General features: G+C 46.5%; 14 protein-coding genes across 44 annotated transcripts; 9 read left to right on the forward strand and 5 right to left on the reverse strand.

Annotated features, from left to right (window-relative positions):
- The first annotated feature begins 9,938 nt into the window (after positions 1-9,938).
- On the forward strand, positions 9,939-62,423 carry ATP6V0A1 (ATPase H+ transporting V0 subunit a1). Of its 7 annotated transcripts, none has more exons than XM_081029270.1 (23): positions 9,942-10,062; positions 11,787-11,947; positions 23,169-23,247; positions 24,438-24,535; positions 25,101-25,229; positions 30,448-30,551; positions 30,876-31,002; positions 32,839-32,921; positions 33,831-33,924; positions 36,126-36,338; positions 38,265-38,415; positions 39,263-39,402; positions 39,708-39,865; positions 40,333-40,423; positions 42,493-42,611; positions 43,211-43,424; positions 43,799-43,906; positions 44,755-44,829; positions 48,651-48,758; positions 49,712-49,729; positions 54,278-54,395; positions 54,709-54,880; positions 60,855-62,423. In XM_081029270.1, exons 2-23 carry the CDS (start codon positions 11,831-11,833, stop codon positions 60,946-60,948), a joined length of 2,610 nt encoding a protein of 869 aa, XP_080885396.1. In that variant the 5' UTR covers positions 9,942-10,062; positions 11,787-11,830; the 3' UTR covers positions 60,949-62,423. The 7 variants fall into 7 exon arrangements, with proteins under 7 accessions (XP_080885401.1, XP_080885402.1, XP_080885396.1 ...); XM_081029272.1 differs by having other exon boundaries at positions 30,469-30,551; XM_081029275.1 differs by lacking the exon at positions 44,755-44,829 and having other exon boundaries at positions 9,939-10,062; positions 30,469-30,551.
- Positions 62,424-67,554: 5,131 nt separating this feature from the next.
- NAGLU (N-acetyl-alpha-glucosaminidase) lies at positions 67,555-74,486 on the forward strand. The gene is made up of 6 exons (XM_081028290.1): positions 67,555-67,987; positions 69,207-69,354; positions 70,193-70,339; positions 70,518-70,603; positions 71,560-71,816; positions 73,038-74,486. Exons 1-6 carry the CDS (start codon positions 67,602-67,604, stop codon positions 74,246-74,248), a joined length of 2,235 nt encoding a protein of 744 aa, XP_080884416.1. The 5' UTR covers positions 67,555-67,601; the 3' UTR covers positions 74,249-74,486.
- HSD17B1 (hydroxysteroid 17-beta dehydrogenase 1) lies at positions 74,475-76,866 on the forward strand (the record flags this gene model as incomplete). Of its 2 annotated transcripts, XM_081028292.1 has the most annotated exons (6): positions 74,475-75,098; positions 75,206-75,373; positions 75,514-75,693; positions 75,796-75,889; positions 76,344-76,521; positions 76,611-76,866. In XM_081028292.1, the coding sequence occupies exons 1-6, from the start codon at positions 75,002-75,004 to the stop codon at positions 76,848-76,850; spliced, it is 957 nt and encodes a 318-aa protein (XP_080884418.1). In that variant the 5' UTR covers positions 74,475-75,001. The 2 variants fall into 2 exon arrangements, with proteins under 2 accessions (XP_080884418.1, XP_080884417.1); XM_081028291.1 differs by having other exon boundaries at positions 74,999-75,098; positions 75,514-75,889; positions 76,611-76,850.
- Positions 76,867-83,121: 6,255 nt separating this feature from the next.
- On the forward strand, positions 83,122-87,445 carry COASY (Coenzyme A synthase; the record flags this gene model as incomplete). 4 transcript variants are annotated; one of them, XM_081027144.1, is made up of 10 exons in its annotated part: positions 83,122-83,235; positions 83,388-84,335; positions 85,105-85,319; positions 85,588-85,719; positions 85,852-86,041; positions 86,123-86,187; positions 86,364-86,448; positions 86,621-86,718; positions 86,808-86,954; positions 87,056-87,445. In XM_081027144.1, 9 exons carry the CDS (start codon positions 83,636-83,638, stop codon positions 87,113-87,115), a joined length of 1,692 nt encoding a protein of 563 aa, XP_080883270.1. In that variant the 3' UTR covers positions 87,116-87,445. The 4 variants fall into 4 exon arrangements, with proteins under 4 accessions (XP_080883270.1, XP_080883272.1, XP_080883271.1 ...); XM_081027146.1 differs by having other exon boundaries at positions 86,370-86,448; XM_081027145.1 differs by having other exon boundaries at positions 83,172-83,235; positions 83,625-84,335.
- A 401-nt stretch (positions 87,446-87,846) lies between these two features.
- MLX (MAX dimerization protein MLX) lies at positions 87,847-92,481 on the forward strand. 2 transcript variants are annotated; one of them, XM_081027273.1, is made up of 8 exons: positions 88,209-88,267; positions 88,662-88,698; positions 89,125-89,214; positions 89,486-89,592; positions 89,823-89,922; positions 90,114-90,213; positions 90,581-90,782; positions 91,524-92,481. In XM_081027273.1, the coding sequence occupies exons 1-8, from the start codon at positions 88,226-88,228 to the stop codon at positions 91,578-91,580; spliced, it is 735 nt and encodes a 244-aa protein (XP_080883399.1). In that variant the 5' UTR covers positions 88,209-88,225; the 3' UTR covers positions 91,581-92,481. The 2 variants fall into 2 exon arrangements, with proteins under 2 accessions (XP_080883398.1, XP_080883399.1); XM_081027272.1 differs by lacking the exon at positions 89,125-89,214 and having other exon boundaries at positions 87,847-88,267.
- Positions 92,104-103,937, reverse strand: PSMC3IP (PSMC3 interacting protein). 4 transcript variants are annotated; one of them, XM_081027276.1, is made up of 9 exons: positions 103,791-103,924; positions 103,334-103,681; positions 103,133-103,233; positions 102,863-102,952; positions 94,074-94,185; positions 93,190-93,335; positions 93,056-93,109; positions 92,852-92,911; positions 92,104-92,771 (listed from the first exon to the last, which is right to left on the reverse strand). In XM_081027276.1, the coding sequence occupies exons 2-9, from the start codon at positions 103,365-103,367 to the stop codon at positions 92,715-92,717; spliced, it is 654 nt and encodes a 217-aa protein (XP_080883402.1). In that variant the 5' UTR covers positions 103,368-103,681; positions 103,791-103,924; the 3' UTR covers positions 92,104-92,714. The 4 variants fall into 4 exon arrangements, 3 of the variants coding, with proteins under 3 accessions (XP_080883402.1, XP_080883401.1, XP_080883400.1); XM_081027275.1 differs by having other exon boundaries at positions 103,334-103,937; XM_081027274.1 differs by lacking the exon at positions 103,791-103,924 and having other exon boundaries at positions 92,614-92,911; positions 103,334-103,702.
- Positions 103,938-104,506: 569 nt separating this feature from the next.
- Positions 104,507-122,406, reverse strand: RETREG3 (reticulophagy regulator family member 3). Of its 3 annotated transcripts, none has more exons than XR_013991842.1 (9): positions 122,029-122,307; positions 113,680-113,786; positions 111,895-111,925; positions 110,844-110,970; positions 110,106-110,190; positions 108,980-109,117; positions 107,829-107,911; positions 107,080-107,189; positions 104,510-106,665 (listed from the first exon to the last, which is right to left on the reverse strand). XR_013991842.1 is itself a non-coding variant. In XM_081027277.1 (9 exons), the coding sequence occupies exons 1-9, from the start codon at positions 122,265-122,267 to the stop codon at positions 106,208-106,210; spliced, it is 1,401 nt and encodes a 466-aa protein (XP_080883403.1). In that variant the 5' UTR covers positions 122,268-122,406; the 3' UTR covers positions 104,510-106,207. The 3 variants fall into 3 exon arrangements, 2 of the variants coding, with proteins under 2 accessions (XP_080883404.1, XP_080883403.1); XM_081027277.1 differs by having other exon boundaries at positions 107,080-107,212; positions 122,029-122,406; XM_081027278.1 differs by lacking the exon at positions 111,895-111,925 and having other exon boundaries at positions 104,507-106,665; positions 107,080-107,212; positions 122,029-122,374.
- A 58-nt stretch (positions 122,407-122,464) lies between these two features.
- Positions 122,465-127,304, forward strand: LOC308488076 (tubulin gamma-1 chain). The gene is made up of 11 exons (XM_081027279.1): positions 122,465-122,706; positions 123,028-123,140; positions 123,328-123,495; positions 124,374-124,442; positions 124,710-124,789; positions 125,181-125,307; positions 125,542-125,628; positions 125,726-125,875; positions 126,318-126,470; positions 126,554-126,715; positions 126,903-127,304. Exons 1-11 carry the CDS (start codon positions 122,499-122,501, stop codon positions 127,098-127,100), a joined length of 1,515 nt encoding a protein of 504 aa, XP_080883405.1. The 5' UTR covers positions 122,465-122,498; the 3' UTR covers positions 127,101-127,304.
- A 27,284-nt stretch (positions 127,305-154,588) lies between these two features.
- On the forward strand, positions 154,589-159,266 carry LOC308488740 (tubulin gamma-2 chain). Of its 2 annotated transcripts, none has more exons than XM_081028755.1 (11): positions 154,589-154,870; positions 155,159-155,271; positions 155,455-155,622; positions 155,941-156,009; positions 156,349-156,428; positions 156,830-156,956; positions 157,580-157,666; positions 157,764-157,913; positions 158,354-158,506; positions 158,590-158,751; positions 158,874-159,266. In XM_081028755.1, the coding sequence occupies exons 1-11, from the start codon at positions 154,822-154,824 to the stop codon at positions 159,069-159,071; spliced, it is 1,356 nt and encodes a 451-aa protein (XP_080884881.1). In that variant the 5' UTR covers positions 154,589-154,821; the 3' UTR covers positions 159,072-159,266. The 2 variants fall into 2 exon arrangements, with proteins under 2 accessions (XP_080884881.1, XP_080884882.1); XM_081028756.1 differs by having other exon boundaries at positions 154,607-154,861.
- Positions 159,267-160,170: 904 nt separating this feature from the next.
- Positions 160,171-168,722, reverse strand: PLEKHH3 (pleckstrin homology, MyTH4 and FERM domain containing H3). Of its 8 annotated transcripts, none has more exons than XM_081029358.1 (13): positions 168,100-168,717; positions 166,103-166,158; positions 165,653-165,732; positions 165,373-165,564; positions 165,129-165,286; positions 164,898-165,018; positions 163,822-164,128; positions 163,044-163,251; positions 162,679-162,815; positions 162,258-162,390; positions 161,608-162,066; positions 161,116-161,307; positions 160,171-160,554 (listed from the first exon to the last, which is right to left on the reverse strand). In XM_081029358.1, the coding sequence occupies exons 1-13, from the start codon at positions 168,259-168,261 to the stop codon at positions 160,381-160,383; spliced, it is 2,379 nt and encodes a 792-aa protein (XP_080885484.1). In that variant the 5' UTR covers positions 168,262-168,717; the 3' UTR covers positions 160,171-160,380. The 8 variants fall into 8 exon arrangements, 4 of the variants coding, with proteins under 4 accessions (XP_080885484.1, XP_080885482.1, XP_080885485.1 ...); XM_081029356.1 differs by having other exon boundaries at positions 166,103-166,233; positions 168,100-168,395; XR_013992022.1 differs by having other exon boundaries at positions 160,172-160,554; positions 161,633-162,066; positions 168,100-168,722.
- A 1,746-nt stretch (positions 168,723-170,468) lies between these two features.
- On the reverse strand, positions 170,469-172,749 carry CCR10 (C-C motif chemokine receptor 10; the record flags this gene model as incomplete). The annotated part of the gene is made up of 2 exons (XM_081028270.1): positions 170,469-171,942; positions 172,726-172,749. 2 exons carry the CDS (start codon positions 172,747-172,749, stop codon positions 170,830-170,832), a joined length of 1,137 nt encoding a protein of 378 aa, XP_080884396.1. The 3' UTR covers positions 170,469-170,829.
- A 581-nt stretch (positions 172,750-173,330) lies between these two features.
- Positions 173,331-187,152, forward strand: CNTNAP1 (contactin associated protein 1). The gene is made up of 25 exons (XM_081028390.1): positions 173,331-173,347; positions 173,496-173,637; positions 174,488-174,589; positions 174,684-174,877; positions 175,342-175,489; positions 175,572-175,775; positions 176,316-176,500; positions 177,054-177,197; positions 177,816-178,077; positions 178,575-178,724; positions 178,977-179,148; positions 179,595-179,701; positions 179,847-179,966; positions 180,365-180,568; positions 180,778-180,934; positions 181,021-181,148; positions 181,450-181,635; positions 182,140-182,361; positions 182,599-182,838; positions 183,728-184,081; positions 184,245-184,372; positions 184,811-184,904; positions 185,078-185,323; positions 185,432-185,479; positions 185,961-187,152. Exons 2-25 carry the CDS (start codon positions 173,574-173,576, stop codon positions 186,263-186,265), a joined length of 4,164 nt encoding a protein of 1,387 aa, XP_080884516.1. The 5' UTR covers positions 173,331-173,347; positions 173,496-173,573; the 3' UTR covers positions 186,266-187,152.
- A 432-nt stretch (positions 187,153-187,584) lies between these two features.
- Positions 187,585-213,182, reverse strand: EZH1 (enhancer of zeste 1 polycomb repressive complex 2 subunit). 7 transcript variants are annotated; one of them, XM_081028391.1, is made up of 21 exons: positions 212,424-212,538; positions 211,145-211,495; positions 205,295-205,422; positions 205,040-205,168; positions 204,007-204,126; positions 202,526-202,646; positions 201,348-201,524; positions 200,274-200,376; positions 199,644-199,807; positions 199,170-199,261; positions 197,182-197,362; positions 196,723-196,919; positions 195,229-195,320; positions 194,238-194,278; positions 193,619-193,744; positions 192,425-192,603; positions 191,818-191,913; positions 191,317-191,398; positions 190,773-190,853; positions 190,268-190,352; positions 187,585-189,984 (listed from the first exon to the last, which is right to left on the reverse strand). In XM_081028391.1, the coding sequence occupies exons 2-21, from the start codon at positions 211,185-211,187 to the stop codon at positions 189,924-189,926; spliced, it is 2,298 nt and encodes a 765-aa protein (XP_080884517.1). In that variant the 5' UTR covers positions 211,188-211,495; positions 212,424-212,538; the 3' UTR covers positions 187,585-189,923. The 7 variants fall into 7 exon arrangements, with proteins under 7 accessions (XP_080884517.1, XP_080884522.1, XP_080884520.1 ...); XM_081028396.1 differs by lacking the exons at positions 211,145-211,495; positions 212,424-212,538 and adding an exon at positions 213,129-213,182 and having other exon boundaries at positions 205,067-205,168; XM_081028394.1 differs by lacking the exons at positions 211,145-211,495; positions 212,424-212,538 and adding an exon at positions 213,129-213,177.
- A 10,399-nt stretch (positions 213,183-223,581) lies between these two features.
- On the forward strand, positions 223,582-225,378 carry RAMP2 (receptor activity modifying protein 2). The gene is made up of 4 exons (XM_081027819.1): positions 223,582-223,793; positions 224,178-224,243; positions 224,704-224,815; positions 224,933-225,378. Exons 1-4 carry the CDS (start codon positions 223,694-223,696, stop codon positions 225,186-225,188), a joined length of 534 nt encoding a protein of 177 aa, XP_080883945.1. The 5' UTR covers positions 223,582-223,693; the 3' UTR covers positions 225,189-225,378.
- The last annotated feature ends 1,887 nt before the right edge of the window (positions 225,379-227,265 follow it).

Here is a 227,265-nt window from a genome sequence, read left to right on the forward strand (position 1 = left end):
TGGGGCCACTGATTGGTGTGAATTAGCAATCAACACAGACTTGGTGCTGGATCCATCATATGGCTTCAGAGAGATGATTTAAAGTTTTTCCATGAGCTTAAATTGAAAGAGGCAATTCAACTATTTCATGCTCCAAAACCTTTAATGTTTATAAGTGGTTATTAAGAGCAGCTACTTGATACCACAAGGGAATACAAAGGAAACAGAAGCATAATCTATGTTCTTTTTGGTGTTTAATAATCTCATTAAGGAAATAAATACACACGAAGTAAAATGATTCCCAAATAAGTAGCTGATATGCAATACAAATGTAAGTAGTATATATTCAACAATGTTTATGAGCACTAGAATAATAGAGTGATCAAAATGGAAAAAGACTATCTGGAAAAATTTTCTTTTACAATTTTTTTAAAAGATTTTTTTATTGGGGAAGGGGAACAGGACTTTATTGGGGAACAGTGTGTACTTCCAGGACTTTTTTCCAAGTCAAGTTGTTGTCCTTTCAGTCTTAGTTGTGGAGGGCGCAGCTCAGCTCCAGGTCCAGTTGCTATTGCTAGTTGCAGGGGCGCAGCACACCATCCCTTGCGGGAGTTGAACTGGTAACCTTTTGGTTGAGAGTCCACTGGCCCCTGTGGGAATCGAACCAGCAGCCTTCAGAGTTAGGAGCATAAAGCTCCAACCGCCTGAGCCACTGGGCCGGCCCTACAACAATTTTTAATTATTTAAAATTTACAGAAAAGCTTTAAGTACAAAAAGATATTTTTTCTGAATCTTTTGAGACAACATGGTGTCTCATCACTCCCAAATACTTTAGTATGTGTTTTGTACAAACAAGAACATTCTGATATCTAACCACAGAACAACCATCAAGATCAGGAAATTAACATTAATACCCACCACCATCTGGTTCTCAGCAGCCTATCAAATTTCATCATTTGTCCCAAAAATGTCCTTATAACTTAATGATCCAATTATAGATTATTCCTTGAATTTAATTGTTGCATCTCTTCAGTCTCCTTCAATCAGGGAAATACTTCCTTATTCTTTCCTTGCCTTTTATTTTTATTTATTTATTTATTTATTTATTTATTTATTTATTTATTTATTTTTTAGATTTTATTGGCAAAGGGGAACAGGACTTTATTGGTTTTTCAAGTCAAGTTGCCCTTGCAGGACTCGAGGAATTAAACTGGCAACCTTGTGGTTGAGAGCCCACTGGCCCATGTGGGAATCGAACCGGCAGCCTTCAGAGTTAGGAGCCTGGAGCTCTAACCGCCTGAGCCACCGGGCCGGCCCTTTTCTTGCCTTTTATAACCTTGACAGTTTTGAAGATTACAGGACAGTTGTTATGTAGAATGTTGCTCAGTTTGGGCTTGCCTGATGTTTCCTTTGGCAGGAATAGCACAAAAGGGATGCTGTGTTCTTCTCATTATACCCTATCAGGGGACATGTGATTTTGATTTGCCCATTTCTCGTGAAGTTAATCTTGATCAATTGGCTAAGATGGTATCTTTCAGACTTTTCCACTGTAAAGTTACTCTTTTCCTCTTTGTCATCCATAACTATTTTGTAGGGTTGAATTTTGAGACTAAGTAAATATTACATATTCCAATTGAACAGCACAAACTACCACAACTCACCCAATATGAAATAAATAGTTTGGACCGCTCTATCACTTGTTAAAGACATTTCATTTGTAATTTGAAAGTCTCAAAAAAGGAAGTCCCCAGGTGCAGTTTGTTTTAGTGGAGAATTCTACCACACATTTAAAAAAGAATTAACACCAATTCGCATAATCTTTTCCCGAAAATAGAAGAGGAGGTAACCCTCCCTAACTCATTTTATGCTTCAGACAGTACAAAAAAAGAAAACTACAGCTAGATATACTTCATGAAAACACATTCAAAAATCGTTAACAAAATATTAGCAAACAGAATTCAGCAATATGTAAAAAAGAATAACATACATGGCCAAGTGGTGTTTATTCTATGGCTGTAAGGCTGATTAAGTACTCAAAATTCAATAAGTGTAATTCACCATATTAACAAGGTAAAGAAGAAAAACCACAGGTCATATCAATTGATATGAAAGTGCCTTTGACAAAATTCAACAGCTATTCATGATAAAAACTCTCAGAAAACTAGGAAATAGATGGGAATTTCCTTAACTTGATAAAGAACATCTACCAAAAAATTCTACAGCTAGCATCATATTTACATAATGGCGAAAGACTGAATTCTTTCTTCCTAAGATTGGAAAGAAGTCAAGGATGTCTTCTCTTATCACTCATTTAACAACAGTACTGGAAGAACTAGCCAGCACAGTAGGACAAGAAAAGGATATAAAAGGAATACAGATTGGAAAAGGAAAAATAAAACAAAACAAAACTGTGCCTTTGTGCAGATGGCATGATGGTCTATGTAGAAAATCTCAAGAAATGTATTTTTTTAAAAAAACTCCTAGAATGAATACATGAGTTAAGCAAAATTACAAGATATACAATAAACACACAAAAATCAATTGTATTTCTATATAGTTGTAGCGAATACATGGAAACTGAAATTAAAAATACAATTGCTCAAAAAATGAAAGACGTATGTATCTAACAAAATATATAAAACAAGGTAACTTTTGTTCATTTATAATTTTTCATTTATTTTTATTTTTTAAAGATTTTATTGGGGAAGGGGAACAGGACTTTATTGGGGAACAGTGTGTACTTCCAGGACTTATTTCCAAGTCAAGTTGTTGTCCTTTCAATCTTAGTTGTGGAAGGCACAGCTCAGCTCCAGGTCCAGTTGCCATTGCTAGTTGCAGGGGCGCAGCACACCATCCCTTGCGGGAGTTGAACTGGCAACCTTGTGGTTGAGAGCCCAGGCTCCAACCAACTGAGCCATCCGGGAGGCAGCTCAGCTCAAGGTGCCGTGTTCAATCTTAGTTGCAGAGGGCACAGCCCACCATCCCCTCTAGGACTCAAGGAGTTGAACTGTCAACCTTGTGGTTGAGAGCCCACTGGCCCATGTGGGAATTGAACCGGCAGCCTTCGGAGTTAGGAGCATGGAGCTCTAACCGCCTGAGCCACCGGGCCGGCCTCATTTATAATTTTTTAAAATAAAACCACCCAGTTTGTTAAAAAAAGTTTTTAATTAACATTTATAATTATAATTTCAAATAGTATTTTGTTTTACATTTATTTTGTATCTGTGGTTAAAATCAATTCTCGTTCTTATTATATTTGTAGTCTTTCTCTCTCTCACTTTACCAGTTTTCCTATTTTTATTGATATTCGAAAAGAACTAGCTCTTATATGTGGTATTCTTTAAGTCATTTTGACTTTACTAATTGTTTCTTCCTGTCTTATTTGGGTTTATTTTGCTGTGTTTTTAAAACATGTTGCGTTATGTTTGTTTAATTTACTTTAATTCTTCCTTGTTTTATAAACACATTTAAAACTATGATTATTTGTCTCATTCTGAGTGCTATTTTAGTGATATCCCATAAAATTTTATATGTAGTGTTGTCATTATTAAAAAACTGATCTTTAACTCAGTCGTGAAAGAAACACTTTGCAGAGAGGTGGTGGAATCACTCACAATGGACAAAGCAGTCAGAGAACAGACCAGGTTCATAGCGAGTAGGCAAACACCTTCTCATCCTTTAAGACTTAACTCAAATTTCATCTCCTGTAAAGGTTTCTAAGCACAGCTATTGATGCCTTTATCAGTGCATCCATAGTACTATTATATATTGCTAATAAAATCCTTACGGTATTATAGATTCTGAGTTCCTTGAAGTTAGGGCCCTGGTCCAATTTCCTATACTTAGGCCTGGGTCATACAAAGCCCAAAACTTTGTACTGAATGAAAGAATGGGAGAGAGGCATGTAAAAGGTGAATAGAAAGCTCCTAAAATTCACTTATCTTACATTTTCACTCAAATCTATTGTTGTCAATAGCTATGCATAGTACCAGAAAAATTTAAGGTCTCAAAATATATATTTTAAATAGAAATAATTGTTCACATGTATTCACAATCTCTAAAACTCCAAGTGAAAACAAACTGAGAATTAAAATAGGGCTCAAGGCAATATCCAATTGAAAGCTCCCTTCTGGATAACTTTCAGCTCCCCCTAAGAAAATTTTTCTTCTCAGAAGACCACACCCTTATACATTCTACACTTGATCTTAGCCTAAAGGCCGAGAAGCGATGTATACATCCTTCCTATAAGATTTCTACAGACTTTCTTCCCCACAACTCCCTCCTTAAAATACCATACAAATCCAGTAGACCATTTTTATAAAACAAAAACGAATCAACTGTAAAGTATAGCAATCTCCAGCCTTAAATAAGTACATGATTACAAATGCAAATAACCCACAACTTTGTCATAAGTTAAGAAACTATATTTTCAGGTTTGTTTTCTTTTCTTTCAAATATATTTATGAAGTATATATTGAATGCCAGGCTCTCAGCGAGGCAGTGGGAATACAACAGATCGAATTAGATCTATCCTTGACCACTGAATCAACTAGATCCTTTCTACTGGAATTATCTAGTGTATTTCTTTACCCCAGGTCTAAGCTCCATTCTCCAAGTCATTTGCCAGATTCTGTACTTCAGAAACCTCCTTGAAATAGTTTCTTGTTTGACTGGGCAAATACTTCAGATCTAATGTCACAGATAGGCTTCTCTGTGCTGTGTCAGTTAGTCCTTTCCTCCTTCCCATCTCAAGTTTTCTCATGTTTTCTAATTTCTATTTCTTTAAGAAGCCTGTTTCTTGGTGTTGTTAATTTTCACGAGTTAAGAGGCTCCTTGCCTCATGTGTTGGTCACAAGAGCCTGGAGGGTTGCATAAAATGTCATATGCTTTAGGCTCATTCATATCTCCTTGTGGATGTAATCATTAGCAGAGCTAAAGGAAGCTGACATTCCTTGAACTCCAAAGGAAGTCTCAAAATCTATTATGAACAAATTTTTACTTTTTACCCAAAGTCTTTTATTTTAAATATTGACAGACTTTGAAAGTAAACGCAGAGTGTTATTTTGAGCAACTCAGACTGAAACTGCAAAAGAGACGACTTCTATGAAAATAAACTGCAAATCGACATTTCAAGAATGAGGGTCAAGGTGATTGCAGGTCACCTAAAGGCTGTGGTGGGAGAATTCTTTCATGCAACACTGAAATCAGATCCATGGTAGAATAATTTAAGAATTACAGTTCCTTTTTATGTAAAAGGGAGAAACAAAAAATTATTTGACTAGACACAATAATTAAACTGAGTTACTATCATCTCAAAGAATTCAGATAAGAGGAAATGAAATTTTACATTAACGTTTTACTGTTTGCTGGCAACTACTTGCAGGTGAACAGTTGGAAAATGGTGCAGAGCAAAATTTCCTTTCCAAAATTGGGAAGGGAAGTGTCCTGGGTTGGGTTAACTAGTGTTCCCCCAAAACTCATGTCTACTGGGAACCTGTGAATATGGCCATATTTAGAAATAGTGTATTTGCAATCAAGTTAAGATGAAGTCATACTGGGTTAAGATACAGACGCACAGAGGCAGGATTGCCATGTGAAGATGGAAGCAGCAATTGGAGTGATGCAGTTACACGGCAAGGAATGCCAAGGATTGCAGGCAACCACCAGAAGCTAGAAGAGGGAATGAAGGATTCTCCTCTAGTGTCTTTAGAAATATCCTGGTCCTGCTGACACCTTGATTTCAGACTTCTAGCCTCCAGACCTGTGAGAGAAATAACTTCTGTTGTTCTAAGCCACTCAGTTTATGATAATTTGTGCAGCAGCCCTAGGAAAACTAATACAGAAAGCATAGAAAAGAGGGACAGAAAAGAGGGACACTTGAGCAAATATGTATTTCAAAACACATGGTTTAACGTTAATACTCCGTAGGCCTTATCTAGGAATCTAAGTTGGATGAGCAAACATGAGGTGACCTCTCACTGGTGGAAATATGGACAGTTTCTATGCATTTGATCAAACTAAAAAATGAACAGAGTAAAAGGAGAAAAAACATGTATTTAATCATTCCATTACAGGGACAATTCTTACAACTGCTTCCATTTTCTGCTCTGTCTTGGTACTGAAAAACTAATTTTTGTAACTATTGTTTAGATGTTTTCACAGATGCTAAGAAATAGAGCAATTCGGATACCCAGAACTGCAGTAGTGGATAGTCTTCATATGGAATTGTTCATGTCTTATAGGGCTAGGTGGTCAACAGCATTTTATACATTTATGTTGTACTTGTTCAAGTGACAGAAAAGCACAACCAGAAGATCCTTGTTGTCTTCTTTCTTTCCTAGAGAAGCATACAGAGGAGCACAAATGCCTGATCACTCTGGATCAAAATAATTTTAATCAGTTTTGGGCTAAGTTAGTGTATTTGCTGACTGATGATTTTAGTCTAATACTAATACGAGTTCTGTTCTATTTTATTAGCCTTTGTCTCCTTCTATTTATCTATTAAATGGATGTCATGTCCTCTTAAAGCCTTCCCCAAGGCCAGACAGGATTAATAATGCTTTTCTTTGGGCTTGCCTAGACTTCTGTTCCAATTGCTGCTATTCTATTAATATATATGTTACACTACAGTTGGTTGTCTATCTGTCTCCCCTGATAGGCTGTGAGCTCCTGTTCATCTTTGCATTTCCCGTTTCTAGCATTACTCCTGGTATAAAGCATAGAGTTAATAGATATTTGCTCAAGGAATGTTGGATTTTTGATGACTAAAAGCTGTTTATAAAAGTACTTTTCATTGAATTGAAAGAGCATTTTCTGCATAGGTATGCTTCGATATAGAATAACTTTGAGAACTGTAAATGGAATACAGACATCGACCCTATTATTGTACCAAACTTGATGATCCTGCAAAGTTTTCACTGACTCCATAGACATTTTCTGATTCTAGTTTCTGCTCTGAACTTTTCCCAGCTGCTCCTCATGTCTTTGTTAGAAGAATATGAGAATCTATCACAAGCTCTCCTCCCCACAGATAATGAAGTTCATAAAACAACGGGGATAGAGAAACGAGGCAAGATATGATCATACTCCTTTTGTCTGATAACCTGTGTTCTTTGGTTGATAGTAGATTTCTATTAGAAGAATCCCATTTCTTTCAGGGTCATCTATCCATTCACTCATTCATTCAAGAAATGGCACTTAGTATTGAATGAATAGGTCCAATGCTAGGGGAAAAAAGGAGTTTATAGTTTGGTAAAAGGAAAAAAATGTCAAAGTCATATGGAAAGTATTGTGTTTTATAAAAGAGAAACAGAAAAGTCCCATGAGCGTTCCAATGAGGAAAATGAAGCTCAAGGAGGTGAACTAACTTGCTCAAATTCACATACCTTGTAACTGTTAGAGTTGAGATTTATTCCTCTTACATCTGATATTGAGTGGAATAAATGGAAGAACTGAGATTCAAGCCTAGTTCGGGCTTGACCACAAAAGCTTGTCGTCTACTAACCTGCACCATGCTGCCTGCTCTAGGCTACTGTTTCAGTTATCTGAGAAAGGCAAATGGACCTGTACTAGGTTATCGACAATGAAAATAAAAAGGATAAAGGGGTAAAGGCAAGAAATAAAGGCAGGACACACAATGAGCATGACATGGCAACTGACAAAATGTGAAAAGAAAGGGAAAAAGTGGAATTAGAGATGGTTTAAGCTTGGAGTCTGGGTAACTAGAAAAACAATGATGCCATTAGCAGGATTAAGGACCTCAGGGGAAAGGACAGTTTTTTATTCAGTGAGAGCTCAAATCCAAAACTCTGTTCTCACGTCACCTCCTCAATATGAGCTTTCCTGACATCCTCAGGTTCATTATATGGTATTTTGTATCTCGACAATAATATCGATGATAATGATAGCTAACAGTTTTTTAATGCAGGCAGAGTGTCAAGCATGTTCTAGATTCCTTTTATTCCTCAAAATAATCAATAGTAAGTACTATTATTATCCTCATTTTACAGATGAAGAACTGGGGCTTACAGAGTCTTAAGGTTACAGATATTAAATGGTAGATCAAGATTTGAATCTGGCTGTGCCATTTACTAGCTGAGTGACCTTGGGCAAATTATTGTGCCTCAATTTCATTATATCATCTGTTAAATGGGGATAATAATAGTATCTGCCTCCCAATACTGTTGTGAGGATTAAATAAGTTCATATTTATAAAGAACTTAGAAAAGTGCCTGGTACATAGTAAGTATTAATCATTGCACTTCTCTCTCTCTCTTTCTTTTTCCTTCTCTCTTTCCCTCCCTGCCTCCCCCTCTCTCATTATTGGTTGGAACTTTATTTCTCATTGAACTATGAGTTCCTCTAGAATAGGAAGTGTGTCTATTTCATTTTCCTATCCCAAGCACCTAGCACCATGTCTACCACACAGTAGGCCCTTAGCAAGCATTTGCTGCCTGAATGGCATTATTCAGGCAGCTTGAAATTCCATCCCTGAGCCTTGGGAAAGTGATGTGGATGGAAAAATAAGTATGATTCCCACACATAGACATTTAATCCTGACAACAGCAGGATTGCCAAGGAAGAGCTCATGAAGGGATAAGAAATAGAACACTGGAGAAAGATTAATTGCAATAATAAGAAAGGAAATAGAAAAGGAGCTCTGAGAGGATATACTTTCAAGGAAGCCATGAAAACAGAGAGTTTAAGGGAATTGAGGGGAGTCCAGATGAAAGTCTGTCTTAGCGGTGGGGTAGGAAAATTTGTGGTTAGCAAGCAGCTGACTCTGAGGTTTAAAAAAAAAAAATTTAAGACTCAGAGGAAGGAAATGACAGTCATTGCATAATAGTTTTCTAAAATTTGGCAGGCTTTCAAATGTAGGTCCCTATCTGCCTTTTCCGGAAAGTTGAGAGAGCTAGGGAGCATTTGTGATCACAGGTGAAAGGGAGGGTCTGGAAGTCAAGCTCTATCTTCACTCACAACATGAGACGGGAAATTCAAATAAAATGTTCTTTTTCGCCCTTCATTATTTCGTTTAGGCTGGTGAAGAAGGATTGATGATGTTTTTGCCAGGTAGACAAAATTATCAGCATTAGGTTTTTATCTGAAATGTCTCTCTCATTACACCTGAGTCTCAAATAGGATTCCACCACCCACGGAGACTGAATAACCGGTTTTCCGAGTTTTTCCTGATAAATTGTGGTTATTACAAACTATTTGGGATCCCTGCTCCTCTTTAAAAGAAGGTCAAGAAAAGGGAATCGATATTAATATTTGAGAAAGGCGTTTTTATAACATGTAGGCATCACTCGTGCGTTTTAAAAAACAAATTATTGTGTTTTTTTTTTGTTTGTTTTTTTAACTAGAAAACTCTATGTGTTCAAATAGGCCCGCAGGAATCCACCAAACAAGATACACACTTTCAAAACACACGGTCTTAGGGGTTTATTCCCACTGTTAATTGGAGAAAAATAGACCCTGTATAGTTGCTGGAGGGACTAAACCAAGTCCCTTTTTAAAGAGAGAGAGAGAGAGAGAGAGAGAGAGAGAGAGAACTAAAAGCGTTTTCAACCTCCCCCTGGCTCTCAGGTCATTTCATAATGCTTTCTCCCCTTCCCTCACGTTACTTCCCTCGACAAGAAAACACTGTGAATTGATTCTTTGGATATGAAAATAAAGAAAGCAGGAAGCCTGCCTGCAGAGTAAGTATCACGGAGAAGGGATTCTGAGCCAGTGCTAGGGAGAAGGGATTCTCAAAGGCTCAGGAACTCAGGGCCTCGCACACCTGCACCACCCGCCCCACCTACCCCACCCTCCCAGCCCCCAACAGCCACAGCGAGAACAAGATGGCGTCAACCAGCAGGGTCTCGCCCGCGCCCCGGCGACTCCGCACTGCGGCAGCCGACCGAAGCCGCCTTCCATTGGCCAACTGCAATGAGGTCATCGTAGGGGCGGAGGCCAGCGGCGGCGCGGGGGCGGGGTTTTGCGGACGCACGCACGCTTCGAGGCGCTTCTGTCGGGAGCCGCGGAGGCTGCGGGCTTCATCTGCGGCAGCTGCCTTGGCAGTGGCCCCGCCGGCGGCTGGAGGTGAGCGGGGGCTGTAGGTGCAGCGTGGCAGGGAGCGGCCTCCGAGGGGCGCAGGAAATCCTTCTGACGGCCCCCTCGCTTGTCAAAAGAATTAGCAGGGATCTCAGGTCTCTGAAAGGAAATGGGGCTTCACCCCTCTTTGGGCACCCCTCCTATGGGCAGAATAACCGGAGTTCACTCCACATGGGAGGCCCTGGTCCCTTCCCCCATTTAAGGGGTAGGCGGCGAAACTGAAGATTATTGGGATGTCCGAAAGAATTTTGGGGGGCTTCTTAAAGGGGCTCCCAACTTGAGGATTTCCCCCTTTTAGTCCCCAGTCCGGGTAGGTGTGCTTGGGTTCAGAGAATTGCTGATTTTCTCACTGACTGTACAGGAAATGAAGCAGGTGAATTTCAGTACCTTGTTAGGGGACGAAAACTGGATGACACTACCAGTAGCAACTCATTGGGGGCTGACATTATTGGCAGCCCCTGAACTATGCCGATGAGGCATAATTTTATGTGTTTAGAGATTGTGGAATCTATCCTTGTTGAGTAGGGGTGTGATGGGGGCTGGTAACAGCTGTTTTGGATGATTCAGGTATAGACCGTCATCAAGTCAAGCTACATAATCTCTTGAAAAATCCTTACTTATACGTGAGTGTGTTGTTTTGCTGCCTTGAACATCAAATGCACAAAGGTTTTGTCGTTCACATTTCTCAAAATGTCTCCCAGCCTTCCAGAAGAGTAACTCTTCCTTTGATGCCTATCATTACGGATGCTCTCATGACACTAAAATTACTGTACGTTTTGCTGAGTTTACATACTGTACAGTCGGCGCCTTACAATAGCTGATGGAGAATGAATAATTGCAGTTTCAGGACCACTGATAGCGCCAATTGTTTTTCTTACCCGGCAGCGATAAGACAGCCCTAAAACGAAACCTTTACTGGCTCATGCATGAGAAGCTTTAACAGATGGAAGAATGTAATTAATCTTGAAGATGGGGATAAGAAACAGAAAGCTGCGGAGGTGGAAAGCTCAGTCCCTGTGGCTTGATAAAACTGCTTTGTCATTATCAATGTATTCTTGTCATGCTTGACTTGAAATTGGACTTAATATGCAAACTGGTTCTTTTTTTTTTTTTTTTAGATAATGATTATGTGTTTCGATTCTTTAGGGGGAAAATGGTGCTTTCTGATGAGGTTGGAAGGTTAAACCCTTTAAGATACTCGTAGCTTTAGGGTAGTACTGGGACTTTGGCTGTTAGAAATGGGCAATAGAGGGTAGAAAATATTGTAACGGATACATCCTTTATGGGAAGGTATTCAAGGTCTCTTCTGTTTGTGTCCTGACACAGCAGAAAAAAAAAGAGCAGTATGAGTGTCATTGCCTGTAATGTTGTGTTCGGAATATTAAAGGGCTGTTTGGGATTCCCAGTTCCTGTTTTTAATCTGGGTACATTCTTATGTATTGAGATGTCCCAAAATATTGTCATTTGATCCTGATGCTGACTGCACAGGAAGTGACTTTTCATCAGGCACTCAGCAAGAGAAGATTCAGTAACAGCCTTTGCAATTTTTCCTTTCCATCTTTCTAAGAAGGATGTCAGAACAGTTGTGAAAGACCTGTCAGCATGAGGTGGAAGATGCAAAATGCAAAACGAAAGAGCCTTACTAGGGTATTGTTTGCTCTTAATCCTCTTAGTAACTTCCAAGGTCATGTAATTTTCTCTTTTTGCCTTAGGTTGGAGAGAAATCTAGGTACTCAGTTGACTTACTTTCGCCGCCATGGGGGAGCTTTTCCGGAGTGAGGAGATGACCCTGGCCCAGCTTTTTCTACAGTCAGAAGCTGCTTATTGTTGCGTCAGTGAATTAGGAGAACTTGGAAAGGTTCAGTTTCGTGATGTAAGTAGTTGTGGGGCTGCTTCTTGATGACTGCTAAATTGTGTTTTTCTTGTCATTTCCAGTTGCCTTATGATGAATGTTTTGCTTTTTATTTGCAGAAAAAACATTACACTACAGCTTATTATTGGTACACTTTTTTGAGTTGTCTTTTTAGAGGTGAGAATGTTGTGTGCCAATCCTTTCATGCTTTTACTAGCTCCTCCTTTGAGACTAATCCTAAATATTCTCAAGGTAATTGCTTGGGATACTGGTGGAAGACACCAGACTAACCTGTTCAAGGCTTGTACTTTGATTTTGGAATCCTTAACACCCATAGCAGCATATTAAAAAAAAATTGTCTTAGCTCTTCCATACAGTAGGACATATTTATTACAAAATCTGAAGCATCCAGTTACAGATGTATAGTATATAAGTAGGCATATAATGAATACCCATTATTCTGAAGCACTATGCTGGGCACTTGGAGAAGATATCAAAAGAAAATGGACCATCTAAGAGTATAAAAAAATATGCCCTGTAGGGCTTACAGTCTATTCAGGAAGGCACAATATATGCTGCTGAAAGGAGGGGGCAGGTAACAATTCCTTATTAGGCAATGTCAAAGCTCCATGTACCTCTCATTGATAGTATTCATTATAGTTGTGGCTTTACATTCATCAGTGTGAGTAGTTGGTTCAAGTCTGTGATCTAAGAACCATGAAGACAGACATTCATTATTATATCTTTAGTGCCCACATGCAAGGTACTCAACCAGTATTTGTTGGGATGAATAAATGGATGAAAGAGGAATGTTCAGCAAGATGTGGGATTCATCAATATTGCCTTCCTGGAATCTGCAGGCTTTCAGGAAGTTCTCAGTCTGAGCTGAAATTGCATAAATATACTCCAGTGACAAGAGTCTTCTTATTCCTCATTCTTTTTGAACCTTTGTATACCATCTCTTTTGGAATGTTCTCCTACCTGACTCGGATTCTTTCTCTTACCTTTCTGAGGACTTCTAGTTTTCTTCCATCAGCCTCTCTTCTCCACCCCTGTCCTTAGTGTCAATGTTCCCCAGCCTCTCATTCTCTCTCTGGATAAACTTCATCACACCCCCATCTTCCTTTATCACCTTTTTCTCTCATCTGTTCTCAAACCTTCCATCTTTATTCGGTGAATCCCAAATCTGGATCTCTGGCCCTGACTGCCCAAACACCTTCCCTGCATTTACAACTCTTAAGATTGTTGTCATCTCTGCTTCTCAAGCTAGTATGTCAAAATCCCAACACCTTACCTTTTCACAAACTATTTGTTCATTCTGACTTCCTAAACTTGAGTTAATGCTTTGATATTTTTCTAGTTTTCTAGTCTTGAAACCTAAATCAAACCTGTCACCCTTGATTTGCAATTCTTTTTTTTTTTTTAAGATTTTATTAGGGAAGGGGAACAGGACTTTATTGGGGTACAGTGTGTATTTCCAGGACTTTTTTTTCCAAGTCAAGTTGTTGTCCTTTCAATCTTAGTTGTGGAGGGTGCCGTTGAGCTTCAAGTTGTCCTTTCAGTCTTAGCTGTGGAGGGCGCAGCTCAGCTCCAGGTCCAGTTGCCGTTGTTAGTTGCAGGGGGCGCAGCCCACCATCCCTTGCGGGAGTCGAGCCAGCAACCTTGTGGTTGAGAGGACGCGCTCCAACCAACTGAGCCACCGGGCCAGCCCCTGATTTGCAATTCTTTATCTGGTCCTATGGTGTCTCCCTCTTGTTCATTCTTAACTTTAACTTACGATGCATTTCAATCATACAAGAAATTATAAGGAATAATATAATGAATACCTATGTTTTTACTGTCTACTTAAAGAGATACACTTTCCACATATAATTGAAGGCTCCTGCCTATCCTTCATCCTTGTAATTTATTTCTCCTCCCTCCTCTCCAGAGGTAACTTTCTACAGTGATTTTTGCTTTTATCATTTCTATGTGTTTTTATTTTTTACTTTTGTTATGTATGTATGTATCACTAAATAATAACATATAGTATAATTCTGTGTGTTTTAAAACTATATACATGGTATCATATTGTATGTATCCGTCAGCAGGTACTTTTTAAATTCAACATTTGTGAAATTTGACCATGTTGATACAGGTAGTGCTAGTTCAGTCCTTTAAATTGCCATATATTGTTGTAGGAATACATAGTTTATCATTTTTCCTTCTGATGAACATTTAGGTTGGTTGCAGTTCTTTGATATTACAGTGTTGCAATAAAGGTTCTTGTATATGTCTCCTGGTATACATGTGTGATAGTTTCTCCAGGGCAGTGGTTCTCAAACTTTTTGGTCTAAGGACCTCTTTACACTCTTAAATTATTGAGGATCCGAAATGGCTTTAATGTGAATTATACAGCTATTGATATTAACTGCATTGGACATCGAAATTGAGAAATGATTTATTAAATCATTTTAAAATTATAAAAGCCCACTGCCTGTTATAATATTTTTAATGACAAAATAATTATATTTTCCAAAACAAAACAAAATAGTGAGAAGAGTGGTATTGCTTTTACATTTTTTAAAACCTTTTAGTGTCTGAGTTAATGGAAGATAGATAGGTTCTCATACTTGCTTCTGCAGTCAATCTGCTGTGACGTCATGCGCCTTTGGAAAACTTCACTGAACTCATGAGAGAATAAAAATGAAAAAGCCAAATGTCTTAGTGTTACTATGAAAATGGTATTGATCTCACAGACGTGCTGCTACTCCAGGGATTATAACGAGGAGGGGCATTGCTGAATATCGTGTGCATCTCTGACTGTTAGTTGTTGTCAAAGTGTACTTCCTAGTACGTGTACCCATCCATTCTCTCATAGCTGATTGAGAGTTCTTGTACTCTACAATAGTGCCAACACCTCTGTGCTCATTCTTAAAGAATTTTGCCAATGTAATGGGTGTGAAATGGTATCTTCTCGTTGTTTTAACTTGCATTTTCTAGATTAGTACATTCCATATCTTTTTATTTGTTTATCGGACATAATAGATTTCATTTTTCCAGGAGTGTCTGCCCACATCATCTGCGTATTTGTTTGTCTTTTGCTTGTGGACTGGTAGGATTTGTAAAAGTTTTTCATATATTCTGGAAGCTAATCTATTTCTATTCCTTTACTAATAACTTCTTCCAGACTATCTCTTGTCTTTTCCCTTTGTTGATGGTATATTTTGTCCACATAAAGTTTGTTTTTCCTATTTGTTTATCAGTACGAGTATTTTCCTTTTTCCTAAATTTTTATTTTGAAAAATTTTAAGCCTGAATACTCTCATGTAGATTCACCAGTTGTTAACATTTTGCCACATTTGATATAATCTTTTTTACTGCACCATTAGAGAGAAAGCTATTTCTTCCTTTTAAATCCTTATCCTTTTCTTTCTTTTTCTTATTTCATCGTATGCATTGGAACCTTTAGTAACATGTTGAAGAGGAACAGCAAGCTAATACTGATTAGGATTTTGTTTAGCTGTGTGTAACTGAAAACCCAAGTGATAGGGGTGTACTTTTCTCTTGTAACATGAAGCCCAGCTCCATACTGTGATCAGTATTCTATGATCATTCTGTATCTCTGTTTGACCATCCTTGAGCTTTTGGCTTCTGTCCTTGGATAACCACCACTGCTCCAGACATTTCATCGAAGGAAGTGCAGGGAGGAAGGGGAAATACTTATATCAGGAGAGGAAAAAAAGCTTTCCCCAAAATCCTCAGCATACTTTTCTAATTTATTATTGGCCAGAATTATGTCATGTGCTAGCTGCAAGGGAGTCTGGAAAATACGGTTTTTCAACTCAGCAGTCGCTGCTCTGAACAAAATTGGTTACTAAGGAAATAGGGCAAAATGCTATGTACTGTATTTGTCATTAGCATTCTTGTCTTGCTCCTGACTTTAAGGAGAATCTCTTTAATGTTTCACAATTTAAATAAGATGTTTACTCTTACATTTTGGAAAATCCTACTGATTAGATTATGCAGGTTCCTTTTAGTTTATGATTTTCTGAAGTTATTGTCACAAATGTTTGTGAAATTTTGTTGAGTGCCTTTTCTTCATCTATTGAGGTTATGATTTTTTTCTCCTTAGTCTGTTAATTTGGTGAATTACATATCCAGATTTTTCCTACTATTTTTTAATAGCTTTATTGAGATATAATTCACATATCATACAATTTGTCCATTTAAAGTGTATGATTCAATGATTTTTAGTATATTCACTGAGTTGTACAACCATCACCACAATCAATTTTAGAACATTTTCAGTCTCCCAGCAAGAAACCGTGTACCCATTAGCAGTCACTCCCAATTTCCTTCCAACTTCCCAGCCTCCTCAACCCTTGGCCACTACTAATCTACTTTCTATTTCTGTGGATTTGCCTGTTCTGGACATTTCATGTGAATGGAATCATACAATATGTCTTTTGTGACTGGCTTCATTTACTTAGCATAAAGTTTTCAAGGTTCATCTATGTTATAACATGTATCTGTACTTTTCTCTTTTTTAAATATAAAAATATGCAACATATCTTAAAAAAAATACCACTCTGGGTTTTAGAAAGACAATTGAGTAAGATATGTTTCCTCACTCAATTTGTTCAAAATGTTCTTTATATTCTTTCATCCATTCTCCTCTTTGACATACTCTTCCCTACTCTTTAATCCCTTACTGTCTAACACAACCATAATGACAGTTTACATGTTTTTAATAGATGCCATGTTGAGCATTTTGTATTATTATTGCAGGCATTCCTAACAACAACCCAGCGAAGTAGAACCAATTTTGAATAGTGAAGCCTACCATTCTCATTTTAGATTAGGGACCTGTGGCCTGAATGAAAATAACTACCCCAAGAACACAAAGATTTGTACCCAGGATTGTCTGATTCTACTGCTGATGTTCTTTTTAATTGAGATCTACCAAAAAATTTACCCTTTATAGTGTACAATTTAGGGGTTTAGTGTATACACAACCATTTAGTGTATATATACCCGTCACCACTAATTCTAGAATATTTCATCACCTCCCTCAAAAAAACCCTGTACCCATTAGCAGTCATTCACCATCTCCCCCTCCCCTAGCCCTCGGCAACCACTTAATCTATCTCTGGCTCTATGGATTTCCCTATTCTGGACATTATATATAAATGGAATCACACAATATGTAGTCTTTTGTGACTGGCTTCTTTCACTTAGCATGTTGTTTTCAGCATTCAAGCGTGTAGTACGTATCAGTACTTGATTCCTTTTTAATGGCTAAATAATATTCCAGTGTGTGTGTGTGTGTGTGTGTGTGTGTGTGTGTGCACATACATATACATGTATACATATGTCACTTTATTCATTCATCAGTTGATACATACCTTTCGGTTGTTTCCACTTTTTGGCTATTGAAAATAATGCTGCTACAAACATTTGTGTACAAGTACTTGAGTACCTATTTTCACTTTTTGGGGGTGTATACCTAGGAGTGAATTGCTGGGTCATATGGTAATTCTATGTTTAATTTTTTGAGGAACCTCCAGACAGCTTGTGCTGCTTTCCACAACAGCCATATCATTTTACATTCCCACCAGTAATGTTAGAAAGTTCCAATTTCTTCACATCCTCACCAGCATTGATTTTCCTTTATTACTGTTTTTTTTTAATTATAGCTATCCTAATGGTGTGAAGTGGTATCTCACAGTGGTTTTGATTTGCATTTCCCTCTTGGCTGATGATGTGGAGCATCTTTTCATAGGCTTATTGACCATTTCTATAGATTTTTTAAAAACATAAAATCATGCTTGCAAGCCTGGGATAAACTCAGCTTGGTCAAGATGTGTATTTCAAAATAATTTTAGGGTTCAGTTTCCTAATATTAGGATTTTTTCATTTATATTTATAAGTGATATTGGCCTATAATTATCCTTTCTCAAACTATTCATATTTTAGTATTAAGGTTATACTGGCCAATCTCACTTGTTAGTTGAGAAGTGTTCCTTCATTTTTCTCCTCTTTGGAATAATTTTTCTAAGATTTGGGCTTATCTAGTTTTTATATGATTAATAGAACCTGTCTTTAAATCTTATAGGCCTGGTGTTTTTAGATTATAGGTTTTTTCTGTTTTGTTTTGTTTTGTTTAAGTTAGTTTTAGTAAGTTATATTTTTCTAGAAAAATGTGCATTTATAATCTGAACTTTCTGAGGAGTTATTGGCATAAAGTTAATTTTAATATTATATTTAAAAAATCTTTTCTATCTATAGTTGCTTTTTTTATTCTTACATTTATTTATACCTTCTCTCAGTCTTATACACATTTTGACACATATCTTTTCAAATAACCAGCTGTTAAGAAAAAATAATAAAATAAAATACTAAGAAAAAAAATAACCAGCGTTTGATCTGGGGCATCTTCTCTAGGACTTTGTTTTTTTTCTAGGCCTTTCATTCATTTCTGCTCTCTTTTGGTTTCTACTTCTTATTATCTTTTTCTGACTTCTTGAGTTTGAACAATTTGCACATTAATTTTTAGTCTTTTCTATTATATGCATTTAAGCCTACAAATTTCCCTTTAAATACCACTTTAGCTACACCCGACAAAGTTTGATCTTTAGCATTTTCATTATCATTTCATTCTAAATTATTTAAATTGCTTCATATATGTCAGTTATTAAAGGCTAATTTCTTTTTACTATCATTAGGATCTTTTGTAAGGAATTTTTTTTTTTCCAAGTCAAGTTGTTGTTCTTTCAATCTTAGTTGTGGATCTTAGTTGTGGAGGGAGCTGTTTAGCTTCAAGTTGTTTTCCTTTCAGTCTTAGTTGTGGAGGGTGCAGCTCAGCTCCACGTCCAGTTGCTGTTACTAGTTGCAGGGGACGCAGCCCACCATCCCTTGCGGGATCCAACCGGCAACCTTGTGGTTGAGAGGACGCACTCCAACCAACTGAGCCATCTGGGAGCTCAGCGGCAGCTCAGCTCAAGGTGCGGTGTTCAAACACCATGTTCAATCTTAGTTGTAGGGGGCGTTGCCCACCATCCCTTGTGGGAGTCGAGGAATTGAACTGGCAACCTTGTGGTTGAGAGCCCACTGGCCCATGTGGGAATCGAACCGGCAGCCTTCGGAGTTAGGAGCACGGAGCTCCAACCGCCTGAGCCACCGGGCCGGCCAAGGGGAATTATTGAAATCATTTACAAAAAAAAAAAAAAAAAAGAAAGAAAGAAATCATTCACAAATAAATCCTTATATATAAACTGCAATTTTGTGATGAAAGGATTATTCTAATGAATGCAGTACTGCATCAAAATTCACACATATCACTTATTAAGGACAAGAGCTAACAAAAATGATTCTTTTATAGGCAATTACCTAGGCTCTTCCCAGACCACGGTAAACAGATGCTCAGCCTTGCAAATATGAAGCATTATTGTCTCTAAACATGTATTTGTGTCCTTCATCAAGTACAATTTACTTAAATGAAATAACATGGGTTTTCTCTTGTAGTTATTTGGGGAGGAGAAAGCCATGTATTAGTTCAATTAATCTGTAGGATCAATTGAACTGGACTTTTTCAGTTGCTTAGAAAAAATAAAAATTTCTCATGTTAAATACAAAATAAATACAACATTTTTTCATGGCAAATGTGGCTGCTGTAAGTTTTACAGTTTTTAATGTAGGCATGACTGAATGCATTTGAAACTAGTCATATCACCATTAAAATGATGATATGCTCCAAGTCTAGTTGCCATTTTCAATCTTTAGTTTCAGGGGGCACAGCCCATCATCCCATGCAGGAATTGAACCAGCAACCTTGTTAAGAGCTCGTGCTTTAACCGACTGAGCCACCCAGCCAGCCCAGAAGTTGTATTTTGTATAATGATTTCTAACTTAATTGCATTGTAGTTAGAGAACATTGTCTTTACTGAGACTTGTTGTATGACCTATTTTTGTGGTCGGTTTTTATAAACGAATTCTTGAAGAGAAATTTTTTTTTTTTAATATTTGGGTTGCTATTATTTTTAAATTTTTTATTGGGAACATTGCGGAACAGTGTGTTTCTGCAGGGCCCAGCAGGGCCTTCAAATGTTTGTCCTTCAATTTAGTTGTGGAGGGCGCAGCTCAGTTCTAAGTTCAGTTGCCATTTTCAATCTTTAGTTGGTGGGTGCAGCCCACTATCCCATGCGAGAATTGAACTCGCAACCTTGTTGTTGAGAGCTCGCGCTCTGACCAACTGAGCCATCCAGCCGCCCCTTGAATAGAAAAATTCTTGAAGATAAAGTTGTGTGTGTTTGTGTGTGTGTGTGTGTGTGTGTGTGTGTGGGCGCGCGCACACACACACATTAGATTAAGCTAACTATGTTGTTCAAATTTTCTCTATCCTTATTTAGTAGACTTGATGTAACAATTTAAAAATTATATTAAAATTTCCCATTGCATAGACAGGTTTGTCAGTTTCTCCTTGTAGTTGTGCTCATTTTCATTTGAAATATTTTGAGGACGCCTTGCCTGAATATTTCTTATATTTATATTATCTGAATACTTCAGATAATATGCCTTAGCTGAAACAGGCTGTGGGCTGGCTGCAGTTGAACTTTACCTCCTGAGTATGAAACCAGTAGTTCCTTCGGCTACTTTCATTTCAGAGTGTCATGTTTATTGAAGTGCAAATTTCTGAATGGGAGGCTGAGGTACTGTCTCCTCAGTAAAAAACAAACATATTTTATTAGGGACATACAAGTCTACACTTGTTGCATCTTCCTGGGAATTTTTCCTATTATCATTATGTAGTGATTCTCTTAATCTCTAATAATGCTTTTGCCTTAGATGCCTTCTGTCTAATATTAATATAATAATACCAATAGTTTCCTTCCTAGTCTCTCTGTCACCAGTCTCTCTGTCTTACAGTTTATTCTTTACATGCAATGTTATTCTTCAAAACAGGACGTCTTTAAAAAGTGAAGAAAAAGTCAGATCATTTGATTCCCTATTGCCCGTAAGACAGAGTTGTCAACTTCCTGCTCCTTACATATGCCATTTCCTCAGCTATAGTAAATTTCTCCCCATCTCTGAACATGTGATTTATTTATGTCTCTGAGTCACTTATACTCTTTCTGCTTCTTTCTGCCTATTTCTGCTTGGTGAACTCTACTTCATCCCCCATAGTCCCAGCTCAGATGGTTACCTTTGTACATTTTTTTTCTTTATCCCCCAGGTAGAATTAATTACTCCTCCTGTATATTGTCATTTCTTTTTTTCCCCCCTCACATCTTTTTTATGGAGGTAAAATTAATATTCCGTGAAGTACATAGACCTTAAGAGTACAAGTTGTTGATTTTGGTAAATTTATACACCTTCATAACCACCATCCCAATCAAGACAGAATATTTGCAGCAGCCCAGAAAGTTATCTTGTGCTCACTTCTGGTCAATGCCCACCACCCCCTTAGGTAACCACTGTTTTTATTTCTATCATTGTAGGTTAGTTTTGCCTGTTCTTAAACTTTATGTAAATGAAATCATACATTTCAGACTCTTATGCCTTACTTCTTTCCCTCAGCCTAATGTTTTTGAGATTTATCTGGTTTTACGAGTATCTGTAGTCGAGTCTTTCTTACTGCAGAGAAATGTTCCACTGTATAAATATACCATAATGTTTTTATCCATTCTTCTGTTGGACAATTGGATCATTGCCAGATTGGAGCTATTATAAATAAAGCTGCTGTAAACATGCCTACCTACAAGTCTCTGTGGACATTTTTTTTTTCATTTTCTTACATAAGTACCTAGTAATGGAATGCTCAGTCATGAGGTAGGTAGGTATATGTTTAACTGTATTGGAAAGTGCCAGCAATATTGCACTTATTTTTTAACAGCATTTGTCACAACAAGTTGTTTTTATTGGTTTGTGTCTGTTTCTTCCATGGGACTGAGCGCCTCAAAGTTAGGATATACCTTCCTTATTCTTTGTATTTACACCAGCGCGTAATACAGTGTCTGGCACATATTTGGTGCTCCATAAACGTGGAGTTATTGAATGAGTAACTCTAGTAGTTCTTTATTACTTTTATGGAATTTATCACATGCTATTTTATTATGTTCATCTTCTCTACTAGATTTCAAGCTTCTTAATGAGTACAAACTTGTTTTATTCTTTTATTCTTTTGTTTTTTTAAAGATTTTATTGGGGAAGGGGAACAGGAAGGACTTTATTGGGGAACAATGTGTACTTCCAGTACTTTTTTCCAACTCAAGTTGTTGTCTTTTCGGTCTTAGTTGTGGAGGGTGCAGCTCAGCTCCAGGTCCAGTTGCTGTTGTTAGTTGTAGGGGACGCAGCCCACCATTCCTTGTGGGAGTCAAGGAATCGAACTGGAAACCTTGTGGTTGAGAGGACGCGCTCCAATCAGCTGAGCCGTCCAGAAGCTCAGCGGCAGCTCAGCTCAAGGTGCCATCCCTTTGGAGCCCACCATCCCTTTGGAGACTCTAGGAATTGAACCAGCAGCCTTGTGGTTGAGATCCTGCGCTCCCATCCGGGAGGCAGCTCAGCTCAAGGCACCATGTTCAATCTTAGTTGCAGGGGGCGCTGCCCACCATCCCTTGCAGGACTTGAGGAGTTGAACCGGCAACCTTGTGGTTGAGAGCCCACTGGCCCATGTGGGAATCGAACCAGCAGCCTTCAGAGTTAGGAGCACGGAGCTCCAACCACCTGAGCCACCAGGCCAGCTGGAACTTGTTTTATTCTTGTATTTCCCAGAATATGTGCCATATCGCTTTGAAAATTACTTGTGATATATGAATGAATAAACCAACCTGTCATTTAGAAGGTGAAAACCCTGGGACAGAAGAAAAAGAGAAGTTTGCTTCCTCTCTCTTCTAATTGGGAAGGAGAGAAGGAAAACCATGCAGTGCTTCTATTAGACCCATTGTTCAAATTGGTGGTGGTGGTGGAGGAGAAGGAGGGGCTCACCGAGGCTTTTGGCCTGTGAAGAACATTTTATACCACTGTGCTTTATCTAAGTTGCCTCTATTCCAATGATATGTTGCAGTAGTTGAGGGAAGGGTTTTTATCTTTAGTTGGTGTGACAAGCACCCAAGCAGATTGTGTAGCTCGGTAGACAGTTTTTGTTAGTGTTGCATCATACATTGACACAAAATTAGGTTTTCACTTTGTAGGATGTGTTGCTTGTGAAACAGAAGCATAGGTGCAGTGTTTTAATATTTGATATTGTATTCTTGTTTTGCAGTTAAATCCAGATGTGAATGTTTTCCAGCGGAAATTTGTAAATGAAGTTAGAAGATGTGAAGAAATGGATCGAAAGCTTCGTATGTGCATTTTGGTCTTGCTTGATATTCCTTAAATGAGTCATTTCTCTAAATTAGAGACTATTCGTCTTAATAAAGAAAGGAAATATTACAGGAGAAAAGAAAAGGAGGAAAATCTTGTGATCTTGATGTTAAGATAAATTTATTGTATACAGGTAGATTTTGTGGTGTTCGGGCTAGGTAATGCTTAATGGAAACCTTGTTTGAGATGACAAAACTGCGAGCTGAAAACTCTCATTTGTTTTTTGTGGGAATGGTTTTGTAGCAGTACTACATTATAGGGTTCTGAGAGCTAGGATCCAGCCACTATCCATATCAGATGTCAACATAGTCACTTTTTAATCTGAGCTATTTATGGGGGAAGAAACTAACGTTTATTAAGGTCCTATTGAGAGTTAGGGTATTAATATATTTCATTCATTTCCCACAACATTCCTTCAAGATGAGTATTAACCTCATTTAACAAATGAGGAAATCAAAGATCAAAGAGGTTAAGTGACTTACCCAAGAATGTAAGTGGTTGTGATGGAATCAGTATTTGAATCCGGGTTGTTCTGTCTGGCTCTAAAACCCAAGATCTTACTACTGTACTATGCCAGCTTTCAGTTAGCTGATAAGCGAATTTGGTCCCCCTCCTAAAAAAAAAAAAAAAGTCAGTAGTTGTCACCTGAAACACTTTCCTCTTCTGGTGTTTTGGGGCCTTATTCCTCCTCTTGCTTTTTGTTTGTTTTATTTCACTTAGGCTGACCTGATTGTTTTCAAATATAATGAAATCTTTTTGATCTGGAGTTGTTTCACTAGTGTGTCAGTTGTCAAGTTTACTATTGAATTGGCTCTTCTGTAGCCCTGTTCTGCCAGCAGTACCTGTGGCCAGAACCATCATACCCCAGAAGCATCTGGGGTAGCAGAGAGCCGAAGTAGATGAGGACCAGTTTGAAGATCAGAAGAGGGAAAGAGGACAGTAGTGGGATGATAACCCTCTTTGGGGTAGCTGTGCTTCAGAGAGTGTGGGGTAGGAGGAAGAGGAATGTAGAGAAAAAAGGACTTATATGTTGTTTCTTTTGTACAAAAGTATCTTTCGTAGAATGAAGCTCTTTTTCACCCAGTTCAGGGTCTTACTATTTTTCTCCTCAAATATTGGCAATTCCAGACATGTGATATACATGAATGTTTTGATTGTGTCTTTTTAGGATTTGTTGAGAAGGAGATAAGAAAAGCTAATATCCCAATAATGGACACTGGCGAAAATCCAGAGGTGCCCTTCCCCCGGGACATGATTGACTTAGAGGTAAACAGTTCTGTGGAAGCCAGATAAGTTTCTTTCTACTTAAATGCAGAAATTTCTGGGTGGGTGGAGGAGAGTATAGAGTGATTCTTGCTGTCTTTGTCAGCACTGTTTATTGATTACAAGTTTCTTGTGGATGGCATTAAAGTCCGTTTTTTATGGTATGGAACAGTGTCTGAAATAATATCCCATGCCACTAAATAAATTACTGAAACCTTATTGGATTAATGTCAGTTCATCTAGTAATTTATTAATCTCATAAACTAAATAAATGAATAGCCAATCAACTTTTCAATATTTATTTTATCCATATGAAGTCCCTTGAGAAATTCAATCAAGTGTTTAATAGAATCTATAGACAAAGAGAGACAATTTTAAGCAAAATTTTTCATAAAGCAAATTGCCCTGGCAAACCACATCTGCAGGGTGGGTATAAGATGGCTTTGAACTGTCAGGATGGCAAGAGTTCTGTGGGATGGATGAATTCATCTGTCTTTCAGAGCCAGCACGTTGAGCTTAGTTTGAGTTAAGAGTTTGATGATTTTTTTTTTTTTTTTTTTTTTGGCAGGCCAATTTTGAGAAGATTGAAAATGAGCTGAAGGAAATCAACACAAACCAGGAAGCTCTGAAGAGAAACTTCCTGGAACTGACTGAATTAAAATTTATACTTCGCAAAACTCAGCAGTTTTTTGATGAGGTCAGACTATTGTTTCTTTTAGTATTTGAGCAGCTGATAAATCCACCCGCACCAGTGGGCCATATTTTTATTCCAGTAATTATTTTAATTTGCTAATTTGAAAGCAGTACCATTTCACATCCTGTTTTAGTTGAAGAAATGTCCACTTATGTTCCATTTTTCATGCAGTACACAGCCAGCCATACTTTTATATATTTTTGTGCTTTCTGCAATTTTTCATCTCAAGTTGGGGAAAGGAACCCTAAAGTAATTGTAGAAACATAGTTGAAATTTTTACATTATACTTTAAGGTAAGTAAATATTTTAGGTTAAAGTTGAAACAGCAAGAAACATTTGGTAATACGTGAAATTATAACTAGGGTTTAATCTCCAAACCTTTTGTCCTCGAATTGTAATTTTATTTTCTGTGTTTTCTTATCAACCTTTGAGCACATTTTTAACCACTTCAGGTAGCACATGTCACACTTTAATTTTTTTAAGGTTTTTTTTTTTAATGTTATATGGAAATATTGGTAGGATGTCTGTTTGGAATTTCTAGATTTTCACATAACCGCAACTGTTAATAAGTTCCTGAGTTAAAAATGTAGGTGACCAAGTTGTGAGTCGGCAGCTTGCTGAGGTGACCCCATGGAAGGGATTTGGAGCAAGGCTTTCAGAAGGCTTGCTTCTCCTAATTAAATCCGGGGAGGAGTCTTAGCTTTCAGCCTAGGCATGCTTTTTTTGGCCTAAAATATAGGTAACTTTTTTACAGGTGTCTTTACCACCAGGTTAGATTGTTCTAGCCAGTGTTCAGTGTGCCTTGCTATAAAGATCTTTATTGCTTTTGCCCCACAAAAGAGAAGAAATTGTGGCAAAGCTTTATAAAAAATAGAGGCACCCTAGTTTGAGAACACTGGGCTAGAGAAAGTCAGCTGGAAATGTGACACATTCCTCAATAACTAAGGATTTGACTCAGAGAATCCATGCAAATTAAAAAGATCTGCTGGGGCGAGGGAAAGGGGAAATGCGCTTATGAATTTAATTGCCTAGTCCTCCCAAGAATCAGAATCTGGCCACATGTCAAGGGAGGTTCAACGTGACAACTCAGCTTGCTCACTGAGCTGAGAATGTTGAGACTGATGGTAACTCCTCTTACCAGTTCCCAGTATCATCATACTAGAGGGTGTGGCACAGTGTGATTAACTCTTTCCAAGTGCTTCAGGTCTTTTGCAACAGGCATGGCCACTTATGCCATATGTTTTTTTGTTTGTTTGTTTGTTTTTTAAGGAGGGCGCAGCTCACAATGGCCCATGCGGGGACCAAACCAGCAACCTTGGTGTTATCAGCACCACACTCTAACCAACTGAGCTAACTGGCCACCCCACCATATGGTTTTAAAGAACAAAAATTCCAGTGTGCTCACTGCATAAACGTTATTGTATTTATCTTCATTAATCCACTGAGCATTGGATGAACACCTACTCTTTGTGAGGCATAAGATGAGTAGGACATGGTTTCTGTGCTCAAGGAATGTGTCCCTTAGTCATATCAGGAAACCTCCCCGGACACAATGCCTCCATGTGCACACACACCTGTGCTTTACTGAATGTGTCCAAGCTGCTGCCCACAGATCCAATGAAAATCTGGCCTCAGGAGCAAAGCTCAGCTACTTTTAGCATCATTAGGGCTTAATTCTTTTGCTGCCACCCTCCCTTTTCTTCTGGGATATTGCTGAAATGTATGAAAACGTCTTTCATAACTTCCTGAGTTTAAGGATGCGAATAGGTTTCCTAGTCTAGCTCATTCTGAAATTCTGAATAAAAACTGACAAATGGACTCCCTTAATGGAAATAGTTATTTAAACTTAATGTTATAATTAAAAAATAATAGTAAAACTTAAATCAGAGGAACCACTTGAAATGATAAGATTTTAAAATTGTAAGTGATAGATTTAGGAATTTTCTTTTTGATTAATAAGTCTAAACATGGAATGCTCACGTTGAGAAGGCTTGCTCTTAAGTCTTCATGCCCAGTCCACGGTGAGTTCCTACTCATGCAAAACTTTTTTTTAAAATCTCTGGAAGTACTGTTGAGTACCAGGCCTTGGCTGTGAGCGGTTCTTCCGCTGCTTTCGTCATCAGTCCCTCGCATTCCTAGCACCCTCACCACAGTGCAGGAAATCTGTCAAGCACCACTCTGCGTTTTCTCTCTAAGTGCACGGTCAGTGCCTGGCCTGTTCCTGCCACTAGCTCGCCTCAGCCAGGTCCTTTTCAGTAGCCCTTGCCCTGCTGTTACAGAACAGCAGCCTCCGGTGTCACTGCCATGCCAGGAGACCTCACAGAGTAAGCATGTCTCATGCGAGGGCACGCTTTAAATACTGAAAAAGATAAGGAAACTTGGGACCCTCAAATCTCAGAAACATAGGTTCTTCATGAGATTTTTCTTCCATGCCTGAAATTGTAAGGTTTGTAAATTGCCTCAAACACTATCAATTTCAAACCCTTCTTTTTGGGAAATACGATCAATAATTTGTAATAATGAGTTAGCAGAAAATGGCTAAATCAGAGCATGATTCTTTCCATCTTTTAATATAGGGGTTATGATTGGTGAGGTGTGTAGAAGGGGAAAGGTAAACACATGCTGAATATTCTCGTGATTTAAGATGATTACAAATTCGACTTAGCCATTTCTTATCCAGAGTATTTAAAATGACTTGTTAATGATTATCCTTTTCTCAGTCTTCTTTCTAATGAAGAACTGTAAGAGCTGGAGAGATTTCTCTGCATCTTTTACCATAAGCACCATAACACATGAGAACGTAAAGAAGACTGGAAAAGTAATGGTTAATGGCATGCAGTCCCTGCCTTCCTATCCTTCTGAGTTTTCCATCTGCTTTCTTTACTTTTCTTTTCCATCTGCCATTTCCTTTGAAGCTTGGGTGAACGCATTAGGTGATGAGATGGAATATCTTTCTTAACATAGATGGAAGTAAAAGTGTTTGCTCTTGGTAATTAATGTAGCTTAAACTGGACGTGCTGCTTATACTTACTTGTAAGTGTAGAAATAGAACTGGCAAAGTTCTGCGACTTCCTTTTTCAAGGCATGGTTTCAGTATTCTGACTGGAGGAAGGGGTAAACCAGAGAGCATAGCAAATAGTTTAGAGGAACGTTGGAAGTGCTGTTATTGTCACTAGACAACCCAGATTAGGATTTAGATACTCGATGACAAGGTTTTAGAGACTGATTTAAAGGTCCTCAGTGTTCCGGTCATCCTAGTTTCCCATCAGGCACAATTACTTTATTTAAAAAATTTTAACTGTTCTAAGACATAGGATTCTTAAGTATGAAGTAGTGGAATTATTAATTAGAAAATCATTGCAAGTTTCTATTTAATTTTAATTTTTTTTTTTATATCCAGAAAGTCCCAGATACAGTTTTTGGAGTAGTCTAATTGCTGTTCCATCAGTTGTGCCCTTTAGAGCACATATATTTGCTGAGTATGATCTTTAGGGTTTACTTAAACCAGGTCTTTTGAACCGTGAAGGGAAGTAAGCAGGAGTCTTGTGAATAGCAGTTAGTTTCACTGGTTGTTGCCAAGGGATATCCCAAGAGCAAAGTGAAGTGTGGTTGTCATCTGGATTCTCAAAACAAGTTGCCTGTGGCTTACAGTCAGCTGATTTGACTTGAAGTAGAAACAAAAAGAGCCCCGTAAACTTCCATTTGACAGCAAGAGGTAACCAGTGACCCGCCTTACCTCATCTTAAGCTTTTCCAAACCTCATGACAGTATTTCTCTGCCCTTCTGGCATGCCCACACCTGCCTTTCCCCTTTTTTCTGAATCAAAGTTGATCCTGCTTTTACAATTTACCTCTCGAAACAATTGTTTTCACTTTTTTCGGCTTTCAGACTTACATGTATGGTCTTATGACTTGAGGTTCCCACGTGACTTGTTTTGATACTGGGATTGACAGGACTAGAATCAAATTGAAATTTGGAATGAGAGTGATGCAGATAAATTTTCCTGATGTTTGTTTGTTTGTTTAGTTTTGCTTTTGACAAAGAAGATTATTCTGGCTTACTTCTAGTATTTGATCAAACAAGTAGTGCATGGATATTAAAGTTGGGGAGATCAGGCAGTAGGGAAGTCGACTGGCCTTTATTTTTTAGGCCAGCTTTTTCCTGATGGGAGTGAAAGGTGGTAGGATATGTTGTGTATAGAGAGGCTAGGAAATACAGACCTACATCTGAGAAGGTCCCTCTCCTTCATTTCATTGTATAAACTGTCATGGTGGAAATCATTTTAAATCTAAACAATTAAACTAGCCCACACATTCTCTACCGGCTTGCTAGTTGTTACTCTCTTTACTTCTTGATTTAGGTTGTTGGATTAAGCTGTGTTCTCAAGCATCCTTTAACTGTAAGGCCTACATGAACTTTTTAATATTTCTGAATGTCCTAGAAACTGGGACATTCAGGTATGTTTTCCCTTTTTCTTCCCTTTGTTGATGTGGTGGAGGCCCAGGCCTGCCCAGCTATTGTGCTGCTTCTCCTTTTGGAGAAAGAAGTACTCTTTAAATCCCAGGGTCTGGAGCATTTTATACAGTGGCCATGCTGAAAGTTCTCATATTCTGCATTTTTAAGAGCACAGAAAACCTAGATATCTAGAGATGCCCCTTATCCCTTTCTCCAGATCACACACTATTCAAGACAGTGATAATGCCTTGCTTTTGTTCCTTGGAAAGAGAGTCTCCATCTATCATGTTCTCACACAGGGAAAATTCTAGTTTGTAGCTGCCTGGAAATTTGATGTTAAGAGTATCTGCAGAGCTGCCTTGTTTTTCTTGAAAGGAAGAAACACTTCAGCTTCTAGCCACGTGCAAAGGTATTTCCTGGTACTTCTATGGCTTATTCAGGAAAACATAGGAGAAAAAATGGCTTCCACCAAGTAAGATTTATACATGTCACCATCATCTAATTTTTTTTTTGTTTTTATTTTTAATGCCTTATTTCTTAAACCATTTCCCCAGATGCTTTACTGGGGCAATTATGCTTTTTTTTTTTACCTTTTGTTTCTTTCCTTGGTTTTCTTTCCCTATTCTTCTTGTTTTCTTTTTGTGGGTATGTCTTCTCTTTTGGTGGTTTGTTTTTCATCTTTATTTTCTGAACTTATCTCCTGGTTCCTCGTTCCCTGCATGCCACTAACTATTTTCATTAGATATTAATTGATTTGTGAATTCAGGCTGAATTGCATCATCAGCAGATGGCGGATCCAGACCTGTTGGAAGAGTCCTCATCCCTCTTGGAGCCAAGTGAGATGGGAAGAGGCGCGCCTTTAAGACTTGGGTAAGTGCCCCTTCAACTCTCAGGGCTCTGCGGGGTCATGTTCTTTTTTGCTATGCAAAAGAGCAAAAGGCGGGACATTCACTTGCTTCCAGAACGCGCTCTCTTCTGAGCCTGTTGAGAGGTGTTCTCATGTCGATTTGGATTCAACTCCTGAGTTGTTCTGTCAACTCTTCTGGGTCCAGGAATAAGATTTTAGCAGCCCTTTGACATACTGCGTTGCCTCGTGTGTGTCATCTTTGTCCCGCTCCTCTCTCTCTGTTTGTCTCAAAGCCTTCCATCCCATGGCATGGAATAGATTTCCCAATCTGGCTCTTCTCCCCACAGCTTCGTGGCTGGTGTGATTAACCGGGAGCGCATCCCGACTTTTGAGCGCATGCTTTGGCGGGTGTGCCGGGGGAATGTGTTCCTGCGACAGGCTGAAATCGAGAACCCCCTGGAGGATCCTGTGACTGTAAGACAAGGAAATTGTGTCCCATGGAGTAGGTCCTGTAAAGGGAGCTCAGAGCAGTAACCATGGTGCCACCTGACTCTGACCCTCCCACAGAGGAGGAGCCCTTATGTACACCCCTGCTTTGATCTGAGAATTTGAAGGACTTCTCTTTCCCTCTTAACTTCTGTTGTATGTGTACATACGATGTATACATAATACATACATGTGCCTTTTTAAGCTTTACCTGTGTGGGTATTATTTTGATTGTAAATATATTTTTTCCAGTTATTTTAACCTTTAGATTTATGTTTTCTGTTACTTTTCTGGGACCAAGACAAAGACTTTCTATGAAAATTAACTTAAAGCAAGACATCTGGTTCCAAGTTTGGTACTATCCATGTAAAAGGAGAGAGATTTCCTAAATTGTGATCTCTATAAGTTGATGGAATTTTAGTTGGTTGGTAAGGTGTTTGCTTTATTTTGTTTTGTTTTGTTTTTTGTCTTCTTGTTTGTTGAGAGATTTAGAAACTTAGTTTTAAAATACATATTGTGCAAGACAGGATGTGCTTCCCCACCCAATGCTTTGGAAAGTAGGACTGGCTTGACATCTTAGCGTTTGACGTGATGGGACAGAGTTCTTAACATAAACTTACATTGCGTATGGTGAGTCCTGATTTCAGGGACCACAGGCAAAGAAGATTAAATGTTCTGCAGAAAATCTATGTCACTTTTCTGTTAGTATCATTTAGAAGCCTGAACTGCGTTTTTCTGTTCTAAATTATCTATTGGATTTCTTAAATTAGTATTCTTTGCTCTACCTAAGAAGAGAGATTGGACTCTGAGACCTCTCAGAGTGGGTGGGTTATGCATCTAAAAGTAATCCAGTTACAGGATATGGCTTTCATCCTCAGTATCGAGTGGGAGCCTGGTGACACTTAGGTGAGTCCCCTTACTCAGAGGAGCAGTTTTACAGTCTTGTTGAAGGCTGTCCTTGGGTTGAGGAGACAGTGCAGTGTGTAGTCACACCTAAGGTGGAGCTGGGCTCAGGAATATTTAGCCAGGTTTCTGGGCAACAGAAACTATTTTATCAACAAATCGAGGAAAGGGGGTTCCAGATAGCTATAACAGGGCAGCTGCACCACGTAACCTGTGCTCCGGGTTATGTCTAGAGAATGTCGGACTTTAAGAGTCTTGAGCCTTATTTTCTTCACTGTTCAGCCCCTTTTATCCTTCTAAAGTTTTGTTTGCTTGTTTTCATATTATAAAAGCTCCATAGGAATATGAGAAAATACAGGCAACCAGACTCAATCCTGGTTAACAGCCAGCCTAACTTACTCTTCTGATCTTTCCTTCCAGTTCTTGCATCAGACTACAGATGTAAAGGTGGTATTTGGAATGGGTTGCCTCCCGCCCTGCCCCCGAAAGTCTAAATCAGCATGGGTCATGAGATTCTACTTCAGTATCCTCCCCAGCTACTCAGTCCCCTATAGTTATCCACTTCCCTTTATCTGGGAATTTCTAAGCATGGAAACAGACAGGAATGGCTTCTTTCTCTTTCCTCTCCTCTGTACTTACGTCAATCAGGCAACCTAAGATTTAAAATTGAATTGGTCAATAGAGCTAAGTTGTGTCAAGGACCCTGGTTGAGTTTAAAAACAAATAGAGATTAGAGATTATAGGGCACATGTTCTTGTAGTGGAGCTTAAAAAATGGATGGAGGATGGTGGTTCAAGTACAGGTTCAAGCCATATTGTTAATGGAATCCTGTTGTTCTTGTATCACCAAGAAAGTAAGTTATTTAAGACGTTTTCTTCCGGATTAGAAGTCTGAAGTCTCGGCTTTTGGTTTGGGGCCCAGGGTGACTACGTGCACAAGTCTGTGTTCATCATTTTCTTCCAAGGCGATCAGCTGAAGAACAGAGTCAAGAAAATCTGTGAAGGGTGAGAAAAACATGCCTCCCCCGAGGGTGCAGTCATGCGGCCTAACTCTTAAGCCTTAGAGTATAGAACAGTGAAACACAAACCCTATTAGTCTGCCTTAAATGGTGAATATACCTCTTAATAATGTTAGGGCTATTTTAAACAATTAGAAATGGCCTACGTTCATTTTTTAAGGCATTTTTTTAAAGCACCGTCAAAATCACAATTTCCTTTCCTTGAAAAGAAGTGATTAGGACTCATGATTTATAAATATTACATTGTTCTGGAACAATGGGTCTGCATACCCAGCAGTATGCCATAGGCACTGAGCCCTTAACCTTTTCTGAAATTTTGCCCATAAGATCTTCTGTGCCATTTTTCAATATAACACGTATTACTGTTTTTGTGGGTTTTCCCTCCCTTTTTCTGCCTCTCCGCCCTACTCCAGTTCAAGCCCGGCTAAGGCAGTCGGTCACTGGTTTGTTGGTCGGCCGCTTGTGAGCAGTCCTTGGTAGCCCACGGCAGCACACGCCAACCTCCCACCAGCTCCAGGGAGAGCCCTTGTTCACATTCTTAGCTGTAGAGGGCGAAGCGCACTGGCCCATGTGGGAATCGAACCAGCGATCTCGGCATTAGGAGCACAACCTGAGCTCCTAATGAGCTCCTCAGCTCAACCACCTGAGCCACTGGGCCGCCCTGTTTTTTTATTTTAACGGAATTTAATAGCTACAGAGAATGTCAAGATAATCCAAATATTATTGTTCTATCTGTAGACCACTTCCCATAAATAATTATTTTATTGATTAGTGCATCAGTGTGAACTAATTCTGTTTTGGTTCTTCTAGTAAAGTAATACTCCTTTCTGAGCTTATTTAAATTGGATAGGTTAGGAAATTTGCACGTTACTGAGGCCTTGTCTGTACATTGCAGGTTCCGGGCCTCACTCTATCCATGTCCTGAGACCCCCCAGGAGAGGAAGGAAATGGCTTCTGGAGTTAATACCAGGATTGACGATCTTCAAATGGTACACTGAGGGCTGGAGGGAGTTTGTTTTTGAAATGCTGAAATAGGAGAACAGTTTCCTTTCCTTGAAACCCTAACAGTTTATTAGGCACCTGCAGTAGCTTGGAATACCAAAAAAAGAAATGTCCACGGGTAATGTGTCCCCTTGAGAGCTGGGGAAAAGTTTCAGGGAATGACTGTTAAAAATAACATTTATCATCCTCAAACATGACAGGAATGCTGTGCATCTGAAATTGTTGTTGCTTAGAGTATTCAATTCCCTTCCTTATGAGTCAGATATTTTTTATAATAAATTTTAAAAGTATGTTTAGTTAAGAAAAAAAAATCAAATACTACTGAAGTACGCATACAGTCAGCCTGCGCTCTCACACACACCCTACCTCCAGAGGCAGCCAACCTTAGCTTGGTGTGTATCCTTTTGGTCACCTGGGATCTTAACCAGAGTCTAGCTAGAGTCCTGATCTGACTCTTGTACCCAAGGAGAGACTGTGCTAGACTTTTAACCAAATAGCAGTGGATGTGGTTGTCGCACACCATGGTTGTCACAGGGTTCTAAGGAAGGAGTCATGATTTCTCCGTATATGGAGGGAAAAGGGTGGCCCGTGGAGCCTTGTTCCCTGTGGAAAGAATGTGCTGATTGCCCCTTGAAACATTAATAAACATACCAATCCCAAAGGCATTTCGTTCCAGCGGTGGCAAAATTGTCAGAGAGCTGTTGTAATCCCCATTTCAACTGCTTTCCTCATCTTTCCCTCCAACCCTCATTATATGTGACCTACAAACGTGGCCTATTGTCGGCTCCTTTGAGATACACTTATCTGTTGAACGAAAACTATTGGTGGGTGATAGGCCATATTAGTATGTTGTGGGTTTTAGGACTGTCTTATCCCCTCCCAGGATTATGCATAGATTTTTAAAGAGCATGTGCAACTCAGCTGTATGAACTAAAACTTTAAAAAGGGATCAAATACCAAGGAGTGAGATGTGGGAGTGAGTACAGGGAAAGAGAAAATCGAACATTGATTGTAATTTATTTAGCATCCCTCCAGAAATTTTAATAGAAATTGTGAAATTGTCAACAGCCAGAAGAGAAAGAAAGCAGCTTTGTTCCTTTATTCTCAAGTGATTTAAGAGTTTCCCTAACATGCCATGGCTTTTTTTTGTTATTGTTAACCTCTCTGTGGAAGTCACCTTCTCTTGCCCAAGATGGTTTCTCAGGGAGTACTTACTACTTTTTCTCTTAACTCGTTTGAAAGAGCCAGCTATGATGAAGACTTATGCTAGCATGGTCGGTATATAGCATTTTCCTCTTCAAAGCAATGTTGAGATTTAAGATAGATTCTCATGCAGAAGTATGCATGGTGGGTTTGCTTGCCCAATTTTGGCTTAGTCCCTCTTCTGCTATTTAAATATTAAATATTTGGCAATAAACAAGGCAGTAGGACGGAAAGTGTCCCTGCTCCTTCCTCCCATTCTAGTCTTGGCAGGATGATTCCTCTGAGAGAAACCTGTACTGGTTTCCAAAGGATCGGCACTAAAATACTTTTCCCCCAAAGTGGGACAGGAAGATAAAGCCTTGTCTGCCCCATGAGCACAGTGGTATGTGGCAGTTGACAGTGGTATGTGGCAGAAGACCCAAAAGTCTCTGGGTCTTTCTGACCCAGTGTCTTCTGTCTCCTGTGTGGGGTCCCTGTTGGCCCAGGCAGACCCTGGTGTTCAGCACTGCCGCTTTCCCACCGTACTCTGCTGCTGGTTTATGTTCAGGGCATTCTGCAGCTTCTGTTCTTAAGAATGGCTGTGTTACTTTGTCAACACCTGGGCCTGTGATGCTGACTTTCTTGAGTCTGACTTACAGGCTACACATGCAAAGTCGTCGCTCTTTAATGATCCAAGTAAAAAGCCAGTGATCTGATGTACGTGGATTTGGTGGTAAGGTTAAAGATATAGAGAAAAGCAAAAAAAAACATTTTCTCAGGTTTCTCTTGCGCTTGAAGCTAAACAAAAATGAATGTTAATAACTAGAACTCTAAATTTCTTATACTTCGGCCAAAAAAAGAATAAAGAAAAGCCATTCTAGTTAGAGGAAGAAAAAACAGATCCCCAGTAGCCCTTCTCAGAAAGCTTTGCCTCTTTGCCCTTCATTTCCTGAGATCTAAGATTGGTGTTAGAAGTATCCCTCCCTTGTTCCTTTCTCTCCCACAGGTTCTGAATCAAACTGAGGATCACCGCCAGAGGGTTCTGCAGGCAGCTGCTAAGAACATCCGCGTCTGGTTCATCAAAGTGCGGAAGATGAAGGCCATCTACCACACTCTGAACCTGTGCAACATAGACGTGACCCAGAAGTGCCTGATTGCAGAGGTCTGGTGCCCTGTCACTGACCTTGACTCTATCCAGTTTGCACTCAGAAGGGGCACGGTGAGTACTCCCACAGCTGGCAGTGCAGCCTATGGCCAGGAAAAGAGGTTCCCATCAGCAGTAATGTTAATTAACATTTTTATGGCATTTGTACTTTCAGAGTTCTTTAATATACTCATCTTGTATCCTGACAATACATTTCATATATCTGTCTTTATATTCCCAATGTAGAAACTGCAGTTCAAAAAAGATCAAATGACTTGATCGTATACCCATGTTTCTTCAGGGTAGCTCATGACCAGAATGTCAATTTCCTGATCCACTCTGTCCATTAGACTACTTCTGTAGTATGACCCTGGCAGTCCTGTTTTGTAGTTATCGCTACTACACTGTTCAAGGCACTGATCTAGGCGGAGATGGAAAAAATAAGCCGTAACGTATCTTACAGTTTACTTGGAGAGGCTGACATTCAAACATACGAGGCCATCTGTGCTAAGAGTGGCTTATGTGTATAGAGAGAGGGTGCTAGCTTTTCCAATTAAGATGAGCAGGCGAGCTGCAAGAAGAAGGTGGCATTGGAGTTTTGAAGAATGGCTAAGATGTTGACCAGCAATGAGAAGAAAACAATATGGACAAAGGCAGGAAGTATAGTATGACCATGCGTGGTTAGGCAAGAACAGGAATTATAATAGGTGAGCCAAAAGAGTAAGAAGTAAACCTGATTAGGGAGATTGTAACCTACCTGTGAAAGGTTTCTAAATACTAGGTTAGAGGGTGTAAATTTTATTCCAGAGGGAGTAGAGAGGCATTGGAAGTTATTTTGCAGTGAGAGGACATGATCAAAGCAGAGTTTTAAAGGAGTAATCTGTTGATAGTATCCAGGTTGGACTGGGGTGTAGAGAGAGTCTATACGTGGGGAATCAGTTAAGAAGTTATTGTAAACACAGAATAGTAAGTTATAAGGACCCCTAGGGTAAGATTTGACAACAGGAAAGAATGATGAATTTGTGAGACATTCTTTAGGAAGAATCAATAGGTATACGTGATTTCTAGCAACATGCAGGAGAAAAACAAGGAGAAAAAATTTAAATGTTTCTGAGGCATTAAAGCTGGGTGGCCGGTAGAATAATGGTTCCATTAATGGAAGTAAAAGTTCAGCAAGAAAAATATATTGATAGGGGAAAGATGGTAAGTTCAGTTTCAGTCACATCGAGGGGCCAGATAGAAATCCACGTGGAAATATCAAGCAGGTAATGGGACAGGTTCTCGATAGAAAGAGCAAAAATGTAAGACATGGGATTCATGAAAGTGGAAGGTAATGCATCCTCCAAAAGAGAAAATAAGGAAGCTAAAGATAGGACCTTAGGGGCCCTGCTGTGTTTAGGGATAGGCAGAGAGGAAAAGCCAGTAAAGAGACAGAAACGGCATGGTTAGTGCATGCCTAAGGAATAAAGATTTACACCTAAGAGGAAGAATTCCAGAGTCAGTGGATTGCATGTGGGAGAAAAGACCTTTGGATCTGGTGATGAGGCAGCCACTTTGAATAAGCATGCTCAGCTAGACTGCAAGAGATTAGGGAGTTTAGGTGGTGAAGGAGGAGAGTCAGAGAATATACTTTGCTTTCTCCATAAATGAAGGAAAGAACAGTGATGCTTTTAGAAAGGCAGGTGCAGATGCCTCCAGAGAAACAGAGCTTTCATGTTTTCTTTTTTTTTTTCATGTTTTCTTTGGTTCCACATTTTAGAATTAAATTTTTTTCCACTGGAAGGATATTCTTCCCGAGACTTAATTTAAATCATTCATTGTAAATTTTATACCTAGTTTCAGTTTCCCCAAACACTGAGAAAGATTGAGATACAATTTCACATAAAAGAAAATGCACACATTTTATGTGTACAGTTCTATGGGTTTTGACAAATATGTACTCCTGTGTAACCACCTCCAGGAGGATGACCTAATGTTGGTATACGCGCTTCTTGTTTCCAGGAACACAGTGGTTCCACCGTGCCCTCCATCTTGAACAGGATGCAGACAAACCAGACTCCCCCAACCTATAACAAAACAAATAAGTTCACATACGGCTTTCAGAACATAGTAGATGCGTACGGGATTGGAACTTACCGCGAGATAAATCCAGGTAAAAAAGCTTGAATCGTTTCTCTTTAGAGGTTTTATTTTTTGTTTGTTATCTTTTAATGCCTCACTTTAAATGCATTGGATTGTTAGTGGATTGGATTCTTCTCTGTGCCCTGACAGCTATAAAATACCTGGCTCTCTTGAGCATGCCATTTGCAGGGACTGCTTTAAGCACAAAGTTTTTTCCAAAAATAGCTGACATTTTAAAATGGCTTCCCTGTTCTAGGTTAAACAGAGAAAGTATAGCAATTATTGACCATTTTAGGCACAAGGAAGATTTCTCCTCTGTTTGGAGAGTTAATTATTAAGTCAATTCATTGTCAGCTGGGCTTTCTCCCACTTATCTGGTAACTGCATTCAGCTGGGAAAGGGTTGTCGCACAAGAGGAGAAAGCTGGTCTGCCTCAGGAGCAGTGTCACAGGAATTAGAAAAAAGGAATCAAAGAACAAACCACACTGTTGCCAAGGCTAAAGATAAAACTTTCACTTCCTGTGTTTCAAATGCTAGCAGGAGCTCAGATGCCATCCGAGCTGCTTCGTGAGGCTGTGCTGGTCCTGCCAGGGAAGATTTTCCCGGGTAGTCCATCTGTCCAGCAGCGTGGGAATAAGTCACCTCACGTTGATCATAGAGTGTGGATAGTCATGTGACATGTTAGGAGTTGTTACGGTTTTCTGTACTTCGTCTTCTTCCTCCTTGAGTTTCTTTTTTTTAATTTTTCAATTACAGTTGACATACACTATTGTATTACTTTCAGGTGTACAACATAATGATTAGATATTTATGTACCTTACGAAATGATCACCCTGATAAGTCTAGTACCCACCTGATATCCTTTGGTTTCTTTATAGCTCCATATACCATCATCACTTTCCCTTTCCTATTTGCTGTGATGTTTGGGGACTTTGGCCATGGAATTTTGATGACCCTTTTTGCTGTATGGATGGTCTTAAGGGAGAGCCGGATCCTCTCCCAGAAGAATGAGAATGAGGTAATGTTTAAGTTACATCTGCATTAGGCTGAAACTTTATAATTTCTAAGTATTCATTATAAAAAATATCATCTGGAAGTATTTTATCCATACATTTATAGAGAAGTTACGTTCATTTTAATACTAAAAAGGCCTATGAAAGTGAATTTCTTGTTAGCATTATATTTTGCTTCATACTTCAAGCTCTCTGACCCATGATGAAGTAAAGTGGTGAGTGAGGAAGGGTCTAGTATATTCTACGTAATAGAGTCACAATATGACCTCCAGCATGTACATTTCATTGACTTCTTTCTTCTGGTTCCCAGATGTTTAGCACTGTGTTCAGCGGCCGGTACATCATCCTTCTGATGGGTGTGTTCTCCATCTACACTGGCCTCATCTACAATGATTGCTTTTCCAAGTCTCTTAATATCTTTGGGTCATCCTGGAGCGTACGGCCGATGTTCACTGTATACAATTGGACGTAAGTTGCAAAAGAAGCTAAAAGTCAAAGCTTATTCCTTTCATATTCAGCTCTGATTTTCCAGACAGGCTGTAAACTAAAACTTCTTAGGAGGTAGCTCACAGTATCTCTGTTTGAGAAGAATATAGCGTCTCCTCTTATTTATGCTCCCTCTTGGGAAGTGCTTTGTGATTTGTTCAGCAGTATCAAGGAACTGAAACTGTAAATTAGGCACATTGATTCTTTCCGTAAATGAAAAGCAGATTGCCCAGATTCCCTTCTTGGTTGTATACGTGTGTTTAATTTTTCTTATTTCTTTTGTTTGTTTAATCTCCATTCCCGTCTCACCTCAGACGCTTGTCCCTCCTCTTTTACTGAAGAGACGAGATAGCTCGAGATAGTTGTCTCTTTTGGGGATCAGTTTCTGGACCCCAGTAGTTCCTCTCTGTTGATAAAAAATAAATGGAACTTTTCTCCTAACATGGTAGGGAGGAGACACTTCATGGGAACCCTGTGCTCCAGTTGAACCCAGCTGTCCCTGGCGTTTTTGGTGGACCATATCCTTTTGGCATCGATCCAGTAAGAGCACTTCTTTCCTATATGTGTGATACTAAAAGTTTAGACTGTGACCTTGAAGTGAGAGAATTAAAGTAAAAATAAATAGTTGTTTGGTTTTCAGTGGACATACTTTTGGAAAACCTTGGTGTATTTATCTGTCCAGGATACTTCAAAGCCATAAAAGACCCAGGTTTCTTACGGAGCCAAATAATTTTTCCTGAGCTGCTTATTTCAGAGGTAGCTAATAATACTGACTCTAGGAAGACTGATTTTCAAGACTCCTTCCCACTTTAATTTATTTTATTTAACTTAGTTTGGTTTTTATTTTTTTTCTTTGTTTTAACAAAGCAGAAATAGCTTTTTTTCCTGTGGGTTTAGATTTCCATTTCTTTATATACTTACAAGAACGTATCAGAGAATTTAATTTTTCCCCCCAAATATTTAGGCAGATAAAGTGTGATGAAATCTTTTATATCGCTCACTTAAAAAGGGCTTGTGGGGAATTTCAAAATAAGCATTAGACAGTAAGGATTACAAAATTCCAGAGGAAAAGCAGATCATTATGGGCCAGAAAGATTAAGGTTTCTTATTAAAAATGGGAATTAACCTCGCCTTTAAAAAATATCTCAGATTGTTATAGGTGAGAAATGTGTACAAAAACATAGAGATGAAAGTTAATTATTTTAATTGTTATAGAAGCTAGTGTTACTGAAATGCTTACTGTAGACCAGGCACTGTACTGGGTGCTCAGCATATCTGATTTATCCTCACACAATTCCATCAGGTAGATAATGCGTTTCCTATTGTACAGATAAGGAAACTGAGGTTTGGAGAGGTTTAATAACATTTTATATATGCATTTATTTAACAAATGTTTATTGAATCTTTATTGTCTCCAATGCACAGTGTCCTCTTGGATGAAACACAGCATTTTAAGACATAGCTCCTGCCCTCAAGTAGTTTGGAGTCTAGTAAAAATATTATCTCACATTTATATAATGTTCTGTAGTTACAGTTTTCCTGGCAGACATTTTATTTGATGCTTACAGGGTAGATATGGAGTTTGAAGTGCCTGTGGGACTCCCAGGTATAAATGTCTGTCGGGCAGTTGGAGTTGTAGAGCTGATTTTTCAGGTGAGACTGGGTTTGGAAGAGAGAACCAGTCATACGTTTTCAGGTTGGAGGTCTCTGAGGATGAGCTCTTCATGAAGAGGTCAGTTCAGAAAAAGCCTGGAGATCTGGCTTATCAGTCTACAGAGTTTACACTTCAGCTTAGGGATGATAGGGGGTCAGGGTTGGTTTTGGCACAGGAAACTAACTGCATCAGAGTCATGAGTTAAGAAACGTAACCTGATGGCCAAGTGGAGGCAGAAAAACTGTCTGGAAAATATTACAGGCGCCCGGGCATTAGGGGACAAAGCTTAAGGAAATTAATGTTTATAAGTAGATGGAATGACAGCACCACAGGGACGCAATCAGCAAAACAGGTTGTGGGAACATCTACAAGATAACCAACCAACCAAATTTTTTCAACAAACATTTTGTAAGGAATAAAAAAGGAGAACTGGAGGGAGAATCTATAGAGTAGAGACTTAGGGGCTATATTAACAATCACAGTGTATAGACCTCATCTGGACCCTTATTTGAATAAATGAATTACTTAAAAAAAATTTGAACACAATTAGGGAAATTTGAATGCTGACTGTATGTTTCATCCTATTAAAGAATCATTGCTAATGCTTTGGGGTGTGATAACAGTATTGTGCTCATGTTTTTAAAATGAGTCCTTTTAGAGATCTGTACTGAAATATTTACAGGTAAAGTGGTATGATATCTGGACTTTGCTTCAAAATAACATGGAAGTTGGGAGTGGGTTGGGTTGTGATGAAACGAGATTGACTGTGAGTTGTAAGTGGATGTAACTGTCGAAGCTGGGTGATAGGTACGTGGGAGTTTGTTACACTGTTCTCTATTGAAGTATATGTTTAGAATTTTCCATAATTAAAAACAACCCATTTCTTAAAATAGGTGAATATTTTTCCATTTGAGACCTCTTTGTAATACCTTTTTGTTTTCTTGGGTTGGGACAGATTTGGAACATTGCTACCAATAAACTGACCTTCCTCAACTCCTTTAAAATGAAGATGTCCGTTATCCTTGGCATTATCCATATGATGTTTGGAGTCAGCCTGAGCCTTCTCAACCATACGTGAGTCACTCTGTGTCTGTTACGAGAATGCGTGTATGTTTAAATTATAGCACTCTTCTGCCCCTTGCTTTATTAGGTTTTTAAAAATTGATGATGCTTTTGCCTAAAGAAATCATGACATCTTTGGGGAAGGGTTAGTAACTCCAAACCCCATTCTGTGTTAAGTGCTTTTATAAACAAGTTGCATGTTCTTAAATAAGGCTTACTTAATATTAGTCCCTTGACAATTTACGCTTGTAGTAAAGATCTTTAAGAAAACCTTGTCATTTTCATCAAAATGAGTTATTATTATTTTTTTTACCTTGATGTGTAATGCACATAAAATTACGAACTGTGGTCTCAGAATGTACTCGATGTTCCAATCTCATTCTCATGTGAGAATGGTGGGGATGGTACTGGAGCTGTTCAAGGTCCAAACTTTTGAAAGTCATGGTTAATCCTGCTCGTCTCTGTGCATCCAGTGCTCTGGCTGTTGCTTCTTAAAGTGATAAGGACAGAATTGAGGGAGTGTTAGGAGAAAATCTAGTAAGCACCGCACTTGGTGTAGGGGTGACCCTGGGTCTAGTCACCTTTGACATTTTTCCTTTCTTCCTTTTTAGTTATTTCAAGAAGCCCCTGAATATCTACTTTGGATTTATTCCTGAAATAATCTTCATGACCTCTTTGTTTGGCTACTTGGTTATCCTTATTTTTTACAAGTGGACAGCCTATGACGCTCATACATCTAAGAAAGCGCCAAGCCTTCTGATTCATTTCATAAACATGTTCCTCTTTTCCTACCCAGACTCTAATTCGATGCTGTATTCTGGACAGGTGCGTCAACCCAGAAGTGGACTGTCTTAGGTGGTTACCTTAAGTCAGAAAGTTAGTTATTTCTGTGACCCTAAAAAAACCATTAAAAATCCATTTCTGTAATATTTAGTTTTCAGACCATACATCCAGATCTAAATTCAGTCCATTCTTCATACTTGGGAGGGTCTTCTGTAATTTCCTTGTCCAGAAAGGGTAGAATAATAACTCGCTACTATGGGACGGTTCCTGTGCTTTGGCATGACATCTGATGTTTTTAAGGAACTGAGTAGCATTATTCACAGATCAGTAAGAAAGTACTATTTGGAGGGAAATTTGTGCTGAAGTTGGAAAGTGCATGTTTGATTAAATGTGATGTGCCTTATCCTTATTTGCAGAAAGGAATTCAGTGTTTCCTGGTAGTGGTTGCCCTACTGTGTGTACCGTGGATGCTGCTATTTAAACCTCTGGTCCTTCGCCATCAGTATTTGAGGAGGAAGCATTTGGTGGGTGTATTTCCTTTGCTGAAAGTTACTAGATTTTATTTTTCTAATTTTTTTTTTAAGATCAAAGCAATTCCTCATTGGGCCTACTGAATTGTGCATAAGTCTATATACTTTTAAAATGCATTTGTGTCATATTCCAACGTACGCACTGGACCTGCTGAAGTAGAAAAAAACATGTTTTTGCTGCTCGGACATCTGGATTCCGCTTTGGCTAGCTCGGGTATAGAGAATAACTCATAAGTTTTTACCTTTCCTGGTCGTGATTTGCTCACACTGTGCTCAGCAAAATCCAGGTCTGGGCCTGTCTCCATGCAGCATCAGCCAAAGCAAGGCTGCAAGAGCTGCAGCTGGCTGAGCCCACTCATGTGGTTTGCCTGGGCAACCACAGAGCTGGCGCTGAGACCTTTTCTTTTAAAATAAGACCGTGATACTTTCACCAACCAAAACATCCGGAGCAAAGATTTGGTTTGAAGCATGTTGATTTTTTTTTTTCTTTTTCAAAAGCAGCATTCATGCTTGTATTTACTTAATGCATGTGTGTATGAATTCTAAACACACACACACACACACACACACACACACACACACACAGTTGCCAAATGTTCATTTCTGGCTATGCAGTAATGCTTACTTATTACACTGCCTGGTGAAACCCAAAAGATCTTTTTGCATGACTCTCATACAGCTGTTAGATTGTTACTCCTGTTAGAGAGCAGCTGAGTTACAAGACCCTCCTTCTCCCTTTTCTGACCATCTTCATCCGTCCATGTGCCCTCCATTCGTCTCCCCTTTCACTCCCTCCCTCTTTGTTTCCTTCTCCCTTCCTCTTTTCTTCCATTCACTATCAGGAAGGGCAACCTGTGGAGGCCCCAGTCAGCCCAACCCCGAGCCAGCAGGGATTAGAGGCAGCAGCGGCTGCAACAGTGAGTGAACTGAAACCAACAAACCAGCACATGTTTAAAGAGGTGGCAAACAGTGCAGCAGAATTCTTCTTAACTATGTTGAGAGCATGGGACATGTGTGGTCTCGGGAAATATGTCCTTGTTACTCATTCAGAAGATGACAGAAAAGATTTCCACCTCCTATGAGTAGATTCTGATATCATCTTTGCCATTGGTCTACTAAGTTTCTGTTCAAATATGTAAGTACAGTCATGGTTATGGAAGCAGAGTGGCTGTTGTACCCTCTCCAAGTCCCATCATCTTCATCCAAGATGGCAGCTCTTGGACTCATCCACTTTCGTGTCTGTATTTTGTGACCACGTAGTGGATGATTTTTCAGCGTGGAGTACGAACATCTCTGTGATTCTTGAATTGTTTCCCAGCACGTTACAGTCTGCTTCAGATTGGTGCTTGGACATTTGGTCCATTTTAGCTGTGACTTACTCTTTCCAGTGGAAGCTTATACATGGCTACTTTTTCGTGAGAGACTCAAAAGCCCTCATGTCCTTAGCTGTTCCAGTGAGACCTCCACTCTGCCGTGTGTCTCGTGTGTACTGTACATCTCATGTAATAACCAAACTCATCTTCTGTTTTGATCTTTCCTTCTTCCAGAACTAATTCATGATTCAGTATCAGCACTTTGGATGTTAAGCATTTCAATATTTGTCTTTAGAAACATCTCTTAACCAAAATCTTACAGTGTCCTAATATCAAAATAGTCCAATCTATTCTAGGTAATAAATCTATAAGATTTTTAAGTCTCACCATTAGTAATTACTCATGCACTGCTGTGTTCCAGCAGCATCAGACTCCTTTAAAAGAGAACAACATATTTAAATGGATAACCATTTCCTTCATTAGGTGTTTCTGATCATTTTAAACTTAGAAAACTACTATAGTCATCCTTTTAGAACTAGTCTAAAAGGGCTGGTATTTTGGATCAGAAGATATTTTAATGTTGCTGCTCAAAATTATTTTCAGGTAAGACTTTACTTTCTCCTTTCCTATGAGAAATTTTTTTAAAAAAATCCCTTAAAGCACATACTATCCATTTATTGACGTTCTTTCCATTTATTGCTCTTCTTTCTGCTAGTCTTGGTGTATTTAAGATGTGTTTCTCATATGTCAATCTTGATGCTTCTAAATCTGGCATCCTCTTCTTTGATTCTATTCAAGTTAAAAAGTCCCCAGTCTGGAAACCTGCACATTCATAGGGTCGTCTTAGCCCACTGGTTTTTTTCAGCCAAACATCTGGAGAGCAGCCTGAAGGCATCAGGATGATAATTCTTTTATAAGGGCCCTGGATTCTTGACTCCAAAGGGCTGAGGCTATGAACACTGATTTGTTTTTGTTCTGTTCTGTGTCCTCTTGGGTGTCTGTAAACCGTGTATCACAGTTTAATTTTTCTTTTCTTTTTTCTGCTGATGTGTGTGTCTCATCCCCTTTCCTATAACTCTCATTCCCTATATTCTGAGAGGATAGTCGTCAGAGTCTAGCTGGAGGTTTAACCTGCATGCCTGTCACTTTACCTTCTTGTTGGGGAAATCTTCAGAAGAGGCCTTCTGCTTTAGGAGCCTTGAAACCCGAAGCCCGCCTCTTCTACGCTAACCCATAGCAGGGTATGCCAGAGTCCTCTCCTGTCATCCATGCCCTTAGTTACCCTGTCAGTGTGCCTTTTGAGGGTGGTCAGGTATAATGTTTGCAGGATCTAGAGGTGCCCAGGGCTGTAGTGGTTCCTGGACCTGCCCACACGTCGGCATCACCTGATGATCTTCCAATTTGTTTCTTAGGGTGTTAAGACAAAACAGATAAGTGGAAGCGGAAACAAGGATGGCCCATACTCCATGACCAACACAATTCCCTACTGACATTAAAAAATAAAATTAAAGCAGTAGGTGCACTTGGTTAGAAAATGAAATAAAGGAGCATTTGAAATCTTATTCCTCAGCAGATGTTGTCAAATAAACTCATAAAATGTTTTCAAGTGCAAATAATACTGAAAGTGAAAGCCTCCCTATCCGTAATACCCTTCTCCTCCTCAAGAGTAACAGAATTTTGCCTAAAATTGTTTCTGTGCATATGTCAGCATATGTGTCACCATTCATATAAGTGTATGTATGGACTATGTATATTTGAAATATATATTTGAAGCACATTAGGAATTATGTTTAAATTATAGCACTCTTCTGCCCCTTGCTTTATTAGGTTTTTAAAAATTCAGTATATCTTAGAGATTGTTTCATAGTGATAGTCTTTTTTATAGTTGCCTAGCATTCCGTAGACCATTCTGTTGGATGTGCTACAATTATGTAATCACTCTCTTCCTGATGAATGTATTAGTTGTTTCTAGTTCTTTGCTGTTACAAATAACAGTGCAGGGAACATCTTTTTCCACGTATCTTGATAAAATTTCATAAGCAAGTTCTCAGCAGTGGGTGAGATTGCTGAGTCTCAAAGGGTGCATGCATTTTGTGTGTGTGTGTGCATGCGTTTTCAATTTTGATAAGACAATCAAAATGATTGTACAGTTTGTACTTGGGGAAATATTGTTTTTAAACACAGGTTTCCTATGCCCCACCCCAGAACTACCAAATTTATACTTTCTGGGGATACTGTTCGGGAATCTCTATTTAATGAAATGTAGCTTTCAAGGTGATTCTGATACAGCTAACCAGGCTAATCCTCTAACCAGGATGTGAGGATTTGCCCAAACTCTGAGGCATGGTGGTCAGTAAGCTGTAAAAACTGAAGGTGGGAGTGTGGACCCCAGGGCAGTTGACCAAACCTGTTTACACGCTGTTTGTGCTGCTTGCCCAGAAGGCCGTTTTGCAGGAGAACAGTCTTCCAGCTCTTACCTTGTTTGGCTCCTCAGACAGAAACCATATGAAGTGGGTCTAGGGGCTGTTTCTTCAGCTCCTGTCACTCTGTGGCAGGTTAGCACTAATTGGCATCTGTCAGGCTTAATCCCAGTTCTGCCTGCTTTTTGTATCCAAAGAGTCCTTTTGCCTCAGTAATCCCAAGCTTTTCCAAATCAGATTGACTTAGATATTCTGGTTCTGGAGACCCTACTGAAAACTATGCCTAGGAAGTGAGGGGAAAAAAAACCAAAACACCCCATCAGCATCTGCCCACATGCCTGTGAAAGAGTTGTTTAACACTCCAGAAGCCTCCATTGAAGGAAAGGAATGTTGTTTTCTTTTTTTTAACTCCATATTCTCTAGCCACGAGCTAATGTACATTAAGCCTTTTTTCCTTCCCTGGTCTATGAAGTCCTTTGTTCCTGAGCAGAGAGAGACCCAGTATATTTCTGGGAGAGGCTGCTAGAACTCTTGGGCTCCCGTTGAAAGCTTATCAAACCGGTTACAATCACCATGTCATTTGGCCCTCCTCCCTCTTAGAAAGTCTAATCTTTAGTCCCAGAAAAACTTAGGCTATCGATGGCTTCACAGATAGAGCTGCACTTGTTAGGAAAGTCTGTTGTATTAAGCGTTTCATTCCAGCAGGATTCTCAATTAGCATTGACCAAGGCAAGGTCGGTGTCTCTTGGTGCAGCTGGCAGGACTGCACATTTCCCCTGATCAGGATGAGGTGTAAACATAGCTGGGGCTGGGGCTGGGGTGGTGGTGGTTGGGGTGGGAACAGTGGTTTGTGTTCACTTAGCTGTGCGATCAGTGGGTTTTGTTTTTGTTGTTAGAACATATGCTTTTCTGAGGTTTGTATGCACTAACCATCGCCCTTCCCCACCTCACAGAATGTCACATTAAAGCCCAGGCAAATTCTACTCTTTCTGTTCATCTGTGTAGGGAACTCTCAACTTTGGTGGGATCAGGGTGGGCAACGGACCAACAGAGGAGGATGCTGAGATTATTCAGCATGACCAGCTCTCCACCCATTCAGAAGATGCAGAAGAGGTAAGATCCAGCGGTGTGGGCTTCCTTTCCTTCCACCTCGGGTCAGTCCTCGTCTTGTGTACATAGGAGCCCTCACTGCAGTCTTCTCCTAGAAAAATGAAAATACGAGTTCTAATGATTAGCCTGCCGTCTGGACCTCTTAGGGCACCACAGCTTTTTGCAGTGGGGCCCTGCCCTAAACTCCAGGGGCTGCCTGCAGAGCCTGCAGCAGTTGTGTTCTGTGGTTTGACTTCTTAAATTCTGAGTTGCATGCAGATCTCAATCACGAACTGCTCTCTTGGGTACCGAGGCAGAGGAAGCCCCAGCTTCCCAGCTCTTATGACGAGAAACACAGCTCGCTTAGGGCTGCATCCTCATCCTTGCCCCTGCCAAGGGTGCTTCCAGTTGGAACTGTGACCACGGGGGCTTTTGCAGTCCTGTCCCACTGATGAGCTCTTGTTGCAGATATTTTATTTAAGCCTTTAAAGTCATCTGCCTGCTGTTTACAGAGAGAGTGAAAAGTAGTGAGGCCGAGCTAAACTTTTCCTACACCACTACCTCCAAGCTCAGTTTTTTTAAAACGCAGTCTCCTTGCCTGCCCACTCATTCCACAGAGCCTCTGAACTGAACTTACGAATCACATCTATTCGTTATATTCTTTTTAAAAGCAAATAAGATAGGAGTTGAGGACCCAGGTGACTGGACTTTTCAGTCTGACTGACCACTTCCACTGTGTGTATGACTTGTTTAAAAAGAAAATTGCAAGGGTTGGGGTGCCTTTTACAACTGTGTGTCTTACTGCTCTAAATCCTGCTGTCTGCTTTCCGTGTGTGCCGAGGAGGCCTGCCTCTAACATGTTAGACCCATTTCACATTAACAGTCCTCCCTAAGAAGCAATCAATAGCTTTGTATTCGTGACTCGTGACCTTGCGTGTGGCGTGGCTTCCCACTAAGTGTAACTTTGTGTTTTCAAGCCTACCGAGGACGAAGTGGTAAGAAACGAGCTGCTTTGCCTTCGTGTTTATCTGGGGCTCTCTCTTCCCATCCTTGTGATCACTCTGCTGACCCTGCTGCATCCGGGGGCCGCACATGACACTCGTGTACCCTGCATCTCACTGGCCATTTCCAACCAGTTCGTGAACCCATGTCTGAAAACGCTCATCTCCATTGACTGCTTCCCATGTCGGTCACCTCTGTCTCTGTTTCATTAACTTTGCTGATCTAATACCTCTGAGAATGGCTTTGAAAGGAACTACAAGTAATGTCTGCGTTGGCATTCTTGAAGTGACTCCCTTTGGGGTTCAATCCCACTGGCCTCTGCCTTCCTCTCCGGGAATGTTTTGTCATGGTCGCTCTGCCACTGGGAGCAGCTGTGTCCCCTGCTCCTATGCTTAATAGAAACGCTCCCCCTTCCTCCCTGAGATGCAGCCAGCCTCTTCCTGCTGCCCTCATCAGCTTGACGATGCTTGAAGTGAAATGGCTGGACCCGCGCTTGGGGTCAGCTATGCCTCCATGTGACCCAGGTGGGAGGCAGACAGCTTTCAAAAGGAGGCTTTGCCTCTCAGATGTATCCCAGAAAGAACAATCCATCTGTATGGAAGGAGTTCGTATTCTACCAGCCACACACACAGAATAATGGAGTAGAAAGAAAGCTGACTAAATGTTTAGGCCATATCTGGAGTAGGGCTTCGAGCTCAGGAATGATTCATTTAGCAACGTGCAAGTTGGGAATTGGGTTTTGAAAAGCCTTGCTGCACTGTTTGCATCTTGCCCCAAAACTTCTCTCTAAAATACCTAGACCTATGAACACTTCCCTTTCCTGGCTCTCCTGGTCCTCTCTAAAGAGGCACTTGGATGACAGTGGGAAAATCTTTGCTATTCTGTATAAAAACAGATGGTGCTCAGTCTTCCTGAAGGCTGGAGAGGCTCCTGTGCTGGCATCCGGGAGCTTCTGGGTCCCTCTGGACCACTCATCTGTGCACGGTCGCTGGCCGAGCTGCCTGGAAGGGCTGGGCGGGGGTGGGTGGGAGGGGTCCCATGTTAGTGAGGAGCTCAGCCCTCTCCCAGTGCCACCACCTCCAACAATCCTGCTCTTTTCTAAACATCTTCCTAGTTGAGCTCCCAATGCCATGGTCATTGTCAGAGCAGTCCTCATTTGTAGTCCTGTCCCAGGAGAGCTGGGCATCCAAACAAGATGGACTGCAATTCAGCTGCCCTAGTCTCTGGGTCCCCAGCTCCCTCAGAGGTTCAGCTTCCTGTAGCTTCCTAAGGAGTCATAACACTTTATCAGGCACACACACAATCTAGTTCTCAACAGCCAAATTTGGATAACTGTCACAGTTATGTAAAGATTTCAAACAAAACATCTTTTTTTCCAAGCCCAGCCCACTTCTAGAACTTCCCCGTTTTGCTTGGCTGTGAAAACCTGTTTGCCCCATGCAGGTCTTTGCTCCAGCCCAGTGGAAGCAGCAGTCCCTCTCCCTGGGAGGGCACTTAGTCCAGGGCGAGGACAGTTGATTGGGAAATCTTTGAAGGCTGTAACCATTCAGCAAGGGTCAGTGCCACCTCTCCCTACTGTGCCATCTCACCAGGTGCGTTCATCCCATTCACACATCCATTCATTCATCCCACCCATTCATTCAAGCACCCTGTTTAGTGCTGCAGAAACTGAGAGAAGAAAAACATAGCTATTGCCTTCAAGGAACTTCCAGACAAGTTGAGACAATCTGGGTGACAGATGCTGTGATCAAGGTGTGCCCAGGATGCTATGGGAACACATAAAAAGGGGGCATCTGACCAACACTAAGTTGCGAGTGGTGACGAGAAGACCAGGAAAGGATTCCCTAAGGAAATTACTGCTAAGTTACTGTGGTCAAGAGTCTCTGTGGAGGGAGGGGGCATGTAGAACCATCAGTATGTGTATGTATAGTTATAAAGATACAGAGGCCTGCAGGCCCATCACATTTTGGGGATAAGCAGGTACTCAGCTTGGCTGAAGCTCAGAGTCAGGAGTGGAGGGACTAGTGAGAGGTGAGACTAGAGGTTGGCAGAAACGAGCCATAGAGTGTTTGGACAGCAAGGAGTCGTCAGGGCAGTGAAGCTGGAAGTATCAGTCCGTGTACATTGCTGAAATACCCTACTGGGGGCAGAGGGTATATTGGATTGATGAGGGGGCACAGTCGGGAGGCATGGAGATCAGCTAGTCTGCTATGAATGAGAAAAGAAGGGAGGCCTGAAGTGAGGTAAGACATTTATTTGCAGGGAGAGTTGGAAAGGAAGGGACCAACATGAGGCAAGGGAGTAAAAGCTACAGGTCCCGGTGCCTTCCTGAATGTAGGCAGTGAGAGTGAGTGAAGATTCGAGATTGACTGCCAGGCTTGGGTGTTGGGGGCACTAGTAGTGACACTTTGTTAGGCATGGGACATGGAATAGAAGTAGGTCTTGGTGGGGTCAGAGGACAGCAATTCATTAGTTTAGTTTGGGTGGCGTCTGTGGTGCCCCAGGCGGAGATGGAGCACAGCTAGTTGGGAATGGGCAACACAGAAATGGAGGTGTCCATTTGGGCGTCTCCATAGGGGTGGCTGCTGGAGCCCTGAGTGGCAGTGCTACAGGAAAGATGTCAGGGCTGAGGCTGGAACTCTGGTATTTAAGGAAGAACCAAGATGGAGACTGAGAAGGCACATCCAGAGAGGTAGGAGGAAAACCGAGGGGAGGGGAGTGTCTCGAGGGTGGAGGAAGAGGTGACAGTGACCAGAGGTTCAGTCAGGACACAGAACATTAGACCTCATGACTGGGAGGTAAGGGTGAGTGGGCCAAGAGGTTTGTGGAGCAGAGAGGGTAGAAGCCAGGGTGAAGTAGGGGGAGAGTGGATGGGCGGAGAGGAAGCGGAGTGGAGAATGGAGACAGAGTCTGCAGCCAATCATAGCTGATTCATCAGCGGGTCGGAGAGACAGAGTCCCTTAATTCTCATCCTGTTATCTTCCCCCATTATGTGGATAAGAAGACTTGCCCAATGGTACAAAGCAGGAAGTTGGGAATGAAGAACAGGAGGAAGAAAGTCAGGGTAATGCCTGCCAGGGAAGCTGCCTCCCTCCTCTCCATTCTTTTTTAATAAGAGAGACTGGAGGTAGAATAAAAATGCTGTAAGGGGCTGGTTCTAAGGAGCCCAGCAGTCACTGCTTTTGTAGAACTCTTGGGAATAAAGACCTGTGCTCCTTGAAGCCAGGGACCTCTCCTTCCTCTGAGCATGGGCTTTGGAGTGACAACCAGCAGTGGGGGGGGGGGGAGCTCTTAACAGCATTGTTGGGGTCGTGGGAACTAGGGTTACCCTCATTTTCAGAGTAACTAGGGGACTTCACGAGCCAGTTCCAGAAGAAAAGCCCAGAAATACTCTGGGTGTAGTCAGAGGTGAGAGAAAATGAGTCAGTCGCCCAAAGATGGTATGTTGGAGCTGGTGTCTCTCCCCACTGGCCACACCCAGGAGGCCAGGGCTGTAAGTGCTTTACCAGCCAGGTCCCTTCTCTACCCGTCCTCATGTGATTTCCTGAGGCAATTCTCGTGTTCTTTGGGTGTGGAGTCAGGTGAGTCTTGAAAGAAACTGGTGAAAAATAGACTCTGACCTGAGGGCAGGGAAGGCTGGGGAGGCCCATTGGGCAGCTGCCCTCTGCTCCTGGGGTTCTGATCTGGGCTGTGGCAAGGGGCCCCAGGAAGACACCTACTTCCTGTTCTGTAATGTCTGCTGGCTGCTCTACCTGGGACAGAGAGGCCACGAAAGTCACCTGGTGCTTCTGGAGAATCTGTATTCCCCAGCTGCTTGGAGCAGTCCTAAAAGTGAACTCCTGAAAGCTTGTTCTAGCCCTACCCCTTTATTCTGGAAATAATTTTTGATGTTGAAAGGAAAACTAGGAGAAAGGGGTGTGAGGAAAACAAACAAAAGCCAATAGATGTTCTGTCTGGTTTTAGTCAGCTGTCTGAGTAGGAATTGGTAAAACTTTGGCCAAAATTTCATTATGTCATCTTTTCAGAAGTCACAAAAGAAAAAGGTTAGTTATCTTGCTCACAGCAGTTTGTAAAACTAAGTGAAAGTGGCTGTCGGGGTTTAGTCTCCTCCAGCCAGGTTCCCTCCAGCCCTGGGAAAAGCCCGTCCTGTGCGCTCCTGGCTTACTCACAGGTGGGAGTCTGCCAGAGCCGGTCCAGCTGCAGGTGCTTCAAGTCCCGGGACCAGAGTCTTCTGAGCACTCTTAGCCATGCACACTCCACTCAAGCTCATGGCCTAGCAGAGAGAAAAAACAGATGTGCTGAGAAGACTCTTGTGAAGATGTAGTTCATTACAATGTAGTGTGTTGAGAGGAATGGGAGTGGCCCTGGTGGGGGCTAAGCCAGGCAGGATTTCTGGGGACAGCATAGCTGAAATCCCCATTGGAGTGCAGCACTGGGGGCTCCTGGCCCATGGAGCCCCAAGTGTCACAGGGCCACCACTCACACTGCTGCACATTCCGCTCCCAGCCTTATAGCTTCTCTCTGGTTTCCTCCCACCACAGTTTGACTTTGGAGACACCATGGTCCACCAGGCCATCCACACCATCGAGTACTGCCTGGGCTGCATCTCTAACACCGCTTCCTACCTGCGGCTCTGGGCCCTCAGTCTTGCTCATGCACGTGAGTGTATTTCTCTCAGGTCAGAAACTGGTTTTCCCCTTTGGGCACTCTCTCAGGTGGCAGCACTGAACGAGAGTGGAAGTTACACCAAGGTTCTGGGATTATCCCAGCTCCTAAATCCAGGGAGAATGAGTCCAGATGGGAGGGCCAGAGCTTTTGCCAGGTTAGCTGTGCCCCGTGGTCCCACCAAGGTCTGGGGGAAGCCAGGGCTCCAGGCCCTCTGCAGGTGAGGGGTGGCAGAGCAAGACGTGAGGCCCACAGCGCCTCTTGCCAAACTGAACCAGATGTTATGTGTCGCCCGCTCGGTCCCCAGAGCTGTCTGAGGTGCTGTGGACCATGGTCATCCACATCGGCCTGAGCGTGAAGAGCTTGGCAGGAAGTCTGGTGCTGTTCTTCATCTTCACAGCCTTTGCCACCCTGACTGTGGCCATCCTCCTGATCATGGAGGGCCTCTCCGCCTTCCTCCACGCACTGCGGCTACACTGGTGAGGGGACGGCCAGCGGGGGGCCGGGCGGGAGCATTGTCCTTAGCTACACGAGGGCAGCTTTGCTCCTGTACAGAATTCAAAGACTAGGAGGTGCCTGCTTTCACATGACTACACCCAGGACCCTGTCTTAGTAGGGAGCCTGAGGAAATGCACACAGATATGCACAGCTCACTTTTCACAGCCTCCAGGGAGCATTCTCGGCGGGGGTTGTCACATTCCCTCTCTCTGCCTTCAGCATTCTTCAGTTCTCTTGATTATGGCCTATAAGACCTGCTGAGCTTTTATTTGTATTAATATTTTACTTTTTTATTGTTTGTTTTTCATTTGTTTGTTTGATTTTGGTTTTTTGCTCTGGCATAGAACTTCCTCCTATCTTCAGAGCAATGAAAGCAGTTCTGGAATTGATTCTAACTCCAGGAAAGTGCTAGAACACATTGTCTCCCAGTTTTGTCCCCCTTGTTCTGTCATTATGCCGGTGTAGGACCCCTGGCAGCTACATGTGGGTGGGTGGGTGGGCTTCCTGGTTCCATAGCGTACAGCTCAGTACACTAGGCAGCTTCAGAATGCTGAGTTTGGGATTTGTTTTCTTTGATGTAGTTTGTGGCTCTTAATGGCTCTGCATGGAGAGAGAGCTCAGCCCAGGGAGGGGAGAGCTGAGCTCTGGGCAAGGCTGTGACTCCGTGACCTCAAAGTAGGGTTGCCAGGTTCAGCAAATAAAATTACAGGACACCCAGTTAAATTTGAAATTCAGATCAACAATGAATAGTTTATTTGTTTTTTTAATATAAGTATTTCCCAAATGTGCATGGGACAGACTTATACTAAAAACTGGGCATGCTGTACTGTATCTGGCTGCCCTACCTCTTTTTTTTTTTAATTATTTAATTACTTTTTAAAATTTTATTGGGGAACATTGTGTTTCTCCAGGGCCCATCATCTCCAAGTCGTCCTTCAATCTAGTTGAGGGCGCAGCTCACTGGCCCATGTGGGAATCGAACTAGCAACCCTGTTGTTCAGAGCTCACGCTCTAACCAACTGAGCCATTTGGCCACCCCTACCCTACCTCTTTGAGTTTTCCATTTACTCCTTTATGTTGTGATTCTCCTTTTCTGGGTCTCAAATTCCAGTGGCTCTGGGCCCTCTCCCCAGAGAAATACCCCTCTCCCTTGTGTACATACACAGTTTTACCAGTTTAGGGGGTCATAAACTCACTGACCTAACCTTAGGAACCCCTAGATATTAATGACCTCAAGATCAGAAGAGAGCTTGGAATGTCTCTTTCCATCACTAATCCAAACCTGAAGAAAATCCAAAATCTGAACCTAAGAAACCTCTTCCCCACCCCCTTTATTTTTGATTTTTCTCCTGACTTAGTTACAAGCCTCCTCAAAGATTCTGCTGTTTGTTGTTCTAAATTACAGAGGAGAAAAGAGGTGTATCAGGGGAGACGTGGTTGGGATTTATTCTTCCCTCAGAAGTTCCTTTAGAGGAATCAGTCCACATTACTCTCTGGCCTGGCTTTCCTCCTCGCCTCCTTCCTCCCCACCCAGCTGTTGTTTACTGTCGAGCCAGGAACTTAGGAGCGCTGCATGATTCAGAGTGCTGGCCGCTCCCCTGTGCTCAGCTTATCAGCGTTCTCTGTCCCCCGCACACTTCCTCAGCCGCTCGGTGTGAGGGAACGTCTACGTAGCCAGCTGGTGGTGACTCACTTTTTCTTGCACTTTTGGCTTCCTTCCTTTCCCAGTCACTTCTCTTGTCTCCTGAACCCTGGGCTTAAGGGAACAGTTACCACCCCACTTTGATTCCAGGCCAAGTGGGCAGCCTATTTATTGCCTCCTCCCTGTTGGGGTGGGGAGCAGTCAAAGCGCTGGACCAGAACTGTGAGCTGTGGGCCAGGCACAGCAGGGTGTGAGGAAGGTCGCCTGGGCCTAGGTAGTTTGTGAGGTCATATTTTGTTGCCAGAAGGATTACTTCTTCCTCGGGTTCACTTGTGACCTTTGAGTGAAGGTGTCTTCCCACGTCCTTATGAATGAATCCTCATGAATGAGCCCATAGATGTGACAAGTGACAAGAGCAGGCTTCAGAATTGGGCCTACCTTAGTTTGAATCCCAGCTTTGCCCACATTGGCAGGGTGACCCTGAGGAAAGCACTTACGTCTCTGAACCTCACTTTCATGTGAAAAGAGGATAATATCCACGTGACAAGGTTGCCATGATTAAACATGGAGTAATGCACATACCAGGTGACTGGCACAGTAAACTTGTTCAAGAGCAGATGTCGGCTCCCCTGCTGAAGTGGAATGCCCTGTGGAGACGTCACTGGGCTGTGGTCCCTTGTAAAGAAACTACTTTTAGTCTGTTTGGAGAGAAGGAAGACCACACTGCATGGAAGGGTGCGTGATACCATCTGAGTGCTTCTTAGATGTAGTTTGCAAGGAACAGGCTCGTCAACCACATTGTACTTGTGGGGCTTGGGGTAGTAGAAGTATTGGGTAGAAGAGAAAAAAATAGTGGAAACTCCTTTGTGCAGCAACGTTTCCAACTCCCATCATAGGAGGCCAGTTTGGAGCTCATCCCCGCCACTAAAAAGGGGGGGAATGAAATTGGTGCTAGTGCACCCCCTCCTGGCCAAACATGGATGTGCTTCAAGGATTCCTGGTCTCAGTCCACCAGGAGGTCTGAGTGGCCATCTTGTGAGGGGTGGGAACAGCTGGTCCTGGCTGAAAATGGCTGCAGGGCCATTGCTGCTGTTTTTCCTGGTGACCAGCCTGGGCATCTTCACACCTGTCACTTCAGCCCTGGTAGTCAGCTGGGGTTTCCCGATTCTGATGCAAGGGCTGCCCCATTATACAAGGCCTGGGTCTCTTCAATGGGAACAAGAAGAAAAACATGTGATTTGATAACATAGAAACCACTAGTCTGAGATCTGCGTAGGGTTAGGAGGAGGTGGGTGACATTTGAAAACAACGATGAGCAGGTTAATGTGCCAACGTGCTAGTTCTGTCTCCTGCATTATGTCCCACTGCATTCCTTACAATAAACTGGTTCCCAGTTCTGTGCCTTTAGCCATCAACCAATTTGTGAGTGTACAAGTGTGCGTGTCTACAGGTATGTGGAATCTGCTAAAAAAGAAAGAGCAAAGTGGTCTGGGCTTTCCACTCACCCTAATTAGATGTCTTCCCTTCCTCAGAAAAGGCAAAGGCAGGGATATGATTTGTAGTTGTAACTGTGGACACCAAACTGATTTTAGCAGAAAGCCTGTTGCCCCATGACCTACAGGAACCTAACCCTTTCTTATCCAGCAGATTCCACATACCTGTAGATGTGCACACTTGTACACTCACGCATTGGTTGATGGCTAAAGGCACAGAACTGGGAACCAGTTTATTGTATGGAATGCAGTGGTGCCACAGCAAGACATCACGGGATAGTTGAGTGAATGCCGGCCCCAGGAGAAGTAAGAACACCTGAAATGTAGTCCTCCGCTGACATCATCATCCTGACATTTGAGCCATCACACAGACATGTGTTCCAGGCCCTGAACTGCTCAGAGAGTGACAGAAAGGGCTAGAGAAGCAGCTGGGCCTAGACTCATCTTTCTAAAACTGCCCCCGCCAGGAAAGGGAAGAGGCCCCGGAACTCTGTCCCCCTTCACTCACTCAAGGAAACAAGGTTTCCCATTACATAGCAGGAGTGATCTCTCTGGACTCCCAGTTATCCTCTGGGTCACTGGGTGGCCTTTGCCAGTTGCTAGCTCTGGAAGAGGTGACAGAGAAACCCATCCGACTGACTGCCTGGGGCTGTCCTCACAACTATGGAATTCTGAGGTGCCTTTTAGTGGTTTAGAGCATGGCAGGGCTGGGAGGCTCCCAGAGCAGAGCCCCAATGAAGGAAGAACTTGCAGGGTGGCCAGTGGGGCCCCGCTGTATCCCGCACAGAGAATTTCGGTGTTTGTGCTTTCTCAGGAAGCACACGTTTCCCTAGTTGGCAGGGAGAAGAGGGCGGGGAGACCGAAAGGAAAATTGCTTTCCAGCTTTGTGCCAGGAGGTTGGGTGAGCATGGCCAAGAAGGAAGGTAAAGTCAGGCTGACCCACAGATATCCAAGATGTCCCTTGTAGTGGCCACCCTGTCTCTAACCTCGAGCAGCAGCTGGTGGGAGAGGCGGTGTCAAGTGGCATGACAGAGGGGCCACCCATCAGCTCACACAGCAGAATGTATGTGCCCCATCCCAGGCATGTGTTTCCGCTGGGCCCCATGGGTAGATGAGACATGCGGAGGGATACCAAAAGAAGGGTGGTGACCCCGCGGGCATCTGAAAACTTCTGAAGCTTCTCCTCCATTTGCCCAATTCGGAATTAGAATTGTTTGTGTGATTAGCCAGTGAGGAGGTCAGCGTTCCAGATAACCCCACAGACCCAAAGGGGACTTGCCTACTATCTGGCTACATATTGTTGAATGAAAATGGGACATGCCAATCTATTTTCAGTTGTTGAAATCCCTATCCCTATGCAAACACAACCTACCCAACATGAATAATTCAGAACTAACAGCAGTTGGTGACAAGCAGGAACCTAGCCCCATCCCCACCGCCTTCCCCCAGAGGGGCCCCAGGAGCTAGAACTGGTCAGAGGACTTCTTAGGGCTGCTGGGATGTAGGGGCGAATCCAGGTCCGGGTTTACACTTGCTCTTGCCAGGAACCCTATGACTGACTGGTTTGAAGCTCCTCCCCCTGAATCCTGTTTTTCCTGGGGAGTTTGGCCCAGGCACTAATGGGAATTCTCCAGAGGCTTTGGGACCTTGGTCCAGCCCCTGGAATGTGAGGCTGCAGGGAAAATGCTGTCCTTTCCTACACCCACAGAAAATTCTGTTCACCTCTTCTCCCCAGGGGTGGAGCTGGCCGCTCTGTAGTCAGTGTCCTCAGCCAGCATCCCAGGCCACTCCCCACCCGCTGCTCTTCACCAATTCCTCCCCTCATGGCTTGGAGGGAGGAGGAAGCCCTGCAGGAAACTTGCCTGCAGCCCGGCCCAGCCCCCAGCTCTGCCTGTTCTTGCAGGGGTTCTGGCATCCCCAGAGTCCTGCTGCCCTGAGTGGAAACTATTCCTCAGGGCAGCTCTCCTTGACTTTTCTATCCTCTGAATTATGCATTTTTCTGCCCTTATTTGGTGGTGGTTTGTTGCTGGGCAGCCATCCAGGGTGAGTTTGCACGCGTACAGCCAAGCAGCCTGGCTCTGCTCAGAGCAGCACACTCTTCTTCCTGCCCCTCAAGTTTGAGAGGACCCCAGGGGACCAGAGGGATGGAGGCTGAGCTGCCTGGGAAGAGAGTTCAAGCTCTGTTTTTCCTTTCAGTCCCCAAGAGAAGAATTCTTTCTCAGATGTTTTTGTAGATGGAGCATATTTTTGCTGTGGCATTAAGGAGACTTCCCTTCCTGACTTCCCCCCTTTCCTGGGAATTTCCTCCCCTAAATCAGAAGTCTCCAGTGTTCACTTGCAACCCTTTGGACTCCTCCCTCCCCCCAAGAAGACAGTGGTGTTCAGCTGAGGGTTCCAAACCTCAACTCACAGCTGCTCAGGGGCTTCCCTCGGAGGTCTGCACTGAGTCCCTGCAGGCGCCGGTGTTTGTGGGGGCTCTTAATTAGGGACTCAAGCCAGTGAACTTTTGCACGTGGCTTTCTGCTGAGCAGGGTAGAGCAGGAACCGAGGCCACACCAGTGCACTGGAGGACCGTGCTCTTGCTGAGGGTAGGCCTGGGCCTCAGAAGCAGAGCTGTGTGCACTGTGGGAAGTCGTCAGGGTCTGGGCTTGGTGGGCTGGCAGAACAGTGGCAGAAGGAAGAGCTGCTTTCCCAGGCTCTTCCAGGAAAGGGTGGCTTTGGGGAGCCTGGGGTCGGGCATCTTTCTGGCCCAACTATGAAATCCCAAAAGGTTTCAGGAGGTTTCTGTGGAATGATGACTTCCCTCTTCCCTTTTCCCAGGGTCGAGTTCCAGAATAAATTCTACAGCGGGACCGGTTTCAAGTTCCTACCCTTCTCCTTCGAGCACATTCGGGAAGGGAAGTTTGACGAGTGAGCCCCTTGTGGGGCTGTGTACCCGCTGCCCTCCCCCACTCCCTCCGTGGTGATTAGCTGTGCTCCTCTTATCTGTTGGTTGTGATCCCTGGATATTGGGACATTCGTGTCATCCCTGCCTGTCTCTCCCAGCCGCCTGTGAGTCATTTAGATAGATGCGGCCCTCCATTGGGTCCCCTGCCACCTCAGCTTTGTGTGTGGTAGTATAGCGATTTTCTAGAGAAAAGCTGGGTTCTGGCTGTCACTCGCGCCACTGGGCACCAGCCAAACACAGCCCCTCTTTGTCCCCTGGTGGTGACTGTGTGCATTTACATGTGAGACCGCAGCCCATGGAAGAAGTACCACACCTAGACTCTGAACCCTACCCTCTTCTGCCATTCTAGTTACTGGTTGGGGTGGGGGTGTTCTTTAACACCCCACCCTTGGGTTAGCAGGGTGGGTCCAGGAAGATGGTATTTCAGTCGTCTGCCACTGGCCTTCTGTCTTCAGAGCACTTGTTCACCAGGAATTCAGCTGCTCCCACTGTGCCAACGTGCGTGGCTTATCCTTCTCACCCCCAATGATCCAAAGGTACCCAATACCACCTTCCTCACCACCCTACACTCACACACTCTCCTACTCCCTCCCAGACCCCCCTTTCTTCCCTCCCTTGTTTGCACCCTGCATAATGTAGCACAGCTGGGAGTGACAGAAAACAAAGGTCCTGGCTGGCTGCTTCCCAGACCATGCTGGGTCCTGCCACAGGCACACACTCTGGGCAAAGGGTTTAAATCGATGCTTTTTCCTGGTGTAGACCCTGAGACCTTTCCCCACTCCCAATCATAAGTCTTGAGTGCAGGGCTGGAGTCATCAAGGATGGTTCTCTGGCAGGCGTGGCCTTGCTCTGCCCATCAGTGCTCCTCCCCACTTCCATACTGAGCCCAAGTTGGGGGTGTGGGGTCCTGGGCAGGGAAGGTCAGTGTCAGTTATAGTTTGCTGACTGAAGGCAACTGGTAGGGCTGCATGGCCCTGCCCTGTGGGCTGGTGCTGAACACCCACCCGCAAGGGGCCGGCTCCCCATCACCCTCACACTGGCTGTGGATCTTAGGGCCTTTTAATCATGTGTTGGCACAGCAGCCCTGGCTGCTGCAGCTAAATTGATCCTGTCACCTCCAATGGTGGAGATAATCCCCGGAACTGGCCAGGCCCCAGCTGTCTTCCCACCCTGGCTTTTCTAAGTGAGCTACTTAGAGCTGCTCACTCCATTCCCAGGCTGGGCTGGCCACCTGCCTCAGTTCCCCAACTTCACCCTGTGTTGGCCAGTGTGACCCCACGCAGACCTTATGCGGAGGCCCCTCCCTCCTGGTCCCCATGGCTCACAGGATGATCTTTGCTCTGTGTACAGGGGGCTTGAAGCAGAGTTCTTTGTCAGGAACCCTTCCCAAGGCCCTGTGTTCAGATATTCCTATGCTGAATAAAGTGTGTTTGACTCAGTGAGGGAGGCTGCCTGTCTGTGCCCACAGCCCCTGCGTCGCACACCCGCTCCCTCCCTCCAGCTTTCTGCTTTTCTCTGATCAAAGGCCAGGGCTACAGTGGCCCTGGCCAGGGAGTTAGTCTGAAATTCTCACCTTATCTCAAGTTTCCCAGGCGCCTTCCCACTCTCATGAGCCAGGGCAGCTTTGCAGACACTGCCCATGTTGGGGAGGGGAGTTGGAGACCCATCTTTGTTTCCCTTCCTGCACTACACACCCGAACAGGCAGGGAGTGGGGGCCTGGGCATCTGCCCACCCTCTCCTGTTTCCAAACATGCTCTCCAGGACTCAGCAGCCTGGCTATTTTGCGCCCTGATGCGCTTGGCCTTGGTGTAAGTGGAGGCTCAACATGGGGTTCTTCAGGACAGCTGAAGAATGTGAGGTGCTGAGGTAGGCAGACAGGTGGGGTGGGCAGGGAGGGTACCTTCTCGCTCCTAACTACCAGGTAATGTATCCACTTTCTTCCCCAGTGTGCCCCCCTCCATTCCTCCCTCTTGGGGTCTCCAGGGCAGGGGCTGTGCAGGAATGTGAGCTGCAGGCTGACAACTGCTGCTTCAGGAGGGACAGGAAAACCCTGTTGGCTTCATGTTCCTTATCTTCTCCCCACCCCCCAGCCTCAAACCCTCTCCTCCCTGACAGGCCAGCTGCCCTGGAATAAGCCCTGGGTGCAGCACCCCCACCAGGCTCCTGGAAGAAGTCCAGAGTGGAAATTCGAGTAAATGAGCTCTTTTAGCCTCTGCTCTGTTTTTGACTCAAAAAAGGAGGCCTAATAAAAATAGATATTTGGAATCAATGGAATAGAATTGAATTGAGAGTCCAGAAATAAACCCTAACGTTTATGGTCAATTGTCCACAAAGGGGCCAGGACAATTTAATGGGGAAAGAACAGTCTTTTCAACAAATGGTGTTAGTACAACTGGGTATCCACATAGAAAAGAACAAATTTGGACCACGACCCCACACTATATACAAAAATTAATTTAAAATGGATCATGGACCTACCTAAATGTACGAGTTAAAACTAAAATTCTTAGAAGAGATCATGAGAATACATTGTGACCTTGAGTTAGGCAATGATTTTCAGATGTGACACCAAAAGATCAAGTGATAAAGATAAGTTTGGCTTTAGCAAAATTTTAAAAAATTTGTGCTTCAAAGGACAGAATCAAAACCACTCACACTGGGATAAAATATTTGCAAATCATATACAGTTGACCTTTGAACAACCTTTGGACACTGTCCAGGTTCACTTATACATGGATTTTTTACAATAAATATACTGTCGGCCCTCCGTATCTCCAGGTAAATGGCCAATAAACCCATAAAAAATGCTCAACATCATTAATCCTTAGGGAGACGCAAATCAAAACCATGAAGAGATAACCACATCACACCCACTAAAAAGGCTATAATAGAAAACAATTACAAGTATCAGCAAGGATGTGGAGAAATTGAAACCCCCATTCACTGCTGGTAGGAATGTAAAACGGTGCAGCTGCTTTGGAAACATCCTGGCTGTTCCTCAAAATGTTAAACAGAATTAACAAGACCCAGCAATTTAACTTCTAGGTATCCACTCAAGAAAAATGAAAATGTGCACACAGACTTGTACACAAGTGTCCATAGTAGCATTATTCATAATAGCTCCCAAATAAAAACAGCCCATATGTCCATCAGCTGATGTGTGGATAAACAAAAGGTGGTAATATCCATACATTGCATATTATTCTACAATAAGAAGGAATGAAGTACTGACGTGCTACAACATGAATGGACCTCAAAAACGTGCTAAGAAACCAGACACGACCACATGATAATGTATGATACCATTCACGTGACATGCTTAGAATGGCAAATCTATAGACAGAAAGTAGATGGATGGCTGCCTAGGACTGGCTGCTGGATGGGTTCGGGGACAGTATTAAAATGGGAGATCCCCTTCTCATGGAATCCCTGGACTTCAGACATCTGCTGAGTGAGTCTGTGCCCCTCTCCAGTAAATACCCCTCGTCTTGAGGTCCTAAAACCAGCATGGAGAAGGTGGCTTTAGGCCTGCTCAACGTTATAGATAGAGGACAATTTTATCACCACTCTCTGTTTTGTTCTTCAATGGGGATCTGGTGGAACTACTTTCTGCCCCAGGAGATGTGTGTGTAAGGAGCATTGATGAGCTCCCCTCACCTCTGAATGATCTGCCAGCCCTCCCAGCTCCCCAGCCTACCCAAGGCATGTCCTAGGTATGAGCTGCTCCCTGGTGGCTGGACAGGGAAGGACTCGTTCCTCCTCACCGGCAAGGTGGGTGGGATCCTAGCTGGGTTCTGACAGGCAGGCAAATGAATTGGCAAAGCAGAGGGACCAGTGACCTGGAGGTATTCTGGGGTGCATAGGCAGAGGGTCAGGCTGGCCAGGAACAAAAGAGGAATTGAGATGGAGAGTGGAGAGCTGGGCTTGTTTCACACAGATTAATCGAAAAAGTAATAACGTGTCACTTGGTAAAAGTATCCAAAAGTACAAAAGACCTTGTTACAAAAGTAAGTCTTCCTCCCACCCCCAGCATTCCAGTACCCTACCAAGGCAACCACTCTTTGCATAGCCTTTGTTTTTTTTGTTTTTTTGTGTTGTTTTTTTTTTTTAACGCAAATGGGTGTATACTATACCTACCCCCTTGGTTTGACCTTTCTTTAGGTTGGTACAAAAGTAATTGCGGTTTAAAAGGTTAAAATTGCAAAAACCACAATTACTTTTGCACTAACCTAATATATATACCAGGGGTGCCAAAAAAAATGTATACACATAACTTGTATTCATCTTTTGTTATCGGTATATATTGAGTATTACAATTTTAATAGTTTTTTCCTTTCTTAAAATATGAATACATTGGGGGGGGCATCTTCTGTGTGTGTATATATATATATATATATATATATATATATATATATATATATATATATAGCAGAATCAGCACCAACACATCTTCCTCATTTTTTTTTTTTTATTGGGGAACACTGTGTACTTCCAGGACTTATTTCCAAGTCAAGTTGTTGTCCTTTCAGTCTTAGTTGTGGAGGGCACAGCTCAGCTCCAGGTCCAGTTGCCGTTGCTAGCTGCAGGGGCGCAGCCCACCATCCCTTGCGGGAGTTGAACTGGCAACCTTGTGGTTGAGAGGAACTGCTCCAACCAACTGAGCCATCCGGGAGCTCAACGGCAGCTCAGCGGCAGCTCAGCTCAAGGTGCCGTGTTCAATCTTAGTTGCATGGGATGGAGCCCACCACCCCTTGCGGGACTCGAGGAATTGAACTGGCAACCTTGTGGTTGAGAGCCCACTGGCTCATGTGGGAATCGAACCGGCAGCCTTCGGAGTTAGAAGCACGGAGCTCTAACCGCCTGAGCCACCGGGCTGGCCCTTCCTCATTCTTTTTAAGCAAAAGCTTGATATTTCATACCTTAATTTCTTCAACCAGCCCCCTACTGTCCTCAAAGAGCTCCCAGGCTGGTGAGAAAGGTGAGAAAAGAAAGTGACATGCCCGGAGTCATTGGTGAAGGTCGGCCCAGCATCCATGAGCTCAGGCTTTAAATGTGCTACCAACTCCCTGGATGGTGTCCCCAAGCTGCTGAGCCTGACGGTAGACCTGCAGCCCAATTTCCCCAACCATGTGTTTCCTAAGATCCAAGAATGTCAGGAAAACAGGTTCTGGGAGGAGAGTCTGACAAGTCTCACCTGGAGAGAGAGGTGTTTGGAGGGAGAATGGGACGGGGTTGGGGGTGAGTAATGCTGGAGGGGAGCAGAGAAGAGCAGGGTGGGGGGTGTTGCTACAGGCCTCAGCCCCATGAAAGCACATCTCTCCGGGCCACTCTTGGAGCTGCTCCCTGGGAAATGCTGAAAACCTTCTGATATTAGGAACTGAGAGGGAGCAAAGACTGCAAGTCCTGCAGGAGCTGCTCAAGTGCGAGAACCAGGGCCGCGGGACTTGGTGTCTGCAGCTGGAGGCAGGGGGCAGGGGAGCTGGGCAAGCTCAGTGGACTCCCATGTTCTCTTTCAATCCAGGGTCCGAATTCTCTGGATTAGCAACCCTTCTCTGATCTCTGACCCCTTCCGTGTCTCTAAGCAGTTTCTCTCAGGTCTAACAATCTGGAAAAATCTACACCTGCTTCCAAAAGAACTCAGAATCCTTTTAGAATATAGCTTTTCTAAAGAGCCCACCACAAAGCCCCACTCAACCCCTCCGTGCCCGGAGAGGCAGCCTGACAACTTGCAGTACTCGGGAAATAGTGGCAAGAACAGTGGTCTTGGAGCTGGTTGCCCAGATTCTAGTCCCAAACCTGCTCTCCTACTGGTATTGAACTTGTCCAAGTCACTTCCTTTCTCTGGCCTTCAGTTTCCCACTATGTAAAATGAAAATAACTCCTGTCCTGTGCTGCGGCTGCTACTGCTGCTGCCCCTTAAGGATCCAATGGCGAGACCTTAACATGTCCACCAGCCCTACCCCAGGGCCAATCCAGGTTCCCATGCCCCATGCCCCCTCCAACTTTGTGTGTGATCCTTTAGTTTCTCAAATCTGCCCAGTTCTTTCCTTACCCCTCCCGGGTCTTCATATAGACATTTTCTCAACCTTGGATGCCTCCCCTGTCTCTTCTCCTAGTCAATCAATTTAATTCAGATTAAATGTCACTTCCTTTTGGAGGCTTCAGGCTGGGTGCCCTTGTATTTTTTCACAGCATCTCAGCTATAACGTAAACCTACTTAAGTATTTGGTTCTAGGTCTCCCCCAGAGAGTGGTGGCAATGCCTGGTACAAAATAAACTCCAAATATTTTGGGGGTGGTTGGATGGAAGGAAAGTGATTTGCGTCTGAAAGCGCATTGTACCAGCAGGCACTTGTGAAGGTATAGCGGGTCACATGCGGCCCTAGACTTCTGATGTTACTAGGGTCATGCGCTCCCGCACCACGTGCTGTCAGAAGACAACCCTAGGGCCTCGTTCTGGGACCCGGAAGCCAGTCTCACCGGCCCCCGCGGGTGCTTTAACCTTCGTGTCCACGTGATCTGTAGCCCGCAGGTGATTGGACCCGGGCCGTCCCGCCCCCTAGTCCCGAGACCCGAGTTGGTTTCCTGCAGGGCAGCTGCGGGGCTGGGACCGCTGGACCATGGAGGTGGTAGCGGTGCCTGCTGCTCTGGGGTTCCTGCTTCTGGTCTTGGCGGGGAGCTCGGCCGGGGACGAGGCCCACGAGGCGGAGGCCGTGCGGGCGCTGCTGACCCGGCTTCTGGGGCCCGGGCCAGCGGCTGCCTTCTCGGTATCGGTAGAGCGCTCCCTGGCGGCCGAGTCCGGTCTGGACACCTACCGCTTGAGTGGCGGGGGTGCGGGGGCACGGGTGCAGGTGCTCGGCTCCACCGGCGTGGCCGCTGCCGCGGGGCTGCACCGCTACCTGCGCGACTTCTGCGGCTGCCACGTGGCCTGGTCAGGCTCTCAGCTGCGCTTGCCGCAGCCGCTGCCCGCCTTGCCGGACGAGCTGACCGAGGCCACGCCTAACAGGTACCGGCGGACCCGCCCGTCGGCTCCCCTGCAGCTGCCTCCCGCCACCAGCCTCCCTCCCGGCCCCCCTCCCCCGGCGCCCACACTCGCTAAAGTCCCCGCCCTACCCACCCCAGCACTGGGCTGGTAGGAAGCGCCGGCCATAGGGTCGCACCACTCTGGTTTCAGATTCTGGCTCTTATCCAGCTAACTCAAAAACTCTGGAGGCTTTGGCTAGAAATAAATGATAAAGATTTATTCAAGGGTTTTAGGGATTATAAACCGGAGACACAACTGGGCAATGCCCAGAGTATTCTGAAGAAGAAAGAAAAGTTCTTACAGTCAAAGGTACATTCCTGAGTAGAAGCAGTCCTGCATTCTTAGCCTCTGGATTGGTCCGAGATGGTAATCTGTGGTCTGGATAGTGACCATTCTTTCCTCAGTCCTTCGGGAATAATCAGAAGGTTATCTGGATGTTTGATCTATAGCCAGACATTGGCAGGACTGGAAATTTCAAAACTTGAAGTTCCCAGCATAATTAAGAATAGAATCCTTTCCCTGTGCCTCCACCTACTTGGTTTTAGTCATTTTGCAGCTTGACTATAGTGGCTCCATTTCATTTCTGCACTCTGTTCCTCAGCTTCTAAAAGCTGTGTGTCCTTGAGCAAGTCACTTAGCCTCTCAGAGCCTCAGTTGGCTTTTGTGAAAAATGGAAATAATGACATCTACCATGCAGTGTTGGTTGTGAGGATTTACCCGGTGATGGGAGTAGAATTTGTGATGGCATAATTAGTGATGCTGTTTCCTCCTTCCCCACCCTCTCTTTAAACATGCTTACGGAGGAATGACACCCCTCCCTCCCAGGCTTCTGTTCTAGCACTTGCCCCACTGCATGAAGATGATGTGTTCCCCCTTTCCAAGATAGGACCAACTTTACCATATAGCACTTAAACAGTGCACGGCCTAGGGGCTCTAGAAGAGTTGAATGGAATATGGTCTCAAATGTCTGCCACCCTGGAGGGGTGCCACCCTCGGAAGCTCAGGACCTGAGTCTTATGTCCCCCTGGGGTGGATTCCCAAGTGAAGCTGGGGAGGTGGCCACGTTTGGAATCCCTCCCCTCTGGGCTAGATCTGGGGTCAGGCTGCCCTCTGAGCTCTCCCAGAATGACGGCCTCTTAGTGTGGGGGACATCTTCTTTACCCCAAGGCACACACACCCTAGCTCATGCCCCTGCCCACAGGTACCGATATTACCAGAACGTGTGCACGCAAAGCTACTCCTTCGTGTGGTGGGACTGGGCCCGCTGGGAGCAGGAGATCGATTGGATGGCGCTGAATGGCATCAACCTAGCGCTGGCCTGGAGCGGTCAGGAGGCCATCTGGCAGAGGGTGCGTGTCCACCGACCACCTGGGCCACCTCAGGTGTCCCCCAAGCCCTGCATCAGCACAGTGTCTGGCACACAGAGAATAAGGGCTCCAGAAGTGTTTGTGGCATGAACAATGACTGCAGCCCTCTGGAAACAGGTTTCCACTGCTGAGACAAACATGTAGGAGCACTTACGGAGGGCTGGACCCCAGCACCCCACTGTAAACACTTTGTATCTGGGACTCCCCTCTCTCCCCACCCTTCCTCCAGTCACTCTGCTGCTTCTACAGATTCTATCTCATTAGGAGCTCGTGATCTGCCCCATCATCTCCATCCTGAGTTATGGCCCTAGTTCAGACTTGCCTCCTCTTCCTGGACCCCCACAAAAGCCTCTGAACAGGACTCCTGGCTTTTCCAGTTCCACCAGATTGTCCTTTTTGAAATGCAGACCTTCCGGTAACACACTCTGGAGTATCCCATTGCCTTCAGTCTTTGCCAGGCCTGGAGTTTCCATCCCTGGGCCCTGAGGGCTCTGGCTGCATCTGGGGCTGCTTAAGCTCTCCCCAGAGCTGTCTTCACCCGTCACTCTAGCCAGCCTTGCTCCATGAAGCCTTCTAAGTCTCCTTCCCCATTTTGGGCAGAGCCCCTTTGTTCCTCACCTCACCTGGATGACAAGGGTGGCGTATTAGTCACCTTACCTGTTCACAGATCTGTTTCTCCTGGACTGTGGGCCCCTTGCGAGCAGGGATCGCATTTTGTCTTAGCAACTGTAGGGCATACCACAGAGATGCGTGAACGTTGAATGAATCAATGACTGGAGATAAATGTATTTATATGTATGGGGATCACCTTCCTCCTCAGGTGTACCTGGCCTTGGGCCTGACCCAGTCAGAGATCGATGAGTACTTCACTGGTCCTGCCTTCCTGGCCTGGGAACGCATGGGCAACCTGCACACCTGGGGTGGTCCCCTGTCACGCTCCTGGCACCTCAAGCAGCTTTACCTGCAGGTAAAATGATGGGGAAGGGAAGGGGCAGAATTGGTGCTGGACAGTCATGGGCCCAGGGAGGGTGTTATTTGGCCAGCCTCGGCTCTAAACTGGACCCTGGGCACTCTGTGTGCTCTGGGGGAGTGAGGGCCTCCCACCTCGGGCCATGCTTACCAGGTTTCCCTCTCATTTCTTCCAGCATCAGATCCTGGACCGGATGCGCTCCTTCGGCATGGTCACCGTGTTGCCTGCATTCGCAGGGCATGTCCCCAAGGCTATCACCAGGTGAGGTTCCTCCCCCTCAGCTCCCACTCAACCCAGAGACGGAATTTATTTTCCCCTGCAAGACGTGATAAGCTCTGGATGTAGGCCCTGGCTTGACTCCTGGCTCTGCTACCCATTAACCATGGGACCTTGGACAGATTATGTGACTGCCCTGTGCCTCAATTTCCTCACTTGTAAAATATACGTGGCTTGGCACAGAGTCTTAGCAAATGGCAGCTCTTATGAGTAGTAGTAGGGGTACACTGGTCTCCTCTGACATTCCTGCTCATCTGTCACACTCATCCTCTCTGGTGACTGGGAAAATTCTTCAAGGACCAGCCGAGATCTGCCCTTCTTCAGGAAGCCTTGCTGGGCCCCCCAGCATTGGTTATTACCTTCCTGCCCCTGAGCACCTGGTGCCCACCATTCTCACAGTGCTTAGCGCGTGCTTCTGGCCTCACTGGCCACCCCTTCGTCTCTCTGACTGGGTGGTGGGAGCCTCATGCATACATTCAGTGAATGTTTGTCGGGCTGTCTGGGGCTGCCAGATCAGGCTCTGTGAGAGGGAGGTTGGCAGGGAGCTATAATACAGTGATAGGGCGGGAATATGTTTGGGCCCAGCCTACTTCTCTGTCAAGGTCACTTCTGCCTGGAGGAGAGGGGCAGCAAGGGTTCAGAGCAGAGGCAGTACTAGGCCAGACCTTGAAAAGTGAGTGTTGCTTATTTCAGCCAGTGGGAGGGGAGAGACGGCAAAAACTTTCCAGACTGGGTGAAACTTAAAAGATATCAAGGAGTAACCGGCTGGATAAGCAGGGAGTGAGGAGGAAAGGACTGTAGGCACAGGGCACAGTATGTGCAAAGGCATGGAGGCATGAGAGACCAGGATGAGTTCCAGGAATTGCAGTTCAGTTAATGAGGCTAGTGTTGAATACTGTGTCAGCCTCCAACAAATGCCTGGACTGTCCTCCCCCAACTAGGGTGTTCCCTCAGGCCAACGTTACCCAGCTGGGCAGCTGGGGGCACTTCAACTGCTCCTACTCCTGCTCCTTTCTCCTGGCTCCGGAAGACCCCTTATTTCCTATCGTGGGGAGCCTCTTCCTGCGGGAGCTCACCAAAGAGTTCGGCACGGATCACATATACGGGGCTGACACTTTCAACGAGATGCAGCCCCCATCCTCGGAGCCCTCCTATCTCGCCGCAGCCACTGCTGCTGTCTACCAGGCCATGATCACAGGTTCGGTGCCAGGGGGAGGTAGGGAAAGGAATCCCCTGGCCCCTCATGGCGATGGGGCTAGGAGAACGGACTGGGAATCGTAATACTCACTGTGACACATAGCTCCTTATGGTTTACCAAGCACTTGTACACACATAATCTTATTGAATCACTGATTGAGAGGTGAGCTCTGGAACCAGACAACCTGCTCAAACCCTGGCACTGCCACTTCCTGCCTGTATGATTTACAAGTTACCTCCCTCCCAGTGCCTGAGTTGCTTCATCTGTAAAATGGGGCTTATAAGTAGAATGATGCCCGGCCCAAAGTAAAGTGTCATTAAGTGCCAGCTATTGAAAATATCTCAGTTGGTGTCGACCTCCGTGCTGAGGTACATAGCACATGCCAGACACTAGGGGATGTGCCCAAAGCTGGTAGGTGCTCTTCCTGGCACACAAGTGTGACCCCAGTGCTCCTTCTTGTCACTTACAGGGGAGGAGCCAGGTAAGGAGTGGCTGGGTCGGAGGCTTCTGTGTCAGTCAAGAAGGGAATACATTGGCTCCAGCTTCCTTGAGCAGCTGCTCCGGGTCTGATCCAGGACCTGCAGCATCAGCCCAGAGCCTGTCAGATTTGCAAATCCAGCCTCCTCTCCTTCCCTCCCCCACCTTCTGAATCAGAATGAGCAGTGCAGGGCCCAGTAGTGTATGTTTTAACCAGCCCTCCGGGTGATTCTGATGCTCCATAAAGCTTGGTACCTTGTTTCCCCGAAAATAAGCCCTACCCCAAAAATAAGCCCCAGTTAAGTTTGTCAGCCAGACGGACACATTTAGTATGTTATAACGATGTTCCAGAAGAAGATGACATGACTGTATTTGAATAAATGTAAATTATTGTACATGAAAAGATAAGACGTCCCCTGAAATATGCCCTAATGCATCTTTTGGCACAAAAATTAATATAAGACCCGGTCTTATTTCTGGGGAAATATGGTATAAAGACCCAGTCTTATTTTCAGGGAAACATGGTAACACTTTCCTGGAGCTCCCAGTTAGGGGCAGGAAGAGATGGGAAGGGTATGTGGAATGAAATGCCCTGGTGGTTGAGATGTACAGGGGAAAGAGGTATCCCGGGATAGAGTCATTTAACTTCTCTGGACCTCTGTTTCCCCATCTGTAGAATGGGGTGAATGTTCTCCTGGCGCCATCCCGTCTCATCATCCCTCTTTTCTGTCCCCCCGACCACAGTGGACCCTGATGCCATGTGGCTGCTCCAAGGCTGGCTGTTCCAGCACCAGCCCCAGTTCTGGGGGCCTGCCCAGGTGAAGGCTGTGCTTGGAGCAGTACCCCGCGGCCGCCTCCTGGTCCTGGACCTGTTTGCAGAGAGCCAGCCCGTGTACATTCGTACAGCGTCCTTCCAGGGCCAGCCCTTCATCTGGTGCATGCTGCATAACTTCGGGGGAAACCATGGCCTTTTCGGGGCCCTGGAGGCCGTGAACCGAGGCCCCTTGGCTGCCCGTCTCTTCCCCAACTCCACCATGGTAGGCACAGGCATGGCACCTGAAGGCATTGGCCAGAACGAAGTGGTCTATGCCCTCATGGCCGAGTTGGGCTGGCGGAAGGACCCGGTGACAGATTTGGGAGCCTGGGTGAGCAGCTTTGCAGCCCGGCGGTATGGGGTCTCCCACGGGGATGCAGAGGCAGCCTGGAGGCTACTTCTCAGGAGTGTGTACAACTGCTCCGGTGAGGACTGCCGTGGCCACAATCACAGCCCACTGGTCAGGCGGCCATCCCTACAGATGGTTACCACTGTCTGGTACAACCGATCAGATGTATTTGAGGCCTGGCGGCTGCTGCTCACCACCACCCCCACCCTGGCCACCAGCCCAGCCTTCCGCTATGACCTGGTGGACATCACCCGCCAGGCAGTCCAGGAGCTGGTCAGCTTGTACTATGAGGAGGTGAGGACCGCCTACCTGAACAAGGAGTTGGCTCCCTTGTTGAGGGCAGCAGGCATCCTGGCTTACGAGCTTCTGCCCTCACTGGACAACATACTGGCTAGTGATCGCCGCTTCCTGCTGGGCAGCTGGCTGGAGCAGGCCCGGGCAGCAGCGGTCAGTGAGGCCGAGGCCCATTTCTATGAACAGAACAGCCTCTACCAACTGACCCTTTGGGGGCCAGAGGGCAACATTCTCGACTATGCCAACAAGCAGCTGGCAGGACTAGTAGCCAACTATTACACCCCCCGCTGGCAGCTCTTCTTGGAGATGCTGGTTGAGAGTCTGGTCCAAGGCATCCCCTTCCAACAGCACCAGTTTGACAAGAATGCCTTCCAGCTGGAGCAGACCTTTGTCCTCAGCACACGGAGGTATCCTAACCAGCCCCGAGGGGACACCGTGGACTTAGCCAAGAAACTCTTCCTCAAATATTACCCCCGGTGGGTGGCTGGCTCTTTGTGACAAATTACCCACCCCTGGGCCATGTTCTCCCCAAACTCCAGGCCTGGGCAGGTCCCGGAGCCTGGAACTGGGCCAGCACCACTGGAGGTCTCCAGATCTGGACGCAGGAATTCAAGCCCTGCCGGTAGAATCAGGGCTAGGAAATTTGGAGGGAAGTGAGCTGCCCTCCTCCACCACCCTAAATTTGGTATCAAAGTACTGTTTTAGTACAACTTAATAAACTAAAGAATCACCTGGGCCTGTCTGTCAAAATGTCACTGCCACGATGCCTGGAAGAACTCAGGGCTATAGCGTGGACACTAGTGTGGGGCCAGTTCTCCCTGCCCTCTTGCCTTAGTCTTCCATTTTTAATACTGACCTCTGACCTTTGAACTGAGAATGCATTTCATACCCTCAGCAGCAAACTTTGGAAACTATAATCGTCCCTGTGGGACACAGGCATGACCATGAGAAAATCTGCCCAGGGCACTCAGTGCCCATATGGAAGCCCACACCTGCTTTCAAAGCTTCGCCTTCCCTCTGACCAGCAACTAAAGAAAGGTATTCCAAGCAGTGGCCTCACCTCTGCCTTTACCTAGAGCAGGGTGGGGAGAGCAGACCAGGGACCTCTGGAGTGTTCAGCCTTGATGTGGTGCTGAAGACACAACAAGGGGTGGGGACCCTCACGGGCAGGGAGGGGCGGGGCAAAGTAGGTGATAACTAGTTCAGAGACTAGAGCCTAGAACTCCCAGAGCCTCTTCCACACACGTCTCCATGGACCGCACAGTGGCGCTCATCACCGGCTGCTCCTCGGGTATCGGCCTGCACCTGGCCCTGCGTCTGGCATCTGACCCATCCAGGCGTTTCAAAGGTGCACAAGGGAACTGGGATGTGGAGAAGGGAGCAGCCGCTGGTCCAAGTGGACCTAGATAAGGTAAGCAGAGCATTCAGACCCTCATCCTCTGCCCCAACCTCCAGTGTATGCCACACTCCGGGACCTGAGCACGCAGGGCCCACTGTGGGAGGCTGCGCGGTCCCGAGGATGCCCTCCTGGCTCCCTGGAGACGTTGCAGCTAGACGTGCAGGATGCAGATTCTGTGGCTGCAGCCCGGGCACGTGTGACTGAGGGACGCGTGGATGTGCTGGGTGAGCCTTCCTGAAACACATGCAGGAGACTTCCCCACCCTGTGTCCAAACCAAGGTGTCCCGAGGCCCAGGGAACAGGAGGGGTCCAGCTTGGGAGAGGGTGGTGCCTGAGGCAGGTGGGGTTGGGCCTCTCCCCTCAGTGTGCAACGCGGGCCGGGGTCTGCTCGGGCCGCTGGAGGCGCATTCAGCAGACGCCGTGGGCTCGGTGCTGGATGTGAACGTGTTAGGGACGGTGCGCACGATTCAGGCCTTCCTGCCAGACATGAAGCGCCGCGGCTCTGGACACATATTGGTGACCGCGAGCATGGGAGGCTTGATGGGTGAGTGGAAAAAGCGTGGCCTGGTGAGACTGGCACGGGGCTGCTGTGGCACGGGGGGCTCCCTGCAGATCCGCGCCTCAGCAGCTTCGTCTCCCCTCAAAGGGATGCCTTTCAACGCTGTTTACTGCGCCAGCAAGTTCGCGATCGAAGGTTTATGCGAGAGTCTGGCAGTTCTGCTGCCGCCTTTCGGGGTCCAGTGAGTCACCGCCCAGTCCCTGGAACCCTCTGAACCCTGACTTTGGGGACACCCATACCCGTCTTGTTGGAGTTGTCCCCAGGCGTTCTCCCTGGCCCCTCTCTACTGCAGCTCACATTTATTGTGTGCCAGGCACTGTACTGGGCCCATGGCACAAGTGCGACGAGCGGTGAGTTGTCGGTATTGTTATTGGGAAGCTCAGGCTCAGAGAAGTTAGGTAACTGGCCCAAGGTCACACAGCTGTACCTGTTGCCAGAGTTTCTCACCATCAAATGATATGGAAGCGCTTTTCTGGCAGTAAAGTGCTTTTCAAGCGCTCTGGTTAACCTAAGCACCTGCCGCCCGTTCACGCCCTCCCTCCCTCTCCGGTGGGGGCCAGGCTAGGGACCTCGCAGGGGGTGAGGTGAGCCTGCTCTTAACGGCCTCCACCCACTCGCCACTCTCGGGGTTGCAGCGTGAGCCTCATCGAGTGTGGCCCGGTGCACACTGCCTTCCAGGAGAAGGTGCAGAACGGCCCCGGCGCAGCGCTGGACGGCGTGGACGCTCAGACCCGTGACCTCTTCTCCCGCTACCAGCGCCACTTCGAGCAGGTCTTCCGCAAGGCGGCGCAGGACCCGGAGGAGGTGGCAGAGGTGGGCGCCGGGCAGGGCTCCGCGAGCCGGGGCGGCCCTGGAGTCCTTGCGCCCAGCCCCTGCCAGCGTGTCTCCACCCTCTACCGCAGGTGTTCCTCACGGCTCTCCGCGCCTCGCCGCCCGCCCTGCGCTACTTCAGCTCCGAGCGCTTCCTGCCCCTGGCACGGCTGCGCCTGGCCGACCCCAGCGGCTGCAGCTACGTCGCCGCCATGCACCGCGCAGTGTTCGGCGACGAGGCAGCCGAGGGTCCAGAGGGCGCCCAGACAGAGACCGGAGCCCGAGGACTGGGGGGCCCAGAGCTGGGTGCTCCTCCCTCCGCTCCGCAATAAAGACTTGGTTACCCACAGTCTCCCTCCCTCTCCTTTGCGCGCCCCGGGGGTGTGCGGTTCCGGGGGATCGAGGGGGGCTCCTGATTGCACTGCCGTGGAGGGTTGCAGCAGGTGGGCGATCAGGAAAGACCTTGTTATCCCGGTTACACCTCCGTGAAACCTCCCAGAAAGAGGGAAGAGCTAGCCAGGGTCTAGCCTCAAGCCCACCGCTCTTTCCTGCCGCAGTAGAAGTTAGGCATTTCGATGGGGGTAGAGTCAGTTTGTGACTTGGCCCACATTGGTCATAGGACCTCATGCAAGGTCCTTACCCTCTCTGAGTCTGTTTTCTTATCTGTAAAATGGGTGTAATCGCTATGTGATGGATTGTAAGGATTAATTGAGATAATGCCTGAAAGTGCTGGGATAGAGGTCTTAACAGCAGACACAGCTATTGTTATTACCACTAATGGTTTTCTTAGTATTGTAATTGTATTCCCAGGCTGAAGCCAGAGGTGTCAAGAAGAAACAGGCCAAATGAATTACAAAGACGACCTCATTCACCCTCCTCCTTTCCTCTAGCCCTAGACAAAACTCGGAGAGATCCCCACCAGCCCAGAAGTCGCCTCTCACCAGGAGGTTTAGCTGAGGCTCCAGGCACAGCTGGTCTGCCTGGTGGTCTGTCCTTCCTGAAGCTAGCAGAAGGAGTGGCAGGAGCCATTGAAAGGGCTTGCAGAGTTGTGGAGCCAATCTCCTAACTTCCTCCCAGGTTGTGTGCTGGAGGAGGGGTGGAGAACCAATAGAAACTAGGTGAGGAGGTTGCAGGCCTAGGGAAAGGGCAGGGGTGCCCTGGAGGGGATGGTACTGAGGGAGGGACAAGGAGAGGAGGAGGGAGAAGGCCACTGGGCATGGCTGCAGAGAGCCTGGACGTGGGAATGGAGAGGAACCTACTGGGGCTCTTGGAGCTTTGTGTGAGACCTTGGGGGAAGGAGATGCTGCATCCTGACCTGTCCTCACCTCCAGACCTGACCTGTCCCCATCCCTGCTCTGGGCCTTTGGAATGCCTGCTGCTTCTTCTTCCCGGGGGAAGTTTCAGGAAGGGGCCTCAGCCAATCTAACCCTGCCTATCTCTCTGCCCTGCTGGCCCAGATGGGTCTGCTGTCCTTGCACCATCCAGGAAGGCTACAGGAAAGGGACAGGGCCAAGGTGGCACGCATCTCTGAAGGCGGGACCTACTCTCTTTGCACTTGTGTGTGTGCACACTTCCAAGGTCTCTCCTGGGGGATGTGGTGATAAGAAAGGCACAGTGTGACCACTCTCTCTTCCGTACATTCTTACTCTTATTAATCTCATGCAGTCCTGTAGCTGAGCCCCTTGTGATTTTAATGCCCCTAGTATTTTTGGCAGCTAGAATTAAACAATTTAATTCTTAATTAGATCTTTGTTCACATGTTAACTGCACTTTCTGCTCAACTTTCGTTCTCAGGAGTGTAGTCATAAGTTGCTGATGTGGTATTTCTTTGTCAAGCAGAAGGAGATAACTCCAAGGTCTGTAGGAGAACTTGAGTTTGTTTTGCAAGAGGGAATGTCTCCAAGGTAGCTGAGACCAGCTGCTGGCTGATGCCCAGTAGTCTGATGTGAAAAAGTGTTATCTATGATTAAAGAAACACAGATTTCTCTCCCTCCTTTACTCCCCAGCCACATAAAAACTCCTTACTTTTGCTTTTTGGGAGAGACAGATTTGAGAGATCTTGCTTTCCTGTCTTCTCGCTATGGCCAAATCGAATAAACCTTTCTGTATCTCCAAGCACCAGTGTCTCAAATGTTTTGGCCCACGAGTCCGTGAACCTGAATTTGGGGAGGTGATTTGGTAACAGTCCCATGACTTCAAATACCATTTACATGCTGATGACCACCCCCACCAAAAAATGCCCTGTATCTGCAACTCCTTTGTCTCCCACAAACTCCAGGCTTACACATTTCCAACTGCCTGCTTATCATCTTCACATACCTAATACACTAAAAGCCTCCTTTGTGACTTTATCTCTCACTATTCTCCTACATCTGATTCAGCTCTACCAACCTTTTGGCCCAGGGCCTTTGAACTGGCTGTTCCCTCTGTGTGGTTCACTTTCCCTGATCTCCAACTCCATCTCTGCCTTCAGGTCTTTGCTGTTTTCACAAATGACCCTAATCTAAAATAGCATACAGTACCGCTACAGTACCCTTACCCTGTTTTATTTTTCTCCATAGCATTTATCACCACTAGATGTGTCATAGATTTATTTATTGACTTATTGACTTCATTGTTATAGGTTTATTTATAGCCTTTGCACCACAGCTCAAGACACACAGGAATCTAAGCTCCAGGAGGGCAGGGACTTTGTTTTGTTCACTGGTTGATAACTTGTGCCTAGAACCTTTCCTGATTTGAACCTTTCCAAATACACATTTACTGAATAAAAGTGACTGTTGGTTCGCAACTTGGGGAATTCCCTGGGTGGAATTTGAAACTGGCCCCCGTACATGGAGGATGAGGAGAGATGGAAGAAAGAAGCAGACCACTCCAGATTGGTAGGTGGCAGGTTTAATAAGCAAGAAAACTTACTTACAAGGCTTGTCCTGGGTGCCACAAGACAAGTAGATCTCCGCCATCAGCCCACCAGACTCTGAAGAGTTTATATGGTGGCCTTAACTAGGTTCCATCATGTAGGAGGTCCGACAATTAAGTTTGAGAACTGGCCACCGTGCGCTTTCATTGGCAGCACTGTACAAACAGCTCGGTAAGGTTTCATAACTTTGGATATCAGTGTCTCACAGCTGTGTTCCTGTTGACGTGTGGTGGTGTCTTCCTGAGTGGCGTTCATTATTGTTGTGTGTTTCTGTGTGCTGTCGCTAGAATGTCTAAGATTGAATTAGAGCAATGAACAAACATTAAATTTCTTGTTAAACTTAGCAACAGTGAAAGTGAAATCAGGGACATGTTTGTCCAAGTTTATGGGGACAATGCCATGAAGAAAACGGCAGTGTACAAATGGATTAAATGTTTTTCTGAGGGGAGAGAACGCATCACTAATGATGAGAGGTCAGGGCGTCCAGTAACGAGCAGAACTGACAAAAACATTGCAAAAATTCATTGAATTGTGAGTCAAAATCATCGGCTGACTGTGAGAAGCATAGCAGACCAAGTAGACATTGATAGAGAAACGATTAGGAAAATCTTAAGAAAATCTTGGCATGAGAAAGGTGTGTGTAAAAATGGAGCTCACCAATGAACAAAAGCAAAGGAGAGTCACAGTTTGCCAAGATATTTCGGAGAGGCAATATGATGTTTTGGGCCACGTTATCACTAGTGATAAAACATGGGTATACTAATACGACTCTGAAACAAAGCATCAAAGTGCATGTAGAGGGAACAGAGTCCCAGAGAGCAGTTTCCAGGCTCTCGGCCTCAAGTAGAAAGGTGCTGGCTCGGGTAGTAGATGCCATCAGCTGTGACTAGTTGGCCATCAGCTGTTACCGGTTAGCCATTGGCCACTAATATAACTGCTGTGGCTAAGCTAGCAAGCGTGGATTGCAGCTAGCAAGTGAGGTTGGTTGGCAGAGAAGTGGCTGGCAGGTTGCGGGTCATGTGGCTCCTGCTTCCTGTGTCTCCAACCCAGCCAACATCGAGAATATAGTGGTGTGACTCCCTTATCTATGGCTCCGTGGGTGTTCCTTTTTGGCCTCACCATATCCTGCATTACCCGGTGCTACGGGGAGCGGGAGTTGAGTCCCTGCATGACAGTGCACAATAGAAGTCAGCCAATTCTCCACCCCAAAACAGTTCCATTAGTCCAAATCAAGTCAAAATGATGTTGCTAACCTTTTTTGATATCAGAGGGATTATTCATTATGAATCTGTACCAACTGGACAAACAGTTAACCAAGTTTGCTATATGGAGGTGCTGAAAAGGCTGCATGAGAAAGTTAAGACAAAAATGACCTGAACTTTTCGCCAGCAATTCATGGCTCTTGCATCACAATGCACCAGCTCACACGGCACTGTCTGTGAGGGAGCTTTTAGCCAGTAAACCAATAACTTTATTGGAACATGCTCCCTACTCACCTGATCTGGCCCCCAGTGACTTCTTCCTTTACCCAAAGATAAAGGAAAGATTGAAAGGAAGACATTTTGATGACATTCAGGACATCAAGGGTAATATGATGACAGCTCTGATGGCCATTCCAGAAAAAGAGTTCCAAAATTGCTTTGAAGGGTGGATTAGGCACTGGCATGGGTGCATAGCTTCCCAAGGGGACCATAGTGACCATAGTGATATTCAGCAATGAGGGATATAGCACTTTTTCTAGGATGAGTTCGTGAACTTAAGTGTCAGACTTCATATGCTTTCCAGAGGGTCTCGACAACACATTGCTCTCTCACAGCTTTGTCCCTGAAGACGGCTCACACTGTGAGATTGGTGTACAGAGCATACATTCCAAGGACGGGTGTTGGGGGTTGAGGAGCTTCGTAATGCCTACGTCCCGCTCGAGTCACCCAGCAGTTACCCTCTCAATGCTCTACTCCAATTGTGACTCAGAGTAGGTACATGAGACTGTGTGTCCTGACGTTTCAGGGTGTTTCCTGACAGTCTTTGCAGTGTGCTTCTTCAAACCAGTCCTCTCTTTAAAATCCAACTTAAAATGTCTCCTGCAAGAAGCCTGGCCTCAGGGCCTTTGTGGCTCTATTACTTTCCATCCTTGACTCCAGGGGCAGATCCAGGTTCTGTGGGGCCAGAGGCTTATACACTTTGGGGGGACCTCTTTAAGAATACCAAAAAAAAGCACACATTAATTAAGTGTGAAAGTTAGCATCTATTTTGTTTGGGAAAATAAACCACAGCACATTACTAGAGTCTTGGAGATTGATTTCCCTCCTTTTTGAGATCTCCATAGACAATTTACCTGAAATGCTTCCGGATGGCAACCTGGCTTCCCCTCCCCACGGAGACGACCAAGTCCAGCTTTTCCAGCACTCATTAGCTTCACAGTAAACCCTCGCCTCCCACTCTTGCCCCCTTGTTTCCTGTTCCTCTAGCAGCTCTACAGAACTCACATGTAGAGCTCTCCTCCTCTTCCTCTCTCCTGCAAACCGGTGCATCACTGCTTTTTTTGTTTTGTTTTGTTGGGGGTGGGGTTGTACAGCATCTCACAGGAGTCACGAAACATGGTGTCTGTCATTACCTCCCTTATATGTACCTAAATATACAGGGCCTCAATTTTCCCATTTGTGAAATACGGGCTTGTACAGAGTTGTCCTGTGGTCTCCTATGTGAGGATCCTCAGACGGGATGGGGTGGGGGGTGAAGGCGTTTCGGGTCGCTGAGCCCTAATTTAAGCACTACCCTGCAACACCCCCACCTCCGTCCCAGCACTTTATTAAAAAAGAATGCCAGGGGCTGCCGGATGGCTCAGTTGGTTAGAGCATGAGCTCTGAACAACAGGGTTGCCAATTCGATTCCCACATGGGCCAGTGAGCTGCGCCCTCCACAACTAGATTGAAGGACGACTACTTGGAGCTGATGGGCCCTGGAGAAACACGCTGTTACCCAATATTCCCCAATTTAAAAAAAAAAAAAAAGGGCCGGCCTGGTGGCTCAGGCAGTTAGAGCTCCATGCTCCTAATTCCGAAGGCTGCCGGTTCAATTCCCACATGGGCCAGTGGGCTCTCAACCACAAGGTTGTCAGTTCAACTCCTCGAGTCCCACAAGGGATGGTGGGCTCCACCCCCTGCAACTAAGATTGAACACGGCACCTTGAGCTGAGCTGCCGCTGAGCCCCTGATGGCTCAGTTGGTTGGAGCGTCCTCTCAACCACAAGGTTGCTGGTTCGACTCCCGCAAGGGATGGTGGGCTCTGCCCCCTACAACTAACAACGGCAACTGGACTTGGAGCTGAGCCGCGCCCTCCACAACTAAGATTGAAAGGACAACTTGACTTGGAAAAAAAAAGTCCTGGAAGTACACACTGTTCCCCAATTAAAAAAAAAGTCCTGTTAAAAAAAAAAAATACTTTGTCAAAAAAAAAAAAAAAAAGCCAGGTGTGCTGCCTTTGCTGCTGTCTCCTGAAGCCAATCTTTCTCTCAGCGTCTGAAGGGCATCGTGAAATGGGCTTTCAAGTTCGCCTGTCCTCCCTGCCCGGTCCCTGTGTGACTAGCACCACCTCCGCAAACAGGCCCCGCCCCTTAGTAGGACGTGCCCAACCCTAAGAGAAATCTCGCGACAATTCCTCGCCAGACAGACGTTGAGACATTTGGCCTTTCTTGGATTCCGTAGCTCGGAGTCGCAGTTCCTGAACTAGTGTTTCCGGGTCGCGTCCGGGGAAAGCCTCGGCGGTGTTGCCCGCGGAACCAAATCCTGGCGGTCTCAGTAAGTAGGGGACCGAGCCGAGCATGAGTGTCCACCTCTAGGCCCCCCCCTTTGATTCCTTGAAGACCCTGTTGCAGCTTAGTAAGACAGCCCGGGGTTTCTGGACCCCCAGACCTATGACTTAGGGGCTCTTGTCCATTTTCCTCCCCCAGGATTTCGATTCAGCGAGTTCACTGCTCTGGCTGAGAAATGAGGAAATGCAGTCTTAGAGCACACCCCCGAGGCGCCTTGTACCAAGCCCGGCCCCTCCCCCCGGTTCCTCTCGATGGGCGCTGAGACCCCGGCCCTGCTCCACGCCCCCTATCTTGGGTCCAAGGCCCCGGACGGAGATCGGCCTCAGGCACATCCCCCCTCAGTCACCCTCGCCTGGTCTCCCTGACTGTCTGCAGGCCCAGGCAGCATGGCCGTATTCCGGTCGGGCCTCCTGGTACTGACGACGCCGCTGGCCTCGCTGGCCCCTCGCCTGGCCTCTATCCTGACCTCGGCGGCCCGGCTGGTGAATCACACGCTCTATGTCCACCTGCAGCCAGGCATGAGCCTGGAGGGCCCGGCTCAGCCGCAGTCGAGCCCCGTGCAGGCCACGTTTGAGGTTCTCGATCTCATCACGCACTTCTACGCCGGCGCCAACGTCCACACGCACCTGGACGTCAGAATCCTGCTGACCAACATCCGACCCAAGAGCGCCTTTCCCCCTCCCGTGCCCAGCTCCGTCCAGAACCTGGCCCACCCGCCCGAGGTGGTGCTGACTGACTTTCAGACCCTGGATGGAAGCCAGTACAACCCGGTCAAGCAACAGCTGGAGCGTTACGCCACAAGCTGTTACAGTTGTTGTCCGCAGCTGGCTTCAGTGCTACTCTATCCCGACTATGGGCCTGGAGAGCTGTCCGTGGAGCCCCTGGCTGTCCCCTTACCCTCCACCATCAGGCCATCCTCCCCCGTGGCCAGGTCTCCAAAGCAGCCGGTGCGTGGCTACCACCGTGGGGCTGTGGGTGGCACGTTTGACCGCCTGCACAATGCCCACAAGGTACTGCTCAGTGTCTCGTGTATCCTGGCCCAGGAGCAGCTTGTGGTGGGAGTAGCAGACAAAGACCTGTTGAAGAGTGAGTGAGAGAGACCCTGGATTAGGGTGGTGGAGGACCCCCAAAACTCCTTACACCCACCGATGCCAAGATTGAGGAAGGCTGGGGTCATCCATTGCTTTCCACCCTCTCCCAAATGTCACAGTGCCTGACGCTCAGTTGGTGCTAAGGAAGTTTTGTTAAGTGAATAAAGTCAGCCTTCTCAGTGTGTGGTCTAGTCACCACTCAATCAGAATTCCCCCAAATGTGGAGCCAAAGAATCTGTACTTTTAAACCCTCAAGTTTTACTAAGATTGAACATGGCACCTTGAGCTGAGCTGCCTCCCGGATGGCTCAGTTGGTTGGAGTGCGGGCTCTCAACCACAAGGTTGCCAGTTCAATTCCTCAAGTCCCGCAAGGGATGGTGGGCAGCGCCCCCTGCAACTAAAAAAACAAACAAAAAAAACCCCTAAAGTTTGACACCCTGGGAATAGAAGGGTGAGTGAGCTGTGGGTGGTAGTGGCAGAGACAGAAGGGACTGGGGGATGACATGGTTCTTGGAAGTGTCTGTCTGGCTCTGATGCTCACTGGCGCTACTAGTTCTCTGGACACATGCCAGTCCTTGCAACGACTACTATCCTTGCCTGCTGCCTGTCCCTCATAGCTTTCCCTTCACAGACCACTTCCCAGTTTAGCCCTTCCTTCCTGCCAACCCCTTCTGGAGATAGGATGCTTAGGGACACTTCCCCAAACTGTTCCACACTCTTCCTCCCCAATAAAAAGATCTCACTGTTCTGGGCTCCTTCCTCAGGCAAGTTGCTCCCTGAGCTGCTCCAACCCTACGCAGAACGCGTGAAACATCTGAGTGAGTTCCTGGTGGACATCAAGCCCTCCTTGACTTTTGATATCGTCCGCCTGCTGGACCCCTATGGGCCTGCTGGCTCTGACCCTTCCCTGGAGTTCCTGGTGGTCAGCGAGGAGACCTGTCGTGGGGGCATGGCCGTCAACCGCTTCCGCCTTGAGAATGTAACCCCTGAGGGAGACCAGCAGAGGGAGTGGGTGGGGATGGGGAGGGCCATTGTGGGGGCTGTTGAAAGTCCCATGACCCCAGATGAGGGAAGAAAGGGCTCGAGGTGGCGGAAAGAGTCAAGGAGGAACTGGTTCCCAGGTTGCCCTCTGAGGCAAGTTCTACCTCTGGAGTAAGTAGGGGAAGATAGGGGGCAAGTTGGGTGTCAGTGTTTGCTCTTCTTCATCTCACCCCTTCCCTCTCTTCACCCCTCTTCCTTTACCTCAGGACCTGGAAGAGCTTGTCTTGTACCAGATCCAGCAACTGAAGGACCCAAGCCACAAGGAAAATGAAGAGGACAAAGTCAGCTCCTCCAACTTCCGCCAGCGAATGCTGGGAAACCTGCTTCGGCCGCCATATGTAAGCACGTCCTCCGTCCTTCCCCCCTGCTTAGGTGGGCTGGAAATAGTGGAGGGTAGAGACTGAAGTGTTCACCCCAAGCATGAGCCTGAGGATCCTAGTAACTGTGGGGTTCCCTCTCATCTACCCCAGGAGAGGCCAGAGCTCCCCTCGTGTCTCTACGTGATTGGACTGACAGGCATCAGTGGCTCTGGGAAGAGCTCAGTAGCTCAGCGACTGAAGGGCCTGGGGGCATTTGTCATCGACAGTGACCAACTGGGCCATCGGGCCTATGCCCCAGGTGGTCCTGCCTACCAGCCTGTGGTGGAAGCCTTTGGAACAGGTAATAACTAGAGAGGGCTAGAGGAGGTCTAAAGGGAGGAGATGGCCTGGTCTTGCCCAGTCCTCTATCTCTGTCATCCAGATATTCTGCATAAAGATGGCATTATCAACAGGAAGATTCTGGGCAGCCGGGTTTTTGGCAACAAGGTAAACACAATTCTGCAAGGGTTCTCAGCTGCTCTAGACCCGGGGTTTGGGACCCAGTGGACCTCTGGTGTAGGTCAGAATGCCAGTCCCCATTCATCTGTTCTCAACTACCTCCTCCCTCGAGCTGGCTCTGTCACCAAGGGGAGGTCATCACTGCCCACTCCCTCCGTCCTCAGAAGCAGCTGAAGATGCTCACGGACATTATGTGGCCAGTTATCGCAAAGCTGGCCCAAGAGGAGATGGATCAGGCTGTGGCTGAGGGTGAGTGCAAGGGATGATGGGAGCAGCCAAGGGGCACAGTTAAGCAGATGCTCCCCCTGGGAGTTTCCCCATCCCAAGCCAGACCATCCAAGTTCCCAGGGACTGTGTTTCATTGGATCTCTGGTAGCAAGTGGCAGGATGCTGCTGGCAGTGACTGGGGGTCTCTCCACAGGAAATCATGTGTGCGTGATCGACGCTGCCATGCTCCTTGAAGCCGGCTGGCAGAACATGGTGCATGAGGTGTGGACCGTTGTCATCCCTGTGACTGAGGTATCTGGACCCCACTGCCACCCCATCCCCACTGCAGACTGCATCCTGCTCTCAGCCAGTGGGCTGACAGATGTCATGTCTGCACCCAGGCTGTACGACGAATTGTGGAGAGGGATGGCCTGAGTGAGGCTGCAGCTCAAAGCCGGCTGCAGAGCCAGATGAGTGGGCAGCAGCTTGTGGACCAGAGCCACGTGGTGCTGAGCACCTTGTGGGAGCCACATGTCACCCAGCGCCAGGTGGGTGCCCAGGGAAAGGCTGGGTTGTGGGGAGTGAGTTTCCGGTGGGTGCCTGCCTGACCTGGTCCTCTCTTCCTCCCAACGTTCTGGCCTGCCTAAAGGTGGAGAAAGCCTGGGCCCTGCTGCAGAAGCGCATCCCCAAGACACAATCAGGGCCATGACTGACAAGGAGTTTCCTGTGGGGCCACATTGGCCCCTGGAGCTCCCCAGAGATCCGGCGGTGAAGAGGAATGGGGGCCTCGATGCTCCCCCTGGCGTGGGCCTAGAGGGCTCTGAGCTAAGCTGGGCTGGGCAGGGCTGGGCCTGGTGGACACAGGAAGCCTACCCAGCTGCTGGTGTTGGGCCAACACAGGATACGGCTCACGGGGGAGCAGGCTCCTTTGGCATTCCAACCCCATTCTTGCCTACAGGTGTCTAATACCTACAGCTGATTGGGGCTGGGGCAAATGCGGGAACGTGTAATATAATTAAAGGTGAATGTTTCCAGGTGATGTCTGTATGGTGTCTGCTCCGATGTCTCTGGGTATCTGGACACTTGAACCACGAGTGCAGGGCCCAGGCCTGTTGGAAGCCAGGAGTGCAGTGGCTAAGAGCATGGCCTTTGGAGCTAGCCAGCCTGAGGCCAGCTTTGACTATCACTGACTAGTTGTGTGCTTTTGGACAAGTTACAGGCTTTCTGGGTTCCTCAGTTTCCTTATTTCTAAAGTAGCATAACTTGGCCAATGATCTCTTTGAAAGCATTAATTCCACAAGTATCCTGCCAGACGCTTAGGCTGGGTGTTGGAGAACCATCCTTCAACAAGCCAGGCGGCCTTCTGCCATCACAGAGCCTGCAGCTCGGTGAGGTAGGACGAGGCGGCCAGGACTACAAGTCGTGGTGAGCGAGCAGGCTGGCCTGGGGGACATGTGTACCCGGGAGCCGTCTTGGCCTGGCAGTGGGCGTGCGCACAACTATCTGTGACATTAGGACAAGCCTTTTGAGGGGACCCCATTTCATAGAATGTTTCATGTCGCTGCCACCCCAGAGTGCCTACCCCAAGGGAGGGAGTGACCGACAGGGAGAACGTCCCCAAGGCCACCTGCGTAGGCTGGAACACCAAGATCGGCCCACAGCCGGTTCAGTGTCTCCGGGCTGCGCACGCGCACCACACTCGCCCCGCCCCTGCCCCTCAGTCGCGGGTTGGTGGGTTTGGGTCACGTGGGTGCGCCTCGCCTTTTCCTCACGGCTGGGGACCCGCCGGGTGGCTAGTTTCCGGAGCTGTGGGTCTGAGATGACGGAACGCGGCGCCTCTCCGGAGGACCCCTGGGTCAAGGCAAGCCTTGTGGGCGCGCACGCCGGTGGGGGGAGAGCGAGTCTGGCGCGTGCACGTAGGGGGTCCGGAAGATGAGGGAGTCCCTCCGGTCCCCAAAGCCCCCCTTGGGGCTGCAGAGAAGGCAGCTCTCCCCCCACGTGTGCCAAAGTGGGGAGACGACTGAGGCTTGTGTGCGCGCGAGTGTGGGGGGGACAGGGTTTAGGGCTGGGGAGGGGGAGCACTGGGGCGGGTGGGATCATGCCGAGAGGTGGCACCCCCACGGCCTAGCCAGTCTTGACTGGGGGGGGGTCCTCCATTGCCTGTGCACCGCGGTGTGTGTACGCGCAGAGTGGATGGAAGCGGCTTCCCCCAGGGGCCGAGGTCTGATGAGTCTCTCCCTTGCTCGGCGCCGCAGGTGGAGTATGCCTACAGCGACAACAGCCTGGACCCGGGTAAGTGCCGCCCACGTCGGCTTCAGCTCGGGAGTGACACTCCCACTTCAGCCTTATAGATTCGCGTGGCCTTGCCAGCCACACCTGACCACAGCCCACTGTCCCTGAGCCTGAAACAGTGAGGGAAGGGGCCCCTAGTTCCCTCTGCTCTGGAGCTGGTCACTTTCTCACCCTCATCGTGTCCAGATGCTCCTTCGTGAGCCAGCGGGTATCTTTGTAGGCCCGTGGAGCAGTACAGACGGTAGGGACAGGAGCATTGCAACATGGCACTACCAGGACTGGTGGCCCAGTATGGCTGGCTTTGGGGTTGAAAGAGAGGGGTCAGCATTTAAGGATCAGGGAGCCATTATGCCCACAGGTATCTCAGGGCCCAGCAGTGCCCCCCCTCCCCGCGACCCCTTAGTGATTGGGGCCTCTCTTTTCCAGGGCTTTTTGTAGAAAGCACCCGCAAGGGGAGTGTAGTGTCCAGAGCTAATAGCATCGGTTCCACCAGTGCCTCTTCTGTCCCCAACACAGGTAGGCAGCAACATGCCCCCCACTCGGCTGGCAGGTACGCCATGGTTCTAGTGTCTATCCTAGACAGGAAGCTCCAGCCGTCCACATGGGGGTGCTAGAGCCCCAGCGCTAGATGCAGGGTCTCACCATCTTTCACCTCATCTGTCATATTAGGGTCCCAAGTCCATCTGCCATCCGGGCACAGGTGGTTCTTCCCAGTTAGGGAAAGGTGGACTAGCTGGGTCTCACTGGGCCCCAGAATGACCTCTCCTGTCCCCAACTCTGAGCGTAGATGATGAGGACAGTGATTACCACCAGGAGTCCTACAAGGAGTCCTACAAGGACCGGCGGCGGCGAGCACACACTCAGGCCGAACAGAAGAGGAGGGACGCCATCAAGGTGACTGGAGGGCCCTGCATATTCCAGAGGCACTGTGCCCTGACCCCATCAGTCCCGAGCCTCCTTGGGGGCAGCTCGTCTAGTCCCTGGACATGAATACCTCCCTCCTTCCAGCCCCTCACCCCTTTTAGTTTGTGAGCATGGAACTTGGTGTCATGGAAGAAAAGTTTCGTGTCAGTTTGCCTTAACCCCTCCGAGCTAAGGGACCCATTTCTGTTGCGTCTCCACAGAGAGGCTATGACGACCTTCAGACCATCGTCCCCACCTGCCAGCAGCAGGACTTCTCCATTGGCTCCCAAAAGCTCAGCAAAGCCATCGTTCTACAGAAAAGTATGGGCAGGGAGAGCACTGGAGGGGTTGGAGCCAGTGGGGCTGTGAGATGGCTCGCCTCGTACCCACTTCAGCCTGGCCCTGGGGGGGTGGTTGTAGCCGGGCCATTGGGGTATGGGGAAACAAACTCAGCTTGGCCTTCTGGTTGAGACTGCCTCTGTGCTCACATCCTCTTCCCGCCCACACCCTAGCCATTGACTACATCCAGTTTTTGCACAAGGAGAAGAAGAAGCAGGAGGAGGAGGTGTCCACTCTACGCAAGGACGTCATGGCCCTAAAGATCATGAAAGTGTAAGAGGGGCGCTGAACTGGGGGAACCAGGCTTCGAGGGGACTCAGGCCAGTGTCAGTTCACACCCGCCCTTTTTCAAAGGCCACATCAGAGGATTCACTCAGGTGGCCACTTAGAGGCAGGACTCTGTACCCCAACAGTCCCTGACACAGGAGACACTCTGCAAAAGCCAATTGGATTAATGAAAGGAAGCTTAGAGAAGACGTGTCTCCATTTTTGACCTAGAAGCAATAGCTAGCTGATGTTGACTATATCCCAAAAGGTCTCTGGGAGTCCCCTGCCTGGGGGGTACACAGGGTAACCCTATTATTTTTCCCGGGCTGGGAGAGCTGCTTCAGTACCTTAGCCCTGGCCTGCTTCCTTTCAGGAACTATGAGCAGATTGTGAAGGCACACCAGGACAACCCCCACGAAGGGGAGGACCAAGTCTCCGACCAGGTGAAGTTCAACGTGTTTCAAGGCATCATGGACTCCCTGTTCCAGTCCTTCAATGCCTCCATCTCCATGGCCAGCTTTCAAGAGCTGTCGGCCTGTGTCTTCAGCTGGATCGAGGAGCACTGTAAACCTCAGGTATGGGACAGCAGTGGTCACTGAGGGTCTCCCTCCCCTCGGGCCAAGGGGCGCAGGCCATTTTCAGAAAAGCACGTAGCAGCTTTTAGGTTTCTTCAGGGTGTTGCTAAACTTTCAATACTCTAGTTTCCCCCTTCTTTACTTTCTAAAGCCCAAATTTTCCTGTTATGGTTTCATTTGGCAAGTATGATTGAGTGCTTACTCCTACAAGGCTGAGCTTGGCCTTGGTTTTAGCTCATGTTGTGGCCGTCTTGGTCACTCCTCGGCTGCCCAGTATGGAAGCCCCCATTACTTGCAGTAGAATTACCTGTGGGTTTTGGAAAAATTCCTGGCCCCCACCCGCAGGCCTACTAAAGTATTTCCTAGGGCTGTTTTTAGTATCATTCGTAATGGTGCAGTATTATACTGAGTCTTCTGCTTTTGAGACCTGGTCGCTTTTTCTGAGAGGCTTGAACTTGTATCTGAGATTCTTGCTTTCTTTTTTTTGTTTTCCGTTGTTTTTATTGTGAGACATTTAAACATACTGCAACATCGAGAGGATTTTTACAATGAACGTTCACATACCTACCTCCTAAATTCTACCACTAACATTTTCTCTATTTGTCACATAGCTGTCCCCTCTTCCATCCTGTTTTGGGGTAGACGTCTGCTCCCGGGGGCTTTGTTACTGTACACTAAAGAGCACACCTGCTTTAGGCAGGCTCACCTGAGCATCGCCTCTTTCTCTGCTGTCCCCACCAGACCCTACGGGAGATCGTGATCAGTGTCCTGCACCAACTGAAGAACCAGCTTTACTGACTGGCTCTTGGAACCTGTGGAACAGCCGACAAGAGGCCTTGAATCTCCTGCTCGGCTAGAGCCGCTGGGCTTGTGAAATTGAACTTCGACACCGTACGGCCGTCAGGTGGTTTTTCCTTGGTGTTTGGCCCCCTCATCCTCAGTGGGGCTGGGGAATTTGTTTTGTGAAAGCTTCTGATTAATTTATTATGTTGACCATAGAGCTCGAACCTACCCAGTCTTGCCCCCTACCCCACAGAAGTCCTTGGGATGAGTGTAAGGAGTACAAAATACTCCGAGCGCCGTGAAGGGTGGAAGGGCTCCTCATGCCTAGGCTAGAGCTGCCTGTCAGCCCAAGGTGAAGCCAGGGCTTTCTGGGCAGCTCAGGGCAGGGCTGCCAGGTTCCTGCCCTCGCCTCCTAGTCTATCACCTCTCTCTCCTCCCCCACTCTGGGCAGTACACTGAAACAGCCTGTCCGCCTACTCTCGCCCTCTCTGTCCCCACAGGCAGGAGCATTGCACAACAATCAAGAATGACACAGCACCACATACTAAAGCTTTTATTTTTTTAAATACCAACAATGCAGTTTTGCTAATGTTACAATTTTAGAAAATTAACAGGGCCTCAAAAACAATCCCAGTCTTTCTGTAAAATGTATCTGTCGCCACCACCTGAGTGCTGCCTAAATTTCTCCCAGGACTTGGGGGAGGAGTGAAAGGGTGGAGGCCGCCTGGGATCTAGACCCCAGGAGAGTCCGGGGTATGGCCCTGGGCACCTCGAATGCTGTGTATAGTAGCCTCTCTCCCCCTCTCCCCCAGGGTCCCTTTTGCCTTCCTCACGTTTGATATCTGGAAGGTTTGATTATCCAGGGGAAACTAAATATTTTTATATCAAATTGTTACAATAAATATTGGCAAATGCTTGCGTTTAGCGTTGTTCCAAGTGTAAGTGTTAAGCTGAAGCAATTGAAATGTGGATGATGCAGGGAATGTGACCATCCACTCCAGGCAACCAGTGCTCCCTCCCTTTGCCTAATACTCTGGTTTATGCCCCGCTCCCAACTGCTCTGCTCAAAGGTGGAAAGCAGCAGAAACAACAACAAAAAGCCGGCCCGAACACCTCCGTCCTCATCCCCTAGTCTTGCCAGAAGGGCTCTCAGGGGTCTGGGAGAGTGACATTGTAATCTTCATCAGTCTCTATCCCAACTTCCTCCTGCGGAGCAGCAAGACACGTGAATGAGGTCTCCCCGGATGAAACTCCAGGGGAGCAGGAAGGGAGAGAGAACCACTTACAAAGAACTGCTTCTTGCTCTTGGCGTATCCTTCAAGGATTGCATCACACAGTTCTGTTGCCTGATAAGAAACAAGATGCCTTCACAGAAGGGCAGTCCTTGGCCCTGCCTGACAGGTCCGGGAGATGGGGCAGCAATTTCTCCGGGGGGTGGGGGTGGGGAGGGTGCCGTTTTCCAGGGCCTGCCTTAGAGCCTCTGTACTTACCATCCTCTTGCGCTTCCTCCACTCCTTGCAGTACTTCTGCTTCTCTCTGTACACCTAGACCCGAAACAGGTTCCTCTGAACCCCAGTCCCACAGTAGCCGCTGGGGTCAACCCTTGTCCTCATTCCCAACCTACCTGCTCTTTCTCTTCTGGGGTCACATGGTTGGTGGCTGCTTTGATGTTCTTCAGTCTTTCTGTATAGCCAGCACATTCCTTCTTTAACTCCTGGATCTCTTTCTGCATCTCCGGTGTGGTCAGGGCACTAGTTAACTCCTTCAGCTCTGAAATTACATCTCCCTGAAATTACTGACCACCCCCAAGGAAGGGGTTCTCTTTTTCCCTGTGGGTGCTCCCTGGGGGAGGAGACCAGGCCTTCACTTGCTCTGGGTTTTACACACAGGGTCCAGAATGGGCCCCTTATTCTGGAAATGCTCAGGAGAGATTAAGGCTTACAGAATTATCAGTTTATTCTAGTTTCCTTTCCTCCCCCATAGTGATAGGGTACAAGGCTGAACAGACAGTTAGCTGTAGCCAGTTAAAGAATCAGAAAATAAAGGAAAGTGTGGGAACAGTATACCGTGTTTCCCGAAAATAAGCCCCAGTTAAGATCTTCAGCCAGACGGACACATTTAGTACATTATAACAATGTTCCAGAAGAAGATGACATGACTGTATTTGAATAAATGTGGATTGTTGTACATGAAAAAATAAGACATCCCCTGAAAATACGCTCTAATGCGTCTTTTGGAACAAAAATTAATGTGAGACCTGGTCTTATTTTCGGGGAAATACAGTACTAATAATCAAGGTAGGGAAAGCAAACGCACGTCTTGGCCATTTGTATTTCAAAAGCCATGAGTTGTCATACGTTTCTTTTAATGTAAGGCTTATGGCAGCCCAGCAAAGGGCTTTTCACTGCAACGCGACAACACCGCAGTCAGCGAACAATTCACTTGTAATTCCTGACCTTCAGACTGACCCTGACACTAGAGGCACCTCTGGGGCCTGCCCAGTCCTACCAGCCTCCATATGACGGCAGCTCTGCTGCACGCTCTGCACCTTGGCAGCGAGGGCCACGATTTTGGCGTCCAGGGCTTGGAGGTCGGCATCACTCACCGTGTCAAACTGGTCCTGCCAGAGACAAAAAGAAAAAGAGAAGTGGGCTGATGTGTGGCATGGGATGGGAACCCACATCTGGAAAGACAACATGCACATACACTCAAGAACCTGGGGACTCCCCAACCCTTGGAAGGGTCTGGGAAACAGTGGGAGGGTACGCTTGAGAAATCATTCAGCTTAGTGCTGGGTCCAGCAAAAAGGTATCCAAGCTGAAACTTGACGCCGTCCTCAAGAGGCTTCTAGGTTGGGAGGACACTGATTAGGACAGAAATGTTTCCGTGTAGTGGTCAAACATCTCACTGGGTTGAAAGAGTAAAGAAGCATTTCTCCCAAGAAGTGATGCCTAAATTAGGGGTTTCCATAAGAGGAAGTGAAGACTCCAGACAGAGTCGTGGTGGGCGGTACTCAGTTAAGGGACTCCAGTAAAAATCTGAGGAGCCTCTCCGGTGACAGACCACCTGCTAGAAAAGGACTGTGCTCAGAGGGGGGCTTGTCAGTTGGTAAACGGGACGTGAATGCCAGTCTGGCAGTCTGGGCTCTACATTAAGGCAAGGTAAATCTTTAGAGCAGGAGACAGCAAATGACAGCCTTCAAGACAAATCCTGCCAGACGCATGTTTTTGAAAACAAAGATACACTGAAACGCAGCCACACTCATTCATCACATGCTGTCTACGGCTGCTTTTGCTCTGCAGTGGTGGCTTGAGTAATCGTGCCAGTTGTGTATCTGTGACAAGAGACCAACTGTAAAGCATAAAAATATTAACTGGCTGGCCCTTTACAGAAAAAAGTCTGCCACCTTCTCCTTTAGGGGATCTTCAATAGAATAGTAACACAATGAAACCTATTTTCGGAAAATTGGCCTTGATGGTGGTTTCGTTCAGTTAAATGGGTATTTAATGTCTACTGGATGTTAGATACTGTGGAGGTGCTAAGTAAAGAAAGATGAATGAGAAATGGGGTCTGTCCTAGGACAGTGTAGGGAGGGAGACAAGTAAATATACAATTACATTACAGTATGCCTCAAAGAAGTAGGCACCCGAAGTGGGAATTCGAGCATTCTGGGAAGGTTTCTGGAGGTGATGCCTGAGTGAAATCCTAAAGGAAGAGTAAGAGTTAGCTGTGCAGAGGAAGAAGAAGAAGAAGGGACTTAAAAAACTCCAGGCAGAAGAAGCACAATGAGCAAAGGATACAGGAATAAAACACATCAACAGTCTAGTGTTAATGGATGGAGAAACAATGGACAGGTGAGGCTAGAGGCAGGCTGGGGCCACGTCTCCAAATGCCTTTTACCTGTTCCAGAGAGCACTAGAGTTTTACGTAGGGAAATGGCATGACTAGATTTGCATTAACATGATCACTCTGGCTGCAATGTTTAAGATATATTTGAAGAGGCCAGGGGATCTATTAGGATGATATTGCAATAGATGAGCAGTGCCTGCACCTGAGCAGTGATGACGGGTACAAAGCAGAGGATGGATTCAAGAAGGGAGAATCCGTTGGACTTGATGACTGAGTACGCATATGAGGTAAGGGGAGTTAAGAATGACTCCCTAGTCTCTGGCTTGGGTGAAGAGTGATTTCATTCTGAAGAGTGTAAGAGGAGCCAGTTTTGGGGAGAGATGGGGCATTCTATTTTAGCAATAATGACTCTGAAAGACATCCAGGTGGAGGTCTGAGCTGCAGATACAAAATGTGTGTGTTTAGGGAGGGGAATGGAAACAGAAGGAAAATCATTTGGCAGACGGTGCTTCTTATCTAGATGACTGGGAATAAGAATTTCCAAGCGGAACTGGATCTTAGTAGCAATAATTCAAGATTTTCTGTCATCTATCGTATTTTAAATCTGGAAATCTCATGAAGTGTGGATCCTAGCCAGAGGAGTACACACTTTGATTTAAAGGAAGGCTAGGTCCCTGCACCCTCCCAGAGCTAGCAGCAAGCCACAGAAGACACTGTAGCAGTGAGTGTTGGGTTAAAAAGCATAATATCTACAGCTCTGAGAACTGGAGAGACAGCTCCTAAATGGCAGACGCACACTGTGGCTAATTCCAGGTACAAGGGTGAAGATACAGAGGTGAGGCAGCGCAGGTCTGGCAGTTGCCATTACTGGGAGGAGAATACAAGCCACACACACACCAGCAGCCTCTCCCAGCCCACTCTGCCCCCTCCCATCAAGGCTGATCCCAGAGCGAGACCGAGGACAGACACCTCAGGCACTGCAACACTGCATCTGGCTGCTGAGGCAGCACCAGGATTTCAGGGCCTTAGAATCCCAGTGCCCCCACATTCTCCCACGGGTGGTGTCCTGAGACGGAGGCAACCTAGTCACAGAGGAGAGGCCCACATCCCCAGGGAATACAATGCATTTTCCACCGCCCAGCAGAAATCCAAGAAGCTAGGGCAGTGCAAGAGAAACTAAAACACTTGTGCTTCAGTACCACCTGCTGGAAAACAAAAGAAAAACCTGATCAACCAGCTAATAAAGTACCACTCTTTAAAAAAAGGGGGGTGGGGCAGAGTTCATTTCCATAAATGGCTAGGCAGAGAAATAATCCATCAAATACCATGAACAACTAAGATAATGGGGCAGCTCAGAAAGAAAATTTAAAAACTCCAGAAAATAAACTTAAAGGCATGGAAATGGGTTATTTAAATGACAGAATTCAAGACTCTGGTTCTCAAAAAACTCAACGAGGTAAAAAAAACTCAGGAAATTTAATGAACTCAAATCAACAAAAGGAATACTTTATCAGAGATCAAAACTTTAAAAAAAATGAACCAAATAGAAATTCTATAGAGATGAAGAATGAAATAGTGAGCTTAGGAAATAGAAATGACCAGATGGAGGAAAGAATTAGTGATATCGAAGATAGAAATCTGGAAATGGCCCAGATGGAAGAAGAGAGAGACATCAAAGCTGAAAGAAAATGAAAGAACTCCATCAGGACTGACTCTATCAGAAAGAACAATATAAGAATAATGGGTATACCAGAAGGAAAAGAGAGGGAGAAAAGAGCCTATTCAAACAAATAGTCGACGAGAACTTCCCAAGCCTATGGGAAGAACTGGATCCTTGAATCCAAGAAGCAAACAAAATACCTAATTATATCAATCCAAAAATACCTTCTCCAAGGCATATTATATTAAAACTGTCGAAAATTACTGACAAAAAGAATTCTCAAGGCAGCCAGGGAAAAGAAGATGGTAACCTATAAAGAAAATCCCGTTAGATTATCATCAGATTTTTCAGCAGAAACTCTACAAGCTAAGAGGGAGTGGAATCAAATATTCAAACTACTGAAAGAGAAATTACCAGCCAAAAATAATATGTCCAGCAAAATTATCCTTTGATCTGAAGGAGAATAGAGACATAGAGACGCAGAGGGAATTTTCCACCACAAGGCCTGCATTACAGGAAATACAGAAGGAGGTTATTATATCTGAAACAAAAAGACAAAAGGATACAAAACTATGAGTAAGATGACTAAAAGACAGACAGAAGCAGGAAATTGCAGCCCTTATTTAGAATAGGGCCCTATACACTTAAATATAACATAAAGGATGTTATATATAGAGAGAGAATAGCTACTGCAAATCGGAAATGAACTCACAGCATAAATAGGGATAATTTGTGACAACAAAAACATAATAGGGGAGGGGATAAAGGTCTGAATTTGCAAAGGGGAATGGAGATGAGATGCATGCAGAAGAAAAAGAACTACTGTACGTATGAAACTTTTTTTTATATAAATGGTAAGCACACACACAAAAATCCAGAACTTAGGTACATAACATAAAAAAAGGAGGACACAGGAAAAAAAATAATAGAATACAACCAAACTAAAATAACAGACAGAAACACAAGGGCATAGAAACAATGGAGACACTGAGCTACTTGAAAACAAAATATAAAATGACTTATAGTTAATCCTCACATGTCAATAGTCATTCTAAATGTAAATGGACTGAAATCACCAATTAAAAGGCAAAGAGTAGCAGATTGGATCAAAATACAAAACCCAACCATATGCTGCCTTCAAGAGACACATCTCAACTGAAAGGGCAAATATAGACTCAAAGTGAAAGGGCGGAAAACGATACTCCAAGCAATGGCATCCAGAGAAAAGCGGGTGGAGTCATACGTGTATCTGACGAAATAAACTTCAAGATAAAAAAGGTAACGAGACAAAGATGGACAAGACATAACACTTACACTTATCAATATATATGCCCTCAATCAGGTAGCACCGAAATATACCAAGCAACTACTGACAGAACTAAAGGGAGAAATTGACCAAAACACAATTATACTAGGGGACCTAAATACCCCATTGACAGCTATGGATAGATCATCCAAACAGAAAATCAATAAGGAAATAATGACCTTAAATGACATTAGACCAAATGGACATAATCGACATTTACAGTATACATGCAAATTTACATTTACATGTATAATCTCGAGTTCTGTGATGAAAGATCCCAGAACACCAGATCCATTCTTCTCTAGTACACATGGAATATTCTCAAGGATAGACCAAATGTTGTGACACAAAACTAGCCTCAACAAATTTTAAAAGACTGAAATCATACTAAGCGTATTCTTTGACCACAATGCTTTGAAATTAGAGATCAACTGCAAAAAAGCAGGAAAAGCCACAAATATACGGAGATTAAACTAAGTTCTACTGAAGAATAACTGGATCAAAGAAGAAATAAAAGGAAAGGTCAAAAATACACAGAAACAAATGAGAATGGAAATACAGCATATCAAATAGAGCAAAAGCGGTAATCAAAGGGAGATTTATATCATTACATTCCTATCTCGAGAAACAAGAAAAATCCTAAACAAACAACCTAACATTACATCTTAAACTAGAAAAATAAGAACAAAGGATGCCCAAAGTCAGCAGAAGAAATAATAAAAATTAAAGCAGAATTAAACGAAACAGAGAACAAAAAGACAATAAAAAAAAATCAATGCAACAAAAAGCCGGTTCTTTGAAAACATTAATAAAATTGATAAACCCCTGGCTAAACTCAGTAAGGAAAAAAGAGAAAAGACACAAACAAGATCAGAAATGAAAGAGGAGAAATTACCATAAAAATACATACCATAAAAATACAAAGGACATGCCACCAAATTCAACAACCTAGAAGAAATGGACAGGTTCTTAGGAATATATAACCTTCCTAGACTAAATCATGAAGAACTGGAAAAATCTAAATAGACTGATCAACAGTAAGGAAATTGAAACAGTCATCAAAAACCTCCCAAAAAGTAAAAATCCAGAACCAGATGGCTTCACTAGTGAATTCTACCAAACATTCAAAGATGATTTAATACCTGTCCTTCTCAAACTCTTCCAAAAAATTGAAGAGGCAATACTTCCTAACTCATTTTATGAGGCCAACATTATCCTGCTAGCAAAACCTGGTAAGAATAACACAGAAAAAGAAAACTACAGATCAACATCTCTGATGCATATAGATGCAAAAATCTTAAACAAAACAGTAGTAAATCGAATACAACAATACATTAAAAAGATTATACATCATGATGAAGTGAGGTTTAGTCCAAGGGTGCAAGGATGGTTCAATATGCAAATCGATCAATGTAATACACCACATAAACAAAATAAAGGATTAAATCATACGATCATGTCAATAGATACAGGAAAAAGCATTTGACAAGCTATAGTGTCCATTTATGATTAAAACATTTAAAAAAATATGTATAGAAGTAAAGTACCTCAACATAATAAAGGCCGTATATGACACACCCTCAGCTAATATCATACTTAATGGTGAAAAACTAAAAGCTTCCCTCTAAGACCAGGATCAAGTCAAGGATGCCCTCTTTCATCGCTATTATGCAACATAGTCTTGGAAGTCCCAGCCAGAGCAATCAGGCAAGAGAAAGAAAGAAAAGGCAGCCAAACTGGGAATAAAGAAGTCAGATTGTCACGTTTTCCAGAGGACATGATTCTTTAATAGAAAACCCTAAAGACTCCAACAAAAAACTAGTAGAAACAATAAACAAATACAATAAAGTTGCAGTATACAAAATCAATGTACAAAAATCCATTGCATTCTCATATACTAACAATGAAATTTCAGAAAAAAATGGAAAAAACAAACGATTCCTTTTGCAATGGCAACAAGAAAAGAATAAAATACCTAGGAATAAGCTTAACAAAGAATGTGAAAGACCTATGCACTGAAAACTACAAGAGAAACTGAAGAAGACACAAAGAAATGGAAAGATATTCCACGTTCATGGATTGGAAGAATCAACATAGTTAAAACGGTCGTATTACCCAAAACAATATACAGATTTAATGTAATCTCCATCAAAACCCCAATGGCGTTTAAAAAAAAATAGAACAAACAAATCGTCAGATTTGTATGGTATCACAAAAGACCCTGACTTGCCAAAACAATCCTGAGAAAAAGAGCAAAGTAGAAGATATCACACTCCCTATCTTCAAATTATGTTACAAAGCAACAATAATCAAAACAACATGGTATTGGCAGAAAAACAGATACACAGACTAATGGAACAGAATTGAGAACCCAGAAATAAACCCATATATGGCAAATAATTTTTTTTTTTAAAGATTTTATTGGGGAAGGGGAACAGGACTTTATTGGGGAACAGTGTGCACTTCCAGGACTTTTTCCAAGTCAAGTTGTTGTCCTTTCAATCTTAGCTATGGAGGTTGCCATTCAGCCATTGTTAGTTGCAGGGGGTGCAGCCCACCATCCCTTACGGGAGTCAAGGAGTCGAACCGGCAACCTTGTGGTTGAGAGCCCACTGGCCCATGTGGGAATCGAACCAGGAGCCTTTGGTGTTATGAGCACAGAGCGTCAACCGCCTGAGCCACCGAGCCGGCCTGGGCAAATATTTTTTGACAAAGAAGCCAAAAACATACAATGGAGAAAAGAAACCCTCTTCAATAAGTGGGGCTGGGAAAATTGGAAAGCCATGTGCAGAAGAATGAAACTAGACTGCTTTCTGTCATCATACATCAAAATTAACTCAAAATGGATCAAAGACTTAAATATAAGACCTGAAACAATAAAATGCATAGAAAAAAACATACGTACTAAACTTATGGACATTGGTCTTAGGAAAGAATTTTATGAATTTGACCTCAAAGACAAGGGAAGTGAAAGCAAAAATAAATGAATGGGACTATATCAAACTAAAGCTTCTGCACAGCAAAAGAAACCATCAACAAAACAAAAAGGCAACCAACTGAATGGGAGAAAATATTTGCAAACAACACTTCCAATAAGGGGCTAAATCCAAAATATATAAAGAACTCATACAACTCAACAACAAAAAATTCAATTAAAAAGTGAACAGAGGACTTGATCAGACACTTCTTCCCGAGACATACAAACGGTCAACAGATATATGAAAAGATGCTCAACTTCACTAGTTATTAGGGAAATGCAAGTCAAGACTACAAGGAGATACCACGTCACACCTGTTAGAATGGCTATTATCAACAAAACAAGTAAAAACAAGTGTTGGAGAGGTTGTGGGGGAAAAGGAACCCTCATACACTGCTGGTGAGAATGTAAACTGGTACGGCCACTATGGAAACCAGTATGGAGGGTCCTCAAAAAATTAAGAATAGAATTACCATATGACCCAGTAATCCCTCTTCTGGGTGTCTACTGCAAACATTTGAAGTTTTCCTTCCTGTTTTTTTTTTTTTTTTAAGGAGGGCACAGCTCAAAGTGGCCCATGCGGGGATCGAACTGGCAAACTAGGTGTTCGCAGCCACGCGCTCTAACCAAATGAGCTAACTGGCTGCCCTGAAAACATTTATTCTTAAAGATATGTGTACTCCTATGTTCACTGCAGTATTATTAACAGTGGCCAAGACATGGAAACTGAAGTTTCCTTTGACAGATGACTGGATAAAGATGTGGTACATATATACAACAGAATATTACTCAGCTATAAGAAAAAGATGAAACACTGGGCGGCCAGATGGCTCAGATGGTTAGAGTATGAGGTCTTAACAACAAGGTTGCCAGTTCGATTCCCACATGGGCCAATGAACTGCACCCTCCACAACTAGATTGGGGGAAAAACACGACTTGACATCTTGGAAAAATACACTGTTCCCCAATATTCCCTAATAATAATAAAAAGAAGAAAAAAGACAAGAGGAAAGACTGCCATTAGCAACTTGAGATTATCAAGCTAAGCAAAATAAATCAGACAGAAAAAGCTGAAAACCGTAAAATTTCACTCAACAGTGAGATATAACACTGAAAGCGACAAACAAAAACTCATAGACACAGACAACAGTATGGTGGTTACCAAGGGGAAAAGGGGCAGGGAGGAGGTAAAAAAAAAAGGGTAAAGGGATTCAAATATTTGGTGACGGAGGGAGATCTGACTCTGGGTGGTGGACACACAATGCAATATACAGATGATGTATTATAGAAGTGTGCACTTGAAACCTATATAATTTCATTAACCAATGTTACCCCAATACATTTAATAAAAAAGATAAATAAAACGGCTGGGGCCCTTTTTAATGATGTAAGACAGTTGAGTTTCACGGGATGCCTCAAGTCTCCCAAAGAGAATTCATACTAGGGGCTGATTCACCTAATGTTGGGCTTTCACAGGGGTGATCATCTGCGCAGGTTTCCCTCACCTGGTTCGCAAAATAAATCTTCTGTTTGCCATACATCTTCTCTTTGATCTTGCCTTGTTGGGCCAGCTGCTCCAGCGCCTTCACCACCGCCTGGCAGAAGGGAGGGGGCGGAGCAGTCGGAACAGGGACTTCAGGCCGGGCAGTCAGTGATGGGGGGCAGCGCGCTACAAGCCTCAGGAAGCCCTAGGCTAGAATGGAAGCGTCGAGAGGGCAGACACCCAGGCTGACTCGAGGGGTCCCGAGGAGAGGAATCCGGGAGAGGGTCCTCACCGCCTTGCCCAGTCCGTGTTCCCGCTGCAGGTTCCCGAACACATCCTGGGCGCTGTAGGGCCGGTTCTGCTCCTGCAGGTACCTCAGGAGGATCCCGGGGGCTGCCGGGAGAGACGAGGCAGGGGAGGGGGTTCACTCAGCCGACACCCCCTCCCCCAGCCGCTCTCCTCTCGGTCTCCCCACAGCCCACGGCTCGATTACCTCCGGCCGCAGCTTCTGCCCGGCCTTTACTCATGGCTTTTCCCGCCGCCAAACTCGGAAAGCCGGACGTTACAGTTGCTCGGGGCAACGGCTCCTTCCGGTGACGGGAGGGGGACTGGCGGAAAGGGAAACCTTCGCGAGGAGTGAGAAGACCCTCCCCGGGCCCCGTAGTTGATTCCGTCCTGGAGGTTGGGCGGAGGGCCTGACCGCCGGCCCCCGGCTTTCTGGGGAGGAGTGGGGTCGCGCAGCGCGCTTCAAACCTCTCCTTCCTCCCGCTCGGAACGAAGGCGGTAGTAAATCACGCCTGGAAGTTTCGAGACTCCGTCCCAACGGCGGCTGCACACGGGTCTGGACCAGGGCCGCGTGTGCGAACGGAAAGAAACCTCAGGGTCAATTCCCGCGGTGCAAGCAACTTGCTCAAGGTCACAGGGCAGTTACCCACAGGGACATGTCCTACCTCACAGACCAGTGCTCTTCCTCAGTCTTATCATTTGTAAAAGAGGAACAAGAGGTACTAGTAGGAGGGTGGTCGCGAAAACTTAATAGAATGTGTAAACGTGCCGGAAAGAGCATCGCCACCCGTGTTTGTCCGATACCTAGCGCCGCACACAGGGGGCGCTCAACTCATGCTGTCGATTTAACGCCAAGGAAAGGTAGGGCTGGGAGGGGGCTCTCAACCCACAAAACTTGTTAAGTTTCCTGTAGGCCGGGTCAATCTATGGCAACACCTGGCAGGTGTTTTCCACTCCTGCCCACAGTGGCCGATGGGACAAAGCCTAAAATAAGTATTTCTAGTTTCTGAGGTCAGCTGAAGGCCAAAGAGCAGCTGTCCCTGCAGCTCAAACAATCCAGAGCATGGTGCTCCTTTGTAAAGCCTTCTGTTACCTAAAATCTCATTAGCCTTGAAACGTACTTCACACATTCGGGGGGCAATATTAAAAATTAGAAACGATGGAACTGCAGGCCAAGAGTGCCAGTGACGCTCACGTCTGGGCTCTCCAGGGGAGGGGCTAGTGTCCTCAGACCATGGTGACTGTTTTGGAAAAATAGGTACGGGCAAGTGGGTCCTGCACACCTGGGCTGCCACTTCTGACGCTGTCACCTCCTGAAATTAATCATATCGCAGATTAACAAGACCTATCAAGGGTAGGACACCATTCAACATCAGTCAAAGATTGTTCTCGTACAAGATTTATTCCCCAGAACCCCTCCCACCCCCACCCCACCCCAATTCACAGTGGAGGACTACGGAGATTCAGAGCAGGATCCCCAGGTCTAAGAAACACCTTCCAAAGACTTTGCTCTCCTTTCCCTCCCTTTTGCTAACTCCCAAGGCCTGAAGCTACACACACTCATGCAAACACACAAAACCCCACTCCTTTCCCACACCTTCTGTTTTTTTCCACATCAGAGCTCACCTGTGAGACATCTGGGCTCCGAGAGGAGATAAGGTGTCCAACCTGTTTTGAGAACCCTGACGTGGGGAGATGCCATTATCCCTAACTTTCACACAAAAGTGACTATGAAACAGGCACCTAGCTCTCTCCCTTCTCACTGTTAACTATTTTCACTCTCTGGCCTCTCCCTTGTCCATCAACCAAGCACGAACATGTCAGCACACTCCACCTGCAGCACGTGAAAATGGGCTGTCTAGCATCCCTCACGCAGGTGTGGGGGTGTTGGAGGAGTGGTCCCTGAGGATCAGCAAAGGGTTAATGCAGAGGGAAAGAGAAGTTTGGCTTGAGCTCTGACGGGAGGCAAAGAAAGGCTGCAGGCTGGCACAGGTTTAGAATTGATTACCATTTTTAGCTTTTGTCTCACATGATTTTACTAGGGGCAGTCTAACAGAGAACCCTTTAGAGGGGTCTCTGCTGTACAGACACACTCTTGCTAACCGGGCTCATCCTTAAAAGAGGTCCTACCAAGTTGGCAAGCAGTTCAAGATTAAAAAGGAACTAAACAGGGAGTAATAGCTGGTGTAAGAAGAGCTGGTGGCTCCTGGGATGAATGCCACTGAGTCATTTGTAAAGTGCTACTCTGACATCCCTTATGGAATTATTGCTTCTCCAAAGGAGGAGCAGGGAAGGATCATGGAAATGGGTATGGTATGGTATGGTATTGCTTTGCTTGTTGCTCAGACAGATGGTCAAATGGACCCAGGGGTTGGAAGCACCAAAGATAACCAGACAGCTCCAGAAGATTCAGTGAAACCATGAGATACCGAGGCACTCACCCTCCCTGCCAGCTGACCCAACAGCCCAAGGTAATGTAGAAGAGGCCCACCCCCACATCATGTTCACAGTTCTTAAATTTCACAAGCAATACTTTAGAGCACTGGGGGTTAGGCCTCAAGAAATGAGGATGGGCTGGGGTAGAGGGAACACACCTGCTCTGCAGAATCAAAGGACACGATTGCTTGGAAACAGACAAATCAAATCATGGCTTAGCAAAAGAGGAGAATGACAGTGTAACTCTTCCAGCTGCTGCCTGACTTGGAGCTTTAGGGACGTGATGGAGGAGGAAGGAAAGGAAGGGCTCTTTTATCACCGAGGGCCCTCGAGCACCCATACCTAGAAGCAAACAGCAGCACTCCCTCAAAGGGGATCCCCTGACTACTTTGTTCCCCCAAAGTACCATCCTGATAGAGAGAACCCTCCCTGGGGAAGCACACCCTCACTGCAGTGACTGAGTTCAGAAATGGGTGTCTAGCTGGTAGCAGGGGAGGGAGTATCCTCTCTCAGCAGTCCTCTGTGCAGCAGCCAGGCATACACACATAATTCAGGGGATGGGACTTGGGTTTTTCCCTTGTCCCTTCACCTTAAGTGGGATGAGGAGGGGAAAAAAACACCGTGACCCCCAAAAGGAGTCTCTGCCTCAGTGGCTCCTGGAACTGGTAGGGTCCAGCTGATTCAACTCTGACTGGTCCAGAAGTTCAAAGTCATCCCCCTCAGCATCGGTGTCCAGGTCTGAACTGGGGGCCCGGAGGAAGCCTCTTGTTGCTCTCTGGGGCGGTGGGCCCGAAGGGCCTGGCTGGGAGGCCCCTGACAGGGCCAGCTGAATCACGCCCTGGGAGACCAGGCTGGCAAGGTTGCTGGTGAGGTTGGATCCTGCAGGCAGGGCACCAAGCAGGAGCTCCGGGAGTGCAGCCTCGTCCCGGCTGGCAGCGGGGGCCTGGGGCCCCTCAGCCCCTGGTGGGGAACGGTACATCAAGCTGGGCATCCCAATGCTGGTATCGTCCTCATCCTCCAGGCCGGCAGCATCCACGTTAATGGAAGGGAAGTCGGGAAGGTCTCTGGCAAAGGATTCCTCCGGATCACTGTGACCATCGAGGTCTGGGAGAACAGAAGGCTGTCAGACATGGCAACTGCCTGGCTCTCCTGTGCCTCATCCCCACACAGTCCCATGCAACCAGACTTTTCCACCCTGGACATCTAAGAGTGAAGCAAACCCGTGGCACTGGTCAGCTTTCCCCCTCCAGTCAGAGATTACAGGCATCTCTACTGGCCAAAGAACTGCCCCCTCTTCTTCCACTATGCCCACCATGAACCTACAACCTGAGGTGACTAAGGAACGGAGCATTCTAAGAGCAGCTGTGCCATCCTGGCTGTCGCCATACCCCTAAGCTGCTTTGCCACCTGATGCACTCCTCAGAAAACAGGAGAGGAAGGGGCAGTATCCCCTCGATCTGGGGAAGCTGAAAGGCCACAGTCAGAGCCATTATCCACTCAGGTCCAAGGTTCCCTCACCTTCAGAGCCTTCTGTTAGAGGTGTTTGGCCCCGTGAAAGATTGAATGTGCCGTTGTCTGTACAGGAGACCTCAGCATCCGAGTGCTCTGAGTCTGTGATGGCCAATTCCCTGGCAACAGTAGAATCATCCAGCTTAGGAAAAGAAAAGACCGACAAGCCTGAAGACATGGCGCCATTAAGAGCAGGTGCAGCTCCCCAGTTACAGCTTAATTAGTTGGCCCTAAAAGCTACTCTAACACCGACAGTGGAACTAGGTGTGGATGGGGACTTTAGTCAAAATTTCAACCCCTTTCAGGCTGTTCCCCACAGGAAAACACCCATCTTCATTCATCTTGAGCACAGGAAGGAAAGCAGTCTTGGGAAACAACCAGCCACCTCCTCTCAAGCAAACATCTGACCCAGAGAATCCTTTCATAGGAGCCTGGAGGACACAGACACTGACTGACCAAAGGTGGGCTGGGCTGTTTAAAAGATGATCACACCAGTTCCTGAAGTTCTGTCATGATGGTAGGGACTCAAAGGAGACATGGAAGAGGATGTGCTGGTCATCAGGCTCAAAGTGAGATCTACGTACAATACAATATAAAGTGCTAATGTAACACTGGCTTCTCTCCTCATAGCTCTGGGGAGCGAGAGGGGTGGGGTAAGGCCTTGAACCCATGAGTTTACTGCCTAACTGTGAGGTGCCAGATGGTAAAAGGGAGCTAAAGAAAACCAGCTAGTGGTGTAGCTCCCGCACCCAAGATACCTGAGGACAGAAGGCAGCAAGCTCCTCTTCACTGTCACTGTGGCTGTCCATGGCATATTCTGGGTGCAGAGCTCTGCGGCGCACTATGTGGAGAGGGAAGAAGGCCTTGACACCTCCCCTTGGGGGACACCCCCACCCGCTTTGGAACTAAAGGCATAAAATGAGAACATAAGAGAACTAAGCCTTTGGAATATGGCCTATGCCTGCGTAACCAGGTCTGAGGGTGGGCTGCTGAGGCTAAGTGGCAGGTAAGCTGACAACACAGGAGAGAAAGATCTCTCTTTCTACAGCTCTCCGTCCAACAGCCCCCCCTGCCAATCTAGTCAGATGATCAACTTCGAAGCTTGTCAACAGCTCAGGATCGGCGAGGGCCAGACCAGATGTCAAGGTGGGAAATGGACACTATCATAGAGAGGGCAAAGGGAGTTATCCCACCTTAGTTAAGTCAGGCTTTTGAGGACTAATACTATTCAACTGGCTGCCCCAAGGGGAGCTGGGCATTGGTGACCACCTGCAGGGCTCTTTGAAGGCCAGGGCTTAATGAAACAGCCAAATTGGTCAGACCACAGAAGAGAGGAAATAGTTCACAGGACTGTTATTCCCGTGTTGGAGGGTCTCAGGCTCTTACACTTCTGGCTTATGAGGCAGCAGTTCTGAAAGCACCTTTGAAAGGCAGCTCTCAGTAGTGAAGAGAGGCCCAGCCTAGGGGTCTAAAAGACCTGCTCTGCCATTTACTAACTGTGAACTTCAATTTCCTCAACTTAAAAAGGAAGGTAATACCACTCTCTTCTCAAAGCTGTTGTAAAGGTTAAATAAAATGATATATGGAGAGCAGTCAGCACGGTGCTTGGACACACAAAGTGCTTCAGAAAAAGCAAACATTACGGATATCTTCACTGTCTTTTATTCAACCTGGGAGCGCTTTCCTCAGATTTGTTTAAAATGGGAGTGTCTAGAATTCCAAGTGGGAAAAATTGGTCAGCCTGCATAGATTTCCCTGGAATAGAGTATCACTTTTACCTACCACCCATTATATACCAACTACATCCCACTTCTCCCACTTTCAACTTACCTATTATACAAGACCTGTAGGCCTTCCCTACCTTTCCCCAAATTGCCCAAATAGAAAGAGGCCACCCCCTGACACTTACATTGTCTCTCTCTCTGCTTGGACATCATGTAGCCACGGACACTGAAGTCCAGCCGCTGCAGAGCTGGCTCCAGCCGTACGTAGGCTCGGTCCCACAGTCGGTGATACACAGCAAGGGGCCACATCATGACAGTGACAACTGAGAGGAAGAAACAGTGGCAAGATAGAGAGGGGCTGCAGAAAACAGTCCTACCTGTCCCTCTGCTATTGTGTCCTGAGGGACTGGACACTCAGTGTGGAACAGTTCTGCGTAATTCTGCTGTCATCTTCTCTAGTCTCCCCTACTACCTGAGGGGGTTTGGGAGGACAGACTTTTGCAGCTACCTACAGGGCCGTGCACAGCCGAATGTGCTGCTGATATATCGAGGGCAGACCAGACAGGGTGTTCACCTGCATGTGGGTATCACTGGGCCATAAACAAAGCCAAATAGTTAACAATGGCTCAGAAACTACGCAACGAGTCATGGGAGCTTAATATACAATGGCCACAGCCATAACCACTCAGGTCTTCCAGCCTCAAGTAGCAGAGTTCATGCCAATAGAAAGTAACTACATTTATAAAACTGTGCTCCAGGTGGGGGAAAACAGTGCTCTAGGGTAAACAAAACCTACTAGGGGATCCCCTAAGAGTTGACAAGGGTCCACTAACATACCGTGTTTCCCCCAAAATAAGACCTAGCTGCACCATCAGCTCTAATGCGTCTTTTGGAGCAAAAATTAATACAAGACCCGGTTTTATATAATACACTATAAGACAGGGTGTAATATAATATAATAAAATATAACATAGTATAACGCAATACAATACCGGGTCTTATATTAATTTTTGCTCCAAAAGACGCATTAGTACTGATGATGTGGCTAGGTCTTATTTTTGAGGAAACACAGTATGTTAGTGGACCCTTGTCAATTTCTAAAGCTGACTTGGTAAGAAAAATACTTTCTTTGTGGGAAGCCTGCTACAGGTAAGAAGATATTTTCATGACACTAAACAGGTCATGAAAATACAAAGATAATTTCCTAGAGAACCAAAATATAAAACTCCTCTCCCTAGACCCAGAGTTAGCTGTGGCTGGAAAAGCTATGAGTAGGGTAAGCTCCCAGGGGAAAGTATACGCCATACTTACGCATTAAGTAGGACAGCAGGAGCCCAGGGACGTAGCGGCCCAAGACGGCCAAAAAGGTCAGTATCCCACAGCTCAGCAAACAGAACTGGGGGAGTCAGGAAACAGTATTAAGTTTCTGCTACATGGCAGGGGACTGGGGTGGGGACAGGAGGTAAGTGGAAACGTGACTGAAATAATTCCTTATGACCTATGAGTAAAGCATGAACATGTCAGAATGAAAGATGGACTGAGCCACTGTTACATCCAGTGGTAATTCTGTTTGGGAGGACGTCCACTTCTGTTCAAACTTCTTTTATGTGGCTAACCCCGTGGGGTTTTACCTTTCACGTTGGGGAAGTGGTTTGAATAGGACTTAGCCAAAAATTCTCTCTGAAAGCAAGTATTGGTGGTGGGTTTTTAAGTCAAAGTGAAAAACAAATAAGTAAATAAATTTAAAAACCCAACAACCTTACCACATGTTTAATATGACACAGAATGCACACAAGCAAGCGTTCTTTCTCATTCTGGGGCAGGAAGATGGCCGAATCTAAGTGGCAAGCACCCAAAGGAAGAGTCATCAAGCTCTTGCCTTAGTCCTAGTGGCTAGTCAGAAGCTCTTTCCTACCATTTCCCTTTGTCTCTACAAACATCATGATCTTTTCTTTCTTGAATGAGGATATGAAGTAAAAGGGCTGTTTCAGTTTAGCATGAACTGAACTGAGAAGCCAGAAATGAACATGAAAAAGGGAAGAGTCTTACCTTGCCTGGGTTTTGCTTTTTGAAAAGCAAAAGATTCCTTATGAAAATGGTCCCACTAACCCAGACTTCAGCTACATGATGACAGAGCTCGGGCACGCTGAGCAACCGAGGGTGCACAAAGCCCCAGCTATGGGAGAGAGAAGGGGGAGCTGTGAAAGGAGGGTGTTGAGGATTCCCCCCATCTTGCTATGTAGGCAGCCAATGCTTCCGGGTGTAAATAGGGGCTGGGGAGTGGCTAGTCCTAGGTGCTTTGGAGGTGAAGCATGACTTGCTTCTTGGCTCACCAGGTTGAAACTTGAATTTAGGGACTAGGAGGGCAAACTTGTTCTGACAACTCCACCCTATGAGCAAGCAGCCCAATCCACGTGTGTAAGCCTGCCACCAAGGCCCTGTGCGTAGAAACATCATCCCCGCATTCAGACCATTGCAATTTACTGTGATTGCAATCCAGGGATGGAAGTAAAGCACAGTCTGACACCATTGCTGCTGAGGGGGAGACCATGGTGGATGCGCCCGTCAGAGAGAAAATAAAACAAAATCAAAATAAACCACAGCAGAGAAAATTCCTTGGATCACACATATGAGATGAGTGAACTGAGAAATGAAAGCAGGAGCTGTAAGACACAAGAGGAATCTTTGGCTTGCTGATGCCAGGAACCTATGTGTTTTCTGACCAGAGAATTTTAAACAGCCAGAGGTCACAGAAAACACTAAATGACTTGGTATAAAAGCCAGGAGACAAACGCAGTATGTTGCCTCTAGGTTTTCACACTAGGGCTGGATTACGCAACTAATTGCCTGGCATGTCAAGTTATGGGGCTCGGTAATGCATTTTGGTTTTTTCCAGAAACTTATCTTGTGAACATCAGAGGATACTAACCATCTCAACATATTGCTGCCTGAACTTTAGGATTTGTTAAAATGATTATTTGGAACAGACTAGGTTCTAAGCTTACACTTTGTCCAGAACATGGAGTTAACAACATGTAACCAGAATATTACAAGAGAATCAATCAGAGCAACAAAAAGGGATTTAATCAGTGTTCCATACCTCTCATTGTCTAATGCGTCGGGTCTTGGCACTACAATATTAAAACAAACACCAGCATTAGTTGGTAGGGAAAACTAAACATGAAAATGTTAGGCTGTTGGTCTGACAGCTCAAGTTTTAATAGGTTTGGGGAAAAGGAATACAAAGGAGACACTATGTTATACTGCCAGAGTTAGGGAGCTGCCGACAAGGGAATGATAGCTGATGCCTGCTTGTTTCTCCAGCAGCGTGAGGGGTGGGGAGGATCCAAATGCCGCAGTAGGGCCCCTTCTCATTACTACAGCTGAGAGCCAATGTGCAGGTGGAAAATGGTCCACCCACCCCAAGTGTGTCTGGGCTGCTCACACACATCAATGTGCACCAGGTTCCCGAGGCATGTTACAACTAGTCCAAAACTAGAAATCTGCCTATCCTCTTTCAGAAGAGACTCATTCACTACAATGAGTGATGTAAAGTCTTTTGACATTCGCCAGCTATAAGACAGGTGGATGAACTACATTGATTTCTTGAAGTCTCTGCAGAACAGGATGGGAATATATTTAAAAGCTGTGCACTCCGGTTTGCATATCCTGCCAACACTTCAAAATTAACATGTCCAAAACCTACACCAATTTTCCTCGCTCTTGCTCCCCACTCAAACTGACTTCCCGCCTGACATTGCCTATATCTGCCAATTGCAATGCCATTCTCCGACTCTCCTAGCTTTAAAATCCCAAAGTCGGCTTTTATCCCTTACTCTCTTAACCCCTACTTATCAGTCTTGACATCGCTTCCCCTTTCATAGCTCTCGACCATTTGTTTACATAGACACCTCTCTGACTACTTCTCACAGGTACTGCCACAGTCCCCTATCAGTTCTCCCTCTTTCCCCCTTTGCTCCTTCCAGGTGGTCCTGTAAAATGCTATCTAATTAATCTTTACTATCTCAGCACATAGCTCGAATTTTAATATTTTTCAATGACTACCCACTACCAACAGGATAAAGTCTAAACTTCTAAGTCTAACTTTAAAGCTTTATAAAAGCTAATTCCGACATGCTTTCAGTTTTATTCCCGAGCACTCCTTTTATTTCCTCTCCACTCCCATGAAACGGACCGATTCCCTGTTCTTAGGTGATGCTTTGCAGCTTCCGGTTCCTCAGACTAATCAGGCTCCTGGCCCCTCTGGAGACATACTTTCTCTCTACCTGTCCAAATCTTTTGCTTCATTCAAGGCTTGAGGTAAGGCAAAAATACATGACAAACATCCTAATCACAAATTGCACTGTGACATCTCTGGTACTGCTCTATAACTGTCATTTAACTTTTCTTATGTTTCTTTATGTATAATCTTTGAGAAAAGGAACTATATCTTAGAGTACTTCATATAAGTCATAATGCCTAGCTTAGTGCTTTGCAAATAAACAATCTTTAAAAGAAATTCCTGAGAGGCAAATGGATACTGCCTCAGTAAAGATGCAGTATCCAACGAGGTGAATTATTTTTTAAAAATTTGAGGACTACTTAAGGACTACTTATTCCGCAGGCCAACTATGAGGGCAAGAATATCTCAGGTGGTGGAGATAAGATTTCCTGAGCTTAACAATGGAAAGGGCAGAACTCAATTCTAAGGAACTCCATACAGATGGGGCACTAGCCCTTCAAGCATCTCCTAAAGCCAATAATTCGGACACCAAAAGAGATGCCTAATTCCACATACTCCCTCATAAACCCCCAAAACTAAAGGTTAAAAATTATAGGAAAGACCATTTCCAGTTCAGAGTGTTCTAAATGCTTTCACACTCACCTCTTATTTCGGGCCAGATTTTGTTTTTCCATTGATCTATACACACTATGACCATGGAGCTGAATGCAAGTAAAAACACGAGACGAAGGGATGTCAGTGCAAAGAACCTAGAGAGAGGGGGAAACAGAACATCATTATCCAAGTAAGCTAATTTCAGAAAAGACCACGTGTGCACTACAGCCTCTGTAGTAAATGGACTTAATCCTAGTTACATACCTTGAGAAAAACCACTTGAACTTCTGCTATTTTACCTATGGGGCAGAGATAATTAATTTGCTTCTATAAAGGCAGAGGACTAAACCAAATAACCTCTCAAAGCCTCTTTCAAGTTAAATGATTCTATTCACTTCAGGGAGAAATTCATCCTTGATAACAAGTCATGATGAAAGCAAACACCTTTCTACTAAATTAGACCCGAGTATAGGGCAACAAACTTACAGAGATGCATTAAAGAGCATTTAATTCAAGTAGATATCCTTTTACAGATGAAGGAACTGAGACCCAAAAAAGTAAAATGATTTCTCAAGGTCACATAGAAAGCAAGCACTGAAGTTAAAGCTAAAAGCCAGTTCTTCTGAATTAGACACAATCCTTCTTAAACTCTTCCCAAAAACTGAAGAAGAGGGAATACTTCTTGATTCATTTTATGAGGCCAGCATGACTCCAATACCAAAGCAGACAAAGACACTACAAGGAAAGTACAGACCAATATCCCTTGTAAATAAGATGCAAAATAATATATCAGCAAACTGAATTCAGCAGATGTTAAAAGGATTACATACCATGATAGATTTCTGGGATTTATTCCAGGAATTCAAGGGTGGTTCAACATACACAAATCAATAAATGTATCATATTAACAGAATGAAGGAAAAGCTAGTTCTTATTTGAAGGAATCAACCATAGGTATTTACAATCTGGGAAATCTGAACACTAACAGCACATCCGAAGATACTAAGGAATTACTGTTAATTTTTTAAAGTGTGTGATAATATTATGGAAGTAATGTTTTTTTTTGTTTTTTTAAGGAGGGCGCAGCTCACAGTGGCCCACACAGGGACCGAACCAGCAACCTTGGTGACATTAGCACCACACTCCAACCAAATGAGCTAACCGGCCACCCCGGAAGTTGTTTTTAGCGTCTCTATCTTTTAGTGATACATACTAAAATATTTATGAATGAAATGACATGATGTGTGGGATTTGAATCAAAATAATAGTTTGGCAAGGGACAGGGTATGATAGAAGATGAAACAAGACTGACCATGAGTTGATAATTGCTGAAGCTGGGTGACAGTACATAGGATTCTTTATTTGTACTATTTTCCATACCTCTGTATGTATTTAAAATCTTTCACAATAAAATATTTAAAACAAAAACTAGTTCTTATGAGTCTTTCTATTACACCACCCTAAAGCCTTGAAGGCAGTGCCTTGCACAGTGTATGTAGTTCAGGGCGGGCCACAAGCTGACGTCATCAGGCTATGGAGAAGTAAGGATAGAAATTGAAAGTGAGCATTTAGAAATTTGTATAGCAATTTGACCAAGTAATTTTGAATCTAAAACTATATTTGGGATTGTGTTGTCTATGCCTTTTTAAACTTATTTTTCTAGTAACACATTATTTTGCATTTTACAGAAGTATTGATTTGCAAGAGACTGGGGAAAACAACACTAGTCATCACCAGAGACTGGTAAGATCTCGAGGGAAGCCGAAAGCATCACCACAGAGGTGGTTCAGCAGGGCAGTTAGGCATGGCTTTTAAAGTTATTAATAGGTTAGCTTGAGCCTGATTCTCTGAACAGCCACTTTTAGTCATGCGACCTTGAATAAATTACCTTAACCTCTTCAAGCCTCATCTATTATGTGATGTTAACAATAATAAATCTTGCAGAAGTGTTTGTATGTATTAGAAACAACATAATCACCCAGAAAAATCACCCCAAAAAACCATACTTGATTCTGCTAAAAAGACAAGAAAATACAAGACACCTAAGATGCCTAACACATAGCTCTTCAATTTTACAATGTAGAAGTGTTATTAGCTAGTATCACGGTAACTGATCGAACAAGGGTAAGGATGACCAGGAGCTGGTTATAAATGACCTCTTCTCAACTCAACATGACCTAATGACTTGACATAATCACAGAACAATACCAAGAGTATAATCCCTATCACATTTTTTAAAAAGTTTATCGGTGTGCATATATGAATACACATACACATGCAGGAACTGGCAGAGGAACTTTAATTTTTATCTCTAGACATTTTTGTACTTTGTTTTCAATAAATATGAATCCCTGTTCTATCAATTTTTAAACTATACAAAGAATGAGGGATGGAAGAAAACAAGAACTTAGAAATCCAGTCACCAATTTTTCCAATTTTTCCACCCCACTACTTAAAGGATATTGTAATTATATATGAGATTAAAGAATGAGAGCAGCTTAACAGAAATAAGCCTCTAAAGCCGCCCTAGGCCATTAATCTCTCCTCCAAAGCCAGTTCATCACCCCAACAAACAAGCCAATTTAACAAGGCCAAGGAAAAGGGCCCTAGAGCTTCTTGTACCCCAGTGCTATTGCTTCCATGTCGCAATACTAACACAAATATAAATTGGGATAAGGAAGGATAGTAAGCTCTCCTAAAAACCGTCAGTTTTCCAAAGAGGAAGCAATAAAAATACCGTGTCTCTAAGACCTGGACTATGTTAGTAGCCTGTTACAGGCCCCCTTTGCTTCAACTCAATGCCACAAACATCTGAGTGTCTATGATATGCTAAGTCCTGTTGCAGGGAAGAGTCAGACATGGACCTTACTCGTAAGTGTATTTATGTGTCTGTGGGTTTGCAATATAACATGACATGGTAATAACAACAAACAAGAGGAATCTAAGCTGGGATTTGAAAGACAAATGGTGAGAAAACACAACAAAAGGTTGTAGAGAAGGAGAAGACATTCATTCAGATAGGGAGAACAGCCAGCTGGCATGACATATTTAAGACAAGTAGTCTGACAGAACTGAAACATAAAGAACAGAGGGAGGGGATGAGTACGGGGAGACAGGCAGGAGTCAGATCGTGAAGGGCATTTCATGACAAAGGGTACTGGGTTTTGGCCTGCAGATGAAGGTGAATCTGTCAAGTTTTACAAAAGGTATATGAGTCACAGCTGTGAGTCACAATATGGGGACTTCATTTGGATCCTAACCCAAACAGTTTAAAAAACACACAAAATGACACGAGAAAATTGGAAATTTGACCACTGACTAGAATCATTAATTTTTTACATGTGATACTATAATAGTATTTTTAAGTCTTTATTTTTCAGCGACACATACTGAAACAGATTAAATGATATGTATTTGCCTCAAAATAATAAAGGAGGAGATGGGAAATTGGGGTACAGAAGACACAAAATTGGCCATGAAGTGAAAATGTTTAAAGCTGGGTATATGGTGGTGCATAATATTATTCTGTCTACTTACGTATATGTCTCCAATTTTCCATTAAAAAGTTTTTTAAATGACCCATTATCTACATATATACCCCAAAAAGTGAACAGAGGTTATTCTCTTCTTTTTAAAAAAATTCATATATAAAAACTCCATGGGAGTATATGGCATATGTGGTTTAAAAACCTTCTTCTTCACTCAATAATACATAGGTATGTTTTCCTATATCACCAGAAAAGCATCAAAAACTTTAAAAATGATTGCATCATATATATATATATGTAGTCTCTTAAACGTCTCCCTAATTGAACTAAGATGTTTCCAATTTTTAATGTAATAAAGTAAAGCTGAACTATATATCACTGAGCATAAATCTTTGTCCTTATTTATGATTAACTACTTTAAGTGGAATTACTGGCATTAACTTTTTTTAACAATGTTATTGAGATACAGTTGGTATACCATAAAACTTTTTCTTTTTAAATTATCTAATTCAATGGTTTTTAGTATATTCAAAGTTGTGCAACTATCACCACTATATAATTTAAAACATTTTCATCGACCCCCCAAAAAAACCCATCCCCATTAGCAATCACTCCCCATTTTCCCCAGCACCTAAAAAGGTATTAACTTTTTAAGTATCTTATTAATACATGTTGCCAAATTACTTTCCAGAAAGCCTGTCAAATGTATGTTCCTATCAACCATATGCCAGTTTTTCCATAATTCCCCTGAAAAGTAGTATTTTTATAAACTTAATAAGCAGAAATTAGTAACTCATTGCCATTTACATTAGAATTTTTTATTACTGGGAGTGAAATTTTATGTATCCATTGATTTATTATTTTTTGCCTTCTTGTAAACTGTCCATCCCCTTTATCAGGGACTTAAATCCAATTAATTATCAATCTAAATAAAATATTCCTTGGGAAAACAATGTGGTGTCCAGAAAAATCATAAGAAATTCCAAAACTAAACAATTTTTTTGAGGTTAACTATACCATGGATCCTCATGATTAGTACATGTAAATTAGAGTTTGCTAGAAATTAAAGTTTCTATTATAATTATAAACAAAATAAAGATCATGTCTATTTTCAACCAAAGAAGATACTATGTCTGGGTTCTTTTGTTATTACAGAGTAAGCTTGTCTCAGTGGCCCTTCAGAACAAAGCATCCCATCCTATTGGGACAGAAAGCCCATTATTGTTCAGTACTTGTGGCTGTCTGGTTAATGAGCCAGTCACTGGTAAATGAGAATGAAAAAAATTAAGTCAATCTATGTCATGTAGTGATAGTTACTGCTTGCACAAAACCAGAAATGAAACCAGCTAGCTGCTATGACCTACCGTATGTTAATGGGTAGAAAGCACCCAACCTTATAATTAGGACAGATAACAACTGACAGAAAGAGAGGCAAAAGAAAGCCAAGGCATCCTTGGGAGTCTTCTTGGCTACTAAAAGCAACAAGAATCCTCCAAAGACTATCATCAGAGACATTTGCTCAATAGATTTCATCTGAAATTTTGTGTAAATTTTTTTTCACAGAACAAATGTCTCTACTTAAATGGGCTCTCCCTTCCATTTCCTGTTCCCCACTATTGTCTTTCACTCAAATTCTAACCTGTTAAATCAGAATTTCTACATATCTTTAATCACTTCTTGGGTCATTGTTTTATTTGGGGAGTAGAGGCGGGGAGAGGAAACACTCTGTTTTTTTTCAATTGTGAAAACAATAGATTTCATAATACCCCTGAGAATACAGTATGGTTAACTCAGACGAGTGACCAGAAAAGCAGATCCCAATAAAAAACATCGGCCTGTGGATTGCTGTAAGTCAATATCTGAATTTAAAGACCACTTAGAATCATAGAATGTTAAAAACAGAAAAGGCAATGAATTTAATTTAAAAAAAAAAAAACAGAAAGAGAGAGAGAGAGAGAGGAAGAGAGAGAAACTGGAAAGTAGCTCAACAGTCATCTAGCCCTCCTGGAACTATGTGCTCTTCACAGAAGGGGTGCTTGGATTTCACACCCATTTCCAGGGCTCTGTTGTTCTCCCCTTATCTCCAAGGTCTGAGTTAAACTAAAAAGTTACTTGAACATGTTCTTCTATTCTGACCCTGTCTGGATACACGCTTGCTGACTCAGATATTCTTCCCCCAAATCACTCATTTATAGGTGATGTTGAGGTTAATGATAAAACAAGCAATTGGAGAGGGAGGCCTGACATGTCTGTTATTATCCTAGAGATAATAACATATCAGTGACCAGGAGCAATATAAGCTGGAAGATCTCTGATCTTGAAAAAGATCTCTGGAACTGGAAAAAGAAAAAAAAAAAAACAAGAGTGAAAGCCTTGAAATACTACAGTAACGAGGTATCTACATCTATCTCTATCTTTATGTTGTTGTTTTTTATTAAGAGGGCACATTTACAGGTACAGAAAAACCTTCACTGATAATACAGAACAGTGAAACCGACTACCTGAATTCTGATTTTCTGTACTCCTACCCCATCTTATAATACCTCAAAATGTATAAAACACCTCAGTTAGTGATATATTACTATTCAAAACAATAATAAAAGAAAAATGTTTCAGAATTGATTTCTCTGACCTGAGCCAATTATTCTCTTTCATTTCCTAAACACTTAAAATGTCCAAGAATTAAACAGTCCCTCTTTGACATTCCGAATTGAAAGGTAAACAGACACCCATATTCCATATAATGCTCCTGCAATATGAAGTCTTTCCTTCTGAACCTCAAACTACCTTCCAAGCAAGCACATTCCCTAAAACAAACAATCCTGTGAACGCTAATGCCAAACTACCTGAGCCTCTGGACTATCAGTCATTCTGTACCCTTCACAGGTCTGAGTCTTCTCCATAAATGGCATACTCATTTGCCCTTTCAATCTCAAGAGTCACACCCTCATTTTCCTCTCTCTCCCCCCCACCTACTTAGAGTATGATGGGAATCACAAGAGTAACTGTTCGGGATACACAGCAGACAAGCTACCAGGAAATGCCAGAGATAAAGACCCATCACAATGCTAAGATTCCAAGAGTAGGAAAAGGGGATCTGGGTGAGCTTCCAAACACAGCCTATTAACAAACTTAAGTAAACACTGTGGCGGGCCTGAAAATTAAGGCTGACACTGTAACATTGAAAGGTGTATCTCAGCCAGAAGAGCTCCGTATGTGTAGACCTGCACCTGCATTCCACTTCAAAAATCTCTCTCGGGCAAGGGATATGTGGAAAGTCCCCGTCTCAAAAATAACAACATACCTGTGACAGATCCATTTGCATTAATAAACCCTTGGTTTATTAGGATTCATTTCAATCCTGATAAAGTTTTTATATATCAGCCAGTCACACTTTGATACAAACTGGTTGATTGAGGACCAACGTTTTTCCTCGAAGTACATTCCCAATGTAGGGAATGAAGTTTTGACAGGATGGTCTGGGGTTAGGGGTTAGGATGGGGAGGTAGTGGGAGAAGAAAAGGTCATTCTGGTAAACACTCCTGAATGAGGTGCTACACTTAAGCGTTCCTGACACGGAGCAACAGGAGACAAGTTAAGGAACTGGGGATCAAGGAAGCACTGCCTACAAAAAAAAAAAAAAAAAAAAAAAAAGAAGAAGAAGAAGAAGAATGCTGTTATAAAAAAAGTTTATTATCAAGCTTGCTGAAGACGCTGGAAGCAACAAATGGCAGAGGCTACGGTGACAACTTTAACCTGAGTCTCCTTCAAACTGTGAGAGGATTAACGTTTAATAGCTGAACACTGTCTGTCAACGAACTTGGAATTATTTGTTTTGCGCCAGCTGACTGCAAAACCTTCTTTCAGAGAAAGGATACTAAATGTGTTGGTTTTAAAACCAAGAATTTTAAGAGGAAAGTATGTTTAGCAGAACCAACAATTTCTGGAACCACATGCCTTGTTCTGTGTCAGCTTTATCCAGAATAGTCTTATTGCATCCAGCTGTAGAAGCACCCCCACCCCTCCTCTTCAGCTCCCTGGGAATTTGATCAATAATCTTTCCCTCGATCTGCTTGGCCGATCCTGTGAAGACCGAAGTCCACTTTAGGTGATGATAACTGAGCGAAGCCACAGTTCCATTTTCACAGAGCCTGAAACATACAGATTCTTAAAATACATTTACAGTCCCACTGCCAGCTCAGGAAAACTCACACGCACCGGGAGACATCCTCAATTGCCACGGCTTAAGGATGCCCATTCCTCTCACCGATTCCTGGGAACAAGGAGAGTCGCAATTCTAAGGGGTTTCCAAACGGGTGAAATCTCACAAGCACTATTGCACACCTGTTCTTTAAAAGCTTACCACTTTCAAGTTGCAGTTGTGGAGTCTCTCATTGACGCTCAGACTTCACACACTTCCGTGGGTGGGCTAATTCTAATTCTGACCAATCGAACTTGTTTTCTCATCACACCCATGGACACCATTCCAAGACCCCACGCCTCACGCATCGACCCCAGTAATAACTCCTAACATCTCTAGAGACAGTCTTCAAACCACATTTGAGCAGACAAGAGAAGGGAGGTGATGGCCCTAATGGGACCCAGCTTTCCCTGGATAAAATGAGGCGCCCTCGCTCACCGCGGACGGCTCAAGGCGTTACTAGATGCTCCTGCCAGATCCACATGTGCGGGGCGAGGGTGCGGGAGCGGGTAAAGGAGGGAAGACAACGGGAAGGCCCTACGGAGACCTGCGATGCCAAAGCCTGCAGGCGGGATGAAGTGGAAGCGAGGCAAAATTAGACAGGAAGGAGCCAGTGCAGCGAAGAAAACAGGTGAGGCGAGAGCTAGTGCCCTAAAGAAACCTCACGAATTCGCTCCTCGGAGGGGTTCTGAGGGTCCAGTGTCTCACCAGAAAGCCGCGTTCAGCCCCAGGCACCACAGGGCGCTCCTGGCTGGCCGCTCCCACACCAGGGCTGCCTGCACCCGGCTCAACAGAGGCTCGTAAGGCCCCAGCACCTCCACCAGGGCCCGCTGCGCCGCCTCAACCTGCTGGTCCCGCTCCAAGGAGCCCGACATAGCGCCGCGGCCCCTGAAAGTCGGCCCCGAAACTGGGCCTGGCGCTCCAGCCACCCCCTCTGCCTCCGCCATCTCCCACCTTCAGCCACCACATCCGGGGCCACGGCCCGACAGTCACAATAACACCAACTGCGCAGATGCGCGATTTGGCCGGGGAAGGCCGCTTCCCTCCACACTGCGCCTGCGCATGGGTTCTAGTTGGCTTGCACCCAGAGAGAACGCTGCGTCAAAACAAGTCACCCTCTCACCCGCGCAGAGCCCGATCCGGTGCCGCGCACGCGCAGTCTCTACTAGTGAAGCCACATGAATAAGAAAGTACCATCGCCAGAACTCACTTCTCATTGGAGCGGAGAAAGTTCGTGGGCGGAGCGGGTTGTTCGGCGCCTGCGTCGTGCGGCAGGCGGGCTGGCGGACGGAGGCTTTGCTAGCAGGAGTGACTGCAACGCCGGTGCCAGAAGAGCGATGCCGAGGGAAATCATCACCCTACAGTTGGGCCAGTGCGGCAATCAGAGTGAGCGAACCTCCGGCCCCTCCACTAGTCAGGTTCCTTAGATTCAATGGGATCTCGCTGTGGGATACTGGACTCCCATTTGCCCTTACCAGAATCGTAGTTCTCCAAAACGCGGGACATGCCTGACCCAGTGTTCAGTTGTCCGACCCCGAAAGCCCTTCCCTGCCCAATCGCTGGCATACAACTATTTCCTCTGTCATGGGAGTCTGCTGAACCTTGACTTCCTATCACTGGACCCAGGCGCTCAGTCCCCCAGCTCCTAGTTGGAACCTGCCCAGACCTAGATATCCTCTTTCTCCTCCGCCCGCCTCCCCCCTCCAGTTGGGTTCGAGTTCTGGAAACAACTGTGCGCCGAGCATGGTATCAGCCCCGAGGGCATCGTGGAGGAATTCGCCACCGAGGGCACTGACCGCAAGGACGTCTTTTTCTACCAGGTGCTCCCAGCGACTTGGCCAGGGGGCCTGAAGGGATGGATGGGCAGTGGCCTTGGGAAACCCCACTGGGCAAAGGAGCCAGGGCTGCTGGCTTGAGGAGGGAGTGCAGGCAGGAGCCAGAGTGGGGAGGACGGAGGACTGGGCAGGCCTTAGCTGAGTGGGCCCCCTCCTGGACTCCCGTTGACAGGCGGACGATGAGCACTACATCCCCAGGGCTGTGTTGCTGGACCTGGAGCCCCGGGTGATCCACTCCATCCTCAACTCTCCCTATGCCAAGCTCTACAACCCAGAGAACATCTACCTGTCGGAGCATGGAGGAGGAGCTGGCAACAACTGGGCCAGCGGATTCTCCCAGGTCGTTTGCTATTCCCTGGCAGGACCCGCAATGCCCTTCCTGTGTGGGAACAGGCCCAATGACTTCCTCGAGAGAGATGAAGTTAGATAGAGGATGTATGAGTGGGAGAGAGAGAAAGACATGACTGAGGGGAGTTCTTTTCTCTAAGTCAAGCATGTAATATTCTTATGACATTACACTAGCTGGTGCTGTGTGACAAGCCATACTAAGTACTTTATAACTTACTTAAACCTTACTTAAAATTAACTTACTTAAACCTCCCAACAACGCTAGAAGTACTGCAGGTTCACAGACTTTTATCTACCTTTCCAGAATCCAAAAAACTGAAAGCAAAAGACGATTTAGCAGCAAAACCAAATCTCAATGGAGACAGGCTGTTTTATAATTTTCTATCCAATTTATTGTCACTGCTCATACCTTTCTTTGCAGAAATATTGATGTATTCGGTTAAGGCACCTCAGACCCCGCTGGCATTTTACTTAAAATACATTATATGTATCATATTACCTTTCTACAATATGAAATATTTGAATTCCAAAACATAAGCCCCAAGGATTTTGGATAAGGGTATATCGACCTGTATTATTACCTTCATTATAGAGATGAGGAAACTGAAGTATAGAGAGAATAGGTAACCTGCCCAGAGTCACTCAGCTAAGTAGAACTAGAGCTAATGTATGACCCTAGGCGGTCTGGATGTAGAGTGCCTGCTCCTACCCACTGTACCATACTGTCTCTCAATGAGAATGAAAAGCAAGGCCCCTGTGCTCCAAAAAACCCTTTTCGTGGCTACAAGGAGAATTGAGGGTCGCTATTGTGAGGTCAGAGTCCTTGTCCTATGGTCCTGTCCCACTCCGACCCTCCCCATATCTGTACAGGGAGAGAAGATCCATGAGGACATTTTTGACATCATAGACCGGGAGGCAGATGGCAGTGACAGTCTAGAGGTGAGTGTCTCAGCACTACTGGTGGGAACTGACATAGGGAAGGCTCAGCATTACCCTTTAGAAGCCATCTATTAGGTATAAGACCCACCCGTGCACTCTGCACTGGACAGAAGCCACCGGCCATTGCTGGAAATAAGGTAGGCTCTTAAGCTCTATGTGTGGGGGGAGGAAAGTGGAAGATAGGAGTCTGAGAAATTGTGGGATGGGTCCAGTTTGAAATCCTTTCACTAGATTAACCTAGACATTGATTGCCCCTTTCCCATGTAGGGCTTCGTGCTGTGTCACTCTATTGCTGGGGGAACAGGTTCTGGCCTGGGCTCCTACCTCTTAGAACGGCTGAATGACAGGTACGTCTGAGTTTTGACGGGCTGAGAGGACTTGGTTTCCCAAGTAACTGAGAATCCCTTCAGATATACCTTGCTATTCACTGGAGCAGGAAAGGGCCTTTCTAGACACTCCGCAGCTTGAACCCAGACCTTACAATCTGGGTCCTAGGTGAAGAGATGAAGGTTCCGTGAGGATGGACAGTTTGGATTTAGAACCCTAGATCCTAAGATGTCTCTCTGCCCTTTGGGAAACTTACAGACTTCCAAAAGTCAAGTCTCCCTTCTCTACTGAGCCCATGGCCCAACACCAATTTCCCCATGCAGATTCAGCTGCTTCCAGGCAGTTATTGGAAGCCCTATGTGTATCAAGTGTCCAGTCTGTCACCCTGACTCTTCTCCCAACCCCCACCAGGTACCCTAAGAAGCTGGTGCAGACATACTCAGTGTTTCCCAACCAGGACGAGATGAGCGACGTGGTGGTCCAGCCCTACAACTCGTTGCTCACACTCAAAAGGCTGACGCAAAACGCGGACTGTGTGGTGAGTCCTGGATTCTACCTTTTCCTACTACCATACCCTTGTCTGTTTCACCATTTTCATACACTTAAAACTTTCATTTTGAGATCTTCTAGGCCCCAGTGCTATTGAAATCCCTTTTGGATAGGTCTTTCTGGCTATGAGGCTCAGAGGAAATTGAGCTTCAGAGGCCTGGCTCAGGCAGAGCTCATGTTCTTTGTGTTCCCAAAAATCTGCCACCTCTTCCTGTCCCCCCAGGTGGTGCTGGACAACACAGCCCTGAACCGGATCGCCACAGATCGCCTGCACATCCAGAACCCATCCTTCTCCCAGATCAATCAGCTGGTGAGGCCCCACTCCTGGACTCCTTTGGCTCAGAGTGCCATCTGGGGAAGGGAGGCCACCCCAGGCAAGACGCATGACATGGCACCTCTGTCCCCAGGTGTCTACCATCATGTCGGCCAGCACCACCACCCTGCGCTACCCGGGCTACATGAACAATGACCTCATCGGCCTCATCGCCTCCCTCATTCCCACACCGCGGCTCCACTTCCTCATGACTGGTTACACCCCCCTCACCACGGACCAGTCGGTAAGAAGGGCCCTCAGTGTCCCAGGCCAGGCTGGCCCTGGGCCCGCAGGCCCTGAGCTAGCCTTTCTCTTTTCCCTGCTGCCCCAGGACCTGCCCTTTGCAACCCCCAGAGGCTCTGCGCTCAGGGACTGGCACAGACTGCACGACTTCCTTGCTGACTCGCTCTCCTCTCTCCCTCTGCCTTTGGCTTCCTGCAGGGCCTGGGCTGTGCAGGGTCTGCGTGTGCTCCTGCACAGGGGCATGAGTTTGCTGAGCTGAGGAGGGCTAAGATTCCTGATCCCACAGCAGGGCCTCAGCATAGAACTGAATCCAAAGACACTCCCCAAAGAGACCGTACTGCCCGAGTCTGTGGGGGCACGTGCCGCCTCCTCTTGTCTGTCCGTGCCTCCCTGCACTGTGCCCTCAGTGCTAGCCTGGTCCCTGTGGCCCACTCTCGCCTCAGGTGGCCAGCGTGAGGAAGACCACGGTCCTGGATGTCATGAGGCGGCTGCTGCAGCCCAAGAACGTGATGGTGTCCACCGGCCGGGATCGCCAGACCAACCACTGCTACATTGCCATCCTCAACATTATCCAGGGGGAGGTGGACCCCACTCAGGTAGGTGAGGCCCCTTCATTCCACCCCTGGAACCTGCAGGGGTAGAGGAGAGGCGACCACCACCACTCCTCTGCCCACCCCAGGTCCACAAGAGCCTGCAGAGGATCCGGGAACGGAAGCTGGCCAACTTCATCCCCTGGGGCCCAGCCAGCATCCAGGTGGCCCTGTCAAGGAAGTCTCCCTACCTGCCCTCTGCCCACCGAGTCAGCGGGCTCATGATGGCCAACCACACCAGCATCTCCTCGGTGAGTCTCACGGTGTGCACCTATTTTCCCATAATCCTTTTCCTGGTTGTGCCTCACCTCTCTGCATTCCCGCTGCTCTGCTTCTGGCTTTTTTACTGTGGAGATAGCCCAGCCATGGTTCTCTGGCTCTCTGGGCCATGTTGTTCCTCGGAGTTTTTTGTGACCCCTGCTTTCTGCACACCCCAAGCTCTTTGAGCGGACCTGTCGCCAGTACGACAAGCTGCGGAAGCGGGAGGCCTTCCTGGAGCAGTTCCGCAAGGAGGACATCTTTAAGGAGAACTTTGACGAGCTGGACACGTCCAGGGAGATTGTGCAGCAGCTCATTGATGAGTACCATGCAGCCACACGGCCAGACTACATCTCCTGGGGCACGCAGGAGCAGTGAGTCCCGTAAGACACGGACCCTCATCTGCCTTACTGGTTGGTCCAGGCCCCGCCTGACTGACCCCGCCCCCCAGAATACAGATCAGGGACCTCGCGCATCTCTTTCTCATAAACACATACATGTACTCTCTGTTGGCCTGGGGACACGTTTATTTCTCCTCTTATGAGACTATTTATGTTCAATAAAGCACTGGATATAAGTCAAGTCACTGGTCTCTTTGAAGGTTTAGAGAACTGGGGAAGGGGAATGCCTGTCCTCTCTCTATCACTGACAGGGTCTTCCCCCACTTCCATCATCTTCAACTATGAGCAACCTCCACTAGCTTTTCCTTCTGCCTAGGTATGGAAAACATGGGCAGGGTTGACGCATCTTAGAAATTTATTTCCAGGGTAAAAAGGCCCACAGATACTACTTTGCTCTCTATCTGACACTCTGGGTCCCAGTTCCCTCCTACTCCTGCCTGTATCAGGTACCCATTCCACCAGTTTTACATTCCCACATCAGAGTATCTTGTCAATCATCAGGGCAGTAGGCCTGCGGCCATCCCCCACACACACCCCCTCAGCTCCCCAATCCCCCAGACCCTGGACAAGCAATAGAATCAGCTCATGTGCCTTTAATCTTGCAAACAGAACAGTGCCTGAGAGTTAGTCCAGGAGAGCCCCTGGTCAGGCAGTAGAAGTCAGAAGACCAAACCTAAAGCCTATATGGTAAGCAGGGCCAAAAATGTGCCCATAGCTAAGGCTCCATGATTCTATTCTCAGGTGGTCTCCAGTTATTTAAAAGCCCAAAAGCCTGCCACTTCTGATGGAAGACTGCAGGGAAGCATTTAATAGGTAGGGCTTAAATCTTCAGGATCAAAAGGGCAAAGCAGGTTGTCCCTAGATTGTGTTAGATTGTCAGGGTCCCTCTTAGTCCCTCATATACCCTAAAGGTGAGAATTGTGGTAGCAGTAGCTAACATGCTTGTGGGCACTGTGCTAAGTACTTTGCATTATTTTATTTAACCCTCACGACAACTCTCTGAAGTGGTAGATACTATTATTATTAATCCCATTTTATAAATGAGGAAACTGAGGCCAAGAGTGGTTAATTTACCAAGTCACCCAGCTAGTAAATGGCAGAGTTGGAGTGAAACCTTGGTTTGCCCAACTGGTATTAGTGTTCCTAACCATTGTACATCCTGCCTTTTGTGATATCTTACAGGGCTGATGTAGAATTATCCCATTTCTGAGGTCTTTTGGAGACACTGGATGGACCCATGGTTGTCAGAGGATGACCTTGAACACCTGTGCAGCTGGAGCAGATGCAATGGGGGGTGGGGGGGCTGCCAGCCTCTACTGGCATCAGATGCACCTATAAAGTGTTCCCATATTCCAGGTCAGGGTAGCTGGGGATCTATGCCTACCTTCTTACCCAGGCTGTCAGGGACAAAAGCCAGAGGGTTAGACCCAGTAGATAGTGATTGAGGCTGCCAGAGCTCAGCACACAGGTGAAGCACAGGCCTAGAAGGTGTCTGCAGCTCCCTATAGAGGCTAAAGTTTACCCAGGAACTTGGGACAAATTAAGATTCTTTCACCTCTTGCTTACTACTGGCCTATTGGACACACTTTTCCTTCCATGAACCTATTTATTTTTAATAAAGCTCTGGATGTGAATAGAGTGAGCAACATATAGGCCAGAACCTTATGAACAAAGGGGACCCTTGCAGGATTGTTGGGGAGAGAACAGGCAGTCAGAAGCCAGGCCCTAGGCTGGCTGAAAGGTGGCAGGGAGACCACAAGCCTGTCGCTATCTGTTGTCAGAGTCTGCAGGAGGCTGACTCAGGAGATCCAGTCTGGTCAGTATCAGCCAACTGCCTGTTCTCCCAGTAAGGGGTAAGATGACTTACTAGCGTGCACCTGGTCCCTTGGCTCCGCCTCCTGCACCCCTAGGTACCTTGCCTTGCTCGTCCCTCTTTACCAACTGTGCCCTGATGACAAGCCTTTCATCACTGGGGGGCATCTGCATGAGTGAGGGGTCATGAGCTGGCAGATGTGGCAAGACTGCTATATGTGAGTGGCCGGCTGGCCCACCTCCAGGCCACAAGCGATCCCAGGGCCCTCCTTAGCAGGATCCACTTAAAGAGTGTGGAGCCCCAGGCAGAAGAAACACCCAGCCAGTCCAGAGTAAAAGATTTTTTCTTTTTTCCTTTTTTTTTTAGATTTTTATTAGGGGAGGGGAACAGGACTTTATTGGGAAACAGTGCATACTTCTAGGACTTTTTTTCCAAGTCAAGTTGTTGTCCTTTCAGACTCAGTTGTGGAGGGCGCAGCTCAGCCCCAGGTCCAGTTGCTGTTGCTAGTTCCAGGGGGCACAACCCACCATCCCTTGCGGAAATCGAGGCAACCTTGTCGTTGAGAGCCCACTGGCCCATGTGGGAATCGAACCAGCAGCCTTTGGAGTTAGGAGCATGGAGCTCTAACCGCCTGAGCCACCGGGCCAGCCCCCAGAGTAAAAGTTTTGTGTGGATAGTACTACAGTCCCCAACTCAGGGGTGAACACCCTGCACACATGGGTCTCCCTGGAAGAGAGAACTAACTGGATCTGCAAAGATGCCTGTTTTCTGACTGCTGAGTGCCAGGCATTATAAGTGCAGGCGAACACCTCAATGCCAGCTTCAGGGCCAGGCCCTTCCCCCAAGGCTATTTCCAGATCACCCATCACTTCACACCAGCACAGCCTCTCCCTGTTCTTGGCCAGTGGCAAACCCCAAAGTGTGTCAACTAGAGGCCAGGTGGAAAGGGAGGGAGGCCTCTGGGAATCAGGGCAGCAGATGGTGCTGGTGGTGAGAAATCCCTGTGGTCTGAGAGACTGCAAGCCACAGAATTACCGTCCCCAGTGAGAGACAAGGGCTGCTGTGAAAAAGCTGGAGAGAAAGCAGAATGCTCAAGCCTGGAACAGGAACCTCTTTTTGACTAAACAAAGAAGAGAAAGTGAGCCACTTAAAGGTGATATCCACAGAACACCAGAGATGTGACCGCAGGGACCCTTGAACATACATGAGACAGAGATCTAGTAGCGGGAAGCACGTAACCAAAAATAGAGTGGTGTAAACTAATCTGAAACAGGGATTGTAACTTTGAAAAGTGGATTGAGATGAAGCGAAGAGGTGATGAGGACAAACAGCAAGTAGGGAGCGCATGGTAAGCACAGATGCTGGACAGTTGGTACCGTGTTTCCCCGAAAATAAGACCTAGATGGACAATCAGCTCTAATGCGTCTTTTGGAGTAAACAATATAAGACCCGGTCTTATATAATATATTATCTTATTATCTTATATATTATATATTATCTTATATATTATATAAGACCGGGTCTTATATTAATGTTTGCTCCAAAAGATGTATTAGAGCTGATGGTCCGGCTCAGTCTTATTTTGGGGGAAACACGGTATCAGTCCAGGAAGCCTCATCCATCCATGGTCTCCACCAGCCACAAGCATTCTAGATCTCCCTAGAAATGGGCACTCTGCAGTGGAGAGTCAATTAAAATCCAACATATGATACCCCCTCCAGTAATGCCTACCACCACCAGCTCACTTTTCATTCCCTCTTGGGTATTTAAGCAGGGAAGGGGCTGTCCTAGCAAACTAACAGGAACATTTTAAATTGACATTCTGATTTACTAATCTATTGTTTAGAAGTTTTAATTAAACTCCCAAGGGCTTTATCACCACAGTGTGAATTTGTAAAATCGAGTTTCCTGCAAAGTGGCAAGCCCTGTCAGTCAGGGTCTAACACCCCATGAGACCCAGATGGAAACATCCCTCTCACCTCTCTGGCAGTAACCCTGGCCATGGAACCCAGAAGTGGGCAATTCTTCCCTTCAACCCTGAAATCCATCACTGAATTTTTAATAGGGTGACTAACTCATCCTGGTTTTAATACTGATAGTTGTGAGTCCCAAGGACCTCCTTGGATTCAGCTTTAAAATTCACAGTCCCACATTCCCTCAGTCCTGGGAAAACCAGGATTATTGGTCACCCTGAATTAAAGAACACCACAAAGGATAATCAGAAAATCTCAAAGCCATACATGTTAATGATCAGGGCTGAAGTAGGCCTACTAGACATTTGTTCATTTGTTCATGAATTAAGCAAGCATTTATTAAAAATGGAGACAAAGTTGCCAAGCATTAAGCTTCACAATGGACCCTACCTAAGGGAGCTCCCAATTTTATTGGGGGAGGAGAGGAAGGGATGTAGCATCATTACTATCTATATAGCATTTTACCCTTCATGATGCACTTTCACCTACATTAATTAACTGGACTCTTTGAGGTAAGATGTTTACCATTAATCATGGTAGGGAAATGGCTCAGAGAGATTAAGTAACTTGTCCAATATCACGCAGCTAGTAAGTGAAGGACACACTCAACCTCAGATCCTCTGGCTTCAAATCAATACACTCTTTTCATCTAAGAGATGGGTCAGAGGTGTGCTGCTGCCTGGATTATAACGGTAAATTCTTGAACTGGGAAGGGACACGATGAAATCTGTGTTTTAGGGTAGTTAGTCTGAACTGGCTTGAAAAATAAATTGGCATCAGTCAGTGTTAAGTGAAAAAAGCATTCAGTTGTATTTTATTTTTGTTTTTAAAATATAGATAAATAGACACAGAGATAGACAAACAGATGGAAAGAAGACTGAAAACAAATATAAAATATTAATAGGAGTTACATCTGGGTAGTGGTATTATATATGTGATTTTCTTTGTGTTTTCTATAATTTCCTAATGGTCCATATGTGTTATTTATAATCAGAAAAAATAAATTTTACATTTTAAATGTAAAAAATTACACTTATGTGTTGAGGAGTAGAAGAATAAACGGAGAAAAATCCAAGGTAAAATGACCACAGGTTGATAATCACAAAAACGAGAGATACCTGTAACAGAACAGAGGAATAAACCTTATTTCTGGAAGGAAGATACTGATACATTCTTATTTCTCACAGATTTTTACTCTGTATCTGAAAACTATGGGAGACATGAGAGCTTAGAGTTATTTAAAAAATGAATGGATATATTTGATTTAAGTTTAGAACTAGTAAGAGTAGTGAGCAAGGAAACAAGCTCACTGATTTTTCATGTCATGAACAACAAAAAAGTTATCACTTTCAATTAACTCTACAATATGTTAATTGTATTACATACAATAAGCATGTAAAATATACATATTTACAATATTTACAATATTTAAAATTAATATACAATTTGTATATAAATATACAATATAAATGGCTATGAAGTATTTTAATAAAACTCTTAAATATTCACAAGCTAGGGATAGACTGTTGAAAACAAATATAATTTTTGCATGTAATCATATATTTTGTTTTTCTGGGTTTTTTAAAAAGATTTTTATTAAAAATATAGCTAACATACAACATTGTGTTAGTTTCAGGTGTATGTCATAGTTGTTCAACATCTGGAGTTTTTTAATTAAAGAAAATGTCTCAAAATATAGGTTACCCAATTTTAATTGCACTACGTAAAATATAATACAAAATAATACTGAAATTATTGTTGTGCATTTAATATACGCCAAGCACTGTTCTAAGCACTTTACATATACAAGCTCATTTAATTTCAACAACAACAATATAGGTACTGTTTTATCTCAGTTTTTACAAATGAGGAAACTGAAGCTTGGAGGAAAGTAGCTCAGAGTTACACAGTAAGTGGTCTTCCCCAACCTGGAAAGAGAAAACTTAAGAAGAGACGCAATGACCGCCCCATATATGATGATGGGCTGGCCACTGCAAAAGGGAAGGGACTCATTCTGTGACATTCCCCCCAGTGGAAGAACTTCCACATGATCAATCAATCACAACAGTGTGTTCTTAATACATATTTCTTGAATGTTTACAAGAACAAAAGGCTGTGGTAGGCCAGTGTGAGAGTCACACAGAGAAATGATTGTTTGATAGGGCCTAGAATTCTGATGGAAAGCCTCCCAAATGGAGATGTAAGAGAAGACAGAGGGACTAGCATGTGCAAAGGCCCAGGCTGAGCAGGGAAATGGGAGGTGGAGTTCTCTTCTCTTCAGCAGTTCAACCACCCCCTTCCCTGCAGCTGGGGAGGGGAAGCTCACACTGGGCAAATGTGGCCACATGTGGCCAAAGGTAGAGAAAGGGGGTTGTGGCCCAACCCAGGTATGACAAAAGGCTTCACAGAGAGAAGGGCCCTGTAGGCAGGGGAGCAGTTAATGCGCTGACATCTACAGGGAAAATCATGGAAGGCAAAGGGAAGCACCTGAGAGAGGAGGGAGGCCTGAAAACAGGACAGTGGGTTCTGGAAACTGCAAAGACTCAGAAGGTGTATTTGGGGGAGCACCGGAAGATGAGCTCAGGGAGATATTCCATTACCAGACAGATCATGCAAGGCCTATTAATGCCATGTAGAGTTTGTACTTCATTCTCTGAGCAAAGGGGAACCCCTGGAAGCTGGCTGGGAAGCTCCAGCCACCAGCCTGCCCTTTCTGGACTTTTCCCCCCAAATGACACTACTCCCCCATCTCCACTCTCTTCTTTCTATTCCCTCCTGTTCCCTAACTCTTTCTACAATCAATATTTGGTAGAATCTGATAGCACAACTTGTCTATGTCCTGCCACTCTTTTCTGAAGAAGTTTCCACTCATTTAGGTGCTGTTGCTAGCACGCTGATGGCCTGTTCTTTTTTATTTTCCCCCCAGGAACCACAGCCTGCGCTGCCCTGCCCTGAACTGCCCCAGACCAGGTCTGCTTAGCAGACTACCCCACTTCCTCCTCTCCCTCAAAGCTCTCAGATCACTCCTGACCAGGCACAGGCAGACAAGGGCTCCTCCCCATGCTTAGCCAAAACACTCCTCTTTCTGTCTCCAGTCCACCAGGTGCATAATTTCACATTATTTTAGTGTTATCAATATATTTTTGTCACACAATTTCCCTTTCTAATACTCTCAAATATAACCTCATACATTCTATAGAATGTTTAGGCATTCTTGCAGTTAATTCTAAAATATATTAAGACTTTTTTAGTTTGTTTTTGAAAGTAATCAAGACAGGTGGATACAAAACTTGGACATTCTCTTTTTGTTAAAAATGAAAACATAAAGGGGAAAAGCAGGGCACAAAACTCTAGCTTTTTTTTTTTTTTTTTTTAATAATGATAGATTTGCAAGTACAAAGAAATGTATGGGAGGTCTCCAGCTCTCTTCCCCCAGCCTCTCCCGATGTTAACATCTTGCATAACTATAGTACAATATCAAAACCAGGAAAATGACATTGGCACAATCCACAGAGCATGTGCAGACTTCACCTTTTATATATAATGCACTCATTTGTGCGTGCATAGCTTTATGCAATTTTATCACATGTGTACCTTTGTGTAACCACCACTACAATCAAGGTACTTAATTGTACCAACCACACATGGCTCTCTTGTGCCACCCTTTTTTATCTACATGCACCCTCCCCAGCCTGATTTAAATATAAAAAAATATGAAATGGATCACAGAAAAGTTGCTGAGAGAAAATACACCAAAATGATTATCAATAGATAGCTGGATTATGACATAATGCTTGATTTATTTTTTATTTTAAAAATGTTCAGTCTTTTCCATTTTTTCTTCAGTGAGAATACATTACTTTTATGAGAAAAATATCTTGAAGAAATGTATAACATACACCATAATATTTATAAATAGTAGGCTCCAACAATTATCAAGTTGGAAAGATCTGGTAGATTTTATCTCATTAACTTAAAGTTTATCAACAGATCAAAATAATTTCCATTCCATGTGTAAACTTTTTTCTATCACCCACAGAGCAACTTACAAAGTAAAACATCCAAGCATTGTTCATAATTCTATCTTAGTCTTCCTTTAAGGTTAAACTGAACAAAATAAGAGGATATTGTTCCAGTTATTTATTGCTGCACAAAAATTCATCAAAAAACATAGATTTAATGTTTCCCTTCAGTTTGTGAGTTGATTGAGCAGTTCGGCCGGTCTCCTCTGGCTCACTTGGGCTATTCCAGATGGCTGGAACTGCTGGGAGGTCCAAATTGGCCTCATTCACATGTCTGGCAATTGGGGCTGGATAGGAGCCTCAGTTCTCCTTTTCATGATCTCCCAAACTCCAGGACACCAGACCCACTTCTTTACATAGGACTCCAGGATGGTGTTCCAAGAGGACAAGCCCCAGTGCTCAAGTACCTACCCTCCTGTACTTGTGTCATGCACACTGCCCAAGGCAAGTCTCACGGCCAAGTCCAAAGTCAACAAGGGAGGCACTACACAAGGGCATGGATATTGGGAGGCAGGATTCATGAGGAGCCGTCAACGGAACAATCTACCACAGACATGAAGTCTTGCCCCTTTATAAGAATTTAAATATCGAAAAAATAAAATATTGCTTTGGGCCCAACGGTACAGTTAAGTCACGCAATTATGAAGCAATTTCTAATCTGCATATAACTATGATTCAATCAAAATAATAGAAACGGCCAATTTCTCCATAACTAACTTAAGAACTAGTGCCTATAAAATGCATTGAGTAATATAGTCATATAATCAATTAGATGTTCCAGTCATTTTCATATCATGGCCTAAACTTCGTAAATCTATTTCCACGTGTAGAAAATACATAGATAAGAAGTTCTCTTTTCTTAACCTTCCCTAAACATAATTTAGCTCTTTATTTTAAAAAAGATTGAGTGTTTAAAAACAAGTATTTGTGAAAGGTCTAATCCCTAAAAGTTATACACTAAACCAACTTTTGCCTCAGAACTAATTTTTGCAAATACAGGAAATATAAAAATGGTATGCTTTAAAAATTTTGTAATGGATATGCTTCTTTCACTACAAAGCAGAATCAATACATGTTATACAAATGATTTCTTTAATCTCTGGTCCCCCCAAAGCCTGACTAATCCAATGGCTCCCCAAAGCAGACAGCACTTAGACAAATAAGACTTAAGATCCACTGGAAATTCAAGGGATCAAATGTTTCAGCTGATCCCAAGACAACTACAGTTCTTCAGACATCTGCTGTTACACTTGCTCCCTCACCTGGAAGATACTCCTTCCGGAAGAACTGACCCTACCCATTTCGGCACCATATCTCTCCCTCCGTGGCTCTCCTCACTCCAGCTACTCCAACCAGGTGGGGCTTCCTTCAGGTCCTTCCACAGTCTCATTCTAGCTTCCCAGCCTTCACGTGACCACATGTCTCCTCCTCTGGGATATGTCCTCTCTACCCATTTCCTTTGCCTGGCTGGCTCCTTACTCATCCTCCAGATCACTTAAGTGTCACTTCCAAAAGAAGACTTCCAGCTTCCCCATATATATTCCACCAGCACCCTGTACTTTCCCTGCATTAATGTCTCCACACTTTAGTATTTTATGTTTTGGTTTTGTTTTTTTCTCCCTGAGGGCAACAACTGACCTGTTCATTGCCATATCTCTAGTGTCTGACCCAGGGGAAGGGGTGGGGGACACTCAGAAACATCCCTCGAATGAATGTAAATACCAGGTAGAAGGAAAACTAAAGAAAACTAAAGTTCATGTACTCAAGATGATGCATTTTACCCACAGGTGAGCCCATCCAGTCTTGATTCATAGTCTACTTTACTCTTATTTGAAACAAAAATCTAATCTATTTAGATGTGTGAATTTCTAGACCAACAGAAATTTGAAAGGAGAAAGGAGAGGGCTACTAGTGACTTTAAAGTAAAAGCAGTGAGTTTTTTGTTTTGTTTTGTTTTTATTTGTTTCAGGTGCATAAAACAAAGTAATAGTTAGACATTTATCATTTATATCCCTCACACTGTGAGTGCTATCATCCTGGGAAGGAGAGAAGAGACAGAAAAATTACAAAAAGCAGTAAGGAAGGGGCGTGTTGGCTCAGGGGTGAACATACTACCTCTGAAGGAGTCTGTGGGCCCAGATACAAAGGCTGGTGTTCATGCACGTGAATCAAGTCAACAGGAGAAAACAAGAGAAGACTGCATTTCATCCAGTACATTTCACTTAAGAGAGAAGTAAAGAATGCATTTGATAAATATTCCTCTCCAAAATAGTTTTTAGATGTTTTAAGTTATGGGACTTAGAAAAATAAGCCTGATTATCTAGAAAATTTACTTATCTACATGGATTTTTTTTTTCTTCTGAAAGAGTAACAATAGTAAAAACAATAATAAATAAATGAGGGGCTACTGCTTTTCCACCAAAAGGAGCAGCAATCTTCCTCAGACTGATCTGTACTCCGTTCCAGCTCTCCTAGCAATTACCCCATTATATTTCAATTAATGATTCACTTCCCTGTCTTGCCCGCTGGCCTATGCATTTCTATGGGCTGGGACAGTGTCCTTTATCTCTGCATTCCTGATATTTACCACAGGTCCTAGAACATTGTAGTTGTTCAACAAACATTGGCTGAACAAATGAAAGAGTGATTTCAAGGCCATAGCTTCTACTCTCTGCCTTTCTTTTAACAAGACAAAAGACTTGCCACACAATCAGATAACAGTGTACCCCAGGATAAATTCATGCGTTCACCATTGGCCTACAGATTGGAAATAATGTGACTTTAATCCTAGACCATTTTCAAAAAGGAGGGAAAAGGGGGAAGAGATGCAACTTTAGAAATGAATTTTTTTTCAATTCCTTTTATGCATGACATAAAGAAAGATATTCCAGGATTCTTACACTGAATAGCTTATGGTATCAGGAACCAAATGGCTTGATGTAGCTGAATTTCTGATATTTGATCCTTTGGAAATTTTCCCAATGGATACATTATACAAGGTGCCATCAGCTCCTGGATGGAAACAAACTAGTGACTACAAGTATTTTACTTCCTACAAGATCAAACAATAGTCATGAATCATGAACTGGATCTGTAGACAGTTACACCAAAATGAGATATCAGTGGAAGGTAGAGTAGTTCCAAGGCCAGACCTATAAAGAAAGTTGGGGAAAGAAGGCAGTCAGAACTGGCTCAGCTGGATGGTCTCCCACAGGGTAAAACTAAGTTGCCAAGTGGCTGTGTTCCTCTAAAACAACTTTGCAATGGCTTGCCTTCCTCAAGGAGCACAGCCATGGTCAAGAAAAGGCTGGAAGGAGGCGTGAGGAGCAAGAGAGTGTCAGGTATCACCAAACTACAGCTGGGCCAATGAGGAAAACACTGAGCGAAACAGCCCCACATCTTACCCCAAGTCTTGAGAATGATTTATCTCCCTTTCCCTAATCCACAGTCCTCTCTGAGAATTCCCACTCCCTATATGTTCCGTCCTTGCTTAAGATTCCTGAACCTAGAAAAAACTGCTCCCCAAAACTTTGTTCTTGCCCACTTAGATTCCAGTTCTAGAAATGATATTATTCTGAGTATACCATCAACCTGGCCCCCAGGGCTGGAAATGAATCACAAAGAGTGTTGGCCTCAGGGATAGTATGAAAAAATACCCTGAAGTTCATGAAAGGATGAAATAGAGATGAACATAACAGGGTTTAGGTCAAGGGGCTAAGGAAGCCCAGACTACTACCTCTGCTTCTAGAACATAACCATAGGCAATACAGCTGTAAGAGCTGTCCTCTACCCAGAGCCAGGGAACAACCTTCACTGAAGCCTAGTGTAGTCCCTGGGAAACTTGTGACCTGGCCCTGTCATGGATTATAAACATATCAGTCCTGAGAACACTCTAATACTCTCTCTGCTCTGGTGTTCAGTTGTGGTCAGTGACTGTTCCATCCCAACCAGCTTTGTTCCTTCGGATGCACGGTATTTATTTCTCTGTATGCACTGCCATTGTCCCATGCTCATTCAGCAAGTTCCTGACCACTACCTCTAACCCATTTTGTGTGCGCTCTTGGGTAACTACTATTGTCACGTGGCACAGCAGCCTCTAATTCACAGGCCCAGAGCCACCAAACTGATTGTTACTGCCTTGCCACACTCCATTCATTTATATCCCTGCCGTGTGAACAAGGCCCCTATAAACGCATGTGTTCCTTCTGCCAATAGTTCTTTTTTTTAGATTTTATTGGGGAAAGGGAACAGGACTTTATTGGGGAACAGTGTGCACCTCCAGGCCTTTTTTCCAAGTCAAGTTGTTGTCCTTTCAATGTTCGTTGTGGAGGGCACAGCTCAGCTCCAGGTCCAGTTGCCAGTTGCAGGGGGCACAGCCCACCATCCCACCAGCAACCTTGTGGTTGAGAGGACGCACTCCAACCAACTGAGCCATCCGGGAGCTCAGCGGCAACTCAGCTCAAAGTGCCGTAGTCAACTTTAGTTGCAGGGGGCACTGCCCACCATCCCTTGTGGGAGAGGAACTGAACTGGCAACCTTGTGGGTGTGAGCCCACTGGCCCATGTGGGAATCAAACCGGCAGCCTTCAGAATTAGGAGCATGGAGTTCTAACCGCCTGAGCCACCAGTCCGGCCCATGCCAATTGTTCTTAACCTTTGCTGATTCATGAATCTCTTTGAGAATCTGCTATGAACCTTCCCAGAAAAACATAAACACAGATTTGAAAACAATTTCAATGAGTTCTTGACTCATAAAGTCCATCCTTCAGACCCCAACCCAATGCTAACAATTCCTGATGGCAAGAATGATGGCACTTCTAAAAAGACACACAGTCAGAAGAGTGAGAGCTTAAGTTTAATTCTTCCTACTTGTTGTTCATATGCATAAAATCCAACAGAGAATTTGGGAACAAAAGCTGGACCACCTCATCCCTGAGGTCCAGCCACATGCTGTCCTCACCTGTCCACCTGGCTCAGGTAGCAGGCTCATAATGACCAACGGAGACAGGACAGAGACCCGTCCCTTTGCCCACACCAATAGACCTTTGGGTCTAGCCCAGACCTTACACACCTTTCCTTATGGCCATCTAGGCAAGCTAGGTGACTCTGGTGCTCACCTTGTCACCTTGAAATAGTAGATGAAAAGGACTCTGTCAAGTTTTTTTGGACCACACCTTCTCTACATTTGCTTCTTCTCCCTTCATGTTTCTCTCTCGAGATCTCTCTCTCTGTCTCTCTCTGTCTCTGTCTCTCTCTCTTTCACACACACACACACACACACACACACACACACACACACACACCACTCACTCACTCCCGCTGTCACTCAGGAGAAGAGCCAACGTCGGCATCTTGAGGCCTCCCTGGAGCAGATCACCTGGAACATATCTTCAGGTCGAACCCTCCTGAGCTCAGTGATGACTGCCAGCGGGCCACCAGCCACCGCCACCGGCCTAAGGCCAGATTATATTTCCTGGGTCACTCTGACCTCCTCAAAAGCCACAGCCATCCTGAGCTGGTATTCTCATGCTATTATCCTACTCCAACCCTCTCTACCTCAAAACAAAACAAAATGGCCTTGATCTTGACACAGTTCTAAGAGCTCATCACACAAGCCTGTTGCCACCAAGCCTTTCCCAATCTATGCCAAACATGACTATGTAGTTCTTTTCTTTCTTTTTTTAAATTGGGGAATATTGGGGAACAGTGTGTTTCTCCAGGGCCCATCAGCTCCAAGTTGTCTTTCAATCCAGTTGTGGAGGGCGCATCTCAGCTCCAAATCCAGTCACCATTTTCAATCTTTGTTGCAGGGAGCGCAGCCCACCATCCTATGTGGGAATTGAACTGGCAACCTTGTTCTTAAGAGCTCACGCTCTAACCAACTGAGCCATCCAGCCACCCCAAAAATGACTATATATTTCTAACAAAGACTGACCATGAACACAATCGATGGTCTGTGGACCCCAGGAATGGAGAGAGACCTTCATGCCCTTCCATAGATTAGGGATGTCTCTCATTGTAGCCTTTCTCAATTGTGAGAAAGCCAACCAAGGAGGCTTCCTCTGCCCCACAAATATGTACCCATTATTCTGACCAGTAGAACGTTAGCAAGAAAAACAAAACTCTAAGGTGCAAAAAAAACTCTCAAGATGGACCTCAGAGTCAACTCAATGCTGTGGACGATCGTATGAATTTCTAATTCTATGAATAACCTGTCACCAGAGTTTTATTCCAAGATTCAGCCCAATTCTGGCCTCTCACCATGTGCTTTCAAGCAATGCAATGTAATTAATATGTTATCATAACCTACTTATCAGAATGTTGTTACTAACTAGATTTGTGATCTTGGGCAGGTCACTTCCTGTCCTCAGGCCGCAGTTTCATCATGTATTCACTCAACAAATATTTATTGAGAAGCCAGTAAGTTCCAGGTACTGTGCTAAGTGCTGTAGATAACAAAGATGAGCAGATATCTCCCCGCTGAAGAATTTCTCACTCTACTGTTTATGAGAAGAAACCTGGGAGGGGAGCACCTGTGTCTGATTAGGGGCATAAAAGTCTGTAAAAATAAGGGGTTGGGTTTCTAGATCATAGAGTCTGTTATTCTAAGATTGTGATGCATTCCAAAGGGACACAGGAGCCATTTGCATATTCCACTTCAGGGAAAAGTGTGCAATACCAGCCTTCTACCAATGAGATAAGAGTTTACAATTGGCCTTTTACCATTTGGCACCATACCACTTTCAAACTGAAGAAAAGCCAGATTCTAATTATCAGACTTGCATTATCGAATTTTAATGATCACCTAAGAGTGTAAATGACATTTGGTAAAATCAAGTCTCTTCCAATTCAAAGATCAGAAAACACATTACATATACTTATGTCATACATACATACATACACTTAACCAGCTAATAAAACAAATATATCATTTAGGAGGGGGAAGAAACAAACCTAAATACATATAAAATAAATCCATCATAAGGTTTTCTTTCAAATGAAACCTACTGCTGTGTGACTGCCGGGAACTCAATGTTCACCCTGAGATGCTATTGAACTAAACTTGTGGTTCACAATGAACTCACACACCAGCTAATACTATTTAAATCCTCGGATACTGAAAGAAATAGAGTTATGAATTTCTAAAAGGTCAATATCAATTTTTGCAAGTTGTTATTTTCCTCTTTTGTGTTAAGAAGACATTTTGATGATTATACAACAATGTGAATGTACTTAATGCCACGGAACAACACACTTAAAAACAGGTCAAATGGTAAGTGTTATGTATATTTCACCACAATTTTAAAAATAAACAATTTAAAAATTTTAATTAAAAAAACACAATTGACTTGTGTATATGGACCTTGTATCCTGTAAACTTTCTAAACTCACTTATTAGTTCTAGTAGCTTTTTAAAGTATTCCTTAGGATTTTCTATGTGCAATCATGTCTTTTGTCTCCTGTAAATAAAGTTTTATTTCTTTCTTTAAAAAAAAAAAAATCTCCATTAACAAAGCAAAGGCTACCAGAGTAAAATCGTTTTTATTTCTGCACCCTCAAATGTGTCTAAGATATGCCAAGGAGGAAGAACCATGTCACATAGATGTCAACTCAGATTAGGAAAGATAAGATTACAATTATTTTGATTCCAAAATGTGAGAACAATTTGAGAATGACACTGTTTCAACACATGGTTAACAGAAAAAAACCTTAAGCCATGTGTCACTCCTGAGCCACGGAGGGAAGTGGACATCAGTTGTTTCCAGGGTTCCTCCTTGTTTATTTGATCATAGGGTGATTCAGCCAGGGAGCACTATTTCAAGCTGTTTGTCTTGTTTTGGTTCATCCAGAAAATATACTTGCTGACTTGCTTCTATCACTAATTTATAGATGGGGTTGAAGCAAGCAAGGGAAAGCCTGCACAAGGGATTGTCTGAAACCTGCAGAGCCCTAGGGTCAACAGCCAAAATTGTAAGCTGGAGAGGTAAGGAGCCAGAGGGGCAGGCAGGCCAGGACTAAAAAAACAAGAGCTCCAAAACAAACAAACAAACAAAACCATTTTAAATAGTGCTAAAAAGTGAATGAATATAGAACTGGGTCTTCCAATTTTCAGTTAGACTGCTAAATAACTATTCTTAGAACTTGGTGGTGTTGACTTAACAAACCAAATGATAGAGAACAGGAAACTAAAACCATGTCAAAAGTTATTTTTTAGGGGGCCGGCCTGGTGGCTCAGGCTGTTGGAGCTCCATGCTCCTAACTCCGAAGGCTGCCGGTTCGATTCCCACATGGGCCAGTGGGCTCTCAACCACAAGGTTGCCAGTTCGGCTCCTCGAGTCCCGCAAGGGATGGTGGGCTGCGCCCCCTGCAACTAAGATTGAACACGGCACCTTGAGCTGAGCTGCTGCTGAGCTCCCAGATGGCTCAGTTAGTTGGAGTGCATCCTCTCAACTACAAGGTTGCCAGTTCGACTCCCGCAAGGGATGGTGGGCTGCAGCCCCTGCAACTAGCGAGGGCAACTGGACCTGGAGCTGAGCTGCGCCCTCCACAACTAAGACTGAGAGGACAACAACTTGACTTGGAATAAAAATCCTGGAAGTACACACTGTTCCCCCAATGAAGTCCTGTTCCCTACTTTTTAATACTCCCCTAAATAGCTTAATTAGCCAAATTCACTAGCCTGGAACAGCTGGAGATGTACTGATAGCCTAATAAACATGAATAGATCAAAATGGACCCAAAATTTCAATATTCATATAGAAACGATATAAGCTCTACAAATAAAGGAATAACAGCTTAATCCCAGAGACTTAAAGAGATCAATTTATTAAATATAACAACATATTAAAGCAGTAGTAGGAAATATACTATTTTACCATGTGGGAAACATATTTTAATCCCATCAGGAAAAAAACCACCTGTGAAGGCACAAAAGCAAAAATGGCTTGGACAACAGAATCATAAAAAGGAACTAACAAAAGCACCAACACAAATATATCATGAGTCAAACAGAAATAATATTTACTGTAAGAAGGAGGGGGAAAAATACAACTTTCACGATAAAAGAAAATACAGACGATGCACAATAATACTATTACGTGCAGAGAATGTAAATACATTTTTTTGAAAAAGAAACGAGCCTCAGTTTCCTCATTCATAAAATGAAAAGTTGAAAAAGACTGGGGTACTTAAACTGGGTGTTGGACTGCTCCAGGCAGCCCCTCACTCAGCAAACTGCCTCTTCCCTTCCTTGTACGTCGATGCAAACACTGTGGGAGAAAGGCTGGGAAGGTCTAATTAATAAATGATCTTGTGTCCTGTCCAGCTCCAGCGTGCTGTCACTGTGCTGCCAATAAATCAACATCACAATGCACAGTGACAATAAGGCAGAAGTTCCATTCTGCACAAAGAGATACAGCAGTTAATGGAAATGATGGAAACACTCTTACCTTTCTAAAAACTACTTTCTGGAAAGCACATTTAAAGAATGCCAAAATTTTTAAAAAGTTAAATACACTTTAAGGCAGGCATTCTAGGAAAATTTGTTTCTGAGGCAGACTGGAATGAGGGCTAAAGACACACATTTTATGAATGAAACTGTAGCTGTTTACTATAAGAATAGACGTTACAATCAGGAATAACATGGACATGGACTAAGGACAGTCATAGAATCCTGAAAATGCCATCATGAAATACATAATTTCCAATAAGTAGTATAAAAAAGGATGAAAAAATTTAAATTTGTCCCTATTCTTCCTCTAATAAGTATAAAGATATTAAAACACAATCATTTATTTTTAAAATATATGATTCATTTTATAGAGGCACTGGTGGCATACACAAATTACTTTAGCATTCAAGTGATTCCTAAAAGAGTGTTTTCAAATTTATAATTGGGGTAAGTTTTTCATTTAAAATCAATCTTGAAGCACATAGGGTACAATTGTACAATCCTTGCTACTTTTTACAAGTTTTGAAATGTCTAAAATTAAAAGTTTGAAAGTTCAATTGTGGATTATATCATTTTAATTTTATAATGTTTAGATTTTGTTATGTGGCGTGCATAGCTGAATCCTGAGTGTATAATTTCAGCCCGGTCAGCCATGTATCTTTTCAGCACTCTTGCTTTAATAAGAGAAATAAAAAGACTCAATTAAGCATATTGTGGAGCAGTGTTCCTTAAACTTGAACAAGCATGCAAATAACCTAGGGAACTCCTGAAAATGAAGATTCTGATTCGGTAGATCTGGAGTGGGGACCTGACATGGTATATTTTTAAACGTGCCTCCAGGTAACGCGAGTAGGTCCGGGACCATACGTGAAGAACATGGCTAGAGAGCAGTGGCTGGGTAATTTAGCTGTATGACAATACCTGGAGGGCTCCACCTCCAGGGTTTCTGATTTAAGAGATTTAGGTGGGGTACGAAATTCTGCATTTCAACAAGTTCCCAGGCAATGCTGATGCTTTGAGAATCACTGCTATCAAGGAAAGAATATTAGATTGTGAGAGAGAAAAGCTGGGTTTAGCCTCAGCTCTGTTACGTACTAACTGGCCCTATGACTCCATCAGGTAGAAAAGCATTCAGCTGCAATGAACAGAACATCCAATTAACAGCAGCTTAAACAAATAGTAGTTTGTTTTTTCTCACTTGGTAAATCCAGAGATGGGCAATCCAGGCTTGAGGACACTTAAGGACACAAGGGCTTTCTATCTCAGTGTTCCACCATCTGTAAAGTGCAGCTTTTGTGTTCATGCACACAAGATGGCTGCTAAACCAAGCAAGTTCCAAGCCGAGGGAAGAGAGCGGAGCACGGGGTCATCTGGCTGCACACTTGCCCTTTTAAAAAACTTTTCCCAGGAGTTTGACTCCATGACTTCTACTTACATCCCACTGGCTGAAACTGAGGCAACTGTAGACCTATCATTGGGAGGTGACAGGGAGATGGTGTTGGACTCACCAACCAACACAGTCTACCACAGTGACCCAGACATAGACACAGATCTTAATAGAGTGTGATCATAGACACAGATCTTAAAAGACTACAGAAGCCCCAAAACATAAATACACATCTCCACTCTCTGAACCCCAGTCTACTCATCCATAAAGTGCATGAGATGCACTACTGGCATTTGGGGGCAGGACAGTTTACCACTGTGTGGGACTATCCTGTGCATGTAGGACATTTAGCATCTCTGCTCTCTAGATACCAAATGCCAGTATTGCCCACCCCCACCATTGGGATAATATCAAATAGGCCTCTACTGGTTTGTAGATGCCCCCTGGTTGAAGTGGGGCATGGGAAGGGACTGTCTTCTGGGGTGGGAAACCACTATACTAGATGGTGTCTGGTCCAAAATTGCATGATTCTCTCTGGCCTCTCTAATAAAGACTAGTTATTTTTTTGAAGCCCTGGCTATACAGCAGGAGCATGGATCCCCAGTCTCCACCTCATGGTGGGTAGGTATTCTTTTTCTTCTTATTGCTATTTTTAAGCAATTACTATTTTACCTTATTGAAAAAGCCCTCCTGCTCATTTGAGGCACATGTTATCCAACACCATCCACACTCTACTATAACTTGTTTCAACGATTTATCTACTTCTGGTCACTCTTCCACGTTCTCCAGACTTTCCTCTCCACTCCACGCTTCACCTTCACCGTAGGTAACTTTTACATCCAAAAGGATGGTCCTGACTGGACGGGCTGTTGCTTGACCTCCTCACCTCCCATGGCCTTTACTACTTCTCTGCTTATCACCCACACTATATGGACAGACCTTAGGGCCTGCCGTCTCACGAACTACTCCTCACTCGTAAACCTGAAGGGGTCATTCTTGTACCACCACTTCCTGCATCTCCACTTTGTCATTCCCTTTGACCATTTCCTAGCGTTGATTTCACTCTCCCAATTTATCAGCCGAAGTTCCTAGCTCCACATTCTTTAATTTTTTTTTTTTAATTGGGGAATATTGGGCAACAGTATGTTTCTCCAGGGCCCATTAGCTCCAAGTCGTTGTCCTTCAATCTAGTGGGGGAAGGCACTGTTCAGGTCCAAGTCCAGTCTCAGTTTTCAATCTTTAGTTGCAGAGGGTGCAGCCCACCATCCCCTGCAGGAATTGAACCAGCAACCTTGTTGTGAAGAGCTCGTGCTCTAACCAACTGAGCCACCTGGCCACCCCTACCTCCACATTCTTTCCCACACAGCCTAGACAATTTGACCCATCCTTCTTTTATTCCTGATCTTCATCTCATCCTTGTGGTAAAACCCCAGCTCTGACTCTAGCTGACTTTCTGCCCTCTGATTCCTATACACCCACACAGACTGTTGCCATGACAACCTGGTGGTCTCTAATTGCCCACTCCTCTCCACCCACTGGGCTGGTAGTCCTTCTACTTGTCCTTGTCAGCCTTCTCTTCTGTTTCCTACCTTTATCACCTCCCCTCTCATTCTCACTCTCAGCAGATAACTTCACTCCTACTTGACAGTGAAAATAGAAGCCATCAGGCAGAATCCCCCTCAACTTCCTGCCTCCACTCCCACCCTACTAAAACACTTATTTTTATCTACACTCATCCTTTCCTCCCTTTTATTGTGGGAAATGTTTCCTTCCTGTATTAATCCCTCCACCTGAGCTCTGCATCCCAATAGCTCCAGCCTCCTCAGGGACCTTGGCTCTCAAAATCTCTTCTCTATCCCTTCACTGTTTCAACATGGAAGTCTCTCCTGTGTTCTAAAAAGCAGTGTTCCCCACACAATACATTCCCATCTCCCCTGTACAAGTCTCCCCTTCTCTCTCTTCCTTTAGAGCCAGAGTTGTTCACCTTTTTCACACCACGGATAGCTTCAGTAGTCAGGTGAATAATGTTTTTGAACGCATATAACAATATACATAGAATTTCCATGGGAACCAATTATACTGAAATATAGCTGTTATATTTTTAAAATTTTGTGACATAGTAATACACGTGGTTTTTTCTTTTATTTTTGTGTGTCCTTTATTAATGCATTAAATAAAAAGATCTTGAAGTGGATATTCTGTATTTTCAAGTAGTGATGATTATAAACAACAGTTTGCAATATCGGCAACAAACTATAATGTGATATAAAAACAGCTGTGATTTTTTTTTATAGGTGACAGAGTCACAGGAAATGCCAATACTACCGAAGTGTAATGCTTACAGTCCTAATTGAAGAAAAGGCTAAATTTTAGTTAGAGGTGAGTGAAAAATTACAATGTAATTTTTTTCCCATTTAAGTTCATGGGTCCCCTGAATGCTATCCATAGATCCCTTGGAGGGGACCTGTGTTCCCCAGATTAAAACCCCTGTTTTAAAGTCTATCCTCCTTGCCCACCTCCTTATCTTCCATTCATTCATGTCTCATTTTTACGATTCCATAAATATCCGTTAGTGCCAATTATGTGTAAGAGTAAGTGACCTTTTGCAATCTGTTTTTTTTCTCTCATGGCCGAGGGTCACTATCCTCACCAAAGTCACCAATGATCCCCCAAATTCAAAGGCCAGCTTTCCATCTCCAGATTACTCCATCTCCCTGCAGCCTCAGATGCCAACTCATTTCCTGCTTGGAACTTTCTCCTTCCTTGGCATCTGCAGTATCCTGCTCTATGGCTATGCCTTCAGCTGCAAGTAAAAAAGGAATCCAAATCAAATAGCTTAAAACATAAGGAAAAATATATCCCACATTTTAAGAGGTCCAGATATGGGGCAGCTCCAGGGCTGATTAATTTCATGGTTTAGCAGCAGCATCAGGGACCCACGTGCCCTCTCTTTCTGCTCTACCACCCTCAGCATGATGGCTCATCCCGAAGCTGCTCTCTGCACAGTTAAAAGATGACGGTAGCAGTTTCAGGTGCCATATCCAAAGGTGACAACATGCAGCTGAAGAAGAGTGTGTCTCTTCCTGTATGTCTATTTAGAACCAGTGAGGAGACCTTCCCCAGAAGTCCCCGGAAGTCTTTCCTCACATTTCCTTGACTTCAATTGCATCATATGTCCCCTCCTAAATCAGTGTCTGGCAAGGAAACTGTGATAACCATAATCAGCTTGGATTAAATAGAATTTACTGTGGAATCACTTGGCAGAAGGGTGGAATACAGAACAAAATCCAGGCTCTGCCAGGAACAAAGAACGTAGATAATCAAACCTCACTGATACACACTAGCGTTACTTCTGCCTTTTTCCTTGCTCCTTCTTTGCAATACAATCTTCCTTCCTACCCCATAAGAGTTATATTCTATTAGGTTCTATTCCAGTCCTCTTCCAATCTAGGACCATCCCACATCATGCATTCTCCCTGCGTGACCCTATTCATGCCTGTGGATTTAACTACCACTTGGGCACGGCTGGTTCTCCACCTAGACCTCGCTCTTTGGATCTAGGCCTGTGCTATCTGTTGCCTACCGGACCACCACCATCTGGATATCACTCAGGCCTCTCAAACTCAACCTCTCAAACTCAGTGCATACATGCTTCTCCTGAATTCCCTGTGTCTCAGGAAGTGGCCCTGCTTTCACCCAACATCCCAAGATTGAAATCTGTCAGCTCTGAGTCTTCCCTTGTCACTTATACCCATTGCATGTTCAGTCATCTTGAACTTCTGCAGATTCTCTCCACTCAGTGTCTCTAGAATCTGTCCCGTCCTCCCCATCCTTGGGCAGGGCCCTTTTCATTTCAGGTCTGACTGGTAATCTGGCCTCTTCCTCCACTCAAGCCATGCGTGTCTCACTGAGGCCAGAGGGATCATTCTAAAATCTGATTCGGTCCATGCCCTGTTCAGGATCTTTCAGCAGCTTACAATTCGGCAAGGTACATCCAAGTCTGATCCCTGTGGACTTCTCCAGTTCAACTACCTGTTCACCCTTAAACTCAACATGCCATCTCCCTCATCCGTCCTATACACATTCTGCTTCTTCCATACCATTAGCTCCCTCAACAGACACACACACACACACACACACACACAGACACACACACACACACACACACACACTCCTTTTTTTCCCTCACCACGTGCACTCATAAATACTTTCGTTTTGTTTTGTCATAAGGGATGAGACCATGCATATTGTTCTGGAACTAATTTTTGTCACCTACCATGTGTTGGCAAACTTTCCATGCCAATGAGAGCCCCACCTTATATTTCTTACAAATGGTTCCTTTGTATTCCTTAATAGGGATATATGTCATTTATTTAACCACACCTCTATTGATGGACGCATGGATATGTAGGTTGTTTTTCATTATTATAAACCCTGCTGCAGCACATATCCCTGTACATATATCTTTGTGCACCTGTCCTAGCATTTGTGTCATCAGGGACCCAGGTAATTCCTGGAAGCGGAATTGCTGGGTCAAAGGTATGTGTATTTTACATATCAAGAGAACTACCAGCTTATCCTCCAGGACACATCCATTTATACAACCACCAATCATGTACAAAATTAGTGTATAAAAGCACCCATTTCTCAGACTCATCAACACTAGGTATTATCAATCTTTAAATTTTTTGCTCATCTAATTTTTTGCCTTAAATTTGTATTTTTCTGATTACTAGTAAGAATCTTTGTATATATTTTTTCTTTATTATGAACTGTTTATTCCCTTTATGCATCTTTTTCTTATTGATTTGTATCTTCCTCCATTTTCCCCACCTGGTCAATTCCTAACCAGACACATTCAAGACTAGACCGGACGCCATCTCCTCCACAAAGTCTTCCCCAATTCTCTGGCCTCTCCCTGCTCCATCACCACCACCACCACCACCACCAAGTTAAGCTCCCAACTCTGCCCTCCATGCTAACCTTGCTGTGTGTTTATCTTCTCTACAAGGCCATGGACACTTGGGTCTGTTGGCTTTATTTCCCCCAGCTCATATTATTGTGCCACAAAGGGTAAAGAGGTACACAATAAAAGAATGAATAAATGACTGCAAACAGGATTATCTTTAGGCTTATTTCCTTTACCCTACTCCTTGAGAAAACAATACAGAACAAAACAGCCCCTTTTGTTCTATTTCATAACCAAAATGTGGATTTAACATAGTTCCCTTCACATAAAGAGCCTCAGCTCTTCCCCTTCATTGAACTTTTCCTGGGCTTTCTTTTGAAAATTAAACTCCCTGGGGTCATAGGATCCTAGTCTCAAGATCTGAAGCTACTCTAACTAGCTCTCTTCCTCCTAGTCCCTGAGACACACCCTCACTTCCCCACCTCACACCTCTGCATCCTTACCTCCCTGACATACCTGTGCTCCTGACGTACTGCAGTCCAGGTCTCCAAGAAAGATCAGAAATGATGGTGCAGCCAGAATAATGTTTTATTCAACATGGAATGTCAAATAAAGGCTTAAGACATTTTAACCAACTTGTTAGTTTACAAATGCTACATTTATTATCAGAGGCAGACCAAGGCCTGGGACAGAGGAATGGCACATCCCACTATGTTATCATAACGTGGATCAGAGAACATGGAGCCAAGCAAATTCAACTCAACATCAAAAATCAAGCTATGGATAATGAACTTGAGACCCTGCATCTGACACCCATGAGAAAGACGGTGAATCTGGGCCTTTTGCTCAACCTCAATAGAAGTTAGATCTGAAACCGAATCTGTAGGATCAAAACAAATAATTAGGTTTTAATTTTTTTCATTTAAAGCAATCATTCATTTTTATTTTACCCTGAATAAGATCTTTCTTCAGCAGCAGCCAAGGTGTACTTCAGTTCTAACTGCATCTTGTGATAATCATATCGGCTAACATGTGTGAGTGTTTTCCATGAGTCTGGCATGGTGCTAAGTGCTCATCTCATTTAACAGATAGGGACTGGTCACTTCTCAAAAGAAACGGAAACATGGTCTGTTAATGACCAGGAACATTTTCGTTCAGCTCTGCTAATGTCCACCAGCATCTGTTTCCAACCCATGTCTGCAGGCTAGGAGGAGCCGCCAGCTTGTCAGAGATGGCTTCTTAGAGGAATCTTACACTGCAACTTCTCCAACTCAGATGAATTCACACGTTCTAACTTGTTTGCCTATAAACTGGGATTTGAAGGACATTTTTCCCACTTCTGGAAGACTAGGAGGAAGAGCAAGTCACTGTTATTAATCATAAGAAAAGTTTGAAATTAAATCTCATGTTTCACAAGTGTTCATAAACTGCTTACAGCTTAATTATTTTCAAGGAAGCAAACAAACTGTTCCAGACTCACCAGGAGGGAGGCCTGGCAAGTTTACTCTCATCTCTGAAGCCTTTCTCTTCACCTGGGCAGACTCAGAGAGGGGCCTGGCACAGCCTCTGAAGACAGCCAGCCCTGAAGGAGTGGTTCTAGTGGGGGAGGGGAGCCAGGAGGCTAACGGAGGAACTCCCACTCCACCTTCAAACTTCAAAGGGAGCAGCCAGACCCTCCCTGAAAGGGCGAGGCAGCCGGTCCTCCTGGGGGGCCGCTCGAGTTCTTCTGACAGCCCAGCTTGAGCGGGAGGAAGCCGGCTGGGGGGGCTTGGGTGGGATGAGAGGAGGGAAACTAAGCCGAGGCCCGGGAGGGGACAGGCGTGGGTCCAGCCAGAGCCTTCTAAAGAAGCCCTGAGATTCCTGGCGGCCGAGGCTGGAAAGCGGCCGAGTTCTCCTTTAAAAAAATAAAAAAAGGAGAGAGAGAGAGAGAGAAAGAGAGAGAGAAGAAAACAAAAAACTTCGTCTGAGCTTGACTCTTGGCGGTGGTGCTTTCTCCAGTCCCTCTGCAGCGGCTCCCGGAGAAAGCCCGCGGGACAGGGACAGAGAGACCGCCCAGCCGAGCGAAAGAGCGGTCAGAAGCCGGCGCACGTTGGGGCGGGGGCTTGGAATGTCCCGCGGGTGGGAGAGACGACTCTTAAATAATTGGTTGTGAGACAATTGGCTGTCCATATGGAAAAGATAAAGTAGATCCCTATCTTAGAGCAGGCCTCCAAATAAATTCCAGATGAACTAAAGACCTACAGGAACAAGGGAAACTACCACCGGGCTTTTGAAAGAAGACATAGAAGACAGCTTTATGATGCTGGGAGAGGAAAAGGTTTATTTAACAAAGTATAACACGTGCAAAAACAGAAGGAAAGAATGGATCACTTTGTCTACATAAATAGAAAAATGGGCAAAGGATATGAACAGGCAATTCCGAAAGGTCAGTAACAAAAGAAAATCTAATCAATTTCACTTATGATCATAACTGGAAATTACAACCAGGAGATCCCACTGGGCAGATATGGGATTGACAAAAATTAAGATCTGATAACCCAAGGGTGAATGCATGTGTAGGGAAATGAAAACTCTATTGCTGGTCAGAGTGTAAACTGGTACAACCCTCTAGGAGAAAATACGTGAAACCTTGTGAAGTTGAAGCTGCACATGCCCCTGGTAGAGAGAGATATTTTTCATGTTCACAAGCGAAGAAGTCCTGTACTCCTTCAATGTAATAGGGAATAAGTGGAAACAATCAAATTGTCCTTTGTGGAAACAGAATAAACTGGTTTTATGCATCCAATAAATACAATAAAGCGGTTAAAAGGAATTAAATAAGCTTACATATACCAACATTGCGAAATCACAAAAATCTTACTTAGGGTGAAAAAGCAGTTTATTGCACTTTGATACCATTTATATACAATTTCAAACTGGAAAATATATGGTAAAAATACAAATCATGCTTGTATGTTTAAAACTTTTTGTAATTTAAAATAAAATAGAAACCAAAATAAAATAGAAACCAAAATGAGATATGATGTCTATTATTAAAAAATAAAAACAGAGAATAACTAGCACTGACAAGGATGCAGAGAAATTGGAATCCTTCGGCAGTGCTGGTGGGAATGTAAAATGATGGTGCAGCACTATGGAAAATGGTATGGCATTTCCTAAAAAAATTAAACTTGAAATTACCGTGTTATTCAGCATTTTCACTTCTGGGTATGTACCCTGAAGAATTTGAAAACAGGGACTCAGATATTCGCACACCCATGTTCATAGCAGAATTATTTAAAATAGCTAATATGTGGAAGCAACCCGTGTATATGGACAGATGAATGGATAAATGCAAAATGTGGTATATACCTACAGTGGAATATCATACAGCCTTAAAAAGGAATGAAATTCTGATACATGCTACAACATGGAGTAACCCTGAAGACATTATGCTAAGTGAAATAAACCAGACACAAAAGGACAAATACTGTATGATTTCACTTGCATGAGATACCTAGAGTAGTCAAAATCATAGAGACTGAAAGTAGAATGGTGATGGGGGAGTTATTGTTTAATGGGTACAGAGTTTCAGTTTGGGAAGATGACAAAGTTCTGAACATGAATTGTAGTAGTGGTTGCAGAATAATGTGAATCTACTTTATGCCACAGAATTATACATTTAAAATTATTAAAATGGTAAATTGTATTTAATATATTTAATTTAAAAATAGAAATTTAAAATAAGAAAATTGGCTTGAATCCAGCCCCTCCATCTAGCGGAGCCGCTCACCAATCTATACAGCATAGTAGCTGACGCCACACACCTGGGCCGCTCTTCCCCTCACCTCCCTACACCAGGGTCTGCAGCCCGGCTGGTCTCACAGCGCAGGCGCGGAGCTGAGGTGGGTGGCAGGAGGGGGCGTGGCCTCACTCTGCGCCTGTGCTGAATTCCCGCTGCAAGTGTTGTGGGGGAAATGATGCCCAGGTTGGGCATCCCGGCCCGCTGGCCGAGGGGAGGCCTGTACTGCACACGCGCAGACCGAGCACGCGCGTCAAGAGACGAAGAGAGCGCGCTCTCCCCACGTCCTGCGCGTCCGGCTGCCAAGCTGTCTGGGCGGTGACGCTCGCCGGTCCGGGCTGGCGCGCCCACGTCTAAAGAGCGATGCCCCGGGAGATCATCACCCTGCAGCTGGGCCAGTGCGGTAACCAGAGTGAGCGAGCGTGCGCCGGGCCCCTCCAGCCTCCGGTTCTGTCCCTTCCGTCCTACCCAAGTGCTTGGCATCCTCCAGTCCCCCCTTCCCTCCTATAAACCCCCTGCTCTACTGCGCATGATGAACGAGCCCCCAGACCCAGAGCTGCGCCTCCAGTCCTGGGCTGTGACTGCTTCCGGACCAGACGTCTTGGGTCCAGCATCTTAGTGTGACAGCCTCGGAGCCTAACCCTGGGCTCCTGAGGCCTTATGACTCTAGCCCACTCAGGCATGTCTCCCCATCTCTCAGTTGGGTTTGAGTTCTGGAAACAACTGTGCGCCGAACATGGTATCAGCCCCGAAGGCATCGTGGAGGAATTCGCCACCGAGGGCACTGACCGCAAGGACGTCTTTTTCTACCAGGTGCTCCCAGCGACTTGGCCAGGGGGCCTGAAGGGATGGGCAGTGGCCTTGGGAAACCCCGCTGGGCAAAGGAGCCAGGGTTGCTGGCTTGAGGAGGGAGAGCAGGCAGGAGCCAGAGTGGGGAGGACAAAGGACTGGGCAGGCCTTAGCTGAGTGGGCCCCCTCCTGGACTCCCGTTGACAGGCGGACGATGAGCACTACATCCCCAGGGCTGTGTTGCTGGACCTGGAGCCCCGGGTGATCCACTCCATCCTCAACTCTCCCTATGCCAAGCTCTACAACCCAGAGAACATCTACCTGTCGGAGCATGGAGGAGGAGCTGGCAACAACTGGGCCAGCGGATTCTCCCAGGTATTCACGTGGCCATCCGAGAGACCCTTGATGTCCCCTCCCCTGGACAAGGCAGGCTCAAGCAGCCTGGGGATCTGACCAGACCAGATTAACAATAAATAAGACACTAAGGGATACCCGGACAAGAGGGCCAGCAGGGTAGACAGCGGTTTTATGCAAACTATACAAATCATTTGCAAAGTAGCTTTTCTGGGTGGAGGTCCACAGCTGAGGCTCTGCTTGAGGGTGGCAGCAGTGTCCCAGGGTAGTTCTTAGTACTGAAAAGAGATGCTCTCCAGAAACTTCATCCTGATCCTCCCTCCCGATGTCTCTATACAGGGTGAGAAAATCCATGAGGACATTTTTGACATCATAGACAGAGAAGCAGATGGAAGTGACAGCCTCGAGGTGAGGTCCTGCACCATGGAAGAAAAAACAAGAAGGCTAAAAAGTGCTGGGGGGAAGGTCAAAAGGTAGCCTGAACAGTTGGTGTGATGGGGGCAGTTCAATTCAAAACTAATTTATTGAGCATCAGATGTGAGCTATTCAGGTAAAACAGGTACACTCCTTGACCTCAAGGGGTTCCTAATCTGGATGGCATAGGCTTCTTAGGCGTGAGTCATCCTTCCCAAGGAGCCTTAGCCTGGATGGACACAGGAAGCCCTGAGACATGAGTGTGTTGGGAGTGGGGAATGAGACAGACCTGAAGCCTCTTCCAGATTCCTTTCCCCATCCCTCCCCCTGCAGGGCTTTGTGCTGTGTCACTCCATCGCTGGGGGGACGGGTTCTGGCTTGGGCTCCTATCTCCTGGAGCGACTAAATGACAGGTAAGCCTGTGTTTGGGGAGAGGGCATTAGCCCTGGTTCCCCGGGTAATGTCTTTCCTTTTTGTCCCTTTTTTTCCCTTGGTTTGGGAGGGCTGCTACTAGCCCTTTGAGTCATAGATATAAACAGAGCCTGGCCATCCAGGGAACAACTTGGAAACAGTAATTCCTGGGAGCGGGGTTTACCTAGGGAAAGGAGGGGACCTACATGGTTTGATGCTTTAGGCTTATCCTTTTTGGCTCCGGGGCTCTAAAAGGCTCAGTTCTGCCCTCACCCGTTTTGTACAAGAGTTTGGTGACACTTGAAAAGGAATGGCCCTTATTATCCCTAGAGAAGACAGATGGGCAGTGATGAGTCCTTCCAGTTCACTGTGCTACCTTCCCTTTCTCTCTTCCTGACCCCAGGTACCCCAAGAAGCTAGTACAGACATACTCAGTGTTCCCTAACCAGGACGAGATGAGCGACGTGGTGGTCCAGCCCTACAACTCGTTGCTCACACTCAAGAGGCTGACCCAGAATGCAGACTGTGTGGTGAGCATAGAAGAAGGAAGGAATGGGGGGCTTGGGTCCATTTCCTCAAATCAGTGAGACCCATATACCTGCCCTTCCCAAGGCCCTGCATGGAGAACAGAGGACCCACAAAGCCATAGCTGGTGGCCCAAATTATGAAATAAGGACCTGACCCCAAGTTACTTACAGTCCCCTGCATATCCCCACTTAGCCTGTTTAATAACTACTCATGCTTAAATTTTCAGCCCCAGACTCACTTTCTTAGCATAAACCTTTCCTGACCACTCAGTCAAGGTCAAATTCCTTTGTGCATATTTCAGGCTGTAACTATACTTTTGTTTTATATTTAATGTCAGTCTCCCTCCATTAGACTATAGACCTGGTGAGGGCAAAGACCATGCCTGTTTACTCTCCATGGTATTTCCAGAGCCAGACACAGTGCATGGCACATGGGGACAACCAAATATTTGTTTAGTGCACTGGATGGTAGAAAAGTGTCTCGTGATGCCCCACACACGGTACTTTCCTTTTAGATTAACATATCTACTTCCTGGTTTTGGAGTTTAGGGCTAAGGTAATAAATTATTTCTCTGCCGTCTTTCTCCTCAAAGAGGTGCCATGACCCTCTTCTGTCCCCTCCCCAGGTGGTGCTGGACAACACAGCCCTGAACCGGATTGCCACAGATCGCCTGCACATCCAGAACCCATCCTTCTCCCAGATCAATCAGCTGGTGAGGCCCCACTCCTGGACTCCTTTGGCTCAGAGTGCCATCTGGGGAAGGGAGGCCACCCCAGGCAAGATGCATGACATGGCACCTCTGTCCCCAGGTGTCTACCATCATGTCAGCCAGCACCACCACCCTGCGCTACCCGGGCTACATGAACAATGACCTCATCGGCCTCATCGCCTCCCTCATTCCCACACCGCGGCTCCACTTCCTCATGACTGGTTACACCCCCCTCACCACGGACCAGTCGGTAAGAAGGGCCCTCAGTGTCCCAGGCCAGGCTGGCCCTGGGCCCGCAGGCCCTGAGCTAGCCTTTCTCTTTTCCCTGCTGCCCCAGGACCTGCCCTTTGCAGCCCCCAGAGGCTCTGCGCTCAGGGACTGGCACAGACTGCACGACTTCCTTGCTGACTCGCTCTCCTCTCTCCCTCTGCCTTTGGCTTCCTGCAGGGCCTGGGCTGTGCAGGGTCTGCGTGTGCTCCTGTACAGGGGCATGAGTTTGCTGAGCTGAGGAGGGCTGATTCCTGATCCCACAGCAGGGCCTCAGCATAGAACTGAATCCAAAGACACTCCCCAAAGAGACCGTACTGCCCGAGTCTGTGGGGGCACGTGCCGCCTCCTCTTGTCTGTCCGTGCCTCCCTGCACTGTGTTCTCTGTGCTAGCCTGGTCCCTGTGGCCCACTCTCGCCTCAGGTGGCCAGCGTGAGGAAGACCACGGTCCTGGATGTCATGAGGCGGCTGCTGCAGCCCAAGAACGTGATGGTGTCCACCGGCCGGGATCGCCAGACCAACCACTGCTACATTGCCATCCTCAACATTATCCAGGGGGAGGTGGACCCCACTCAGGTAGGTGAGGCCCCTTCATTCCACCCCTGGAACCTGCAAGGGTAGAGGAGAGGCGACCACCACCACTCCTCTGCCCACCCCAGGTCCACAAGAGCCTGCAGAGGATCCGGGAACGGAAGCTGGCCAACTTCATCCCCTGGGGCCCAGCCAGCATCCAGGTGGCTCTGTCAAGGAAGTCTCCCTACCTGCCCTCTGCCCACCGAGTCAGCGGGCTCATGATGGCCAACCACACCAGCATCTCCTCGGTGAGGCTCATCTCCTGGTCGTCTTTGGCCACTCTGTTCCACTAGCACCTTTATCATTCTCCCCAGTCTATTCCAACCCATCCTGTATTGGCTTCCATCCTGGAGATTTCTATCTCTTTCAGCTCTTTGAAAGTTCCTGCCAGCAATATGACAAGTTGCGGAAGCGGGAGGCCTTCCTGGAGCAGTTCCGCAAGGAGGACATCTTTAAGGAGAACTTTGACGAGCTGGACAGGTCCAGGGAGGTTGTGCAGCAGCTCATTGATGAGTACCATGCAGCCACGCGGCCAGACTACATCTCCTGGGGCACGCAGGAGCAGTGACTTCCTCCCTACTGCTACCCCTGGACAGCAGGCACTGCCCCCATCATGCCTTGTCCCTCTGGCCCAAATTCCCCTCACCGGCAACCTTTCTAGGTTCATCTCCAGCCCAGGAGCTGGCGCTACTCTCTCCCTTCCATGCCCTGACCCTTGATGTGCTTATTTAGCTCTAATAAATAAAGCTTGGTTGTGAATATAATCAGGGCTTGTTCTGTGACTATGGGGATGATGAAGGGACCTCCATGTTCCCTCCCCGTGCCCAGGCATTTGTTGGTAGAGTAGCCTTTACCTGCTCTAGCTTTTTACCACTTTAGGTCAGGTCTTAGCGTGTCGTTTTCATGGGCATCCCTTGCCTAGAACCAGGCTGTTTTCTTGGAGTTAGCCTTACTCTCAGGACTACAGAGGATTCCTGAGGTCCGCTGTCTCCTCCATGCCTAAGCTCCTGCCCCAGGGTGGATCAGCATTGCCCCAGCTCCTCCACTCAGGGAAGAGTTATGTGGGGGCTATTGAAGAAGGGACTGCAGCATTCTGAGCAGGTCAGGAAAGCTGGGACTCTGGATTCCTAGGGCCCAAAGCTATCAGATCCTCAGGAATTCAACCCCGTTCAACCCAACCAGATAAAGCAGGAACAGAACTCAGGAGTAGGGCTGACCCCATCCTGACAAGTTCTTTATCTGTGCCAGAGTTCTTGAGTCTGATTCTGCCCCAGGCTTCTCTCCATTCCAGGCCCCAAACAGTAGGCACAATAAAGATGGACCCAATCAGGCCCTGGACACCAGGGTAGGAAGTGGGTAGTGCCAGTCCTGATGACTCACTATCCTCTGGCCTCAGGACACCAAGAGGCCACCATTATGCCACTCAATGGAGGAGGGTGAGTAATTGCCAGCTTCCACAACTGCCCTCTTGCCTGCCCCACCCACCACCCTATGACATACTGGCCAAGAAAAGGTTAAATTCAGAAGGTCAAGGAGGGTGGAGCCCTGTGGTGTACAGATTCCCCTCAGTGCTGGTAAAAGCCCAGAGTGTGGGCGTCCTCAGGGGTGGAGCTCTGAGCTATGGGGTTCCAACTTGTCCCACTGACAACACTCCCACAGGAAGGGTTTGTGTAAATAAGGATTTTTTTTTTTTTTTTGCTTCTCTTCTACAAATAAATTAAGAAACAAACTAGAAAATTGTCTGCACCCATCGCAGCCCTTGGGTGTGGGATGTGCCCTGTCCCTGCAGGGCCAAAAGGGTCCATGGTTCCCTCAAATATCAGAGCAGTCCAGGTCCAGGCTGGAGACAGGAGGGAGGTCACGACCTCTTGGCAGGCTCATTCCTGCAGCTGCCCCAAACAGCCAGACTGTCCCTGGGGCTCCTCCAGGCCCGGGTGCTGGCTGGGAGAGGAGGTGTCTGGCAGGTCTTGGCACGGAGAAGGGCTGCTGCAGGGCCTCTCAGGGGAGGGGTTGGCCAAGTAGGCATTCACCAGCTGCATGATCTCTTCCACCTAAGAGAGGGCAGAGGTCAGAGTGCAACAGGGGCCACTGGGTTCTTCTGTCTCATCCTCCACCCAGGCTCCTTACCAAGGCATTACATGAGCTGCCCCCTGCAACCTTTCCTTCCTCATCATCACTCTCCCTCATTCACTATGTGCCAGTCACACTTGCTTCTTTCTGCTCCTCTAATACGCTGAGTTTTTTTCTCATTTCGGGGTCTTTGTATTTGCAGTTCCCTCTACCTGGAATGCTGTTCCCCCAGATCTTCTTATGGCTAGTTTATATGTCACCTTCTTTCTTTGAGTATCCTTTCCTGACCATCCTACCTAATGTTATAGCCCCTTCCAGTCATCTCCTATCACATTACCCTTTCCTTTGTAGCATTTATCACAATCTTAAATAGTCTTTGATTTCTTGTTTAGAGTCTAACTCCCCTGCTCCTTGAACTTGTCATTAATTACTGCCAAATCTCCAGTGCCAAGAGCTGTACCTGGCCCATGCTCAGTGTTTAATAAAAGTTTCTTGACATCCTTCCCCTTCCTTCCTTCTTCCACAACCCTCTTCCCACTCACCTGGGGACTCTGCAGGAGGAGTTGGCTCTCTCCCACCCTCAAGGCCAGGGTGTGGGGGCCCATTAGCTGGCAGGCGGCCACATGGCCATAGCTGACACTGTGGATGGGCTCTGTCTCTCCCGGTCGGGAGAGGGACATGGCCTTGGCTCCCAGGCCCAGGCATAGCTTCTGTGGAGTGCCCCCACCAGGCTCCTAAGGACAGAGAGGCAGAGTCAGTGTGCAAAAAGGGGACCCTGCTGCATTATTTTGGTGGGAAGAGATGGCTGTGATCAGGAAGTTTCCCTATCCCCACTACGATGCACAAAGCATGTGTGGAGGGGGCTAAGGCTCCAGAGACCTAAGGTCCCAAGAGTCAGCCAGTGACTCCTGGAGTGTAAGATGGGCAGCTGTGCTGGGTACAGGGAGTAAAGTGACCCACAGTGGGGGCCTCTGGCTCTGGGGCAGGTGTGGGGCTTGGGCCACCAGAGTCCCCTTCTCCCTTCTCCCCCTCACCGTGCTCAGCTCCAGAACGTCATACCGAGCAGCGCCGAACCCTGGACACTGCGCCGCCAGAGCCAGGTAGGCAGCCATGGCCTCAGCTCGGCCCATGCCCCGTAGCCGCTTCCAGCCTCCCAGCACAGCAGCCGCCGTGCCTGTGCCACCTCCTCCCTCTCGGGCCAAGCTTCCCGCTGTGCGGCCCGCCCCGCCGCGCCGGGCCCGCTCCGCTCTCCTCTTAGCCAGGCCGGGGCTCCAGATTGCCCCGGCCAGCAGGGCGGCAGAGGGGGGAGGCCTGGGAATCGAGCGAGTAGGGTCTTCATGAGGCGGGGCACGGGGCGGCAGCAAGTGGTCCAGGCGAGGCAGGGGCACCCGCGGGGAGAAGTCCAAATGCAAGCTCTGCAGGCGCAGCGCGGCCAGGGCGCGCAGCGCGTCGTCGGGCGGGGGCGGTCGGCCGCGCAGCAGCAGAGCGTGAGCCTAAGGGGGAGGCACTGGGTGTCAGCGAGGCAGCAGCACACAGTCGCGAAAACACCTCGGGGCGAGGAATCTGAGGTCTGGATTCTAGTAAAGCCTCCCACGGGGTTGCCATAACGACGAAATGCGATGTCCCAGCAAGGGAGTTCAGGTTGAGGGGTCTTTTGAGGGACGTGGACGCCGGAGATCCTCACCTGCTCAAAGAGGAAAGGCAGTTCGTGACCGTCTGGGGACAGCCCCTCAGGGTGCAGAGGTCCGTGAAGACGCAGACACAGTCTCCACCTGGAGTCGGACGAGTCCTCGGGTCCGGCTTCTTCCGCTGCCAAACTGCAGCAGAGAAGAGGGCGCTACTCAACTCAGAAGCAGGGCCCCCCCGAAGGTGCAGGCCGCTAGGGGCGGGGCTAGATATTGGGGGCTGGGGCAGGGAGCACTGGATTGCGGAGGTGAGCCTTCAAGCCCCACAGCAAACCGCTGGCGGGCCGAGGTCCTTCTGGGAACCAGCAAACGTCACTGTGCAGGGCAAGTGGCAAGCGCTCATAAACGTTTGCTTCGTGATTGACTGAAGTTGAGAGGCAGATGGGCTGACGGAGAGCAAGGTTGGGGCTGGACATTTACTTCTCAAACCTGGTGAGCACGTCGGCCACGAGAGTCCCCCCAGCCAGGGCTCGCTCCTGGGTCCCTCGCTGCTCGTAGAGCGCGAATGCGTGGCGGCTCCGGGCCAAGCCCAGTCGCCCCACCAGCTCTCGAGCAACCTGGAGGAGAGGGGAGAGAGAGTGAGGGGAAAGTCAGACCTCACAGTGGTCTTGCCAGGACTTCTGAGGGGTTGATCCAAATAAAGAGGTCTTTCATGTCTCTCAGTCCCCCTCACCCAAATGATGAACCTCAGACTGGGGCGAACCTGGGGCCCGCGCACCAGGAGAGCCAGGCATGGGAAGCTGGGAGGAAGGATTGGGGCTTCAGGGGTCTTTCTCTGGCCTTACCTCTGCCGCCGTCGTATGGGAGTCTATGGCCACAGGGCAGGCACCAGCCCCTGGACAGTGCACGGTGCACAACAGCTCTTGCCGACGGCTCAGAGCATAAATCTCCGCCAGCGAGGGCACCAGCTCTCGGCCGCGCGTCCGGCCCAGGGCTTTGCGAATGAAGCGTGCGTATTCTGCCAGTTCTGAGTCCGGGAGCGCCTGCTCAGTCCTTGGTTGGGGAGAACCCACCGAAGATCAGGGCTTTCCTTCTCCCCCTCCCCCTAGTCTTCTTATTTTATAGTTTATTTCATCTCGTCGATTCCCTCCCCTTCAACTCTTAAGTTCCTTGAGGCAGCTCTTCTAAATCTACCCCTGGCTCTCTGTATGGAGCTGAGACACTACCACCACCAACCCGGCAGCTGTCTCCTAACTGCCCCTTCCCACTTCCAAAGGCTCCTGATCCTCCTTCGGGGTGAAATCCAAAATCCAGCAGCATTCTGCTTTCCAACCTAAAAGCCCTGGCTCTGGACTGCATCAGCCCCAAGGGAAAGCAGCCTTTTGATAATTCCTCTGCCCAAAAGGGACGCCTTTTTGTAATTCCTTCGCCTGAAAGTGAGGTATGATCTTGTAATTCCCACAAAGACATTGTACATATTAGCAGCGGCCTTGACCTTGGGCAAGTCTCTCCCCTTCTCCGGGTCTAAGTTCTCCATCTGCCAAACCCTTTGGAAAGACCTGCCATTTTCTCCCAGCCCTGTAGCTTTCTTGTCTTTGCTTTACCCCACTCTACCTCTCTCACCTCTCCAGATGTCCCAGGAGGTGCCCCCGTACATCTCTCCCAGGCCGGAAGGTGCAGCTCATGCAGGTAAGGAGCTGCCAGTACCGTAGGGCCGCGGGGTCTTCGGTAGCCGGGAGCCCGGGGGGGCCCGCGGGGCCCGAGGTCTGCTTAGCCAGCTGCAGGAAGAGTTCGTCGCGGAGCGCGGGCAGGTCCCGGCAGGTCTGGAGTACACCCTGCATCAGGGGCCCTGGGCGCCGCGCCCCCTCCAGGGCCTGCAGCGCCAGGAACAGCCTCACCGCCTCCTCCCGCAAGGGTGCGTAGCCCGGACCTGCGGGAGGGTGGGGGCGGAGGGACGGTTTGGAAAGGGGACACAGAGCTGGGCCCTGGGAGGAAAGCATGAACCAGGGAAGGTCAGGGGGAGTATAAGGGGACAGAGGATGGCAAGGAGGGGAGGGTACGAACGACAGGAAGAGTGAAGGGAAAGCAATGGTTCCCACAGAGCCAAACTCTCAACCCCTGCCTCCCAGAAATCTCCCCGTCAGGATCTGCTAAAGCTTCACTTTGAGTTACTAAGGTAGAGGGATATAATAAAGGACATAGGTTCAAACCCAGGTTCTGTAATTGGGTACAGAGAGCCATCACCATGGGCCAGAAAACAGGCTGAACTGGGAGTCAGAAAACCAGGGTTCTTCTCCCAGCTCCCCTTAATCCTCTAGCTTTAGGACATGTGCCAGTCACTAATCCCTTTGGGGGAGAAATATAGCTAAGGCCAACATATTCTCCCAAAGTGGTGGCTTTTCCACCACTTATAAAGGTAGTATGGCATGGTAATAAGAGTATAATGCAAGGATAGAAGACAGTGTAGAAACTCATGAAGGAACACCAGTAGTCAGAACAATACTCATAGAAAAGGTGGTCAAAAGCGGTCTTTTTCTCTGCTGGTTTCCCACCCTGCCACTCTGGGTATGTCTGGTCAGCTTCCGGTTTCACCTTCATCCTTTGAAATTGAGGGTCTGGCTAGGTCCCCTGAGCACTCCTAGGTTCCTGTCAGATTCAGACCCCCACATCCAAGGGACTTGGGACACCGCACCACTCACCTGGGGCGCTGACTCCATAGGGCAGGGGCAGGAGTGGGGCATACAAGGCCCCACTGGTGTGCCTCAGAATGGGGTTCCGATGGTAAATGAGTGCCACAGCTTCTGGGTCCCCACAACTCTCCTAGAGGCCAGGGAAAGGGTTACAGTGATGGAGAAGGGGGCTCCCATAAATCCAGAAAGCTGCTGGGTCCACCACCCTCCTCTTTCTGGATGGAGTCCCCTCTCTGGCACCTGAATGTCCCTGAGCAGCAACTGGGTGGGGGTCTCCAGAGGTGCCTTGGAGGCGATCACTTCGCGCAGGGCCACCCCCCAGCGTTCTGCCTCAGCCTGACGCGGAGAGCAGAGCCGGATGCTGTGCTTCCGGCCAGACACTGTCACTGACCACAGACCTGGGGGAAAGAGAGGCAGCGTAGGGCAATCAGGGCCGTCTGAGGCCGCTGCCCAGAGAGGTAGGAGAGTCCCCACGAGGTCCCACCTGTCTCCTTGGGCCTGCGCTCCGGGCCGATCACAGAGCAGAGGCTGGTGAGCACAAGGCTCCCGAGGTGCCGCGCCCCTTTCCCGCTGCTGCTGAACTGGTCCAGGGAGTCCCGGGTGAGCACAAACCAGGCCCGGCGCGGGGGCAACCAGGGCCGCGCCCCTCCTCCGCGGGGCTCTCGATACAGCCAACCTGGGGGGAGGGGATCGGAAGGAGAAGACATTATTCTCTGAAGGTTTGGGATAGGGGGCCCTCCAGAGTGCCTGAGGTGAGTCTTCACCTTTCACCACGACGTCCGTGTCGTCCTCCAGCGGCCCCTTCTCCGGGATGAGGCTCCGCGTCTCCTCCCAGCTCTGCAGCCTGGGCCAAAGAGATGGGGGAGGGTTGGGCGAGGCTGCCAGTCCTGCACCCCCACCTCCAGGGGGCTCCTCAATAGGGGTTCCCCAGACCTCGAGGGGTGCCTGCTCCGAAGTTGGACACCCCTCCCCCAGGCTGTGGGAACCGCTGGGCGGGTCTGACCTCGCACCAGAAATAGCCGGGAGCCCCCCTTCCTCCCCGCGCCCCCAGCCGGACCGCCCCCCCCACCCCCGCCGGGACCCCGGCCAAACCACAGCGTCCGGCGTAAGGACTCTCCCTTATTGCACAATTGCGAGAGGGAAGTCAGCGAGGGTGGGGGGTCCGGGGAACGGGCTGGGGTCTCCAGACCATGAGATGCAGAGGCGGAGCTCACCTGTCAGAGATAGGTCCGCTTCTCACAGGCTGAGTCAGCGTCACGTCCAGGGGACCCTGGGGAAACAAGCTCAGGATCAAAGCCCTCCTCGCGGGATGCCCGTGGTTTCTGCCCCCAGAACAGCGCTGCTCCTGGGATTGAGGAATCAAGGAGTGAGGTCGTGACTACGACGAAGGGAGCTGAAGCCGCTGGGCTTGCCCCTCCCACCAGTCTCTACAGAACAGTCCGCGCTAAGAAGTCAAGGCTCCTGCCTTGTCTGCGTTTCTCTTGAAGATGCAATCAGGCGTTGGTAGAGTGGAAAGAGCACTGGGTAGGGAGTCAGGAGACCTGGACTCTAATACCAGCTCTAGCACTAACTCGCTGTGGAACCTTGTCAAGTCCCCTCCAGTCTTTGGGCCTTAGCTTCCCCATCTTTGAAAAGGGAGAGGTGGACGAAGTCCCTTCTTGCTCTGGGAGATTGGAAGTAACCCCCTCCTTCTCATTTTCCCTTCGTTGGCTGGCAGGCACGCAGGAGGCGGGCACAGAAGGGAATGAAGAGAAGAGAGCCCGTGTAGGGCTTTCTCCAAGAGCTTCTTATGCCCTCCCACAGGCACCCCTGAGACTCAATATATGCAGATACCCTGCTCTTATGTTGGGGCTCAGGAAGGGCAGGCCTGGCTGAAGGATGGCACACGTTCTCCATTGGGAGGTGCGGTAGGATTTTTTGCCCCACCTCCCACCATGCCCTAGAACTTCAACTGTAGACTGGGGTCTGAGAGAGGCCGCAAACCTGTCCAGGAGCCAGGTCAGGCGGGAACTGAGCCATTGTCCCAGTGAGCCCAGACTGCTAAAGCTAGGAGGGGGGTGAGGGAGGGGGCCAGGGACACCTGTCCCTAAGCTCCAGGGAGGGGGGTGGAGGTGGAGCATGAGGGAGGCAGTGGCCTGATTCACAGAGCTGACCCTGCCCAGCCTGGAAGCTTGGGGACGCCTGGGTCCTTTGCCTTCATGGGGCGAAAATCCACCTATTTTCTGGCGGGTCTGAAAAAAAGGCTATCGGTCACACCACGGAGGGGTGGGGGCAGGTGCTGACCACTCTCAGACCAACTCTTCTAATCGCAGTCCCCTGCTTCCCTCCCTCTATATTTATCCGCCCTCCGCCTCCGCCAGGTGCTGGCGCCGGCCCCGGCGCGCAGCCCGCCCCACCCGGGCACCGAGCCACTGGGCCTGTTGGGGACCCCTGAGCGGGGGATGGGAGCCTGACCCAGGCCACAGCATACGGGAGTCTGGTTGCTGGTGTGCTGGGGAATCGGAGAGGGGACGTCAGAGCATGGAAGTCTTCCATACCAATGAAGCCTCAGTTTCCCCACAGGGAAATTGGACAAAACCGGGGAGCCAAGTGTCCCTCACCATTCCCTCAGGGATTCCCCAGGAGCCTCACCAGGGAGGGCCAAGAGTTCTGTCCTGAGTGGCAGGGTAATGACGAGGAGTCCTCGAAGAGTTGTTGCCCCCAGCTCCCTCTCCGTGAGTTCCCAGCCACAGACCCCAATCTGAGGATGACGTTTCCCCCTCGCCCAGGTCCCCGCGGCGGGAGCTCCCGCATCTGGCCCCAGCGCTCAGCGCTCACGACCTGGGAGCGGAGCGGACCCAGGCGTCCGAGCCGCCCAGCCGGCCTCGCCACATTCCTCGGCGCTGGCGGAGGCGGAAGGAGATGGGATGGGACGCGGGCCCGGCGGGGAAGGGAGAGGCAGGGCCAGGTCGGGCCACGCGTGACGCTTCCCCTGCCTCAGGGCCCCCAGCAGGTGGACAGCGCCCAGCGTGCGGCGCGAGGCCCACAGGCACATCCGAATAGGGCTGCTCCTTGAGCTGCCGGGGGCTTCTGGCCCCCAGGCAAAAACCTCTCTCCTACGTCCCCAGTCCGCCAAGAGCGCGGCATTTGGTTGGAGTCTGGAGTGGGAGCAGGCGTGATGGCTGGTGGTAGTGAGGGATTGAAACAAGGCTCCAAACCCCCCGGGACTTACCCTCCCGCCGCCCGCTGGACTCGGGGTCCGTAGCTCAAAGGTCTCCTCGTCCTCGTCCTCGTCCCCGTCCCCGCTAAGCTCGCCGTCCCCGTAGTCCCGATGAAGAAGAGTAAAGCCTCGACGGCAGCAGAGGAGCCACCACAATCCCCCGGGGAGAGGCATCCGGGCGAGCAGCCGGGGGATAGGGGCGCGGACAGCCGGGGCCGAGCAGCAGGGGGTCGGAGAAACTGGCTGGGCTCCGACACAAGCGGGGGAAAGAAGAGGCGGGAGGGGGGGAAGGGAGAAGGGGACAGGGAGAAGGCAGTGTCTGGCGCTGGGGTGCAAGGGGTCCCTAGCTACGGCCTGCGGGGGGCTCAATGTCTGGGCCCCCGGAGGGGGAGGGGGAAGAGCGTCCAGGGCCCAAGGGGGAGGAGGGAGCAATGTCCGGAGCTGGGAAGTACTGTCCGTTGTAGTGTCCAGCCCTGTGGGGGGAAGTGTCCGGTGCAGTGTCCAAGGTGGGCAGCTGTCCAAGCTCCAGGGAGGGTCGTGTCCGGTAGAGCGTCCGGTGGCCGGGGCCCGGGCCGCGCGCGCTGCGCTCCCTGCAGCCCGGGACTGGCGCGCTAGGAGCGCGAGCACAGCGCCGGGACCCCGCCTCCCAAGTCCCCTCCCCTTCTGGCTCCCCCTTCCCTCTTCTTTCTCTCCTCCCTTCTTTACAGGGCAGGGTCCAATTTTCGTCACAGCCTCCTCTGCCCAATCTCTGTGCCTGGCGCCGGGCGCGGCCACCAATCAAACTACTGAAACCGCGGCGGGTTGCATCATGTGCCTCTGGCTTGGTGACAGCGGGGAGGGGCAGAGGAATAAGGAGGGAGAGGGCGGTGCGATATTAGCCACGCCCCGTCTCTGAGGTCGGACACGGAGTGCTAGTGACGTCACGGAAGCCCTCCTTCCAGCTCTGGTTTTAACTCTTGGCCCTCCTGAGAAGCTTTGGAGAATCAAGGGCATAGGGCATCGAGGAAGGCCCCAACTGCTGTCCTTTGATCCCCTGTCTCATCTCGGGGTCCCTGAGAAAGGAAAGAGCCTTAGCTACTTGCCCAAGGCACAGTTCTAGAGGTGGCCCTCCGCCCCTGGATGAAGGAGTCCAGTTCTTCCACCTGAGTCATCTCTTTTTTGAAGTGAAGTACAGACCTAGGCCGGAAGTAAAATCTAATTTAGAGCGCACAGTTCACTGAGCTCCAGTGAGGAGAATGACTTGGGATTCTAGGGAATTCTGTGGTCTTCGGATACAATGGAGGTATCTCAGGATGAATATCCTGCGGTTCTGTGTAGGAAGGGGTTAACCAAGGCGCTAAGCGGACGGGGCGGGTCCGCGGACCGGGCGGGGGTCGGGGCGACCGCGGGCGCGCGCGTGCGTTGCTGACTCAGCGGCGATTCCCGCGGTCTCCGGTGGAGGGTTCCAGGTTGGCCCCCAGTGGCTGGCGTATGGGACCCTTTTAGGATCTGCGCCATCTCCGAGCTTTCCCAAGATACCGGTCTCTGGAGGCCGTGATTCGGTCTCAGCCGCCGGAGGCTCTGGGAAGGAAGGCTAGCCCGGGCTGGGCGGGACGGGACAGGGTGGGGACATCAGGCCAGCGCCTCCCTTGAGACCTCCCCGCCACACCCCGCCCTTCTTGCCCCGGGTCCCCAGACTGCTGGCTGGAATGGTCGGGGCAGCTTTGCTGACCGGATGTTAAACTGCGAGAGTTGTCGCACGTGAACGCCATCCTGTCGTGATTGTGTAAAACAAAGACCAGGAATCAATGCGACCGTCTCTAGAGGCCACCCCGGCCTTGCCCTGGCCCCAGATGAGAGTGGCCTGCACTGAGGTTTTCTAGGGGTGGAGAAACCACAACCATGTACTCTCTTCCCTGTCTGGATCCCAGGTCCTTGCCTTCAGGGAAGTTCTTTCCGACGTCTAACCTCTCTCTGCAGGCTCAGTGCATTTCCTCTGATCCCGTTTTCAGGGAAGACGGAGAACTGCAGTCACCTCCACCCCCATCACTCCCATGATAACGACTCTGGAAATTTGCAAATTGGAATTCTCTCCTTGGTTTTTCTCCAAGGTGAAAAACTCCGACTCAACTTTTTACTTTCTTTTTCTTTCTGCCACAAACCCTTAGAAGAGACTATAAACTGGTAATCTAATCCAAGAGCCCACCCAAAACTGGAATCCCCTGTCCCCGTCCCTACCCCAACACTATGCACCGGCACACACAGTCCCCGACAGCCTCAGCCTGAACATTCCAGAGGCCGGGAACTCGGTACTTGCTAAGGCAGCCATTATTGGATAGCACTCTGGTTGTTAGAAAGCTCTTCCTTACGCTGTTTCAAGAGAAACCCTCGCCCCTCCTCGCCTGGCAGCTTTCCCACCTCACTTTTGTTGGCAGAGACCAGGTGAAGGTGAAGGGGGTGTCAGTGCCTGGAGCTTTAGCTGGCTCAGCAGCCCCCCACTCCCACCCAGGCTCTCAGCGCTTTCCACTCAGAGCCCAGCGCTGTGGAGGTGGAGGTATGGCGTGGGGGGTGGGGGCGCATAGCTCTGCCCTGCTACAAATCACTTCCAAGTCGGTGACTCAAAAATAGTAACAGTTGTTGGGTTGCGTCTCATTTCCATGTTATCAGTTTAATGTGGCCAAGTACAGAAGCAATTCCTTTAGGTCCCTATCTCTTTTTCAGTGTCCCCCCCATCTACTCCCCTTTCCCACTACCCTTCCTGATTCATTTCCTCAGCCCGCCCCCTCCTCTAGATTCGCAGCCCTTGTTGCCCCAGGAGGAGACACTGTGGGTCTCAGTGGGAGCCGGGCAGGAAGAAAGGCGGGGCCGGCGCGGGTAGCGGCCGCGGGGGTGAGGTCCTGGGCTGCAGCCCCCACCCCGGAGCAGCCTCCGTAGGTCCTGGCGGAAGCGCAAGCCCAGAAAAGCGTAGAGCACCGGGTTGAGGCCGCAACGGGCAAGGGCCAAGCCTCCGGTCACCAGCAGTGCCAGATCCTTGCGCTTGCTGGCAGGACAGCTCCGCTCGCGGGCAGCCAGTAGGTCGGCCGTATCCAATAGCAGGGCCAGACTGTAGGGTAGCTGCAGCACCACGAAGGCCGCCACTAAGGCCACCACGACGCGCAGCGCGCGCCGGCGCTCCGGCCCCCTGGCGGCCAGCAGCGTGCGGGCCAGGAGCGCATAGCAGGCCGCCATGACGCCCAGTGGCAGCGCGAAGCCCAGGACTACCTGCGCCACCGCGCTCGCCCCCTTCACCGTCTGCGTGAAGCCTTCGGGGAAGATAAGACGGCAGCGCCGCTGGCCTTCCCGCTGCCCATCCTGGCTGAAAAGGAGAGCAGGCAGCGCCAGGAGCAGCGACAGCAGCCACACGATTACTGAGACCAAGTGTGCTCGGCCGGGCTTCGAGGGCCTGGGTCCAGCTGGGAGGGCCTGCGTAATGGCCATGTAGCGGTCTGCGCTGATACAGGCCAAGAAGAGGAAGCCGGCGTGGAAGGATGCCGAGTAGAGGCCTGAGATGGCACGGCACGTGACACTTCCCAGCCTCCAGCCCTGCAGAGCCCCGACGGCAGCAAAGGGAAGGGTCAGGGCTAGCAGAAGGTCAGCCAGGGCCAGCTGGAATAGATGGGTGGAGGTGGGCGAGCGGGCAGCGCGTCGGGCCGCCAGGTGGGTGGCCAGGACCAAACCATTGCCCGCCAGACCCAGCGTGGCCACCGTCAGGGAGACACTGGGTTGGAAGGCCCGACTGAAGGCCTGGACATCCGCCTTGTAGCAGAGCTCTGGCAACGGTTCAGCCGAGTATGCCTCCTCTTCGTCACCGGAGTAGGAGTAGGGACCCCAGGAGAACTGGGGGGGTCAAAATGAGAGGAGAGACCTTATGAGACATTTTCCCTCCCTGTGCCCTCCCACACATGCTTTCCAAGCTGCAGTATGACCAGGTACAACAGTACATGGGGAGAAGACACAAATTCGACTCCGAATTCTCCTCAGCACATCCTCAACGGGCCTTCCCTTGCACCCTGTCTGACTGCATCCAGCTTCCTGGGTGACTTTGAACAAGCCACTTGCTTTTTCCGGATCTCAGTTGCCTAATATGTAATGTCAAGATTAGAAATCCTGACCAGCTCACAGGCAGGGTTGTTTGAAATAAGAAGATACTGGATATGAAGCATCTGTGCTCTTCATAGGCGGTTGTCTTAATAAATCTTCAAGCTCCAATTCCACTTGCAGCGCCCTCTCCTGGACGAACGCCCACATACATGTAAGCTTTGCCTCAGACCTGGTGGCCAGACTCCATGCTGTCTCCTTTCCCTTTTCCCCTCACCACCCCACCTCTACCTCCAGTACAGGTTCAGTGAACAACTTAAGTGAAGCAGGTCTCAAGAGTTGGGGCTGAGGCTTTCGGTTGGGACCTTGGACCTCTACATTCAGCTTGCCCTTCCCTTCGGCCCCAGTCCTGTCCCCCAACCCTAGCCCATTTATCAGGAGGGCCCCTGGTCCCAAATGGCTCCAGGCATCATGAATGAGTCATAGCATGGGAGAGGCCTGTTGCCAGGTGTGGAATCCCATCCCTTCACCTTACCCTCCCTCTCTGTAATCCTTCCCCTCCCCCCCAGGCCCCACTCCCACCTGCTCTGCGGGCTCGGTCCCCATCTCTGGCTACACAGGTTTCTGAGGTATAGCCACTGGGGAGAGAAGTTAAACTAGTGGGACAGGAAGGAAGGGGCGGGGAGAGGGGCCAAGAGAGCGGTGGGGATTCGGGTCTGTAGGCTTCTTCACCTAACTTTCCTATTCCACCCCCTAAAAACTAATTTCTCTTTACCCTGACAGTAGAAGGAGAACGGGTTTTTGGAATATCCTCATTTGCTAGCTACCTGTGTGATCTTGAGTAAGTTTTTTTGACCTCTGTGAGCCTCAGGTTTTTCATCTGCAAAGAGGAGTAAGGTGAAAAAAGCTGAATTCACAGAATTATGAGGATGCCTAGTAACGGTGCTTGGAGCATAGTTTGCCTTCAGAAAATGTCAGAATCTTTTTTTACTCTTCTCGCCATCTCCAGGGTTTTTAGATGTTTCAGGACCTCCCTTCCCCCAAGCCTGGGACCACAGCCCCTGCCAACCTCGGGTTATTCAGGGTATTTCCCGGTGGTTGGAGGTTCTCTCCCCCCGCCCTTTCGCAGTAAGGCTGAGGCGCGCGCTTGCGCGGGGTCGGAGAAAGCGGCGCGTGCCAGGAGAGAGGCTGGGGAAGGGGGGAGGTGAGAGGAGAGAGGGTGGAAAGGAGAGCAGAGATCCAACAGCGGAGAACCGGGAACGACAGAGGGGGTGGGGGAGAAGGGCTGGGGGAGAGAGGAAAGAGAGAGGGGTGGGTAAGTAGGAGAGACAGCGATCCGCTTTGAACCCCAGGAGAGCTGGTATCGGGAGCTGGAACTGGAGCTCTAGCCCGAGCCGGGCCCTGGGAGGCGGCCGCCGAGACCCGGCAGGATGCGTCTCAGGCTCTTCTGCACCATTCTCGCCGCGGTCTCAGGAGCCCAGGGCTGGGGCTACTGTGAGTGCGGGGCTCGGAGGCCGGCAGGGTTGGGCCCGGGAGCCCAAAGCCTGCAGGGCGGGTCCCGCACCGCATTGCGGCTGGGTGGTCGCGGGTCCTTTCCCGGCCGGCGCGCGCTCGCTTGCTTTCATCCTTCCTGCTTCTCCCCCGCGCTCCGCAATGCAGCTCCGAGGCTGGCGCTTGCGTCCCGAGCTGGGGCTGGCTGGGCTCGGAGCCGAGGACAGAGTCGGCCCCGGTCGGGAATCGGGACTAGGATGCGAGCGCGAGCTGGAGCCTGGGTTTGAGTGTTGGGGATGAGAATGTTACTGGTGACCGGATTAGGGTTAAGGTTTTATTAGGGGCTGGGGCTGAGCTTGGACCTGGCCCAGGGGCAAGGGTTTGGGGCTGAGTTCCAAGCAAGTTCCAAGCACGGTGAGTGCCCCGGATTGACGCTGAGATTGGACATGTTGCTGGCGATGGTGCCAAGGCCTGGATTTGGCGGTGGTGCAGGTTTGGGGATGCTGATGAGGGGATTAATGGTCAGGCTGGGCCTGGATTGGTGTCTTGGGCTGATTCAGATTCCAAAAGATGCTGAGGTTTGGGGTTGTGTTTGAGGGAGCACTGAGCCCCGTTGGTACCAGGGCAGGAGCAGGGCTAGGGAGGGTCTGGCTTAGAGGTTCCTCTAGAAGGAGGTCAGCCTCCCTTGAGTGTGCAGATGTTGCTGCAGCCCAGGTTGAGAAGATGGCTTAAGTTAGGGCAGGGTGAGCCCCTGGGGGACCGACAAGGAGGAGCTCCAGTTGCTCAGTGTGCTAGGCATTTGGGAAGACCTGGGAGGGGCCGCCCTGACCAACATGTCCGTTCCCCCAACCAGACGGCTGCGATGAGGAGCTGGTCGGGCCCCTGTACGCACGCTCCCTGGGCGCCTCTTCCTACTACGGGCTCTTCACTGCGCCGCGCTTTGCCCGGCTGCACGGTGAGCGCGCGGCGTCCCATGGTCAGGTGGGGCGACTCTGGAGGGCTGGGGAGAAAAGGGGAACCGTTGGTGAAAGCCTTTGCCCCTTCTATAGGCATCAGTGGATGGTCTCCCCGGATTGGGGACCCGAATCCCTGGCTCCAGATCGATTTAATGAAGAAGCACCGGATCCGGGCCGTGGCCACGCAGGGCTCCTTTAACTCGTGGGACTGGGTCACACGTTACATGGTGCTCTATGGCGACCGAGTGGACAGCTGGACGCCCTTCTACCAGCAAGGGCACAACGCGGTACTGTAGGCCCCTGCGTACACTTGGAGAACCTCCTCAGCTCTGGGACCTGGGCTGGGCACTCGCTTGTGGGGGAGGGGAGGTGGTGGTGGTGCGGGCACAGATGACAAGCAGTGACTTCCACTCCTGGGACCCAGTCTACAGGGACTGTCAGCTCACCATGTGTGCAAGACACTCCCGGATGATGACAGGGTCTAACATACTTTAGGAGAAAATCTAGGAGAGCTTCTTGAAAGAGGTAACACCAGAATTGAGCTTTAAGGAAATAAGAGGGTGTTGAGAGAGGACACTCCAGGCTAGGGAATCGTAACTGTTTGCAAAAAGCCATGAAGGCTGGGGAGATCAAGGAGTGTTTTGCTTTCCGGAAGTCGAGATTAGCTGGCTGTGACAACTGTGGACTGGGAGGCTGTAGGGAAACAAACCGAGGGTGGGGACCTGGTCACGCCTCCTCCCTTCCCCCTCAGACCTTCTTCGGTAACATGAATGAGTCGGCAGTGGTGCGCCACGACTTACACTACCACTTCACGGCGCGCTACATCCGCATCGTGCCCTTGGCTTGGAACCCGCGCGGCAAGATTGGCCTGAGGCTCGGCATCTACGGCTGCCCTTACAGTAAGGGTGCGGAGGTCGTGGTGGGGGCCCCGGGAGACAGAGTCTCCCGGGGTCCCCGGCCCACCTACTGTCGTTCGCGCAGAGTCCGACGTGCTCTATTTCGACGGCGATGATGCCATTTCGTACCGCTTCCCGCGAGGGGTCAGCCGGAGCCTGTGGGACGTGTTCGCCTTCAGCTTCAAGACCGAAGAGAAGGACGGGCTCCTGCTGCATGCCGAGGGCTCCCAGGGCGACTATGTGACACTAGAGCTGCAGGGGGCGCACTTGCTGCTACACATGAGCCTGGGTGAGCTCAGCGACTTGGGGTGCGACCCCTAGGGCGCTCCTGCCGCACCCCTCGCTTCACCTCTTCCGCGAAACCGCGCCCACTCCTGACGTTACCCCTCATAAGTGGACAAAGCCGCCTTTTTCGTGTAGAATTTGGTGCTAACAAAACACGGGACTCCGAGTCAGGAGAACTGGATTTCAGTCTCAGATCTACCACCTACCGGCGGAGTGACCTTGGAGAAGGCACTTCTCCAGTCCCAGTTTCCTCATGGAAAAATCATTACACACACACACACACACACACACACACGTATTATTTTGTTTCTCATTAGCTTTCATAACATCCACATGATGAGGTATCTGTGCCCCTATCAGAGAGGTTAAATGGCTTACCCTAAGTCACATCCTCCCCAATGACCTCGACTCCATCCCAGGACCTGGGGGGTCCAATTTCTATATGTCCACCCTCCCTGGCTGCTGCAGGCCCCTGCTTCGCCGGGGTCCAGACTCCCTGGGGTTCTGCAGGTTGGAGGTCTGACCCGCACTACCCCACCCTCAGGCAGCAGCCCCATCCAGCCCAGGCCTGGTCACACCACGGTGAGCGCGGGCGGTGTTCTGAATGACCAACACTGGCATTACGTGCGTGTGGACCGGTTTGGCCGCCAAGCAAATCTCACCCTGGACGGCTACGTGCAGCGTTTCATTCTCAATGGCGACTTTGAGAGACTGAACCTGGACAACGAGGTGAGCGGAATGGGGGAGCGTCATTTTGTTGAGTGGGGTGCCTGGTGGGTCGATAGGCGACAGCACTTCTTTCCAGCAGAGGTAAGACCTTGCTTTCCGGTTCCTGAATATCCTGGCTGCTCTTGGCAAATTTGTGGCCCCCAGAAAGGCCTGGGTTTTTGTCGTTGGGTCGTTGTTGCTGTTAGCATGCAGATTCCCGGGCGCCACCCCAGAACTACTGAGATGGGGTCTGGAAATCTGGATTTTGGGGGTCGGGCAAGATGAGAAAATTGTCCCCTTGGATCGCCCAACTCCGTGGATTTGGTAAAGACCCTGGCCCGGATCAGCAGATGAAGAATCCCAGAAAGGTTCATCGACTTTACTCAAGGGCATGCTGCCCACTTGTCGTGAATTCGGGACTAGAACCCAAGCCTCGGGAGGCCCAGCGAGCTTCCAGCTTGAATACCGATACTGGGGAAATGTTTCAAGTCTTTCATAAAGCTGCATGGCGGGGAGCGCAAGGAAGGTGCCCGCGCTCCCGCACGCGGGAACCTCACTCCCCACACCCCCGCAGATGTTCATCGGGGGTCTGATCGGCGCCGCACAGAAGAACCTCGCCTATCGGCATAATTTCCGCGGATGCATGGAAAACGTAATCTTCAACCGAGTCAACATCGCGGACCTGGCGGTGCGGCGCCATTCGCGGATCACCTTCGAGGCCAGTGGGCAGGGGATCTGGGAGGACGGGAATCAGAGGTGCTCGGAAAGCAAAGAGGTGGCGCGGGAAGAGATCTTGGGAATCAGATACAAGTCGAGGACCCCTCTTTCCCCAGCCAGTTGCTCAAGTAGGGGCCATCACTGACAGGAGGTGCAAAGGCCACCTCTCTAACTCCCAGTTAAGCAGTGGTCTGGTCCAACCACCTCCTCAATTAATAGATGAGGAAAATAAGGTGCAGAGGCCGGGAGTGGCTTGGCCAGGGGGTCCGCAGTGGCTCAGTGGCTTCGTAGGGACTCGAACCCAGGGCTGTTTTGGTGCGCTCCTCCCTACCCCAGCTCAGGAGCGCGTCATCTAGCGCCTCTGGACGCTGGAAGGAAAGGAAGAAGGTCGCCCTGGAGACCATATAGATCAGTGATAGCGAGCCAGCAGAGACTCCCTCCACAGCTGGACATGTTTTTAGGGGGTGGGAATGGTCAGGGTTGGAGGTCTTGCCCCCATGGCCCCACACCGAGGGAACGCCTTGACAAAGATCTTAGACCAGTATGAAAATGAGGTTCCCAGCAGAGGCGGGATGGGGATGGCTCGCGGGTACTGATGGATCCTCACTTTCGCCCCCAGGGTAAGGTGGCCTTCCGCTGCTTGGACCCGGTTCCTCACCCTGTCAACTTCGGAGGTCCTCACAACTTCGTGCAAGTGCCTGGCTTCCCGCGCCGCGGTCGCCTCGCAGTCTCCTTTCGCTTCCGCACCTGGGACCTCACAGGACTGTTACTTTACTCCAGCCTGGGGGACGGCCTGGGCCACGTGGAGCTGATGCTCAGTGAAGGGCAGGTCAACGTGTCTGTTGCGCAGCCTGGCCGAAAGAAGCTTCAGTTCGCCGCTGGTGAGGGGTGGAGGTGGTAGGGAGGCACTAGGAGACCAGAGAAGGGCAGAGAAGAGCTGGGGAGGTTGTAGGCCTGGAATGAGGCCTGTGCATACTGGAGAAGGGTGAGGGAGTGAAAGGAGCACAGCAAGAGGCCCCAGGGCCCTGGGAAAATGTGGCAGTGACGGAGGCCGCTGAGACTGGGGGCAGAGCTGAGGGACTACGGGAGCTGGGAGAAGCAGGAAGGCTGAGAGCCCTGGTATTATCCAGTTCCGGGGGGGTCTCTGGAGGTGTTTGTTATTCATTTATGACTTTGAAGTTTGTATCAGCTGCTGGGGTTATGGACAGTGAAGAGAGACGTTCAGAGATATTACCACTGAGTGTGATCAGTGTAACAATGGGGGGCACAGAGGCTGCTGTTGGGACACGGAGTGGGGGGTGCTGCTTCCCCACACAAGACACATTTCTCCTAGAGGGTGGTGCTTTCCCCACCCACAGCACCCTCCTTTCCTGTCCAGGGTACCGCCTGAATGATGGCTTTTGGCACGAGGTGAATTTTGTGGCACAGGAAAACCATGCAGTCATCAGCATTGATGATGTGGAGGGGGCAGAGGTCAGGGTCTCATACCCACTGCTGATCCGTACAGGGACCTCGTACTTCTTTGGGGGTAAGTGGGAGCCAACCTGACCAGACCCGTCTCTGGGTGGTAGGCCCCACCTAAGTCCACCAAGATGGGGCGACATGGACAGCTTTGTAGGGATAAATCCCTTTCCCCTCTGGGGCTTTGGGGACTGAAAGGTCACTGCCATTGTCTATTGGCCCTTTTCCTTCCTTCATGTCTGGCTCTCCCATAGCATCTCCCTGGGGGAGGGTCTTTGGGTCTCCCTTAGGGAGGGCCTCACAGGGGTGGTTGCTCCAGGTTGTCCCAAGCCAGCCAGTCGATGGGGCTGCCACTCCAACCAGACGGCATTCCATGGCTGCATGGAGCTGCTCAAGGTGGATGGTCAACTGGTCAACCTGACTCTGGTGGAGGGCCGGCGGCTTGGATACTATGCTGAGGTCCTCTTTGACACATGTGGCATCACGGATAGGTATCCAGAAGCCCCTCTCCCTAAAGAGGTGAACCCCTCCAAAGCCCTCTTCCATGGTCTCCCAATGGGAGTGGCCTTTCTCAATGATCTCCCCTCTCCTGGTTCCAGCTCTTCAGTCTCCCACTTGGAGACGATTCCTCCTTGACATCTCACCTCCTCTTTCTTCCCTTAAAGTGACACATGCTCAGAATGGAAATGAAACATCTATTTCTTGGTTCTAGAGGGTTTTCTTTGGAGGGAGGTATAAGACATTCTTTGTTCTTTTGGGGGAAGGGAAACAGTAGTACTTGAGCTCTGAGGCCTGCCTAATGCCCCAGCTAGTTAGGTGAAGTGTGTCTCACTGGATTCTGGCGCTCTCAGGAACTGGGAGTGGTGCCTGTAGGATCAGACCCCACTCTCAAGCTCTCAGGAGGGTTCCTTCCCTTGCTGCTGACCCCCTTCCCTAGGTGCAACCCTAACATGTGTGAGCATGACGGTCGCTGCTACCAGTCTTGGGATGATTTCATCTGCTATTGTGAACTGACAGGCTACAAGGGAGAGACCTGCCACCAACGTAAGCTGGGCTATGGGGGCGAGCCAGAGACAGGGGAGGTCAGGAGAAGGTTTCTGGGGATCATGAGGCTACTAGAGATGATGGGGCTGACCCTCCTAGACCTCAGACCCCATGATTGCCTTCTCCCCACCCCACCATCCACCAGCTTTGTATAAGGAATCCTGTGAGGCTTATCGACTCAGTGGGAAAACTTCTGGGAACTTCACCATTGATCCCGATGGCAGTGGCCCCCTGAAGCCATTTGTAGTGTACTGTGATATTCGAGGTACGTGCCTCTGATGGGTGGTGAAGGGGCAGCTAGCAAGGCTATGTGAAGGCGTGGGGAAAACAGGGAAGGATTGACGGGTGGACAGGAGCCAGTAAGATTAAACTGTGCTGGGGGTAAAGGAGGTCAGAGGGGAAAGGGGACACTCAGGAATTTGTAATCTAGCCTTGCAGATAAATTCCAGCTTCCTGATCCATTCCAGCTGTTTCATCTCCAGCCTACAATGTTGAGAGCCCAGAGCTGGGCTGGAATGGAGCTGCGGGCCACATTTACTGGCTCTGAGTTGTGCAGTAAATTTGTGCACCACCACAGGCTGAGCAGTGGTGGTGGAGGTGGGCAGGGAGATGAGTAAAGAATGCCCATTTCCAGTCAAAGCTCTATCCCCTCCCCTCCCTCAGAGAACAGGGCATGGACAGTTGTGCGGCACGACAGGCTGTGGACAACTAGGGTGACAGGTTCTAGCATGGAACGGCCCTTCCTGGGGGCTGTCCAGTACTGGAATGCATCCTGGGAGGAAGTCAGTGCCCTGGCCAACGCTTCACAGCACTGCGAACAGTGGATCGAGTTCTCCTGCTACAATTCCCGGCTGCTCAACACTGCAGGTGGGGGCTGGGACGGGGAGGGGGAGGGGGAGGGGGAGAGCTGGAGGAAAGACCAGTGGGGGCCCTGCGAGAAGGAAACCAGATGGTTCAACTGGAGCCCTGGACTAGAAGATTCAAGCAAGGATCTGGGCTGCTTAGAAGAGTGAGGGTGGAGCCCAGAGGCTAACTGGAGGGACAGGACCCGGAAACTGCCTGCACCTTTTCCCCAGGAGGTTACCCCTACAGCTTCTGGATTGGCCGAAATGAGGAGCAGCACTTCTACTGGGGAGGCTCACAGCCGGGGATCCAGCGCTGTGCCTGTGGTCTGGACCGGAGCTGCGTGGACCCTGCTCTGCACTGCAACTGTGATGCCGACCAGCCCCAGTGGTGAGGGGGGGGCAAAGAGACAGGGCTTTCAGGATTCAGGGACAGGTGAGTGGCAGGGGCTGAGTCACGGCATCTTATTCCCACAGGAGAACCGACAAGGGACTACTGACCTTTGTAGACCATTTGCCCGTCACTCAGGTGGTGGTGGGGGATACCAACCGCTCCACTTCTGAGGCCCAGTTCTTCCTGAGGCCTCTGCGCTGCTATGGCGATCGTGAGTGGCAGACCCCTTTTGTGTGCCCTCGAGGGTTGGCTCTCCAGCTTCCAAAATCTAGGCCACCTGACCAACTGGGTGCCTCTAGGACACACTGCCAGACACCCCAGGTCCTGCTGTGATATGACCCCTATCCATGTTGCTTTTCTCCACCTTAATCTCTTTCATTACACTCCTTGGTTTCCCCTTGGTTACCCCAAGCTGTCTCCTCTGCCCTCCCTTCCCCCACCCCATCTGAGGCTCCCTTCCTCCCCCACCCTCCAGCCTCCCTGACAAGGCCTTCCTCCATCTGGTTTTGTAGGAAATTCTTGGAACACCATCTCCTTCCACACTGGGACTGCACTACGCTTTCCTCCAATCCGTGCCAACCACAGCCTTGATGTCTCCTTCTACTTCAGGACCTCAGCTCCCTCAGGAGTCTTCCTAGAGAATATGGGGGGCTCTTACTACCAGTGGTGCCGACCTTACATACGGGTGGAACTAAACAGTGAGCAGGCAAACTGGGAGGACACGGGGTAGATGACGATCTCTGGGGAGAGAGGGGGTAGGTGGAGGCTGGGGCAAGAGGCAAGCAAGGGCAGGTGCCGTTTGGGGAGGCAGCATGGAGAGAGCTTCTGATGACCCTGGGTTCTAGACCCAGCCCTGTCTTGACAGCTGGCTTTGTGACCTGGGGCACCTGGCTCACCTCTCTGGGCCTTAGGCCCCTTGCCTGTGAATAAGGAAGCTGGACTCCTGCAGTGTCTCCTACCTGACTAGCTATGCTTCTAACCTGAGAAGTGGGGCTGGGAAGCTGGCTCCAGGGATCTGCAAATTTGGGAGAGACCAGGGGTCTGAGATTTTAAGTAGTTGATGGGTGTTGTCCCAGGTTGTAGACAAATTGGAGGGACATTCAAGGAGTTCCAAAGAGTGAAGGAGAGAGGCTGTGTTTTGTGAGGAACCTGGGAGGGAGCTCGGAGGTCTGAGTCCCCTCCCCTCACCGCATGTTGTCCAGCATCCCGGGACGTGGTGTTCGCCTTCGATGTGGGGAATGGCGATGAGAACCTGACAGTACACTCGGATGACTTTGAGTTCAACGACGACGAGTGGCACCTGGTCCGGGCTGAAATCAACGTGAAGCAGGCCCGGCTCCGCGTGGACCACCGGCCCTGGGTGCTGCGGCCCATGCCCCTGCAGACCTACATCTGGCTGGAGTACGACCAACCCCTCTATGTTGGTGAGCAGAAACCCAGAGGAAAGCCTGAAGCTTCCTTCACCTTCCCACCCTTCCGAGGCCATTCTCCTTGTTTCCAGGAACCCCATGTCTGAGATCCCAGTCCCCTCCACTTCAGAATGAGCCAAAGGGCCCCCTTTCCTCTCCAGTCCCTTCTAGCCCCCTTGGCTCCTCTCAACCCCAATACTTATCTCTGGCTCTTCTTCTACACCTGTTTCTTGACCTACCCACCATTCCCAGGATCTGCAGAGCTTAAGAGGCGCCCCTTCGTGGGCTGTTTGAGGGCTATGCGTCTGAATGGAGTGACTCTGAACCTGGAAGGCCGTGCCAATGCCTCTGAGGGTACTTCGCCCAACTGCACAGGCCACTGTGCCCACCCCCGGTTCCCCTGTTTCCATGGAGGCCGCTGCGTGGAGCGCTACAGCTACTATACATGTGACTGTGACCTCACGGCCTTTGATGGGCCATACTGCAATCACGGTCAGTGCTGCTGGTTTTGGGAAAACAGAGAGCCATAGGGTGTAATGGGATGTAGGGAGGGCAGGGAACGCAGGAGGGTGTGAAGTCAGCACCCGGGAAAACTGGAGTTGTCCTTGGCTTCCTGGGCCCTGAGCTGGGGCCGTCAGGGTGACTCCAAAGGCATTAAAGTGGGGCAAGGAAGGGATGGTACAGCTAGCTGATAGTCAAAGAACTCAAAAGCAACAAGCAAATAACTTCCCCATCTTCCCACTATCACCAAGGTAACACAGAATACCCCTCTTGCAAGCACATCCACCTCAGGCTGCACGATGCCCTCCTATGCCATTTCCTATTTGACAATTGCTGCACTCCTAAAACATGTATACCACCTGGTTCTTGGTTAAGGAGAGCCTTGCCATTCACCCCAGCAAGAGCTCTGCACATATGCCCAGACTGCATCCTCCCCAAGGCTGGTCTAGGAGGATGCATGAGCAGGTAGTTCCTGATGGGAAGTCTGGTGGAGTAGGGAGGACACAGGGACTTAGGGACCAACAGAAGGACTTTGGTCTAGGTTTGGAAGTGTGAGTAGTGGTGAGTGTACTGGTGGGGTCCTATCTTGATTCTAATCTTGGCCCCTCACTTACCGTGTGTCCTTAAGCAAGCCACTACCCATCTCTAGGCCTCAGTTTCCCCACCTGCCCAAGGGGATGCTTGGGCTGATCTTTTGCCTTTCTCATGGTTTTAAGAGTCCATCCTGTGACTGAAGGTCATGAGGAGACCTTAACAGTGAAGGGCGGTGTGTAGTGGTGGTGGCAGAAACTGAGGGCAAGTCCCAGGGACGTGTGTGGACGACACGTACAATGTCTGACGGTGGGAATGGGAGCCCTGACCCCACGACCTCTGCCTTCAGATATTGGCGGTTTCTTTGAGGCCGGCACCTGGATGCGCTACAGCCTGCAGTCAGCGCTGCGCTCTGCAGCCCAGGCGTTCTCCCACATGCTGAGCCGGCCAGCGCCGGGCTACGAGCCGGGCTACATCCCTGGCTACGACACCCCTGGCTATGTGCCCGGCTACCATGGCCCTGGCTACCGTCTGCCTGACTACCCACAGCCTGGCCGGCCCGTGCCAGGTTACCGGGGGCCTGTCTACAACGTTACCGGAGAAGAGGTGTCCTTCAGCTTCAGCACTCACTCCGCCCCCGCCGTCCTGCTCTACGTGAGCTCCTTTGTGCGTGACTACATGGCCGTGCTCATCAAGGAAGACGGTGAGCTCTCAACAGGCTCTCTCCTCCCTCCACTCCAGCTTCCCCCAGGGCAGCCTGCATTCTCATAACTCTTGACTCACTAACGGAAGGACCCAAGCGCTCTTAGAAGATGGCCTTGTGAGAGCTAAGAGGAGCCTCCCTCTTTCTCCTCCCCGTCCCACAGGGACCCTGCAGCTGCGGTATCAGCTGGGCACCAGTCCCTATGTGTACCAGCTGACCACCCGACCAGTCACCGACGGCCAGCCCCACAGCGTCAACATCACCCGGGTCTACCGCAACCTCTTCATTCAGGTGTGCGTGGAGGGGGCTGGGCCGGGTCAGATCACATCCTCGTGATCCAGATTGTGTCACCCAGGAAAATGTCCGATATTCAGCATTTGTAGCACATATTCCAATTTATAGAGGATTTTCACGTGAATCTCACAACAGGTCTGTGAGGCAGGTCAGGCAGGCAGGACTTATTATCTGTTTTACAAATGAGTAAATGGGCTCTGAAAGTAAAGTGGTTCTCCCAAAGTCAAACCACTAGGAAGCTGTAAAAACAGGGTCCAAAACAACGTTGTTGGGTTTTTAATACCAAAACCTGCATCGGGGTCCAGGGGCCGCCCACCTAGGATTGAGCTCGGACTCACCACCAGTTTGGACAGAGCTCAGAGAGTTCCTGCAGGGTCTTGGCTGCGTCTGCCTCTGGTTCTACCTCCCTCAGCTCCTTTCCTCTCTCTGCCTCAGGTGGACTACTTCCCACTGACAGAACAGAAGTTCTCACTGTTGGTGGACAGCCAGCTGGACTCACCCAAGGCCTTGTACCTAGGGCGTGTTATGGGTAAGCTGTGGGTGAGAATGCATTTTGGGTAAGAAGTGTAGGTGAAGTCCCTGGAGCCTAGATAGTGTAGGAGCTGGGAATGGCAGTCAAGGTGGCGATAAGGATGAGTAGGAAACCTATGGATGGTGAGAGTGGGCCAAGCCCCTTTCTTTCTGCACCTGCCTCTCCCTCAGAGACAGGAGTAATTGACCCGGAGATCCAACGCTACAACACACCAGGCTTCTCAGGCTGCCTGTCTGGTGTTCGGTTCAACAATGTGGCTCCCCTCAAGACCCACTTCCGAACCCCCCGACCCATGACCGCTGAGCTGGCTGAGGCCCTTCGAGTTCAGGGAGAACTATCTGAATCTAACTGTGGAGCCATGCCACGTCTTTTCTCAGAGGTGCCACCTGAGCTGGATCCCTGGTATCTGCCCCCAGGTACATCCACGGGACACAGAAGAGAGAGGGAAGGGGAGGGACAGAAGGGAAGGAAATGGTTCTTAACATGGTGGAGGCTTCTCCTAACTGGTGCTTTCTCCTCTTCAGACTTCCCATACTACCATGATGACAGATGGGTTGCCATACTTTTAGGCTGTGAGTAGTGCGATCACCACCCGGACCTCCTAATTCTACCCTTTGACTCACATTCTTTCTCTCCCTGCCCTGTATCCTGAGGGCTGAGGGGTGGTGAAGGCTCTTGGTGCATGGTGGTGTAAAGGATGAGCTCAGCTATGCTGAAGGTATTATACAATTGGGCTGGAGACTTTTAAATGCTATCCACTTGCCATTGAAATATTAAAATGGGGCTATGGCTAAGGAATGAGAAAATGGGGGTACAGTAACATCTAAAGAGATGAGAAACTGGGTAACTATCAGGGATATGGAGAGAACCTTAGAAATAGAAGAGAGCAGGGGATAAGGCAGAACTTTAGACCGACCAGACACGTAGGGATAGTGACGTGGTCAGAGCATACAAGGCTGTACACAAATGCTTTTAGCCAACAGCTTATATGTGCATGTGTGTAGCAGTGAAATCCAAAGATCTGCCCTGAATTGTTCCTTTCTTCCCTTTCAGTTTTGGTGGCCTTCTTGCTGCTGGGGCTGGTGGGAATGTTGGTGCTCTTCTATCTGCAGAATCATCGCTACAAGGGTTCCTACCATACCAACGAGCCCAAGGCCACCCACGATTACCACCCTGGCAGCAAACCTCCCCTACCTACTTCAGGCACTGCCCAGGCCCCGGCCCCTACACCAGTTCCCACCCAAGTTGCGGCCCCAACCCCAGCCCCAGCCCCAGCCCCAGCCCCAATCCCAGTCCCAGCCTCTGGTCCCCGGGACCAAAACCTACCCCAGATCCTGGAGGAGTCCAGGTCTGAATGAATTAGAAGGGCTTCAGGGATCAAGTTCATTTCCTCTGAATCCCCCAGTACCTGCCCCCACCCTGTCAGGGACATTTGGCTCCTCTTAGCTGGTTCTGCTCATCCAGAGGATGCCCCTCCTGCCAAGTTTGGTGGGCAGAGCTACAGATGGGACCAAAGGGAGTGGCCGAGCCTCACTGCCTAAACCAATGCCCTGCCCATTTCCATTTCCCCAGACTCCTGGTTGTTTGCCTGCCCCAAAGGAGAAGCCTCATGGGGTTGAGATAGGCCTTTCCTGCCATCCCTGTCCCAGCTGCTGCCAGGGATTAACAGAGTGCAGGGGAGATTAACTGCCTCCCTTCAAACATTCAATCTCAGCAGGGACAGATGTGTGGGATTGCAGGGGTGCACAGGGTATGGGGGGAGGAGGCTGCTAAACCATATCCCCCCAAGTCTCCCCCCTGCCCTGCAGAATTTCTTCTATTGGCTTCCACTCAGTTGGGGGTTAGGGAGGACTTCATTGCTGTCCCCCACCCTCTTTTTTTGTTGTTTTTTTATAGAGACTGAAGGCCTCAGTTTAGCACTTTAGTACCTCTGCTGCTTCACATGCTTTAGCCAAAGCCATAAAACACTTGCAACATAGAGAATAACGCAGATGCATTGACTAGCCAGCCCTCTGCTCTTCCTCCCTCTTCCAAGATATGCAACAAACAGCCTTGGTGCCTGTCCAGAGGCTGGGCCCCCTCTCCAATGCATGAGGAGCCCTCTTCCCTCCGCTCAGAGATGCTGCTTCATTTGCCCAGGAGGTCATATTCTTTATATACGTTTTTTGTTGCAAAGTCTCTCTAGAGAAACTCTATTACTCTAATTTTTAAATTATCAGTTTATATATAAAAGAAAAAAAATCAATCAGCTGTCCTGTCCTGTGCTGTGCCCATGGTCTGTAGTTTGCTTCGCCTGTGTTGGACGTCCAGTGAGGTCTGCTGGTCACTTACCCAGCCTGATCCAGCCTCCACCGTGAAGCTGTGCTCTGACTCCGAGCCATTCTAATAAAGCAGAGTGGCAGAGCCCAATCTGTGTGTGGTAGCTGGTGTCATGGTTAGGGGTAAGCGGGATGGTTTTAAGGGAACTAAGCGGAAGGCTCAGGGATTTCTACAGGGAGGCCTCAGATCCTTGCATCAGCCACCAGGAGCCTGACTGGTTCATGCCAACCCCTTCTACTCCCCCAGCCCCAGATCTCAGTGGACAAGTGGAAATCAGAACGCTAAAGCTTCAGCCAAAGATGCCCCTGTACCACCATCCCTGGGTCCTTCCAGCTCCAAAGTACATGGTACAAAACTTGCCAAAATGGATTCTGCCACTTTATTCAGATAAGAGGTCACAAGCCACAGGACTTTAAAGTGCGTGAAATTCACTGGCAATAAAGCTGCACATATACCAGCCTCCCCCACCCCCCCAGTCCCCACCACCTGCTCCATTTATCATGACACGTCTGGTGGGAGGGATTGCGACCCGTCATTAAAGGTGGGGGACAGCAGGGAAAAAGGATGGGAATGCTGGAGGAACAGGAGTACTAGTGGTCTGCAACTGGGGAAGGAGGGATCAACCACAGTGATTCTGCACACTGAGGGAAGGGTGGCATCAGTCTAGCCTCTCAAAGGCTGGATGTAATTTTCTTCCACCGTTGCCTCATGGCCAGCCCCAGGCATTTCAGACAGACCTAACTCCTCCTTCTTCATCTGTCTCTAGTTTTTCCCCTATAATTTATGGGTAATTCAGAGCCCACAGTCCAGCTAGAGGGTATGCCCAATACACAATGAATACAAACCACAGTAGATGTAGATTTCAGAATCATGGTGGGGGCTGGCCCAGTCAGGTGGGAAGAGGCTTCTGTCAGGCGCTGGCTGGGCATGTGCTCTGTGCTGAGTGCATGTGCCCACAAGTGTGGTAAATGAGAGTATGTATGTGTGTGAGTGTGTGTGTGCGTGCATGTATGTGTGTGCATGTCCCACAAAAATCCCTGGGCAGCTGCTTGGCCAGAGGGAACCCCACTCCTTGTTTCATGGGACAGCCAGTGGGGCTGGAGGACGGAAGTCGTCAGCATAGGCTGGGAAAGAGGCTCTGATTCCCCAGAGAGAAGGGAGAAGCCTGCTCCCTGATACTCCCTAGGCTAGTCTGTACCTGCCCACGTCCTTTTTACCCAGCACAATGCTCCTTATTCCCTGCCAGTTCAGCACACTAGCCATAGACACAGGGAAACTCTTTGGCCCCATTCTCATTCAATTCTTCTGTGTCAAGGCAGCTCCTCCGGCCTCTACCAGGAGATGAGACAGAACTGGAGGAGAATCTTAATACCCGTCTACTCCCCCCTCCCTCAGGAATGGCATTTGGGCAAGGACCCCAGAGATCTTAGCTCAAACTCCACCTCAATCTACAGACCTTCTAAAAGAAATAAAGTGCTTTGCTCTGCGTGAATCCCAGAGAGAATGGCACCATGGATTGGCACAGGTAGTCTTCTCAACACTTCAAACACCCTCTGCCAGTCTGCAGTGCACACATGATGCCATCCTAAATACGTGCAATTTGGGAGCCCCTCACCCACTTCCAAACAATATCCTGTCAACTCACCCTTTCCAACAGCAGGTGCTACAGACAGGAAAGTTTATCACACCAACAACCTTCTCCCTCTCTAGTCCAGGCCTGCGTCCATCTACCCGGAAGAGATAAGTAACAGTGGCCCTGTGGGCCTGGCCGCTAAGGGGAATGAAAGGCCTGAAAACAAGCACAGATCCAGGGAACCAGAGCACTCACACCCAGCCCTGCACCCCCCTCCCCACCCCCATATGCTTCTTGTAGCAGCATAATGCCTGCGTGCAGTTGCTAAGCTAGAACTTTGGAAGGAGTTAACAGGGCATTGGCGCTTGCTCCCGGGCATTTGAAAATGTCTCCATCTCCAGAATATACAGAGGTTTCTCAAAACCTGCTAGGCTCCAAGCTTAGTGTTTAACTACTGTTGTCTGGTACTTGCTCTCTGTCTGGAAGGATGGCACTTAGCTTACTTTCTCCCACCATTGAGTATCTATACTTAGGACCCACTCTTTCAGTTTGAACCCTGCCCGAAGGGAAGAGGTTATAAGGTAATCTCTCTCCCATGTGAATTCAGTCTGTGCTGCCCACCAGGCTCACCTTTAACCCAGATCACTCATAAGCTCCAGGTACTAGATTTCACTTAGCCTGTCCTCTCCAGGTCTTAGGACCACAGAGAGATACACTCGCAACGCAATTACTTAAGGACCCTGGATTTGGAAATTAGAATTACAGGCTAATGCTCGTTAGGAACTGCCCAAGCTGATTCCGGAGGCCCACAGTCTGGGTGACAAGAAATCAAGCATATGTCACCCACCTCCAGCCTGTGCTCTCTTCCTCTGAGGCCTGAGATGCAGTCTCTGACTTCTGTAATGCTCTCTCCTGGGAGCCCAAGCCCTAGCTGCTACTGTCTCCCCTCTTACTGAGACAGTTTTGTCCCCCCTGGACACAGCTGAGGCCTCACTACAGAGGGAGTGGGTGGGGGTTTCTTGGTGTGGGAGACACAGAGTGCAGGAAACTCGAGCAGCAGTGGTGTGTGCATGAAAGCAAAGACAGTGCCGCTACCATAAGCGCTGGTGTGGGGCCCAGGAGGGCTAAAGGACATCAGTCTCCCTCTCGATCCCCACGTACTTGAGGGCATCAGCTTGGCTGTACCTGTCCCAGAGCAGGAGGAGGAACCAGGTTACGATACAGGCTTTTGTGATTAAAAAGATGGGGTCTCCTCCCGTTTCACTTCCTCTCTCACTTCCTAGCGGCGGTTTACCATGTGCCCCATTCAGAGGCAAGGCGCCAGAGATCAGAACAAAGAAAATGCCCTGACCACTGTGACACCCTCTCCTTCATCCCTAGCACCCACCTTAAGCCCCCAAATCAATTCCAACAGCCACCCTTTCCACCTCTAGGGCCACCTCCCCAGGACCATTCCTGGCTGCCTCACCTGTAATCAAAGAAGAGCTCTTCGCCAGCCTGAATTGCCCTCTTGGCAAAAATCCCAATCCGATGATCCCCGTTCACCATGACCACTGCAAATAGGATAAACCCAGGGCTAGGTTCCTAGTCAACCCTAAGGCAACAACCAGCAGTGATGCTGGGCTGATTGTCTCAACAATGCCAGTGAAGACAGAAAAGAAGTAGAATTAGAAAGTAGTCAACGAAGGTAGTTGCCTCTATGCTTTTAGATCTGCTTTTCTGGTTAGTGACATGGGGAAAGAATTATCTTTAAAAGACTCATGCTTGTGGGAAAAATGTTTATAATGTATTCAGTGAAAAAGGCAGATTATAAAAGTGGGAGAGGAGGGGGCTCAAACGATACCAGACATTAATCATGATTATCTTTGGACAAAAAAAATAACTCAACTATAAAAAAGCTGAATAATGAATGGAGATCACAGTAAATGAAGTATCCATCCTCTACCCCCATTCCCAGATCACTGGGAACTCACCTTTGGCATAACAGTTGGGGTTCACGGAATGGTTGGCAAATCGAATTTTGTTTCCTTTCCGGGTAGCATCCACTACAAAATCTGTAAACCAAGAAAGACCATGAGCTCAGCAGGCAACTCCACAGCTTCTTGAGCCTGAATTTAAAATCAATCAAATGGTAACAGAAGCACGACAATCCAGTGGGAATTTTGAAGCCCAGTGTACTAACAGGAGCTGGGAAAGCAGGCTGCATAAGAATGCCGACTCACGTGGGAGCACTCCTTTTAGGTCTCCCCCTTTTTGTTGGAATCATGGATCTCCTCTTTCCATCTACTGGGCAGGGAGATTTCTGAGGTCTAAGTGTTCAAATTACAAACACAACCTGGAAATGGATGTTTTCCCAAAGCAAGTAACTGTGGCTCATGGTGTCTCTGAATTCAATCTCACCACCTTGTTCTCTGCATCTGTTGGAGGATTCAGAGCTGATCTGAACTTGGACCACGGCAAGGGAAATCTGGTAGGAAGACCTGCCAAGACCACCTTGGGATGAGAGAGGCTCCATACCGTTGTTCAGGTTGAAGAGGAAGCTGGACATATACTTGTCATAGACCTTGCCTCGTCGATCAGCCTCATCCTGAGAGATGAGCTGCAGAGACAGACAAGGAACCAATAGGGAGATCAGGCTGCCTGCTCAGGGCATGGTACCTGCCCTTAGAAGGATGGGGATGGGGCAGTCACACATAGGTGCTTAGTGAGTATCATGGTAAAAATCGTAAGAGATAGAGCTCAGATTATTTCGTTCCAACCCCCACCCAGGCTGGCCAGTTTTAAGGTTGAAGAGAGTCCCCCACCTGCCCTGCTTGTGTGGCCTAAGCTGCCAAAGAGCCGAAGAAGAGTGGTTTGTTTCAGGATTACAAACAGTTCTGTGGGATCCCCTGAGAGGTTACGTGAGAACTCAGCTGAGTTATTTAGAGATTAAGTCACAGAAGTCTGGACCACAGAAAATCAGGGTTTCTCATCAGTATCTCCCCAGATAAGAACGTGGGCCAAACCAGCAGCACTCACCTCACCACAGTACTCAGAAATGAACTCGTTCTTCTGCACAGACTCCTTAATGAAGGTGCCCCATCCGGCCACATCTGAGGGGGCCAGCAGCAGGTGCTGGGAAAAGGGAGTCAAACCTCAGACCACAGGGTGTGTGAATGAGGGCTGTGTGTGCCCAAGGTGCACGTGGACGGTGGGGGAACAGGGTGGAAAGAACTAGCAACTGGTAAGAGGATCTGAAAACAGAAAAAGGTCTAAGCCACTCTGTTCTGGTAGGAGGGAAAACAGAAAAGGGAGGTGGTGGAAGGAAACATGACACCTCTTCCTCTAGACCTGGGGATCTGGAGCTGAGTCTGTGAGAAACCACTGCTATGTGTCAAGTAAAAATAGACAACATCAATGACATGTCCATCCTCTCTGCTCCTTTCAGTCTGGCCAGTTCAGGGGGTCACTTTTCTGATCCCTCACTGGGAGAGAAAACTTGATTAATTCAGTAAACGTGTCTTTCAGAATTTACAAGCACTTTCATGCACAAACCTTGTAAGGAACCCGTAGGAAGAGGCTACTCAGGGCTATTTAGTCTTTCCCATTCCATTATCCGGCCCAGAATCCTGAGAAAAGCCCTCACCTTCTTGAGGCCACGCTGGATGCTGCAGTTTTTACAGGAAACCACTTTGCAGTCCCAGTGTTCAGAGGCCCCACAGGTGAGACACAGGTCGGGGTCGCACTCTCGCACTGCCAGATAGCAAGGACACTGCTTGGTATTGCACTGGGTCTTACAGCGACAGCCAGGGAAACGATTCTGACCTGGGAGGGGTGACAGGTAAGATTAAGAAGAAAGCAGGCTAAGGTTGGGGCTCAGGTTTGACTCAAGGGACAGCAGGGAAGTAAATGTTATGTGTTCAAGAATATTTGGCAAAATAGGGGAGCCGTTCCCTTCCCAATAATCAACCAACACTCAAATTTTTTTCTAATGAAAATGGGTGTCTCCCAACATTCATGCCTGAGAGTCCAGAAAGCAGGTTTGACTATGAAGGTGTATGTCCTAGATATTCCCCAACAACTCTCCTTTCCCTTTGTTGGTGGAATTTGGAAGGGAAGTAGACAGTACCCTAAAGAAAATGAAATCAGTGCTTTTCAGTGGTAAATACTCAACATCAAAACAACAATCATTCTGAGAAAAGAATGCATCCGTCTATGCTACCCTCCTCTACCCACCGCCCTCCCCAGCACAAGCACCCCTCTGTTGTGGTTAAGACTGCTATCTGCTACGGGTTAGGAGGTACTTGTAGCACAACTGCCTGGGCACCGAGTTCTGCCAGCTTTGGGGGCTGCCATCACTGCCTTGAGAGAGGAAAGGCATGGTAGGATAAGAAGTGAAAGAGAAGCACTTTTAGCCTCTATCCCACCTTCTGCTAACATCCAGACTGACCTGATGTTAAAACTCCAGATGTTTAACTAAAATAGACACACACAGAATTGTAACCTGTATAAGTTGTAAAGCAACACCCTAGAAAGGAACGCTATGACTGTACTATAAGTAAAAAGATACCCATATTTCTTAATTCTGCCCTGGAAGGTAAAGTTGGAAAAGCATCTGACTTCTGTCTAACTGTTACTTTCAGAATCATACACCAAAGGGTTTTTAAAAAATGACTTTTCCAGCTCTTAAGTCTCTTATTTCCTCTGTAGAATGCTTAAAACACAGCAAAGAGAATATCAGAATGCCCATAAGCAGCAAAAGGTGCAGAAGGGGAGGGAAACCTGGTTTGCAATGAGGCCAACTGTTTCAGTAGCCTACAGGGGAAAACAGAACTCTTACAGTCTGGGTTGCACTGGCAGAACTTCTCACAGAAATTCTGAGTCATGATGCAGGGGCAGGTGCTGTCACAGGGGCGGTCTGGGTGGTCGCAGGGTTGGTAGTTGTACACTTGTGTGGAAGAGTTATCTAGGAGAAGAAAGAATAGGCCGGGACACTGCTGTGCCCACCCTCCCTCGCTGCCCTCCCTCCCAAGTGTCCAATGGCCTTGGTTCAAAGGAGACTTGTTCTAACTATAACCTTGGACACCCATTTAGAACCTGAAGTGAGAGGCAATCCTAGATGATGGTTGTTCCTAAGCTACAGTGGGGTGATTTGCTTTGTGAGGAGAGTGTGGAAATGGTCTGGGACTACAATGCAGCTATTCCAAACATTAAGTGACGTTGAGAACCTGGCAAATGGCACACTATGAAAGCCAGAGACCACGAGGCCCAGAACTCTACCTCCTAAGAGGTCTTCGCAGCTGCAGTGAGAAGCTGAGCTGTTCTCAGCTGCTGCAGAGATATCTGCAACCTGCGGAAGAGGTACAGGGTCAACAAGTAAAGCTGCAGGTGGGGCAGGGGATGGCCACAGGGGTGAGACCTCAAGCTAAACTGCCGAAGAACACCCTGGTGGAACTCACCTTTCTTCAGCTGAATTTTCCTACAGTGTGCAGCCCACAACCTGAAAAGACAGCCAGGATGGGTTTGGGTCACAGCCCTGTGGGACTCTGCAGATTTGGGTCCAGGACAATGTAACCTGCTCCAAGGGACTGCCATTTGGTAATTGGGGAGCATCCTCCCCAAATCCCCTCACAGGAAGCCTTCACTCTGGGACACAGAAGCTAGAGCTCATCCCAAACTCAGCTGGCCTATTCCTCAAGATTTAAACATAAACAATAGCCCCCTTAACAAACATACATAAAACAAAAACCAGACACGAAACAAAACCCAACCCTCTGTATCTACTGTTTCTCCCTCTCGCCTCTCCCCAGCCTTTGGGGAGGTGGAGATATGGGGGAGTTTCAATACGGGGAGGTAAGCAGGCTTTTCAGGAATATGCTCTGAGTGAAGAAACTGAAAGGGAACTGAAAGGAACAGGGACTTCCTTCTATATCTAGAACCGGTGTTAGTTCCTTCCTTCAGTAGGTGATAGTCATTAGGGAACCAACTCAGGCAGAGTGTCAAATTATTCTTAAAAAACTTCCAACCCTAAGCAAAAGCTAGCTAGAAAACAATGTTGTTATGCAACTCAGAAAAACAACACAAGTGCCAAAAACTAACAAAACAAAATAACTCTGGTCAGGGTTGAGAAGTGGGTATACAGAAGTAACTAATCACCCAAGGAGGAAAATGGCCTCAGGGTGGAGCCATAAGGCCAGCTCCACGTTCCACCGGCCAGGAGTTTAAATAGAAAACCAGATAGCTATCTCGTGATGCACAGCATCTAGGGACAGGGGAAGGGCTGGCTGATCCAAGGCACAGACCCGCAGGGAGCACTGGGAAGGCTGGCCCTCCGTTGTGCAATGCCAAATGGACGGGCAGTAGCTAAAGAGGGAGACAGATGGAAAGTCCACGGGGAGGTCAGAGCACAGGGAACAGCCTGGCCACAGAAAATGTTTTGTTGACCCTTGCCTGTGCTTTCTTTTCTTCTTCTGTGAGGGGTTCATGAGCTCATCTGTTGGCAGCTTCAGGATAAGTGATTCTTTGACTGCAAACTGAAAAACCTGGAAGAGAAATCCGAGAAGACCTGTCACTCCTTCTTGAGCTAGGAGGTCATATAAGTGACCCAGCGAGGTGCTGGGCTTGGGAGGGTTCTGGAGAGTTCGAAGGCAGCTGACCGAGCATCTCTTCAGTCAGGGAGAGACACTGACGCTGACTCTGAGTTAATTCTTATGTATTTGTCCTGATTCGAGAAAGGAGAAATACTGAGCACAGTTACAGCTTTCCTGGTCAGTAGCTTTCATCTACTGCTCTGCCTGCCAAGCCCTTTACAGGCTGATTCTTACCAACACTTAGTTAGCTGTCTCTCCTTAAGAAGGGCAACTTTGGGTACCTTGTGTAACAGTGTTTAAGACCTGACATAAATAGTACCACCGGGCTAAGCACTGGCTCCCTCTGCTGGTAGACAGCTGTCAGAGCTTTAACTACTTCAGCAGGACAGCATTTCAGGAAGACCAGGTCCCTTTCATGGTGCTTTTTCCCTTAAAGCATTCGTTTTTGGCTCTTTCTTTCCCATTTTGGTTATAGGCACAAAACTCAGAATTTTGCTTATGCACACAAAGATTGTTTTGCACCCAATTTGATAGATCTTTACATTAAGAACCTGTGCCTCAGGGATATAGGTCTGAACTCCACAATGAAAGCAAAGGGCACTTAAATTTCTGGTTCACTGCTTGTTCTAACAACAGGAACATGAAGAAGAGGCAACAGAGACTCCTCCAGAAGTTAGGGAGCCAAGTGAGCAGGGCTCAACCTCTGGTGTTCCTTTTTCACTGGACAGATTGGCCCTGATACCTGCCTCTCCGTACCTGTTCTTCAGGTGGGAAAGGGGATGGCCAGCTGTCCATCCTGAGTCTTCTCACTGCAGGCTTTTCCTGCCTCCAGAGCACTAGTGGCGACTATCAAACTGTGATTCTAGTGATGGTATGAGTAAGAAGGGCGAGGTCCAGTCCTAGCTACTAAGGGTGATAATTAGAAAATCTAGTGATAGAACGTTAGAAGAATAAAGCAATAAAGACACTGATGGACGGAGCAGTGGCTGCGACTCAAGGCAGGAGCAGGAGTACGCTAGGAAGGTCCCCAGAAAGACCCAGGAGTCCCTTCTAGGAAATGAATATGCATTTAGAAGGCAGAAACCCCCAAAAAAGAAGCTAAAAGGGTATAGAAACATCCAGAAAAGTTAGATAGTGGCTAGAGACAGAAATAAGAATTCAGGAAGAAGGAGAGCAGGTCCCCAAGCATTGGTAAGCCTGGCCTTTGCAGGAAGCCCCGTGTTTGGGGAACCCACTTCCTGACCTAGCAGCACAGGCTCATGAGAGACTAAGCCTGAGACAGCTTCTCTCCACCAGGCAACTGACAGAGCAGTGCATGAAAGGATTGCTTGTTCCTGCTACTTTCAGACAGTACCTGCTTGCACGTCTTAGTTCCCAGAAGCCTCGCTATTGAACAGAAGTTGTTGAAGTAGGTGCCATGAAAGACTCGGAAAAGAGATTCTTCAGCCCCAGTCCATTCCACAGGCTCCGAGGGTGCTTCCACTACACAGAGCTGAGGTGGGGCCGGACTAGCCTTCTGTTTTGTGGGGGTCTGACAGCGAGAGTTAGCCTCTAAGAGAGGAAGAAATAAGAGACACAGAAGGTGGAATGCAGATCTCATCAGTAGTTGGCCACAAACTCAGAAGTACTTCATTCTGCTTTAAAAGGCGGCAGAGTTAGGAACAAAAATATTTCTTACATCCACTGTTTATAGGTAAACCTGTGGAAAGAATGACTAATTTTATAAAACGTAGTACTGTTAAGGGCTAGCAGTGGTCCTGGGTCTACCAGAGTCTTCGTGTGGAAAAAAAAGAGCATTTTCTGCTCACTGTACCTGAAGAACTGGAGGCCCAGTCATTGCCTGTGTCCCTGTCACTGTCGCCTTCTTTAGTTTCAGCCACGGCAGAGGCTGAAGTGTTGGAGCAGGAAGCACTGACCATGTGGTGCCTTCGCCGGCGACGACCAGAGCACTTGGAGCGAGGGTTGTGGAGCATGGCGTATTCCTTGGCTCCTTCCTGCCACGGACACACGTTACAGGCAGAAAACAGGAACAGGCCCAGAGTCACCATATTGATCCCACCATCGCAAACCTTCTTTAACATCTGTACTTCGTGCAGTGTTACTGTCTTTTTAATTTTTTTGCTCTATTCCATGTAAGTGTGACCATACAATAGCCATTTAACAAACATTTTAAAACTTACAAACTTATACCTCTTCACAAAAGAAGTATCCCATACAGCAATCTTAAAAAAGATATAATCTATGCATCTTCAACTTTCCAGTGAGTTGTACCTAAAACTCCTTGGCATGTTAGCTGTTTGGAATTTGAGAACACATTCTCCTGTAGATGAGGAGATGAGGTTGAGAGAGGAGAAGAGACCCGCTTGTGAGGATATAGCTAGCTGGTCCAGAGTGGGTACAAGAATCAGGCCTCCTTGTCCCCAGGCCACACTGCTCTTTACATGCTACTGCTCTGCCTCTGTTTCCATAATAAAATGTGTAATCCCTCAATTCGTACAATATTACCACTTAATTTTAAAACTTCCCTCCAAATCAGTATATTAAACTTGGCAGAATACTGTTTCATTACTTTATAACTATGCTTTTATTAAAAGACCAAATAAATATCATTCAGCTTGATCATCTATCTTCTTACCAGACTCGGTTCCCAAAGACTTTTAGATGTTTCTGAAAACTAAATCTACGTGTAAAGGATAAAGGTTTATCATTACTAAGGATATTCAGAACAATATACTGTAGGCCCTACAGGAAATTCCAAAAGTTTTGAAATTAATTGAATCTGATATTATATGCCTATGCTACAATGTGACACACACAGCATCACTTATAACGTATTCTTACTCAAAATGTGTAACATAAATATAATGAAGCCTCCAGATATAATTCTAGCTTATGGGATACAGGAGATAGAGTAACAAGTTAAATGACACCAGGAGAAAATAACAGATCCAGAATATGGGATCATCCTACAAGACAACCAGCCTGAACTTTTCAAAAGGAAAAGAAAAAAAAAGTGAAGTGATTATTTGAGATGAAAAGAGACTGAAAAGACATAATAACAAAATATGATGCATGACTGTATGATCTTGATTTGGAAAAAAACTAGCTATTCTTGGTACCTCTGAAAATATTTGAATATGGAATGGACAGATATTATGAAATTCTTGTTAATTTTTTTAGCTGAAATAATGTGGTTATTTTTAGGAGATGCATGCTGAAATAACAAACAAGCATCAATTATGCAGAAAATAAGCCTGCAACTTATTTTCTAGTAGCATAGCAAAAGATACATCCACATAAACATAGGAATAAAGCAAATACGGAAAAAACGTTATTAAATCAAGGAATAAGGAATCTTTCAATTTTTTTGCATGACTGAAAGTTTTCTTAATAAAACGTTGGAGGGGGAATACTCCAGCATTATATCTGAATATGTACTGATTTATAAAAAGCAATAAAAGAAAACCGGTGCATATACGTTTCTGTAAGTTACAGAGAGAGAGAGAGCTCCAATTCAAACAACACAGTTTAAGACTCTGGAATCTGAGTAAATGATCTTTAGAGCAGAAAAGCCTTCAATGCTCTTCAAACCTCACATCTTTAGACTAACTTCACAGTCCTACTGCCCACTGTCTGGGAGCTCTTTAAGAGCAGAAGTCATGTTTTATTTGCACTTTATGACCCCGAGAATGCTATGCATTGTCTCACTTGGTTTATAGTTCCAGGGGCAGAAAGCCCAAAGACCATTTCCTGCTCAATTTTCAACAAAGTTAACAATGGCAGAACAGCTTGAGAACGTACCAGCAAAAGGAAGCAGTCTGTGCCACATGGTTCTGGTTCAATCTTGATTTCTTTGTTCTTGCGTTTATATACATTAGGGGTAGCATGAAAAGCTGGAAAACACAACACTGTCCTGTTTCCAATGGTTTATCCACTTAACAGGATAGAGAGGAACAAAACTGAATTAGGGAGCTAGTGTAGAATTTAGATATAGACAGCTACCATCAAGGTGCACAAAATTTAATCATTTCTTATATCAATACAATCCTTTCAAAGCTAGGAGGTAGTCAGGAACAATTATGTTGCTGGTTATTCTGTCCTGACCACGCAAAGCAGGCTGCACTATTAAGTGAACAAGTGAAAATAGAACTGGCCCTTTGTAAAACCATTACCTGATCAGAAGCCCGGAATTCTACCTGATAAACTAAAATAAAGAGAAGGAATTGGTGGCTGGGAATGGAAAACAGGAGAGCGTTTCGGAGTAGCCCCACTCACGGTGAAGGAAGCAGTCGTATTTAAAGCAGCGCCGGCAAAAAAGTGTGTGGAAGGAGTGCAGAGACTGCTCCCGCTGCACAGACTTGGCATTGGGGCCATCGATGTTAGGTGTGCACTGAGGGGGAAGTGCATTGGGGTCTGACATCTCTGTTAGTTCTCGATACCTGTTTAAGAAAAGAGAGACAGAGTTCCTTCCAAGGAAATGTCTCCATTGAGAAAATACAGATTGAGTACTGACAGTCATCCACGTACAGTCTGCCAAGAGAAGATAAATGCTTTTATGGGTCTTGTTGATGACGGAATGATATATAACACTGTAATTATGTTAGGCTGGGCATGTGTCTGAAAGTAAGGGAAGGGAAAGATTTGAAAAGCATGGTGCTGGAGTAACTCTCCAGAAAAAAGGCAGAATTTTAAAACTTCTCTGCACAGACTTACTCAAAAGTCAGCCAACGATGACACTTAATATGGAAATGGGCATTTAGAGGTAAGCAAGTAAGCAGTACTCAGAAGTGAGAGCAAATCACAATGCACTTACCATAAACAAGACTTTTTATTAACCAAACATAGGCTTGAATAAAAATTTTGCCTGAGCACTCTATATGGCCTGAGGGGCGCAACTTTCCCTACCTCTCCTTCATGTCATCTGGGACACCATTCTCAGGGAACATCGAGGCAATTGCGCTGAAGATCATGTCATTTGGAAACTGTTTCTTGGAATTCTTTTTGTTGCCTGAATTTGAAAAGACAAAAAGTTTCTGCGTGCTATCTATAATCAAAATTTGCAAGCAAAGCTGTTAGATCATTTTCCTTTTGTCACAGCACTTTGCTAAGAGCTGCTTTGTTAACTTAACCATTGACTGTTTGGGACTACAGAAAGAAGGTCAAGGCTATCTGGACTTATCTAACAGGCTACCAGTAAATAAGGAAATCAGAGTCATCTACATATGAACAACAAACCCACATTCCAAGGAGGTGAAAACCAGAGTTTTCATGGAAAGACATGAATACAGAAGAATCCTATCATAATGTTGGTGGTGAAGAAAAAGACTGATACTATAACTTAGTTATAATGAGAGAGACACTATGTCCCTGAACATATAGTGCAATTAAATAACAGAGTACAATTAAACATTAAGTAATTAAACATTAACAACATGGAAAAGTACTCATGATATAAGATTAAACAAAAAGGGATATACAATTATATATGTGTGTAAACATACACATGGCATGATACCAATTTCGCATAACATATACAAATAGGTTAATTTATATATACAGTTTTTAAAAATTGAGATGTAATTGACATATAACATTGTATTAGTTATATATATATATATATGTATATATATATATACACGAGTATACATTTTTTAGGTCTAAAAGGAAATATTAATGCTGGTTATTCCTACGTAGCAGGATTATAAGGTAATTTTATTTTCTTCTTCATAACTTTCCATGTTTTCCAAACACACCATTTTTATAATCAGATGTGAACAATGATTCTTCTCTAAGTTCTTGTACCTTTTTCTTCAACTAGGTCACAATCTTAAGCTATTAGTCAATAGCTTAAGATTTTTTTCCTTTTAGGTGGACCAATGACAGGCACCAACAGCCTTTAATAAGCAATAAACTTTTATTTTTTCTTTCTTCCCTTTCCCTGTTACTTTCTAAGTGGAATAAGGAAGTGGTGCTACTTACCTTCAATAGCATGTCGTTTTCTCTTTCTTGTTACTGGCAGATCTTCCTTGCTATCATCTTGCTTTCCATCAGCGGTGTCATTGTGCCCTTCTTCCTCTTCATCTGAGTATTGATTCAGGGCATCTACCAACTCCAGGAAAACAGCATCACTAATCAGGACAGATCCAGGGATCATCTCTGCAATGTCAGGATTAGAAGGATGAGCAGTAGTTGTTTCATACTCCGTTAGTGCTCCTAGGAACGTTTTGTTATATTCACTCCCAGGCCCAGATAGATAACATGTACATACTTTCATATGGACAACCAGGGAGTTACAATCATTTGATTGGCTCTTACAACTGTAACAGTTCAGCTGGCTAGAATGGGAAATCCAGTTATAGGCTTTATTTTTAATGGGGTACTTCACTTCCTCAGTCACAAGTCAATCTGTATTTATGGTCCAAAATCTCACAACAATGTGAAAACAATACAAATTGGATAGAAAAAGAATGATAAAATGAAAATGTACTTGGTTTCGCTGCTGATGGATCAGTAGTGACTCCTCTGAACCAAAAGGCATTTTTTTCTAAAATCATACTTACATATACTACAATTTAGGAGAAAGTCTTTGAACACTAGGGGGCGCTGTGGATAAATACATATTGACATCAGGACCCTCAACTGTCCAAAAAGCAGGTGAGGCCGGCCACTGGTTTGCAAATCAGTGGGGAGTTTCTTTCCATCTTCCCACTTCTTACACATGAACAGCTTTTTCCAGAACTACAACCAAATCCAAATGCCTTGCTTTTAGGAAAGTCACGATATTATAACCAACTTCTGAGAGATCCAGGGCATATCTGGATCTAAGTAGGACAGAGAGGTCATGCTCTTTGCCGTTCTCAGAGTAAGGACAGTGAGGAACAAATGGCCTTGGACGGATTTATGGAAAACTTCTAAGATCAAACTTATCCGTCCTTTCTTTCCAGCCACTGATTACTATATGATCCTTTCATGTCCCAACTCCTTTTAAAATGTAACTGGAATATTTTTAACATAAAATTATTTCCAGCCAAGTGATGACATTGAAATGTTCTTCAGTGAGTATTCCACGAGGCAGAAGATAAAAGGAAGATAGTGATGGACCAAAGAAGAGGCACCATTCTAACAAAGTCTTTTCCCAAAGAGCTCAGCACCCCTACCTTCTTCACCGTGGACTTTCCCATCGTAGTTATTGATCAGCTCCTCAATGAAAGTCTCATCTTCTTCTTTCACCTCATCTCCCATGTAGGGAATATTACACAAAACTGTCTCATCTTCTACCTGAAATCAAACCAGATATGATTCATTCTGTGAATTCACTATGCATCTCCTCTTTTCTGTTTAATGAAATCTTTTGCTGAGCCTTTTTTGCTGCTTGAATTTCCCACAAATGACTTTTGTCACAGGGTTTCCTGCATTTTAAAGACTGGCCATTTTGTTTTGCCAATAAAACCTCAAGTAGAAGTGGGGAGTAATACTACTTTTTTTTTGGGGGGGGGGGAAGTCAGTTTAACTACTTGGTATTAACTACCAAATGTTTGTCATGATACTGAAAATGATACGTATTCCACCAACACCTAAAATTTGATATCACATTTATTTTTCACAATGATTACACTTATTATCTCATTTTATCCACTAAACATCATTGTGAAATAGGTATTAATATCTCCTAAAAACAATCTAAAAAGTCTTCAATTCTAATTCTTTTCATAAGTAGAGAAACAGATAAATAAAAAGGAAGGCTTCCAAGAATACACTCAAATAAAATTAGAATATTTAGAATAGAAACTGGGCAACCATAAAAGTTTTAGATATTGTATTATACACAGTAAGACTAATCTCCCATAATCATAATAAAAAGTTATGATTACAACTCATGTCAATCATATACCATGGGAACCTAAAGTCAATCACAGTGTGAACTATGAATATTTTCTGGCAATAAGCAATATCAACAGATTTTTTAGGAGGGGGTTCAACAGAGAATACAGTCATTCTTAAATCCTCAAGTATCACAGTAAAATGACTCTAAAGTTTTATTCCAAGAGAGGATTCCCTTCTGTAAACCTATATCCTATTCCAGTCAGCAGAAATGCTATCTATCACCAGGCAGATGATAAGCACCAGCAGTATTTAGACAGGACTGATTATCAGGACCACAAATAATCCTAGTAGGAGTCAGCATAAAGGCCCAGATGAAAGACTTGTGGATCACTGTATGCCTCCTTTATCTCAGTTTCTTTCATAGCATCTTGTCTTTAGGGGATTCAGAAAGGATTGCGCCATCAGCAGGGAGCTGTCAAGATGCTTAAGCCTCAAGCGTCTGATTTAAACTGCATTTAACTGCACATGTTACATAATTGGGCCAAGGTAGTAAGGGAAACCGGAGTCTTGCCCAGTCTCATCCATTCAAAAAAGAACAAGCGTTGACCCAGAAGTATACTTCAGAGAACACAAAATCTAACAAGTTACAACAACTCGTAATATACTTTTTCGAGTAAATAAATTACAAAAGCATTCTGCCCTGCATGTCCAAGCTTTAAGTATACTTAAACAATATTTACCCTTAGAGGAGCGCCAGCATATCAACATAAGAAAATCATCTAGTTTAAACAATCACAGTGCTTTCAATACATACCATAAAGTTCTGTTGGAGAGGGGACCAGGAATACATGATGGGAACCAATGCAACTGTGTTCAGAGACCTCATTAACATATGCTGGCTTGCAAATCCTGGGAAAATGCTCTCTATGGTACACTGAAATATAAGCAACAACATGGAGAGGGAAAGGCAAACACACAACCCAAGAGAGAATTGTAGTTTCCTTCCAACATGATCCCAGTAGCCTTCTAATTCTCGCAAATTAATAAGCTGAGGATTTTGTAATGGTCAATTCCTAAAAGGAACCACTGCACTGTAAACCTGTGGAAAGCAGCAACTATCTCTTATTCACCTTTGTGTCCCCTCCCAAGTCCTGCATAGTGTCTCCTACACTCAAGGATGTTTATTTCAAATCCTACATTTGGCATTTGTTTCCATCTAAAACTGTTGGACTCCTTGGGCTGTACACAACAGCAAAGGGCCTCTGAAAGTCCTAAGAAAAGAGGGGGAAGATGAGGAAGTTTTCTTGAAGACCTAAACTTTAAGAGGGTGGATATCAGCTTAGCTGCACAGGTGATGGGGTCAGTAAAGGGAAGCAAAAGAATTATAGTCATATTCTGCTTTGGGAAACAAAATTCCTCTCAATACACTACCAGCTTTTTATATTTTAAAAATATTATCTCTTTAAGAAACTAGAATGATTTGTAAATTTACAATAAGGGATGTCCCTTTGATCAATATATACCTGTCCATTATCCAGGGCATTCTTTTTCTCAATATTAAAGTACCTGAGGTGCCAAAGGCACACAAAAAAGGTTGCTTTGAAGCCTGGACGCAGGGCCCAGGAAAGTAGACAGTCAATGTCTCATTTTTCTATGAAACACTCCTCATGATTATGAGCGTTAACTGAGGAGAACAATAGGTGAAAAAGTTTTTTCAGCTACAGATTTACCATCCTGGTTATTCAATGTTGACTGTAATAGCTGTATCCATTATCCTTACTCACTTTCTAATCACAAATCCAAATCCAAGGAAGAGAGGAAGGCCGAGCTTAGACACCCAGAAGTACCTTTTTGAGAAAAGGATGCCCACTCACAGGCTTCATCAACTGGACAGGTTGAACACGAAGCTTCTTCCATTCTTCATTGAGGATCTGAGTTTTTTCTTGAACCTTTGCAAAATTTGCTACATACAGAGCCTAGCAAAGCCAAGAAAAAAGTTGTCAGGATTTCAAGAGAAGAGTTTTAAAAGAAAAGATCCAAACCTTTCACATTGGATCAATATATTAAAATATAAAACCTTTCACTTGGGAATTATTTTTTACCTTTGCACCCATATTTGCCTGAAGCCGTTTAAGTTGTCGAAGTCGCATGTATTCAGATTTAACTTTTCTTTTCCAATAAGTGATACATTTGGAAGTGGGAGGATTTGGTATATCCATTTTGCTATAATCTAAGAAAGACAGGGATGAGAAAGAGCATTTTACTGCCTGAAAATGAAGCATTCCTCAAACTCAAACAAACATGGTCAGTAATGCTTTCATTCCCATTACATTTATTTATTCATGAAAACATATGCTTAAAGAACCCAAATCTATGAGTTCAACATAAAGTTCAATGAAAAGATTTTACATCAGCAATTTCTGGTCAGATTACCAAAAAGCTTAGCCTCTGCTTCCTCTGGTACTTCGTTTTTAATTTAGCACTCAAGAAGTTCTCTTGCAGATATTTAGAAACTTGGATTACTTGGAAATTTGGAAGCCTACTCACTATCCTGATTAAAAGAAATATTCAGCAAGAATTAAGTTAATATCAAAGAGCTTCATGGAAAGATCCATACTGCAAAACTGTACCTGTCAAATTATCTAAATTTACCACATGCCTAGCAATAAAGGTCAGATATGACAACAGCATAATTTCATCTCCAGGTTAACAGAGAGACATAGGGAAATATATAACACTGCAAAAACGTGTGTGTGTGTGTGTGTGTGTGTGTGTGTGTGTGTGTTTGAATTAGGTTCAAAGTTTTAAAGAAGTACTAATTATAATACACTCTACCTACCTCATAGAATACAAGGGGAAGTGTTGGGTTTTATAATGTGCCTTCTGTTCTTTAGAGGAATGGTAAGACATACAGGCAAAACAAATATTCAGCTTTTCAAAAGAGAATAGACAGTGGTTTTAAGTCAGTGAAGCATATTTAGATACTGATACCCTTAGTAGGACACTCCCCCATAACTACGAAGACTGAGGTCTCTGCCACCATTATTTCTGCATGTAAAACAGGTTTCAGTAATACTTCATCCCATTTGGGAAAGGTCATTTATTTTCTTAAATTCTATCCTTCCAGTCATGTGTACAAATATATTCTCACAATTACCAAGTTGACTAACCTGCTTTTCTGAACCAATTTCTAGGCTCAGCCCACAGGCCTATCAATATTTTAGAGAAAGAACAACATTAAGTATAAAAATTCAATAAAATCTACATGATTATGTTTTTACTCTATACTCACTACTTAGGTTTCCTAGAGAACTAGTTCTATTTATTTCACTTAACATTTGAAAGTTCTGAAAACATTACAAGCAGCTATGAAGAGCCAAAATTTGAAACAGAAATTAAAATTTCAGGCTTTGATTTTTTTAAATATTTTGGGGGAAAAAGTTTTTTTTTGGAGTTTAATATATTTCTTCTAAATAAGTATTTTTAAATTACCTGTTTTGTTTTGTTTTCTCCTATAAGAATTGATAGCACAGGGGCAAAACAACAAAGTTTAACCCACTGTCACACACATGCCACAATCAGATCATGATTATGCTCTCATGCACGTGGACTTTATTTCACTTGATAAACCAAATGGATCAGAGTAATGCTATGTGAAATTTAGACGATAAATGAAGGAAGGAATAGCAAAGAAGCAGACAAAGACTCACTGTGTTTACTGTAAACTCAATCAAGTGATTCAAGCTCTTAAAAACAAAATTCCCTGTGAATTAAATATTATCTCTCTGGAAGAAGGGAATGAAACATCAACATAATCTAAGAATTTGAATCCCAGAGTACTAAGGTGCTGGGTTATAAAAAAATTAAGACAACCTGAATTTCTTTCCTACAAACGGCACCATCTCACTTCCTTCTATGTCTTTTAAATACTTCTCATTCCTCTATGGAATGGGGCCAAAAGAGGGACTTTTTTTTTAAAAAATGATAAAACTATTTAAGAACATACACCACACTCACATGTAATATTAAGTAACTGTTCGTATAATTTCTGCCCTGAACAAGCTTAATAATATTCTGCTCCAGAAAATGAAAAAATGGTTCAAATGTAGGACAAAACTGCCTTTCTCAGAAAACTTAGGTTACCCTTATTGAGATGCAAATGACCTAAATGTTACAGATTATAATCCATTGAGACATCGTAACCTCCTAAGAAAATGGGTTTTAATTGCAATCCCCCTTCCATTCTTTTTGGAAGTCATTTCTCTTTTTGAAGTAATAAGCGTAGGGCAGGTTGCTCCCTCCATTTGGAAAAGGACACAATCCATAGCTGCTTGGGTGTGTGTGTATGTGTGTGTGTGTGTGTGTGTGTGTGTCTGTGTGGCTTTCTTAGGGGAGATAGCCACAGAAAAATACCAATATTTTTATTACAGAAAGGAGTTATAACTGAAATGTGATCTCCTACAGTCTGTCAAAAGAGATGACAGTAAACACACAATAGTCCAGTAACTAATGGCACTATTGCTAATTTTACTCAAGTACTTTATTTGGCCAGAGGAGTATACACAGCTACACAAAAATGCCATTGAGTTTTAACCAATCATAATATAAAATAAGCCACACTTCCTTCTTTTACAATAAAAGTGATATTTGAATCTCATATGACCATGAGTCAATATTTATTTTGCTTAGCTTTCTAATGGGTCTTCAACATCTCTGAAAGTTTATTTGGCAGTTGGTCAGTCCCCACTGGGTGTATGAGAAAGATGAGATGTACTATTTGGAACAGATAGGTATGATTAAAATAAACACCTGAAACACAGTCATAAGACGGGTTCTGATAGCATCTGGACACTAACCAACAACTATCACTTCAAAGGTTTTAAAAAAAAAAAGCAAACAAACAGAACACTCAGCATTAACTATAACAGGACAGATTTAAAGAAGTGGGTTCATTTGTCTTGGGCAAAGGGAATGGCACATAAAAAATACTTTATATTTCTACTAGATCTACTAGATCACTGACTTAGACATGCAAAACAGCATTTATATTCCAATTAAGCATTAAGCTACTACTTAAGAGCTTTTCATTATGTTCACCTACACAGTGAAAATAAACTCCAAAACATATGCTGCTTTGGTCAAGAAATTAAAAAAATAAGTCTTTATATAAATAACTCCTACAACTCAATGCAATAAACAATGGCAAAAAATTTGAACAGCTTTCACCAAAAAAGATACAGGAACGGCAAACAAGCACACAAAAGATGCTCAATGTTATTAGTCATTAGGGAAATGCAAATTAAAACCACAGTGATGTACTATTACACACCTATCATAATAGCTAAAATAAAAAAAATTGATAATACCAATTGCTGGTGAGTATGTAGAGCAATCCTCATACACTGCTGATGGGAATGCAAAATGGTATAGCCACTTTGGAAAACAGTTTGCCAGTTTTGGGGGTTTTTTTCAATAAATATATTCTTACCTTATAACCTGGCACACAATTTTTAATTATTCAAGAGAAATGAAAATGTACGTCCCCACAAAGACATGCACACAAATGTTCATATCATCTTTATTCATAATAGCCAAAAAGTGCAAACAAGACAAATATCTAAGGATTGGTGAATGGATACAAAGTACAGTATATACATACAACGGAATATACTCAGCAATAAAAAGGAATGAACAGTTCCTAAACATGCACAACACGTCTCAAAAGCATTATGCTAAGTGAAAGAAACTAGAGACAAAAATTACATACTATATGATTACATTTACATGACATTTTTCTAGAAAGCAGATCAGTGGTTGTCAGGGGCTGGAGTTGGGGAAAAGGATTAAAAGGAAAGAAGCTTAAAGAACTATTCTGTGATGATGAAAATGTTCTATACACTGGTTATGGTAATGGTTATTTTGACTATGTACTTATGTGAAAACTCACTGAACTATATATGTAAAATGATTAACTTACTGTATATAAATTTTTACCTCAATAAAACTGATTAAAGAAAAAAAAAGTCTTTCTTGATGATAAATCAATCCAGTATTTTCTAGAGACTTACTATTAAAAATCTGTAGGCAATTTTACCTTTTTAAAAAAAAACTCTTGAATGACTTCAGAATGAATAATAGAATGATCAAAATTGGTTCATTAACTGTAAAAACTGTTATATGTATACTAATATGTTACTAATAGGGGAAATTGGATGTGGAGTTTAACTGGAACTCCCTGTACTATCTCTACAGGTTTTTTTTTGTAAATCTAAAACAGTTCTAAAAAAAAAAGTTTATTTTTAAAAAAGAATGATAATTGGAAATAAGAACTATCTTATTTACATGTTAAATCTCTATAGGAAAAGAAAGCTATAAAAACTTGGAAATCTTTCCCTAGAAAATTGGATCTCAATTTGCTTCCAAGGCTAAAACTAGAATGTAGTCTGTCGCTAGCTGGAAATGGGAAAACATTATGGAAATGTTTTGAGATAAAACATTTAAGAAACAATATTCTTAAACTTACAGAGATTGAGAGCAGAATATAAAAGTTCCAAACTATGAAGTTCCTTTATTCACATAAAGTTGCCCCTTTGCAGAAATAGTTTGTCTTAGGGGCAAGTTCAATGTCTTGACTACTTTCTCTTTTATAACAAATAATTTTATTGACCAGCAGGCTAAGTAAGGCTTTGGAGGCGATGGCACTGTAGACTTTTAACTTTTCCATGCCATTCTTTCCTTTTCAGTTCATGGTGGAGTTGAAACATAAACAGTAGGGGTGAACCTACCTCTGCAAAGAACTCTAGTCACACACAATTGAGTCATTCTGGTGATCGCCAATTTCAATATCCCCATTAAAATCAACTCTGTAGTGGAGTGCACACAATGACAGATCAATCAGTATCTATCAAGCACATCTTTAATTTGTATCCTTCCACTTCTCCAAGGTATTTATATTTGTTACTAGTTTGCGCTTCTGGGCACTATACACATAGGAAAAAAACTTTACTAACAGGAAGCTGTGACCCTGACTTCTTATATAAAATAAAGTTATAGCATTAATATTGTCCAGTGTTGCTTTATTAAGAGAATCAAGTCACGTGCACTGGAGACAAGGGTGATAAAAATCAAAGCAGGATTAGTTTTTATGAGACACAAAGGAATATGCTGGCCCTTAGGATATACAATGCTGATTTAGAAGAGATAAAGCAATCTCCTAACAGGCTAGAGCCCTACCTAGGTTCTGTACTAAGCTAGCATAAAGCTTAATGTTTAGTGACTGCTCATTACCATTCAACAAAATCAGGACTTTTTAGTTATTCCATTTTGAATCAAAGTATTAGGGCAAGTGTGTCAGCGAACACAACACACCACAAACTCCAACTACCCATTAAGAAATTCCTAATTTTAAAGTTTGGAGCCCTGAAATCCCACCGACAGGTTGATGGACCAAAGAGGTAGGAAGAGCCCAACACACAGTTTGAACAAATTAAAAATGAAACAAACGAAAAAAAAGCTGAGGACTTTCTGGAATGGAGGTATTCCCTAAAAGCAGTTTTTCCCCATATACCCTCCTCTGCAATCCTAATCTAATCGGAATAATTCTCCACATGCCTTTTCGTTTTTTTCTTTACTTTACCCTATGTAGAAATGTAATGTGTTTTTAGTGTTGCTGCCTCAAACCTTTTTGGGGAAGTCACTAGTTAACAAAGCAGAAACTTTTAAAAGTTAGGCCAAGAGAGGAAAAAGTTATACTATTTAACTAAATGAATTGTTACATGTTTCAAATAAGGCACAAATCAAGGGCAGTAACTGTTACCCACAAGACTACAAAAGCCAGATTTCAGATATCAAAAACTAAACAGACAAAATTAGTATTTTAAATAGTTTTTTAAAGGCGTGCTAATTCAATGGCAAGTAAGATAAAAGAAACAAGTCTGATTACAGTTTCTCACCTTTCCCCTTCTCACAAAAGTCGTTTTGGGAGTAAATTTTCATTTTTTAATCCCAGGCTCCTTATTCTAGTGCTGTTTCAAAGAGAATTAAAGTAATACCCTAATGAAGAGGTCATTTCAACCTCAGGGAGTTTTAAATTTGTAGGGTGGGAGGGGGGACCGGTGGTTCAAGCAGTTAGAGCTCCATGCTCCTAACTCCCAAGGCTGCTGGTTCGATTCCCACATGGGCCGGTGGGCTCTCAACCACAAGGTTGCCGGTTCAACTCCTCAAGTCCTGCAAGGGATGGTGGGCTGTGCCCCCTGCAACTGGCAACTGGACCTGGAGCTGAGCAGCGCCCTCCACAACTAAGACTGAAAGGACAACAACTTGACTTGGAAAAAAGTCCTGGAAGTACACACTGTTCCCCAGTAAAGTCCTGTTCCCCTTCCCCAATAAAAAAATCTTAAAAAAAAAAACAAAACTTGTACCTTGGCATCAAGTTCCATGACTGGACTACAAGTACTCTGCCAGTTCCTAACAGAATTAGGATCCAGCCCCAGAGATCTGCTTACTATTTATGTATTCGACAGATCTGTACTGGGCACCTACTGTGTGCCTAGCACTATTTTAGGTGCTTAGGGTACATCAGTGAATAAAACAAACATCCCTGCCCGGGAGAGTTAATTCACACTGTGATACGCACACACTTACCATAAACCTTGACGATAATACTATCACTGCATTTTTATATATGGTCCTTTCCTTTATTATACATGTGATTTTAAAAAAGTACGTATCTTCTAACACACACTTTCTTCTATGGAAGCAAGCAATCTCTTACCAATGCCACATCAACCCAGCCCTGGGGATTCCAAGGCTTCACGGGGCCAAGCTCTCACACCAACCTCTGACAGCACCTTTCCAGGCTGGAAACTTCATTCAACGCCAGTTTCCTACACTTCAAGGCCCCGGGTGGGGGATTTTTCTCTTCAAAGACGTCAGGGCAGCGAACCCCAGGCGCGGACCACACTATGAGCGCCGCCCTCCTACGCAGGCAGTCTGTTCCGTCACCTGGGCTCCTTTCCTCATCCTCACCCCTCTGGCCCTGGACTACTCCGTTTACAATCTTACCTTTCACCCATAAAAACCGGCTCTCAAGATGCCACCCGCGCGGCACTAACCTCCCTCCAAATCCCTTCCTCCTCCCCGCCCCCGAAACACTTTCTCAGTAGTCACTTTCTACCTAAATGATTCTGTCCCACATTTCCCACGGTAACACGCGTGTCCCAGATACAACACCTTGCTTTTGCTTCACGGCGCTTTCCCTTTGATCCCCGGGAGAATTCCGGGGTGGGCAGGGGTTGGCGCGGGACCAAATTTGCAGAGCAGCCGCCTCTTAACTCCGGACTGAGGCCGGGGAGGCTCGGGGGCGCCCAGGGCGCACACCCTCAGGGCTCGGTCCCGAGCGAGCGTCCCCTACACTTCGCACCTCAGGACCGCACTCACGTCACCCTCGTCCCGACGCTGTTTTTACCGACACCCTTTCCTCCACACCCCCCAAAGTCACCGCAAGCCGAGCACCCGTGTGTGGCCCTCAGGGAGCACAGCCCGAGGGCCCCGGGAGTCCACCTCGCTAAGGGCCCCCGCTGGTGCCACCGCCCACCCGCGACCTCCAGAAGCCAGGGCTCCCGCCCACCCGGCCCACCCCGCCCTCCAACGGGATTCCCCGTCCCCGGGCCCGCCCCCGCCGCTCCTCCTCCTGGACACACCGCCCTCCCGGCCTCAGAAGCGTTCTCGCCAGGGGCTCTCTCCGCTGGTCGCCCCCTTGCCCCAAGTCCTCGGAAGCGGGTGTGGGCGCCCCGCTAACCCCGGCCAGGCAGGCAGTGTGCCCCTCCGCTTCCTCCCAATTCCCTGACCCCTTTGCCTCTCCCTCTCTCAGGTCCCGGGTGGCGAGGTGCCGAGGCCCGGCCCCAAAGCCCGGCCCGGGCTTGTTTACTCACTCACCCTCCATCCCGAGCCGCAGGGACCCGCCGCTAGGACGCCTGCGCGCCGCGGCCCCGCCCCCGCGCCGCGGCCCCGCCCCGCGCCTCCACCTGCGCGTGCGCACTGCGCCGCCCGCCCTGCAGGTTGGGCCACCTGAGCTGCCTTCTTCACACGTCTGTCATTTGGCGCCAACATTACCCGGAACTCAGGAGTCCGAGGTGGTGCAGCCCGAGCCCGATGGTTTCCAAGGTGGCGCTACCTGGGGACAGGAAGAGCTCTTTCGAAACTTCGAGGAGCCACTAATATCTTCTTGAAGACCTTATCCAGGGTTGCACCATCCTCACGTGCCGGTGACAAGGCACATCTCACTTCAGTATTTGAAGCCAACTTGGAACCCCTTCATACCGATCCCTCACACGTACCAATACCCTTAAAGACTCATATGGGCTCTAAGTTACCCTTCTTGCTTTATTTACACCTGTCTCCCCCATTTCTGTCAATAGTTTTTTCTAGTCACCTAGATTCAAATTAGCCTTGTATCAAAGTATCTCCTCGGAAGATACCTAGAAGTTACAAAGGCAACTAACTTTACAGGAGAGAAATTTGGCAGACATCACCTTAATCAAGTGATCAACATTAACATCGCTAGTGATGAGATATTTTTATTAGATTGGGTACCTCTCAAGATGATGCAATGAGGGCACAAAATCACATCTGTGGTATTCTTGAAAAAAAAAAACGCATAAGCTGAATTAAATCATGAGGAAACATCAGGCAATTCCAAACTAAGGAGCAACCTACAAAATAACTGACCAGTATCTTCAAAAAATGGCATGATCGTGAAAGAGAAAAGGTGAGGAACTGTACCAGGTTGGGGGAGACGTGACAACTAAATGTAACGTGTGATCCTGGATTGAGTCCTGGTTCAGAAAAAGGATACCGGTGGGATAATGAAATTAGAATACAGTCCGTAGATTAGTTAATAATATGTTGTCAATCTTAATTCTTGGTTTTGGCAATTATACTTCCTCAACATTTAAGAAAGTTGGATGAATTGTCTACAGGCACTCTCTACCATTTGCATCTCTTTTGTAAATCTGAAATTATTTCAAAATATAAAGTTAAAAAATTAAAACTTAAAACACAAAGCATTACCTTAAATTTATCTCCAACTGTATAACTATAAAAGCCTATAATGTTTATTTTCCCCCCAAATAATCTTCATAACAACTCTATGAAACAGGCAGAGAGGATTTCATTTTACACACAAGGCTATTCTGGTGCAAAGGAGTTAAAAGACTTGCCTTACACAGACAAAAAATTGCTGTCAGGTCTTAAACTCATGTCTCTGGAATCCAAATTTAGTGTTTTTTTCCTTTTATTAGAAACTTTGACTTTGCTGTTTTTCTCTTGCTTCTGTCTAATAACTGCCGAATAAAGGCAAAGTTCCTTCGTACTTGGCAATTTGCAATGTTTCCTCCCATTCCCAATGCCTTCTAGATCACTGCTTCTCAAAATTGGCTGACATTGAAAATAACCTGAGGAGCTTTAATAACTGATGCCTTCCTCCCACCCCCAGAGGGCCTGATTAATTGGCCTGGAGAATGCCCTGGGCTTCACAAGTTCTAAGAGCATCTCAGATAATTCCACTGTGTGACCAAGTTTGAGAACCATTATACCACATAAATAACTGTTGGAAAAAAAAAAAAGAATGCGAGGTATCTAAGGAGAGATGTTCAGAAGACCTGAATGTCAGGACTGAGACTGGAGAGAAATCTGGGAACCATTGACATAGTGATGGTAACTAACACCATGGGAGTGGACAACATTGCTTTAGGAGAGTATGCCAAGTGACAAGAGAAGAGATACAAAGAAATTTTGCAATAACAAAGAAAATATGGTTATAGAAATATTTTGAGGTGGAAAAGAAGGAAGGTGAGGAAATTTATGTCAAAGTTGTAGATCAGAGCCCTGAAGCCCAGCTCAAGCTCCACATCTTCATTAAGCCTTCCAGCCCTCCTGGGTCTCCCGTGCTTCAACTCTAAGACACTTTGCACTCACTACCATGCTGTATATCTTTTTCATATCCACCACGACAGCTTGGCATAGGACTAATCCTTGTTCACTGGGAGATTATAGAAACAACCTTCCACATTGCCAATAAGCATTGGGTTCTTGGGGAAATTTTGTCTGTGGACTGCTTCCTCCTTATTGTGATGAGATAGTTTTTCTGAGACTAGGCTCTTTCTTAGCTAACCATGGTCCATGCGAAACTATCAGCCAATCTTTGTTTGGCCAGCTCTTCCTCTACAACTTTTTCTTTTCCAACCCTTTAGGTCTTTGTCCTATAAATTCGTAGAAAAACTGTTGGCAAGTGGTCAGCAACTGGACCTCTGAAAAACAGTACCATTACCTCTGCCCCACTCCTTCCAGCCCGACCCCCCCCACCCCCAGGCAGTTAATAGGAGAAAGGAATAACTTTGTCACTCCTGGCTTCCAGTTGGTCATTTTGCTCTTAAATTGGAGGCCTTTGGGGCTGAAAGAAACTGGACAAAGTGTGCTGAGTAGCCTAATAGAGCTGGTTCTTTTTGTGAAAGTTCCATAATGCGGAAAAATAAAATTATGTGTTTAATTTCTGAAACCTGATGCCTGATTTGCCTTGGCAGCCATTCTCCTGGGCTTGGCAGAAAGTCCAGCAACACTAGTATACTGATTAATACCAGCTCAGCTTGCTCCCTGGAGAAGAGAATTACTTATTTGACCATTTTCTTAAATCCTTTTTAATTTCTGTGTATTTTAGCATGATCTTATTGGCTTTAACATGTTGTATCTCTGACCACTGGCGCTAATGAACCCTTAGGGAAGACTGTTCTGCTCTGTGTGTTCACATTCCCATCACAAAGCAAGATTTTGTTCTACCCGGTGGTTAGAAATGACATGTCACGCGTTCTGTTCCTTCTGGGGTGGGCAAGTTCTAAGTGTACTTTTGTCCCGTGCTGGTGTTTAGGCCACTGATAGAAAGGGAAGGAGATAATGCTTCCCAGAATTCAAACAGAACTTTCTGCACCATTCCTTCCTCCCTGACAACCTTCCTTGCTTCCTTCCAGCCCCCTTTGGATGGTGACCCCTTGACTCATTCTGCCCCTCCCATGTAAAGCCCACAGGGATATCAAATAGCATTTCTCTGAGGGGGTGCAGAGGACTGAGGAAAGGTTGAGGCCCCAGACAGTCCCTGACAGGGAAGTGTAAACACAGCTGTGGAGATGGGAGCAAACCATCCTCCCTCCCCCAGTTCCCACCCAGAAGCAAGGAAAGGCCACCCTGCTGGGAGGAAACAAACAACAAAACAAAGCGAAGCACAACCTAAAAGCCTGTATAAAGATCACCAGAAACTGGGGCTGCTGCTTAGGACTTGGTGGGGCCAGTTCAAGTGCCAGATCCCTCCCTGAACACTTAGAGGTAAAGGCAGCTCCAAAGCAAGTTGGGGCCTGGACGTTACTGAGCCTGGATACATGGCTCAATGTTTGCCTCTCCACTCCTGGACATTTTGTCCTCTGATCTCAAAAACACAGCTTTCCACCCCCAGGTACTTAGCTCCTGACCCCTAGTGGCTCCGGGATCATAATAATGCATTCGATTCAGCAAGTAACAACAGGTCCACAATAAACCTTTGTCCATGGCTGTTATAAGTTTAAACTCCGAACCTCCCAGCCAGAATATTAGAAAGGGCCTCCTTAGCCTTCGTTAATTACAAAATAAATAATTCCAATAGGAAGGGACTTTCTTTTTTGGGGCTCACTGGGGTGGGAGCTATGCCTTGCTTTGTACATACTCTGAAAGCTCCAACCCCACAGCTAGGGCGGTGCTGCCCATTTCTTGCTCTCTCGGCACAGTTAATGTAGGGCCTTGATCCCACAGTGGGACACGCCTTTGGCACGGCCCTGCCTGGGAAATAACCCTGATTGGCTGGACAGCTAATGAGCTGTGCTTCCTTTCTGGCCATCAGGCTTCTCAACTGTAAAACTGCAGAACTAGAAAAATGATAATGGCCTTCAAATACTGACCACTCATTACTTGCCTGGCAGTGTGCGTAAGTGCTTTAAAATGGGTCATCTCATGTCATATGAAGTCAATAATATTCTCATCCTCATTTTACAGATGAGGAAACTAGGGCTTAAAGGGATTCTGGAACTTGCCCCAAATCACCTAGCTGGTAAACAGTGTGGCCAGGATTTAAGCCCAGTCATTCTGACCTCCAAACCCATGCTCTGAACCACTCCACTCGACCTCTTCCTTTCTCTGAGGTCTTCCAGCTCTGACATCATGATTCTGGATCCTCTCCATGGCTTTCTGCTCTCACCAGTGGTGCCAGAAAGAGAAATAAATGTGTTTGGGACTCTACTCTGCAAGTCCAGAGGAAAATAGTTCCTGAAAGGCAGGGGGCTCCTTACTTCCTCTGTACTGGAGATACCAATCAAAGCTGGACACTCGACAGACCGTCATATCAGCAGGGAACAGGCTGTGTGGAAGACAAACAAATCCTAGCCAGACAGGAAAGGGGAGTGCCCCTTGGTTCTGTGACTTCCCCTTCTGTCTTCCCTGGCTTATCAGCAGGGTCCCATGCTTCTGATGCCATGGCCCTTTGAACCCAACTGTGGCTAGGATGGATACGAGGCTACAGAGACTCTTTTGGAGCAAGAAAAGTACAATACATACAGCTACAGATTATATCCATGACACTGCATGTAAAGGAACAAAAATAAATACACTTACTTATTTATTTAACAAGTTGCCTTTAGCCTTCACATAATCACTAGACGTTAGACTGGATGTGAACCTACATCATCTCATGTAATCCTTGAAAGATGTCTGAGAAATAGATATTGTCATCCCCATTTTGCAGAGAAGGACATTGAGACTCAGGGAAATTGACAACATTGGCCATGGCCACATGGCTGGAAAATAGGAGAGCTGGAATTCAGACCCAGGCAGGGTCTGTTTGACAACAAAGTCTGTATTCTTTTCAATAAAAGGAGTGTGAAGTAATGAAAAGGACAAAGTTCTAAAACTGGAAGGATCCTAGAATATCTTGGCAATATAGTTGTTGTAACTATACGTGTTATACGTTATGATAGTAACTACCATTGATCACATGCTTGCTAGTGCCAGTCATTGGATCAAACGCTTTACATGCATTATCTCTACTGCTCAGTGAGATACATGCTAGTAACCCGATTTTTGCAGATAAGAAAACAAGTTCAGAGGAGTTAAGTAACTGCACAGGTTACATACAGCTAAAAAAGTGATGGTGTTGGGATTCAAACTCAAGTCTGCTTGATTCCCAAGTGTATGCACTTGACAACTAAGGCAATAGAAATAATAGCAATCTACATTGAGTCTGTAAAGAACTGCTCTAAGAGCTTTAACTCTTATAACTTATAGATATTATTGTTCCCATTTTACAGAAGAGGAAAACATGGCCTTTTATAGTACTACTCAAGGTCACATTACAAACACTACACGTGTTAAAACACATGCATTATTAGTGTCATATTTGCTTAACATATATTGGATCCTTGTTATGATCTAGAAAAATGATTTATTTCAGAGTGTCATGGGTTTTTCTCATTGTCTATTTAATGCATTAAGGTCTTGGGGGAAAGAATGTGAAAAGCTACTGTCTGTAGGTGAAGCAGGCATAGTCAGGAGAGGGGTTGTACTGATAGGCGAAGGCCCTCTGTGCCATAAGGAGCCCTGTCTGGTTGCTCTCTGGACACGCTTCCTCATCCCTTCCTATTTGACTGTGTCTAGCAAGTCGGCTAGCAGGTGGACTTCCACCAGGTATTGTGGAGCAGAGGTAAAGTGTCCAGGATTTAGCAAGGAGACCTGGTTATCCGTATTAGTTGCATGACCTTGGATATGTTACTTAACCTTTCTTTCTTTTTTTTTTTTTTATTAATTGGGGAATATTGGGGAACAGTGTGTTTCTCCAGGGCCCATCAGCTCCAAGTCATTGTCCTTCAATCTAGTTGTGGAGGATGCAGCTCAGCTCCAAGTCCAGTTGCCGTTTTTCAATCTTTAGTAGCAGGGGGTGCAGCCCACAATCCCATGTGGGAATTGAACCACAACCTTGTTGTTAAGAGCCCACTCTCTAACCAACTGAGCCATCCTCTGGCAGCTCAGCGGCAGCTCATTGTCTTCAATCTAGTTGTGGAGGGCACAGCCCACTGGCCCATATGGGAATCGAACAGGCAATCCAGCTGTTCAGAGCTCACGCTCTAACCAAATGAGCCACCCAGCCGCCCCTTACTTAACCTTTCTAACACTCAGTTTCCTCATCTGTAAAGTGGGTTGCTATGGTACCTAATTTAATTGGGAGTTTAAATGAAACATTTTGTATGAAGTATTGAGCACACTGCATGCCATCCTCAGGGCGTCCCCATGTTATACAACATCCAGGCTCCTAGAGCGCTGGGAAGGGGTAGAAGCGTTCTTGGGGATGGTTTCATAGGACAGTCCAGGAATGGAGGAAGGGTGAAAGCAATCTTGGCATCTAGCATTGGGTCCTGACAGCAATCATGAGTCAGCCTCAAGTGCTGAGGGACCAGCAGTGTTCTCAGTACTGCTGGGCGTGTGCTGTGGTCACTTGGCCAAGGTCCTCTTTCTGATAGATGTTCTTGTAAATCTGCCTTGGGTTTTTCCTTTTTTTTTCTTCAGAAAAACAGCCTCCACCATGTGACGTCATGGTCCAGCCTGGGTCAGGGAAAGAGGGGGAGTAAGTTGTGTGCAGGATCTTATTTCTAGAGGGGTCAATCTGGTTCTGGAATAAACTCTATCCTCCCTTCCTTTCAAGACCCAATAAAGAATCAATATTCTGATTTGGAGTGAGAAGGGAGGTGACAAAGCATAACGGTTAAGACATGAAGCTTAGCATCAGGCAGCTCTGGGTTCAAATTTTGGTGCTGCCAATTACTACCTCTGAGCCGTGGGCAAACTGCTCCTGTTTTCCCATTTCACATACGGACAAGATAATTCTGATGTTATGGTGGTAAGCTTTGAAGAAATTTGTACAAAACGCCCAGCCCATGTGTCAGAGAACACACTGTACAGCACGCAGTAATTGTTCAATAAATGGTAGCTACTACCAAGTCATCAGTAGTTGATGAGGAATATAACTTGACCATTTTCTACGCTTTTTACCAACCTGAGAGCCAAAGTTTTCTCCAATAACCATTTTTTCCTGTGAGAGGTGGTCATGCTCCTCATTCCAAGTACGAGATCATTCTGGAGATGAGGAGGCTGGGGAGAGAAGCAGTAGTTGTGTCCCTACCCTTTTCCTTCCCCTCCTTAGCCAGCTGGCTCCCTGGCTGCATCTCTCCCGATTCTCTTCACTGCCTCCCTGCCCTCTGAAGACGTCTGTCTCCTCTCTCCAGCTTGAAAGGATCAGCCCCACCCTGCTAGAACTTCTGCCTTCCCTGACCCTGACTCTCCCACTTCTTTTCCTGTGCTCTGCTCTTTATTTTGCAGACAGCTGGGGAATAGGCCAGCTTGTGTGAATGTCTCTACACTGTAGAGATGCTAATTCTAGGATTCTCTGCTTGTAATTTCGTTGTGTAGAAAGCCCTCAGTGCTTTTCACTTCTCATTAAATTGTCCTGCGTGTATGTGTGTGTGTGTGTGTGTGTGTGTGTGTGTGTGTGTGTGTAGGGGGAAGGCTGAGGATTAGATATGGCACTTCTAAGGACTGAGTCATCCCTCCCACTGCTCCAGGCAGGATGGCCTTTAGTAGGTAATGAGAAGGGAAATTTACATGGCAATAGGATCCCTACCCAGAAGTCTAGGTTGGGGCCAGAAATCTCAGGTCAGTGTTCAGCTGGACTCTGTCTTCCCAAGCATTAGAGGTGGAAGTGGGGCAGAAACAGAGGAAAAAGGGAGTGTGTAGGGAACTTAAAGACTAAACTCCATTGGCTATAAGACTAAAAGACTAAAAACAATACTATACTACAGTAAAAAGGAAACAGGCATATCTATATATGGTATCGTAGAAAGATATTCAAGTTAAAAAAGTTACTGAACAACACAGATATTAAATCCTATTTATGCTTTTTATTTTAATTCCAAAATATGTGAGGAGGTGAGTGAGAAAGGAATAGGATTATAAAATTTTCTGTGTTTAAATATTTTGCAACAAGTATATATACTTATGTATTACTTGCAATTAAAAAGTATATTTTTATAGCAAAAAGAATACATTGTAAAGCAGAAGTGGGTTTAGAAAAGGAAGGTAAAAGCCCTGCGAGTGAAAAATCGGACTTCCCATGAAAGAACCTGTCTGTCCCTAATGAAGCTCTTCTCTGTCCTTTTGCTGCAGAACATGGGACTATCTTCTATGGCAACTTAGAAGATGAAAATGGAGTCTCCAATCTCTGTTCAACCCCAAAGGATGCCCATAACCATCCCCAAGTTACTAGGGTGTTCCCAAGAGTCAATGAAAACATCTAAATGGTAAGAAAAAGTGGGAAGAGGAAAATCAGGAGGAGATAAAATTCCCAGATTCTCCAGTGGGAGAGTTAGGACTTCCACATCCAGGAATGACTATAACAAGCCCTCCTTTGGAGGTCTCCACATCCTGATGCAAGCTTAACCCCAACTCTAGGCTAAAAATCACACTTTCTACCAAGTCACTTATATTTTCCCTTTTGATTCTAAGGTCATTTTGTATATGAAAATGTTGAGCTCCAAAGACATGAAATGGCCTGCCCAAGTTTACACGGCAAGATAGAGGCAGAACTTGACTTCAGAATCCTAACCAATGTTTCCTTGTTTTTATCCATTATACTATACTGAGCTATTTAAAACCCACCATTTGCTTTTGTCATCTTTTATCTTGACCCCGTCCCAGTCTTAGCCCACAGCAGGCTCAGGTGCTTCTGGCCCCAACCCAGTGGAAATGGCTGGTTTTGCTTTCTGCCCCTCCTTGCTTCCTCCTCCTATCTTATCCAGAAACCTCCTTCTGGACCATGTTTTCTTTTTGAAAAGAGCCATCACAGGCGGGAGGGAAGGAAAGGATTTTTCCCTGGCCTGAAGTGGCTCTGAGGCTGCCTGGCTCTTTTCTGCACACTGTAGAAGATGACCCTCCCCAGGAGGGCTTTGGGGTTCATGCCAAGTGGGCCACTTCCCTTCTTCCTCTGCGTGCCTTGCTAAAGCAACCTCTTGACCCTAGCTTTGGAGGAGGACAACAGGTTATCAGTGGCCACGATTTAAGAGCCTGAGACCCTGAGATGAAGATTTTGAAGAGAGATCATGAAAGATAATTTGTGGTGGGCAGGGATTAGTGAACTTGGACAACAGCAGCAGCTGAGTCCAAGGGTCAGTGTCTGGGAGTAATTTAGGAAAGTTTGGTGCTGACAGCTGTGTCTGGAGTTGAATGTCATGGCCAAGCCAGCTCCTGGGCTCCTCCACTGTTTCAGGCTAATGAAGCTCTGGCTCAGGACACAGAGACAGCTGTGGTGTGGCAGAAGTCTGGGCCCCCTGGGGCCCCAGGCTCAGCCATGCTGCTTTCCAACAGTGTGACCTTAGGCAAGGCCTTAGGGAAAGAGGAAAGGAAACTAGCATCTACTGATTGCAATGCCCTTTTACATATGTCATCCTCACCACAGTGTATCCAGGAGGGTGTTGTCCCTATTTTACATGGGAGGACACTGAAAATTTGTGAAGGTAATGGTAGTCATTCCAGTGGGAAAATAGAATTAGGACACAGCTTCTGAACTCATTGTAGGTTCTAAACCCCTCCCTTCTCACAGCCTTGGTCCTGAAGAGTTGTGGCCACCTTCCATCTGGGAATGGAGTCATCTTACTTTTGCCCTTCCCCCCACTCCTGTTTGTAGGTTTGGGCCCCGGGAGGTACCTCCAAGGGAAAGTATTGGGACTCTGGTTTTCTCTCTACCCTTACCCACAGGCCTTCTACCGACTCGCTCTCTCTTCTACCTCCCTGCTTTTGGCTGGCGGGCTGACATCAGTGAGTGTTCCCAGGGAAAGGGAACTCTGAGCCCAGCTCCAGGCCCCCATGGCCCATGACAGCCCTAACCTCCTGCCTTAGACACTCATTCCGAGGCCCTCTGAGCTTCCAGATCCCTCCCTCTTCTCCAAATCCTGAACAGCAGCTCGCTCCTCACCCTACCTCCAACCCTGCCCACCTCCCGACGAAAGAGAAGAGGCGACTAGAATCCCAGGAGCGGATGCTCGGAGACCTGGGCGAGTCCTGGGCGCCACGCTGCCGAGCCCAGGAAATGGATCCCGGTTCTGGGGTTACGAGGGGAGCTGTCCAGCCCCGCAGGGTGAGCTAGAAGAAAGGGTGGGCCATCGCCCGCAAGGCGGAGGGAGCGGCGGGCGCCAGGGCCGGGTGGGGCTGCTACTCCCCCTCCAGCCCGCCGGCCCCGGGCGTCGCCCCCGCCCCCCACGTGGCCGCCGCTGTCCCAGCCCCTGCGAGGAAGCGGCGCGGTTTCCTGCGGCTGGGGCCGGGGATATAGGCGCCCCCGCCCGGGCCCGGCGCAGCGCCGCCGCCCCTCCTCGCCTGCTCGCGGCGCGATGGCCTCGCTTCGGGTACACAGCGCCGCTGGCGGCCCGCGGATCGGGGCGACCCGCACTGGGCGACCCACAGCGCTTCGCCTCCTCCTCCTGCTGGGCGGTGAGCGCAGCGCCCGGAGGCCCTGGAGGGGAGGGGGGCTGGACCGCCAAGGCCGGAACGGGCCCTACACTGTGGCTGCGGACAGCGCTCTCCTTCAGACGCTCTCCCACCTCCGTGAGGGCGCAGCTGCTTCCCACTTGGGGAAAGCTGGGACGCCGGGGCTGGCGAGGAGGGAGGGGGTTGCGGTCTGAATGTGAGTGAGAAAGAGCTGGTACCAGCCCCTCTCTTCCAGGCACTGAGGCACCCCGTGGGTGAATCATTCCTCCTTCTCTTCTAAGAGTAGATCTGACTTCCAAGGGGTTCAGGTCCCAACCGACACCCATCCTCCAGGCTCCCCTGCCCAGATCCCAGCCATCCCACCTCCTCTCCCATTTCTGCCCACAGCTGTCCTGAAGCCCCAGGAGTCCCTGGCTCAGCTTCTTAAAACCCCAGACAGCATGGAGTTAAAAGGTGAGTATCCAGCAGCTGTGGGAGGGTGGCTTGCCGCAAGAGGAGAGGCAAGTCAGTGGGGGAGGGTCCCTTTCCCACAGGCAGGCCTCAACCCCTCACTAAACTCCCCTCTATTCTCTCTTGGGGTTCTTTGCATTTTTCTCCCTCTCCTCCGTCAAAGCCCCCACCTAGCTCTGAGCGGGCCCACCTCACAGGTGGGTTAGAAGGCCCCGGAAAAAACGTATGTGGAAACTCTTGTCAGGCTGGAAAGTGCTGTGCACGTGGGAGACATTAAAATTCTCCTGAACCGGGACTCGCGCCTCAGCCAGAGAAGTGTCTTGCTTGGGAAGCTTTCTGAAGCTCTCCAGGCAGTTCCCACGTTTGAAAACAAGGGACAGCAGTTCTTTCATGGAAGTGCCTGGACCAGAGGGCTTGGAGGGAGGGGCAGGGTGTGGTCAATGTCTAGCATCTGTGCCCACAGTACAAATGGTGGAAGAGTACTACAAGAAAAATGTCCAACTTTGCTGGCAAGAATATAAGGATTATATGGACTCTATCGAAGAAGACTGGTGTGACTGGGCCATAATTAGCAGGTAAGGCCTTGGGCCAGGGGTGGGGCCTGCTCCTTGGGGGTGGGCCTTGAGTGAATGTGGGGCACTCCTTTCTCTGGGCCCAACCCCTTCCTCACTCTAGTCTTCTCATGTCCCCAGGCCTTATAGCTCCCTGCAATATTGTTTGGAAAGGAATGCAGAAGAGGTTGATCTGGGCTTCCCCAACCCCTGGGCTGAAAGGATCATCATTGAGACTCACCAGCTGCACTTTGCCAACTGCTCCCTGGTGCAGCCCACCTTCTCAGATCCCCCAGAGGATGTGCTTCTGGCCTTGATCATAGCCCCCATCTGCCTCATCCCGTTCCTCGTCACCCTTGTAGTGTGGAGGAGTAAAGACAGTGAAGCCCAGACCTAGGGTGGCCTGAGTTTCTCAGCAGCCATCTTACTTCTTTCCCCTGCCACCACTAGGTCTCTCTCCTCCTCTCCCTACCTCCTTCTCTCATTCCCACCCCCACCGCAGATCCTTACATTGGTGGAAATGGAAGCTGGGTGGGGTCATGGCACAAGTTCTGTAATTTTCAAAATAAAAGATTTTTTTTTTGTTACGCTGCCCTCCTCCCCATCCCAGTGGGGCCTGTGTCTTTCCACCGTTTCTGCCATTCCCACAGACCCTCAGCTCTGGGCAGCAGAGTTGGAGAATCTCGATAGCCCTACCATTTTGTTCACTCACCTGACCCCCACACCCCAACTGAAGACCACACTCCTCTGCTCCTTCCTCCCAAGGCAGGGCCTTTCCTGCCCCTATCCAAATCCAGCTCCAGGAAACATGCAGGAAGAGACTCCCTTCCGGTCAGGAGAGCAGCTGGGGAGGTGTGGGGGGAGGGGCGAGGGAGGACTTTCTGCTGTGATTCCTGCAAGGAAGGGGGACACCCGGGTACCCTGAATTTTCCCCTTCTCTGTACCTGTTTACTCCCAGGGACTGGGAATAGGAACCCTCATCTGACCAGCTGGAGTCCATCTCAGGATTGAGGGCAAAGGCAGTGGGGGCTCCTCTCTCTACTAGGTTCACCACAGGACTCTCTCTCCCCAAGTCCCTGGCCCTCATCCTACATTGTCCTGGACCTTGGGGGTGTGGTCTACAGCCTGGCCGCATACTGCCCCCTGGTGTCCACTAAAGCCAAAAACTAGAAGATTGCTGAGTGGTGGAAGAAACTCAAAACTCAGGAGATTGGACCCTGAGGTCAGAGACCTGTCATCTCCATAGCAACCACTAGTTCTTAACTGGACCCTTCTGTCAATTTCCCAAGTCATACTTATGCTCCCTTAAGACATTTTCTCATTGTTGACGTAAGAAACGTTCAAACCTGTAGAGAACTTTTATGAGTTTATTTGAGCCCAAACTGATAACATATGTTGGGGAGCAAGATCTTCTGCTCCAGAAAAAAACAGTTTTGTAGTTTCTTTTATACACTTGAAATTAAAGAGGGAAAGTAAGAAAGATCACATGAAGGTGGAAGAAAGCAAGCGGGCGTTGGATTACAGGATAGTTAAGATTTGCTCTCGAGAATGGTTACATCTTTAGAAGGCCGGGTCTGAAAATAGGCATTTCAAAGGTATGTTAACCTAGATGCACAGAAACATTTGACAGTGCTTGTTTAGGGCAAAGATAAACCTCTTACTAAAAAGTTACATGCCTGGGGTGTGACTATCCACCATAACCTGCCTAACTAGGACTTTATGATTTTTTTTTGTCCACACCACTTTCTTAGGACATACCTAGTCTCTGTGACTCACCATTTTGGTATAGGGACACTCCTGTATGTCCCCTGGACATTGAGACCCAGTTCTCACCAGGAAATCACCTCCAGTTCTCCCTGGGACAAACCTGCCAGGTCATCAAAAGCATCTAGAGAATAACTTGTTCTCCATAAAGATACCTGTTTATTCCTTGTGGCACCTGAAGCCTCTTCAGGAACTTTCCTTCCCTCCTTGATGAAATATCTGCTTCCCTGAGTAGATGCATGTCCATTTCCTAGACATGTCTGTCTATTCCATAGATATGTACCTGTATGCTTCCTGGAATGTATCCATTCTCTGAGACACACTTCTCCTTTTCTTAGGACATATCTGTTTTTCTAGAGACATACTTGTTCCCTAGGACATTTTGAGTTTTTACCTGAGATAAATTTTTGCTGTTTCCATGTCTTCTCCAAGAATATATCTATTCTTTTCTTGGCCCATATTTGCCTTCATGCATTTTATTAACATATATCAAAGGCATGCTGTTATAAGACACTGTTTATGGTACATTGTATTGGAAAGATAAATTAGATAAGACTTGGTTTCTGCTTTCAATGGCTTTCTAGTAGGGGAGCTGACATGTACAAATGAACAAAAACAATGAAGTATGTGATGAGAGTCATGCAAGGGATAGAAACCAAAAGTCATCTGAGTGCAAAGGAAGGAGGGGCTCACATCTAGCTGAAGTATGA

The sequence above is a fragment of the Rhinolophus hipposideros genome, assembly GCF_964194185.1.
Source record: "Rhinolophus hipposideros genome assembly, chromosome: 20".
NCBI classification, from domain to species: Eukaryota; Metazoa; Chordata; class Mammalia; order Chiroptera; family Rhinolophidae; genus Rhinolophus; species Rhinolophus hipposideros.

Bases quoted from the DNA above. Each gene is read 5' to 3' on its own strand.
- PSMC3IP (XM_081027274.1), bottom strand. From the start codon at position 103,367: ATGAGTAAAGGCCGGGCAGAAGCTGCGGCCGGAG. The intron at 103,234-103,333 runs GTAATCGAGCCG...CTCTCCCGGCAG, and splicing joins GGCAGAAGCTGCGGCCGGAG to CCCCCGGGATCCTCCTGAGG. The intron at 94,186-102,862 runs GTGAGGGAAACC...TGTCTCTGGCAG, and splicing joins AGATTTATTTTGCGAACCAG to GACCAGTTTGACACGGTGAG.
- LOC308488076 (XM_081027279.1), top strand. From the start codon at position 122,499: ATGAATAAGAAAGTACCATCGCCAGAACTCACTTCTCATTGGAGCGGA. The intron at 123,496-124,373 runs GTCGTTTGCTAT...ATATCTGTACAG, and splicing joins GGGCCAGCGGATTCTCCCAG to GGAGAGAAGATCCATGAGGA. The intron at 125,876-126,317 runs GTAAGAAGGGCC...CTCTCGCCTCAG, and splicing joins CCCTCACCACGGACCAGTCG to GTGGCCAGCGTGAGGAAGAC.
- ATP6V0A1 (XM_081029270.1), top strand. From the start codon at position 11,831: ATGGGGGAGCTTTTCCGGAGTGAGGAGATGACCCTGGCCCAGCTTTTT. The intron at 31,003-32,838 runs GTAAGACAAGGA...TTTGGGGCCCAG, and splicing joins CCCTGGAGGATCCTGTGACT to GGTGACTACGTGCACAAGTC. The intron at 33,925-36,125 runs GTACACTGAGGG...TCTCTCCCACAG, and splicing joins GGATTGACGATCTTCAAATG to GTTCTGAATCAAACTGAGGA.
- RAMP2 (XM_081027819.1), top strand. From the start codon at position 223,694: ATGGCCTCGCTTCGGGTACACAGCGCCGCTGGCGGCCCGCGGATCGGG. The intron at 223,794-224,177 runs GTGAGCGCAGCG...TTCTGCCCACAG, and splicing joins CCTCCTCCTCCTGCTGGGCG to CTGTCCTGAAGCCCCAGGAG. The intron at 224,816-224,932 runs GTAAGGCCTTGG...TCATGTCCCCAG, and splicing joins GACTGGGCCATAATTAGCAG to GCCTTATAGCTCCCTGCAAT.
- EZH1 (XM_081028391.1), bottom strand. From the start codon at position 211,187: ATGAAAATTTACTCCCAAAACGACTTTTGTGAGAAGGGGAAAG. The intron at 197,363-199,169 runs GTACGTTCTCAA...TGTCCGTGGCAG, and splicing joins CAGACTGCTTCCTTTTGCTG to GAAGGAGCCAAGGAATACGC. The intron at 191,914-192,424 runs GTGAGGGCTTTT...CCCTTTTCCCAG, and splicing joins TCCAGCGTGGCCTCAAGAAG to CACCTGCTGCTGGCCCCCTC.
- MLX (XM_081027272.1), top strand. From the start codon at position 87,962: ATGTCGCTGCCACCCCAGAGTGCCTACCCCAAGGGAGGGAGTGACCGA. The intron at 88,268-88,661 runs GCAAGCCTTGTG...TCGGCGCCGCAG, and splicing joins CGGAGGACCCCTGGGTCAAG to GTGGAGTATGCCTACAGCGA. The intron at 88,699-89,485 runs GTAAGTGCCGCC...CTCTGAGCGTAG, and splicing joins CGACAACAGCCTGGACCCGG to ATGATGAGGACAGTGATTAC.
- LOC308488740 (XM_081028755.1), top strand. From the start codon at position 154,822: ATGCCCCGGGAGATCATCACCCTGCAGCTGGGCCAGTGCGGTAACCAG. The intron at 155,272-155,454 runs GTGCTCCCAGCG...TCCCGTTGACAG, and splicing joins AGGACGTCTTTTTCTACCAG to GCGGACGATGAGCACTACAT. The intron at 157,914-158,353 runs GTAAGAAGGGCC...CTCTCGCCTCAG, and splicing joins CCCTCACCACGGACCAGTCG to GTGGCCAGCGTGAGGAAGAC.
- CNTNAP1 (XM_081028390.1), top strand. From the start codon at position 173,574: ATGCGTCTCAGGCTCTTCTGCACCATTCTCGCCGCGGTCTCAGGAGCC. The intron at 184,082-184,244 runs GTGAGCTCTCAA...CCCGTCCCACAG, and splicing joins CGTGCTCATCAAGGAAGACG to GGACCCTGCAGCTGCGGTAT. The intron at 185,480-185,960 runs GTGAGTAGTGCG...CTTCCCTTTCAG, and splicing joins GGTTGCCATACTTTTAGGCT to TTTTGGTGGCCTTCTTGCTG.
- PLEKHH3 (XM_081029356.1), bottom strand. From the start codon at position 168,261: ATGCCTCTCCCCGGGGGATTGTGGTGGCTCCTCTGCTGCCGTCGAGGC. The intron at 162,391-162,678 runs GTAAATGTCCAG...TCTCTGCTGCAG, and splicing joins GTGCTCACCAGGTTTGAGAA to TTTGGCAGCGGAAGAAGCCG. The intron at 162,067-162,257 runs GTGAGGATCTCC...CCTCCCCCTTAG, and splicing joins TGCCTTTCCTCTTTGAGCAG to GCTCACGCTCTGCTGCTGCG.
- NAGLU (XM_081028290.1), top strand. From the start codon at position 67,602: ATGGAGGTGGTAGCGGTGCCTGCTGCTCTGGGGTTCCTGCTTCTGGTC. The intron at 67,988-69,206 runs GTACCGGCGGAC...CCCTGCCCACAG, and splicing joins ACCGAGGCCACGCCTAACAG to GTACCGATATTACCAGAACG. The intron at 69,355-70,192 runs GTGCGTGTCCAC...CTTCCTCCTCAG, and splicing joins AGGAGGCCATCTGGCAGAGG to GTGTACCTGGCCTTGGGCCT.
- RETREG3 (XM_081027277.1), bottom strand. From the start codon at position 122,267: ATGGCGGAGGCAGAGGGGGTGGCTGGAGCGCCAGGCCCAGTTTCGGGG. The intron at 113,787-122,028 runs GTGAGACACTGG...CCCTCTCTCTAG, and splicing joins GGGCTGAACGCGGCTTTCTG to GTTCTTTGCACTGACATCCC. The intron at 107,213-107,828 runs GTATCTTGGGTG...TCTTTTCCTAAG, and splicing joins TTGCTGCCTTCTGTCCTCAG to CTGGATGATTCTACTGTTGC.